The 288,358-nt window shown below is 41.2% G+C and overlaps 3 protein-coding genes and 1 long non-coding RNA gene across 28 annotated transcripts; 3 read left to right on the forward strand and 1 right to left on the reverse strand.

Moving 5' to 3' along the window:
- Positions 1-14,136: 14,136 nt before the first annotated feature.
- Positions 14,137-91,992, forward strand: VWA3B (von Willebrand factor A domain containing 3B). Of its 11 annotated transcripts, XM_054221127.1 has the most exons (30): positions 14,300-14,890; positions 14,973-15,052; positions 16,172-16,330; positions 17,972-18,190; positions 20,061-20,155; positions 22,550-22,800; positions 24,853-25,012; positions 28,973-29,142; positions 30,940-31,064; positions 37,647-37,763; positions 42,386-42,582; positions 43,174-43,328; positions 45,167-45,305; positions 46,724-46,855; positions 49,929-50,027; positions 52,634-52,816; positions 54,287-54,414; positions 55,919-56,097; positions 56,724-56,861; positions 57,998-58,037; positions 58,158-58,314; positions 62,548-62,666; positions 65,417-65,467; positions 67,546-67,765; positions 74,832-74,952; positions 75,771-75,895; positions 76,993-77,130; positions 77,735-77,832; positions 81,568-81,809; positions 87,097-91,992. In XM_054221127.1, the coding sequence occupies exons 3-30, from the start codon at positions 16,291-16,293 to the stop codon at positions 87,333-87,335; spliced, it is 4,077 nt and encodes a 1,358-aa protein (XP_054077102.1). In that variant the 5' UTR covers positions 14,300-14,890; positions 14,973-15,052; positions 16,172-16,290; the 3' UTR covers positions 87,336-91,992. The 11 variants fall into 11 exon arrangements, 10 of the variants coding, with proteins under 10 accessions (XP_054077094.1, XP_054077102.1, XP_054077119.1 ...); XM_054221119.1 differs by adding an exon at positions 14,137-14,199 and having other exon boundaries at positions 14,826-16,330; XR_008469349.1 differs by adding an exon at positions 85,813-85,961 and having other exon boundaries at positions 14,300-16,330; positions 87,097-87,231.
- Positions 91,993-114,993: 23,001 nt separating this feature from the next.
- CNGA3 (cyclic nucleotide gated channel subunit alpha 3) lies at positions 114,994-150,731 on the forward strand. Its single transcript, XM_054188195.1, has 9 exons — positions 114,994-115,100; positions 123,639-123,770; positions 131,473-131,589; positions 134,367-134,546; positions 136,217-136,270; positions 140,677-140,832; positions 143,682-143,789; positions 144,706-144,812; positions 148,308-150,731. The coding sequence occupies exons 2-9, from the start codon at positions 123,670-123,672 to the stop codon at positions 149,711-149,713; spliced, it is 2,229 nt and encodes a 742-aa protein (XP_054044170.1). The 5' UTR covers positions 114,994-115,100; positions 123,639-123,669; the 3' UTR covers positions 149,714-150,731.
- A 9,382-nt stretch (positions 150,732-160,113) lies between these two features.
- On the reverse strand, positions 160,114-217,629 carry UBE3A (ubiquitin protein ligase E3A). 5 transcript variants are annotated; one of them, XM_054188193.1, is made up of 15 exons: positions 217,265-217,629; positions 213,247-213,336; positions 208,843-208,910; positions 201,379-201,525; positions 200,648-200,766; positions 197,182-197,226; positions 186,309-186,619; positions 180,647-181,902; positions 172,887-173,031; positions 168,978-169,183; positions 166,663-166,827; positions 166,122-166,277; positions 165,954-166,027; positions 164,900-165,043; positions 160,114-164,664 (listed from the first exon to the last, which is right to left on the reverse strand). In XM_054188193.1, exons 5-15 carry the CDS (start codon positions 200,665-200,667, stop codon positions 164,544-164,546), a joined length of 2,643 nt encoding a protein of 880 aa, XP_054044168.1. In that variant the 5' UTR covers positions 200,668-200,766; positions 201,379-201,525; positions 208,843-208,910; positions 213,247-213,336; positions 217,265-217,629; the 3' UTR covers positions 160,114-164,543. The 5 variants fall into 5 exon arrangements, with proteins under 5 accessions (XP_054044168.1, XP_054044169.1, XP_054044165.1 ...); XM_054188194.1 differs by lacking the exons at positions 201,379-201,525; positions 213,247-213,336 and adding an exon at positions 200,162-200,227; XM_054188190.1 differs by lacking the exon at positions 213,247-213,336.
- Positions 217,630-217,700: 71 nt separating this feature from the next.
- Positions 217,701-241,082, forward strand: LOC128904197 (uncharacterized). 11 transcript variants are annotated; one of them, XR_008464433.1, is made up of 7 exons: positions 217,701-217,912; positions 218,826-219,163; positions 223,624-223,761; positions 225,834-225,870; positions 226,063-226,542; positions 233,478-233,637; positions 237,819-241,082. It is a non-coding gene; the product is annotated as an uncharacterized LOC128904197 (long non-coding RNA). The 11 variants fall into 11 exon arrangements; XR_008464438.1 differs by lacking the exon at positions 218,826-219,163 and adding an exon at positions 222,111-222,163 and having other exon boundaries at positions 223,628-223,761; XR_008464432.1 differs by lacking the exon at positions 217,701-217,912 and having other exon boundaries at positions 218,375-219,163; positions 226,063-226,351; positions 226,491-226,542.
- Positions 241,083-288,358: the final 47,276 nt, after the last annotated feature.

Consider the following 288,358-nt stretch of genomic DNA (forward strand, 5'->3'; position numbering starts at 1 on the left):
TCCACGTGGGGCTACACGAGTCATTTGACTTTGGGCAGAAGGAGATAACACCTACCGCCCCATGCTGCCGTGAGATTAGCTCCATGTTTGTAAAGCACTGTGGCAAGATTAGGAGCGAAGTGTTATTTAGGACTCCTACACTCCTGCCTCCGACACCGCCTCAACACCCAGGGCTTCGGCAGGCAGCGGAGGCAGAGGGATGTGAGCAGCTGCCGCCGAAGCTGCTTTCCCACCTGTATTAATGTGCGAAGCCACCTTTGCGAGGCTGTGCTGTCCTTTAATCACAGCTTAATTCACTCTGCCTGTCGTTTTTAATATGTGGCTGTATATATTTTGTTGTCTTCGATTGGCTCTGCGGATATATTGAGCGGGACTATCTTTTGAGCAGCAGCGTAGATCAGTGGGAATAAGAAAAATGCATTAAAAGTAGAAGAGCAGGATTGTTTTGCGCTTAGTGTCATTTCTCACCCATTGTACTTGCCTGCCTCTGCTTCTTTGGGAAATGGGAAGCGTCCTTCCTCTCTTTTTCTAAGCATCTATGCATTTTCCTGCGCTTGTGGGAAAGTCAGCGGGGCAATGACCTAATTCGATGCAAATGAAAGGGATTTCCTAGCAAAGGATGGTAATTTGTGCAGTGCTGCAGGTATGTTAAAGCGCTGAATGGTAACCTGGGAGTACTGAGAGGGGAAGACCTCTGCCGTAACAGAGCTATAATCACCTTGCACTTTCACTAATTGCCAAGAGCCCGAGCTCTTAAATGCCGTGTTATTTTTTTATATGCAGTCTATTAAAATGCTACATCTTGGCCATTTTCTCCAGCTGTTTCTCACCTGCTCTCAGTAGTGAGTCTCCGAAATGAACGCAGTTCCTACAGCCCTCCATTTGTGAAACTGATGGTGGTAGAGGACAAACTCTCTGTAAGGAGAGTTCATAACGTGTAATGAAATGGGCTGTGGACCCAGCTTCCCCTCTCAAAATTAAACCAGGAATCATCTTCCAAACACAATGCCTTACATCGAAGCAGACTCTGACATATTTTCCTGTTATTCTGTGTCATGGGGATGCTGGCAGTCACTCCCGTTTAAATTTTCACAAGTTTTTCATCAGACTGATCAACTAGGAAGGTTTACAGGAAGAGATAATATGCGTCGTGTTTGCAATAGTTTGGTTCTTCATTCTCAGATGCTAACCTCTTCTAAAGCTTTCTTTTATCACTTCTATGGGTCTCGTAGATTGAGCGTGCATCATTAAAAACAAAAAAAAATCAAAAAGGGACAGCAGCAAAGAGCACACAAGTGAATTTTAGCTAGCATAAAAATATAGTAACATCTTAATAATAATATCTGGGAAGTTCCTCAGGTATTTGCTAAACGAACCTATTACTGCACTGCAAGTTTTGCCCGAGAAGTGTTTTTATGGGGGCTTAGTTATCAGTATTAATTCCCAGAGCCGTGCATTTTTACGTTAGTTTTACTGAGTATATGGAGATGAGAGAGAGCGATAACATAAGAAAACCATTAACACCAATGGAAAAGGAAATAATAAAAAAAAGAGGCATGTTTTTTTCACATTTCTATAAAAATATAACAAAAGACAACATGCAGGTCTATACCATTGCAATTAATAACCATTTAATTATAAATGCATAATTCAATGAATAATTTTCAAAAAGGCTGCCACAGAGGTGCCAATAAATAAATAAGAATATTCTACAGTTCCTCAGACTAGCATATTCCCTTTTACTGTGCTTTGCAAATACTCACTGGAGAGTAAATCCGACATCAGCCTGAGATGAATGGAAGTGTGTTTCATTCTGCGTTAGTGAGAGGGACAGAGAAATACAGAGGGGTTGGGTGATCTGCATAGAAATGTCCTGATGCTCATTCCTTCCCTTCCTATGCGATGTCAACAGCAATGAGCTGAAAAGTAATGTCTGAATTGCACCTGCACGTACGTCACATGTTTGTCTGTGCACTGCTTTTTTTTTCTGAACGTTAGCACCAGCCAAGCCATACACCAGGCCATGCATATAACGTTATTTTTATATATGCAGAAGTATGAAGTAATAGCCTGCTTTTCTATTATATTTTAAACTACAGCATGTTTATATATTTACCAAGCATATCTGCGAGAAAGGAAAACACGCAATGAAAAAGATAACAATTACTCAAATTTTATTTGAGTAATCAAATCTACATTACAATCAAAATTAAATCACATCAAAATTATTTAAAGGCTCTATACATGTATGTCTGTCACAACAAAGAACACTTTCTTCTTACAGGGCAAAATAATCTTTAGCTTCAGGAAAAGTAAAGCAGGTGTTCAAATAGAAGAATAGCTGCTGAGCTTTATTTTGCATGTTTTCAAAAAACTGAAAGCTGTTTCTCTCGGGGAGGAAAGAGCTTATGACTGAGTTAATCTTCAACCAGAAAAATAACACACTCTTTCAGTAAAAGTTTGGATCATTTTTGCATACCTATAATGAATGCTTGCACTTAGAAGACGACCCCCAAAAAGGTAAATTACGAAAAGTGAAAGGCTCAATGTTCATCTTTTATTACCAGCTAAATTACAAAGTTGATTGTTTATCAGTCATATATATCGAAAAGTTAAACATTTACACTTCTGTAGCATAGACAAGGCACCGGGGTTTGACTCTAAAAGTAACAGGGTGTGAAAAATATAGTGGAGAAAGTCCGAGTTCCTTTTGGAGACAGAGAAATCCTTATCGGCGCTCCAGGTTGTATTTTCAGGCTGAATTTCATGTATGGCATTACAGTGACTTCTCCTTCCTCTCACAGACCTCTTTAAGAAAAGTCCATCTCTATTTGGAAAGTTTTTACATATGTGCTGAAGGGATTCATGTACACACTTAATGAAGCATTTGCTGAGGACCTTTTTTTGTTATTACAAGAATATTTTGCTGAATAACAAGCAAAAACAAGGAGGAAAAAATGAAGCGTGCCCTTCCCTGAATATGAATAGTGAAGTACTTGAAGATGCTAATAAGCTGTGCTGAATTCTGCATTTTTCTGTCTGTCAAAACCATTAGCTCTCCTCTGCCAGCTGCCTCAACCTCTTCCTTTCCCCAAAAATTCCAATGATATAGTTGTGTATTCCAAGTACGAATTTCTTCAGAGTGATGGAAATCACAGGACAAGGTAATGCAAAGCAAGTGCAATATCAAAGTAACCATAAGAGAAGGCTCTGTGGGAGCAGTGCAAAATAATTCCATTTTATTTGCCACACGTGCAGATCCATCAAAGTATGTGGGCTGCAGAGGGGGCGAAACATGCTTCTGTCTTGCTCTGGAGACTCATGGGCTGTTCTCATTCAGTCCATCAGTCATGATCCCTCAGTTCAACCCGTTTAAGCAAGGCTAAAGACTGGGTCATCCTGGCTCCTGGTTTACAGGATGATGATAATATCTTGCCAGATACTTTTTGGCAAGATTCTGGTGCTGCTTGTTTATACCTTCTGTCCAAAAGTGGAACGGGGGCTGTTCTGTTTCTTCGAGCCTGCTCTGGGAAGACCTGAAAGGGGAAGGCCGATGGAGTATCGGGGAAGACTCTTTGCCACAAAGCTGAAAGAGGGAAAGAGCTTTCTGTAGCAGCTCGCTCAAAGAGCTCCTTGTTTGCTGATGGAGGCAACAGCATTTTCTGTGTTTGCCATTGTCACATGATGACAATATCAGAAACTCAAAGCTACTCAAAAGTTGTTGTGTACCTGTCACCGTGTGCTTGTTTAAATACTTGTAAAAGTAAATGATTTAGCAAAAAGAATATGAACTGTAAGTGCCAACACCCTTTCCCTAGTTGGCTACACCTTAAACTGCTTTTGGTGCTCGTTTTTATGGCTAAACTCAGAAAGTTCTTTGGGGTTGAGACCCTTTATTTTGCTGGCACAGACCACAAACTGTGGACACAGTGTTTAATCACAGCTTTATAAAAATATTCATTGCAAGACCACTGCAAGACAGACAATTTAACTGCATCTGAAGCCAATGTAGGTAGCTGCAGGAAAGGGATTCTGATGTGATTACTGTTTGCACATGTCCTGGGCATACTGGGGATTACCTGATAGCACAGGTTTTCTTGCTGAAGTGCATCTTCGGTACAGGATTCAGAGCTTTTAGGTGCAAGATGGTGGAAGGGCTTGTTACAGTATTTCCTTAAGCACAGCAGAATAAAAGGCAAAATATACTAGCTCTGCGTAGAAAAAACAAACATCTTGGGCTTCAGCAGTCTTTCAGACAAACTCTCTTCTTCTCCTTATTTCTCTCCTGAATAGTGCTTTGCATAGTATTTGAGGAAGGATGAAGAAGGGCAATGATAAATTGATTATAAACTTCTATGAATTAAGAAACAGGACGTAAAGTTACTAATTTTATGCATGAGTAACAGCTGAATCACAACTGAGACTCGAATTGGCAGGCTCTGCGAATCTCTATTCCAAGTGAAATTCCAAAATAAAAAGTCATTCCAAAACAAAAAAATAAACTTCGAGATTTCCCATGGAAGGAGATTTTCAGATTTTTGTCCAGGACAGCATTCTGAATGACATATTTGTTTGTCCTTTACAAATTCTTTCGTGAGGTCTTCGAACAGCCAATAGCTCTGACTCTTGACCATGCTGTGACGTAGGAAACTCAAGAGCGAGGAAACCAAAAAAGCCTGATTTCCTCAGATTTTTGGACTGCTGAGAAGCCCAGCTCTTGGAAGTCCTGGAAGAATCTTCATGTGAGCATCTGTTTTGGAACCTGGAGCTGGGTTATTGTGTGATAATTCATACGTTGACATAGACTAATCACGAGGGCTCTGTCATTTAAACACTCCAATTACCTTTTTCTGCAATAGCTTCTGCTCTTCTCCACATCCCACAATGCATTCCAGGGCTACTATGTTAATTGGAAGTATATTCCTGTGCGTGAAGTGGACTTTAATTAGCACCTAAGGGGCACATTCTGGTGTCCTGACTCATGTGGTGTGGAGGCGTTCCTCAGAGTCGCTCCATCGCACGCTGTGGGACTGCTCATGAAGAAAGGTGCTTCCTGGCCCAGACGAGGGCTGGGAAACTCTGAGCCACCCAGATGGGACAAGAGACTCCACTGACTGTCCAGCATGCAATCCTGTGCCTGGGGCCCTATAAAACAATAGTTACATTAACGTGTCCAATTATTTTGCTTGGATAATGAGCAACATGAGTGGCTCCAGATTTTAAGTCTGTGAGCAATGTAGCAACACTGTAAAAATTGGGATTGCAGGCAGTCTTGTAATAAATTAATAACTTTGACTATTACGTGAGTCATTCGTAAAATGGACCCTGAGTTATGAAGACACACACCAACTGTAGGGGGTATTATGGAAAATTAAAATTAATGTGACATAATACTACTTCAATTACAATAAAAGTACTGCCGCTGGAAGTGATGGGAAAAGTGGGAGGGGCATAACTCTGCTGATTAGCATAATTACATCCATGCATCTGGTTTCCAAAAGCAGGGTGCGAATTGGTTTCTGCTTGGTATCAGCACCTCCTGCCAGCTGTGCAACAGCCCGGCTCCTGCTCTGCAAGGACGAAGCTGTCAGCCGGGGTGGAAGGAAACGAAAGGCACTGATTAAAACAAAAAGCGTAGTTGGCAGGTTCCACCATCAGTACATAATAAATCTCTTTTTTTTTTTTTTTGCCTTAATGCTATAAATCACCTTTCAAAGCCCTTACAAAATGCACTTCCCTGATGATATAAAACATCCCCTCCAGCATCATTTGTCTGGCTCTTTCCTCATTCTAAACCCATGTGCACTCAAAATCCTCACCTGGAGGACTGTGGGTGCAGATGTCACTAAACACAGCTTCTTTGGTGGTTACTACAGAATGATGTGTGTCACTGTCATTTTCACGGACATCATATGACAATCCCAGTGGGAGGAACCGGGGCCAAGTTATAAATCACCTGGGCAGTGTCCCAACTGCACTATCTCTAAGAGGCATGTCCTGCCTATAGTGACAACTTGGGATTAAAATGTCAGCAAGTACTTCATGAAAGTTCTTATCTATGAATTATTTCATAACTCCGTAGAGTATTTATGAAAATATGCTGTAAAGAGTTATTCAGACTTGACAACTATTATCTTAATTGTGCTTGGACTGGAAAAATAATTACAATGCACTGAGGTTACCGATTTCTTCTGAATGAGTTTCAGTGGTAGTAAAATATCTTAAGTAAGAGAGATGAAGTTATTTAAACACAAAGTCATGCCTAAAAATATTCTAATAACGTGTCCATCACAAATGTAAAATGGAAATATAGGAAAAATAAAAGGTGAAAAACATGTCTTAATTGCTTAACACATTTAATTTCCTGTATTTTCCTGTTGTGCAGGATTTTATCAACACCAAATCTATTTTATATTGTTAAAGGACAGTAAAATGTTTTAAAAACATAGCATTAATAGGTTTAAAGTCTCCTGTAGAACCTGACCTAACTCATATAATGTGAAAAGACCGCATATCTGCCAAAGAAGAGAAAGCCAATCCTTAAATATTTTTTTACATTTTGCAAATGATACACTAGATATTTTTTCTATATGAAATAACTGTCCAGTGTACATCCTGCTAGGTAAAGAATTGTCATCTATGGTATATCTCTTTTGGCCAAATAACCCTTAGCATGAATGAGTGTAGAGTAATTAATTTATTGTTCAAAACACAGGTTTTGGTATAAACACGGTGCCTGGGTATTAATGTTGCTTTCGGGATCGATATTTATCATCTCTCAGAGATTGTTGTTGGAGTGATGCTGCATTTACAAATGGAAACAAAAAATTTTTCCCCCTTTTAGCTGCCAGCTTTGCAATCTTAGCTTAAGATTTAGGAGTCAGCTTTGAGACTTGTCCTTTTGGCACATATGACCCCCAGCAGCTCGGGTTTGTCAGAACTGCAAGGCCCTCACCCATGATCACAGAATGATAGAATGGTTCAGGTTGGAAAGGACCTTAAAGATCATGCAGTTCCAACCCCAGTGATGTATGTCCCGTCTCTCCTGCTGCCTCACAGATGTTGGTTGGTGCAGACGGAAATGGTGGGAGCATGGCAAACAGCAAGCCACAGACCACTGCATCTGAAAACATGCTCCTCTCTCACTGAGGCATATGAAGGTGCGTCTGTCTCGGCCGCTAGCACAGGTCTGAACCCGGGGGCAGGACCACACCTGCCCATCATTCACATCATTTCTGAAGCTGGAGAGAACGCCAGCGTTTCCTACTTGGCAGAGATGCAAGCTGGCATGCTCAGTCTGGGGCAGCCAGAGCATGCGTGGGTGTGGGGAGATGGCTACCCGTCTCTCTCCATTGGCTCGTCAAGGAGGGCAGGTGACTAGCTCTGATTAATCACCTGTTTCATAGATGACATGAGAGATCTCATAGTCACGTGAGGCAAATCCCTTTCTGTGGGCCTAAGTGGCCAGCAGCAAGCCACCTGCAATTCTCATCTCCAGTTATTCCTTTTAATAACGCCACGATACTATACTTTACATGAAAGAAAGTAATACTATTTAGCTTAAATAATTTTTCAAGCTGATGCACTGCCTGTTGCTGTGTGTTTACTGGTTGAAGAGCAGATGAGTCCAGATCAACTTTACCCAAAATGGAAAAAGCTGCTTTCACAGTTGCCCACAGGAAAAATACCCAACCTGGCCTCTACTGGAGTACCTTACTGATGCAGGCTTTTCATTTGTACATTAAAGTGTTGAATTTATTGTTACTTAATACTATATACCTTGCAGAACGGTAGTGGGATATTTCGGGGCAGCTCCCATTCCTCTGGATTCCCCTCCTCTGTCTCCTGCTGCGCTTCCTTTCATCTGTAGCTGCCTCCGGCTCACCCTCACACCGCCCCCACCTGCAGCAGCCATCGCTTCGGGGACTTGGACTTATTTTCCTCAGTTGGTGCCTCTCTTACCCCACCCTTGTATTTTTGGCAGTAATACAATAATATTACAATATCTCTTGTCTAGGCTTGATTAGAAATCTTAACATACCCCCTTTGATTTGCTGTTGCAGTAAAGTTCCTCTGTTATCTGCTATAAAAGATGGGTCACTTAAAAAAATATGTTTTCAACAATGAGCGATCTTTTTTTCTGGCATACCAACATTCCCTGGTCTCATAGGCTTAGTCACTGTAAAAAGGACTTCTAGGGAATGCATATTTCTCTATAGAAGGCAGACAATGTGATAGAAATATATGTAACACCCTGGCAAGCACTTAGGAAAATAAAATGCAAAACCAGAATTCCTTGTGCATGCATTTGAGTATGAATGGCAGGATCATGGCACAGCTAGATTTCTGTGGATGCAGTGTGGATCTACGTATTTATTAAAAAAAAAAAAAAAAAGCCTGACTTTCGTAAAGGCTGTTTTCATTATAAATAAATGTCCTTTGAGTTGGATTCAGCATCTAGATACTATCGAAAAATTGCCTCCAGCCTGGCTGAAATCTCAGGGACTCCGATGTAGCTTGATGACTTTGCCATACATGACCTCTCTCTACCCTTTCACACCAGACACTGCCAGAAAGATTTCGGTGTTTTTGATGACACTCACTTCATTTGCACAATTGTCATTTATTAGTGCGCAACACTGAATCTTTTGGTTTCCACAAACCATTGCATGACTTACCCCTGTTGCTCCCTAGTGCTTATGATAAGCCAAACCTTCCCTTACTGAAGGAAACAGATCATTCTCCATCACGCTTTTAAACATATCTGCAGAATTTTTGTTAGATTTTTGAACCCTTCTGGCACCCAAACAACCCAAGCATCTTCTGTCAGTACGAGTGTATGAGCTGTGCCTCAAATGGCTCTCCAAATTCAGTGTTTCTATGCTGGTGTAAACGAGTGTTTGAACACAAAGGAAATTTTAATAAATGTCTTACTTGCTCATATTCCAACTCCTCCACTGAAAATTTCCCCTCCAATGCAAATTAATCTATGGATTCATTCCTTCTCTCACTCCTACTCTCTCTCCATTTACTCTTCTATATTCTCTTTTGTTTATATCTTGCACTTGTCATTTTTGCATGTCTGCTCCCAAGAATAGATGACTGGGCAGGACTTTCTTGGTCACTTTGATCCTTTGTATATCCACCTCTATCTTAAAAGCAGTTATGTCCCACCAATACTCCAGCTTTAAGTCTGTTCTAGGTCCTCGCTATTCTCACATTTAAGAACTTTGTTGTGTTTTCTAAGCTAGAATTATTAACAGCTAGCTTAGTCTCTTTCATTTGCCTGTTGTACTATCATTGGGAAAAAACACCACCCTTACTTTCTCACTTTTGCTCTATATGCTTCCCAGCCTCTACCTGTTCTGGCTTTCCTCATTTCTCGCTAAACTATTTCTAGACTACCAGTGCCTATGATGTTCAAAGCACTTTCCAGATCTTCCAGGGTGGATATGCCATGTCCTGGGGATTCACAGCCCAAAGGATAATAGCGGGCAGACGTTTGTGGAAGCAGGCAGGGACTTTCTGTTCAAAATCATCGTGGAACAGAAAGACAGAGATGGGAAAACGATGGAGACAGATACCATGGCAAATGTGAAGAGGCATTCTTTTCCAGTTCCTCATTGGAATTATAAACCAATTCCCCTTCTTTCCACTCCCCTTAAAAAGAACCACTCAGTTCAAGGACAAGGGTCTGGAGGCACAAGAGTCACTAAGGGTGACTCCAGAAAGGTGAAGTCCACTGACGATGGACTTGGAGAAGATCAAAGACTGTGAGCGCCTCTCCTTTCTTTGCTGAGGAGAACAGGAAGCACTTACATGTAGCTTATGCCTCATACTCCTCCTTTCAGTATAGTCTCTCCAGTACGGGCACAGTGCCTGCTAGCATGCTTTTGTGCTTGTGCAAGCAGGCTACCTGGAAAGAAATCCATGGGATATCGGTAAGGCAATATCACCCCAGGGCAGTGAGGAATCAGCAGCATTTGTATCTTTCATCCTCCATTCCAGAAGACACAAACACTGTGTGGGTAACCAGGGAGCGGAAAGGCTCAATGTGCTGTGCCTATCTTAAACACAAATGTCATGGAGCTCTGCTATCTTATTTTATTATTTATTTATTTTTAATTTTAAATTCTGGTTGATCTGTTATGCGCTGTCCCAAGTAGCATTGCTTCTTCAGTGACAAGCTCGGCTCCATTAGCACCTGGTCGTGCTACACGCAGTAACTGGGTGACAGAAATTTGCAGGGACAGAAAAGTTTCTGTTTACTCCAGTCAGTTTGGAAACACTTCTAGTTAAGTACAGAGCTAAAGAAAAGTAAAAAGAAGAGGAAAAAAAAGAAAAAACACAGAATGGTACGTGCATCGTCAGCAACCATCCTTCTTGCAAGACTGCACATGGCAGATTCGAGAAGCAGCAGAGCATGACTACGTAGAGAAGAGATGCACAACTTGAAAAACACGGGTGGGCTGTTGAAAACGACCAGTTGCTGGCTTCTGTTGGAAACGTGACTCTCTTTTCTTAAGGCCTGAAATGAGATTTTTAAACACGGGTGCTAGACATACACAGAAGATGCCCAGTTTTTTATTAGTACTCTATGGCTAACAGTTTAGTCCTAAAGCTATTACAGTTTGGTTAGACCTATGTGAAGTGGCATCAGCCTCCCACTCCCATGCCTTCCTCCTCCGGTCCAGTGCTCCTACAGCACAGGACTCACAGTTCATCCAGCATATCCAATTTGTTATGCAGATTGTGGGGCAAGGGGTAAAAAGCCCCTACACACATCATTTCCACCATGCCAGTCCATCCCTTCCCGTTTTTTCTATTATGCGTACCAACGTCTTTAATGCAGATCTCACTTACACACCTTGAATTCTAACTTCTCCCTGCCCTCGCACATCGGTCACATACCCCCTTGCCCCCCTCCTCTCCCTAGCTTTTCCCCCTAAATTTTTAGTTTATCCCCATTTGCCCTTTCCCACGCCTCCCTTCATCCTCCACCCTCCCACTACACAGTGCCTATTTTTTAATTTCATGCCACCTCCCTAGAATGTCGTCATCCAAAAGTGTGATTACTTCTTTCTACGTTCACACTAGATAGACGAGGCTGTCCATGGGCTATAAGTCAGTCACAGGCTGTAGGCTGCACAGTTCTGACATGCAGAACTTAAGGAATACCTTAACAAGCTGAAGGAACAACTTAAGGAATATACACAAACTTAAAATACTTGTCTGTAGTAAGTGTACAAGGTACAGTGCAATGCCATACAGGTGCAATTGAGCCTGCCCTAAATCAAGCTCTTCTGCCCAATGCTGTGTCCTGCTTCATTTGCTTGCCTTCTAGGTAGGAACCGGTGAAATCCCCCACTCGTGTCGTTATACCACCACTGACACCAGGGGCAGCTCTTCTACGGCTAGCTCATTTACCTCTGACTTTTGCAGATATACTACGAAGAATTTCTTTTTAGGAGGCTCTCGAAGGGTGAGAACAACGTACACATGAAAGGAGTATTTAAAATATTTCACTCCTTTGGCTTTCTTTTTATGCTTTTTTATGTTGTGCCTGTGCTGATGAACTGTTTTTTAGGTGTATGCATTTTTTTTTTTTAGACAATCAGTGTAAATAATGTGTCTAGTAAGGACAGCATTAACTCAGCTTCAATCCAACTTGCTTTTGTTTTCTTCCTTACCCCTTGCCACTGATTCCTGTCTCTCTTTGAGAGGGAGTCAACAGGAAGCATGACACCACAAGGCAGGATGTATGACAGCATTAAACTTCCTGGAGAAGCTCCATTCTTTGTACTATCATAGCCATAAGCATCAGTGCAATAAGTATCCTTACTTACTGATCATAAGTACCACTAGCGGAGGCTGTCTCTCTCGTAATATAACAGCAATTAGATTAGATGCACCATGTACAATGCTTTGTATGGATAAAGAACTTTTGCAAATTTATGTTAAATGTGGTTTTAATTAAAAAAAAAGACGTTATGCTAAAGAGTTGTGGTTTGTTTTTTTTTTTAAATGGAAGACAGAAAAAGAGTGGATTATCTTTTTATTTTGGTTGAAAAAGAATTGTCACAAAAAACAAGCCAACGGTTTCATGTTTGAAGCACCAATACAGAGGGAATGCTTACAATGCTGATTTTTAGCCATAAGAAAAAGTGATCAAATATTTTTATCGATAGGTGAAATATTCTAGAGTCAGGGCAAAGTCATGCTTGCTAATGCAGTCTCAGGCTCATGTTATAATACATTCTCTAATGAATGACATAATAATGTGCTTTCCACCCATCAATATCACTTCGTCATTCAGCCTAAAGGTCAGATGACAGAATGGCTCAAGATTTATTTTTATCATCCCTGTACAAGGAGTGAATTCCCACTTCCCAGTTAGTTGGAACCCCGCCTCATTTATTATTCAGCCTTGCCTCATTCAGCAGGCAGCAGCTGGAGAATATATTCCTCTTTTTCCCTACGAGTTGCAGGGCAGGCCATGGCCAAGGCAGGGCTTCTACGTGAACAAGGAACAATGTTTATTTGATGCGCAGAGAGCATTTTATTGTCCTAAGAACTTTACCTTAGAGACCACAGCCAGTTGATCACGAAGCTTGTGGGAGCTAGAAGTGCGTTGCATTTGCCAGCCTTTGCCCCTGGGCTTGTCGAGAGGTTGTACAAGTGCCTCAATTCAAAGCATTGTAAGGAATGTTTTGTTGCAACACCTTTTGTTCAGCGTAGCCAAGCCTAGAGTGAACGTTTCTGGCAGACTCTTTGCATAGAAAGTTACAGCACATATAATCTTTTTTTTTTTTAAACTCGTAATTACTACATTTACAGCCATGTAGGCATGAGGATAGATGGGCTTGTTCTGTATAGTGCAGGAAAAGCTACCTGAGTAAGGCATTTTAGATGTTTAATAAAAAACTTCCACTGCTGGAAGCAGCAAAACAAATCAGGAGATCGACTATATTGATTTTGGGGCATCTAGTTACGAATCCATGGCACTCGCACTTTCAAGAGAAATTTTAAAAGACCCCCTCCCTCCCCTCAAATATGGGTCCCTAAAGAAGCTTGTGCTATGGCAGTCGCAGTGTCTGAAAGGATCCAGAGAACACTCAGTACCTACTGTTTTTAATGATATAATGGTAAACTGTTTAATGCCTGAGAAATAAATGCCTTTTCTACACCTCAGGGGAACAGTTGTGCAATCCAGAATGACTTGCCATGCCTAGACTAGTCTTTAAACCCTTGGTTCCAACTGTATGAGAAGCTGGAGCTCCAGAAAGCCACATTCCCATCCCAACCGCAAGCCTTATAAGGAACTTTTCTTTCCTATCTCTGTTTACCAAGCCATCTCGCAGAGCTGAAGCCAATGCTTTGGCGTGCCGCAGGACGGCCTCCTCTGTGCCTGGAGCGTGTATTTCCATCTGAACATCAATACGAACATCAATGACCGATCAATTGATCCTATAAAGCAACCGATCTTTTATTACTTTGTGATTGCGTAGTAAAGCAAAGCAAAACAGAGAAAGTGCAGAGCTCAGCGCTATTTGTTTCTTGGCTGGAAACTATGCTCATATTTACAAATCCTGTATATACAGACCTGGGTTTCTGGCTATTTGACATCAATGGGAGCTTTATGATGCACATCTTTTTGTGTATTTTACTACACCAGAATAATTTTTAGTTAGGCTTCTCCAGCAGCGTGGCAATTCCCCGGCAGTGTGTATCGCTCCTCTGACTTAAACAAAGGACACGCGGCTGCTCTTAGTGTAAATACTGTCAGTGGCTTCGTCTAAATTAAGAATTAACAAGACCAGAAGACTCGGATCCGCTCTATATAGATTTCTGCGACTCTCCCAAGTTGGCCGGCGTCTTTTTGGCTCCGAAAGAAAGGAATGGGCGCCGTCGTTGCCGCGTCTGTCGGCGATGAATTGATTCCCCGCATATTTCCCGCCCCCCGGGGGCAGCGCTCCCGCCTCCAGCCCTCGCCCGTCCCCGCGTCCTCGTGGTTTGCCGCCCCCGGGCCGCTCTGTCCTCTCGTTTTTCCTCCTCCTCCACCACTTTTTGGGTCCGGCGGGGGTTAGCGGGGGGGAAGAAGGGGGAGTGAGGCCGTGCCGTAGCAACCGGGCGGTCTCCAGGTCAACAGCGCGACGCGGTGCTGGGGGCGGGCGGCGGCGGCGGGGCGGCCGGAGGCAGGTGAGGGCGGGCGGGGGCTGCCCTGTCCCGGCGCCGGCCGGCAGGCTCGGGGCGGGGGGCGATGCGTGTGTGACACGGACCCTTAGTCCTTCACCTCAGGGGACCTCGGGTTTCCCCTTCCCAGCCCGTTTCCATGCAGGACATGTGGGTGTCGTCAGGCACTGGCTGCGAGGGCGTAGCGTGGCTACCGCTTGCCAACGCCCGGCGAGCCACATGGCCGCGCCTCACCTTGGCTGGCCCCGGTGGCAGGTCAGGCCTTGCTCCGCGCTCCCCCTCTTCCTCACCATCCCCCTGTGGTTTTTGCCAATGTCACCCTGTGCCCTGTCCCGGCAGCAGGCAGCTGCCCACCTCTGGCCGCGTGCACGGTTCACCTGGGGTTTGGGGTTTCGGGTGGCATGGGGTGGCTTCCCAGGCTGTAACGCACGTGGGTTTCCCGAGGTGTTCCCGTGTGTCAGGACAGGCCGGTTGTACAGCCTTGGCGAACACTGTTAAAAATCTGTTAAAAATTCAAAGCACACGTGGGGGGTGAAGGTTTTAGCAGACTGTTTGCACTGGACAGAGTGGAAGGGTAGAGGTGCCCAGATGAACTCCCGTTCACGTTTCTAAAATAACCTTTTTTGATCCAGACTTTGGGCTGATGGTTATCCAGGCTGTCACCATTTTTGACTTGCTTGCCTTTCCAAGACTTGAGGTAAACTCGCTGTTTCCATAGGAATTCGCTTCTTTTCCTCTCAAAGGCTCCTTTTCACGTGGCACCAGCATTTCACATCCAGGTGCTGCTGAAGTTGCTGGGGGTGGTGCCAGAGGCAAACCCAAGGGAAAACCCATCACCACACTCCTGGGCCTCTGGAAGGTGAGATCTCACCCGGGATTCATTCTCTGATGCAGACTGCTGCCTGAAATGTGCCTCAGCTCTGGCACTAGTTCTGTAGCCTGAGAGAAGTGGCACGTGAGTCTGGTGGCTCACTATGGGCACTATCTGCCCTGGCTCCCCTGTGGCAAGGGCTCCTTTTGACTGCACTGGTGCCAAGTCCAGGCGAGTCAGGGCTTGTGCTGCTGGGGGGCATCTTCTGCACAATGCCTGGGGTGTTAGGATGCAAAGCAGAGTCCTGCTTTTTTTTTAAAGTCCTCCCTGCTTTTCACACATGGTCTTTCTGCACGAGCAGGACAGAGACTGGAATGGTTTACATGTTTCCATATAAGTATTTAAAACCATGTAAGAGGAATAAATGGCATGTTTGGTTCTGCAATGAAGAAAGAGGGAGGAGGCTAAGTCTTTGGGTTATTATTTTATCCCATTTTTGATTTTCCCATAGGAAAACCTGCTTGATGACAATAGCTAGCAGCTGGCCTGCTAGTGATTCATAAATATCCCTCATTCATTCATCTTATTTATTAAAAGAAGGACCAAGTAAGCAGAAAAACACCGTGTCTCAAAGTGATACACTCAGCCTGTATATGCTACCTTGCTTCGCCTGGCGTTTTGTTTTCTATTCATATGTTGTCTTATTCACAGTTCGGCCTTATACCACATACACGTACCTGTATACATGCATAATTCTATTTCTTTGTGAATCATCTTGTAGTCCTATAGGCAAAGTTATGAATCTCTTCACAAAACTGCATCGCAGATACTCACAGGTTTAGTCATAAATTGGATTATAGCAAAGGTAAGGTATAATGCAAAGCAATAATAGAATATAATACAACTGGTGGACAGCAGGCCAAAACACCACACTCATTTTTCTAGCATATCTGTATGGAAACTTCCACATTGGCTCTTTTTTTATGATAATTTAGAGGGAAAGCACATTTCCAGTTTCCCTCTTTTCCATTTCTGAGTATAGGGCTTCCTGTCAAATCTGACTTCAGCCTTTCTTGACATGGGGAACAGCTACCGTTTTTCATTTATAATATTGTTTTTCTTGAGGAAAATTTTGATCTTAACCTTCTGCTCTTTATTGTTGCCTAGGCCTGTGCAGCTGATCTCCAGTTCATACTGACATCTGCATATTTAAATTTTTTTAAAACGTAATAATTGCTCAGCTTTTTAGGAAGATATCGAAGAGGAGCTGTCAATTGAGATCTATCATGACTGGCAATCTATCTAAGAGGCTTGCCTGGAGTGACTGTGAGTATTTCAGGACTATTTTTGCATAGGTTCCATGTTTTCCTGGAAAACTTCCAGTTTCCTTTGCAGCATTGTGGTGTGCAGGCTGCTAGCGGTGTTACAAGCCATTCTGAAGCTGTGCCCCTCTCACCCGCGCTGCGTATGGGGTGCTGTGCTGGCCTTCCTGCGTTTTCAGAGGAGGAAACTGGGAATGACTGTGCAAGTGACTATAGTCACAGAGCCTGACTATACACAAAGCTCGCACAGCTGCAAGCCTTCACCTGTCTCTCTCTCTCTCTCTCTCGTTCACATCTGTCACTGCTGCTTCTGTATGGAGTGGAGGAGGAGGAGGGCTGGTAAAACGCCAACCTCTACAGGCATGCCAGCCCAGCGCCCGGCTTGTAGGACTGATGAGTGTAAAAGAGCTGGTGCCAGTCTGCACCATATAGAAGGCTATGCTCACCAAGACGTGATTTCTGAAGATACAGACTCATTTCCTCTATGTATTATTAACTGAGGAACAGTCTATCTAATGAACCTTTATAACCAGTCAGTTGTTGTAACATTTGATCTTAGCAGACAGTTCTGATCGTGTTTCATACTAGACTGAATGTTATTATTTAGTCATTAAAGACAGAAGTACCCTTTTTCGTATTTCGGACTAGTTTGATCCATGTGGTACGTTTACAGCCATGTTACAGTTTATGGGCAATGAGAGACTGGGATACTCCAGATAACATTGATGCTGGGGAAAATGGACAGAAATATCAAAAGTCCACAGAAAATAAACTTAGATACAGCAAGGATATTTAATCAACCAGAGCCAGCTTAGCTCATGCAGAGTATTTTAGGAATAAACAGGAAATACTGAAGTCCTCCTAGAACCTCTGCGCTGACGAACAGAGGCATTACTGTTGTCATTGCTTCCATTTCTGCCTCAACCAGTCTAGGCTCTGGGCTGTTTCTGTGGCCAGTTTCAAGTGGAGCTAGCCCAGACAGCTATACATCAGTGCTGAGACGTGTTCGTTGTTCTGTAGAACTTAAAATGAAACTGGGTCTTCATGTCCATGATTTCCTGTGCATGCACATGATCCATCACAGCCTGGAGCAGATACTGCCAGAACCATCATTTATACTTGGGGTAAACGATTTCAGGAGAGGGAGTTTCACCAGCCTTGCAATGAAGTCAGGATCTGCTGCTGACGCTGCTATTGCTTATGGAAGGAGTTCGACATATAATGGTTCAGAAATCCTTGTTTATTGCATAATGCTCCTAATGTGTAGTGGTGATCGTCTGGCAATCTTTGAATGCCTGTTATGAGTTCCAATTCCCAAGATTTAGGAGAGTTGTCTTAGAAGCTGGAAGAATTGCCATTCAGCAAGCTCGACTTAGCTTTCAGGGCTATGATTTCAGCATACAAGAGACATTTTCTTTAATAAATCGAAGGTAAATGTATATGGATGAATAAAAAGACATAACAGCAAGTAGATGTGTAGGACAGAAAAGCTTTCCAGATTAAGAACGTTGTTCAGTATAAGATAAGAAAACAAGAGGTGAGCTGTATGTGTACAGAGTATGATGGAATACGGATAAAGAAAGGAGACAACTCAAGTGAATCGTTTGATTAAGCATAGCCTTTCTCTCATTTGTCTTTACAACAGATTGCTTTGATTCAAAGCACAGACTAGATCCTGAAGATTCCCATGAGGCACAGAAGAAGAAACCAAAAGAGAAGGAAAGGAGACTGGCAGTCAGTCAGTGGGACAAGGATGTACAACCCCTCGTTTCATCTTCTAAATGGCTTCAGCTTCATGGGCTCAAAAGAAACAAATTGTCCCTATCCCAGATTTTGTCACAGATTGGATTCCAGCACAGGAAAGGTATATGACAAATCAATAATAGAACAATAACCCCCCCTCCCCCAGCTTTGAATAGTCTGTAGGGTCATGCTCATTTTGCACCCCTGTGTACACAGAGGAGATTTTCATGTCTCTAATCTTCTGATAATGGCAGAAAGGGAAGCTGTATCCATAGTTGCTGACATTGCCAGTTCAGAGAACTGAGGAACTCCATCTCCTTTTGATCTGACAAGGGCTCAGGATCTGAGAAGGGCTTTCCTTACTCAACTGTACTGTTGCTTTACCCTAGGCTCCAGTTCAAATCCTCTCAAATTTAGCTATAGCTGGGAAACAACTTGTGCTGCTGAGGCTGTTAGTCTTTTTCCTGCAAATAACACACCGTAAGATCTCTGTCCATTTTTAGATGGCAAATATCATGTATGCCATGCCATAATCTGTGATCTACTCGTTGATCATCAGGGCTAGACAACCTGCTTGGGAATGGTATATTATTTCCAGGGATCCAGCTCTAAGGAAGCAGTTAAATTTGATTAGAATTCAGGCTGCTTTTTGTGCAAAGTCAGACTATAGAAAAATGTTCTTTTGCAGCTATCTGACAGCTGGAGGGAAAGAGTTTGCTAATAATTATTAATCACTGCCATAATAGTGCTTTGCAGAGCATGGTAAGATAGTCTTTTCTTTGAAGAGCTTGCTGAAGAGCCTGAGAAGTAGGAATTGTAATGTATTGCAATTGTTCTAGGTTGCATAATTTAAGATTTTGGCTGGCTTGTGTCCATAGGTCATTCAAAGATCAACAGTGCAGATCCTGAAATCCTGTATGCTGTAGATGAAGAAGCTGTTAAGCAGGGTTAATGTTGCCACAGCGTAATTTTAGGAGCAGTATGTACTAGCTTAGCAGGGCAGCATGCTGTACAGAATAGCTGCTTTGTGACGTTAAATATTCCCACCCCTAATGTTTTCCTATCAGTGGAGATCCTGTAGAAGATTTCTAGCTACTGAAAGAGCAGTGCAACCTTTTCCTTAGTTGCACCCACTTCTGCACCCATTTAGTTGTGTAAGAGAACAGCATTATCTGTACCAGATTTTGTATTTTGTTTGACAGACAAATATTTGCAAGTCCTGTCGTGAGGTAAATGGATAATACAGAAGTTTAATTGCCTAAACCTTTCCTTTAATAAAAGTCCCATGTAGGTTTTTGGCCTAGAAGTAATTAAATGTGGGGTTTTTCCCCCACTTCTGACTAAACTGGCAGCGACCAGCAAGAGCAGGGCTGCTCCAGGGAGGGAAAATGAGCTGGGAGCCAAAGGGGACCGCAGCCCAGGCAGTGCCTTCACCGACCAGGACGCAGTCCTGCAGCATCCAAGCACCACAGGCAGCGCAGCGTGCCGCTAACAGTGTCCACAGACAGTCCCAGACAAGGTGAGGCGATGAACCATGTCTAGGGTCCAGCCAGGAGCCGCGGGAGATGGAGCCAGAGACAAGACTGGAGACGTGGCCACAACATAGGTCTAAGAGCCACATCTAGGAAACTGGACTGGAGACAGGGCTATAATATAGGGCTGAGAGGTCTATCCAGGAGAGAGGTTCACTAGCAGAACTTGAGATGGGTACACCTACAACACAGCTAAAGCAAAGGCTGGGTGCCCAGGTCTAACCACCCTCGGGGTGGAAACCCCAGGTGAGGCTGATCAGACCTCAGTCAAGGCTTGTTGGTGCCCTCAGGGCCCCAACATAAACATGGCCAGAAAAAGATGTAGAACAAAAACATAATTAGAATTTCTTAATGTCAGGAGTTCAATACAGATGCACATATGGATGTTATGCACATCAACCTGAAAAATATCTGAATCCTTATGACGAGCAACTTGATCTTTTGTAACCTTTACTGTAGATTATGTGACCACTTTGGGGAAACTTGTGGCTTCTCGGTATGCAGATGGTCTGTTTCCTCAATACAAGAGAGCACAAGATGGCAGCGTGTATAATGTAAGTATGACTGACTTGTGGTAACTTCCCTGGGCACTTAGAATTTATTATCACTGTAGCAGAATGATGTGACTAAAACGTCTCCCGATGGCATGAAATACTTGCGTTCTTTGTGCGAGAACTTTATCTCTTGATCTTTTCGTTTTCTGTTTTGACAAACTGTTAGTAACAACAGTCAGCAGTAGAGAAGCTAGATATCTTTTCCTTTTTTTTCCTTGCAAAGTCTTACGCTCCTGCCTTGGTGCAGCATTGCAGTAAATCTTTCCAGACAAGACCGTAGTTTCTAAGCAACGTTTACCCTGCCTTGAAAGAGGGAACACTTAAAAAGAAGATGCTCAGCTGAGTTAAAAAAAATAAAATCGTAGTCAATAAAACAAACGGGGATGCTGAAATAAGAAGACATAATGCGCTGTCATTGCCAATGCAAAGCGCTGCTTTTCTTAGTGCCAGCGGGTCACACAAAAGGCTCAGCCTACTCTACAGAGACAGCTAGCTGGATCTCTGCCCAGGCTCATGTTCTAAGGAATGTCTTAGCAACAGCTGCTGGCGGCCCCATTGTTAGGAGGATGGATTCTGATTGAAAAGATACGCATGTGAGCGAGGAGGGGAGAGAGTTAATTCATAAAGGATTTTACAAAAGCAAATGGGCTGTCATTTTTTCTGATAACCAGAGTCACTTCTGAGGCACGTGGCTTAAAAATGGGAAAGGAACAATTTCAGGGGGCCTTTTCCCCTCATTTTTTCCCCCCATTAATTCCATATGAAATATCTGCATAATATCTTTTAATCTTAGGACATGTTGGGAGCAGTAGGAAACACATTTCTGGTAGCATTAAGGTAGCAATGGCACTATTCAAGATCTGGTAAGATCTTTTTTAGGATATAGTGTACAATACTATGTACAGTTACCACAGGCTGAGATGAAGCCATTGAAACCAAAACAGGTACTGGGAAGAGCTACTAGGATGAACTTCAATGGAGTGCTGATCTTATAAGAGGGCTTGGGTGATGTTGATGTATGTAAGTAAGATTGAAGAAGGCTGACAAAGGGTAGCATTATTGCTCTTGAATGCCTACAGAAAGGCAAATTACAGGGATAGGGAAAACCTAAAGTTTTTTACGCTAAAAGGCATGCTAGTCTAAGAATAAGTGGGTATGGACTGCCATGAATAAATTTAGGCTGGACAGTCAAAAGTTTTTGAGCCCTCAGAGAAATGGGAGTCTGGGCTGGGCAACTAAAAGTGAAGGCGTGGTGCAAGAAAATGGCTCTATTTTAAGATGGAGTTTGGTCAGTGTAGTGTAATAAGCTTCTTTGTAGGAGTCTGGCTGTCATAGGAGGAAACTGGATTTTCTAAGTGCTCCTTCGAAGGCCTACATTCTTTTGGCAGACAGCCTGAGACTGTATCTGGGAGGCACATTACAGGGCCCTAGCTGACATTAAAGAACAGAGAAAAATACGAATGAGACGAATAAGTGTGCAGACTGACACATAAAATATTTTCTCCCTGACAAATATTCTTTTTTAAAAACATTTGTATTTCCAAGGTTTTGTACTTAGTCCTGAAAAGGTAGTTGGAAGTAGAAGGCAGCCAGTAAATGAGCTTACATGAGTCAGAGATACTGGGGCAATGTCTTTACTGCAACCTGTAGTGAATTTTTAAACCCACAAATCATTTTGCATGGTGAACATATATACATATATTCATAGGGAGGGTCGGCCGTTTTTAATTTTAATACTGAATCTAGGTTTTTCTTATTTGACTGATACAGTATGGGACATTTTAGTTGTTGATTGCAGCTGCCTAAACTAAATCTGCCTAAGCACCTACCCACAAATAGTTAAGCTGCAATGCTGGGCATTGTTAGTGAAATAATAGTACAAACAGGAAACATTTTACATTTTCCTTTCAAATGCTAAAGACAAGTTGGAGATTGAAGTGCCCCAGAACCAAAACGTATGCTGCCTTGTATCATTGAACAAAATTTTAAGGGCCAGTCAAAATTCTAGTCTAAGAAGGGACAAAGTTTCTGTGTCCTTGTTTGTTCACCCATCTGCTCTCCAGCCCTTTCTACTTCTTAGTCTGTGTTCAGCTCATTCTAATTGCTCCAGTCTTGAGACAGACAAGTCAGCCCACTGGCACTGTCCCATGCTTGTATAAAAAGATTATGAAAAGCAATTAGGGCAAAATGTGGTGTCTTTTCTACTATCGCTTAGATGCGTTTGTCAAGTATTTGCTCTTGAAATAGTGAAGAAAAATGGGTTGTTTTCACTGCTACCTTGGCTGGCATATCTGGCACTTGCAAACCAGCTATTGCAGCTGTGCTGAGCTTGGGGCTGCATTTGTGTTATTTGTTTTGATGTTCAATTTCTTTCTCTCCCTTATTTACATAAAGCTGACAGCCAAAAAAGAACTGATTCTTCATTTTGTGGATTGTCTAATGGGAGCTATTGAGCTATATAAGCAGCGAATGGAATGGTTAACCAGTGAGAGCCGGCAGATATTTGGAGTGATTCAAGAACAGTGCATTGTCATTGTTTTGGATTTTGGCGCTGTGGCTCCAACTGAATTTGATCTATGTCGGGATGCACTTTCTATGGTACTTGTGGAACAGGTGACCCAAATTGCCAAATTCAACCTCATTCGGTAAGCAACAAGAATCATGGAATTGTAGAATTATAGAAGGGTTTGAGTTGGAAGAGACCTTTAAAAGTCATCTAGTCCAACTCCCCTGCAATGAACAGGGACAACTTCAATTAGATTAGGTTGCTCAGAGCCACGTCCAGCCTGACTTTGAATGTTTCCAGGGATGGGGCTACAAGCCCTACTAAAAAGTCTGTCTCCATCTTTCTTATAAGCCCCCTTTAAGTATTGAAGGGCTGCAATAAGGTCTCCCCAGAGCCTTCTCTGCTCCAGGCTAAACAAAGAAGTCCACGTCTGCCTGTTGCTGGAGAATAAAAAGGAGTCTCATATCATATAGACATGTGTTTGGATAATATGCTTTCAGTAGTGGAAAATGTCATGATTCATGTCATGGTAATATCTACAGATTTTCCACCAAGTTTCACCCATAGTCATTGCGAGCTTGCTACTTCCATTTAACAGAAGACCATTGTTCCCTGAAGAACAGGTAAAGACTAACAGAACCCAAATACGGATACATTCCTCCTACAAATGTAGCACAGAAAAACAGAAAGATAAGGGGGACTTTGCAGTAGCAGTAATGCTCTTCAGGCATCTAAGTATTGTGGAGTGAAACAGTGAGGTCCCATCTGACTGCCTAGGCATTCTTGTCTCTTTAGGCATTACAGTGTCTGCCTTACAGCTAAATGTACACTCCCCCAAGTGCCATAGGCACGGGCACAGTCATTCGTATTTCTATAGATTTCCATGGTCACACAAATCAGTGGCAGAGCCAGGAAACAATACTAGATTTCCATAACAAAAGACAAGTGCTTGTTCCCTAACATGAGTAAATGATTTTGTGTTTAGTTACAAACAGAAGAACAGAAGCAGCTATTCAAATTTATCTGTCTCTGCACAAATTATCATATATGCATAAAAGTTTTAACATATAAGCGTGGTCTTGGATAGATGAGTAGAATTTAGTGACTATGAAAAAAAGGATGCAGAAATTAGAGGTCATATAATTTTAAAATTGGTTCCACAATGATAACTTGCATCTACGCTGTGATTCTTAAAGTTGTTTTACCCAAGCTTCGTCCTACCGATTTGATTCTGGTGCCCTGTCTTATTCTCTAGCTTGTGATACAACTGAGATTTCAAAAGCAGAAGATAACTTCCATAGCTTTTGAGAAACACATAAAACATTTCCTTTAAAAATGATCTGCAAAGCCAAATCAAAGTTGAGACACAATAATTGTGTTCATCAATTTGTTTGTTTGTGCAGGAGGGAGATAAAGGACAATATAGCATACAAATTATTAGAATCATAGAATCATAGGGTTGGAAGGGACCTCTGGAGATCATCTAGTCCAACCCCCCTGCCAGAATCTTGGAAAACATACTTGTCTCCTAGATTTGCAGGAAAATCTTCAAAATAGTGCTTGAAGGAATGTCACAGATGACTGAACCAGTTATTCTTTTTTATTTGCTTTCTGTCTTCTTTATGTACAAGTATGCACAGGCACACATGCTCATATACTTTGTACTTCTGTATTGCCATTAAGATGAAGGCCTTTGGTCAATTAAAATATCAAAAAGCTTAGCATCATAAATTTATTCTGATGGGTAGGTAAAGATCAGCCCTACTATAAAAAAGGTGTGTCAGTTAAAATGGTCTGACGCAAAGGTCATGCAAAAAGTTATGGAAAGAGAGCCGTGGAAGCCAGATTTTTTTTCATATACATATTTAAAACTTGATTGTGTTTTTATATTAATTAGAGACATGAATTAGGAACTGTTTTTGAAGTACTTTAGCTCTCTTGACCCTACTTTGGAAACAGTTGTCTCAAAAAAAATTCTTATTAAAATTACAGTATTTTTCTGAGGGTTTTATTTTCCTAATGGTTTTATTTTTCCTCTACTTCTTTTATTGCAACTCGAGATTTAGTATCTGTGGCTTATTGTAATTATTACTTAAGAATATAAACAATAGTAACAATAGCAGAGCTCCACTCTTTTACTCTGCCAGGATTATTCTCACTACTTCTGATTTATAGTTAATGTCATTTTCAGGGCTGCTCAGGATCTTATGAAGTGGCAACAGAAATCTGCTCCTGTGTCTGAGCATACTGTAGAGTCTGCTCTTACGTGGCTCTGGAAGCTGGACCATATGACAGCTGCCAGCCATACCAGCTCTGCTGAAGCCCTGCTGGAAGCCATGAGTGATGAGGCGGTAAGCTCATACATCTTTTCAGAAGCCTCAAGTAAATCCAGGAATATTCAGTGCCAGACTGGCTACTGTGATTTGCCCTGATGAATACTGCAAAGATAAATATTAATGACAGCATTTGGAAAGTTTTTTTTCCCCAAGCATAGCTGCATACTATGTTTACTGATGGCCTGCTTATGTAAATGTACGGCATTTTGAATGCATAAACTTGTTTATTTTCTTTTTTAGAGTACACAGAATAAATTACATAGTCAGTCATTAAGGGAAAGAGGAAACATCTTCCCTTCCACTTTCTTTGCCATATATGTTTTTCAGGGCTTCCAGTTTATGAGAAAACTGGTAGTATCAACATTATTGAAGACAGGGAAACTATTTTTATTTTATTATGTATCCAAAGTGCTCATGAAAAATTATATTTAAAATCCAAAATAGTAAGTACAAATATTTATTGAAGCATTAACTCATGATAGGAATACGCAAATCCTTTTTCATCAGCCAGGTTATGGCTAGAGTATTTTCCAGGACAAAAAGACAAAGCATGCACTGGTCTTGCTGCAATTAAATTCTGTTTGGTTCTAAAACTACCATATTACTTTATTTATTATAGCAGACTCACAAGACATAAAACATGTATGCCATCATTTCAGCTAGTCACTTAAAACTTGTGTTGTTAAAGAGACATTTTATGAAATCTGCTTACAATATACATTGTTTCTGTTCCCTAGCACCCAAATTTAATGGAAAACTGGGCCTACTGTGTGTGGACTAGCATAATTGGTTTTCACTGCCATTAAGGTCCATCCCTGTGCACTGTTACAATACTAACTCCTTTGTAAGTCTCTGAGACATTGTTTGAAGGAGAAGGTAAATTTGGCTTGACTTTCCTTCTGGTTCCCTGTGCTGGTGGATTCTCATCCATATGAACCTTGATGTTTGGAAACTGATATTAAAAAGGAACTGGGTGAGGAACAAATTGTGCAACAGTGAGATTTTTTATGACTGCCTTTATAAATGCCTCCTTCATAATTTTTATTAACATTTTCAATTTGCAGTATATTACTGATTTCCTGGTGGCAAACAAAAAAGATCGTATTTAGATTTCAGTATTGTCTGGATTAAAAAAAAAGGCTTGTTGGGCCTGGTGGGTCTGTGTATGAATAAAGAGAAATTAAAATCCATCCAACAGGGAGACATCTATAATTTTTTTCTGCGCATTGGTGAGCTAATGGGTAATCTGGGGAGTTAGTTGTGGCAGTGTTCAACATAAAACAAACTTCAATTACTCCTAAATACAGTCTAGTTAAAGGTGTCCCTGCCCGTTGCAAGGGAGGTTGGACTAGATGACCTTTCAAGGTCCCTTCCAACCCAAACTGTTCTATGATTCTATGATTCATTGTCATTCATAACTGACAGTTCACTTGAGTGCAAGCTTCGCTGTACTGCAAGCTGGGGGAGACCCCATTCAGTCCTAAGCAAAAGCTGCATAGTCACTGAACAGTCATAAACGACTCATTCCTCAGAACTGCCTTCATCAACAGAAGTTGCTCCAAATCAATAGCTCTTTTTTCTCTAGACTTGGGTCTTCCTGTCATTCCTTTAGCTGAGCTTTTCTTCCCATGTGTGGTGGCTCCCTAAATTTCCTTTCCTCACGACCTGTCAGTCCCAAGCTCAAGTTGTCTCTTCTGTAAGGTTGCAATCCTTTGAGTTCTACCTGCCACAAATGCATCCTGAGCGTTTAACTTGCGGTTCTGTACAGGTGCCACTCTGCAAGGTGTGGGTCACCCATCCAGAACACACCTCCCCACCAACGTAAAGACTATGAGGAACTGTTCATGTTGTTCTCCTTCCGTTCTTGTATGAAGTTTGTCTGCTTGTTCAGATGGCTGCATAAATTTAAGTTTTCAAAATATGAAGGACTAAATGGAAAGGTTTTAACCTTTCCCCACTAATCTGTAAGGAACATTTCCTTTGTGGCTTGATATTGCTGGGTTTGTAGTTAAGTACAGTGAATTGTCTGTGGGTAGCAATTTTGTTTATTTTCTCGTGAGGAGTTGATTCTGCATCAGCTACGTCCAAGAAATGTCAGCATTTTAAAAGTTGCAGAGGCAGGCAGTAAATCCTTTGGAGGAAGTGTGAAAATTGATATCCTTATTGGATATCAAGTTTATGAATTATTGGCAGCCTTAGGAGGGAGGGGGAGAAGCTGTGAGTCTGAAGGAACACAGGGAAAAGTGGTTGTGCAATATGCACACATTCCCCCAGTTCAGGAGCCTCTTCAGCAAAAGGAATAGGAACAATTTATTATCAAATGACTGGGTCTCAACTGGGCGAGCTGTGTGCATGCTCAGGTAGCTTTTTAGCTGGATGAAAGAGAGAGGGAACCTTGTAAAACTGAACCAAAGCGCAGATAGATGCAAGAGTTATGTTTCTGTGCACCTTTTTCTAACGCTAATAAGTATTTTGTTAATCTTACACTTTAATGGAACACATTCATTTTTCTCTTTAACCTTAGTATTTGTCTAGAACTAACAGTGGTGCCAGGATACCTGGCTGACCACAGCCCTGCTTGCTCTCAAGCAAGTGTGGTCTGTAACTATGGGCCTCGCCTCCCACATACCATGTCTTGACCCCTCTACAAGATCCAAGGGAAGCCTGAGGTGGCTAGGTGCTCCTTCGTTAATTTGCCTGGTCTAGCCTGAGAATGAGTTGCTGCTTGGGAGAGATGTCTTCCAGTGCTGAGGATTGGCCCAAGTATTTGTGGCAAAAGGTAGAGGAGGGAGACAGCTTGAAATCCAGAAGTCCGTGTCAGTTTGTATCAACATGCTTATGATGTGGGACAGTACAGAGATCCTACAGCCTGGAAGCTTCGAGTACAAACTGGACAAAAGATGTTCATCTTCTGGTTTCAGCTCAGGGAGCTGAAATATAAATCAATATCAACAGCAGTTAGTGGAAATGCATGAACACACAGGTGATACTGAATTTGCTTTACTACTGCATGAAATGACGTGGGTGCAGAAACATTTCCTCAGTGCCATCTCCGACTCAAATAGTTGTCTTCTTTCTTGTGGTGCATGTCCCAGGATTCCTAGTCATACTTCAGCGTAGTTTTTCAGTTAAAAACTATTTATCAGATATTTATCAGTTGGTGTGTACCATACCACAGGCCTGATGAGATAGCTGTTCATGAGATATCTGTTAGATATGAGATATGAGATAGCTGTTGTTACATTTGTTTTTAATGATGGCAAAAAATTCAAGAATCATACTTACTATAAGGATTGTTAGTATGGATAAGCACAGGTAACATCAAATCCCTCATAATGTAATACTCAAGCAATAACTAAAGGACATTTCTTCAGCTTCTCTCTCTTCTTGCAATAACATTTTCAGAATATGAGTGTGTGTGGTCATAATAAACCTGCCAAGCTCACTCTGCCTTGGGAAGTATGAAAATGCAAATTATCTGTAAATACCATCAGTAGCATTCAAAGAACGATACATCTTTCTTACCCTCAAAATACATACAGCCAGTAAAAGTATATCTGATATATAAGTTCCTACTGATTTTCAGCCCTGGCAAGGTACCAACATAGCATCTCTCTCCATAAAAGTGGAATGTGGCACAGAGCCTTGTCCTAACTAATAATACAGTTGTCCTTCCTTACACCTCTCTTTGGTTTCAGTTAATTTCTGTGGAAAGGGGCTTGCGTTGGGCAGAATCAGACCCACAGGCTGTGAGCCAGGTTTTCTTCTCACTTCAGAAAATTTTGTGTGGACTTCATTTGAATTACTAGCGTAAATGAGGGGGAGAACCAAAGATCTGAAAATCTTACAGCCCAAATAATGGGTTCTACCAAATTTTCCTACCAGTACTCAGCTTAGGACAGTGCTTGAATAAGTACCAGGCATCTATGTAAAACAATGTCCTCTAATTACCATTTTTTTTCTATTTAATGACAGGTCGAAGCCATTTATTACTTTGTTGTGGGTGATGTTCCAGTGGACACAAAGCAGCTACTCCTTGAGAAGGTTTCTCACGGCCCCTGTCCAGTCAACACTGTATCTTTCAATGCCAGGGAAGATGAAACTATTATTTTTCTGAAAGAGTTGAGTTGCTTGGCCTCTGGCAGGTATGACAAAGAAGCAGCACAGCAATGATTTGAGTACTTGTAAAGTGCTTTGCTGCTAGGAATGGTATCTGAAGATATCTGAATGTAACCCCTGTTTTACTCATGAGGAAAATGAGACAAAGCAGTTCAGTAAGCGATCTGGGGAAACTGGGGAGATAGTCTGAGAGATATGACTAAAATGCAGGACCTACTCAAACAGAGTCACAGGGTGACAACATAAAACTGAAGCAAGTTTTCATTGTATTGCTTTGTACTCTGGTAATATCCACAGGCACCAGCAAAGGATCTAGAGTTTTGTTGGATCAAGTGCCATACAGACATGTACTGAAAAGGTAATGCCTGTCCTAAATGGGAAGTTCCTGGAACAACAGAAAAATGATGTGTTATCCATTAGGCTTGGTTGTGTGGAAATGCAGTTCTGTATCATGCTCTCTAGCATCTATTTGATATGATTGGTGGAAACTGATATATTCCACATGGCTTGTTGGCTACTTAATTCTGGGAATCAGCCACGTAGTGAGAATCAGACTCCAGTAGAATGGGATAATAAAACTAATCTTGATTCTGATATCAAAATAAGGAAAACAAATGAATAAACGCAAAGCCCCACAATATCATACTCATGCTGAACAACAGGAGGGCAGTAGGAGTCCGTAGGTGTTTGTCTGCTTAACAGAAGTCACTGTACAGCTACAGAGCTGTGAAATGGCAGCTAGCTCTTTCTGTTTCACTGTTGTTTGTGCAAGAGTGGGAAGACCTCCAACAGTAGAAATCTCCAAATGACAGTAAAGCAATTGGTAAGATGGCAGCTGCTTAGCTCTTTTATAGCCATCTGTGTTTAGAAGTAGCTTTTAAGAGGTGGAGTGTCTGCCAAAAAGCAAGACTGTGGGAAAGTGTTATATTTGCTCTGGTCTGATGTGTGTCTGAAATGATTGTGGTCATTCAGAACCGTGGTACCTCCATGGTACCAGATACATTGCCGGTCACCATTGTTCATTTTCTTTTGGCAGTTTTTACCTCTTTTATAAAAGGAAAGTGAATGTTTCTTGTATGGTAGAGAAAGAGGCAAGAAGAGTTGTGTCAGGCAGCTGAGATGAATCACTTTGTTTGGTATGAGTCCCACTATCTTCTTTTTGCATAAGTTTAGCTTTGGTGCAGAGACTTATTGGACCAATTAATATCTTGCTGGTGGGTATTTGCCCAATAGCTGTCTCTAAGTTTAAGTCAGCTTTCCCATAGGAACGGCCAAGTTCATGGGCTTTTCATGGCTTGAGACTGTTTCTAGTGTAGTTCTGTTTTAGAAATGCATCTTTTTCCTGCTCTGAGAGCTTCTCTGTTTTGACAATGAGGGTAAATGAAGTCTGCTTGACTTCCTGCTTTGTATGTCAATAATGAAATAAATGTTTCTGTTAGGCTTTCAACTGGGAGGCTAATCTGATAAAAAGGTGTTACTGTCATCTCAGACATCTTAAATGACATGCTTGCTCAGCATGTTAAAAGCATTAATTAAAAATAGATTTCCAGGAGAATGAAAAGGAAGGTGCCTCAGAGTAAATGATACCAAAATGAAAGGATGTTCTTCGTGAAAGGACTTCAGAATGTACATAAATGTATATATGAGGTTTGATAATATTCGTAGTGGTGTTGTAGTTGAAGGTTTGGATATATTGGATAGATAAGCAAATAATTCTGAAGTTGTACACCACTATGATCTTGCATATGTGACTTACATTTTGTTAAAATTAGGAAAGTATTTATGTAGTTTACATACTGGTGAAAACTCATTTTGTATTACAGATTCCATGCTTTTGCTGAGAAGAATGACTATAGAGATGCTACTGGACCTGCACTAAAATGTGAAGAGGATGGAAAAGGTGTAATTGCCCTGAATTCCAGAAAAGTGAAAGGGCGAATGCCACTAGGTAGACAATATAAAAACCAAGATGATACTGATTTTATCAGTGAGGTTTCAGAATAGAAATATAATATTTGATTTTACACTTGCTAAGTGTAAAATTAAAAGAAACCTTCTGTAGGCATGGGTGGGGTGAGAATAGGACTGGTCAAATGGAAATTCTGTGGGTGGGAAGAGGGAAAGGAAAAGAGAGAAGTGAAGAGAATAAGGATGTGCATGTGAGAATGAAAAAGAAGTGAAAAAAGGGAGAAGAACATTTATTTAGAGAGTTGAAGAATAGTACTGTTGTGTTTATGCCAGTGGCCTTGTGGAAATGTAAAGAGAGATGGCAGAAAGGAAGAGGAATAGCATGGAAGACCATTTGATACAACACCCACATCAGTACAGGCCATACATAACATAAGGGGATTAAATCCGCACAAGGTTGACTTGCTTCTCTCAAGATCTGAATTTGTCATAGACGGGCAACGACCAGAGTAAAATAACCATAGAGAAGAAGGTGCAAATGTGTGTGTGTGTGTGTGTGAAATTGATGAAAAAAACCTCATGATGAAACAAATAACAGAAAGAAACAGTTTTACTGGGGGGTGGAGATGGGCAGAAACCCCTCAGTGTGTTTCTTATTAGTCACAGTGCTACTTCCTCTGGGATAAGTCAGCCTTACTGTTCACTGGGACTGGACTGGGGTTTCAGCCAGGTTGGGAGGCGACCAGCTTGTGGTGTGAAGTGAGACTGTGTATGTCAAGTCTGGTATCTTTATTAGCAGGACATTAAATTAAAAAATGGTTTCTTTTAAATATCAGGAGGCTTAAGGCCTCTTTATGCTAATGGCCCGCATCCCCATTATGCTGGGGAGCATTAGTGTTGCCCCAAAGGTAGAACAGTGTTATCTGCTTCTTACTGCTAGGGATTGTACGGCATAAGGTGGATTTAGTGACTCGCTGAAGGTCGTTTGTCAGTCTTGGACTAACTGGCCCATATTTCCTGGGTTGTAGTTCCTTGTGTACTAGCCTATCCTTCACTAGGACTACGATTGTAACAGTACGAGAGAACCATACTGGGCAGACAGAATTAAGAGAGGGAGGTATCACCTGTTTTTTTACTTCGTGAAGGGACATTCAAACCTAACCCACTCAGGGTTTTGAAACCAACAGCAGAGAATGCTTCAGAACCCTGTCTCTCATTTCATACTAATTCAGAGCAGTATAATGATTGCCTTCGGTCTACTATGAGTGCTTCCTTGCTGAACCCCATTTGGGGGTGTGCATGGGGGGAGCTGGCTTCCTTTTCCCCCAGGCAGCCAGCCTGTGTCAATAGATGGGCCTAGAGCTCCTGTATGACTGAAATTACTTCCTCACCACTGTTTCTAAAGCTGAAAGCTGAATAGCTTTAATCGCTCAAAAGGGCAGTAATCTCCTTGAAGTGCATTGTCTGTTGTGTCTTATTGCTATTATGGAGTAGGATTTACACATTAAAAAGGAACACAATTAGCTTTCTGCATTTACAGGGTATTATAAGCCCAGTCGTGACATCACTGGCAGCCAATCAGAGCATTTCAGTGTATGCAGAATCTAAAGTCCTTTCAGAAAAGAAAACACATTGGAGACGTTATTCTGGTCTGTGTCTGATGTCTCTTGTTTCAGAGACTCCTTCAAGGGTGTAGAAGGCAATAATAATAAAAGTGTCGATTACTCAGTAATGGGCTCCGAAACTGGTGCTTGGATGTGTGGCATAAACTATACAAGGAAATAAACAGAGAATGAACCAGAGAATCTTCGAAACGTGGTGTTTCTTGTAAATAAGGGGAGGCACAGGAATATTTTGATTATGTTTCTTTTTGCACCACAAACGCAACAGCTGGAAACTGAAACTCATAATTATGCTTTACGGACTGGAAAAGCCATTTTAAGGACATCTGATAGTTTTCTGGGTATCCACTGAATAACAGCTTTTTGCAACTACAGAGTATCTTCATGTTCACTCCTTTTCATCTGCTTAACCAAAACAAGTCGGAAGTGAACTATTTAAAACTTTAGATAAGAGCTCTATTCTCCCCTGTTTTGCATCTTGAGCAGTCATTTAGAAAGCAAGCGTGAGAAACTGCCAAATTTGAATTTTTTTTTACACTCATTTTGAGTGGGTACTTGAGATCAAAACAGGTGTAAGCCAGTAAAGAATTAAGGTCCTTATGATGGCAGACTCAGATTTTCTTAAGGCTTTTACATAAAGCCTAATTTCACCAATGTGGTGATATCTCCTCGTCCAGCACTGATTTTCCTGTTATTGCTTGTGCCTACATTCTTCATATAGCTTCTTCATCTGCAAAAAGCTGCAGAATTAAGCAATCCTGTTATGTAGTTAAAAATATACGTGGAAGGGAGGTGAAATTTAAGTTGGAACTTGAAGACATAGAGGGCAAGAGATGGGTGAAAGCTGTGGAGAAGAAGGTTCTTGAGAAAAAGGGGCACGGTTGTGTCATCTGCCTGGAGTGACAGGGAGATAAGTGATAAACAGGGCTTGAAAAGCAATGGTGTTTTCAACTAGATCCTGAAATGAATAGTAGGTCCTCGTTGGCTGAAACAGAAACAACTGTAAATCTCTGCACAGTGTTTTTCTGTGTGGTGGAATAGGCGAAACGGTATGTGTAAAGAAAATGCAAATGGACTGAAATCAGGATTTGACTGATTTGACAAATCCAAAGAGGAATGTGTCTGACCTCCTGTGAACAGTGTAAGGCTGTATTCTTAGGTGTACTTGATTTCCCACATTTACCTATGATCATAGGGAAAATTTCAGGTTGCTGTATGTAAAATGGGAAGCATATGAGCGCCAGCCTCCTCTATGCCATTGAAGTCAACGAACTCTGCACTGCTTATGTACACAGACATGGGAGAGACAGAACCCTCCCTTCTGAAAGCCAGGATAATGATTTAAGAGTAGCTACTTTGCCTACAAGCTGTAGGAAAGATCATTGCCTCAACTTTTTCCTTGTATGTGCTTTGCCTAGTCTTAGCAGCCTAACCTTGGCCTGGCAAATCTCTTTGCTAACGTGTAGAGAGTGATGCAGATAGCTGCTCTGCAATACCACATGGGATACAAAGTTCATTTGCTTTGTCCATTTGCCCAGTGGGAAAGGGGCAGGATTGGGCTACGGTGAGTTTCAGTGCTTTTCAGATAAATCTGCGTACTCCCCTCCTGTGCTCCTTTGTACCTCCATTCAACCCCCTCTAAGTGGGGATTTTAAAAATCAATGCTTGAGGGAATATTACTATGTTCTGCTGCCACATAGAGGCTGAGGAAGGGACCAGCAGTGAAAAAATGAAATTGCCCATTTTGCCTTACAGGCAAATGAAGTTTAAAAATAGATCTTATTCCATTATATTTGGATTTGCTTGCTTCCACGGTCTAATTCAGATAATCAGAGAAGTACGAAATGCTTCTGTTTACGATGAGTTGCTTTTGCATTGGTATTTGCTTGATGTTTCAAAGATATTGTAGATTTTGCTGGCTTTTTTTTTTTTTTTTTGGATGGGCTTTTTTTTCTCAGCAGGTTTTGTATCTTCAGTGTGAAATCAAATGGGTTACAGTGACTTGTCTAACTGGATGAGTTTGCCTGCTGGGAGGTAGGTGTGGAAAAGCTGCTTCTTTTAAGATTGCCTGACAGTGTTAAATAACTGGGAAATGGAAATGAGGGTGGTTATGAGTTTCCGTGTGCGTGTGCAAGTGTGTTTGTGTTTTTCGCTTAGACCTACCATCTTGCTTCTCCATTTGCCAGTGTCAGCAAAATGCTTCTGCCCCTCGCCGCAGGCTCTCCCCGCACCCTTCCCCGTCTTCTTCCTCTTTTCCAGGGCCTCCCTCCTTCAGAGCAGAAACGCCATTTAACCCAGGGGAGGGCACCTCTGAAACGTTACCCAGCGCGAGGTGCTCCGCTGGGTCGCGATGGCTATGGGGAGAGCTGAAACAGAAGCCGGGGGCCAGGCAGCAGGGCGTTAAGGCCGGTTCCCTCGTGCGTGTCTGGTGGCCGCCCTCTTGCCGTTGCCGTGTGGCCGTTTTTGAATCGGAGGGTCCCCAGGGTTTCAGCCCTGGTGTCCGTTAAACTGCCAGCCAGGGCAGCTGGGGGGACGGGGAGGGCCCTGTGCCTCTGGGGATAAAGCGATTTTTTTTAATTTTTTTTTTTATTTTTTTTAAAGACGAGGTCTTTTCCTGGGAAGAACCAGTGGGCCTGGAACGGTTGGGGCTTGCACCCCCCGGGGGGTGGTGGGGGTGGTTTTCAGATGCTTTTCAGTTGGTGCCCCTCCCCGCCCCCCCCAAAATGTCACAGCTGAGGTGTGAGAGCGGGGAATTTAAACCAAACAGAGGTTTGTGCTTTCTTGGTCATTTTTCTTTGATGCGCTTTGAGGGCCGGGCTGGAGGTTGAGAACCAGACCTGGAAGATACTATATGTTGTATGTGTATGTATATTTTGCATTTGGGGGCTCAGTTTTGAAAGGCACAGCTTTTCCTTCCCACTCCTCCTTAGCTGGAGAGTAAAAGAGGCCAAGGTGGAGGTGGAGGTGAGCCTCCAGTGTAGAGAGAGAAAGTTGCTTCAGTCATAACTGCTTGCAACCTGCTCTCCAGGCTGAACCCAGGAAAAACTGCTGCCAGATAAAATGTTTTCTAAGCAACTTGATTGACCTTCACAATGTGCAGTTGTTGATGCCTGCATTTGCCCTGTATAATAAGTGTCATCAAACATATTAGCTTTGAAAGTGCATGTAGTTTCACTTTGCTGTGCTGCAGCATAAATAAGGAAAATAAACCTTCTTGTGTAATACCAGTTCAATACATATATCTTACTGGGGACAGTAACAATAATCCTGTACATTTGATGAGTCTATAGCATCGGTTTAAGGGGAAATGAAGCAAAAAAATGATATCATCAGTATTGTTTTACAGGTAGTTGAAATATGTATACTTCTTTCAATGTTTTCAAACATAACATTAAAAACGTTCATAAAATTAAATTTGGATCCTGGTATTTGATAGTTTATGGAGGATATCCAGATTTAGTTGGAGACAGCTCCACTGGAATTGCATTCTCAACAGTGTTAAACCTAGAAATATGTGCGCGTGTGGTGGGAATGGATGTATTTTGTGGTTTTAGCTGTGTCAACAGGTGTGTATATATATTCGATGGCTGACTACTCATCAGAAAATCTCTAGCTCCCTACTTGTCGGAATTTGGCAAATGCTCAGATTTTGCATGTTTTGCATTTCTGGGGAGGGATTGTTTATAAAAGAAAAGCTGACTTCTTTCTGAAGTATTTGAACAGAATACTTTTCCTTAAGCTTAAAAGCTAATGATAACAAACAGGTTTCTTCTTCCTTTTGTGTTTTATACTGTGGAATGATCTGCTTTACTAAAGCTTTTTGTGATTTAGGAAATGCTGATCTTTGTCCTAATGGCTGAAACAGATGTTTTTGAAATACAGGAAGGTCCCAGGAGATGGCAGTGTACAACAACACATTTCAAAATATTTCTTGGAAACTAAAAGCATTTCACAATTAAAATTGAGTTGTTATTTTGTAAAATGTTCATATTATTATTTCAGGGAAGTTTATCAAAGAACAAAATGATCAGGTAGGTTTGTTTACTGATAGCCTACTTTAGTAGACAAGTTTGCATGTCTTATCATTTGTACAGTGAACCACCACTGTATATTAACCGAACCACTAGATGACAAGATACAGTTTGCCTTGTTCAGCATCTTTATGTGCAATTCAGTAATAGATTGTAATCTGCAGTAGGTTGTAATACGCATTTAGTTAGGATAGCTCACAATTCAGTTTCTTTTATATTTTTGCTGTAACACTACACACGGTTTCTCTGTATTGTCCTATATTGCAATTTAAACTCTGTGAATAACCTAATTTAACACATTTTTTAGTAATGGTCATATTGCTTAGGTATACACGGTGCCTCAATTTTAATAATTTTACTCTACTAAATAGAGTAAACTTCAGGTTTCAATTTTTCCAATTTTTTGAGAATATAGCCTGAGAGTAAAAAATTTTATTTTTTTTAGCATTCATTTATGACTGTTGAGAACTGTTAGCATGAAAATAAACTTAGCAAAATTTCATCACATACTTTTCAGGAAAAGAAGGTTTTATTTTAAATAAAGGTATTTATGTACTGTAAGGGTATTCAAAGAGTTGAAAATATCTTCTCTTTAAAGTTTCAAAGTTGGATCTAATATTTGGAGACAGCTTTTGCAATGAAGTCCAGGGGACAACATGTGGATTTCTTTGTGGAGTTTCCTTATTATTATCTGAGAGTGTTATAAAGGATTTTCTTCCATTGTGGGAACAATTTGTGGCCAATTCTGGAGGTTACTTCTACCAGGCTAAGCACCTCTCATATCTATCAGCTTTGAGATCTTTTTTGAAGTCTATCAAAGAATAGCACTTGTCACTGCAAAGGGACCTCAAGAAAACACGGTTATATGGCAACATCTGGATGAACCCAATGACTTTGTGGTAATTGAGGAGTTATAAAAAGCAGAAATTGTCTCAAAATGTCAAGTTCTTTTTATGATTTCTTTTGCAGTAGCTGGAGTCCGTGAGGATGTCTTTTTGATCTGGAAGGAGTTGGAGGAAGCCAGGAGTACAGTGAAACAAGTTCAGAAAATTTTATCAGAATCTGACCAGCCTGCTTCTCAAGATGGTATAATTTATGTTTCTTTCAAGAGAGTTACCATTATATTAATGTTCAATATTTTATTTGTGAACAGTTTTGATTACATGTCAATTTGGGGATGATTTTCTCAGAAATGTGTATATACAGGTAGCAACTGTACTTGGCATCAAAATGTAGGGTTGCTTAAAACTTTTCATTATAAATCTCTGTTTACTGCTGCTTAAACTTGCTGAATTTTAACAGCTCATGCTGAAACACACCATTTTTAGTTCACCAGTGACTGGGTTTAGAAATTAGCTAGATTTCAAGATATTGAAATAGATTTGTTGTGGTCTCTCCCTCTCTGCCTGGGCCAGTAAATTTTTAATTTTATTCTACACAGTGCTGGGGAAGTACCTCATCTCTCTCCCATCATGGTCGTCTTAGGATAGCCTCCAACCTGGTATCTAGTTCATTCCCCTAAAAGGGAAGAAGTGTGGGTTTGAATTCTCTTAGTCAAAGGTAAAGGACTGAAACTGATTTTGGATGAGTGCTCTGACAACTCTTGTGTTAAGAAATATGGAGGAACACCCATACTTGTTCATTAAACTGACAGTTCCCACCATTACGTTTGGCCTAGAACATGATCCATTTGTTGTTCTGTGCATATCGATTGGATTGAGCCCTATTTGAGACAGAAGCATAGCTGGTTTCTGAATCTCTGGAAGGTTTTGACAGGGGATGGTGAGAAACTACTCAGCCCTGCGAAGATGGAGGTTCTCTGGGCATGTTCTGGTGCAAAATGATCCCACTGACAAGACCTAAATACTGAAAATTTAGGAATCTGAAGAGTCTAGGCAGCTTCAGTGTTGGACTGCAACTGCGGGGGTGAATTTTCAGGATCATAGCTATGATTGCCAGTGCCTCCATTCCGCAATAGTGCTGGTTTTAAAATACTTACATGGATTCTGGTGGTATTTTTTGCATAAGTTGATACAAGATTCAGGTTGAGTTAGCACAACCAGTCATCAGTGATTTTGTGTAGTTCCAGTATTGTTTTTGCAGTGCAATTGCTTTCGCTTTGGCTAGATGGAGGCTGGGGCCAGACACCCTTTTCTGGATCACCTGCTGCAGAATGCTTTGTACAGTCAGTTGGCCAGTCACTTGAACTCTCAGTGGCGTGTTGAGATGTGTGACTAGGGTGGTGATGGTGAAGATTTGAAGCTGCCTGCACTGGGGTTGCACATCTGTCAATAACGTAACTCTGCGGGATTTAGGCTTGAGTTTTTTTCTTCTGTGAAGGCATAATACAGTTCTTTATACTGGTAATCACAGAATCATAAAATCATAGAATCTTCATGGTTGGAAAGGACCTTTGAGATCATCGAGTCCAACCATACACACACACACACAAAAACCCAAAAAACCAAAACCAACAACCTACAATCTCTGCCCTTCAGAGCATGCCCTGAAGTGCCAAATCTAGACATTTCTTAAATACCTCTAGGGACGGTGACTCAACCACCTCCCTGGGCAGGCTGTTCCAGTGCCTGACCACTCTTTCCGTAAAGTAATTCTTCCTAATATCTAATCTAAACCTCCCCTGCCGCAACTTCAGACCATTTCCTCTGGTCCTGTCATTATTCACCTGGGAGAAGAGGCCAACACCCACCTCTCTCCAACCTCCTTTCAGGTAGTTGTAGGGGGCAATGAGGTCCTCATGAGGCTAAACATGCCCAGCTCCCTCAGCCTCTCCTCATATGACCTGGTCTCCAGACCCCTCACCAGCCTGGTAGCTCTCCTCTGGACACGCTCCAGCACTTCAATGTCCCTCTTGTACAGAGGGGCCCAGAACTGAACACAGTACTCGAGGTGAAGCCTCACCAGTGCCGAGTACAGAGGCACCATCACTTCCCTACTCCTGCTGGCCACGCTATTCCCGATACAGGCCAGGATGCTGTTGGCCTTCTTGGCCACCTGGGCACACTGCTGGCTCGTGTTAAGCTGGCTCCACCAGCACCCCCAGGTCCTTTTCTGCTGGGCAGCTTTCCAGCCACTCTTCCCCAAGCCTGTAGCGTTGCTTGGGGTTGTTGTGACCGAAATGCAGGACCCGGCACTTGGCCTTATTAAACCTCATACCGTTGGCCTTGGCCCATCGATCCAGCCTGTCCAGGTCCCTCTGTAGAGCCTTCCTACCCTCAAGCAGATCAACACTCCCACCTAGTTTGGTGTCATCTGCAAACTTACTGAGGGTGCACTCAATCCCCTCATCCAGATCATTGATAAAGATATTAAACAAAACTGGCCCCAAAACTGAGCCCTGAGGGACACCACTGGTGACCGGCCGCCAAGAGGATTTCACCCCATTAATCACAACTCTCTGGGCACGGCCATCCAGCCAGTTTTTAACCCAGCAAAGAGTACACTTGTCTATGCCATGATTCGCCAGCTTCTCCAGGAGAATGCTGTGGGGGACGGTGTCAAAGGCCTTACCAAAGTCCAGATAGACAACGTCCACAGCCTTCCCCACATCCAGAAGGTGGGTCACATGGTCATAGAAAGAGATCAGGTTGGTTAAGCAGGACCTCCTTTTCCTAAACCCATGCTGGTTGGCCCTGATCCCTTGGCTGCCCTTCACTTGCCGTGAGAGCTCACTCAAGATGATCCTCTCCATGATCTTTCCTGGTACCGAGGTCAGGCTGACAGGCCTGTAGTTTCCCGGATCCTCCTTCCGACCCTTCTTGTAGATGTGCATCACATTAGCCACCCTCCAGTCATCTGGTACATCCCCTGTTGACCAGGATTGTTGATAAATGATGGAGAGAGGCTTGGTGAGCTCTCCCGCCAGCTCCCTGAGTACTCTTGGGTTAATCCAATCTGGCCCCATAGACTTACGTGTGTCTGGGTGCTGAAGCAGATCATTGACTACTTCCTCCTGGATTATGGGTGCGTTGTTCTGCTCTCCATCCTTATCTTCTAGCCCAGGAGGCTGAACACTCTGGGGATAAATAGCATCTTCTGAACTAGCAGGACTTCCCATATGAGGTTAAACAGCTATACCATAATCCATATGAACAAAAAGACCACAGCAAAGCTGCAACAGCACCCTAATTTCAGTGTTTATTTATGTTTTCCTGACTATGCAGCTTTAGTGTTCTTTTAGTGTTTGCCTTTGTACATAATCACTTCCTAAATAAATTAAAAGAAATTAAATTAGTGTGATTTATTTTTTCAGTTCTTCAGCATTATTTGACTGTTGCCCGTTAATCCAAATAACTGCAGTTTTTCTTTTTGCCTGCATTTCTTCGTCGTTTTGCCTTCCTGATCTGTTTAAAATGCTCTGCTGCAAAATGTAGTTCTGAAGATTGCAATGTTCTGCAGGAGAAGAAACAGAAAAAGAGACAATTTTTCTGCTTACTCTCCAGATAACGCACTAGTTACCTGAACTGAGACATGACTTTTTACATAAAGCATGTGGAAGAAAGAAAACAACACTTTTCTTTTTAAAATTGTGTGAGTGCATTTGTGACGCTTGCCATACTGGCTGTTCTAAGGACCACGAGCAATCAGAAAGCAAATGTTTCCACATGAACAGGCTCTGACCCTGCACCTAACCTGATGCTGGCTGATCTCTGTGTGTGTTAAGGCAGTAGATGTCTCCATAGGTTTGTTTGCAGGCTCAGGATCTCAGTACTGTTGTCACTGTATCTGGCTCTAAACAGAGTAGACATTCATACCACCTACGTCCACCAAAATTAAAGTGTGACAAAATAAATTCACCTTGCTATGAGAACCAGTGCTGGGTCATTTGGTTTAGGCATGGTTTATTGAATTAGTGATGAGTGAATGTAGAGCCCTGTATTCTATTACTGGTACCCAGAGATGTGCAGTGCCCAACCTTAAAAGGGTCCTTCAAAAATTTCTAAGACAATATGACATAAAACGGTAAACAGGAGAACAGTCATACCAGATCAGACAAAAAAAATAAAATACCCTTTTTCTTACAGTATCAATTAAAAATGCTAAAAGAAGGGTGTAGAACTAGAGAAAATGTTAAGATGGTAAACAAGTGATTTGTGGCTTGGGATACGTGGTATAATATTCAGCCTATAAAAAGGCAATATTGCAGAGAAACACAGTAAAATCTTTTCCAAAGACATTGTGGTTTGCCTTTGAATGGCCTTCTCTGAAAAAGACCAATGGCAATGTTAACCAATGTTCTCCTTTTTTCAATTTTTTCAATTATATCTTTTTCAATTATATCTTCCATTGTTTCATTTTCTCAAATGATTCTCCTTGAGTTAGACATCTTATATAGGAATTTTTTCTGGCATTTTGTGATTCAACCAGTGTGAAGGTTAAGTCAACCATATTCCTTTTATACGTTGATCCTGTAGCTATTTATCTTCTTCCCTCCTTGACTTCTGATGGGTTTGTTCCAGTTAAAAAGGACTTTCTTGTGAAGAATTGTCTGATAAGAAAAAAATACACAACCAAAGTAGAAAATATTAAAAAACAGCCAGAAATATCTGCTCTCTCCAATGTTCTTGGTGCACGCAGAACAAATTTGAAAATTTTAACTCCAGTATCATAGCCTATTTTTGAAAGTAGCTTATCCAAAATAAACTGTGTTATACAGGAGATTTTGTTTGTTTTATTTTATTTTTTAGCAACCAAAACTGATCATCCGTTACAAAAGCACACATCTGACAAATATTTGAGTTCTGAGAAGTGGTTACAGAAGTATGGCTTGAAAGCTCAGAAGCTCACACTGTACGATGCACTTGCTGATTGTACTTTTCGCCATGCAGATGGGATTGTTGACATAAAAACTAAACCAGAGGATGAATCTTCACAAACTGATGCTGTGAGTATTGTTGATTTTCCTTCATGTCCTGTGAGTTGTTTGGTTTTTTTTTTAAAGTTTGAAAACTTGACAGATAGATAGATGAATTTATGATAAAGTGTATGGTCCATTTTTTGTAGGTTTTGTTCAAATCAGCTTAAGATTGTTTCAAAGAACTATTTGAAAATGACTGTTTTAAGGAGTCCTTCCTGGTCCACATATAATCTGCAAGGAAGAATCTGGACTCGCTTAAGCAATACCTTGTATTTTTATGGGGTAGGGCAAAGATTGCTTGTCATCTTTATTTTTCTTTAGAAAAAGTGTTGGTCTCAGCTGCTCTGGTGTTTGCAGGTCCTTAAATTTGGATTCATTTGTCTTCTATTTATTTTTCTCAAGCTCTAACATTACACTGTTTGGTAAGCTTTTGGTTTTGCTAGCTACAAGAATAAAACCAGTTTCTATTGACTATTGCTAGGAGCACCTTATCCCATGTCTATTTCTGCACATGTTCATATGCAACAAGCATGTACCTTTGAAGTTTGTTTGCCAAATATTAAAGGCACTGCAAAATAATGTGTTTTGGAACATGAAACATGTTTTTCTTGCCTGTAGGAGACAAAGAGGAAGGTAATTCATGCAAAATACTGTGACAAGTTTGTACATACCTTGTGGAAAGATGGATCTGTAGTTCACGTGTATGTTAGTACAGAAAAATATAAGCAGTATGAAGAGAAAATGAGGGCGGCTCTCAGACAAGTGGAAGGAAGGTTAGTGTTCTGTCACGCAAAATCAGTTTGTATTATTTTACATTGGTGTTGAAATGTTTGACGTTTACTGTCATAATAAGCTCAAGTGGTTGGTAAACTGCCAGTAGCAGTACTAAGCCAGAAATCCATTTTAGATCAGAATCTTGTGTGTAGGATTTCTTAGTAGTCACATAAGAAAACCGATGAACAGGTTTGTGTTTTGTTATCCTTCTGGAACATAAACATGAAAGTCAGCCTGCACATTATTGAAATACTACTGAAAGTGCCAAAAAGCATCAGGACATAAGGTAGCAGATAACTTCTAGAATCATCAATAAAACTTTAGTAAACATTCATCCTGGGATGTACCTAGGATCTCTTGTGATACCTCTAATACCAAGTAGCACAGCTTGGGTTGTGCCTGTACTGATACTGGTTATCTGCCCTTTTTGCAATTTTATGGTGAAGACGAGTTTGAATAGTCTAGATCACCGTCAGGGCATGGGCTATTAAGTAATGCATATGATCAGAAGTTCAGTGCTCAAGCTAGCTCTGTAGTTTACTTTTCTGCAGCTGTATAGATACACTCTTAGCTTTTGTAGGACATCTACAGTAAGAAGGCAATCTGAGAGTCTGATTGATCTGTCCTAAAGATGCCCTAAAGTAATTTGGCTTTCATGTCTACATTAGGAGAAGAAGGAAACTTTCAAAATGGATATTGTAGAACCGAGAGAAAAAATAAATGTTGCCCTCTGTTTTGTATATTAGGACAATGAGATGTCTCACTGAAAAAAGCAGGATTTGAACTTTCATTTTATTGTTACTTCTCTACCAAAAGAATAACAGCCTGAATACATTTAGCAAGGTCAAGCAGAATTTTGCTACTCCTTTTAATTTATCTTCATCCTGCTGTATTTAGGATAACATTAACATACTGTGAAAGGAAAATTTCAGGTAAAGTGTTTTGATGAGTTTCTATTTTTGAAATCTGAGCCAAGATGATGGGTTTGCTGTTTTGAATAGTTCATCTCACTGTTAAAAAGTCTTGGTAGACCTCATCAAACACTTCGGGGTATAACTAATGGAAAAATAGCAAATGTAATAGTAACCTTTAAATTTCCATTGTATCATTTTTTTAAACCTCCGTGGAGATGAGTAATATTTTTCCCAGGGCCATTATATTCCGTCTGTTAAATGTCTCTGTTTCACAGCAGGCAAGTAGTTTATGACTCTCAAGGGAAATCAGATTTGGACCTGCTGCAGCCATTACTGAGGAAATGTTCTTGTACGCAGCAGTATGTATGCGTGTATCTAACTGGCAGGCGTGCTTAAATCCTGTTTAAAATGTAAAACTAAGTCTGTATATAAGGTTCAAGGTCAGCAAAGCAACGAAGCATCTGTGTTATATTAAGACTCTTCAAAGTGCTCAAGTTCCTTGCAGAATAGGTTCTCAAGTGGTTCCCTGAAAAGGGAAGCATATTAGCATATGCTTAAATGATTTCCTGAGTTCAAGCTGGAGAACAGTTACAGGGGCAACAGTTATAGTTACTTCCTTGTGGTTTTCCCAGCTCAAACTACCTAATAATTGACTTTATAAAGGTGCTGTATTGCTTTGTCTGTTTTGTCTGTCTCCAGCTTCCTACTGAAATTAGAAAATAAATATGTCTTGTGTTATGTAGTCACAGAGGATTGGTTCATTGAGGCCAATATATCGCTTCTGACAGTGAGTGGTAACAGGTGCTTAGGGAAAGAGAATAAGAGGTACAGCAGTGATGAAAAGATCCTTCTTGTTAGATTTTGATACGCAAAGCTCCAAAGATCTTACAGACCAGTTTTTAATATTTTTTTTCCTCCCCCAGGATTAAGTGGCTTCAACAGGGAAGCAGAGGGCTCTTTGGGAATGTGTTTGAAGATGATGTCTATATTCTTATTGATACCTCCCAGTCTATGAAGGATAAGCTACCACGGGTGAAAGAGAAAATATTTCAGCTCATACAGGTGTGATAAAGTGATGATTCTGACAACTGACAAGCATTTTAGACTAGGCTGATCTTTTCTGGGTGGTTATTACTCTAGGTTCTGTTTTGTGTTTGATTTTGTTTTGTGGGTTTTTTTTAAATTATTTTAAAAAACCAGAAGCATTATAAAAATATTTTGATTTTCCTTGGTGTGCTCATTTTTCAGTTAAAAATTTATATTGTTTCCTCATTTGAATAAATATTTGAAAAAAAAAGAGGAAAATGTTAAAAATTAAAAAAGCTTTAGTAGTTCTTCTTTCCCTCAAGTCATCTCCCTCCTAAAAAAAATTGAAAGAAAAAACCAAAAAAACCCCTATGCAATAAAACACATTTTCATTTTTATTTTTAGGCAGCGTCATCCAGTTCCACTGGCATGTTGTGATTTGTAATGTGTGTTCTAGATTCACTTTCATGCTTTTACAATAGAGAGTCTAGAACGTTTTGAACTTGCTTGCATCTTACAGTAACTCAGAACTTTGCAAAGGGACTTGCAAAGTGCAGAAGTACCTCAAAAGCAGTGAGTACTGGGAGACACATCTAATACAGGATTTATCTTACCTAGTTTTAGAAATCTACAATGATGTCACCTGAGCTTACATTAGTATTTGAGAGAAGCAGGCACTGTTAAAGCATGATTAATCTTAACTTTTTTAGACCTGAGAGGAGTAACTGACAGAAATTCGATTAGTCTGGCATTGATAGCAATCATTATTAGGGCTAGAAAATGTAAAACTGTAACAGAGGTTTTTGAGCTAAGTGCACAAGTGATAGGACATAGTATCATGTGGTCCTCTAGGCAGATCAGCACTAGAAAATTATTAGATACCGTGCCAGAAGGTTTCACGGGCAGCTACACAGAAATGGTGATGAAAGGGAGGCAAAGATTCCAGGCTCTGAAATTTTGTACTAGCTTGCACAAATCTCTCCCTCCTTACAACTTCTGTCCAAAAGCAACTTCAGCAGATTCTTAGCTTAATTCTCTCTAGCTGTCCTAGTTCCCCTTGCCAGTGCTCTACATTGATTCTTGTTCTCCTCCTCTAAATGATGTCTTTCTTTGATTCTGATTTCAATTTCCTTTGGTCAGCAATCATAATCTCTTCCTTATACCACTATTCATACCAAGTTTCATCTCTCTCTTTCTTGCCCTCCTAGATATTTGACATATGAGTAAATGAGGACTTACATCAGGAAGTTCAAGTAATCTTAATAATTTTAAGCAATAATTCGCTCTCTCTCCATATGTCTCTTTGTGTACCATAACTGAATGTTATTGTAATTTATTGTAACCATATAATCAGCTCTGTATAATAATTAAAACAACTCCTACCAGTCAGTATTTCAGGATACAAGTATTCTTTCTGTTAACACTGAGTAAAATTCAGATGCTGTCTCTTGCAGGAACAATTGAGATGCAAAAAGAGATTTAACTTTGTGAAATTTAGTGCTCAAGCAGTGGCATGGCAAGAGAAACTTGCTGAAGTTAATGAGGAAAATTTGCAAGATGCTTGGCTTTGGATAAAAGGGCTTGAGGTAACATGGGAACTAATTATCATAAAGCATGTTTGTACAAAGTTATATTTGTGTCTTCTCTTTCTGTATGGCTGGGGTATTTTTGGATTGACTAAGTATTTGACTTGAGTAAGCTGAAAATATAGATGATGTATAGACTTTAGTAGATCTGAGTAAAACGTATTATCTTTGTCAGGTATAATAATCCTTTAACAGTGGACCTGTTTATAAGATCATGTTAATTAAACTTGCAGCCTGCTATGTTTAGTAGCCACAATGCAAGCTTTGGCTAATTTGATTTCTCTAGGCACCATGACAGTGCTCAGACCCTGTGTCTAAATTTGCCACTCTTGGTGCAGGGATGCTGCATGGATGAGGGCTGTCGCTGGCAGGCTTACAGCTCAGGGATGGTACAGAAAACTGGTGCCAGCGAACTGGAGGAGCATTTCTAGTCCCTTTTGGTGCCTAGATAGACAGCTGACTGTAGCCTTCATAGGAACACGAGAGCAACCATACTTCGACCAAATGCCTGCCTGTCTACTCAATATTCTTTCTCTGACAGTGGCCAAAATCTGAGGATTTTTCCCTGAAACAGTACAAATGCTTGTAGTTAGCCACAGTCAGCCACCAGACTATAGCTGTCGGCAGTTTTAGGACCAGTTAATGTGTCAAATGTGGACAGCAATGTTATGAGCACAGGACTAAAAATCAGTTGTACAACAGTACCGATATATCCCATGTCAAGTTTTCTAACACAAAAACCATGTTTATAAAATAAAAGTCCTCAGCATTATGACAGCTTTTCCTCAAACTTTATCATTAAATTCTTGGGGAGGAGGGAATAGCGGAAGCTACATAATACCTCTGAGACTACAAAGCAAGATAAATAACTTGGTATTCTCAGAAAGTACTACCAGACAAACACACGGAGAAAAGAAAGTATTAGTGTGGCCTCACTGAGTAGTTGGTGAATACTTATAACTGAGGTTAGTAAACTTAGTTTTACTGCCTTTCTTGAGACTTGAAAAGTTGGCAGTGTTTAAGCCATATACATGGTACAGCATCGTGCAAGTTCAATAATACTTTGAACTACTATACTTTGATACCATCTTGCACCATTTGGGAATGGCCTTTTTCATCATTATTCATGAAGTTGTGAATTGTTGATTATAAATTTCCTTCTAAGTTCAGATCTAGACATCTGAAATGGTACAGAAAACAGTCTACTTTTTTTGGGGATGACATCTGCTGCTGACCTTTTAGTCTGTTTAAAGCAGTGCAGGCATAAGTCTGAGATCAGAAAGCTGGCTTTAGAGTGAAGCTGAAATGAACAGAAGATTGCTCTGGAATATTAATCAGAGTAGATCCTTTGATCTTATTTTATACACATTGGTCCCGGGATGTTGAATAAGGAAGCTGAGCTATAAACAGCAACTAACTGTTCCTTAAAAATCCTTTAGAGGTGCTAAACTTTAAAACTTTGGGGGTGATTATGCCATGTAGTTGAAGCATGTCAACTTTGTTTAAACACTGATAAAAACAGTAACAGTAGCAACTGAGAAATTTAAAATTAACAGCTGTTATTGTAAGGTACATAGTTATTTCACTCACATCATCAGCATCCACAGTATTTTCCCGTGATATAGTGGAAGAAGTTGTTTTGTTTCAAATCAGATCACACCCACGTACCATTATTGAAAAGAGCCAGGATGGCAAATTTACACATAATAATGAGTGATGTGTGCCTAAAACTTTATAATGCTTACTAAAACATTAGTAACATTAGCTATATTTAACACAAAGAAAATGGCTCAGGCTAGTTATTTCTTATGAGTGAGTACTGATAAGGATTGTTTGTGGATTAGAAGATAGGACTATAAAGTATCTGAACTATCTTGTTGTCTGGCCCATGTAGTCTTACGTAGACATACAGAGTCACTCTCAGAGTGTATCTCCTATTCCATTTCACCTGATTTACTTACTCTGCCCTTTCTAATAGAACTGTTTGCTGGAGGGATGGACTGGAGGAAGTTTTAACACAATTATTTGGACTGAAGAAATAATGCTATCTTTTAACATATTTTTGCATGTATGGGTCAATGTTAGTGATTTACATTTAGCTTCTGTAATGCATTATATATGTGGATCCTGAGTCTCTTCTCACTTACACCACTGCAGTCCTCACAGCCCTCCAAACTGGTACTAAAAAACACTCATACCATTTCAGGGATTTTGCTTTGGCCCCATTGAAAGGCTAAGACTAAGACTTCATGAAACACTTTTCCATACTGATATAACCTTACATTTTCCTTAAATTTGGAAGGCCTTGTACACTGAATTTTTGAAAGGTGGAAGTCTGAAGATGTAAACTGTAATTTTTAGGTTCCCATAAGCTGTGAAATGCATTTCAGTGAGTCTGGAGTTGCATTTAGTCTAAAAAGAAAAAACACAGATCACGATCACTAAGTTTGTGAATGACACAGGAAAAGTGCTAGTATTACTCAAATATGAATATTTAAGGGGCACAGTATTGCTTTATTGCATATGTTTTGCTGTTATAGCTAACTTCTGTGCCTAAAAATACATGATGTTTACATTGATGTGCTGAGGGGGTAGATGGGAGATAGTCTGGAAAAAATACTGTTCAGAAAACCAGGAAGTCCTTTACCTATTTTTGAGAAATAAACCCATACAACTCTTTTGAATATGTACTTCAAGGGAGTGTGATGAGTTGGCTGTCAGGAGCAGCATTGGGAAAATATAATCAAATATAACTTTTATTTCACATCTTGCTATCTGTTTATAGTCTTTTAGTGATTGCTTTTGCTTCTACAGCTTCTATTTCTGTTGCCTGTATTTTGCTTCTGCATGTTTCCATAAGTACTGAATACCAATTTTGTACCAATTTATGTTACTTTGACATTTGATTTGATTTTTCTAGCTATTTGACATAAATATTTTCACCATATTATTACTCATTTCGGTTCTGTAATATCCCTTGAATCAGTACACTGTCATATGAATTTAAGAATAGAGGCAAAGAACTGTTAGTATTTATAGCAGTGTATTTGTTTTTTTCTTTTTGGTTTCTTAGGCTGGAAGTTCCACAAATACACTCAAAGCTCTCCAGGTTGCTTTTGCCGATACTGACACTCAGGCTATCTATCTCTTGACTGATGGGAGACCTGACCAGGTATTTCTGAAATGAGAAAACAGAAAATGCAGTAATGTGGTGCTACAGTGATGGTGTCAGAAGGCTGAAGTATGAGATTAATATCATACCTGCAGAGCTGAGTCTCTTGGACATTGTCATAATCTTGAAAAATTGTATGTGAAAAATGTGCTGTTTGTGAATGGGTTTTGATTAGAACTCTCTGCCCATAGTCTAGTCTTTGGTGCGTGATAACTCATGACATTTCCCATGAGTTACTTTAAGGATCTGGTAACTGATTAAACATTAAACTGTATGTTAGTATCAAGGTTAGGATTTGTGTTAAATAAAGTATCTCCCTGATTTAGTACAAATATCTCATGAATTAAAAATCAGGAAATAATGATGGTCCCATAGAATCATAGAATTGTTAGGGTTGGAAGGGACCTTAAAGATCATCTAGTTCCAACCCCGCTGCCAGGGGCAGGGACACCTCCCACTAGATCAGGCTGCTCAGAGCCCCATCCAGCCTGGCCTTAAAATCTTCCAGGGATGGGGCTTCTACCACCTCTCTGGGCAACCTGTTCCAGTGTCTCACCACCCTCATGGTGAAGAACTTCTTCCTAACGTCCAGTCTGAATCAACCCATCTCTAGTTTTAATCCATTCCCTCTAGTCCTACCACTACCTGACATGCTAAAACGTCCCTCACCAGCTTTCTCGTAGGCCCCCTTAAGATACTGGTAGGCCACTATAAGGTCTCCTCGGAGCCTTCTTTTCTCCAGGCTGAATGTCCCATGATATGGTTGGATTTAAATATTAAAACCCTGCAATCCTGTGTGATGGCTTGAAAACCTAAAAAGAAAATGTTTGATAGCAAAATAAAAAAAACACCCAAGTTTGTGTTCAACGTTTTTCCACGAAGAACATGTCAAATTTTTAGGTAGGTACCTTCTTACATTCTGTTGCAGAACTTACAAAAAGGCTATGTCATGTCTGAGGAGTAAGGGCCTAATTATTAATTTAAACCATTTTCCTAGAAAGATGTTACCATTAATATTGTTCCATTAGGTCTCTGTATGATACCAAATCCCATTTTCATCCTACTGAGTCAAATTTGATCTCATGTAGGTGCAATTCTGGAGTAGCAGTGATCTGGAGTTGCTTTAAGTCTAGCTTTAAATGGATAATAAAATCAAATGGGTTGTTACCGTGACTTTTTAAAATGATACTCTTTCATGTTGTATTGGGTTATATAACACCAACTAAAAACTGGGAAAAAACCCACTTGTTGATCAGATATAATGATGCAAATTAGGTGGAACTGAGCTTATAAACTGTAATGCGCAGCGAAAACTAGCTGGTATGCTAAGAATACTGTATTTGCTATTGAAAATTTAGCTTGGTTGTAATGGCAGATATGCAGCAAAACTCTGACTTAGGTAAATAGCTGGGCTGAAGGGCACATAAAATTAATTACTGAAGCCTATACAATAAATCTAGGATTCAGGAAGTATAAACTTTCAGAAAGAATTTATTTAAATCTTGATAAAGAAGAAAAATGATAAAGGCTCACTTTTCTTTTTGTTCTATTTTTCTTGATAAAAGTAAAGTGGCCCATTGGGAAGGGTGTATTTATATGCTTCAAAGACATTTGAATATCAAAATGTAAACGTGAATTAAATCAGCAGATGAGAAACTTCGACTTAGATCTTTTAATGTTTTTAGTTTCAGTTTTAATCTTTGATATTTTCTAAAGGTAAGTTGATTGTTATTGACTGTCACTCATTAAAACTCAATTTACAACAGATCAGAATCTTTCATTGTTTCACACTTACTTTTGCTAGCTAGCAGTGTGTATTCATATTTTGTTAAAGAATAATTTGGCTAAAGATACATTTATATTTCTTTTTTCCTAATTAATAATGGCTGTTATGAAATATGTTATACTTTTTAGACAAAAAAGAGGAAATGACCAAGATTGCTTTTAACTATAAAGTGCAACAAACAAATATATTGCAAATATCAGCAGAAAGCTAAATTTATTAACATTTATGTCAGTATTCTGAACAACCAAAGTGTTATCAGAAGTTAGAGAATTTCTTTCTACCAGATCCTTCAAAATTTTTAGACATGGCAGATCTTTTACTTCCTTGCCTAATTTTTATTTATTTATTGGAGGAAGAACACTAGCTTTCCTATTTTCTCAGCCTCTGTTTTGTTTTCTGGTATTGAATCAACTTATCATTGAACTAATTTAGCTTAATAAAAATAGCAACAGTTATATACATCCAAAAATATTCAGTTATATACATCCAGTGATACTAAACACCAATGTAGTAGTTCGGTTTCCTATACTTAGTAATTTCCTTTAAGACTTCAGAAACAGAGTACTGCTTATATTATAATTTAAACTTTATTTGTTAGAGTATCCTGTGCCTTAATGCATTATCATTGTTTCAAATTCAATTTTAATTAGCTCATTTTATATAATTATGAAATAGCAATCCATATAAAATGTATGCTTTTTACGAATCTATGTCTGTCTCTAAGCAACAGTATGACTGATTAGATTCTTACAAATTCTTCATATTTTGATAAATACATTTCTAGATGTCACATGTTTAATATACATTTTTCAATTTTCAGCCCCCCCAAATAATTCTGGTTCAAGTCCAGCTTCATCGTAAAATTCCCATCCATACAGTATCCTTCAACTGTGATGATATAGAAGCTAATAAATTTTTATACAAACTATCTACTGAAACTGGGGGACGGTTTCATTATTACAACATTTATTTGACTGATCCTGATGCTGCAGAGTTTATTGTTGTGAGTATTTTAAAATAAATGTGTTTATTTCTTCATGCTATTGAAGGAACCACAGGACTTGCATTATTGTGATTTCATTATTACAATAGATTATTAAAAAAAAAGATTGTTAATCCTAGTCAGATTTGAAGTCACGTGAAAGCAATAAGTGTGCCATTTTTTGCTTATGGAATTTTATTAGACAACAACAACAAAATGCCCAAATATCATGCAACATACATTCGTACTGCTACTGTTGCAAAAAATGACCAGCCCAAAAAACATATAGATCAAATTCAGCTCTGGAAGAAATGTATGTGATCTTTTTGTCTTAGAAATAACTTACTGTTTAAAATGAAACCATGGTTTGTATTCTGTTAATAAATGAGGGAATGAAGAGCTGAATTTGAATAATGATGAATGCATGATTCTATGAATTTTGCTGGAAGTTTGCTCTACAATAGCCACTGGGGAGAGATCTATAATGCATAAAATGACTCGAATAGCAGTGAAGTGTGACTAAGCAGCTCAATCTAACAATCCCCAATAGGAAATTTCTGAATAGACTATCAGAAATGCCCATTTAAAGCATATTCTTGCTTTTAATTAAAGTTAAAACTCAGTTAATTAGTTCCACAAATTTTAGAAATGGTGGTAGTGGAACAATGAGAAGAACCAGGAACTTCCTGTAGTAGGAAATTTAGAACTTTGCAGATACTGATCAGAAGGAATATGTGAAAATACTAAAGCTCTTGAAAGATATCAGAGAATGTGCTGGGCAATTTCGATGATTCTGCAGATGTGGACTGTGTGACACTGCATACGTTGGAAAGATGAGGGACAGAGCCTGTGTTGTCCATCTCCAGACTTTGGGCCCTGTGGGAGTTGTAAAGGGATCATCATTGGAATTTCCTTCCTGTTTCCTCCTGTAGTCCAAATCCTTCCCAGTCAGTTCCAATGTTTATTTGAAGAGTATGGCTTTTACTTCCCATTTTTCATGGACACTATGTGATACAGCTGTGATCTGTAGAATGACAAGGCAACAGTTGTAATGTACATATCTTGTATTGTATTGTATTTGTTTACTTACTTATTTGCTCACTTGCTTGGAATGAGGGGAGCTACTGACCTCATTATTGTTATTCAGAAACATGGCTGTTCATATCTCAAGGGGTAACCGGCTTGTTAGGGAATGATTGTCCTTTTCCTAAAATGGAAGAAAAATTTGAAAGGCTGTATTGCCAAGCACATTTTAATCTTGTTTTCTATAAGCTTGTTCATACGTACGGAAAGTGAACAAATCAAACTGTGATGTAGGAAACAGAGATACTACCTGAAAAGATATACAAAATTATGCACCTGTCCTAACCTAGTCATTATTCTGAATTATTATCAGAGCTTGCATAGTTTCAGTTCAGAAATTAAACATGTTTAGGAGTAATTGTAATAAAGGAGTAGGAGTAATAAAACATTTGATTTTCATTTTGTTAGAGCGAGGACATACATCTTTTGAAAAGAGAGATTGAACAAGGAGAAAGAGACCTAGAGACAGTGAAGACCTTTCATGCCGAATGTCTGATGATGGATTGTTATAAAGGAGAAAATGATCCAAAGAATAAGTATGTCCTCATACTGCTATTATGCTAATTATAGATAGGAGCTATTTGTTACATTGCTCCTTTTTCATTGTCTTGCATTTTAACCTCTGACATTCTCCTCTTTTAAAAAGAAAGGTTGTTAGTTTTGTGGAGCTTTTTTAAATAGTTACAGTAATGGAAAAGAAAAATCTGGAAAAACATACCAATACTGTGATGCCTGAAACAAAATTATCTCAAATATCTCAATAGTCTCAAATTATTAGAAATAAAGCAAAGAGGTGAAAATATTTTTCTGTCTCCAGCACATGGTAAAGTTGCTCACTCTGATGCCGAGAAGTCACAAAAAATTATTGTCTTATTGGTAGAGCTAGCTTAGTACTTCATGACTAAATTGCTATTCGTTTGGATAGGCTGATTGAACATAAATTACATACAAATGTATTTGTTTAAAAGATGGTAAACGCCATAACAGAAATTCAGCTGACTCCTTTTCACGTTTTTGATCTTACAATGTGTGTTTGTATGTTCATATCATATTTATCCTTGCTTTTTATCAAACGATAAGTAATTTCATCATTAAAAAGAGTTTCATGTTCAGCATCAGTTGAAAAACATGCTGAAAATCTCACAGTGCCAAGAATGACCATTCAAAAATAGGTCCTTCCACAGCATACTGGAGGCAGACTCCTGAGCCACTGTGGAAAAGTTTTCTGCGAGTCTGAATATACTGAGTTTCTGTTCGGGGAACAAACAGAAACAAACAATAGCTTCAAACATGAAGTTACTTGCAATCTGTACAGGAGCACAGCCTTAATAAAAAAATAGCCTGTCCGGTACCTTATTTATCTGTGCAGTAATAGTACCAAAGCAAAAAACTACATTTAAATAAAAATCAGATTTTTAAGACAGAAATCTACTAAAAACAGTAAGTTAAAATAAAGGTATTAAAAATAAAGTAAAATAAAGTAAAATAAATTAAAAGTGGAGAATGCTGTGGAATGATGTCATATGTATGGAAGGGCAGGCAGGATGTCCAGTATAAAAATGTATGTGAGTATTTATTTCAGAATTTGCACATTTTATCTTTTATTAATGCTGGGACATAGGTATATATACGTGTGTGTGTGTGTATATATATATGTGCATATATGTATGTATGTGTGTGTTAGTTATTTTCATTGCTGATGGTAGGTTTACTCTTTCCCCCAGGATTCAAAGTGGCCATTACAGAACATTCTAACCTTATTAAAATATATGAGGGTGTTGCCTTAAAAGTAAAGAAAGTCTTTTAAATAGACTAAGAAACAACTTTTAAATAGTTTAAAAAATAAGAATATTTTAACCTCCTTTGAACTCCCCTTTGAAATGCAGACTAGGATAATAGAGAAGATATTTTTCCACTGTTGAAAGCATTTGAAATGAATATTTGAATTACCAAAAGACTTCAGTTTAGTGGTTTTTGTTAAGCCAGTGATATATGTTTGAAGTAATTTCTTGCTTGTTTCTTCTTTTTGTCATTTACAAGCAGTAATCACAAGCAGAAGCATACTGTGTCTTCTGAAACCGAAGACGTCGAAGAGCTGAGTACTCCTCTTAACAGTAGGCCATGCTGTGCTTCAGAAGAGCTAGCGCTGACACCACATCAGCAAACCTGGCAAACCACTGCTGACAGTCTAGCCCAAAGAAAGAAAGCATTATGTGCAGGTAAGACTAAAATGAACCGCAGTTGTTAGCAGATTTTATCCACTAACTTGAAAAGATTTTTTTAAAAATAGCAGGAAGCGTCCCTCATTGCAGGAACAAATGAAGCCTTTGATGATTTAAATAATCATCTTTATGAAATTCTAACTAACTTCTCTTCATTTTTTCTTTTCAGACATCTTACTCATTTGACTCGATCAGACAAATGAAAAATTAAACATTTTGACAGAATGTTTTGAAAGCTCTGTAAAGAGTTTTTTAACAGTAGATATTAAACCCTTGTCACTTTTTATTCTAAGTACATCATTGTCAAGAATGAAGTGCTGATCTATGCTTCACAAGTTCCAGCATTACTTACACTAATATTTCTCCTTACTACACTATGTTTCTTTTTGAAGTATCCTTTCTATGCAGTCTAAAACCAAATTTACCTGGCTGATGTAAAAGAAGTCTTCATCCTTGGGAAAGTACAAAGTACAAATCAGTGCTGAAGTAATTTAGTATTTGAGATTTTGTGTAGGCAGTCCCGTAAAAATTGGGACTAGGTATTAAAGAGGAACTCAAAAATCCCAGGCATGTATTTGAGCAATAAGTTAGCTCTTACTTTCTTTCCCTTTCAACGCTTACAGAGCAAACAAAGACAAGTCTGCTGCGAATCCTGAGCCACAGTGTGAAATCTAGGGAAGAAAGCCCAGAGGAAGGAATATCTCCTGAAAAGAAGAGTTTTTCTGTCAAAAAGAGTGTGAAATGTACAACCGTTTTCAAAGGCAAGTGGACAGAACAGGAAGCTCTGGGTGGGGCAGATGATAACATTTCTCCTGCTGCATTTGTAACTAATGGCACCTCATTTGAGGCAAAACCATGCAGACCTGCAGTACAAAGGACTGGGACACAGCAGAGGTGCAGAGAGCTGGACACGCAGGAGGGTATTGTAACAGGGTCCTTACAGCTGCGGACAGAGTCCTGCCAGTGCCCAGAGTATTCCGTTTACAACAGTTTAGTTATGTCCACAGTATGCAGCTGAGTTACAACCATACCTTAGACTGCTGAAAGGGTATCACAGTTGCTTCATATCAACAGAAGAAATGGATCTTGAGAATCTTGTTATACAGTAATAGATGGTTGTAGTGATACAGTAATTTGTAGTTATGTTCAATGTTGAGGTTAAAGCTGGGAGTGTTGCTTCTAATTCTGTAATGGGAGGTTGCACTTTATTGATATGCTTAGACTTGCAAAAAACATGCTCTCTGGGACAGACACATATAGAGACAAAAGTGTTTCCTTGTATACACAGGGGGCTTGTATACACATACAGATGGTTTTCATTTCTCTCAGTAATTCATGCAACTGTTAACTTTATGGTGGGTCCTCTAAGTTGTTCTAAAACTCATCTATGGTACTTAAAGATATATGACATCTTTATATTTCAGCGTCTTATTTTTAGTTCTTTATAGGCCTTTTATAAAAATTTTCATAGCGGTATACGTTAAATTAGCCACTCCTGGCGATCTCATTAGTGATAGTACTTGGTATCACATCTTGAATTTGGGAATAAACTCGTTAATCTTTCTTTTTGGGTTATAAGAAATAAATACATACAAAATTCATTTTTTTAAAAAAACAATAAATTATTCTCCACCTATTTTATACATTTTGTCATTGATTAATTAGGGCTCATGAGGCATATAGTAACATTGTTACTATTGATCAAGCACCAAGAAATGCAGGAAACATAATTCTCGTTGATTAATTTAGCAACTGAAATAGACATTATTTTGTAGTCTTTGTGACACTGCTAGAAGGCTCAAATGAAAAACTGATGCTATTGTATGTCAGCTTATCTATGTATACTTTTGTGTGCACAAAACCTGTGAGGTAATGAAATGCAAATGTTTTATCTTAGATCTGAAATTGCAGAAAGCTGTGAAAAGGACATCTAAAAGGTATGTGTGTGCATATATCGATATGTCACAAAAATTATAGTTTGTATTTTTCTTCAGTAATTTCAGACTTCTCAAATGTATTTCTACCTTGTGCTACATCTTACAGTCTCTTTTTTCTAGTCCTCTAGATATCTCTTCGGCTCTTTGGTTAAAGACTCATGGCTTGGTTGCTAGGCGACTCACCATCATGGATGCCTTAGCTCCTACAGCTGTCCCTCGTGGTACCAAATACATCCCAGTTCTGGACAAACACGTAGTTTCTAAAGTATTTGATGAGGTAAAACTCTTACACTGTTTCAGATCAAACATAAAACTTGGTACTGTTTTCAAAAGGGTTTTTTTATTCATTTCTATAAATGTCATAGTTGCATTCTGAAGTGTTCATTGTAGATGGTTGATGTGCACTAAATGTATAATGCATATCTGAATGTTCATTCATGCATCAGTAAGAAGATAACACTGATAGTTAATAGTATTTCTTGCAGACTTTACCCATAAGTTTTAGGGCTATATATTTTTCTTTCACAGTTACCAGCTGATGGCAGTGTGCAGCCATCAGGTGTTCAGCAATTTCATGAGCATCACAGCCTCTACTGATATGTATTAATTCGCTGGAGTATGTATTTTAGGTCCATAAAGTCATTTGGAAAACTGTGGAGGTGCACAGTTTGTGGATTTGTGCATTCTCAAGGTTGACATGTGTCCACTAAGACCTTTTGAAAAGTATTGGAATTCAGCAATTAGAATTTAATTGTAACAGGTGTAGACAATTGTGAGATTCTGGAGGTGAAAAATGCATGATGACTTGTGTATCATGAAGCTCTAGCTGCCATTCCATTTAAAGGAAGTCCATTTTGTGGCAATTTGCTCTATTTCTTCTTGTATGATGCATCCTGTGAAAGTCTTATGAATGTGCTGCAGCTAATTTTAACTAATACTCAAAGTAAAAGCTAAACAGCATCTATTTAAATAATAAGGGGTAAGCAAGGGGTTTGGAATAGAATGTGATATACAGTGAAGTGAAATATTTATTAAAAATGTACACATTTGTACATTTTAAAGTTTTCATGTTCGTTTTTTAAATTTAGGAATGGGAATTTTTGCTATAGCATGCAGATTGTGGAAGCAAAACCAGATCTTCTGGTTTAGTAAAAGCAAGTCAAACCCAAGACCTTTAAGGATTTTTTTGGAAGCGTGATATTTTTTGTATGCTATAAAAAGATGGCTTTTTGTATCAAAAGCATTAAATATTGTGTATTTTTAACATTTCTGATGTAAAGTAGCCATTTTTCAAAAGATATATTCAATGATTACTAAACTGTACAAACCAATCTGCTCAAAATGAAATATCAAACCAAAGACATTGTGACTTTCCCGTAACTCGTATGACTGCTTTCTGAAGTCACTTCTTTTCCCATCTTCTTCTGAATACACTTACTAAGTAGAGCTCTTTCTGCCATGTTTCTAAATGAAGACTCCTTCAAATCCTTTCAATACAATCCTGAGCTGCATTTGAACTGCTATTTGCAAAAACAGTAGTCTGTAAAACATAATGGTCTTCGAAAATAGTTGAAGCTATGATTCAGCAAGTGATACAGGTCATTTTTAATGGTAGTTAATGGAAGGTTACGGTAGTCCATTTCAGGGCTGAACTAAGTTCAGTGTTCTTAGAATGAATTTAGAGTTGTACAGAATTCAAACAGTGATGCACGGACTTTCTTTAGATTCAGGGATATAAACACAAAATAATACACCATTTTTACCACTTTTTTTTGTACCTGCTAATCCCGATTTGTTGCATAGAGATACTCAGTTTCTCAGGCAGCGCAGATTTATTGTTCTATGAGTAGAGGCATGGATTTTTGTGGATCTGAAGCAGGGAAAGGAAAAAGAAGGTTGGGGGTTGCAGACGTGGTAGAACCAGTAGAATTTGTGAGCTATGGAACCCATTCTCCCTCAAGCCCCATACCAGCATATCAAGGAAAAGCAGAAAATAGGTTCTTGGACTAGACACAGAGCTTGAATAGGAGACATTAACAAATTGATTAAGAATCTTGATTATTGCAATACTTCAGAAGACTTCATTGAACGTACAGACATTTTTGCATTCTTCCTTCTGAGATAATAGTTTTCGTACTGTGGAATGCAGAAAGCCTTGTTTGCTTCTCTGGGGATAGTATAATTTTTATTTTCGGTCCTTGCTAGCAGTGATGATGGAGTAACTATGAGAAGTTTTCTCACCTTGGGGTTGCAGCAAGCAAAAGGTTTCCATGACAACTGTTCATTAACAAGAGCCTGACCTGTTATTTTCAGTTCTATGTGACCTGTCAGTTTCACCTGAGTTATTTCAAAGCGGTTAATTCATTAAACTACCCATCAGATTCCTTTCCAGAAAAAAATAATAAGTGGTTTGGGGTCTTGTCTAAATTATGTGGTGGTAGCTCTGGAGCAAACCTTCCCATAGAACCATCTGAGTATCTGTTGCAGATTGTGTCATCTTAAGTACAGCTTTGCAAGTCATGGAGTTTGGACTCAAAGCTTTGCTCAGAAGACTGAAGTTCAGATTCAGACAACCAAAACATCTTGTTTGGTCTAAAATAAGAAAGGTTTTTCTAGGGTTATTAATGCTTTGGTTTTGTCTTCAAAAATTTGAAATTTTGGTTTTGAGTTAAAAGCCTTTTTGAAACAAGTGAATTCTTTTGATATGAAAGTTTAAGTATTTGATTTAGAAAAATGACAAAACATTTTGGCACTAAAAAAGCTTTCCTGTGATTTCTTTCAGCTGCATCTGTCAAATTTCACTTGACTTTGTGAGCAGTTTTCATTGCACTCAAGTATGCATAATATTTCAATTTTTCTATTTGCTAAGAACACATTCTATTCTGGTTTTATTCTCCAGTACTGTAATAATGTATTTATGTTTGTCTGCTCCTCATATTCTATTCAAAGTGTTTTATAAACTGTATTAAATATTAATTTTGCATATGATGCAGTTTGTACTCTGGGAATTTGTAGGGGAATGTAGGAGAGGGCTTCTATGAAGCCCTGCTGAACTTTTATAAACTTGGTTTGAGTAACATAGCAGACAACAACCATAGCAGTATGGAACTGGAAGACAGGTACTCTCAGTTCCTTGCCTTTCAGCTTTCAAACTCTACCTGGAAATGACAGGTAGCCACATTTCATGGCTCACAGTTCTGGGCAGAGATTTACCTCATCTGTCTCTGGCAAGATACTTCACTGACATGTTGACATTAACTTTAGCTTCTAAGTGATCTTGACATTAATTTAATATGAGAAACTTTGATTTGGTCTGGCACTGATGTGACACAGATTCATTGACCAGAGATAAGATGTCCTCAGAAAGAAAGGAGACTATAAAGTCACACCACTGCTCTGGAAAAAATGGTCATACAGCAGTAATTTGGAATCCAGCTAGCCTGTGATGATTCAAACAGAAATAAAACATCACTGAAAAATGTTCTCAATTAAAGAAGTCTTTTTAATGTTTTATTTTCTGATTGCTTGCTTTATTTATCCACCAAGGGTTTTAGTTTTATTTAAATTGAACCTAATCCATCTTTTTGTCGTCTGTATCCTGATGTCAGAGAGGCACTTAGAGAAGCGTCCCACTCAACCATATGAACTGAAGACAGTTTTGGGGAGAGTAAAATTGGATTTTTTTCTGTTTATAATCATCATCAGGACATTGATATATAAAATAGCTTTACTTATATGAACTGCTGAGTAATTTAAGAGGCTGAATGATGGTGGGACTTTGGACTGAGAGATGGGAAGGAATCTTTCTTCCTCTCTGACATCTTTTTCTACCCTTTTCTCTGCCTTTAGAAGATCTACTTGTAAGTGTATGACTTCTATTTTATAATGAAGTTGACTTATGTAGATGCTGTATTGTGAGATTTGAAAGGTGTTGAAGTTCCTAATTCTGACCAACCAGGTCAGGTACCGAAGTGTTATTGTGGTTAATTAAGACCAGTTTCAGTGAGCAATATCCACCTTGTTCACTCTTTAGTGATCAGTGTGATGGTGAAAAATGTCTCTTTCCACCTTTAGTACTCTAATTCTTTAGAAAATATTGTCCTCCAGAATAAGAGTATTAAATACACTTAAATAAGTAACTATCACACCTGTATGTTAGAATTAGATGCTAATAAGTATAGGAGAATGTTGTTTTAAAGCAATACAGTCTGGAATATGGTCATGATCTAGATGTGCTTGTCTCCCTTCTGACCTACCCTCCCATTATTAGAGTAACTTTTTTGACAGTACTGCATAGCTTCTGTGTCATTTCAGAAGATTTTATTAACAGACTGGAAACTATGTCTTAATTCTGACTTTTCTTTGGGGTGCTCAGATCTTTCTTTCTGCAGCCTTTCAGTGTTCCTTCTGTCCCTTCTGATTCTTGGACAGGGACTCATGGGCATTCAGTTATTCTGGTGGAGAAAAAGTTGTAGGATAAATGAAATATTTGTCTTTTATTGTATAATAGATGTTACCGTTGGCCCACATTAGCAATGACAAGAAGCGGATCACACTAATTAATCCTCAGGCAGTGAATCTTGATGCCTATAAAGAGAAGCTGGAACAAGCAATTAAATCCTATGAAAGGCAAGTCATGTTTGAAGTCTAATTTCAGATTTTTTCTTATGTAGTGGGTATGTGCTTACACATGATTTGCTCAATACTAGTAATTCTGCACATTGACACACTTTAATCCACCATCAACCTTTAGGACAAATGTTGATTTTCTTCAAAAAAGCATGCAGAATGAAAAAAACAGATGGTAGGCAAGGAGATAATAAATAATATGTTGCTCATATTATGTTTGTTCAACGACCAAAAAAAAATATTTTTTTAATTAAACCTGGGGAGGAATCCCCCCTAAACATACAGTAGTAGCCAGACTTCTAACTTACAATTAAGCTCCTGAATCCATAGACTGACATTTAAACTAGTGGCCAGCTTTTCACTGCCAGCTATGTAGCACCTAACTTTGGATTCAAGACTGTAACTGAGGCACCTATAAGATACTGACAATTTTAATTTTTTTTTGGAGAAAGATATGCATTGTTGCTATTAATTAAACGTTGGTAAAAGCACATCAGAAGTAAACAGGACAAGGACATTATATCTCTAAGCCATTTCTTTCCTTGATCTGATTTTGTGCTTTTTTTTTAAAGTAATGCAATTATTTGACTACTAATGTCACTCAGTAACCTTATGAGAGCTTTGACTACAATTGTTTTAATAAATGAGATATCTTTTCAGGCTGTATTCTAATAACAGTTACAGATGTAATTATTTCATGTGATCAGAAAACTCTTGATTATAAGTATTTAGTCTTTGTTTTTTGATGAATTCCACTGAGGGCCTTTAAGGTTTTTTTTTTTCCCTCTGCAGCTTTGTGATCATACCAGTTCTTTGTAAAGCATGTAATAGCTCTCTTTTTTATGCCCAATCTTTTTTATTCCCCATCTTTTGTGGTAAAAATTAAGAATTATGGGTTGCTATGTCTAATATTAATGGAATTCAATTAAGAAAAATCTATTGGGTTTGTGTCCTCTGTCACTGAGACAATATTGTTATTATTAGGCTGATGAAGAACTCATAGAAAGCTGGATTTGTTACTCATTTTCATAGAAGGTTCAAGTGGTATATTTTTTACGGTGACTTCTGAGACAGCATTGAAGTTTTTCATTGCTGTGCCATACCATTGAATATTTTACATTTATTGACTTCAATTTTGAGGGAAAGAAAAGCGTTTTCTGCTTAAACTCTGATGATCTTCTACTGACAGCGTTTGCACAGTCTCCCTAAAACTTTGATGGTTGGGAGTATGGTTAACTTATGTTTACCCATAGAGGTCAATGAATCAGTGTATTTCCAATAACAGGATTGAGTTCCCGAATTTTGTGAAAAAGATGTATAGAAGAGAGATCAGACTGAAAATCCTTATCATTGACAATGTGAAAAAGATTTCTCGTTGCTTTTCTTTTACATGTGAAACAGCAACCTGGTCAAATTTTTTGCTGTAAATGCCACAGTACTTTTCCAGTAATTGAATTTGCAAAGGCTGGAGTTCAGCTTTGTGAATGGTGATTGGTCACAAATTTATTCTGACATCTATAGATGAGGCAATACCTCAGGCCTTGCAGGTTTCAAGAACAGAAGCGAACATGACAATATCTTCCCCAAATGTAGATTGACCTTTGCATCAGATTAAGAAGGTAAAAAGTGGCAAGGGCAGAAATTTTGTGTTCTGACAAAGAGAATATCCAGTATTGAAGGAGAAAAACTCTGGAAGCCTCAAAATGTGTATGATCTTGTATAGCCAGAGGCTTTTACAAATGAATTAGTTACGAGCGTGCACATTTAGAAGTATGAAATAGGCAGTGGAGCATGCTGAGACTGCAGATTGTGAAAGAAGTAAGTAATTTACATTCTAAAAATGCTGGGGTTTGGTTTCTAGTAAATAAAATGAATCAACAAGAAATTCATATTCGAAGTCTGGTGTTAATGAGCTTTTTTGTGCATGCACCAGTAAATCTGGCATTCAGCGAATCTGAATTTTTCCTAACAATTAATTTGTTCTAGTATTTCCAAAGGAAGTTTGAAATTTTTTCTATAATTACAGCAATTAGGATCATCAGTAGAGGTTTATTTCTATAGCATGAAATGAAGTAATTGAGTGAAGGCTTAATTGTTTGAGATGTTAATAAATAGAAAAAAACCTGTAAGCTAGATGATCTAGTAAGAGTTTATAATTTATGTCTAAAAAGCAAAAGCAGAAAGTTTACTGGTGCTTTTAAAAGATCTTAGAACTTCATTGCTTTGGGATAATCACTTCTGTTTTCCTGTCGGTAGTTTTTCTTCATAGCCAGAGTTAAATGAAGTAGAAACATGAATAGCACAATGGAGGAGATACCTTAGGAGAAAAAAATTAAAAATTAGCATTGCTCTCCATGTGTCTTCAGGCTACAGTTTTCTGAAACTGTTTAATTGGAAGAACTTTGAGCTTAACTGGCATTTAATCGGTTTTGTTATTTGATTTAGCTTGCTGGTGCTGAAGAGAACCATCCATAGAAAATCTTGTCAGGAAACAGCAGTGATTGCCATTAATCCTTCTATGACCCTGGAATAGTCATGTTGCTACTTGATGGAAGATGCTGTTTTCCCATCTTCCCTTGCAGTTGATAATTTCATAGCTGAATGATAAGGGTACCATTTGATGATTCAGTGCTCTTGGAATACACATCAGTGCAGATATCTTAAGAAACTTTGTTTATTTGCTAGTTTTGAGATGATCAGATGCACAAGAAACTGCATTCCCTCAAAAACTGCTTTGCTTTCTTTAATAGGCGCCTAAACCTAGTAATTTGGAGAGCACTATCTCAGGAGGAAAGAGACAAGTAAGCTATCACCTTTTAGTTTTCTAATTTACCTCTGAAAGGCTGGTCATAAATATTTTATATGTTTTTTATCACAATTTCTGTAACCAACTGGTTTTATTTTCAAACATTTCATAACTATACCTTACTTTCAAAAATGTATATGTGATATGGAGTAATATTAGATCCTGGACCTCCTTCTTGCAGTGCTCATTATTTTTAACGGAAGGGACCTGCCTTCCATTTGAATGGTGCTGGTCTATTCTTAATCAGTGTCAAGTGGCGGGGCCTTGGGAGGGCAGCATGTCATTGTCATTGTCATCAAGGTAAATCTTCTCTCATCTGGTAAAGAGCATTCAGTGTCTGGTTTGTCAATGTATAATAAGCACCTTTATAGCATGTGCTGGAACTGTATGTCACACTGGAAGTTTGTGCTACTTTAACTAGCCTGTTTCTGTGTTTATTTAGAAATTCATTTAGAAAACTAGCAACTGTATAAACAGGCCTGACATCAGTGAAGTTAGCATCTGTTTACTTCAGAGAATAAAGTGAAGATCAATTAATGAAAACTGAATTGGCAGGAAGTATTCTGGGCAGAAAAATGGGAATTAAAAGTAGAACGCTTTTAAGAAGGCTTAAGCTAATAAGCAAAAAATACACAGTTCTATCACCAATAAGGAGAACTAAAACCCCATTCTGGTGCAGAGAGGAAATGAAGGCTGTTAAAGAAAAGAACAGCATATAATTGAAAAAAGGAAATAGATGTCTGTTGACAGACAATGAATTACAGAGTATAGAAAGTTGACAAGGTAGTATCCAAAATATTGTATTGTTGGTAATGTATGGCCAATTATGTATATAAGGAAAAAAAAAAGTCCTAACAATTGTACAGTCTGTTGCTAGAGGGGCATATTAAAATTGCTAACATTGGTGCATAGAAATTGAAATATTTGATCTGTTTCTTTTCTAAATTTACAATTTGAATAATCATGATTGTGTTTTACAAAAGAATGACGACATGCTTTCAAAATCATTAGTAATCTGAAGGGAGAGGGTAATGAGGTCTACTAGCTTGGTCACAGGAGTCCTGAAAGAATTGGTTGAGGAGCTCTCTGGTTCACTAGTGTGAAATTAAAAGGCTATCTCAGATACTAGGGAAATTCTAGTGTTCAATTGAGAGATCCAACTCAGAAGATAAGTTAACTTCTATACCAGTCAGTGTAATGTCAATACGAAGCAGTTCCTAGAGGAGAAGAGAGGTGAGCAGTGACAAAGAATATGGCAACATGATAGGCATCACCATGGTTGTATGTCTTAGCAAGACAGACACTTAAGTACTCTCTCCAGGTCTAGGTTTCACACTTTTCTAATGCTGGCAAAACTGTAGAGAAGAGCCAGAGGAATGATTTGAATACTAAAAAGAAATATGTTACTTCCAGTTGGAGATTTAAAGAATTCAGATTTGTGGGGTTTTAGTTTGGTTTTATTAACAAGATGACCGTATCTGATTCACCTTTCTGTGTATAGGTACCTTCAGTGTGTAGGTTCAAAATGGCTCTTTAGTCCAGTGGACATTGACATAACCTGAACCATGGATGGAAGCAAACTCATGATCATTCAGTGAAAATTGAGCAGTGCAGGAATGACAGAAGAATAAGCAGCAGAAGACTGTCGCTTTTTTTATGTGATCAGTCAAGACTGATGTGGCAAATCAGGACTTAACAGCCATCTAGATGCTTGCCACTTCACCCTAGCTGCTGTTCCAGAAGGGCCAGGGATTTCCATAATTTCCCAGTCATATCTGCAAGTTCTTTATTGATGCCTCACATATTCTAGGACACATAAAATGGCACCAGACATCTATGCTCAGCCACTTGAATTGCTCTGTAGATGTCTTTCTGTGAGATATGGTTAAGCCAGATGTAACTAAACACAGTGCTAGCTGGACGAAACACAAGGACTTGTGGTATACGGAAGATAGATTGGGTGAATCTGATGTTTTATTCTGCCTTTAAGCTTTGTGATTCTATTTGTAAAGTACTGCCAATATTAAAATTCTTCCTACTTGTGATTACAAATTTTTTTTTTTTTTTTGTAAGATTTAAAGAGTGTGGCCCAGTCCAATATATGCAACATAAAGAAGCTTTGCTGGAGGCTTTAGAGAATTTGGGATGGCCAATTTCCTATGAAGATGTAATGTTGTTAGAAGATGAGATACTGGCAGCATTAACATATATACAACAAGCCTCTGATCTTCAGGAAGCTGTCAAAAAGGAAAGTGAGAAAAGCTCAGAATCACACATAAGGAAAAACAAAAAGGTAATAGATATTGCAGATATTCCTCTTCAGTATGTTCTTCTGGAATAATATTGTTCTGTGGTAATAGCTGTTAAATTAAGTGTTTAGCATGATATTGTTATACAAATGGATAGAGGAAAGAAAGCAGTTAAATAGAGAACAAGCTTTCAATGACTTTTTGGAAGCACCGCAGAAGTTCTGGAGTTCTGGAGTTGAGAGCCACAGAAGTTCTGGAGCTGAGAGCCACAGAACTCGAACCTCTTAGAAACAAGTATGAGCAAGGTATCTTTACCTCCTCTGCAATGACAGCAGAAATATATATGAAAGAAGAGAAAGAAGAGATATATGAAAGGCAATTATGGCATAAGATTTGTGGTTGGGTTAATATATCCGATGGACAGGACTAAAAGATCTTGTAATGTTGGAGTAATTCACTGTAATCTTCTGTGGGATCTTTCTTCTAAGAGAAAAGATGAAGAGAAGGGGTGGGATTCAGCTTTGTGTTCCTTCACTGAAATTTAGCTGTCTGTAAAAGGCAGGCATACATGAACCTGTGGCTAATCTCACAGTGTTGTGAACACAGCCCTAGTTGACAGTCAGTGGCATCTGGAAAGCTGTTTAGCTCATCCTAAAGTGTACACCTAGTTACTATTGGTGAGCGGGAGTACTCCATTCCAGTAATACATTAGCAGAAAGTAGTGTAGCTACTGTGAAACTGTGATTGAAGTTTGGGATTTTTGATTGAGAGAGGTGTATATATATATGTATTTATATGTATCCTCGAGATGAACCTCTTATTTTTCCTGGAATGCTATTAGAGATTTAATGAAATGCCTATGGAAATACATGAGGCAAGAAGTATAAAAATAAGGCTAGTATATTATTTTAGGCTGCCTATTGGAAGAGAGAATATACTTTTTCATTTTAGCTTTTTCTGTGATGATATATATGTTCGGAAAACATATCTTAGGTTACAATTTTGTATTCTCCTATTATTATTTTCACACGTTCAGAACATTCTTGAAATTTAATTGATTCTACCTTAATGATTTTATCTTCAAGTTATGAATATGAATGCTCAGAGAAATGAAGAACAGACTTTTAAGTTTTAAAAAGCAATTTAACCTTCCAAAATTAAAAGATTTCTGTACACACTGTTGATGCTTTAAAATTCACAGTACTTTCCTCTAAAAAAACCAAACCATTTCTCTTATTTGGTTTCAAGTTTTTTCATCTAATAGATTAATCAAACAGTGCTTCACTGGGAGTGCTGCTGCCTCTGCAGAACTGCTGTCTAGGTGCAGTTGTACTACGATATTATTAAAATATACTCTGTAGGAAATTAATAAGAAAGAAAATCTTAGAGCTCTCAGACTCCTATGTTCTAATAGAGGTTAATTAAAAACAAATAGGGAATTCATCATAAAGCTCATATACTAATACATTCCTTGTCTTTTTCATTGTTTTATATCACTGAGTGAAACAACTCTTGGCCTAGTTGCAGTGAATGCTGAGGAAAGTCCTATGCTTTGTAGCATGTAGGAAACATAATAAAACGATCATAGTAGTTCTTTTTTTGCCCTGACGTATACATATATAAATATGTATATATACATCAGTTTGGAGGAGTAAGCTAAGTGAAACTCAAATGAGCAGAGTACAAACCTACTCTGTGAGTTCTCAGGAATGAATGTGAATGTGCATTTGCAATTTACAATTGTAAATTATGCCCAATATCCATATACTCTATCTATCAGGTCATGCCTAGAAATATGCCACTATTCTTTAAAAAGGCAATCTTCTGTTTTATTTGACATTCTTTGACTGAGATATACCTCTCTCTTCATCAAGCTCAACAATACTTTTCATGATGAGCTATAGCATTTTACATACTATGACAGAAGTTATAAAAAGATATTTGTATTAAATTGAATAGAATATATTAGGATAACATAGGCCATGTATGAAAATAAATTCTTTTGGGCAGGATCACATTCAGTTTTTTATCATCTTGGAGAATTTGCTCCACTAAGAATGTACATTTGAAAACATTTTAATATCTCCAAAACCAGATGATTTTCATTCATTTTACATTTGTCTGAAAATACTACATTGCTCATACAGCTATTTTGATTACTGATTTACCTCTGCCATATAATGTCCCAATACAAGAGCAGCAGAAACATGTTCATGTTTCATTTGTTGACTGTGATTTTACTGTTGCCTTGAAACCACCAGTGTGTGCTCTCAGTCATGATGTGATTAACATTGTGCAATCACTTATCCTGAGTCAGCCTGCTTTAGGAGCCTAATCAGAGCACCATCTTCAGTAATTGCTAATCTGCAACTGAAAGGCTTTAAGAGTGAGAGGCAGAAATGCAGATGTAATTAGAATTCTGGTTGTGTGGTGGAAAAAAACAGAAAAAAAAACCTAAGAAGCCTTTTAAAAATGCTGTCGGAGATTTTCCCAACCGTGATTTCTGTTTACAAAATGGGTATAAAAAAATAAACTGCCAGCTGAAATACATTACAGCAAGGAAATAGCTGGTATGGCATTGAATGAAAATTGTCATTGTGAGATGTTAGAAAAATCACAATTATCCTGGAGGTCTACTCAACAAAGCAGACTGTTGAATTGCCGGCTAGTTTCTTTACTAAATTCAAAATAAAAGCCCTTAGTTTTTAGCTTTTAAGGGCTCCTCATTACCTTCACAACTTCTTAAAAGAATTAGTAATCCTTTTTGGATGTCCTTGCTAGGGGAGCTTTCTGCTTAAGCCTACAACTGAATTAATGATCCGGTTATCCTCCCTCTGTGCTCTGACCTTCTCTGGGAGTTGTGTTGAGGCTGCTATGTTTGCACTTACCTGTGAAAGGAAGGGTATTCCAGTGCCTCATTGGAGGAGGATGAAGTAGGTAGACATCCATCTTCACAGGGCACTGAGATGACTGAAGACCCTAGTGATTCAAAAGAAGTAAATGCTTTGGGAAATGAGTGAACACATTTAGTTATTATCAGGCAAAATATAAAACACTGAACATTGATGATTACCTAATTGGAGAGCTAATTGTAGACTGTATTTTACTTCGTTTACTCAGTTCCTTTTGCTGTACAGATTAAAGCACGGGTTGACAAAAATCTTCCTCTTCAGGCTGGGACTCACCTTTCATCTAGAGATATTAAAAATAATTTACTTTTTATTTTACTCTTTTTTTCCCACAGTAAGTAACTACTTTGACTTAAAATATTGTATCTGTTTTCTATTTTAAACTTGTCAGACATAATAGTCAACCATCATTTCGTATGGTTTTTTTGCACTGAATTATAAAGCTGTTTACAACATGATGCCACTTAGTAAAAGGACTTTTTCAGGGTCCCCTACCAACTTCTCGTTAGATCACCTCGGGTCTACTGGGGTCATGGTGTTACTATTCTGTAAGCATGATAGCTTCTAGGACAGTTTGGTGCATTCCATTAATGGCCGTAACATTTTAATGTAAAGACTTTCCCTAAATGTCACAATCTGGCCTTGGAGAATGATGAAGAACATTTCCTCTCATACTAAATATGTCTGTTTCTGCATATGAATGGATTTCAGATTCTGCAGAGAGATAAAGCCACGTTCATTGCTAAGGATCCATTAAGAATAAGGAACTCTCATTAAGAATATATTTTTAAAAGTACTGTGTTTCCCTCGGGATGAGCTTGAATATGCAAGTCTTATGCTTGTTTGTGACCCTGTTGAATGGTCACCATGTGATGACAATAACTTAAAATGACTAATAAGCATAATGTGTTTTGCAAAGCATGTTTATTTGGTTGTAAAGGGACCTCTAGTGGCTCGTTGAATCTGTTCTTTCTGAAAAATGTATTTCATATACAATTGATTGAATTATTCCTAATGAAATATTTATAGCTGAGACTTGATTCTTTACAAGAATGGAAATTCTGGATCTCCCCTGGCAATTTCCTCTATTTCCTGCTGTCCTAATTCTTACACTCCTCATTCTTCCTCACTGTTTAAGGATCACTAATCACTCTCTGTTGATAACTTTTTTGCATTCATATGTTTCCTAAACAACTTGGCATCCTCTGTCTTTGTTCTCGTGTCTCTTTAGGGAGAGAAGGCAACGCAAGCATCCCAAACAGCACAACAACAAAAAAGTTACAACTACCTAGAAATGTTTGGTCAAATTTTCCATTGTCATCAGTGAAGTAACCTGTTGGACAAACAGTGTCTAGCTACAAAAAGTTAGGCTCTTTCATAAAAGTAGACTGTGGTCTAGACAGAAGGAGCTTGTTGACACTGACAGCCTGGAAAAAGCAGTGGTTGCTTGGCTCTAGAGGCGTCAGGATTGTGAAAAGCCAAAGTCAGAGCCAAGATACATGGAGATTTGTGGATAGTCTTCCAATCTATTCTCACTCACAGTAGGAAAGTGCAAAACCTAATCTCTTTGAAAGCGAATTTTAAAATGCATCAGGTATTGGCAGGCAGAAGCAGCGTCTCCTTCACCTCATGTGGTTTAATGCATTGGCTTCAACAGAAGCAGAGCTAAACAGGGTGAAAATCCCCGAGAGTCAGACGGGGCTGTTTTGTAATAGAAATAGTGGAGAACGATATCCCAGAAATGGACGCTCTAACAGTGTCTGCGTCAATCGCGCTGAACACCTAAAGGCTGTGTGAGAGGAAGGAGAGATGGATTTGAATTTAGGCAGTATTTTTGAGCCCTGTGAATTCTGCAGGGCTCGGCATCCTCGTTGTGGATGCCTGCACAGTCTTTAGTATTTGGATTAATGCAGAGTGCTGGAAGTTGCCCAAGTTATTAGTCAAGCATTACAAATTAGTTGATAATAAATATTCAACAGCAGCTGGCCCTTTGGAGCCTGAGGAATTAAATAAATGGTTTACTCAAATACCTTTTTGTGTCTGTGGAGCTGTAAGTCTTTGCACTCAAATCAGCCTTTGTTGAGTTGTACTTCAAGCAGTCAGTTAAGCGTTATGAAGAGCCTCTGGTTTGGACTGAGCTGGAAAAACAGAACTGTTGATATAATTTATATTCTATAGGGGTAAAGAATAAACTAGAAAACCCTCACATATCTCCCATTTAAAATATCTCTTTCCTTTTTTATGTGTGTGTTTTGCTTATTTTTAGGACGTTTTTTTTTTAGGGTTGTCGTGATTTTTGTGTGGGAGATTGGAAAAAAGAGTTTGTGATAGTTATAGTGAAACAGAATAAACAATTTAGTCAAAGTTACTCCCATCTTTTCCATCATTACTGACTGTTAGTCAATATCAAATACATCAAATACAGTATCAAATGCATCAAATACATGTTTTCAGGAAGAAAAATGTCATCAGACAAGGAAGCGAGTCATACACACCCTAGCAAGCAGGGGTTTTTAGAAGTCTGTGAGTTATGGTTGTTTTTCAGAACAGTGTGTAGATCTGTGGAAAAGTTTGAGATTTCAAGCTGTGTGTGCTTATGATTCAAAGGAACTGTATGAGAGATGGATGCTTGCAAATTGTTTACACGGTAGGCTAATAAATATATGTGTTAAAAATTAATGGGGAAAATGATTAATTTAACTTTGCACTTGTTTATAATTTATATTTAGAAACATTATTATGAGCAGTATGGAGAAAATGTAGACTTTTTCAAGAATTAATTTATTGTTTTAGTAAATATAAATTATAGTGTTGTTCTCGAGGATGATTAAAATGTACTTATAAAAGTACTGGGATTATGGACTTTTCAATATTAGAAAGAAAATGTTTTTACAACATCAGTGTTCTTAGTTTTCTCAGGAAAGCAAAATATAAAGTATTCTTTCACATTTTTACATACACACATTAATACTCTGATCCTCTCAAAACTTCTTCTAAGAGAGATGCCCTGAATGGGAAGAAATTCTTTCTTGTAAAAAAAAAAGGGGGGGGGAAATTCAGGAACACGATTTACATTAAAGGCAAATAACACTGAGACTCCATAAAATGTTACTGTGAGATATGAAAGGCTTTAAGATAAAAGAATATGGTGAATCTAAAATCAAGTACACAGAAGCTCAGAAAGCCCGACAGTATATTTTTACATAGAGCTACTTGTGATTTGTCAGTCTTTGACTATTTTTCACATACTGTGTTTCCCACAGCCCCCTGCCTCAGTTGTTGTGTGAGATCCATCATGCTTTTTGCATTCTTCATTCAATTACTACTAATTGCAGTCACTGGCTTCAAGGAGCAGTTGAGTTGGTCCACATATAGCCAGCCCCATTGGTATTTCAATTCCCACCATCTGGTGCATGGTCCCTCAGACTTATTTATGAGCAATTCATCAGTAAGCTCCGGTGTTATGTGTGGCTGTGGTATGTTAAAAGAGCTGTAGTCTGGGCAGTTGCACCCCAAAGAGGAGAATTAGGGTTTGAAGAACCCAAACTAGCAGGGCAGAATGATGGACAGTGGCGGTTCTGGAAAATGTGGTTTAATATTTTGCTGTTTCAAAACTGCGGACAATTTTAATTTTTAATTTATAAATAAACAGTTTTTCTAGACACTTCAAGATTTTTTTAAAAAAAATTTTGGTTCTGTATTTGATTTTTTTAAATCAGTTATTCCATAACGTAAGGTGCTTTTAATGAAAATAAGATTATTGTGAAGACCCACCTATCTGTACAAAATGGACATTTATAGCATCTTCGCTTATTCTGCAAAATCAGTTGATTTTTCCTTACCTCATCCTTGAATATGAATTTTACACCTTTGTAAAATGTTTTTTAGGAAAATGGCAGCCAGAGACATAATTCGTCAAGGTAAATTTCTGCCTGGACACTTGAAAGTATAGGTATTGTTATGACCATGTAAAACAGGATTTTACAGTGAAAACTCTTAGATTATCTTATCCATGAGTACTTCTTGTAACATAGCTTCCTCTGTTTATAACTATTCTGAATGTTTAAAATAATTACAGTTTACTGTGAATTATCAGCAGAGGTCATAATATTACATTGCCTGATTTTTAATTCATTCTAAAGGATAGATTGAGAGTGACTGGCTTAGTTGTTGTGGAAAAAATAATTGTATCAAATTACAGAGACCTGAAGAAGAAACTGTGAAGTCAAAGTCTAAAAAAACACAAAAAGGCCAAGTATTTGTGACTCACAAGAGCCAAAAGGTGATTGCAAGATCAGATGTCACGGGATTTTATTATCCAGGTATATATCTTTGTCCACATTCTGAATATTTTTTACAGTTTCTTAATGCTGATAAAACATTAGTTTTGGTCATAATTAGCTACTTCTGACTTAATCAGATTTAATATTACATGTGCATATTAATGAAAAATTAATATAAATCTTTTGTGTGCACATATAAACATTTATAAAAAGATATACATTTTGTTAAGTGAGAAAGCAATGATAAATTTATATAAGAAGAGTACAGAAGGAAATCCTTTTAAGTAACTGAGTATCTGAGAGTATCAACCTATCCCTCTTTGATGTCTCCCTCGAATGTTTCTGTCGAGCGTTTGGCAAAAGCCAAGCTTTTGCGTGTGTTCAAAGAATTCACTAAATGCTTCTGCCTTTTTGTTGAGTTTTGAGACAGAATGATTAGTAGGTTACATTGTGTTCTATTGATTCATAAAAAAAAAAAAGGTGTTTGCGTGTGTATTTTTGTGTTATTTCTACTTTTTTGGTTTTTTATTAAATTACATATTCTTAACCGTGGTAATAGTTTCATTATGTCAACAATCATCCACCTGATCAGCTTACAGATTTCAGACTTAAGCGTGAAAATGATTCTTCATTTTGTTTTTATGGCATTATTAAGAATGGTTACTAAGACTGTATTTTTTTAGGTACAAATTTCTCTGTTGCCCAAGCACAGCTTGCCCTAGCTAAATGAAAATGAAGAATGTATATCAGAGACACATTTTACCTCAATGATGTGTGACAGCCTATAGGATTTAAAAAAAAAATCCACAAGAGGTAAAAGAAAAATCATTTGAGTATTTTATTGTGTTGTTTTTTAGGAACGGTGATAAAAAATATCAGTTCTACCTGTGTACTTGTTGACTTCAGCAATGGGGAGAACTGGATTGTACCTGTGACGTTCGCTATACCTGTGGGAGGTGCTATGCCATGCCCATATCTGCAGGTGAAAAATTGTATTTTTTTATGACAGCAAATATTCATTTTAAATTTTGTTAAGTTGGTCACATGTGGAATAAGAATAGATTTTTAAAATCTTTTAAATACATCCATTTATTTTAAAGAAAAGGTTTTAGTGATAGTAATATCATACTATTTCCAACATGTTATTTTTCATTTGTTTGTAGCTTTGTTTTCATTGTAATCCTCTTCCTTTGTTTATTAGAAGTCTATATAAAACATGAGTATTTGGCTACCTATAGAAGTAAGGTGTGCTATTTCCCAGCAAAACAATTGTTTCCTAGCACATAGATTACAAATCAAGGAGAGCCTTTTATACACAATGTGATGTATAGCAGGTTATAACCATTTGTTTTTCATAGCATATTATAAATCCAGCAGATAACCTTATACTAAGGCAAATAACAGTAATAAAAAAAATTAATTCTTATTCCATTTCTGCTTTTATTTAAAATTTATCAGCTATCTGTAATCACAGTTGTTTTTTCAGACAATTCTTATTTTACACAGTGATGATAGATACAGAAAGGGTAAAGAATGGATACAGCTGTTTTGAATACAAAAAGCATTTTTATAACTGATTTGTTACCCTTAAAACTAGAGGCATGCCTTTTTTTCCATTTGAAATGAAGGCAAATCCGGATCAGGTAGTTCCTGATATTCTGTAAGGGAAGCATCCAATTCTAGAGAAGACCTGCAGAATTTGATAGAAAATTGTGACTTCTGTGTCAATTTTTAAAATGACTTTGTGTAAGTCAGTTACATACGGAATTCTTTAAAATTCCCGAGGTTGGTTAAAAAACTTACTAAAAACATATAAATTTGCGCAATGTCCAAAGGAATGAAGAGTTTTAATAGCTTCCTCATTCAGTTCAACTTGCTAGTTGAGCCAGAATTCAGTGGAAATTGTGAGTTATTGGTACATGCAAGGACCAAGTTCTTTTCTTTTAAAGAACCATATTCAAGCATGGGAACATGTTAGAATGATGATTCATGTAAAAATATCTTAATATTTACCTTTTGTGTCTTGTAAAACTTACAAGTTGCACAGTTCTTGCAAACTGATGCTTTTCTGGTATGCAGGTTGGAGACTATGTGTTTGCCAGAACTGGGACACAGACAGGAAATGAATATTATGCGCCTGCCATTGTCATAGCAACGCCAAAGAGGGTGGAAATGGGTGATAAACTCTACACAGTTCTGATGTTCAACAACAGGAAAGTAAGTAAAGCTAGAAGATGATACCAATTTGGCAATGGTATGACCATTGTTCTGTTTCTGATGAAGCAGATATAATTTTCCAGGCTAATAGGCTCCCTGTCCCAGCCCCTGTCTCCAGCTAACCAAAGTAAATCAGATTTCAGGGCTCAATGAAGAGCTCATGTAATAGACATGAACCAAGAAATTCTGTGGGATAATTTCTTCTTAAATCACACACTGTTCTTTCCTCTGTAATCCATTTGGTGGCTTTCACAATCATAGAATCTTCATGGTTGGAAAGGACCTTTGAGATCATCAAGTCCAACCATACCAGATCCATGCTGCTTAAAATGAGAAACGTTGGGGGTTTTATCGCAGTCAATATAGTCTTCATTTCATTTCATTTCATTGTGTTTGTTTGTTGGTTTGTATGCCATTATGATAATTTTATTGCATTTTTCATAGCGCATATTAAGAAAATGTACTTTGTACTTGAAACTTTTATCATTGATATTTAGAGGTAGATTACAGTTACATTAAAACAGTTGACTTTTTATACATATGTATCTTCATTGTTTCTGAGATTTAGATTTAAATTAGATGGATGTTGATTTTGTTATTGCAGGAACAATGTGTAAGAAGTGGGCTTATTAAAATCAGCCAAATAAAGTATGCCTTTTCCTGTCGGTACATAAAAATGGTGCAGATGGTGGATCATATGACGTGAGTATGCTTGAACCTAAAAATATAAACGTTATTTTATGTGAATCCTAAATGCTGCAGTACGCTGTCAGATTTTGATGTGTAGTACTCTATTTGTTGTGAACTGACTTGCTCTACACATGCAACCAAGGGATTTGAGCCACAAGCATGTCAATCAGAAGAGCATTAATGGTCTGTCCTACCATTTTATTATCTGTCAATTTATTGCCCTGTTTTCATTTTGGAAAAATGCAACACTGATTCAAGCCCTGTTTGCCACGCATTTTCTAGTAGTGATTCCAGCACAGTTTGAAACTTGCTCTTCTGCCAGTTTGCAGCCACAGCACATAAACAAATGGATACCCCCACTTAACTGAGCAGAATTCCAAGTCTGGAAATACATCAATGCCTTTTTCCAGGCCAGATCACCTACATGATGATAGCCTCTTTTCACCGAAAAGTAAACCTGAAGACCATGGTTTCCTACTTAATGCACACAACCACTTGAAAAGAGGCAGGTATATAATTGAGCTGAGTTCCAGCAAAAATCAGTGGAAATGGAAGTCTTTCCTTTCCACCGAGTTGAATTATATTCTAAATGAAGTACCTTATTAAGAAAAGATGGGACTAAACGCATAAGCAATAAGAGTGGCTTCTATTCTACATGCTTTGTTTAATGACTGGGTATTTTAATATCAAATTTAATATTCATTCTCCAAACAGACTTTATTGGCAAGCTGACTTGCCATTGTTATGTAAAATGATGAGAAAATTGAGTTATTCACTAGCAAACAGAAGAATTCTTTGGAAAACTGATTAAAATGAATGCACTAAATTTTTGCAAATGAAAAATAAATGTACTCATTAGATCTAAATTTTAGATGAAGTGATATCAAATTTGGCAGAGCCCTGGATGAAACTGCATATTCAAGTCATATTAATTGTGAATTTCTATATAGTGTTTCCAGCTAGTAAACACAGATTTGGTTGTAAATGCACTGGCCAGGTTGTATAGCAGATGATTTAATTAAATTAATGAAATCTAAATAAAATATTCCAAAGAATATTGCTGCCACAGCACAAAATAATGGAATCTTAGTTAAGGCATTCATTTTATCCCCTTTAAACCAAACTAAAACAATTTCAAACGTGGCCCGGAATAGAGCATAAATTTTGCAAGCATAATGATTTGAGACCAATGTCTTACACTTCTTTTAAGGTCTGAAGTTTTCACTGCATCGTTTCTGTTTTTTCTTGTAGCAGTTGTAGATTTTTAGAAACAAACCACCATATTTGAAATGACTATATTTTTACTGCAAAATGTCTCTATTTTTGAAATAGCACTATTCAGAGTGCTCTAAAATTACCCTCATTAAAGGAACATGAGAAGTGCCTCCAAACAATGGTATTTCAAATGCTGTTACTTACATCTGATTGCTAGTGTTTTAAAGACACCAAGGCCCAGATACACAAAGGGACATCGTGGGACTCAGAGCAGTAACATCTGAGCATTTGGCAGCTCTGAGAGTGGAATTTAGGTTCTTTGGCTCCATGGATGTATATTGAATGCTGAGATTTATAGCACAGAGTGCAGTGAAATGTGTAAAGGCTAATAAGAAACGACAGAGAGAGCTGAGCATCTAAAACTGAGACTCTCTTAACTTAGATACCCACTTACAGCCCCGAACTACACAGATTTGAGCCTTTGGGATTCCCAGGGTCCTCTGTTGGCATTGGATAAATTACATAAATAGCAATTTTTAGCATACAGGCAACATAGACCTAATCCCCAGGTACCCAGATGAAGTGCATTGGTGTACCAATAAAAACCTCAGTGGTCACTACTGATCCGTACTATTCCACAATTCTGCTGCCAGAATCACAGCACCTTTTTTTCACAGTCACAACTTTGTAATCTACTGCAATATATTTTTCTTAATCTTTATACACATTACGTATAGTATCTGGTTCTGCTGAGTTTTTTCTTTTCCAAGAATTAACAATAGAAGCCTGGTACTACAGAGAGCTTTTCTACTTAAGAGTCTTTTAAATTTCCTACTTCTTGGATCTATAACTCTCTGCAGTAAATGGCTTTGTAAGATTTGAGTAGACAGTCCCTTACAATACACTTAGTAAATCAGAATGTTCGTCTTTTGCTTGTAATGTTTACAGCGAGGTTTTGAATTCTCTGTAAAGCCACATACTTGTAAAGTGAAATCTCATTCCTTTCTTGCTGCTTAACATGTCACTTTAGTATCGCATAAACATACATAATGTCCTGTTCTGGGCATTGACTACGTTAACTCAGTGGCTGCATCATAGAAAGCTGGCACTGGCCACAGTTTTACTTTTTGTTTGTTTCTTTGTGTAACCACTATGCCGTGTTGAATGATTGTTTTACCTTTGTGAGGAGATGTACATTCAAAGCCATCAAACAACTGTGTTTCATTAGTGACGTGTTAATCGGTTATGAATATTAGCAATGCGATGGCAGTGCTCGAGCCCAGATTGAGTTGGAGTTTCCAGTAGAGCTCCTACCTTCCAGGGGAAATGGAAGTATATTCTAAAATAGATACCTACCTTCCATGTCATACTTAGAGGGGAACAGTGCAGCACATTGCTCATGGGTGCACACAGATCTAATGAGAACATGCTGACATTGTTGATAGAAACAAAATAGAAGCATGATTTAATCAGAAAGGAAACAAAAAGTTTGAATGCAATACAATATTAGCACACAAAGATTGTATCTTTTTGAGTTTCTAAGTCCTATAGAAATAAGGGACTAAAAAAATAAAAGGGATAGCCCAGGGTCCCTTGACAGGGAGTCCGCAGTGCGCACAGATGTTGTGTTACAATACCTTGGCTAAATCTTCAGCTCTGGCTTCTTTGGGATTGTCTTTTGATGTTTATGTGGTATGTACTAGGAGTCCTGCTTAATCCACTAATCTTTAGAGATACTGTATAGCTTTCATCATTTTAATAACAGATGCTAACATCTGTTTGGGGTGTTTTCCTACCATCACAGTGGAAAGAAAGAATTATGTCAGAACAATCAGTCTGCAAATGTAACTAACAAATTCCATATCCAAAGTAAAACACTACCTGCTCTGGGTCCACACCATAAAAAGCAATTATTGCTCAAATCCTTTTGGAGTCATAAGAGCTAGACAGAACTAGGGGCCAGAGCCGAAAAGGTACTCAGGAGCCTTTCTCTTGTTTGGTGTCAGTAAAGCTGTGTGCCTAAATATTTGTTTCAATTTTAGTTACCAAAGCACTTCTGATAATTTGGGGTTTAATGCAGTGAAAGGAGACATCTGTAACTGTGTTTAGCTTCATAACTGTTCTGCATATTTTAGAAATCTTAAGAGTGGGCTGGGGACGGACTGTCTATGAAGGATACCAAGGGTATGAGTTCTTGCTGAATCATATTAGAATTGAGATTAACAGGAATACTATCAGAATTTTTTACAGAGGAAACATTGTATGCAATAGGCTAGCAAGAAATACAGTATCTACAGAAATAAGAGAGCAAAACTATGCATGCTGTGTTTTAGGCTATTCTTTACTTATTTTATAAATAAAAGGGAAACTGAATTGTAAGACATTTATAGCCCTGTCAAATGGTCAAGAGTGTGCTAAGTCTTTCTCTTGTTAGTACTGTGAGATGTGGGAAAAGGTGAGATCTATGTCATGTAAAAAAGGATTTAAAATGTGCGCTTTTAGCTTAGTGAATTTCCTTCTCTGATTTTCTAGCCCGGACAGAGAGACCACAGAGCCCTATCCTCACTCATCTGTGGAAGATGAAGAAAGAGAAGAAGCAAAGAAAACTATTGTGAAAGAAGACAGGGGAAAAAAGAAAAAGAGGAGGAGAGCAGAAGACAAAAGACATCCCAGGGAGAAGATGTTGGACTCTGATGATGTTTTGTTTGTCTCCAGAAGGGAAGTAAAACAGAGAGAAAGAAATTCACTGCCCAGCAATGAAGAAGAATTTGAAGGTAAAGAAGTAGCTCTGGAAAATCATAAATATTAGGCACTAAACAGATCTGACGGTCCTTTAGTTTATCCCCACACAAGGAAGCAGGGTTCTGCATGATCTTTTCTGGGTGCTTTCCCATGTCCTTTGTGATGGGGTTCTTTCACCTCCTTTGGAAACCATTCTTCACGCTGATCATTCTCAGCATGTGTTTCCACAGTAAGGGGAAGAACTGAATAAAGCATGCTCCAGCATATGCTGTCTTAATTTGCCTGACATTTGTAGTAGCAATAAAGATGTGGTAACACCAACCTTAGCACCTGCTAGTAAGCAGAGTATATATTCCAGTCCCCCTACTGTTTGTCACTTGTTAGATTAAAGGTATGTCTATATTGCAGGCATTAAATTATTGCATATAGACCTCAATGCTTCAGAGGTTGAAGTGCTTTTAGGGTCTGAGCTAGCTCATTTAAAGCTGACATCAGTATCTATACTCCCTGTCACTCTGCAGTAGATACCTGGGCTAGTGTAGGTATGCCATTACATGCCATATTCAGCTCTTAATTTTAAAGATCCTACTGTCAGTGGAAAGATAACAGGATTTTTATCCATACCTATTAGTTGTACCTCCTTGTACTATTTTAAGTATGTTCTCAACATCGGCATTAATTATTTACTTCCAGAAGTAGTGGATTATAGATTCACTCAATCATCATGTTGTCAATCAACTTGATTTGACTCCTCTAAACTTTCCTTCTGTGTTCTCACTCATCTGTTAAAGATTGTCTGCAAATTCCATTAAGATTGCTTATAATGGGTATTATGGTGCCACTGCGTTTTAGGAGTGGCTGGGTCAGAATTATATGAGAACAGAGGTGCTGGGCTTGTCCTGTAGCTGTATGAGAGACCATGGTTTCCATAGGTGGAGCTACTTCACTGGAAATGCTCAGTTATCACAGACTCCTCCCTCTTGGACATCTTGAGATGCAGATGCTGAGTAAATGTGAAATACTGCTATTGTGACCAGCAAGTCCTGTTACTGATTCCATGAAGGTTGAAGGAAATATTAAATGAGAGCAGTGGCTATCTAGCACTTGAATCCTGCCTAGCTTTACCAAGTAATCTCAAGAGTACTCTGTCAAGATTCTAACAAGACTTCAAGGTGGTATGCAGGTCAAACATACTAAAGAGGGTACACTGTCCTCTTCTGATGACACCATTGACGTTGGACGTGGCTTTTTTTAGCTTAAATGTATTTTTATTTACATATCCTTCTGTGTTTTATCAGAAAGGGGAAAGTCAGAGAGCTGATGAAGATATTAAATAAGACTGTATGGTCATTCTCACAGAGTTTCATCAGATAACTCTTTATCCAATCTCTGTACATGACTGTGTATTTATCCTCTTTGGGTGTAGACATTTGTCCCATTTTCAAACTACGCTAACGATTTCATAGCATTTTGCGTATATAATTTTGTAAATTATATCAAATGTGTTACTCGATCCCTGACATACACATCTATTTTAATGATGTTAATACTGGATATAATTTTAAGGAGTGAAGAGAATAAAGAAGACGAATTTGCCTGGCATTGTTTTTTCCTTCTGCCCAAGGTTCAGGTCTAGTATGGACTATTAGCTTACAGTTACCGCCTGGCAGTCCAATATGTGCTGAGGACCAGGTTTGTGAGATTCACCTATACAGATTAACACTTACCCTCAGAAGTGGTCATATTTAATTATATCGATATAAGTAAGTGTTGAGTAACATGGGTGAGGTGTTGGAAAGCTGTACTGAGCTAATGAATTGTTCGGTTAGTCTCTGTGAACCAGATACTAAAAATCTTAGGTATCTAGCAATGCACTTTCCCTTCAAGGAATTTTCATAATGCTCAAAGAAGGCGGGATGTTCAAGTCAGGAGCAACAGTACTTATGAGCTGAAACACCCTATTTTCATCTTCAGGCACCTATATGACCCTGAAATTTCAATTGTTGCCCTTCATATGCTAGACACACAAATGTTCATCAGAGTGATCCCTTACTTGATTTTCCTAGTAGTTGTTTTCAATACTTCTTGAGGATTTACAACAAAGGCCGATGTTTTTAAAATAGAGTCAGCATCTCAAAGAAATGTTTTGAATACCTGTAAATACCATTAATGCCTAAAGCTAATAACTTTGGTAGCTAAATACCTTTCACAGTAACTAGGTTATACTTATTTTTTCAAGATTTCTAAAAGCAGCTTGTTAAACTGGGAACTGATTTATCTGAAAGTTGCATAATCTTCTCACATATTCTTTTCCTTGTAGTATCTAATTTCTGAATAATCTGGATATCTTCTAACTTTCAAAAAAGATCAATAGTCCTGATCTATTTGCCTGAAGTAAAGGCTTTTTCTTCATGTTTATACACAATAGTTTTATGTGAATGTTAGTATATGTGTAATGTGTTAAAAGCATTCAATGCCATCAGCAGTTCCCACATTTCCTTTCCAAAGGTTTGTCTTGTCACCTCTTATGAACTCTCCAGATAATTATATATTTTTTTAATAATCTGATTGGCTGTGTTTTGTAACTACTCCATGTGTTAATCAGCACTTCTTCCTACAGTTCTGCTGACTTCATCTGTACAGTCATCTGTTATATGAGGAAGTCAGTCCTCCTGAACTTGAATGAGCATTGCCCAATATAGGGATGGATTTTTGTGCTCCCCAAGATAATGTGGATTCAGTTACATGGATGACGAAGTCATGTATTTTTGTGAGGCCTTATACTTCCACAGAGCTGTGGGTCCTATATGAAATAATGGAGCTTTTTGGAACGTTTGTGGTTTGGTTTCTGCTCAGCTAAAATATTGCTGATTGTTAGGAGGAATCAAGAACCCATTCCTGTTGTTCCCACTCAGGGAAACAACGTTAACAGAAGTGAATAAAGATTACGTAATTGTATTAGCTATTTAGTGTGTATTAGCTTCATTATGTTTTGATGTGTAATTTTGTCTTATTTATTCCAGAACTATTATATTTAACACGTTAGTATCTTAAAGTGTATGCTTGCTGCTCTTATTGTGTTCATTAGCTCTGTGTGTTTATAAGAGAGTGAATGAAGTCCTGGCAAATTTCCATTGACTATTAGTGGGCTAATGAGTCTTTGTCTAGGTAACTTGAAGAATACTATTTCATTGAACAAGATCATAAATACTTAACTCCATCATTGGTTATTGCAATAATTGTTTTTATAGATACTTTAAAAACCATGTATTTGTTTCTATAGAAAGATTCTTCTCCTTGTCTCTGTAGTCTTCTCTCTGTTCTGTAATACCTAAAATCAATGTTCATTTCACATGATTTCCCTGCTGATTTTCCAAAATAGTGATCTAGTGAAAAACTAAATCAGAAAAAAATTCAGAGTGAAGTACAGGTATGATACACGTTGACAGATTGCATTGCCTGATGCATTAGCAAATCACAGCTGACAGAGCCCAAGTCTCCTTTTTAATTTTTAATGAGATGTGACTTGAAGCAATTACACTGATAATTACTGTAACTGCCAATGGGACGTAGGTGGGAGACCTTGAAAATGATCATTTTCTATCCTTTTCTGTGGAAAATCTAGTTCCTCTGAATTGGGTTCAAGAGTGTAACAGCTGTGGCACCTGGCAGTCTAGTGGTTTGGCTGGATTTCCCACAGTAGGATTTCACATTTTTAGCACCCACTTGTTTTCCAATCTCATTTTCCAGTTAGTTCATTCAGCGTTTGGAGAAGGCTATCACAATAAAGCAGTGTTCCCATCTGTTGGTCATGGCTTGTTTAATAAGCAGTTGATGTCAATTCAGCTATGCTTGCATCTGTTACTTACTGCAGCTGTGTGCTGTTAAGGGCTCCCCAACAGCCTCCAGATTTAGCTGTTGTTTTTCTGTTGATAGCATGTTACAACTTGGCCTAAACAACTCTGTATTCTGTCAGGGTTTCCACTTGCTGAAAGAGGAAAGTGTGTTAAACTTTCCATCTCTTTCCCCATAAAGAATGAAACATGGAGATGTGCAAGGGAAGAAAGTGCAGTTCCATTGGTGAAGAAGGCGTATGCTGGGGTATCTGAGGGTGGAGAGGAAAGGCAATTCTGTCCAGATTCTGGAAGCAAGACCGGAATGGTTTCTTTCAACATCTTGTGAAGGTACACAGAGGGCACGTGCACTGGATAAAGAAAATAAACAGTTTGTGAATTGTGCGTGATTGGGAACATTCATTTAACAGTGCATTTTTCATTTTATTCAAGGTAGCAGTGACCACAATCCCTTTCAATATTTCAGTCCAGCAATGTTTTCGTACTGCAGACAGATAGTGTCAGCTTATAGGATACAGTCAAGAAATTTCCTGACCCCTCACACAGGTGAACTCCAGATTCCTGTCTCTTAGGTTGCCCAAGAAGAATCATAATGTTCCTTTTGTGCATCTAAGTGCTGATGTTGTGCATGTGTGAGACAAATTTCAGAGGCACGCTTTTGATTTGTAAACCCTCAGCTTCAGGATTTTCAGTGGTAGCTATGGATGATTGGCATCCCTAAAACTAATCATACTCAAATCTTGTACTGTCTATGTACGCAATCTGTGCTGTTGCTTCCCCATCCTGATATCATATCTTTATTCTTCAGATGCCTCCCACAGTTTTGTTTTCTACTACACAACTGTTTCTTATACGATCATTTAAAACCCCCAAATCGCCCCTAAAGAAATATATGAAGCAAAATAGAGTAAACGATTTTGTTTACTTTGTTTCATCCTATTTTATTCTCTTCCATTTTTTCCATCAGCTTCTGGTCTTTTGACATGCATTCATTATGATTGTCATCGTCTTGTGCCAGAAGGGTGCCTAGTGGTGTCATTTGATATGATTGTAAAAAGTGACTTTTCATTGACACGGTATTGTTAATAGCAAACCGGAGAAGATAAGCATGGCTGTACTGGGTCATGCAAAGGTCCATGTGGCCTGGATCCTGTCCCCAGCAATGTCCAGAAGATTATTCCTGAGGAAGGGTAAGAACAAAGGTTGGCATGTAAATAACAACAGCTACAAGCTTAGAAAACCGTAGTACTTAAAAAGCAGACTGGTTTGAACTTGTGAGGATGAAAGCAAAAACGAAAGCAGTGAAAAGCCTCTTTACACGACTATTGCTCTGTGACCATGGCCATGGAATCATTTGTTCCATGATAAATCTCAGGGGGTGTGTTGGGGAGGTGTTGAACTGTTACATCCAAGCTCATGGTGGGTCAGTTTTTTCTCTCACTGAAGAGTATCTCTTCTCTCCTAGCATCTTCGTTCTCCATTTCATCAATCTGCTGTTCATCAAGGCGTCAAACTCTGCAGTCGCTGAGCGCTTCAACTCCCAGCTTACCAGAGCATCCCTGTTGCTTGCACAGTCTAGCTGTAGGAAAGTCTCCAGAGCCTGGTAAAAGCAACATCACCAGAATTATTAGAGTCAACATGGAACAGCAGGGATTGGCAAGACAGCCTCAGCAGCACGGCGCAGAGCAAAGGAAGCCACGTTAAGGGTGCATGATGAAGGAGTTAGTGAGGACTGGATGAGGCTGCAGATAGGAAATATTTTTAGCACCTGTAATTCAAATTTTATTCCTTGAATCAAAAATAAACTGACTAGTTAATGCTAAATTAGTTATGATTTCTCAGACTTTCTTTGGAGGTATGAAAGAGAAACAGTGTCAGAGGTTCAGTTGTGCTGCTGAAAAGTATCAATATTAGAAGAGAGAATGGAAAATTGTATTTGTTTGAGTATCCTTTGTTTGCAGTAGACCTATTTGATTTATTAACTGTGGGTCTTCCTTACAAAATGCCTTTTCCCAAAACTCCTTTTTCACAGACTCCATCTGTAAGGCATCTGGGAAGACCTGCTGCAGGGAGCCTACCCAGTTTTCCACTGGTGCTGACTTTTATACGTATCCGTCCTAAGCTTTTCCACTGATGGGGACTGTCCCATGGGAACACAGATGAGGTGCTTTGCCCTTGAAGACTAACTTCTTGGTAACACAGGGTTAGACCACGGGCTGAATTCTTCTCTGTGACATTTGATATGAAGCCAGTGCTACTCTGACGGCGGAGGAGTTGCTTCAGTGTTATGGCATTATAAATGAAAACAGGAATTACATCTAGACACATTTAGGAGCATCTCTACTCTTAGCTCCCAAATAATGGATAGGTGACTGAACCCAGTAAAAAAAAAAAAAAATATCCAAATAAAGATTCACATCTAATAAATGTGATATTCACTGTCCAAGACATGACATGTGAAATGACACACAGTGGGGAGGATGTAGCGTGTTTAGCACTGAATATCCTCACCTCAACCAAAGTATGACTTGTGGATGTAGTGACACAATTGTATGGTTGTCTAGGGCTTTCTCTGAAGAAGGTGAAGACTGATCCTGAATATTTTTGTCATATCAACGTGAACGGACATTAAAGATTCTTGCAAGCTTGACTGTTGATACCTGTGCAATTTCCAGGCAGAGGTATGTATTCATCTTTACATTTGAAGTAAAATGGAGTTGAAAAGATACGCTTAACCAAATAGAAACAGAAGGTGGCCAATTAATGTATACACATGTATGTATTGTAACCTAGTGGTACATTTATATTCAGTAAATTCCAGCTTTTATGGTAGCCAATTTAATCACAGACCTTTTTTGTGTTTCAGATAAATGACACATTTATAACTGGGTCTGACTGCTAGGATATTCTTCTGCATTGATGTAGCAGTAATATCTCAGCCTTTTTTTTTTTTCCTTTATTACCTCCTCCACACTTTGATTCTTCTCTTTTTAGATGTTCTTTTTCAGATGAAGACTATTCTTAGATTAATATTGTATTATTGTTACGTTCCACATATCTTTCTGAATGAATTAGCAAATATTAAAGATTGCTGCATGATTAAACAAAGAGTCATAGAGACAATTTCACCTTACAAGACGGTGTCTGGCCATCCCGGCTCCTCTGGATGCCTAGAGCGGAACATCGTTACTGCAGATTTCAAATGGCGGTGAGAGGGCTGCTGTGCTGCCTGTACCCAGGGGCTCTAGGGGCCTGATATGATGAGCCAAGGACATCTCTGCAACTGCGCATAGGTGTCTGCATGTTGTAAGGGAGGCTTTTGCATAGATACGGGGGGAAATAATTTCCATCTGTGGCAAAACGAGTGGGACAGAAATACAGAAGACATTTCCTCTGCTCAAGAAAGGTTATTCTAAGTTGGGGTTGTCTGGAGCCCAGGCGTTGAACCACACAGCTTCTCTCATGGTCTTTCTATGTGTTTGTGTCCATTTGGAATAATAGTGAGGAACTGTCTTCTTTGAGTTGAGGGATCTCTATTTCATGCAGCACACTTCTTCCGAGCTCTGAATATTTCATTTAGCACAACGTAACCATGGTAGCATGGCGAGAACCTTGACTTTTTGGCCCTGACATCTAAAAGAAATGGAGCAATGAATAGAAGATGTCCCAAATGCCATGAAATGCTCAGCTACCACTGAAGGTCTTTCTGTGTTGCAAGTATCTTGCCCTTGTGAGGTAGATTCGCAGTACAATGAAGTGGGTGAAAAATTCTGTTTTGATTTTATAGACGCAGGAAAGTCGCGTTTAGTTTATGGCAAAGCTGGCAGGGTCTCCCTTGAGGCCAGGGTGGACACAACACCTGGAGCTGCCTGTGGTGCTTATTACCAAATCTCCAGGAGCCACTCAGAGGAGGAGAAGGTTATTTTAATTATTTTCAGATGAACAGGTGTCCCCCTAGGACAACTAGAAGTGTGACAGTTAATACCCTGCTTCTCTTGGTCTCAGTCTACTGGCTGTGTTTCTATATAAAAGCACACTGAAAATCTCAAGCCCTGCTCTGTCTGTGCTTCACATTTTTAACAGCCATGAATTTGAAATGAGAATAGGCTGATGCCATCATTTAGGAGGGAGTATGAAAAAATAATAATTGTATTTCGATTGTCAATGGAGGCAAACACAGTCTTTGAGGATATATTTTAGACATCTCTTCTTGGGCGCTTCCTTTAGGCATATTACAAGTGCCCGCTCTAGGCAGCTAGCTCAGGTGTACACTTGGCCAGGAAAATCCCATCCACTGTCTGTACAGATATGTATTTCCCAGGAGAACACTGAGCTATCAGTTTTGGGAAAATGTTGAGGTTTTTGATATTTTTTTTTTCTGTCTCAGTGTGGAGCAAAAAAAGGCATACAGATACTTTTATTTAGTAAAGGAGAATTATGGAGTTTGTGTAGCCAGAATGACCTTGCAGCCAGATACTTCAGTGGGATGTGAGAGAGACTGTTGAAATTTCTGCCTTGCCTGATTCAGGGAAGACTCAAACCTGGGAAAAACTGTAATTCTGAAATGGTCTATACCGGAAGTTTCAGTTTGGATAGTTCGTGTTGCCTTCTGTTCTGCAGCTCAGACTCCTTACTTCATGATGTTAAGGAGTTTTCTCTTGGAGAATGGTGCTGGCACACACAAGGACTCCCTGGTTACAGGCAGTCACTGCTATGGGGAATCATTTGGTCTACCCGGACGAAAAATTGGAAGTGATATCATTATACTACAGCACCCATGAAATTTTAGGCCAGAATAGACGTGAAGAAATATTTCTACTGTGGATATGAACACTTTGGTTTTCTGGTGGAAACGGCACTACCAATGAACAGAAGAGCCCTATAAATTTTGGTAGAAAAGATATCTCAGCCAAAAGTTTGTTGAAAGGAAAATCTACTTTTCCCTCAAGTACGTCTTTCAATCACATGGACTTTGGAATCTACCAGCTCACATTTTAAGCAGAAGAAGATACCTCTAAATCAGACTGATTCAGCATTGACATGACCATCTCACCTATGTGTCTTGTGATTACTGTATTTGAGGCTGAGCATGTGCAATTACAATGACGTGAAGAAAAATTTTGCAAATACATATTGTTCAAGTATGTGCAGAGGGACTGTATGGCACCCCCCAGTGAGGAAGACTGGTATTCCCTTGAAAAAATGGCTGAAGTTACCTTAGTATTCCACTGGGCACAATAAAAAATTGTGAGAAATACAAACAGGAATGTTAACCAACCGCAGGATCAAAACTGGCAGCACAGGTAGTCTGAATGGGAAATTCCTCTTCTGCGTAAAAGGTGATTATCAATCACTGTTGGTCCTTTAGACAAGCTGTGTTTAAAGATTGACGTATTACAGAGACATGGATGGTGATGAATGAGTTCCCTTTTCACTTGTTATTAAGGATCCATTTCACTGTTCCTTTCTGGGTGTGCAGTCTGACCTCAGGAAGCACCTGTGATGGGATAACATTTATTAATTTTCCCTACTGTGGCCCACAAAACTTTGTTTTCTGCCTGAGTTTGGTTAAACGTTTTGTTGCATTGCTTTATGTTAAGCCTGGGAATTGTCAGGATGAATTTATTCTTTTCGTTTGAACGTTCCTGTTGGTCCGTTTGTACAACACGAGCTCCGATCCGACTTCCACACCATGCTGCAGATGTCCAGGAGGTTATATTTTCATATGCTTGCTTCTTTCCACTGATCTGCTTTCAAGAGGCAACTATTGTTGTGGTGGTCTGTCAACAAGATGAATTTTCCAATTAGATTGGCCAGATGGCTGAGCTGACCAGGACAGCCTAATTTCAGGCTCTGTCAATAGACCATAACCAGATGACTGAAAATCCAGCTTGCTGGTTCCTTGCGCTGCCTCATACAAAGTTGGCAGTGGTGGGCTTTGGGGCTGGCCACGGCTATGCTCAGACTTCTTCTTTGTGATTCTTTCCCAACTACTGAGATGGTACTCGCCCTATTCACTTCCCCCCACATTTCTATTTCTTTTTGATAAAGAAAGACAGCCTACAAAATAAAAAAAAAAAAACAACACAAAGAAAAAAGTTATGTTCATGCCCACCTGTATTTGTCATCCTGGATCAAACTCTGGATCCCAGGGGTTGGGACTCGGCCCCTGGCATTCAGTATTACATGCGTTCATTGATGCTGCACAAGAAGGTAAAGAAGATGCTTTATATCAGACTGCTCAGTTGAGCAAAAGAAAGGTGTAGGAAGAGAACACCTGCCAATTTGCTGCCATATTGGTACTGCGACCATGTAACTCCTGAAGTCCACAGGAAGTAAGAATAAAAGGCGAAATGAATGTAAAGGCTTTTATGAGACCAACTGGAGGAAGTGGAAAAGCTTTTGAGATTGAATTCCTTTAGAAAGTCATCGGTTACCTCCTACTCAGTTGTGGAACCATGAAATTGGGTCAACGTCCTATCTTCCATGTAAAAGGGCAGCTTCATGGAAAAAAGTTTGTGTAGGAAACTTTAAGTCAATCTGCACAGGTATGCAAAGGACCTTTTCCTCCATGGCTATTTCCTTACAGTTGGATCTGATGATCTTAAAGGTCTTTTCCAACCTAAATGGTTCATTGATTCTATGATTCCTTTCTTGCCTAGTGAGAACACTGCTAGCTTGACTGCTGCATAAATACAACTGAGCTCCAAAGGGCTCAGTCCTTTGATAAACAACACCGTGAGAGATCACGTAGCTGCTCTTAACCACACACTCACACTGCTCCAAGTGCATCTGGGGCCACCTGTAACCACCTACTGTTGATAAACAGAGGTATTAGCATCAAACCTGAGGTCTTGCCCACAGCTGTGAGATGCTTCTCCTGGGAGGAGAGGGTGGTTGGCAGAAAAGGGTGCAGGCTTATGCTGGCTACTCTTCAGAACCGAGCAGTTAGCAATGCCGGTCCTCCCCACGCTGGGCCTGGAGCCAGGTCAACAGCACTAAGTGAGTGCCATCCCTAACCAAGTCACGAGATGAGGTTTGCTGAGGAAGCCTTGCTGCTTCTGGAGAGACACACCTCAAACCTGTTTAATAGTACTCAGGTTCCAATTTAATAGAAAACATGCTGAAGGGCAAAACTGTGTGAAGGTTGATTTCAGCACATTTTAAGCTCCGTCTTCTAATTACAGGGTTGAAAGAAAAAGTTAGAAGCAAACAAATACAAACGCATCTGTGGCCTAAACTGCACACCAGCTCTTTTTTGCCCAGTTCTTCTTCCACGCCAACCAGCTCTTAAGGTTAGGTCCTCAGCACTGACAGTTGAAAGTTCCCTTCCACTGAAAGTTGCCCCATGTCCTGGTCCTCAGCAGGTTTAGAAGAGGTAATGCCATCTTCAGTGGCATTCCCTGCTCCAGACAGTTTCCTCCACAGGTAACTCAGAGCTGAATACTACGGCATCTGTACAGCTGCCTCTCTGCCCTGCTGTTCTCCACACGATCTTTTGTGATCTGAGGCTTTTGTGGACGGGATGTAAGGAAATTCAGGACACAGGCTGCGACATGTACTCGCAGCTACCTGCATGCACTGGGTCTTGAGCCCAGTTTTGTGAGTGTAAGCTGACTTTCCTCTGTGTCAGACAGTGATGCGGAGGCTGGAGATCCCTGCACACCTCATCTTTTTTTTTTATGTTGCATGTCTCCAGCAGAGAGGAAAGAAGGCCAAAGTGGAATGGAGGTTCAGGACAGGAGATGCCATAGTTTTCAGGGAAGCTGCTGAGGCGGGAATATTTCAGAACTTTTCCTCAGACTGCTCAAGTATTATTCCTCTGGAAACAGCCTTTCATCTGGGGAGAAATGGTTACTGACCGGTATACAAGGTTTTCCAGGCAGCCGTTGTATGGGTCACCAAAAGAAGAAATATGGTGATGTGTTACAGGGCCTCATTTGCCAAGGTGGTCTTTTTTTTTATTCCTAGAGCTTGTCTTTTGCCTCATTGACACATTTATTCCCCAGCATCTGGGTGGTTCTTCTGTGACATTGCGTTGGGACTGTTGTCCTCAGCTTCAGTAGTTTAAAAAAATAATTACTGTCATTGAATTTCACAGGAATAGTTAAAGTAGATTTAGATGGAAGGCTTTTGATTTTAGGACTGTGGCTAATTCCAACACCTTTGTTTCCCTGAGGTCAGCTGTGAGTTTCAGGATCAGCCAGGCTCTAAAACTTAAGGCTGACCTGAGCAGTCTGGCAGATCTTCCCTGGTTTTGCTGTAAAGACACAGACCAGACTTACTCAAACCTGCACCAAGCTTTGTTCCCAGGGGGTCACAAGCTCCAGCCAATCTCTCCCCAGTCCTGGCATGTATTTTGAGTTCACAGCACGGCGCATCTGACTTCACATATAGGTTACAATTTTTTTGCCTCTCCCCTTTATCTTTTGTAATGTTTCCAGGGAGATTTTTTCTGCAAACAGCTTTGTCAGTGCCCTAAGTCACCCAGGAGCCACATGAAGGCGGCTATTGCAGCACTGAGCCTGCATTGATCATCCCTGGCGATAAGCAGCCTGCGGTAGTTTAGGACCCACCCTGCGCTCCGAGAGCTGCACCGCTGCTCGCAGGCTCAGAGTTAAAGCAGAGCTTGGTTGCTTGCACTCGAAAACAAAATCTGGGTCAGCAGTAAGCAATAAATACTTGTGGATGCTGACTTTTCAAGCTCAGCGGTCTCCTCAGATTAAATCACTGATATTACATCCTCCTTGGATTGTGCTGTTTGCATCTACTTGAAGCCGCAGCTGGTGCAATACATGGTGTAACAGTGCCACTGCCCTGCCTGCGCTCCAGGCATGGAGCTATTGCAGGGTCAAGCTCGGCAGTATGGGACCCATCAGTCTGCGGGGCATTAGTCTCCCTGTTCGCTGAGATGAAGTGGGACTGTGCTTGCTAGGAACATGTCTGGAGCAAGTCCAGAGAAGGGCAACGAAGCTGGTGAGGGGTCTGGAGCACAAGTCTCATGAGGAGCGGCTGAGGGAGCTGGGGTTGTTCAGCCTGGAGAAAAGGAGGCTGAGGGGAGACCTTATCGCTCGCTGCAACTACCTGAAAGGAGGCTGTAGCCAGGTGGGGGTCGGTCTCTTCTCCCAAGTAACAGGCGATAGGACAAGAGGAAACGGCCTCAAGTTACACCAGGGGAGGTTTAGACTGGGTAGTAGGAAAAATTTCTTCACCAAAAGGGTTATCAAACATTGGAACAGTCTGTCCAGGGAGGCAGCCAGGATTCAACCAGGAGGTTGAATCACCATTCCTGGAAGTATTTAAAAGACGGGTAGATGTGGTGCTTAGGGACATGGTTTGGTGGTGGTTTTGGCAGTGTTAGGTTGATGATTGGACTCAAAGATCTTAAAGGTCCCTCCCAACCTAGATGATTCCATGACTCTGTGAGGGGGGATTTCTGATGGGGGTTAGTCTCCTTACATACCAGCAATTCACAGAATTACCATTTCCCCATGCTCTTTCTGAGACAACGTACTGTGAATCTACTCACTTTTCATGGCTAAAATGGAAAAAACAAACCTTTTACCGAGAAATGTGTGTGGGGACTGAATTCAGGCAATGCGGTGAATACAGATGGGGAATATAGCTGAAAATGTTTTGTCTTCTTTCTACTATTCTTCACATTTTTCATCTTCTCTGCCTGTCTGCAGAGCCTGGCTTTGTTCTGAAAGTCTTTTCACACATACTGCATTCATTTACCACCCACAGATGCTGCCTGTTTATTCTTTCCTGTTGTTTTCATTGATCTAACATGAAAGTCACCTTGAACTGAAAGAGCTTTGCCCTTGCTAGGCATGCAAAGTATTAAAAAATAGAAATATGCAAACAAACATACAAAATACAGGGGCTAGGCAAGCTTTTGTAGGGATTGCTGTTGTAGGAGGTCGTGGATACTGAATCTGAGTTATCCATAAAAAGGCAAGATGCCGTTGGATTGAATAGATAAGTCATAGGATGGTTGCAGACTAGATACCAAGGCAGGGTGTGTTACAGCTTTCAGTATTTGTTTTGGTATCCATTTTTTTTCCTGAGCAGAAGCATATTTGGGTACTTCCAGGCCAGTTTTTCATTCACATCAAGATGGGTGGCATGGGGTCAGTATGTAACTTGCCTGGGGATATATTATAAGAGGTTTATCAGCAGAGAAAAAAAATCTTTCCCAAGTTCCTGCCCAGGTTTGCCATCAACCCCACTTTTACGCAGCTGCTTTACAGCACAAAGGAAACCCAGCCCTATCCTTGCCAAGCAAGAGGCAGCACTTCAACTTAACAGCTTGGTACCGAGTGCTTAAATATTTTTTGGCACGTGAATTTAAAAATATGTTTTCAGACAATTACACTGTGAGGATGCCTGCAGTGCTGGCAGCTGAGTGTTGGTCTGTTTGTTCTCTTAATTAAATATATGGCTAAATGCATTTAGCCACGTTAGCGTTGGCTGGGACAAGTGGTGCTGTGCTTGCTAGTCCCATGCAGCTCTGCCAGCCCTCGTGGTCAAAGAGCAGCTCTACATTGCCGCTCTATGCTCTCATCCCGAGCACAAAAGCTACACATAGACTTCCTTCATGTCTTCCTTGACAAAATTAATTTTCTTTGCCACTTCTCTCTCCTTTTTGTACCATAGATCTTCTGCTTCATTCTGGCTATAAGAGCAGCAGGAGATTACATATTTTACCGCCACAGAGAAATGGGTTTCACTCAAGAGAAAAGCTTAAGAGGATGTGCTTCCTAAATGGCACAAAAGAGCAAAGCCCCATCATTTTCCATAGTTGGTGGTCATTTTGGGCATCCTTCCTCCCATAAATGTACGACACTTTGTGCAGGGTGGAATCCGGTCCGCCGAGAGGAACTTTCATAGTGACAAGCTAGGAATTTGTGGTCCATTTTTCTCCCTTTTCCTACCTACCCTGTATTGCTTAGAAAGAGATCAGTGCATTCAAATAATGGTCTACCCAGTTTTAACCACAACCTGCACCATCTGGCTGCAAAAATCTTGAAGTCCAGAGCGAGTCAGAGCATGCCAAAGCACGGAACACAATATTCCTCACCTCCCGCCATTGACTGTGTCTCCCACTGAAACTTTTCTTCCTGTATGTATGTGAACTTGTGTGTATGTGGTTTGCATGTGCTTTGGCAAACGCTCTTTAACTTCAAAGAAGTCAGGGAGAAGCTGAGAGCTCAAGTCCACTCCTTCCCAGAAACTGGCAAAGACAAATGTGAGAATTTTTATGTAGTAACTCAAGTGGTAATCAAAAATTAAGTTTTCTTTTATTGTACATTATATCTACATGCACTTCTATTGCTGGTTTCCTTTTTTTTCTTGAATTAGATTACGAATACTTCTGGAAGGGCTTGGGTCTTCTTATAAGCTATATAATATTGAGCCCAATGGCACTGCAGTCTTGGTCTTTCCAGTAATGGCCCTAGATAACTTTAAGGGGTTAGAAACCAATATACATGACTTCGATTAATTCCCACAATATTCAGCTGGTACTTATCACTATATCATGCTTTAAAAATGTGTCTCATTGTGACCTACATGTTTTTTTGTGAACAAAAACATACAAAAGAAAGTTAGGCAATTCAGTGGTAAGACCCGTGCTTATTATGGGTAAGACCCATGAGAATTTTCATCTGAGAGTTGAAATCTAAATGCAAACACTTGGTGAGGAGTACGTGTGTGTCCAGGATACCGATTTAGTATCTAGCTGAGCTGAAGGAAAATCCAGTGATTCAGGATGTAGATGTGATGCTCATGAATACTGTAGCCATAAATATGCTTCCTGAGGAAGTCTAAATAAAGGAACTTTAAAAATCTTTCTGGTTTGTTTTTATTTTTTTTTTCTCTTCAGACACACAGAATTGAAATGAATAGCATGAAGTCCTGTTGCCTAGACACATCTGTCCAGTGCTTTTTGAGATACTTAAGGGTCTCCATGACATCTGGTTCAGGCTGACATAAGACTTACAGAAGACTCATTTGGTCTGGCTGCTAGATGCTGGGTGAGATAATCCACAGCACCTAAAGTATCACTGAGCCCTGTCAGTGAAGTCATTCCCTCTGGTCAATACTCCAGGAGAGGCTTAGGTTTGTCTCTTTATATCCATTACCATTTATATCTGCTTGATTATGTCAAGAGTGGAAGAAATACTGTTGTCCTTAGAAAGCTTTAGAAAACAAAGGCGTACCTACTGATACCAAGGCATGCCACGAAAAATGTCACTAAAAAAACTTTTTCTGAGCTGCTGCTTGGAAAGCCATCAAAAGAACATTTATCCATTCTGCAAGTTACATTGAAAAATCATTCAAGCCTAAAACATAGTCATAAATGACAAGAAAACATTAACATAACTACCATCCTGAAACATGCTGATGGCAAAGCCAGGTCTTTTAGCTGGACAATACAGAGAAAGGCATCCTGGATGAGGAAATAGCACCTTTTTTAATCTGTTGCAACCTACGGGTGGGTTCAGCTGTGCATGGGTTTTCAGGCCGTCTCAATGCCGTTCTCCCTTGCTGGCCTGCTTTTGTACCGGACACATTTGCTCTTTGTGTTTGTTCAAACAGTACTTGACTAGCAGAAGAAAGAAGCCCCCATCGCTCTTTTCCCCTGTTAGCATGGCAAAGCAGATGAGAAAGGCAGCTCCTCTCTCTCTTCTATTGGAGCACTGGGGCTCTTGGCTTGGAGCTCAGCTCTACCAGGGGCCAAACGCTCCTGTGAGGTGGCTCAGAGGCTGTGCAAATGCATGCCCTGGGCTGCATCGAGGTGCCTACACAGACAGGCACTGGTGGAGGCATTAAAAATTCCTTATTTCTTACTGATTTAAGCAGCTGCTGCTCCTGAAAACCCCAAAACATGTATAAGTAACCCTAAAAATCCGGCCCAGGGCTCCTTCCAAGGGTATGTGAGTGGAGGATGCTGATGCCGTGTGCGGAATGCCCGGCACCCAGCAGGATCCAGCTCAAGCTCCAGTCAGTCCCCCTGGGCAAAGCCCTTCCTGGCGGCGAGGCCACAAGGTTGGCGCCGGCTGCCCAAGCCCAGCTGCAGCCTGAGCTTGTCCTGCTGAATCATTATCATGCAAGGGGACAAAACCAGATTGGCTGTACTCTCTTTGTGCACAAAGAATTTGTAGAGTAAGGTTTGAGGTGGGAAGAGGGCTTTGTTTGCAATTCTTTTATTTCTCTAATTTGGTCTTGAAGAAGACGACGGACAGGTTCCTTAGCGCCATTTACACTGAGCCGCAGCTGGGCTTCCCAGCACCTGATTTTTTTTTGGTTGTGAAGTGAATTGTAGCAAACAGGACATATTCCATACAGTGAACTCAAGTTTTCCTTTAAGCTAACACCCTCTACTGTTCACTCCTGTATATTATGCATAAACAAAATGTAGCCACAATTGAAGTGACTACTGACTTCTGTCTGGTACAGCGATTTCTACAGTACTGTCCTAATTTTATGTTTTTATTCTTTGAAACCAGCATAGCAGTGATTTAGTCACCTGACCTGCCTTGTATGTCTTTCAGAAAAACATAACATACAGCAATGTCACTTTTCAATAGTTTTGACGTAGTATACAACTTTGCAACTTATTTTTTAAAATATCTGTGATTCCTGCAGTGCCAACAATGGCCCCATCACACTTTGATGCTGCTAAATGTCGGGGCCTTAGTTTAGCAACCGAAAGTTTTTGGAGTTGATTTTCCTAATTTTTATGCTATATTTTTATTCGATGTAGTTGTGAAAGCTGAATGGAGTTTCGTTGTGAATGGTGATTGCTCATACTTCAGAAGTTCTGATTTTGGAGAAGACACTCCTTTCCCACATTTAAAGAATCCATGTGAAAGAGTTATCAGACTCTGAATTATCATGTAAAACAGACACCTGGGCTTGCCTACCTCAGAATTACAGGCACGAGCTGTTCACCAGCTGTTTATGCCATAGTGTAGTCAGACTGATCAGCCCATGCCCTGCTTAACCAACCTGATCTCTTTCTATGACCATGTGACCCGCCTTCTGGATGCAGGGAACGCTGTGGACGTTGTCTATCTGGACTTTGGTAAGGCCTTTGACATCGTCCCCCACAGCATTCTCCTGGAGAAGCTGACGAATCATGGCATAGACAAGTGTACTCTTCGCTGGGTTAAAAACTGGCTGGATGGCCGTGCCCAGAGAGTTGTGATTAATGGGGTGAAATCCTCTTGGCGGCCGGTCACCAGTGGTGTCCCTCAGGGCTCAGTTTCGGGGCCGGTTTTGTTTAATATCTTTATCAATGATCTGGATGAGGGGATTGAGTGCACCCTCAGTAAGTTTGCAGATGACACCAAGCTAGGTGGGAGTGTTGATCTGCTTGAGGGTGGGAAGGTTCTACAGAGGGACCTGGACAGGCTGGATCGATGGGCCAAGGCCAACGGTATGAGGTTTAATAAGGCCAAGTGCCGGGTCCTGCATTTCGGTCACAACAACCCCAAGCAACGCTACAGGCTTGGGGAAGAGTGGCTGGAAAGCTGCCCAGCAGAAAAGGACCTGGGGGTGCTGGTGGAGCCAGCTTAACATGAGCCAGCAGTGTGCCCAAGTGGCCAAGAAGGCCAACAGCATCCTGGCTTGTATCAGGAATAGCGTGGCCAGCAGGAGTAGGGAAGTGATGGTGCCTCTGTACTCAGCACTGGTGAGGCTTCACCTCGAGTACTGTGTTCAGTTCTGGGCCCCTCTGTACGAGAGGGACATTGAAGTGCTGGAGCATGTCCAGAGGAGAGCTACCAGGCTGGTGAGGGGTCTGGAGACCAGGTCATGTGAGGAGAGGCTGAGGGAGCTGGGCACGTTTAGCTTGGAGAAGACGAGGCTGAGGGGAGACCTCATTGCCCTCTACAACTACCTGAAAGGAGGTTGGAGAGAGGTGGGTGTTGGCCTCTTCTCCCAGGTGAATAATGACAGGACCAGAGGAAATGGTCTGAAGTTGCGGCAGGGGAGGTTTAGATTAGATATTAGGAAGAATTACTTTACGGAAAGAGTGGTCAGGCACTGGAACAGCCTGCCCAGGGAGGTGGTTGAGTCACCATCCCTAGAGCTGTTTAAGAAACATCTAAATTTGGCACTTCAGGGCATGCTCTGAAGGGCAGAGATTGTAGGTTGTTTGTTTGTGGTGGGTTTTTTTGGGGTTTTTTTTGTGTGTGTGTGTGTATGGTTGGACTCGATGATCTCAAAGGTCCTTTCCAACCATGAAGATTCTATGATTCTATGCTTTAAGTCAAGGCAAATGAAATATCCCTAGAATTAAGTATTATTTGTCACTGGAAGAAGGGTGCTAAAACTGAAAAGACTTTTAGTTTTCTGTCTTTGAAAGACAGCTACATGGCAATGGAAGAGGCAGGAGAAGCTGCTGAGCTCTCCTCCGCAGTCTCTCAGTAGCTCTCAGTAGCACAACACAACTGCTTGAAGCTCAGTTTCAGTCTCCTCATTTCTGCATGAGAATATCTAGCACATTGTGCCTTCTAGGAATCCCCATCTCCATTAGCAAGAACGGGGTTTAAGGATAACCTAAATTTAGGAATATTATTTTCTAGGGGCGTGAAATTTGTCCTTCAGTGCTATTCTCCATATGTAAGGCAATGAATGGGGAGCTAACCTTTAGGAATATAATCTGCCAAAACATTCCTTTCCCTCTCACCATTACCAGCATCAAATCAGCCAGTATTTGTTGTTCTGTTCGTAGGCAAGTGCAAGCACAGTTCATTCTTATCAGCTACACAGGATTTTAGTGGGATTAATCTCATGAGTTCTTCTGTTTTACTGCCAGCCTCTGAAGCTATTTCCAAAAACTCTGGGTCTGCCTCTAGACCTCAGTTTTGCTGACCACCCAGAGTTTTCCCTGAGTTTCCTCTGTGCTGAAAAAAGAGGCAACATCCTGGGAAATCCCTTACTCCTGGTGGCAGCTGTGCTGCCATTTCTCATTTGACTTTTCAAGAGGCTTCAGAAGATTAATAGCAATCTCTTCACTAGCTGCTAATCCGGAGCGCTGTATTACAGTGCCTTGCTGTCCCTCTGAATATGACATTAAGTAGACAATAAACAGAATAGTGTTCAGAGGTGCTACAGTGATGTTAGGCAAGATATATTAAGCCCCGCTGAAATAGCTGTAACACCCCCAAGGCAATTCCATACAGGCCAAGAGGCAGAGGGTGATGCATAGCCCTCCTCATTCCTTATGCATGGGCAGCATCAACTTTCAAACCTCTATTTTTCTGATAGTTACTGCTAGGGAGGCTCTTTTGGCATTATATAGGATTTTTAAGTATGTTTATTAGTTTGATGAAGTAAAACTCCTGTTGGTACGGAACTAAGACAAGCTGGCCCAAGACTACAATGATTGCATTGTCTTGAAGAATACATACATCCTGATAAGCTATGATAGGCCATGCCAGCCCATGATAAGTTATCATGCCTTAACCTTGTGTGTGTGTGTGTGTGTGTGTGTGTGTGTAAGTTAAAAGGAGTTAGGGCATAGGTATCCCAGCACTCACACTACAAAAGAAGATATCTCCTCCAAAGAGAGACAGAAGAGCCGTTTAACAAGAAGCCGGCTCTCCCACCAAGAGAGCAGGAAGAGACAGTAACCTGATCAGTTCAGGTACCTCGGCGAGGGATGACATTAGTCGCTGCCCTGAGCTCTCAGACAGCTTGTTTGCTTATGCAAAGCTTGCATAAAGTACGTTCTCATTGGCAAAGATTTCTGGTATCTTTGCCTTTGCTGTCTGTGGTCATCTTGATATCATAATACAGTTCTCACCTGCTCCAACCAGTGATATTTGCTCTTTAAAAGCATTTCTTCCTTTATTCAGCATTTCAGCTTTGCCACATCTAATTTGTGTGAGCTGGGGTTGGCTGTATCTGCCAATACTGTAGTCCGACTACTGCAGGCCTGGCTGTGGGTTGCCTATATGGAACCATGTCGGACTGCTGCCGCCCTGCTTTACTCTCTGGTCCGTGGGAAGTCATATAAAGACATTTAACAGCGTCAGATAAATTAAAATGAACTGAAATGTTGAACCTTCTGTGACATTTTTTTAAATGGCTATTATTAACATCGGTATTAGTGAGGCATACTTTATATAGTAAATGTATACAGTATATGGAAATAAATGGTGTTGGCTAAAATAACTCCAAAGCAAAATAAAGAGACTAGGATTTTTTCCTCTCCTCTTTGCTCAGTGGTTGAGGTAGGTCACTGCTTTCTGACAGAAGGCATCAGACTGCTCAAAGTGCTGTTGAATTGAGGGTCAGCACAGGGACACTTGGAGCTGTTAGCCCCTGGTGGCTTTCCCCTACGCTTTCTTTAGATCTTTAGTTTTAGTTCCAAGTTTACAACTTGGCACAGTGCTTACAGAAAGCAGTTAGAGACCTATCACTCATCACTCATCTGGTGTATCTCAGGACACAGTCCATCTCGGAGTCTGAGCAGACTGTTGTTAGATCCAAGTAAAGAGATTTATGAGTTTGTGAAAGAGACATCTTTAATCTGCGATGACCGACATTTGGCTGCAGACTGTCAACCAGGTTTCCTCAGAGTCATCAGTGAGGCCTAGCAATAACAGCAATTGCCTTCATAAAGCACGATGAGAAAAGCTTTTAAGCCCTACTTTATATTTCACGTAAGTGTCTCTCTTTCCTTGAGCTTGCTGCTAATGGACCACCATTATGTGACTGAAAATGCCAATTTGTTCTGTTTGGAGGAGTTGGGCTGTATCCCTATCAGCGCCTCGGGCCTGACTAGCATTTTGTTGAAATTCCCCTAGAGAGAGCAGGATAGTTTTATTTTCAGTAAGAGATAGGATTGTCCTGAGAAGCAACATAAAAAATAAGTGTCCTTATGCGTACTTATTATCCCAAGCTGGTCACCTGGGAAACATTAACAAGGCTGTGTCTGCAACCATGTCTGTTTGAACAGAGCAGCCTGAAAATCCACCGAAAAATCTCCCTGTGCATCTGCAGTGCTTCCGCACAGGATCGCCGAGCCTGTGTCTTCAGGCAGTCTGACTCACACAAGATGGTCAGTGAGTTCCCAGGTAGGCTTGCAGTCAGCAGGAACTTCCACACCTCTCTTCAGCCGCTGGCTGCATCCCTGCTGATGGGTGCCCGTGTCCTCCCCATCCCTTGGGGCTCCCTTCTGACACAGAACCGGGCACGGGCAGGTACTTGCTTTTCTGTGAAACCCTCTGTAAACAGGCTGTGTCGCATAAATGATACAGCCGCGTGCTTGCTCGGGTGGCAGGCAGGAAGATTCCTTATCTATCCATGCATTGGGTCTACTCTTATGCAAATGCCTCTGTTTGCCGAACACCAAACAGTATTAAAGGCTTTACTGTTAGTTCTTTGGAAATTTTAGCCCGTAATGGCTTGTATTGTGATTTTGCTTGTAAAAATGACTGGCTTCAGGCAGATGCTAAGGCTTTTATTTATATTTCCAGGATCCAATCCTATTACACCAGAATGTGAGAGATGCTTTCCATTGATTTCAGTGGGACACAGTACCTGCTGCTGTGTATTCGACATATATTTTTATGCAAACCAAGGAAAAGCTCATTCACTTTGGGGAAAAAAGAATTGTACGCAGTTCTATCCTTCCCTCTTACTGTACGTTCCCGCCCCGTAGTGCAGAATAAGGTAAATTAAACAGTGTTTACTCACTTATAATTAGGACAACACAGAGAATACAAGAGTGGGGTATGCGCGCCCTTTTGCTTTTATTTATTGGGACATCTCTTGCTCTAGCAGGGGTGGTTTCTGAAAACAGCTTGGCCGTGTTCAGTTTCCTACAGTAGTCAGTTCCTCGCAGGATTAGGCTGTTTCAGAACTATGGAGATACCTGTGATGGGGATTTCACATGCACCATTTGAACATTTCTATTTCTTGTTTCTGTTTTTTTCTGTCTTTTGAATCCTTTTGTTTTGCATTTGCACATGTGAACTGCACGGTTTTGTTCAACTGAGCTCCCACTCTATAGCTCGGCTCCAAATCATAACTCAAGCTCTTTAAATGCGAGCGGCTTTTTAAGGCAGATCTAATCAGTGTTTCTCATGGGAGCGAAACAAAATGAGCTTCCCTCAGGTTTGCAATTCAGTCCAATTATTTCACAGATCTTTGTTCATTTCATTCCTCTGAAGTGGAACAATCAGAAGAAATGGGTCAGAACTACTGCAAACGGGAAATGATGATTTCTCAACTTGAAGAAATAGAGAATTTGAAAAGCATGTATTTATTTATTTATTTGCTTAAAAAGCCATATTCTCCTGTCATGCATCCTGGAGGTGCTTTATTGCAGAGCACAGCAGCCTTGAGAGAACTACCAGAATCATGTCAATGCCCCTTGTGGCAGAACCACGTAGCCAAAGCCTCAGATACTGTAAATAAGCTCAGCTCTGTTGATTGCCCTGGAGTTACACCAGTGTAGAGCAGCTGAGAACTGGAAGTTCACTGGAGTAAAAGGAAGCGGTGTCACTTCTTGGATAATATCATTACCTATGTGATTACATATTAATCACCTAACAGACTCAGAAGGAGTCTTCTAGTGGTGCCACTAAACACTTAACTTCTTTTCGGCAACGAAAGGTGATTATGTACCAGAACTTCTACTTTGGCTATTGCCTGTCTTCCCCACAGGGCCTGACTCTCTCCGTGTTTTGGTTGTTCATTACAAAACACGTGGTTTGTGAGGTGTACCGCCCCCGCTGAATGAACAACCGGGGTTTATGCTCAAATGCCAGGAACTGGCCTCAAGGTACGGAAGGACAGCGCTGACATAACGTCTGCTTCCAGCTCAGGGCCTTGTTCAGCTCAGTGAAACCTGTGAAACTGAGCTCTGCATCAATGTTCTGAGCCCAAGCCAGCAGAGAGAAGGGGGGGGTTTACAGAACTAATTTCGCGAGACTCAGCTGGCTTCGTCCTCTTCTCAGACGTACTTTTTGCCTCACAGATTAGGCATTCTTCAAAAAGCTGTCCTGCTGCTGGATGCAGGAGGACACTGCAGTGTGTGTTCCAGCATGTGACGAGTTGTGACAGACTGAGAGAGTTAGGGTTGTTCAGCCTGGAGAAGAGAAGGCTCCGAGAAGACCTTATAGCTGCCTTATAGCAGCTTTCCAGTACCTAAAGGGGGCCTACAGGAGAGGTGGGGAGGGACTCTTTATCAGTGAGTGGAGCAATAGGACAAGGGGTAACATTTTTTAACTGAAAGAGGGGAGATTTAGATTGGATATTAGGAAGAAATTCTTTACTGTGAGGGTGGTAAGACACTGGAACAGGTTGCCCAGAGAAGCTGTGGCTGCCCCATCCCTGGAAGTGTTCAAGGCCAGGCTGGATGGGGCTTTGAGCAGCCTGGTCTAGTGGGAGGTGTCCCTGCCCATGGCAGGCGGTTGGAACTAGATGATTTTTAAGGTCCCTTCCAACCCAAACCATTCCATGATTCCATGATTTCAGTCTATCATGGGCTCAGGATTTCATTTCATGATGGACTAAGAAAAGGCTCTGAAAACTCCTGTTGCAGTTAACTCCTGTTTCTCTGGTGTATTTGGGAGATGTTACTGCTGCATCATCTGTCTTTTTTTTCTTTATTTCTCAGAGACTACTGATGATTAACCTGAAAACTCACAAGCCAGCTTGTCCTGGAGCTAAAGGGAGCTTCAACTTGACAGACTAACTCTGGAGAAATGGAAAGCAGCAGGAGAAAGATATCTGTGCGAAATTTTTTCTTTCTCAGATGATTGTCAAAGTACATGTTATAAAAAAAGTGCAATTTATGGACTCAATGACTGTGATTTTTTCCCAGTTTTGTTTCTTTCTTTCCATTTTAAAGAAAATACCTCAAAATTATGTATAATTTTTGTGGTCATTTAGCCATGGTGTTATTGGCTAAATGGTATTTCTCTAACTCACAGGCATCTAATGAATACAATAAAAAGGACCTTTTTAAAGACCACAGGATGGTATGAGAGCCAGTTTCATCATATGTAAGTAAAGGCAAATAACAAGACAGGCAGTGTCACAAAACACTGAAAAAGGGGAAGGCTGTCTCCCCGTTTTCTCTCATGAAAATAGTCTAAGAAAGACATGCATTAAAACTAACTTACTGAAGACAAAGATTTCCTAAAATGTATTGTTTTAAAAAAAAAATAAATCGATAGAAAATATTTTGAGACATATCGCCTCAGTTTACCAGCCATTTTCTAGCAGCTGTAGGTTTTTTAAAGCACAGATATTCACTCTGAATTGGTGTTGGAGAGATTGTATTTTGTGTGTTATGCTCTGAAGGAAGAAAGGGATACTGCAAAACTGGAATGGGAAAGCTCTTAGAAGCAAGTCTTTTCAGGGGAAGCCAAAAGAATGTGGACTCTTCATCGTATCCCTTGGGTTGGTGCAGAATGTTCCTGCAACACCTGCTTTGCCGATTGGCAAGAAGATAAAATGTTTCATCTTGGCAAGGTCTTTTCACCAGAGGTTCCTAGCGAGGAAAGGCCCTGTCTTCAGGACACATGGACTGATATTGTAGTTATTTGTAGAAGTATATATGGAAAATTCAGAGGAAAATTTTCTCAGTTCTTCAACTCAACAGAGAACTGATCTGAAAAGCAGATGGAATAAGAATGAATTAAAACATTATTGGACTGCACTGATACTCAGGGACTTGAGCTGCTTGCCACTCCTGGGGGGGCCACTGCTAGCCCCATGCCCCTCATGTCTCTGATGGATGAGACTGAGAATTCCTTTCTTGGAAGTGCTTGGTTTTGAAGTGGACTGCTGGGAAACCCTGCATGCAACAGAAAGCTCTGATGCCAGCCAGGTTTAGTAGGGAGCAGGTGACTGATACTACCTTCCTGGTGACAGTTGGATGCCTGATCCTGTCTTCTTCTCGATCTACTATACCTGTGTTCAGTCATTCGTGGATCCTTTTGGAAGTTAATCTTATTACTGATGATATGCATGAATGCACGTGAACTATTTTTCTTCATTTTGCCAACCTGGCTGTTGAACTCTCAGATATACTGTGTTTTATTTTTCTCTTATGCAGCAAGTTCATTTCTTCATCTCCTTTTTAAACAGCAATATGAGTGCTCAAATTTTCCTGCCTCTTATCTCTTCTACTACCAGATCTGCTACTATTGAACTGAACTTCTACACTTCAATTATAGACATAGAAGAGAATTTATTTTCCATCCTGTATACTCACTACACCAGTGCAAGCTGGTGGAGTGATGCTTTACAACTTTGTTGCCTAATCTGATTCTGTTAACTTCTTTTTCTGCCCAGCAAAATTTATAAAGTCAATCTTATTGAAATTTAATCCCTGCCTCAAATTGGCTGGAACAGTACAAATTCCAAGTCAGAAAGTATCAAGGAGCTTTTCTGCTGGTCCTGTGTGGTCTAGGGATGCAGAGGGCAGGCAACACATATGAGATTGCAGAAGAAGTGTGGCTGAAGGCAATAACTCTGAGCGGAGCACAGAGACTTAGGAAATGTTGATGACAGGGCAAAGAAAGGAAGGAGGGACAACTTAGCAGAGTGGTAGAAATGAGTTGCCTTTATGAATCATAGAATCATAGCATGTGTTGGGTTGGAAGGGACCTTTAAAGCTCATCTAGTCAAACCACCCTGCAGTAAGCAGGGACATCCTCAACTAGATCAGGTTGCTTAGAGCCTCATCAAGCCTGGCATTGAATGTCTCCAGGGATGGGGCCTCCACCACCTCTCTGGGCAACCCGTTCCAGTGTCTCACCACCCTCATTGTAAAGAACTTCTTCCTAATGTCTAATCTAAACCTACCCTGCTCTAGTTTAAAACCATTGCCCCTCATCCTATCACTACATGCCCTTGCAAACAGCCCCTCCCCAGCTTTCTTATAGGCCACCTTCAGGTACTAGAAGGCCGCTATGAGGTCTCCCTGGAGCCTTCTCCACACTGAACAACCCCAACTCTCTCAGCCTGTCCTCATAGCATAGGTCCTCCAGCCCTCTCATCATCTTCGTGGCCCTCCTCTGGACTTGCTCCAACAGGTCCATGTCCCTCTTGTCCTGAAGGAAGATCCTTCGTAACTGATGTCTCCCATGGGTACTTAAGGGTTAGAGGGTCAGAGCTACAGAGGTATTTGATTTCCACGGGAGCTCAATGCCCACGTATCTGATTGTGTAGACAGACCTGAATGATTTGCTACAGGTTACAAGAATTTTCTCACAGAGGAAGAAACTAAAGCCATTTCTCTAGGGAGCAAAATGTGCACCTAACCATGGGGCTATGTAGTTGCCTATGCTCAGTAGCTGAAGCATTATTCCTAACAGCTAATAGACATTACTAGAGCTATTCTGGTAATATTTCTAAGGTGGCAAATAATTCTCACTTGAAAAACAGTAACTGAGGTGCAGAAAGATTTGTGAAAAAGCAGAGAGCCAGAATTCAGATCTTTGGTGGTCCAACTGGTGCCTTACTCAAAAGCCTCTTCTTCTTCCAAGGCATCTAGGAAGCAAATCCTGAGTGGCAGCAGGCACCAGCAGCAGAGGCCTAGTTTTTAATAAAACAAATTTCTAGATAGAAAGGCACCATTTAAGTATTACTTAAATATTAGTACTTTCCTGGTTTCAAAATAAACTAGGAAAGTCTTAAAGTGGGTATTGGCAACTATGTTATAATTTTATTAAAGTGAAGATAAAAATAAATATATAGTGAAGTCAGACTAAAAATCTAGAAAATAGAATTCTTGGCACAATAATGAAACAAGAAAACATGAAAGAGAGAAGTAGATGGGCACCGCTGAACAGGGTCTTGAGGGTAAGTATGAGAAGTTCATGACACGAAAGATGAAAGAAAACAAGAGGAAGAATTTGGAGAGTGGACTGACAGCTGAGGAATTTCACTTTTCTTGATTTTTTCCCTCTCTTTTCTATTTTGAGGTGCTGGAACTCCAGATTTTCCTTTTCTTATTAATTATCATTTCCAGCTGCAAACTATCACTGATGCTTTGCTTAATTGCAGACAGAGTGGAACAAAATGGATATTTAATTTGCATATAAAACTACAGGATTTTGTCGAGATTAGACATAGTAATTCATGGTTGTGTTTTCAAGAGGTGTCTGTCAGAGACCAATAATTTTAGAAGACTGAGTTAAATAATCAGTAGTGCCCTGTTGAACATAACTATTTGGAGGGATGATGTCTTGCAGCTGTCAGCGTGCTGAACCTACTTGTTGATGGCTCTCAGAGGACTGGTTTAATGATTGTACAAATACAGCACAAGCTAAACTTGAAAAGATAATGCATGGAAATTAGGAAAATGTTGGAAAGAAGGAATATTTGTTCTCTGAATAAGCATGTTTTCACTTATATCTAACAATTCAGAAAATGGAAAAGTGGAAAGGTATTTCTTTTTTCCTGTCATCTTCACTACCTAGGCAACTGGCCAAACTAGTAGGTTGAAACCTGCTAGTAAATAGGTTTGAATAAGAACATGATTAACACATAGGAATAAATATGAGAACTGGAAAATGTTGCCAAATTTAACTACAGGACTCGGGATGGTTTTCTGCCTCTTAATGCCTACTACTTTGACAACGACTGATGACAGTAAACAGCCATTAAACCTTTTTGTCAGTTTGCTGTGTGTACTTCACGCTATTAGCCGTGTATGGTTAGAACTTTAGTGGTTTCATATCAACACTTCTCTTTGTTTTGTCTGGGTAGCTCTACATTTTAAATGTGTTTGTTCAATCTCTTTGGGGGATTATTTAGCAGAATTAAATCTGTGAGCTTTGCAACTAGTTACATTTCATTTAGGATATAATTTAAAATATAATTACTAGCCACATCACTGAGGCTGCCTTTGAAGAGGTATGGTCCCGATACCAATGTCTGGAACAGTCACCGATATTTAGAAAAGCATTAAATTTAGCAAACCAGATTTTCCTTTGGGTAAACTTATGCCAACTAAAAGCCTGTACCAGCATTTTTAGTGAATTAGCTGAACATTGTGGTGCTTAGGAGCTGTACAAAGCCCTCACCAGCACCTGTGCCTCAGAAGCAAATGGTGCTCAAGGACCAGAAGGGGCAGTCGGTTCAGCAGCTCCCTACCCTACACTGATGACACCACACCAGAGCGTTGAGCACGCTGGAGACATTTTGGTCCCCTCTCACCTGGTGTATGTCCCCAGCACACACTGTGTACATATGGTGGAAAAGGGCTCTCTTGGTTGACTTGACACGTAATGGGGGCATGTATAATGAGCCATCATAAACTTGCAGCAAGTTTAAACCTTCTGCTACCCTTTTTGGGTGGGTTTCAATGCCTGAATGATTGGGAGCTTAATCAAGTCTCTCTCTTCTGTGATTATAATAAATAGGAATAGTTGACATGGAATTTGTGACTGGAGGACCTCCAGCTTTTTTTTTTGCAACGAGGAACACGCAGCTGGAAGCAGGAGCTGGCTCAGCACAGCTACCTTCTAAGGGGCGGCAAGGGGGTGGTGGTGATGGGGAACCAGTGGTTGTGATCTGGTACCAGTAACAGCTCTGTTGTTCCAGGTGATGCCCTGTTTGAAGGGAGAAATGTGCAGCGTCTCTCAGTGAACGCAGCTTCTTGAAGAGGACAAGAGGGCTTCACACAAATTTGAAGAGTGGGTACTGTTTTCCCTGGTACTACTACAAATTCTATTTTTCCAGATTTTTTTAAAAAAGTATTTGCTATGCAAAAGCTTTTAGTGCGGAAAGGGCTGTTTTAATGTAACAGGAAAGCTGAGAATGAGGTGGCACGCTTAATGGAGAACACTTAATATTGCTTATGGTTTTGTATATATTTTAACAGCCTACATAAAATAAATAATACTGGGCTTTAATTAGGGCTTCTACCCCTCTACAGTACTGTAAGCCTAGGTTTAGCATTTCTACAGAGAATGATGACTCCAGGAAGATCCTAGGAAATAGAAAGGAAAACAATCAGCGCAGGCTGTATATTTATACTCTGAAAAATCAACGACCTTTTCTAACATTTATATAATTCAGCTTCACCTAAAAATTGAGACATAATTATGTATTCTTTTAAAAAGTTGTTATATTGTTGATGCATTTTTTCTTTGAATAGAAAATAGCATTTTTAGGCAAACATGCATGTTATGGTAAATGCTTAGATAAATTCAGTTAACTTTTTTTTTCCTTTATGAAACATTTTTTCTCCCAGAGAGTTAATTCTATGATATAAAAGATTTGTAGATACTTAGCTTTTATTAGAGAGGTAAACTGAGGTATTGTGAAGATGCACTATAACTTTAATTTCTCTAAATTTTCTAACACCAATACCACTGAATACCATGACAGACTTTGGAAAGTGATGCATTCTAGATGTGGACACTCATTTTTGTGGATTCAGCCTGGTTCCCTTATTGTCCAGATCGGGGACCTTTTGGTCCTTTTGGCTTTCTCCTTAATTCCCTTCCCAGGCTTCCCTGACGTAACAACCAGAACATGGGGGCAAGGTGTACAACTAGACCTTGTTACAGCAGGAAGCCAGGACCTGCAAAGGGCGTGTATCTACGTGTAGCACCTGAAAAGTGAAATGAGATCTTGAGACTTTTGAGGGACAACAGCAACCTGGCACTTGGTGCACAGCCTGGTCAGCTAGCTCCCGTACCAGCACTTCCAGGACACTGCCCAGAGTTCTCTAGGGGAGCAAAATAGCTGGATGGGAGGAGAAAAAGCATGCTCTTCAAACATTTTCTGCCTTCCCAGGCTTTCCTGTTTTGATCCTCCAAAAAGCTGTTACTTGGAAGACTGATGTGATCACTGCGTGAGACCTTGAGTTTCTGATGGGGTTTTAAGAGTTTTAGACATGGCCTTTTCCTGTCATTAGTGCTTGTTGTGTGATGTGGTTCATCTTTCTTATGTAAAATAATTCTTAGACATGGGAGAGCAGTGAATAACTCTGCCTTTCCATAAACCCAAGCACTTAAATGCATTTCTAGTGTTATTTTGTGTTCAATCTAGCTGAATTGATGCTGTGCAGCAACGTGCAGTGGCCTCTCAGTTACGAATGATATGGCTTCTGACTCTTTTTCCAGCTGAAAAATCACTTGATGGAGCTTTCATACGTGGTCTTTGTTTCCAGCTTTTCTGGACCTTGCAAAAAGCAGAATCAGAATCGAACAGGTAAAGTTCAAGGGGGTGTGATAGCCTTCAGGGAGTTTCAGAAGGCCAAGGTGAGGGAAGCAGGCTGCCTGGTGCAGGCTCAGCGTCAGTGTGAAGGTGAGCTCCCACCAGGAGGTCAAGGAGAGAGGGCCAAATCATAGAATGAATCATAGAATGGTTCAGGTTGGAAGGGACCTTAAAGATCATCTAGTTCCAACCCCCTGCCATGGGCAGGGACACCTCCCACTAGACCAGGCTGCTCAAAGCCCCATCCAGCCTGGCCTTGAACACTTCCAGGGATGGGGCAGCCACAGCTTCTCTGGGCAACCTGTTCCAGTGTCTCACCACCCTCACAGTAAAGAATTTCTTCCTAATATCTAATCTAAATCTACCCTCTTTCAGTTTAAAACTATTACCCTTTGTCCTATCACTACACTCCCTGATAAATAGTCCCTCTCCACCTTTTCTGTAGGCCCCCTTTAGGCCGCTATAAGGTCTCCCTGGAGCCTTCTCTTCTCCAGGCCGAACAAACTCAACTCTCTCAGCCTGTCCTCATAGGAGAGGTGCTCCAGCCCCCTGGTCATCTTCATGGCCCTCCTCTGAACCCACTCCAACAGGTCAATGTTCTCCTTGTGTTGAGAACTCCAGAGCTGGACGCAGTACTCCAGGTGGGGTCTCACCAGAGCAGAGTGGAGGGGCAGAATCACCTCCCTCGACCTGCTGGCCACATTTCTTTTGATGCAGCCCATGTGTGCCAGGATGTGGTTGGCTTTCTGGGCTGCAAGTGCATTTTGTTGGGTCATGCTGAGCTTCTCATCCACCAGCACCCCCAAGTCCTTCTCCTCAGGGCTGCTCTCCATCCGTTCTCTGCCCACCCTGTATTTGTGCTTGGGATTGCCGCGACCCACACACAGAACCTTGCACTTGGCCTGGCTGAACTTGAGAGGTTTTCCACCTCTACAGCCTGCCCAGGTCCCTCTGGATGGCATCCCTTCCCTTCAGCGTGTCAACCACTCCACACAGCTTGGCGTCGTCGGCAATCTTGCTGAGGGTGCACTCAATCCCACTGTAGAGAAGAAGAAACCTATTCATCGGTGCACCGAGGAGAAACCCCTCCTCATCAAGAAGGCGTCGGTCCCACCAGTTCTGTGACCGGCTGTGGGGCACCGTCTCCTCGCCGACGTGCCGGGACGGCGGGGCAGAGACACGGCGCCTCCCAGGGAAACCCGCTCCCTGACGGCTGCCGGGAAGGGGGGACACGTCCCCCCACCGCCTTCCTGACGAAGCCCCGCTCCCCGCCCGCCCGAGCCCGCTCCCGCCGCCCTCAAGGGATGGCCCCGGTGCGGGGGGAAGCTGCGGCGGGCAGCATCATCGGCAGGGCAGCCCATGAAGGCGGGGAGCCTCCATCGAAGGCGCAGGGGGAGGCGTGTGGGAGGGCGCGGAGGTAGGGGAGGGCGGCGGGGATCCGTCTTCCTCTGGCGGCCCGGCCCCTCTGGGGACGCGGCGGAGCCTCCCCGTGCGGGGCGGCGGCCGGGACATCCGCGGAGGCACCGGCGGCAGCGGTGAAGCGCGGCCGGGAGCGGGATGGCGCCGGCGACGGAACCCCGTCTGGCCGGGAGGCAGGGAGGCTGAGGCGGGCTGCGCGGCGGCCCCCACCCCGCAACCCCCCTTCTCCCGGCCGGGAGGGTATGAGCGCCCGCCCGGGCGCAGCTCCGCCCCGCCGGTAGCCGGTGCCCCGGGGCCGAGGACAGCCGCCTGGCAGGGCCGCGTCGCTTTTCGTGCCGGGGGACGGGGCAGGGGACGGCGTCGCCGCCCGGGGCTGCGGGTCCGCGGTCCCGTCCCGTCCCGGCGGTGGGTTCCTAACTTTCCTCGGCGTGGCAAGAAACGTGCCCGGGGCGCCGCCGAGCTGCTTTGACGTCTTGATCCTCTCCGAGAACTTAACAGGATCGCAAAGCCCTGGGAGCGGCTTTTCCCGGCCAGCCGGGTTTAGGCGTGCGGGATTCGGCTGTAATCCGCCCGTGCGGAGGGGAGCGGAGCGGAGCGGAGCGAAGTGGAAGGGCGGCCGCGGCGGGCCCTGCCCCGCCGCCCCCGCCGGGCCGGGCTGGGCCGGGCCGCCCCGCCTGGGAGAGGGCTACCACTGCGGGGGTCCGGACCGACACGGGCTTGGGGAAGGGCAGCGCTGGCTTAAGGATAACGGCCCCGAAGTGCCTGCATTCAGGCAGGCAGACACAGACTGTCAGACAGAGAGTTTCTGAATTGGGAAACAGCGGGGGAAAGCGTGGACAGGTGAGTCTGGAAGAGGAGGCAGAAAGCCTCTCCGTCTCTGTTGTGCTTGGGAGAGTGGGATCATGTCGTGCACCTGACTGCAGTTTTAAGCCTTAACTCAAAAGCTTGAAGCAGAAATGTAACTTACAACCTATTTTTTTTAAAGAAAAATACTAATTTGATTAATTGACACAAAAACCGTGTATCTACAATTAAATAGGATTCAGGACAGAAATATGTACAGAAGCTGGGCCGGAGGCAATTAATTACCTGTTGACTCCTGTTGATTGAGGCTTCGCTTGGCCAGTTTGGTCCATGTGTCTCTAACTTCTCTGCTGTCCAGTGCCTGCGGTACGAGCATGATGTTATCAGACCGTTAAAGAAAATGCTAGCAAATACTACAAGCACAGTGAAAGAAAATCACTTTCCTGGGATCCCTAGTGCTCCCACTAAATTGTCCTTGTTTTTAGCAATATGACATCTTTTGCAAAACTCATGTAGTGTAAACCAGGCCATAGTGTGCCTAAAAATGTGCAAGACACAATAATGACTATAATTAACGTCTTTCTCTAATGCATGGTCCACTCGCTTGGTAAGAGGAAAAAGCCAAAAGAGGACAAGGAAAAATGATATGAACGTTACTTTAAATGTCTGAAGAAATGATATTAAATGTAAATGTTGGTACAGTTTTTACTGTATTTTATTTTCCAGATTCAGAGTTGTTACTTTCAAAGCAAGTAGTAGGAGGATTGTTGTATTAAAATCTCTAATTTTCATTGTTACAACTGAGTAAATTATGATTTCAGATGCTACAGCTTGTGAAATAGCGTAACTTTGTCTTCAGTGGGCACAGTTGTTTTTTTTCCCTGTAATATTTTTTCTGTTGTTTTCTTTGAGTATGCATGCTAAACCACCACCTGATTAGAAAAATACACGGTGCAGATGATAATGGGACTGTCAGGATGTCTAATCAGCAAGGGTAATCATGATAAACAAGCAGTGAACGACTTGAGGGAAGAGCACATCAGCTTGAAAAATTATACGCCATCCTTCCATGTCAGCATCTCTCAGCCCAGCCTTCTGTGTACCTCTGCGCATCCCAGCCTTTGTCATCCAGTTTGCACCCAAGGCTCTGCCATTTCGGTTCAGCACGTTATCCTGCAGCCTTCTCCAGTGTTGCCATCTCTTTTCATTAGTGTCTCTTAAATCCTCTTCTGTCGACTGCCTTGTTACTGCATGTGAAGCGTGACACAAATTACCTCTCATGTCTTCCTTCCCTAGCCAAATGGGATGGCTGCGATAGTTCACATAAAGTGGGCAGGGGATAATTTGAGCGGGTAACATTTGCACGTATGCACGTGCACGCATGCAAACATATATATATTTTATAGATACTCATTCAGAAATGTAAATCTGCTGTGTTTTAGCTGTCTACATGCCCTTGTTATGTTCACTTTTAAGAGTTAACTTGGCAAATGAATGCACTGACAGAGATGTTGGCAAAACTGGTAGACAGTGGTTACAGCAGCCTTGCACAGAGTTTATTTTCTATATAGAAACATGGACACCTGCGTCGAGTTAACCCCTACTAGCAACAGAAACCACACGGTGTGACTTGTCCAGTCAACTGTGATTTGTAATTTACTGTGTTTTAATTTACAATGTTATGTTCAGTATACACAGCTAGTTTCTCCTGAGCCATTTCCAGTCTAAAAAATAATTAATAGAAAATTGTCTGCAAAAATATTTAGTAGATCTTAGAAAACTGAACTGCATTAACTACAATTCATAGATATAGAAGGGAAACTCAGCCCAAATAATTCAGTTTATTTAAGAGATTATTTTGTTACTACAAGGTGGCAGGGACTCAGCCATCAAATGGAATAAGGATAATCATATGCATTTCATTCTAAAACTATAAATTATACATACATGAATATGCAGTGTTGTTTGTAGTATATGTACATCCTGGAGTACCTGTGAGAGGTAGTGTATTTGTCTGACAGTTCTTTAGTACTGAGGTTACTAGGCTATGCGTATAAATTATGTGCATTTTCAGGAGATGTCAGTGTCCACAGACTATGGAAAATGCAGTATGATGTAGCAGGTAGTAATAAAATTTGAAAAGTGTACTTTTAAAAGAGGTCATAGGATTTAAGAACTGTTGATTTAAACTGTTACAATGAGAGTAAGGTGCTCATTATTTTTTCAATCCCTTGGGCTTGATCCAGTAGCCTTTAAACAGAGCTGATTTCTGTGAGAGTGTGCCAGAGTTAAATCTGCAGGTTAATTTACAGACCTACAAGTCACTGAAGAAAATAGTTGCAGCTTGTCTTCAAACCACTTAGTTGCTTAGAGGTCCAGTGACCAGTCTTTAAAGTCTGTATGTTGCCTGTACTGGTTGGTACATTGGAACTGCAGACTGTCACACATAACATACACAACATACATAACGTGCAGCTGAACTACAACTATTACGAAGTGATATAACAAGGATCATGTAGGTGGAGGTCAAATCCTGAAATAAATCCCAAAGACTTACCAGGGTTGAACCTGAGAGGCTGATGTGAGGATTTGGAACGTGTCTTAACTAAAATGATGTAAGTGATCCTATGCAGCTTATCACTGCTTCCATAGCAATAAATAAAATGTTTTTTGAAAGCCTCAAGAACAACAATATATTACCAACTACACAAATACATAAGATCCATTATAAAATCATATGTAAGATTACCTTTTACTTTGTGACAGTGATAGATACTTCACCTTGAAAAGCCGTTTTTTTTAAATTCTGCCATATTTTCTGTCTTTAGTCCTTTAAATAAATAAGCTTTAAGAATATTAAGTGGTGGTATAAACAGCTTGATCTGCCATCATTACTTGATAAACAGCTACATTTGCTTCATATCAGAAGTATTAACATTTGCTTGGTTAACAATTTTGAATTAAGTTGGGGTGAGTTAACATATTCTGTTCAAAAGGGGAACTGCTAGAGTAGCCCAAATGTGAATCATAGAATCATTTAGGTTGGAAAAGACCCTTGGGATCATCGAGTCCAACCATCAACCCCACTCTACAAAGTTCTCCCCTACACCATATCCCTTAACACCACATCTAAACGAGTCTTAAACACATCGAGGGATGGTGACTGCACCACCTCCCTGGGCAGCCTATTCCAGTGTCTGACCACTCTTTCTGTGAAGAATTTTTTCCTAATGTCCAGCCTAAACCTACCCTGTTGCAGCTTGAAGCCATTCCATCTTGTTCTATCGCTAATTACCTGTGAGAAGAGACCAGCACCAACCTCTCTACAATGGCCTTTCAAGTAGTTGTAGAGAGCGATGAGGTCTCCCCTCAGCCTCCTTTTCCTCAAACTAAACGGTCCCAGCTCCTTCAGTCGCTCCTCATAAGATTTATTCTCCAGGCCCTTCACCAGCTTCGTTGCCCTCCTCTGCACTCGCTCCAGCACCTCGATATCTCTCTCATATTGGGGTGCCCAGAACTGGACACAATACTCAAGGTGTGGCCTCACCAGTGCTGAGTACAGGGGGACAATCACCTCCCTCCTTCTGCTGGTCACACTATTTCTAATACAGGCCAGGATGGCATTGGCTTTCTTGGCCACCTGGGCACACTGCTGGCTCATGTTCAGCTGCTTGTCAATTAGAACCCCCAGGTCCTTTTCCACCAGGCAGCTCTCCAGCCACACTGCCCCAAGCCTGTAGTGATGCATGGGGTTGTTGTGGCCCAAGGGGGGAGTGATAGTGTTGCCCAAGGGGGGAGTGATGGTGGTGAATTGGCCGCCACCTCTTTTTGGCCTGGAGTTAGATGCACAGTTATTTTCAGTCTTCCATTTTAGCTTCAGTCATTTCACATCGGCTAGGAGATGTAGCTTCCTTCTCAACACCTTATTCCTGGGTACCTGATTTTCTGCATGCCTTCTGTAGGAAATCTGCTGGATGGTAGAGCTCTTAAAATTTAGATACTGCAGCCTTCATACCTCTAGTTCTAAGTCCTTAATGTTATAGTTATCAAGAGACAAGTAGAACCTGATTTTCAGAATTAGGAAATGCTTATGTGAATCTGAAGTTTTCATATGTTACTTGAACTCATATTTGTTGTCAGACAACTGGCTGTCTTGCTAAAACAGGTCTTTTATACCAGACAGTGCATATAAAATAATTTGACACAAAACATCGGTTTCTGTTGAATCCAAAAGGAAGAGGACAAAAGAATACATGAACTGTTTACATTTGGAGTAGGGAGAGCTATCACTAATGTATAATTTGTTACATTTTTAGTAGGATAATACGTCTTTCTCATTTAGCTCTAGTTTCAGTCCCAATGATTTATGCACTGAAAAGCAATATTCTTGAGTATGGAATTATTATTAATCTCTTTCAGGCTAGCAAAGAAAGAAATACTAAGAGAGAAAGCACGTTAAAATTCTGCTTCAGTCATTGGTAAAGATGTCAATCTTGCAAAAGCTAGGATTGTTTCAGATTAAGTTTTGTTTTGCTGACTGATACTACTGGAACATTCTTCAACCTGAGGCGGTTTTTGTTTTCCATAGTTTTACTGGGTGTGCTTAAAGATAAGTCACCGAGATCTGGAAAATTAAAAAACACAAGGATACTTTAAGGATCCATTTCTCCAATTTGGTTGCCTGAAACTGGGTAACTAGATTCATGCTCAGAGGACTGCTGTCTGTCTGTCTGTCTGTCTCTCTCGTTAAATTACTTGTGAGCTAACTAACTGTTCTAAGTGCCTAACATGGACTTATCAGACTTGTCAGCCTTTGGGCAATCAAGTTCTACCTTCAGTGTAATTACTAGCTTTAAATATTCAGAGCAGAGAGTGTAATTCAAAAACAACAGGGATTTTCTAAAAGGCAGATACCTACTTGAGTTGGGTGTGGGTGCCCAGGCGCTGGCAGGGGGCTGCAGGGGCCAGGGGCTGGACACAGCTGGTTCCAGCTGTCTCCAATGGGCCCATCACAGGCATGGCTGAGACCCTCAGCTGAGACGGTGGCACCTTGGGGAAAACATATTTAAGAAAGGGTAAAACATCACACAGGCAGTGTGCGGCGAGGAGTGTGGGGGAAAAAAAAGTCTGAGAAACAGCTCTGCAGACACCAAGCTCAGAGAATAAGGAGGGGAGGTGTTGTTCCAGGTGCAGGAGCAGAGGTTCCCCTACAGCCCATGGAGAAGACCATGCCAGAGCAGATAGCCACTGTGGAGGACCCCACAGTGGAGCAAGTAGATCATGGAATCATAGAATAGTTTGGGTTGGAAGGGACTTTTAAAAGTCATCTAGTTCAACGCCTCCTGCAATGAGAAGGGACATCTTCAACTAGATCAGGTTGCTCAGAGCCCCGTCCAACCTGGGTTTCCAGGCTGGGGGCTGTTTCCAGGGATGGGGCATCTACCACCTCTCTAGGCAACCTGTTCCAGTGTTTCACCACCCTCATTGTAAACATTTTCTTCCCTCTCTCTAGTTTAAATCTTCCCTCTTTTAGTTTAAAGCCATTATGCCCTGTCCTATCACAACAGGCCCTGCTATAAAGTTTGTTCCCATCTTTCTTATAAGCCCCCTTTAAGTACTGAAAGGCCGCAATAAGGTCTCCCTGGAGCCTTTTTTTCTCCAGGCTGAACAACCCCAACTCTCTCAGCCTGTCCTCATAGGAAGGGTGCTCCAGCCCTCTCATCATCTTCGTGGCCCTCCTCTGGACTTGCTCCAGCAGGTAGGAAGGAAACTGCAGTTTCTTGAAGGAAACTGCAGCCAGTGGAGACAAGCCCATGCAGAAACTGGTTCTTCTGACAGGAACTGTGGCCCATGGAGGACCCACACTGGAGCAGGTTTATCCTGAAGGACTGCAGCCTGGGCAGTGGACCCACACTGGAGCAGTTCGTGAAGGACTGCAACCTGTGGGAAGGACCTATGCTGGACTAGGGGAATGGTGTGAGGAGGAAAGAGCGGCAGAGAGGAACCATTATGGACTGACTGCAAACCCCCATTCCCCACCCCCTGTGCTGCTGGGCTGGGTGGAAGAGGTGGAAGTCGAATTTTGGGGAAAAAAAAGAGGGGGGGAGGTTTTTTTGTCTTTGTTTCTCACCATTCAACTCTATTTTAATTGGCAACAAATTAAATTAACTTTCCACAATTTGAGTCTGTTTTGCCTGGGATGATAATTGGTAAGTGATCTTCCTGTCCTTATCTCGACCCATGAGCTTTCTCATTTTACTTTCTCCCACTGGACTGCTGAGGAGGAGGAGTGCGTGAGCGGCTGGGTGGGCGTCTGGCAGCCAGCCAAGGCCAACCCACCACTCTACTGTAACAACTGTGTTTTTAAATACAAAGCTGAGCTGTATCAGTTCTTAAAACTGTCTTGTAAGCACCAGCTTTTAGTGGCAGTTTTAGGACTCTGGACACCAGCTGTCTCTCTGCAGCCCTGCAAAAAGTGTTTGAGGAGCCTTACGCCTTTGCTGCGTTTTCCTGCAGGCTGACTCTTTGTAGTTCCATGCTTGCTGTAAGCTGCTCCCTAGTCAGGCACTTGCCAGGTTTTGGATCCAGTTTTGAAATGCTGATCTCCTCCCTAGACCGTTAAACACATTTATCATTAAGAACCTTGGAGGCCTAGAAGGAATAAATATTTCTCCTTTATCAGATAGCCAATAATTTGTCAGAATTTTATGTGCTTCAGGCAAGGCCAAACCGTGTTGCTTCAGATCTCACCACCTGTGTTGTACCCAAATTACTGCATTACTTATTTCTACCAGTCCTGTCTTCTGTCTCTCTCTACCACAGCTGGGCATGCGTGGCACAATTTAATAATGAACCTTCAGCCACTCTCCCTACCTCCTTCCAAAAATGTATTAATGCATTTTATTGCTTAATAGTAGAGTTGTATTTCTGTGAAATTTTTTGCTCCTCCTTTCCTCCAGTCTAGTGCAGAATAAAGATTCAGACCACACTGCATATTGAATTTGGATTTTAAAGATGAAATCATTTTAAGGGCTCTGAAATCAGCTCCAATTGTACCTACATATTTTTATTTTACAGCTTCTTATTCATTGCCTTTCTAGGGTAAGCGAGCCCTGTTTTTCTTTCTCTCCTTTTCCTATGTCCTTGATCATTCTTGCCATGCTTTTATTCTGCAGTATCTTTCTGTTTAAGAGAAGGGCTAATAGTGTTCCAGAGAAGTCTGCGCTGTTGTTTCATGGACCAGTTTTAATGTTCTTTGTGTCATTACACTTTCCATGTGTACATACATTCACCTTGTTTGTTAGCTATTGTGTCAGCAAGCTTGCCCTGCACTGACCAGGGCATTTCACTGAGCTGTACATACATAGTGTTCAGGTTCCCTGTCTGAGAGCATATGCTTAATTTAGAAGCATATAATGTAGTAGTTTACATGCTTTTCACCTGTATTTATTGATTTACATTTGCCTACATTGCACGTCACTTGCCATCAAATTCAGAAATTGATCTAGTTGATGTGGGTCACGCTGAAGTTCCTCGCACCTCTCTTGTTTCTCTTGTTTCTCTTGCCCACAGTGCTTCTTGCCATCCTGAGATCTTCTTGTCTTGCTACTCCTTTTTGTCAGCATCATTAATGAGAGGTTTTCCTATGGAACCCTGAGGAATATGGTTCTTAACCTTTTGTAGTGGTGAAGGCGACCATTTAATCCTGTTCTTGATTTATGTCTTCTAAGCAGCTAGTTTTTCATCCAAAATAGTGTTTGGTTTTGTATCCTAGGACTTGTTTTGTTTCTTTATTGGTCTTGAATCTTAAAACCTGTTCTGCAGGTGATAGATGTGATATGAATTTGGTAAGTCATTGAAGGCCAAACCTGGAAAGGAATTTAGGTCAATTTCCTAAGTCTTGTAGGAGCTGGGATGTTAAATATCTTAACAGAACCTGTCTTGAAGCAGTGTAATAAAAATGACATATGGAAATAAATGGAAAAAGAACCCTAGTATGTGTTTGGTGCAGAGTTTAGATAATATAGAATTAATGAATGGCATTAAGTTGAGGGAAACATTTCATTAATTACCTGCTTGGTTAATATGCATTTTCAGAATAAAAACCTTAATCAGAAAATAGATAAAATTAGCACAAGGGGATCAACTTAAAGAGGAATGGGTTGTCCTAGCACATGTATTACCTAGCTTTTATTAGTTGGCTTTCTCACTGTAACCTTCTTTTAATGAGATTTTAAATGCAATTTCACTATGGATAATAGCTATGACAGTGTAGGCATTCAGAAAGCCCAGAGACTAAAAAGAATATAGTGTCACGTAACCATTTCCTTTAGTCGTGATGAATTTTCTTTGTTACACTTTTACTAGTCCTTTTTTCTGTCTAGTGCAAATAAATCAAAAAGCAGGTATCATTTGTGTGTGTAAATATCACTGGCTATTCTTCAAATGGTTGAATTTGCTTTTTGCTGTTAACCATTGTTTTAATAAATCACTGTTTTTATATACTGAGCATATTTCTTTTGCAGCTTTCACAAAATGTTTTTGGTTGTTGTTTTTTTTCCCCTACTGTTTCAGCTGTCATTTAGATGTTGATATGTAAAGCAAAATGGCAAAAATCAACACCCAGCACTCCTACCCTGGTATGCAGAGACTGTCTGTCAGAACTACTGATGAAGATATTGAAAGGATTGAAAATGGCTGTATCAGGTAATGTTTTCCTTTCGTCACAGTCAAGAGGACAGATTGCTGCATAATTTGTGGCACTCCTCTAGCTCTGTATTATGGGAGTGTTATGTCATGATATTGTTGACCCAGTGCTCTTCACTGACGTAATGAACCAGAATCTGTATTACCTCAGAAATAAACCCCATTTTCACATCAATGGGAATTACACCAACTCGTTAAAGAGAAACCTTTTTCTTATGTCACCACACAGATAGCAGGATCTGTGCTTCCCACAGAGTCTGTGGGATTTGGAGGAAAAGGGATCCTCCAAGTCCCATGCACTGAAAAGCCTCAGGAAGTTTTTTTCTGAAAGTAGCCTCTGCAAATTGCCTAGTTCCTGTGGGGAGACCTTATAGCAGCCTTCCAGTACCTAAAGGGGGCTTACAGGAAAGATGGGGAGGGACTCTTGATCAGGGAGTGTAATGATAGGACGAGGGGTAACAGTTTCAAACCGAAAGAGGGGAGATTTAGATTAGATATTAGGAAGAAATTCTTTCCTGTGAGGGTGGTGAGGCACTGGAACAGGTTGCCCAGAGAAGCTGTGGACGCCCCATCCCTGGAAGTGTTCAAGGCCAGGCTGGATGGGGCTTTGAGCAGCCTGGTCTAGTGGGAGGTGTCCCTGCCCATGGCAGGGGGGTGGAACTGGATGATCTTTAAGCACCCTTCCAACCCAAACCATTCTGTGGTTCTATGATAGAGAACACCTGTAGTGTATAAAGTATTTTGACATTTTTGTACAGGCTTTTCAGAGCCTCTCACTCATTCACCTTTCTCTGTTTTGATAGTTTCAAGGTGTTTGTTTAAAATGTGCACTTATATTTTGCACAGTACCAGTCATTTGTCTAATCTGGGCAAACCCTGCTGGGTCTGCAGGAAAGCATCTGATGATCCACAGCACTTGTGCTGGAAAAACTGTTCTTTTAACTTGTTACGGTCAACCACCTCCACTATGTGGACCCTGACAGACTGTCTCTTCCTGTTCAAATGTGTACCCAGACTAGAGGACTTAAAATCCTGCTGGACTGATAGGACTGCCTGCATTATAAGAATTTTGGATTGCACGCCCCTAGCATCTAGTATGGATGTGATCCCTGTCCTGTTTGAATTGGTCCTTGTTTTTTTCCTTTCTGATTTGCTTACATCGTACTTTCTGCCATGTAGGTGTACCTACACCAGTGAAGACAGAGCTTCTTTTATTCTGCACAGTATGGCTTGCTTGACTTATTTCTACTACCCCATGGTCTCCTTAGGGAGATTGGCAAGAGCTGTGTACCCCTGTCTCCATTTACGGTTACATCTCGGAAACAGAGAAAACACAGATCAAAATGAGCCTCTTCCTTTCCTTTTTTAATGTCCTTTTTGTAGAGGGTATCAGTGATTGGCAGCTCACAGAATGGAATTACTGGCAGGGATGTGAGAGTGTGGTTATAAAGGTTTAAATGTAGAATTAAATCCCTGCAGTCATCTGCAGTTTCAGAGGCAATGACTTGCTTATGACAGATAGAGGGACTGAAATATGAATTGCACTTTATCATGATGACGATGATGATGTTCTTGAAGAGCCATTTATTTAAAAGAAAGTTTGCTGTTATCAGCATTAATTGCAGGAGTCCATGGATGAGTAAAAAGATACAATCTCACTCTGTAAGAGATCTCATATTTAAGGTTTTTGGATAGCTGAAGTGATTGCTAGTAAGTATATAGCTTTGTAATACCACTCAAAGAATTCTGATACACTTTTTTTTAATTCAGATTTGTTTAAGAATATGTCTTTACCAAAAGACAGATCCCAACCAAAATTTTAGCCATTCTTTGTCTCATAGCAAAATATACAACTATAGACATTGAAAAAAACCCAGGTTTTCTAGAGTAGCATAATTTCTCCTTTGCCTTTGCCTTCCATCAATTCCTGTTGGCTATAGTTCAACAAAGCAATTAAACACATTTCTTAGTTCTCATTAAAGTCAGTGGGTGTTAAATTTATGCTTAATGAGAAGGATGTGCATAAGTGCTTTTGTGCTGTGGAATGAAGTATTGTCAAGGAAAAGCGTTCACTGAAACAGGTAACAGAAAGCTGCTGATGGTCTTTGAACTGTCATTCTCAATTGTGCTGGAGTAGGTGATTCACGTGCCCATATTCTTCCAGTGCAGTGTGTTATAAAGCTGGTCATTTTTTAGAAACAAAAATTAACAAAACAAAAAAACCCCAAATGAGCCTTCATTTTGAAAATCCAGCCTCTGTATAGGAAGAGCTCAAATAGGACAGGCAGCACATTAGCTTATAGACACAGCTTGGCTATCTAAAAGTTGGAAGTATGATTCATCTGTGCCTTGTAGACATCTGGATTTCAGTGTCTTTATGTGAATAGGTGTCTTAAGTTCCTGCTGTCATCAGCGGAGATGCAGTCAGTACTAACGGTGGAGCCTAGGGAACTCTTCAGATGAAGCTGAATAGCTCTTCAGACTCGTTTGGCTGTGTTGATTATGAGAGGTATTTAGCTGCCTAAAATAGGCATCTAAAGCTCTTTGAGATACCATAGAGTATCTGAAGCATTTAGCTTGAGCGAGTGGATAAGAGGTGAGACCTGTGTGCTCTGGAGAGGTCGGATAAAGTATTTTGAGGTATTTTAAACGGTACTAGACTCCTATATTGAGGCAACTGAATCGAGCCCTAAGATGGCAATTAACTATATTGGGAACTTAGATACTCAGCTTATATTAGAAACCCTAATTTAGGTCACTGCCATCTGGAGCCAAATCCCGCCCTTGAAGTTTGGCTCAGTTGTTACTCAAAAGGGCTTCAGCAATTCCTCTTGAACTGATCGGAACTTCAAAACAATTACTACTAAATGAAAATTCTGTATTATTTCCTTGCATTTTAGGTGAAAATGGTCTTCTAGGGTTTGCTTGAAGATCTTTGTGCAAATTTAGAGCCAAATTAAGTCAAGGTAAGGGACAGGTACAGAGCAGCTGGTGATGTAAATATCCTTCCCAGAGCTTACTCCGCTAGATACCTCAAAAGCATGGGAATAAATTGGCCTTTAGAGAGCTGAAGAGGCATGGAGTAGAAACCCCCATGCCCATGAGTTTTCTCTAAGATATAGTGACATTCCTACCCTTGTGGAAATAAAATATTTTTCAGCATAACCCGAGAAGGCACAATCATCTGCCGCTCTTTCTGCTTTGTAACCTGCTCTCTCCTTCTTGGCGCACTGCTTGTTCTCTTCTCAGGTTGATTTCAGACCGTGTAACGCCCTTGGATAGTAATGGCAGTGGTTACTGTTTTGCTGCAGATACCAAACGAGTTTATGGAGTCCAGATGGGAATGAGTCTGTCTTTGTAAAAATAAAGTAAAAACTCTGCCTCATGCATTGAAGGTGTTACACCAAAAGCCCCATCTGTAACTGTCCCTCTGCATCGATATAAAGCCAGCTGACAAAGAAGGCCTCTTGTATTATCTGAACGGGGTTGAGGAAAGTCGGGAATGAGTATATGAGTTTTATAATAGGGAGTTATAATAGTGGAAGGAAGAACTCATTTTAGATTTACTTTTTGCTTTGCATTTGTGTGAATTAAAATATGTTTGTGATTGCTGTGTAGTATCGGACAGGTGCTTTCATAAGAGTTGCCTGGCGGAGTCCTTTGTGTGTTGTTTTCTGATCCCGTTGCAGGTATACATAAGCTGTATTTGTAAAGGTGAAATGCAAGCACTTCAATACTGTTTCCACAAAATGATTTTGATTTTCCTGAGTTGTCTACACATGTTATGTCTATAACTTTTTTGTAAGGTAAACGTGAATTTATGTACAAATCATTATATTTAGTTAAAACATAAACCTAGCTGTAGAAATTCTTGATGCACATATAGAGTAATCAGAAAATTGTCTTTTAAAAACAGTCAAGCAATTGAAATAAAAATACAGACTTCAGAATTTCACTGGTTGAGTCCATAATCCACCCAATTTGATTCCAGCAGTTGAATCTGAGAGTTTTGCCTCTTTTTTTCCTACAGAATATAAATGTTACAGTGAGTATGTCTGATCACTTATTGGTAAGAATCTGACCAGAGAGCAATTTACATAATTTGAAATTTTTAATTTGTGTTGTGGGACTCCGGATCAGATGAGAAGATGTTCGGATCAGGTCACGCGGAGCATGCCATTTTCTTTCATGTAGACGAAAACATTTCTTCAACATACTTCTGTCTCTGGATACCAAAAGCCATACCCTGGATTGAAAACATTGGGTTTTAGAGGGTGCCATTACATGCTCAGTAGCTACTGCTAGCAAGAGGGCAGACAGTTGGTAAAACTCTCAGTGTTACGGATGCACAGAATACGATGAGACTGTGTAGGGACAGCGGAGCACAGCTTTCCACACTGCTGAGGAGTATGGAGGTGATGATGATGTGTATGGAGCACTTAACAGATGATGTACTTAGCAAGTATGAGTCCGTGCTGGTAAGTGGAGCTAGCAGGACATTGCTTTTTGGTACCTGATCAAGCTTGTTTAGAGCTCACTCAGCTCTCTCAGCACTATTCTGCGTTGCCTTCCTAGGCATTTACTCAAAACAAAGTTGAGCTTTTCATTCTTAGCCTTTTATTTATTGTCAGCAGATGCCCAAGCACAGCTATGTCAGTAATAAAGGAGGCTGGGACTAAAAAAAAGTTTACAAAAAAGAAATAAGAAGATTAGTTATCAGTCCATTTTGGATAGCAATTTTAACTCCTGCGTGGCCCTTCTTCTCACTGATAAACCAGCACAGTTATATCCAACTAGAACATCACATGGTGTTCCTTGTATTTCAGTATGCTTATAGAGGCTAATAAAATGGAAATAGTTCTCCCTCTGAGACTGCAGAAAAAGTCTGACTGGCCTGCTTTCCTGGGCCTTTTCCTGCTACCCCTGTGTAGGGTTTTCTTAAACTGACAAAGAAGGCACTCTGACAATCCTTTTTCTTTTTTAAATTCTATTTGGAAGGACACGTAAAGTATTTCAATCCATGTTTACTTTGTTTTCTGTATTATTATTATTATTATTCATTACTTCATTTTTTGACCCTTATATTTAGTTACCTATATTTAGAGCAAATAGAACAACTTAATGTACAGTCATTAAAAGCATTTGTGTTACTGCAATTTAGTGAGATATTCCTCATTATCCGAGTCATTGATTGAACACAAACTTCTAATCCATCCAGATATGAAACTAAAGATACTGGTTTAAGCCTCCATGCAAGGCTATCTATTTCTGCAAAATACAATTTTTTTTCACATCTGAATTGTTACACTTAAAATTATTTTCTAAGAATGCCCACCGTCTTCTTTTAAAAATGTGTTTTCAGGACTTAAAAATAGTAATAATTGGTAAGTAAGAACAGAAGTGGCAATATTAGAATTTATTGCTGTGTAAGATCACACAAAATGTATATTTTTCTGTGAAAAGGAATAAAAGGACATAAAAACAGCCATAGCAGCACAGTCTAAAAGACTGACTAGTCCAGTATCTTTTCTCCAGCAGGACTGTAGGCAGATGGTCCAGGAAAAAGAAAAAAAAAGCAGGCAAATTGCAGCATACTTTCCTCTAATAGTCTCCCAAGTGTCCACCTCAGGAGGCTTCTTGGGCCGAATGCAGGCTCTGTGTATCTGGTAATCCATAATGGAATTCTGTTCCAAGAGTTTGTTCATTCTTCCCTAGAAGCCATGTTGATTTTGGCATCCACAATATTCTCAGCATCCACAATATTCTCAGCACCCACAACATAAACTAGGTTATAAAAGTTTTTCAATAACTGAGCAGTGTCTGTTGGTGTCTTCTTATCAGAAGAGAAGAAGAAAACAGTGAACAAGTTAAGAATTCTGGGCCTGTCAGGCCCTATCTTTTTAGCATGGTTCTTTGTGTAGGAATAATAAAGTTTTTAATTCTCTGTTTGTCAGTTTCTCAGCTGTGAGTACACACAAAATGGAGCTGCTAATTATCCTTTTATGGGCATTCAAAATGCCATTGTTAGTTCATATGAAGATATTGCAAGTATCATTATAGCCAGTGTTTTCCTGGCAATCCAGATTAACAGACTCATGTGAGAGTTCTTGTTCGCATGACGAAGGGGGAAAAAAGTGGTCCTTAATGGATGTGACAAAGTCTTGTGAAAGTTAATGCTAAAGAATGAAAAAACATAGAGAAAACCTTAGTACTCTTATAAAAAAACCCAGAGTGAGCCCTGGTAAAGTCCAGGTTCTAGTGAAGCCAATTTCAAAACTCCATTACCGAAAGTTGAGGCTAAAATGTCATGTTTTTCTCAAATACTAATTATTTCAGTGCTAATAAGTAGTCTTACAATGACGGGAACTCGTGGGAGTTGGCAGACACTGCAGGTAGCTCGACGTTATAGTCACTGTCTGCAGTTGTGTGCTACTGGGCTGCTGTAGGGTCTTCCATGTGTGGCGACAGCCTGAGGTGCCTGGTCTCTGAGATGTGATAGCCTGTTTTGCTACGCAATAGGTGACGTTTCAGTGACGAAGCAGGCAGCATTAGGCCTGCAGTTGTGCAGCTGGCGGCAAGAGGCTGCTGAGGCCAGCAGTGGTGCTGCTCGGGGCTAACTACTGTAAAATCACTGTTTTTCCCTTTCAGTCCCAGCAGGAGTGAAAGCAAAAAGTGATGCGTATTAGCTTTGAGTCACAAATAGGAACGGCACTGGTAGAAATTCCACACTGTTAAACCCAAACAATGTCTAGGAGAACAATGCTCCTAGAGTGAGGCCTGGTGAGGCCACACCTCGAGTACTGTGGGGCCCCTCACCACAAAATAGACATTGAGGTGCTGGAGTGGGTCGAGAGAAGGGCAATGAAGCTGGTGAGGGGTCTGGAGCACAAGTCTCATGAGGAGCGGCTGAGGGAGCTGGGGTTGTTCAGCCTGGAGAAAAGGAGGCTGAGGGGAGACCTTATCGCTCTCTGCAACTACCTGAAAGGAGGCTGTAGCCAGGTGGGGGTCGGTCTCTTCTCCCAAGTAACAGGCGATAGGACAAGAGGAAACAGCCCCAAGTTGCACCAGGGGAGGTTTAGACTGGGTAGTAGGAAAAATTTTTACACTGAAAGGGTTGTTAAGCATTGGAACAGGCTGCTCCTGGAAGTGGTTGAGGCACCATCCCTGGAGGTATTTAAAAGACTGGCAGACATAGAGCTTAGAGATACGGTTTAGTGATGGTTTTTGTCAGAGTTAGGTTGATGGTTGGACCAGATGATCTGAAAGATCCCTTCCAACCTAGGCGATTCTATGATTCTGTAATTCTAACACTGAAAAAAGCAGTAGGCAGCCACTTTAAAGTCCCCTGGGGATGAACTCCATGTTGAAGGAAAGCTACCGAGGCCTTACAGGAGGTGTTAGAGTGGAAAATATGCTTCCCGTAATTGTGTATTTGCACACCAGAGTAGTCCTGACCAGCGAGGAATAAACTTCTGAGCTTGCTGGAACAGATGGCAGAGCCTCCACTGACTTCATTTCGTGTTGGATGGCTCCAGAAAAGAAAGGAATGTAGGCTTAGCTCTATGTTTATCAAACGTATGTCATATTACTAGGAAGAGGACAATTTGCTGCATTGTTTCCTGATGTAGTGGTGGAAAGAATCAGATGGGGGGAAGTCTGCTGGAGGCTGCATGGAATTCTTAAAAAAACCCTTGTTTTGCAGAACCCATTCACTGTGTGAGGATGCGTCTTCAGAACTGCAGAGAGTCATTTCTGTGGAGGGAAGACACCTATCTGAATCCCAGACGAGCTCCTTCACGGGCAGGGGAGCAATGGCAAGGTAATGTGCTAACTAATACCATTTCCAGTGTTAAGTTTAGCTTGTTGAAAGAGACTGATCACAATTTGGAGGCAAAATAAAAAGAACCATCACTTTCCAAAGAAAATGGATGGAGTCCATCTGAAGAAAGTCTATGAAAAGTAACAGAAGCAGCTTTTGATGTTGATTCTGAACTCATCGCTTACTCATTGCTAATAAAAACCTTAGAATCCTAGAGATGCTGAATGACCTCACATAAATTAGTCAGAATACAAAAAAGTAAATTTTTTTCCCATTATCTGATCTGAAAACATATTGAATGCTGAGGAAATGCATGAAGTTAAGACAGACTGTAAAGTAAATGATCAAGTGTTTGGTTCTGGCTGATAGCTGATGCAATGTTTGCTTCCTATCAAATAAGACATAATGATTTCCCTTGCTGGTAGATTGCTCTGGCAAGTGAGGAGACAGAGGCTCTCGTGTCAGGAGTTTCTCTCAGTTTTTAGAATTCAGTTATGTTTATAATGGATTAGGAACCTTAGTCAGCAAAATTGAAGTCAACCGTTTGCTTAAGTCATTTACTTTACTGGGACTTAAACGTAAATGTAAAGTGGAGCTTCAAAAATTTGTTGTGTCTGCTTTAAATATTTCAGGCTGAGGCTGCATAGCTCTGTCTTCAGATACCATTGTTACACACAGTACCGATCATAGTCAGTTTAAGCATAGTGAATTTCAAAGAGCAAAGAAAAAAATTATTTTAAACTAGAGTAATTGAAAGAGTGTTGTTTACACTTCAGCTTTTTGGTTGGTGGAGAATAAACTTGCATTTCCCTGTTTGGTTGTCAGATAGTGACACCACTGCGTGTAGATGACAAAGCCTGCAAGAAGTTGGTTTTAGGTGGAAAACTTTTATACGTGTGTGTTTTATGTAAAAATAAAGTACATGAATATATAAACCCATATTGAGAACTTCCTTTTTAATCTTTGTTTATAGTGTTCTTTACCCTTTTTAAGAATAGTTTGAATTACATGTGTGTAGTTACAGTTACTTATGATCTGAGTATACAAGGAAGCCAGTTGTGAAAACACGAATGCTTAGCAATTTAAATATTATGGTAACATAACTTGCCTCTTGAATGCAAATTCTCAAGGACCTAAGACAACAGCATTTGATGGACTTCACTGAGTATCTTACTTCAAGATGTAAAGGACAAAAGAGTGAAAATAATATAGCATGGCAGAAATCAGAAAATTCTATTTCTTTGTTCAAATAGAGAGGCTCTCAATCTTACTTGGTAAAATCTGTTTGCTCCTTAACTAACGGGTCTCATCAAAATGCTTTATTTTCTAACATAAGTAAGAACATCCATATTAGTAGTTTTCCATACCACTCCTTACACGAAAGCTTGAGTTCTGCTCTGGCAAAGAGAAAAATTCTGTAGCTTAATTTTATGCAGTGTTTTCTGAATAGAGTGAGGAATCTATTAAATATTTTCAGACTTTATGTGGAGCTTTTATTTTCTTTTGTGTTCCTGGTACGTTTTAAATTCTCTTAATTGTTGTCAATTGTACGTGATTTATATGATGCTCTCTTGGTGTAGCGTTAAAGAACTAGAAATATCTTTTTTCTAATTTCTGATATGTGATATTATTCCTGCCTTTTTTGTCCTTTTTATTTCAGGGTAAGAGAACCTAGGCAAGATCTATGAGGAATTGTAGTTAGGCCCTTGAGAATGTAATTAAGAGGCAGATGTACTTTACCATAAGATTTAAATTGTTCGTATCAACCTCTTTGTGGATTCTGAGCATATGTAATGCTAGCCGATGCAGAGAGAACATAAAGAGCTTTCCTTGAGTAGCCCAAGGTCTCTGTAAGAAGTTAAGCATTGTTCAGGATTATGCTGTTTTCGAGGCCAATTATGGGAAACCTGAATTAACACCACTTTTGTCCAAACTGGACTGCTGATAGGAAATAGTACAATATATTGTGTGGGTAATAAAAAATTTTGTAGATTTCAGTCTCCATTATTTTCAATTTTTCAGAAAAATGTTTCCCTTTGAACTTTGACAGAAAACATTGTAAGGATTCGTAATATGAATTAGTGGGTAGAGAAAATGACACATAGTGATACAGTGATAAATTAATTACGTTGTCATGACTTTTTGCTTATCTCATTTCAGTGCTCTGCTAGAAATTTAGGATGAGGAAATAGCGCTTCCTATGCAGTAGGCAGGTTTATATGTGACAGGGAATTACTATGCCTACAGACAGACCCCTTAAAATCATGGGGAAAGTGGCTGAATTTTTATCATTCCTTATTTCAAAGTCCATCCTCCTTCACCGACTGTTCAGCTTTTGTTTCTAATGTGTGTACCAGCCTGGATGCACATGGAAGTGTGTGAGCATGTGATCCTGTGAGTGTTTTGTATCTCCTAATTCTGTCAGTGCATGGATTCCCCCATTATCACATAACATCAGAAGTTTGTCAGAAGTCAACTGCCCCACCCCAACCACTTGGTTTGCCCCTACTTGTCAAGAATATTCTTCTGTTCCTCCTGTGGTGCTGATACAGTGGATTAGGAACTGATGTGTGAGATGCTTCCCTGACGCACTGCAAAATGTGATGTATGAAACTGTGGGAGGTGACTGGGTTCACACAGTTAATCCATCAAGTTTAATGTTGTGGCAGGTGGAGAAGTGGAGAAAAAATCCTCCTGGGCTACTCTTTGTGGGGATGATTTAAACCATCTGATGTTCTTTTCTGGTTCAGTCGATGTTGTGTGTCTGTTCCATGCAGGCTGTCACGATTTGTCGTATCTGTGAGGTCATGGGCCACAAGACATTTGCGCCATGAAGACCAAAGACCTGATTCTTTCCTAGAACGTATCCGAGGGCCAGAGCTCATAGAAGTGTCCACTAGGCAAAGTAACATCCGCTCCTTTCTAGGTGTCCGTGAGCGGCCTGGGGGAGTAAACAGGTAAGAAGATGTGTTTATAATTTAAACGAAGACGACTGAGGTTATGGCATTTTCTTGGTGATTAGGCTGTAAGTTTTATTTTAAGAAGTGGGTAAGGAGCTTAGCATGGGAGATGAACAGAGTATCTAATGCTGCCTAGAAATCTTCACATAACTGAAGTATTACGGCTTTCAGCAGATTTTCTCTTTCCCCCTCAAACATGCTGTGGCAAACATGTTGAAGTAAAGCATTTTGATTGTGCTGCTTCAGGCAGAAGTGTTTCTCAGAACTGGAATTTTATCATATGCTACCTGTGCAACGTGATGTTGCTAAACTCTTCTCTACTGAGGGTGAATGCAATTTCTATTTTGGTAATCTAGGATAACGCTAGTTGTGGCTTTTCAGGACAGTAATGTTATGCACATTATCTGCGAGTGTTAGGAAACTCCAAACAAGCAGTTGTGCAAAGTGTGTCATTGCTTTTTTATACCTACTCAGGAGTTCAGCTGCTAACATTACAGAAGGCTTCTGATGCCTGGTGAATGAGAAAATCTTTTGGCTGCTGACTTAACTTACTAGCACATACTCAGTCTTTGTATGGAAGGCAGGTTCAGTCTTATCTTAAATTTTTTCCAATAAAACAACAGAGGCTTGCAAAAGAAACCTTTATGTGTTTACAGTCTTTTGACTTGATGAGTTATTATTACTTTATAAATACATGGTACAGTGTTTTAAGTCTTTTGACTTGATGAATTATTATTACTTTATAAATACATGGTACAGTGTTTTAAATTTCACTCCAGCTAAAAGAGGAAAATGAAGTCCCAAGACAAAAGTTTACTTTCTGTTTGGCATTAGGCTTTGAAGCATAGACTCCCATGGTTAAAGATTGGTAGGTAAACAAGTAATAAGTTGATTTGTTTCAAAATCTCAACTAATGGTACAGATTGAAGCAAGAAGCTTTTAAGGGCTGAGCATTATACAGGTTACCTTGGTTTGTTGTGGTCCAGCACAGCCTCACTATCTAGCCTTATTATCTTCACTTGATCTACTCCTTAGAAATTCAGCTCAAAAGCACATTTTGTTGAATTAGACAGACTGTTGTCTGATTTCTCAGACGTCTGGATCAGTAGCAACTGCAGATTCGAAGTAATTAGAGAGGACAACATTGATCCTGGGCCAACAAACCTCTATATAAGGCTATTAGAAGAAGTGAATTTGGGAGCATCCATCCTTGCCTTTGCAGTTTTACACTGTTGCAACTCCCAGTTCTTCTACTGTGAAGGCTTAATTCTGCAGCAATGGTAGGTATGCTTGTTACTTATCCACAAGCCTTGACACTGCATCTGTGGAGAAGACTTGAAAGGATTGAAGAAAGCTTAAAATAGTAACCAAATTATTACCGGGCTAAAAATAGTGAGATGCATGTTGCCATGCACTAATATGCCCGAGAACAAGCTTCAGACATCAGATGTGGTCACAAATGTGTATGCCAAGCACATGGGAAAAAGAAACTAGTGCCTTGAAAGAGTTATGCAATGAGGCTTATCACTGCAGTCAAAGCTGACCTTCTTAATCTTATCAGAGCATATGTGAGAAGGTAGTAAGTCAGTCCGTCATGTCGGTAAACACGTGTATGAAATACCAACAGTCTTTAAACTCTTTAATGTGTTTTATTTAACTTGCTGCAGTCACTGGCCCTTGGCCAGGTTTAACGTCAACTATAGCAACAACACCAACGAAGAGTAAGTACTGATAACTTCCAAACACCTTTCTACTAGTAGCTCCTTCTCTTTTTCCCTTTCCAGCCTAGTGACATTTGTAGTGTAAACTCCTTATCTCTTCCTAAGCCTTTCCTAAGAATATAGTTTAATTATAAAGAAAGATCTTGTTGTCTTAGTATGAAAAGCATCCTTCGTGCTCCCTATGGACTTCTTTTTGTGCCTTACCTCTCAAGGAGTGAATTTGATTAAGCATTTAGTCCCTGCCTCCTCTAGTTCAGCTGGCTGATTTTACTGCATTGACGATTTATTAATTCTTCAGTTTTTAAATGAGAGTCACATATTAATTTTTTAATAGTGATTTTCCTCTTTTAACATACTAGTCCCTTTTTGCAAATCAAGTGCCCCAAAAATTTCAGGTTGTCAAATGAGAAGTGCCACGGCTCAGGGTACCAAGAAAACACTCGTGCACAGTCTAAATGAAAACTAACCATCCTTTAAAAATGTGTGTTTCGGTTCAGAAGATATTGTTGATGTAGCTGTAGAGAGAGTGACAGGCAACGTAGTGAGGCTTGCATTGCAACAGAAGCTCTGACAGAAGCTGTCCTTTGAAGTCTGTTTTATATATTTGACAAGATATTTCACAGTGTTACACCAAAGAGAAATCTCTTGAAAAGGTGAAGAGCTCCTGTAATTTAAAATCACCCAACACCAGTGTTTGTTGCATGTCTTAGACCACAGCTATCTGAGGACATGTCTGCTCTGTAGTATCCAGCTGCAGATCTGTTCTCACGCATGATGATAGTTAATTTTTTTCATTGCTTTCCAGATGAAAACAAAAATTAAAAATAATCAGGACAGTTTCTGATTATTTCAGAAATACTTTCAGGAAACTCTCTTTTTTCCCCCTCCAAATAGCTCTATCACGGGCTAGCTCAAACTGTACATTTTAAATGATGCTGCAAAACCTTTGTGCACATACCTGGACAAGAGGTCTTCCTGCTCCTAAAGCAACTTTTTGGTTTGGTTTGCATAACTTCTATTAAAAAGGAAAATCAGTGTGCAGTCAACAGTGACAGAAATGTGCAGAATTTTATTTAGACTGGATGCTAAAAGCCTGGAGCCTAGCCTGCTAGTCAGGGCCCAAAGGACCGATTAGGATGGAAATACTGCTTTCTTACTCTCTTTCTGACAATGACTCATGTACCTCGGGCAAAACTTTTATCCTTCCAATGTTTCATTATTTTTAAGTGAAGACAACACCTGTCTGCCTGCCTGCCTGACAGCCTGAAACACACTTGATTCGCAAAGTACTTGGCAGATGAGGAATGCAAATATTTGACTCATTCAAAGAGTACGACAGTGTTTTTATAGGGGCTGATGAAGACATGTTTTCTAAGTCTCTTCAGACTTAGAGCATGCTCCTTTGAATGTGCTGGAAACACAAAATGGATGCCACTGTTTTGCTGTCAAAGAGGACAGGCACAAACAACTGTTTATTAGTTACTGGATTCCAGTTTACTCAGTAGCGCTGAGAAGCTTTGGGGTTTTCATTATGTTAAAGACCTAAGAGTGCCTGTCCTTGGGGAGCTGTAGGTGATGCTTTCAAGTCTTTGATTACGGCCAGCCTTTTCTGCTGAGTGACTTCCACTGTCAGACTACAAGTAGGTGGGAGTATGAGAAGTTGGGAGTTACCACAATAGAGAGGTGAACAGAGACCACAGAAATAGAAGAATCTCACTTATGAAAGATACCTGTAGTTGACAGATGAGTTTGTAGGAGATGTCAGGCCAGAGAAAAAGAAGTTTTGGCATTAGATGTTGTGTGAAAGGATGGGTTTTCTTCTCTTTTTTAAAACAAAACATAGGACGAAGTTGGAATTGTCAAATGTTCCCTCCGAAGTTCACCACCACTGAGACTTTTTGATTGATTCTCTATCTCAACCTACTTTTCTGTGCATAACAGCATCCACAAATGTACAGTGGCCCTACCCTTTGAGAATTATGTTTACTCACAATTCTTCCTTTCTGGTAAGAAAGCCAGACATCTGAGGTATTGAAGAGCTATGTTAATGTTAACAACAGCAACTGTGAATTGGCCTTTAGATCGGTCACCATGCATAGAAATGTGCAGTGAAATCCTGACATGTTTTTTAAATATGAAGGAGTTTTCAGGGCAGATTTGAAAGAGAAGCCATAAAAGCCCAGGGAGGTCAGTGGCAGAGGAATAAATACTTGAGCGGCAGTTCCCACTGCTGTGTAGAAATCAGACTTGGGAAATGAAAAACTTTCTTTGAGTTTAGATGCATGTATAAATAGAAAATCAGTCAACCCAAAGGTTCTTTTCTTCTCCAGTTATGCTCCCTTGCAGTGTATAATTTTAAAGGTTTCGGTGTTGTTGGTCAGCTTGGTAGATATTGGTTGGCCAGCTTGGTAGGGCATGGAGGGGTGTAAGATCTCAGCATTTTTTAGCAAACAAGTCTGGGCTTTTGCAAATTACACTCTGGTGCTGCATCACTATGGAACTATCTAAGGGAAAGAATTGGAACAGGTGCTCATTGCTGATAAGTGAAAACTCCCACTACCTTAAAATTGGTGACTGTTGTCTTCGCCCTTGGAGTGCTTCTTTCTCTCTGTAACACATTTATAGACAGGACTGCCATTCACAGCGTAGACTTTTTCTGATCTGAGTAATACGAGCAAGTATACATGAAAAGCACAAGTGAGCTTGTGCTTACTAAACTTTTTATCTGTTTGTTCAAATTCTGTAAGCAGCACTTTTTCAACGGTTATTACATATTCTGTCTCTGCTGTGTGATGTTTCTGTCGTTGAACTAATTTGTCCTTTCTTGACACCAGTGCAAGAGAAGAATCAGACCCAGTCTTGGCAGTTCAGAGGAGAGCACATAGCTCCCATGGGAGTAGGAGTCCATGGCCTTCATCCAAACCAGACCTTATGTGTGGAGAGTTATGTTTATATATGCGTTATCCACATACAGGGTAGCGTCAGGAACAGTTAGGCTTTTCTGTCTAACCAGTGGGGACACTTTCTGCTCCAAGGAATAAAGAAATTTCAAATACAAAAGAGGGAGATCTCAGATGATGCATTTTCTGCTTGTACAAATGTGTGCTGTTCTTCAGCTTACATGATTTTTGACCAATGCACATAGCAAATTTAGCTCTAAGATTAAGTATTGACAGAATCTTAGGAAAGATGTTAACTTTCTGCATTTTGGAAGACGATGCATAAGTCAACATAGCTCAAGACTCTTCTGTTTAGACAAACCTAAGAATGGGGGGAGTCAGATTCATCTTTATGTCTGGCATATCGCATTCTAGTGAGCTAAAGGCTGAACATACTTGAACTGTGTGAAAATCCATATCAGGAATTAAATCTTGCAGCTTGAGTCTGTACTGCATACTATGGAATGGTAGGATATAATTATGTTAAATAGTCTGTATTTTGCTTTATTGCATGAAAAGCAATTAACAAACATGGGGATAATCATGATTCCATTAAGTCTAGGCAGAATTCCCATTGATTTTAGCAAGGATGGAACGTCATGCTTAATGCTTAGCCTTTGAATGCTGTGGCAATTGAATACAGGCAGAGCAACGTGGGCATGGTTCCTCTGACCAAACACCTGCATCTGAACTAGGCAACACCATCCTTCCTTTACAGTTGATGGAAAGAAAAAAATGCTTTTAGGGCACAAGTCGTCTTGTAGATGTGGACTATGGACTTGATATGGACTATCTTGTAGATACAGTAGGTCTCTACTGTAGAGATCTAAAATAGGTTGGCTTAATCATGTTGACTAAAGCATTTATAAAATGACTACTCTGTGGTTAAATGAGACACACCTCTTTTCTCTACATTTGCTGCTTTTGTTCAGACATTGACTGGGATCCTTCTCCAAGGCAATTGTTGAAGCCAGAGGTAATTAATTAATTATAGCTATGTTGGTTTTAAAGAACCATGAGAATAAATTCAGCCTCATTTCATTTAATTACTGCTAAAGCTTCAGACAGTCAGTGTGAGGTTTTGGATGTGCAAAGAATGTTGACAGTTTGTTAAGCCGTTTCAAGTTCTATTATCATTTGAAAGATTTTGTTTTAAATGCCTGAGTTCTAAAGAATGAAACAAACCGGAAGCATTCGACTAAAATCAGCCCGGTACACTGATGTCTGAAAAGGTCAAGAAAGTATGAGTGACTAATGCACAGAATCAGCCAGCTGGTTACCTGATGTGATAGTGTGGTGGCATCAGTTTGAGAGGCCTCAGCCTGTAAACCATTTTTACCAGTTGGATCCCTGTCCTGCTCTGCCTAGGAGTCTAGTCTAGTTTCCTGTACCTCAACATCCACCCTCTCTCTCCCTTAACTGCTAGAATATTGGTAATATTGCTAAGCCTTACATTATGTTGTACAGCAAAAAGGAAGAAAAGAAAGAGGTTAAAGAGGAGAAAAAAGAGGAAAAGAAGGAGGAAAAGAAGGAGGAAAAGAAAGAGGAAAAGAAAGAGGAAAAGAAAGAGGAAAAGAAAGATGACAAAAAAGATGACAAAAAAGATGATAAAAAAAAAGAAGAGTAAGTATAAAGAACGAATGTGTGCTTGTAACACACCTCCTACACTACAAAGCATGGTGTGGCATTTCATCGTACCACTTCCACGACAATTACTGTTCTGTAGGCTGCAGAATGTTAGCTTGTCAAATCTTTAATATGTTTTTCCATTTCAAAATGTGCAACTGCTCAACAAACTTGTTGCATCTTTAAGACCTGTGTTAAGACCTGTGTTTACACCTGTCACAAACAGCTTCCCAGGTCAGTAAAAGGGAATTCAGCTAGCTCTGGTCACTTTGATTTGCTGTTGAAGATCACTTTTTTACTATGAGGGCATTTTAGGATTGCAGCCTGCTTTGCAGATCCGCAGGGGCTTTTCATTATTCCAGAATGTCCATAAAAATTCAGAGCAGATGAATGAAAAGTCTGGTTTGGACAAAGAACAAAAATCTTACATGTAGAAAATCAGACATTTACTGATAAGTTTAACTTACACACTGACTAGCATATTTAATTACTTAATATGGTTAAGTTCATTACTAGTGATCAATAAAGTTTCCTTCTGCTGATTAGGAGATGCTGTATTTCTGCAACAAAATGGGATTATTTGAATGCTTTTGACAGCAATGCATCCTACTCTTGTTTTGTTCCCCCAAAGCTGACCGAAACATAGTACAATTTAGTATTACCAGTCATTGATTGAGAGCAGCCCTGAGGAGAAGGACTTGGGGGTGCTGGTGGATGAGAAGCTCAATGTGAGCTGGCAATGTGCACTTGCAGCCCAGAAGGTCAGCTGTACCCTGGGCTGCATCAAAAGAAGCGTGGCCAGCAGGTCAAGGGAGGCTGATTCTGCCCCTCCACTCTGCTCTGGTGAGACCCCACCTGGAGTACTGCGTCCAGCTCTGGAGTTCTCAGCACGAGAAGGACATGGAGCTGTTGGAGTGGGTTCAGAGGAGGGCTGTGAAGATGATCAGAGGTCTGGAGCACCTCTCCTATGAGGACAGGCTGAGAGAGTTGGGGTTGTTCGGCCTGGAGAAGAGAAGGCTCCGAGGAGACCTTATAGCGGCCTTCCAGTACCTGAAGGGGGCCTTACAAGAAAGCTGTGGAGGGGCTGTTTGCAAGGGCATGTAGTGATAGGAAGACAGGTAATGGCTTCAAACTGGAAGATGGTAGATTTAGTTTAGATATCAGGAAGAAATTTTTCACTATGAGTGTGGTGAGACACTGGAACAGGTTGCCCAGGGAAGTTGTGGCTGCCCCATCCCTGGAAGTGTTCAAGGCCAGGCTGGATGGGGCTTTGAGCAGCCTGGTCTAGTGAGAGGTGTCCCTGCCATGGCAGGGGGGTTGGAACTAGATGATCTTTAAGGTCCCTTCCAACTCTTAAGCATTCTATGATTAAAAATAACAATGATAGCAGATAAAAGGAGAATGCATTTGAGTGGACTTCACAGTTCAGGAATATGTTAATATACTGTAATTTATATGTAATATACTGTAAGTTTATATGTATGTATATGGTGGCATGTGCTATGTAGGCATGGGCACATGTAGTTAAGAATCTCTTCCAAACAGAATCTGCTTGATCTCAAGGTCTTGACTTTCTTATTCAGAGCTTTGTTTGATTAGAAAGCCTTTGTTCTTAGGATTCTCTTTCAGCTTCAATTACTATGTAGAGAGAACCTGAGCTTTGCAGTAGCCTAAAGCGTTTTAAAAGATTTCAGCAAAGAAAATAAATGTTTTAATGTTTAGAAGGTAGTGTACTCTGTCATATGAAGACCATATTTCATGGTCACCAGTTTTGAGATGGTGACCAATTTTTTAGAAGAAATGGCTCAAAACCTGTTGTGAAGATGGCAAGGGAAATACTTTTTAGATTAAAGCTGTTTCCTTTACTAACCACTATCAACTGGACATTCATCTGACAGCAGGGATAATGCCAGAAATACACTCAAATATGAAATAAATTATCACTACATTTTAATATATTTACATTCTTGGAGATGGGGAGAAGTCACACAAATACGTGTCCAAGCATTGCCCGCTCACATATTCCCCACACTATTATACAGTTCACGCTATCACCTGTTACTGTTGGAATAACTTCTGCAGTGTGGCCCTCACAATCCATGAGTACGTATTTCCTCTGATTACATACACTGTGCCTAATTGCTACCTGTTCCTTATCAGCCATTTCTTGTGCTGGGGAAAGGGCACTTCTGAGCATGCTCTGTGTGTGCCATTAGCCATGCTATTCTTTAAATCTTTAAATTCCAGGCCTGTACACTTCGTTTAGCATCTCATTGTTGAGGCCTAGGGAGCCAGGACTGTAAATGTGTGAAATTTGGTTTTACATAATAATACATGTTTTAGTTCTAGTCATACACTAGATGTTTGTATGCACACAGTCTTACTTGTGTAAACAGGTATTTGATTACGTATGTGTTTTACTTGTTTAAATGTGTGCTCCTACAGTCATTTCCACAATAGGATTTGCCAAAACCATCAAAATTAATCTGCAAAGGAAGGCTCTTTCTCTAGCAATGGACCGTAGCCTTCTAGCTGGAATAAGAAACATTTAATGTTTTACTGTTTTTAAATGGGCATTATATGCAGAAAGGGTGTGTGTGGTTTTCAGCCTGGGCAATGTGAATGTATCTGGTTTTCTTTCCACTCCTACTTTTTCCAAAGTTGGGTCAAGCAAATAAATGGAGCGTGTCAGATGGTATGAAGCTAATATTTGGTATTTCATCTGGAGCTGCTTGCATGGAAACTTTCTCTTAGGCAGCTGTGAGATGAGCAGCCTCCAGAAGAGGGAGATCCAGTGGGTCACTTCATTACATTTCCAGTGTAAATATGCACATTCTACTTTCCAGGAAGAAAAAAGAGATCTTTGTGATAGATCCTTCAAGCAATACTTACTACAACTGGCTGACCATAATTGCAGCACCCGTGTTCTATAACTGGTGTATGATAGTGTGCAGGTATGAATTTAAGTTCATAATAACTTTAGGTTTCAAATTTAATGTCTTTATTATGTTTCCTACGTAAATCATCCTTGTATATCCCTGCAGTATTTTTTGAGTGGCTTACCTAGACGATTTACAGTTCATATACCCTTAGGGTTATATGCTGTACGTACCACTGGGAACAGATGGCCAATGTTTCTTTTTATCTTTTTTGTCTTAAATATAGTTTGTTGTGACTTGCAACGAGCGTCCCCCTGAGCTCTGGCTGTGGCTTTTGTGTGCCACCTACTGGCGAGCTGCAGAGATGTGCCTTGGGCACTGCAGGCTCAGTAAACCACTGCTGGAGAGAGGTCTTCCTATCACCCAGTAGAGAGCAGAAGGGAGAGGTGTGGGCAGTCTTGGGTCATCTTAAAATAATATCATGCATCTATAGATGCTTCAACGGCAGGAGGATTTTACTCGAGTATCTATTTTCCCTTGTAAAATGTGGAAATCGGTTTTAGTCAAAGTAATGGAGGGCTGTGGAAATGGTTCACCGTGTCAGGCTCGGTCAGATGGCAGGGAGAGATGAGGATGGCTTGCCACTCAGAAACAAATCTTGTATTTGGGAATTATCTTAATAGAGATGTGTATCCCATTAAATTTGAGGCATGTTTAATTGTAGGGATATGTGTATTCCTCCATAAGTACACTTGTGTGGCATATATGTGTTTGAGTTTTGCTCCTGGCCTAAACACCCTTGAATTCTGAGAGATCCTAGTGTCTGTTTAGCCATAGCTCTAGCGTGCAGATGTCTAGGCATGGAGATAGGCTGCCCTTAATTTTTCAGTGCCAGTAATGTGCACTAACATGCTGCTAGGACTCACAAATACTCTGCTTATGCAGTTGGTGTAAATTTTTTTCTTTTTTTTTTGTACCTTTGTATCTTTAGAGCCTGCTTTGATGAGCTACAAGTTGAGCATATCAAATTATGGCTGTTCTTGGATTATGGCTCTGATATCATCTATATTCTTGACATGTTTGTCAGATTCAGGACAGGTGAGTTTTACGGTGTTTTCAGATACAGCATGAATGTAAAGGCTGGAAATAGAAATTCCCCTGTGGGGTCTGACCGGTGTAGTGTCCTGACTTCATCAGAGCCCAACAGTGGAGGCTTTGGGAAGATGAAGTGTCTGATCACCTTGGATTGTTTTAAGGCTGGACATCCTAACACCTGCACTTCCTTTGTTTCTGAATTTAATTCTATCAGTACTTAGTAGGCATGTCGAACGCTGACTGAATAGTCACTGTAACAGACTGTGTGGGGAAGGGAGAATAAGGCACTTTGCATGTCATGATCACTCTGTGCATGATATGTTCCTTGTGTTCATTAGAGTGGGCAAGAAACCAACTGCACCCCACAAGTGCTGCTTTCTTAGCCAAGTTGTGCAGCATCCTCCTCAGAAGTGATTACTGAGTTGGTCGGGTGCAAGATCTGGCACCCATCTCAGTGTCCAGTCTGAGATGCCCTCCGCCTGGAATGGGCACTGCTGCCCCTGTGCCACCAGCTGTGTGTCCTGCAGTCTCTGGGAGGTCCTGGTGGGTCTCACACTGCCTGGTGGTGGCATAGGGTTAACCCAGGAGGGTGGTGGTGTGGCATTAACCCAGGCACCTCTGCTTAGGTCCTGCCTTCCTGAGGGAAGTGTGAACCTAAAGGATGTGTGAGGACCATGCCAGGTCATGTGTGAAGTGGTTCTCTTCAGCGTCTGTCCCTGTTTCTGTAGTCCAGACAGGCTGAGAAGATTTCATATTTGAATGTTCCCAGCTGATACAGATTCTAGCCTTAAAGGGATATCTGTTTAAAACTAAACAAGGTCATAACATAAGCCTAAGCAATGACATACAGTGATCCATACCATTAAATTGCTACAATTCGTCCTTGATGTACTTTGGTGTGTGCACTCTGGTCTGTGCCAGCTGGCACTCTCTCAGGCAGCATCTGGGCACAGCTGGAAGGACAGCAGAGGTTGGGTGGTGTTCATGGTGTCATTTTTGGAGGGATATGGGAGAACTTACATGTGAATAGAAGCTGTCATGGTAGCTGGTCTCAGGGCCAGAAAACGTTTCCTGGCTTGTTGTATTTACTTGTATGGACCCAGGCCCAAAATGTCCCTTGAAAGGGTCCAAAACCACACTGATCATTATAAAAATGAGCATTCTTTTAAATCTTTGATTTTTACCTTTTCTGGGTTTTTTTTTTGTTTGTTTGTTTGTTTTTGTTTTTTTTCTTTAAATCATGCTGACAGTTTGACATTAGTTACGGCTTGTGACAAGTTGTAAACATAATTACAAGACAGAGGCTAAAAATGCTGTCACATTGGGAAGCACACAATTCCTGGCAAGCCAAATTCTTAAACTTAGCAAGTACCTTGTTTAACAGGAAAGTCCATTCCAGATAGCAGCCTAAATCACAAGACTGGTGTATTTGGGGTGGGGCAGGAGGGAGCTTCTTTGTGTAGTTAAAATGTCAACTGTGCCAACTACATTTCTCTTCTGCAATTACAGCTGCTGTTGTAATGCGAAGGAACCAAGCAGAAATTGGGCATGTCCAGGGAATGCAAGTTATAAAATTTCCATGGGCTGTCCTGCTAGTGATTGTACAGCTGTTAAAGCGTGGTTAGAAGGTCGGCTTTGCAGGCCTGGATTGGAACTGCAGAATTGCCGCAGAGATCTCCTGAACGCTTCAGTGCAGGTGTCAGCTGCAGTTTCATACACTCAGATAAGGATGTCACTTCCTTTAGGTGCTGAAATCTTTGTCAACTCTCTTAACAACCCCTCCTGGCTCTGCCTGTCCCTGATGCCTTTTCCTGTAAGTCTTCGAGGTCCATCTGCCCTGGGGACAGAGGTCCTGGAAGCCTTTGGGGAAGAGCGTGACTCCCTGCTGTCTAAGGGCAGAGACTGGCTTTGAACTGGGATCTAGGTAGCCCCACAGCTACAATGATCCACATCAGCTTCTCCATGGGGCATTCCTGTCTAGCTGCAGGGCCAGTTTCACTGTATTTCACCTATTTGGCGACTGTGCGCTGTGAAGGAGAAAAGATTGCTGTCTCTCAGCAGCTGGTTGTGTTTAGCATACCCTGCGTTGTGATGCTTTCAAAAGGTTTTACTGTAGGACTTCAGTTCTGTGAGGGGACAAAAAAAAACTGAGGAGTTTTTACCTCCCTTCAGGAGGAAGGTGTTTTCAAAGTTATTTTTAATAAATGTGAGTCGGAAATTCATCGGCCTGTCCAACTTTTCTGTTTGGTTGCATAACTCTGTTAATAAGGGCGTATTTGACCAGCTTTTTCAACAGTTTTCTGGGAGGTTACACATTCATAGCACAGGAGCTGCTTCCATTTGTAGTCACCATCAGTTTGCAGATCCCCGAAGACAGATACACACGAGGCAACTGTACGGACAGGCACACGTTCCAGAAATGCAGCTGTGCTGTGTAGGGCACAAAGAAATGCAGCTTGGTCTTCCTCAGGAGATGCTTCCCTGAGAAAGCTGCTCCTTGTAGATTGCTAAGGGATTAGCAAAATGTGCTCATCCCTGAGGCACAGGTAATGTTTGGCTTTTCTCTCAGTGGACTTTTCCTCCTGACTGGGCCTAGTGGGCAGGCAGTTGGACGTCTCCACTTGAAATTGCAGCAAGGATTTTGCAGTGCAAAGGCTGTTCCCTGCAGAACACTTTCAATGCCTTCAGAGCTTTCAGAGGTACAAACCAGCACCGCAGCTGTACTGCTCAGCCTGCCTTTCTATGAGAGCTCTTACACAGATGCAGTTTACTTTGAGGTCTCTTACCGCAGTTTACGTCTTATCATATTTTTTTGAAATCTAATACTTTCCAAAGTATTTTGAATGAAGAAATACTAATGTACAAAATTCTGCTTAGTAGCTCTGTCACTAGAAACACAAAAAAATGGCAAACCATTTTCCCCAAATGAAAAGGAAAATCCTGTTAGCTTTAGCATTGGACACAAGAGGAAAAGCATGGCTCGGGAGGGGGTGGAAACTGGATTTCTTTTTCTCAAGGGTATCTATATTGTTAAGAAGAAGTTTCCAACAATCCATTATACCTACTTATTCTTGATATTTATTTAAAAATATTTCACTCCAATTTTATACACAATTGCTTAACATTTGCTTAATGTTTGTTATGACTCATGCCAATGATTCATGAAAAATGAGACATTTGAATCTCCCCTTTCTTTTTGCAAAGATATCTAAAAGAAAAAGATACAGCTGTCTCAGAATAGAGTGGAAAACTGCAGGGAGCACTGTGGTAATAATAGAGTCATTGCTCTTTGTCATTATATATCAGCTTTGAAACCTAATTGAAATATTTAAATTTGCAATTAAATATTTTTCATTAAATGAACCCCTAGTGTATCAATGTCTGTATGCATAATAGTACAAATGTTAATGTTGTCAGGTATCTGAAATGTGAGTCACTCAGTACTGTTGATGGTATTTTTATTCTGACAAGTAAAATATGTATTTTTATTCTTTGAAGGCTTCCTTGAACAAGGCTTGCTAGTTCATGATGAAAAGAAATTACGAGATCATTATACCAAAACTATGCAGTTCAGACTGGATGTGCTGTCTCTTCTGCCAACAGACCTGGCATATTTCAAGCTTGGTTTAAACTACCCTGAGCTGCGATTTAACCGCTTGCTGAGGATTGCTCGGCTGTTTGAGTTTTTTGACCGTACTGAAACCAGGACAAATTATCCAAACATGTTTCGTATTGGAAATCTTGTCTTATACATTCTTATCATCATCCACTGGAATGCGTGTATATACTTTGCGATTTCGAAGGTCATCGGATTTGGAACCGATTCTTGGGTCTACCCCAACGTGTCCATTCCAGAATATGGGCGCCTGTCTAGAAAGTACATTTACAGTCTGTACTGGTCAACGCTCACGCTGACAACCATTGGAGAAACACCTCCTCCGGTGAAAGATGAAGAGTATCTCTTTGTGGTCATTGACTTTCTGGTGGGTGTGCTAATCTTCGCTACCATTGTCGGTAACGTGGGCTCCATGATTTCCAACATGAATGCCTCCAGGGCAGAGTTCCAGGCCAAAGTGGATTCCATTAAACAGTACATGCATTTCCGAAAAGTGACTAAGGATTTGGAAGCCAGGGTTATTAAGTGGTTTGATTACCTCTGGACCAACAAGAAAACGGTGGACGAGAAGGAAGTTCTCAAAAATCTGCCTGACAAGTTGAAGGCTGAAATTGCCATCAATGTCCATTTGGACACACTGAAGAAAGTGCGTATATTCCAGGATTGTGAGGCTGGACTTCTCATTGAGCTGGTGCTGAAACTGAAACCGACGGTCTTCAGTCCTGGGGACTACATTTGCAAAAAGGGAGACATTGGGAGAGAAATGTACATTATTAAAGAGGGAAAACTGGCTGTGGTGGCGGATGATGGCATAACCCAATTTGTAGTCCTAAGCGATGGCAGCTACTTTGGTGAAATCAGCATCCTAAACATCAAAGGTAGCAAATCTGGCAACAGGAGGACAGCCAACATAAGGAGTATTGGTTATTCTGATCTGTTCTGCTTGTCTAAAGATGACTTAATGGAAGCCCTCACAGAATATCCAGAAGCCAAAAAAGCTCTGGAAGAGAAAGGGCGACAAATTCTGATGAAAGACAATTTAATAGATGAGGAAGCAGCAAAAGCAGGAGCTGACCCAAAAGACTTGGAAGAAAAAGTAGAAAGACTTGAAACAGCTCTGGATACTCTGCAGACTAGGTTTGCAAGGCTCTTGGCAGAATACACCTCCTCTCAACAAAAGGTGAAGCAGAGACTTGCCAAAGTAGAAACCCGAGTGAAAAAATATGGTAGTGGCACCTTATCAATTGCAGAAGCAGATGCTGAAAAACCTGAGGAGGAGAAAAAGTAGTAATGGAGTATTTACGTTTCCTTATTTATTGGAGAAGGTTGAAGCCTGTGAAAGCCATAAATATATGTAAATATGTGTGTGCATACATAGACATGATTATTTTTATATGAACTCAAGAGAATGGTTTTTAGCATTTTTAACTGAAGCAGTATTTTCTTGTAAATAGAATATTGTCACCTTCTTCTTAGGGGGGGATTTGGTCTGGCATTTGGGTACTTTTTTGTACTGGGAGTGGATTTCTTACAAGTCATGCTCAGGACGTCTGTTGTGTATGGTACGTATAGGTCTTGACACGTTGTCTGTTCCCATGCGTGTTGCGTTCAGAAGGCATTGTACCTAAAGTACAAGAGATTGGGGTTTTTTTAAGGGCTTAAAAAAATAGTGATAGGATACATGCTTTATGTCGCTACCTTAGTAGCTGAGTAAGTGCATGGAGGCACATCTGGGCTTCTCAAAATCTTTGTTCTTTCACAGCAAAGCATCTGCGCAAAAAGTTGGGCTACCACTAAGCAGCAGCACATACCTTACCTCTGCGGTGTGTCCCCGCACGTGTATGAAGTAGCCGTGCATCCAGATGCTTTAGTCTGATGCTTTCTAATGAGCTGGGCTCTGCACAAAGGACCGTGCTGACAGAGTAGCAGTGCTCATTCACCTCCTTTCTTGCGTGGTCTGCAACAGCCTTTGCTGCTCTGCCGCTGCTTCGCTTGGGGAGAGAATGGGAGATCCTCCTTTTTTTTTTTCTTTTTGTATTCCCTCTCAGCAAGTGGGCAGTCCTCGAGGGAGGCTGCCAAGAAACTGCACGAGCTGCAGGCAGAGACAGCCTGTTCCTCCCAGCTTTGCCCCCCAGCAGGGTCTCTGCAAAGCAGGGAGAACAAGCCGTGTGTTGCAGTCTTTTCTGCTACTAGGCCTGTGTTTTCTTCCTCTTTATTTCATTTGCTGATGCCTGCTCCGCCTCCTTACGCTATTTAGTGCCAGCTTTTCTCTGAAGTAGTCGTCTCAGTGCCATGTTTCCATTAGTTAGGGAGAACGAAGGCCGCATTTGCTCTGGTTCTGCTGGTAGGAGCCTCATTGTGCTGGTTGCTTTTCTCCTCGCTGCAGAGTAGTTGTCTCTGCCAATGGTCTGGCCCTGAGGTGAATGCACAGGTCAGGTCCACTCAGCCTGCCGTCATATTCAGGGCAAAACGGTACTGAGGAGGTTTCTTGCTCTGTCACATTGCAACCTCAGGATTTGCCTCTTGCACAGCCCTCTTAGCCTTCTCCACACCAGTGCTTCCAGTTTCTTTCCAGGCTTCTCTCCCTCCCACCGAGCGGATTTCGCTAATATTCTCCCACTGGGAAGATACTAGTTTTCATTCTTTTGCTGTACAGTATTTTTCTGCCATGTAGCTTTCCCTGCATTACTTTCATCCTCCAGCACCCCACTGACTTCAAAAGAGCATGGAGTAGCAGAGGCTGTGCAGCATCTACGGCATGGGGGCTGGATCCTCCAGCGGCACTAGATATTACCACGGGCAGTGCTCTGCCTTTTAGGTGTCCTCAGCCCTGACTTAGGAGCCCTAACAGCATGTGGGCACGGGTGACCTGTTGGAAAATTGGTGAGGAACCCGATGACAAGAGGGTGGTTTAACCAGATGGTAGTGAAATGAAAAGAGGAGGTTGCTTTGCTAAACTGAGTACAACCACTCAGGGTAAGCACTCGTCTCTGGGCAAGCAGATGTCCCCCTCCTATGGACACTTTTGAGCCTGGTGAGAGAGACAAATCTGTCAGCGACTAAGGAACGGGGCTTTGCCAGCAACACTGGCAAAGGGACCACCAGGTAGTAGATGTCCACACATGGTCCATGTCTAAACTCGTGTTATCATCAGCCTAGAAGCCAACTAGGCTTAGATATCTACTGTAGGCTGGGCTTAACCTTTATTATCAAGATTTCCACTGAGTATAACGAGGGCTTTGGCAAGTAGCTGAGACTGTATGCAGCCAGCAGAGTTTGGGAGCTTTGGTTCTTCAGATGAATCTCGTCCTTGTTTTCTCCAAGGGCTTGAGGCAAATGGGGGAGGTAAGAGAGGCTGCTTTTGGCAGGGTGGAGTGCCTAGTGCCCTCAATCCCGCACTGAGGAAGGCAGCAGGGTGGAGGTGGAGCTGGGTGCTGGCTAGTCGCAGTGTTCCACAGATGGTCTCAGGCTGCTGAACTTGCAGCTCTCACCTTGTAGCAGCGGCAGGTACCGCACTGGCCTGTGGCTGATGTTCAGTGGTGTGGTATTCAAACACCTTATGTGGTAGGGGTTTCGTACTTATTGTCATGTTCTACATCAGTCATCATTCTCTGTAAATATCTAACTGTCTACCCAACATACTACAGCTGTTCCAGCCTACTAAGTATATACAAATAGAACTGTTCAAAGTATTATTTGTACAAATATATACCTGTTAAAAAAAACAACCCACAAACAAGAATGCTTCTTTACCTGATGGATCAGACCAGCTTAAGCTAGCAGTTAAATACACGTTTGCCCTTCCTTTTTCCATGCCTCTTGGTCTGGTTTTCACATGCCAGAAAAAGAGCTATTTTGATGCCATTGGCTTCAGTGACTTTGAAATACGTAGCTTTTGGCATGATGAAATCACATCCTTTGCTGTCTTTCATCTCTGTAAGATGTTTTTCCCCTTTCTTTAATGTGACTACAGCATGTACATTAAAATATTTTGAGTAACGTTCAAGTAACTCTGTGTTTTCTCTTATCCGTGTCCCCTGGATTTTAGCATTTCATGACAAAACTTTCACAATGCCATTATTACACGGCCCAGAAAATCATTAGCTGGAACAGAGATCCGAAGCGACAGAATACCAAGCGGGAATGGCGGTGTTCTCCCCTCACCGCAGGGGAGTTGGCACGTGGCTTTGGTCCCATGCCCGATTTTGGCACTGTTGCTGTGTTTGCAGATACCACACAGGCACAAGAGCCCGGCCACCACCTGGCTTTCCCAGGGGTGCCAGGCTCCTCCTGCTGCTGCCACCCCTCTCCAGTCCTCCCCTTCCCCAGCTCCATGCAGGGTGGCACTGTGGGGACGAGGCCTTCTCCAGCAGAAATGAAAGTGTTTCCTTTTTCTGGGCTCACCAGTTAAAGAAGGACAGGGAACTACTCAAATGAGTCCAGCAGAGGGCTACGAAGATGAACAAGGGACCGGAGCACCTCATGAGGAAAGGCTGAGGCCTGGGTCTGTTTAGCCTGGAGGAGAGAAGACCGAGAGGGGAGCTCATCAATGCTTATCAATATCTAAAGGGCGGGTGTCAAGAGGATGCGGCCAGACTCTTCTCAGTGGTGCCCAGCAACAGGACAAGGGGCAACGGACACAAGCTGGAACACAGGAAATGCGACCTCAACATGAGGAGGAACTTTACTATGAGCATGCCAGAGCACTGGAACAGGCTGCCCAGAGAGGTGGTGGAGTCTCCTTCTCTGGGGGATATTCCTGCCTGGATGTGTTCCTGTCCAGCCTGCTCTAGGTAAACCTGCTTTGACCAGGGGTTGGACTAGATGATCTCCAAAGGTTCCTTCCAACCCCTACCATGCTGTGTTTCTGCTACTTGTGCACATGCACTTCACCTACCAAAAATCTCCCCCAGGCAGTACCCGGCATGGCTTGTGCTGGTCCTTCAACCCCACCACAAGAGAAAGCAGGGAAGGGGACAGCTTCTGTGGAGCATTTGAAAGCACACCTTGAACCTGCAAACGCTGTTTAACAGCCACGGCGCTCAGTTCACACAGATACAGGAGCCAACAGACATGGAAGCGGGCAGCCGTGGGGTGGTACCGATGCTCCAAGCTGCCTGTGCTGAGCGAGACACCAGATGGACAAAGCCCGAGGTTGTTTGAAATCTGCCGCAGGTGCAAAAGGAGGGCAAAGCTGGTGGAGCAGCACCACCATGCTCCAGGTGCTGCCCGGTGTGAGCTTTTCCAGGGAAAGGGCCTTGAGTCACGGGCCCTGCTCCCTAACAGCAAATGATTCAAGTCCTGCTGGTCCCCAAAGTCCTCTCCATGGCAGCACCCCACCCTTTCCCCTCATCCATTACTAGCATTTTTTACTTAAAAAGGGTTTTAACAGTAGAAAGCTCTGCTCTAGAAAATTCAGCCAACTGAACTGGACAACAGACAGGGTGGTGACAACAAAACAGCTCGCGTGTGTGTGTACAAACCCCCTCACATACAGCTGAGGGTTGGGGTGAGCCCCACTGCGCAGCTCTTTCTGCAGAAACAGCCTGGGGCAGGAACAACCCTGCATTGAATTGTTTTTTCTTAGGCATCTGCTCTACAGTTTTATTCCTGCCAAATATTTATTAACCTACAAGCAGAGATGGTTCTGCTTTACATTAAGAAATGAACTGTTCATTTTCCTTTCCCCCCCAAAAGCGTTAGTGCTTTCTCGGAGCTGGTCTATACACTGCTGATGTGGAAGACACGGTTGTTTCTGTAGCGCTACTGATGGCGAGGACTTCGCAGGCCAAAGCTAGTCCAGGTTGTCCAAGGAGATAACGCAGTCAGGCCGACTAAAGGAGAGCTGCTCTTCATCCAGAAGATTTGTGAGATGACAACATTTGTACTTGGCTTCAAAGTCCCCCGGCTCTTCTATTAATGTTTCCATCCTGGAACAGACAGAAAGAAAGAATCAAACCCTTGTTTACATAATTTAGCATTCATAAAAACCCTCTGTATATCCCTGAGAGCAAAATGAATTATGCACTAAATGGATCTGGCAACTGTACAGGCAGCTAAAACACAAGATTTCAGCTGTGGCAGCTTTCCTGAGGGAAGCCATCAATCCGGGAATGCCCCTCTCTCCCCAGCCCAGAGATGGAGGATGCTGCTGCCTGGGGAGTCCTTACCGGGAGGATGGGGAAGCCCCTGCTCCCTTCCACTCTGCCTTAGATGGAAGGGGAGGTAAAGACATGCAAACTCTGGGTCTAAAAATGGTCGGGCCTTTTGTTTCTGAAATGCAGATTTTGCAACCCTTTCCAGCTGACAAATCAATGGCCGGGGCTTGTCGCTGCCAACTACCCTCACAGCTTCGCTGTGGAAAATAAAATTCTGCTGGTTTGTGTGTGCAGTCCTCCCTTCTCTGCGCCATAAAAGCAGAGTGAGGAGGGAAGACTCACATTATTTAAGCAAAATCAGTTTTTGCAACCTCAAGAGCAGGGCAGCAGGTGTCCCTCAGCTTCAAGGATGAAAAAAATTAGCATTACTCCAGAAGCAGCAGCAGTTCTCATGAACAGATATTCTTCATCAGCTCTACCTTTTCTGCTTGGCTTCTGCAGGGAGAGCGCAGGTTGCCGTGCCAATGGCTACAGCTCCCGTGCCAAAGGCTGTCCTCCCAAGAGGGCGAGGAGGACACCGTCCAGCTCTGAGAGAGGCCTGTCTGATTTGTATAGGTAAACTGGGGGGAGGTTACTAAAATCAGAAGTGCAGAAGCGTGAAAGGAATTTACTAATGGTTGCTATTCCGTTTTTCTTTCCTTAACGTTTGTTGTGGCTGGCATCAACCTTTCTGTAACAGAGCAACTGATGAACAATAACATGGAAAATCAAGAAAGCACAACTGTATTCCAGACTGATGAGCAGCTTGAGGAATAGCTATTATTTTCTCATCTTTTTGTCTGTTTTAACATGTCATTTCACAGAATCACAGCATGGTAGGGGTTGGAAGGGACCTCTGGAGATCATCTAGTCCAACCCCCCTGCCAGAGCAGGGTCACCTACAGCAGGTTGCACAGGAACGCGTCCAGGTGGGTTTTGAATGTCTCCAGAGACGGAGACTCCACCACCTCTCTGGGCAGCCTCTTCCAGTGCTCTGCCACCCTCGAAGTTCCTCCTCATGTTTAGGTGGAACTTCCTATGCTCAAGTTTGTGGCTGTTGCCTCTTCTCCTGTCACGGGGCACCACTGAAAAGAGCCTGGCCCCATCCTCCTGACACCCACCCTTTGAGTATTTATAAGTGTTGATAAGGTCCCCCCTCAGTTGTCTTTTTTTCCAGACTGAAGAGACCCAAATCCCTCAGCCTTTCTTCATAAGAGAGGTGTTCCAGTCCCCTCATCATCTTGGTAGCCCTTTGCTGCACTGTCTCCAGCAGTTCCCCATCCTTCTTGAACAGAGGAGCCCAGAACTGGACACAGTACTCCAGATGTGGCTTTCTTTACTTTCCTGACAAGAATAAAAAGAAACTAACAAAAGAAACCAATAAAACCATTCTGGTTTTATTGCCAACAGTTTTTCCCCCCCCATGGCCCTGGCAGGGGAGCCACCCCACAGCAGCCACTACACCTGAGCAGCCCCTCCAGGGGGGCAGCACAGCAAGAGCCCAGGGGCACTACCTGCCTTTCCAGAGATGGAGGAAGAGAAGCACGAAAGGATTATTTTTATTTTTTTGGCACAGTTTGCCTCCAGGGCTGATGAATCAAACTGACCACGCTGCAAAGATCTACTCTTTTTAGGAGAACCGATTGCCAGTTCCCCACTGAAGTACGAATATTTGACTTGGAGAACGGTGCAGATAACTCATCCAACAAGCTTCAGTGGGATTCCCACTATTTTCAAATTACTTGCAAATTTATGCTGTTTAAAGCACGTCCTCGGGGCTGCTTGTTCATGGGTACTTGTCCAATGCGTGGCACAAGGAAGCCTCTCTTACAGTAGCGACTTTGGGCACTCCATGGTGAAGGAAATGATCCAGAGGTGGGTTTTTTTAATGGAGTCTGACTACTGGAAACTCAATGCCTCATCTCCTTGCAATAACACAGCTGCCTCCGACTACACTTGCAGGAAGGTTAGGAAAAAAAAAGCTTATGTCTAGCAACAAAAAGCTGCAGAGCTTTTCTAGGGAAGCGCCTCGTGCCTTTCCAAACACGTTGGTTGCCACCACAGCTCATTTGTCCTGTGAGCCACGACCAGGCTTCTCCGTGCGTGGTTCAGAGCAGAGCACTGACAGTGCGGGCGAGGCTCCCGGCCAGCGGGCAGATTTGGCAGAGGAGCTGCCCCAAACAAAACACTTTCAGTTCGGGGTGTCAAGGCCGACTGCTTTGAAAAGGTTCCTCCTGCCATACCCGAACTGCACCAGCCGCAGGCGCTGGCAGCCGAAGGAGGATGAGGGCGATGAGGAAGGAGAGGAGCAAGGGAAAAGTGATGCAGCACCTCAGGGCAGGTGGTGGCAGTTCAAAACTGCAGCCGAGAGCAATAGGGACAGACCTGTCCCGAGCCAGGGAGAAGCACCAGGCGGCTCAGGTTCCTGCCGCCAGGGAAGAGAGGCTGCTACAGAAGAGACAGAGCGACCTGGAGCCCCGGGGAAAGCGAGCTGGGAAGCCCCTTTCTATTGACCAGGCAGTTTTCTACCACTGATTTACACTTAAACTTTGGTGGCCAGAAGGGGCCCACGCCAGACCCATGGGCAACAGGGACATCGCCGGTGCCGAGGGCGGGAGAAGCGTTGTGCAGCACAGCAGAGCTACCTACTCCATACAGGTGTCAGTCCTACAAGGCTTCACTCTCACTTGTGTAGGGGAGGAAAAAAAAATTGCAGTTAACTCAGGTGATGAGACCAACTGATGCTGCCATCAGCCACTGGGAGACTCCAGAGGCTGCAACCAGCCTTGGGGTGGGAGATTCCCAGAGGAAAGGTGAAAAACAGCAGGATATGGCTGCTGGAGGCTCCCATCTTGCAGATGCTGGGAAGAAACTGCCGAAACAGCCCATTTTTACCACCCACAGCCCAGCAGCAGCGAGGCTCAGAGGCAGCAGGCAGGCTAGAGTTGCTTCTGCACCTCCAGCTTCCCCCATTGCAACCCCTGGTCTTCAGCGGGACATGGCAGCCAAGAGTGCTGGCTTCAGGCCACCTGCCGTCCCTCCGGGAGAAGCCAAGAGTACAAAAGAGAGAGAAAGGGCTCAAACCATCCTCTGAAGGCGGCAACAGCAGCAGTGGGTGGTCCCAGAAACAGAGTCCTGAACCCAGGAAACCTTTCCTAGGGCTGAGACACCACGAAAGAGCCTCTTCTCCAAAAGCGAAGCCATCAAAGAAACTGGCAGAGATGACAACGTCAAACTGCTTATCCCAAAAAGCTGCAGGTCTGGAGCAGGATTGCCTCTGGAAGGCCTGAGGTCTGCTGTCTGGAACAACTCCTGGCACAGGAGTGACGCTCTCACCGGGGCTGGCTGCTGGCCATTACAGCTGGGGCAGGAAGTGGAGCCTGACAAAGGCAGAGCCCAAAGGCTGCAGCCGGACAGGAACTTTGTTAGAGATACCCACTTGGGAATTTTAGTTTGGGAATATGAGACCCTCCCCGGAGAGATTCAAGGTGGAAAGAAACCTGGCCCAAGAACAATCCTTATCAGACACTCACAAAGAAGTCTGTGTTGTGTTTTGAAAAGAAAGTAAGTGCTGGTGAGGCCAAAGTGTCACCTGCTTTATTTTAGGTGACGTGCTACAAAGTTCATAGGATTCTTCGTGTGCAGATAGCAATTAAAAAAAGTTAATAAAATGCATCATTGTACATAGCACAAAGGAGATTATTCTTTTGAAAACATGCTTTCATCTAGGAAACGTTCCAGTGCTGAGTTTCCCATTTTTTATTAAAACCAATTATATTGGGAAATACTAAAATGATTAATTCTATCATATTAGCTCACCTGTTCTCTATCCCTTGCTGCTCCCATATCGAGTGCTTGCAATGGGAAATAACTAAACCAAACGTAGCAGCACGAAACTTACAGCAGCTCGAAACTTAGAACAAAAACATTCAACTAGTTGCCATTGTATACAGTTACCTGTGAGCATCTTTACTTACGCTGCTGCACTACACAGATCTGGAAGCAAAAAGACGCCGTGGGAAGCTAGATGTAAGGGATTTTTCTCTGTGTGGGTGAACCCACTGGCACAGCAGAAACGTACAGCAGAGCTTTCGGCGACAGTAAGAAGAAAAGCTTCCCGTCAGCTTTGCACATGACAAGAGTTCTGCCACAGATCTTCAAGCTGCTGCAGTTTTTATCCTCGCTTGACATTGCTCAGTGCTGGTTGCCAACCAAGCCGGTACGAGCAGCAGCACCATTCCAGCGACCACCGGCTGACTTCCACAGTCAGCTCTGGCTTCATTTTTAAGTCTCAAAACTATGTGCAAAGCCCCCCCGGAAGATAATGCAGCAGTTCCTAACGCTATGTTATTATCCTAAAATAGAATAACAGTTCCCACCCGCAACTTGTGTGTCTGATGTCCTTGTCTCTTAGAAGTTTCCCCTCATAGAAATCCTGAAGCAGAATTCACGTCGAGTAACAGACATCCATAAACCCACGTGTACTAGGTAGACTTCAGTTATTTATCAGGACCACTCTCTGGATGTATCCTACAAACGCTGCAGAAGAGAACAAGACCACGCTTGTGTATCGCAAAGCGGCACATCTGCAATTAAAACCACCTTCCCACCAGCCCTCGTCTCCCCAAGAGCCTTTCAGTTAAAACAATAAAATCAAACCAGGCCTCTGCTTCATTCATCCTCCCTAGTCTCTCGCTCTATCAAAATCCATTTTGCAACTGCTTCTCTTCCCACCTAGTTACTTTTTTCTTCCAACCCATCTCCTCCTCTCCCATCTCACCCTTTCACTCGCTCCCCCACCAACCAACAGCTGGAGGGACTTCTCCAGCCAAGCCCAGCTCCCGCCCAGGGCCCATCCCATAAACCAGCCATTGCAAGTAGGACCAATGTCTCAGAGAAATGGGAATTTGCATCCAAGTGAAAGAAATACTACGTTTTTCTAAGGAGAGAGGAAAAAAAAGTGAAAAAAGAAAAAGAGGATGGATTATTGCTTTGAAAGATCACAAGCCTTTTCTCCTTGCAGCCTCATGCCTGTTGGTTGGAAATTCCCTCCTTCTGTTCCAAGGAGAACGCGGGATCCCAAACCAACACCTACCATACCCCACTTTCTGTTCTTTGGAAAGGAAAGCTCGCAGGAGGCACAATCCATGGACACATCAAGGAGAAAGCTGCTTTTTCTGCTCCCCATGCATTCTATCACAGCAGCTTTCAACAGGCTGGGCAGCCCCTGGTCCGCCTGGTCTGCAGTTGCAGTGAACTGCAGTTGCGCCGCTTCAGGCTTGGCCATGATGCCACTTACCAGAAACTCAATTGAAGACACACTGGAGACTTCTGGGACACCATGAAGAAGGAGATTCCCACATTCAGTGGCAAGGCGGTACATCAGGATGCCGCACCAGTGGCAGGAAAGCCCTCTGAGCGCCGGTCAGCCCCTCGCTTGGTGGTTTAATTACAGCAAAGCTATGAAGACAGAAACAGCTGTGCAGCATACAGCTCAGTGCTAGCAAATAACATTTAAAATTAATGCTTAGAGAAATCCAGCACCAAGACATCCTTTTCAATTTTGTTAATGAAAAAATAATAAAAAAATCAACTGCAGAAGACATCTTTAGATGGAGCACTGGAGAAAAATACATGCCATTATTTCATGGGTTTTTCAAATGAATTCATCTGCATAAGAAGTGACCCATATAAAGGCAAATACCAGTATCAACTCTATTTCCAAAGCAGTGTCTCTTCTATGATACCATATAAAACTGAAATCCTTAATAAAATTCATTTCAAGTCCCTGATGGTCTCACGGATTTGGTGACAACTTCAATCACTTCAATAATTCTGAAACTTTTAAGGAAAGTTGTGCACAAGTACAAACAGGAACTGTAGGTAACTTATGACAAACCCTGAGGTTCTGAGACTAGCCATAATAAACTAAACTCTTGTCAGGAAAGGCTCGATTTTGCATAGCTAAAGTTGGAAGATGTTCCTGCTCGGCCTCAAGTTTTGCCAGGGGAGGTTTAGACTGGGTAGTAGGAAAAATTTTTACACTGAAAGGGTTGTTAAGCATTGGAACAGGCTGCCCAGGGCAGTGGTTGAGGCACCATCCCTGGAGGTATTTAAAAGATGGGTGGACATAGTGCTTAGAGATATGGTTTAGTGATGGTTCTTGTCAGACTTAGGTTGATGGCTGGACTAGATGATCTGAAATGTCCCTTCCAACCTAGGCAACTCTATGATTCTACGATAATAAGGCACAGCTCAACTATTCAGCCTGACTGAAGTATCTTCATTCTGAAACTTCTTGAGACAATCAGGAAATTTTTAATCCCCTGGTGAGCTTAAAAATTTACTTGGAGGTACTAGGCAATAACAATGCTAGGGAAGCACCTTAAAGCAGATGCTGTGGGGGCTGTCCTCCTCCTGAGCATCAGCAGCGTGGAAACCTGCGCCCCACTCCACAGAGCAGAAACCTGGGCAAGCGTCCGGGTGGCCCACACTGCAGGCTGTCTGGAGGCTCAGCCCAGCAGGTACATCACACCCGTGTGGTAGGCCATGTGGTATGAAGCTCCTGCTTCAACAGTGAAGACCGCTGTTGGATGTCTCATGGCACAGGTTGACTACTGTAACACAGAGCTGCTTGGAGGCCCAGGCTCATTGCCAGCCCATTCCTGCATCAGCTTTCCTCAAAGCACAGGGCCGGAGAGGGTCTCCTTGGCTGCCCACAGTCCTGTCTCAGGCTACTGCCTGCTGAATGGAAGAAACCCAGTTAGAAGTTTACAAAACACTATTCCTTAGTTAGATGAACTCTTCTCACTCCTGATGGCTGTTCCTGAAGTCTTTTTATCAACAAGAGCCTTCATCTTTGAAAAGGTGATGCTCTGTTCTTGCACTCACCTGCCAACGTACCTTTAGAGCTAAACAAAACTATTCCTTCACTCCTAATAAAATCTGAAAAAATACCATATTTTTTCAGTACTTAAGATGATTCTTTCAGGGCATCTGGCATTACCGTCATTTGAGGCTCATGATACTAAAAAATACAGCTAAAAGTCTGACGTCCCCTTTGCACTGAGGTTGGAAGCATTTTGGCAGTCTATTAGGGTGCAGAAGGAAATGCTCAAAGAGGCATTTGTCACTTGTCAAATGAGACAGTGCTGAGATGCGCAAAATACTTGCTTGTTAACATATTAAGGACACCCTGAGGAGAGAGCACCAGCATCCTGGCATCAGACTGCTACCTTGGAAGAGGAGTTTTCTGGCTCGCTTGAGAGGTATTTCAGTGACCCATAAGTACACCTAAGTTTTTGAGGTAAGTTTCATGGACCTAAAATTTGCTAAATGCTATGAAAATGTGAGGGTGAAAGACATTCTGTGTGTACCTGGAGCCCAGAAAAAACAACCCAAACAAACAAAACTTAAACAGCATTTTTCTCCACTTTGACAAACCTTTCAAGCAACAGAAGACTGACTGGAACTTCTGCAGGGCAGGAGGGCAGCTTGCAGCTACAAGACCTCAAGATTTATTTATTTTAAGCCTTATCAACTGCTGCTGCTGGACAATTAGCACATTTATAACACCACAAATGAGATAAGGTTTCAATACAGTGGCATTTTGAGGGAGGCGGTATATACTTAAATGGGAAATCTGTCAAATATAAAGTACTTGTATCTTACCTGAGAATGATTCCTTGAAAAATCACTTATGCTTTTAAAGGCCAATACAATTATGTATTATTTTAATCTTAATGCTAAAGGAAGACAGAAAAAGCATATTTACAATGTCAACAATTCAGTCAGAGAACTTTGTATTGCTATCCGATGACGCTGTCTGCCCAGCTTTTGGACCTGTATAAAAAACCAGCATGAATTTCATACACTTGTCAGCTGGGTATAACCACCATCCATAGCTACATCAAAATAAAACAAGGTACAGGGCGATAGCTTAACAGCATTAGACTATTGATGTAGTACATACCACACAGCAGTATCATGATGTGGTTCATACTTGTAACAAAACACCTCAAGGTTCTCGGCAAACCTTGATCTCACCACTTACAGTCAAAGACGCCCCAAACCTGAAGGAAATTGGCAAGAACTGTTGTTAACCGCCCTACTGAGAGGCAGGGTATCTATCTTGTTTTTTCCTCTTCAAGGACAGGCAACGAGGTGGACATTCAAAAAGGCATACCCTAAGTGCCACCTCGAGATCCAAGACCAGGGGCCAGCCAGCGCCTCTCCCTCCCCAGCAAGTTCCAGTCCCCAAGTCCAGACCATCAGCTTGGATTTGAGAGGGGAAGACAGCTGGATCCCGCATCACTAGAGCTCACTTCTGGTGAGTTTTACATACCTGTAACCCTCAAATTGTGCTGTACTACAACGTTTTCTAATTAAATGATTTAATATCCAATTTGTCAAAGTAAGGAAGTCACTTGTTTTCTTTTTCACTGAACCGTGGTGAAAAAAAGGTCACCGTTTTATTCAGCATCATAGTTACATAACAGTTGTCTGTTTCTATTACTAGAAAGAATTTATTAAAATAGTCCTGAAAGACATCTTTTCTTTCTCCAATGATTTCAAAACTATCCCTTTTAATGCCAATTCCACACAGTCACGGGTTTGATCGGTAGTAGTCAGTTATAGCAGTTGTCAAGGCACAAGCTCAGCTCTGCACATCCGCTGCAGCTCGTATTATAAAAGAGATATGCCGGCTATGTCTTCTCTTAAAAACGCATGATCCCTTTATCAGAATATTGCAACAGGAGAAATTAAGATTAAACACAGACTACGAAAGGTAAAGGATTTATTTCTGATATGGTTTGTAGAGTTAAATTAAAAACCTACTGAATACTTTATGTAGCAGATGAACATAACCTTAGTACTTGCTTTCTAACAGTTTATTTAATGGTTGGAAGTGTACAACATGAAGTAGGCCTTACGTTTAATATTGTTCAATTTTGCTTATTGTTAGATGAGATTAAAATACAGTAGCCATCCCTTTAGATTATGTTGCAACACTGATCATGTGCCTTGATAAGTAGGAACAACGATTCATTAAATAAATGGTGATGACATAACACGTAGGGAAGACTTTGGATTGTCTATTTAAAATGTCAACATAATAGGCAGTTAAGAATAAAACTTCATTTTAAGTGCACTTCCACATGCTTTGTTTATAATATAGCAAAAACTTCCTATCTTTTTTCCAAACACTTCACTCCCTACTCTAAAGCTGTTCAGTTGAAAATGCACTTTCCCCAGTAAACTTCTTTTTTAAAAAAGTAACTAAAATTTCTACCCTTTCATATGCTAAGAAATGTTTCCTAATTAAAAACACAGTTTATTACAAGACATGTGAAGACAACATATAGTGAAATGAATTTTAATTGTTGTGCTGTGACTAAAGTAAAGTTCTCAAGGCTGCAATTTAACATTCCAAGTTCTCCCTTCCATCTTTATTGATTCTTAAGATTTTGCACAGAAACTCTTTGGGGGCTAGAACAGCAGTAATTGCATCACACTGTTTTCCAAGACTTCAAGTTTCAAAAGCAAACTCTTCAAAAAGTACAGTTCTTGATTTGATTAGATACAGGGACAAAAATATAGCACATACTTGAAGGTTACATGGTCTACAAATGATGGCAATATTTTCCTTGGGAGAGTACAGTTTGTTTTCTTGTAAATACTCAAAAAGGCTCAACTTCAAGCAGTAATAAACACAAGCAAAAGTGATTTAACCCTTAAAATAAATATTCAGGAAAACCTCTCTGTACATACAAGTGAAAGAATATGTAACACTTTCACGCTAAAAGAAAAAATAAAGATTTTGTTCATATAAGCAGCTGAAATCTGCTGTTCCAGCCCAATGTCCCCAGTAAAGAAGGGAGGCACAAAACACAGGTGACTACTGTAGCTCACTATCTTATGGCCTTTTTGGACAGGGACATCATCACCATCATTTTTTTTTAATCCCTTTTGTTATATTTATTACAGCATGCCAAATCCTTTGGCATATGTGATGGCCTTCAATAATCTTTCTTTAAGCTTTTCTTTGCTTGAATACTCCGGAAGCAAAAGTACATTAAAGCATGTGTGAGATGTAGGTAACCTGTGGGGAGAACAAAAAAGATGAATTCAGGTTTGGGAACATGCAAACTGCATGCAAAGAAATACAATGCTATTTCACAAATCCAAGGGAATGAATTTAAAGAGAAAATTTAAAGAGAATCTACTTCGCTTAATGATTCAACTTTCAGATTTAACTAAGCTAATAAATTAGAAGCACAGAAGTTGCTTCCATTTATAAACAAAGAAGCATAATGTAGATTTTTTTTTTTTTTTACCTCTCTGTATCTGGGCCATTTTTGGCTATGATCATCTTTAATTTTCCAAGACCTCCCACAGGGGCTCTGTCTGTGCCTGTTGTAAACTGTAAGAATAGTCTTTTCTGTTCATCTGTAAATGAATGGACTATTTCCCAGAATTCCCTATCAAGGAAGAAATCAAAAAGTAAGTAAAATGAAAACTTTCTTTGGTATAAACAAGACTTTCAAAAGCAATCAAACTTTGAAGGCTTAGTAATTCTAATCAACCTTAACATCAGTTTACAAGTTGCATTCATAAACCAAAACTAACAGTAACGTATTTACCAATGGATGAAATTCAGAAGTAGAAATCAGAAGTATGACCAAAACACTGCAGTTTAACTGTTTTTAAATGTTAATTTGGCTGGTGAGTGATCTGCAAATATTCCTCCTTTATTTTATTATTCCTATTTCCTGAGGAATTATACTGGTTCCACTACACTGTCCATTTCTACCACCTTCTTAAACACCACAAGAAAGAAACGCAGCTGCTGTCAAAGGTTTTCTACCCTAGCAGGAACTAGTTAAGTAGTTGGCAAAGTCAAGACCACCAAAGGTGCACACTTCTCTGACTCTCGTCTTCAGAGGTCTCTAATCAAAGGGGACAAGAGGGTAAAAACATTTTTCCCCTCTTAAAAACACTGAATTTACTTAATTTCTAGTTAGAGAAGAAAATTCTGCACATGCGACCTTTTCACACAATTCTGTGTTTTATTTTTTAAACAACAACAGAGCAGTGGTAATTTACTGAAACAGCCCTGTTTATGCTGGGAATTATTTATCTATATGATATGAGAGAGGCAAAAACCCAGGGAAAAATCCCTCTTAAGCTTTACCAAAGTTCACTGGAAGCTAAAGACAATGCTTATACTATCTGCTCTTTCCTGATGACAGTACTTGAGAAAAGTGAAATTATACGTAAGACACTTGCATCTCCAGTACTACAAAAATACTACATCTTACAACATTGAATTCATTATGAAGAAACAGGCATGTGAAGTGCTTTTAATTTTTTGGAAATGAGAAAAATTACCTAATAATAAGAGAGTCTCTCGTATAGCCACCATCATATTCTGTAGTTTCTTCTAGTGCTTGAAAATCTAAATTCTGTAAGAAGATGACATTTTTAACAATGACCACTAATTACATACTTAGGATCAAAAGAGCTCCACTTTTTCTGGTGTAAATTCAGGATTCTTACCCTACTTCCACAAATAAGTAATTCAATTTCCTCTGGTCTAAATAAATATTTCAAAGGAGATTCATTGGTCACCATGTGGAATCCTCTCCGAAAGGCCTTGAACTGCTTTTCTACTGATTTATTGAGTATATAGTCAGCATACAGATTGACAAATTCCTGTAAGGAAACAATCCCAAAAAAACCCTTAGTACTTCCACACATGCCACTTGAAGTATCTCCCAAAGATATAAGACCCCAAAATACATCTAATTCTATAATTCTACATAGATTATCTGGGCTCAGTTTCTACTCAGCAATAATAAAGAGCAAGTCTCAAACATTTCTCCAACAGGTCAAACACGACATCCAGAAGCAGTGTACGCGTGTATCAATGCTTTCTTTAAAAGAGAAGCCTTTTCTGCTTACCACTACATTGCTATGGCAATTTCAAAAGGCTTTTAAACTTAAATATAAGTGAGACCAAACCTTTATAGTGTCCTACATAATTCTGCACGGAATATCTGAAAATTACAGATTACGTTAAAAGAAATCATGAGCGTACCTTTCTATTTTCATTCGTAATAGGAATTTTATCACCGTTTTCCTTTAAATCATGCATCATTGGATTGCCAAAGAGATCCGTATGAGATATTTGAAACGTTATCATCATATCATCTTCCACACTTCCTTCATACTCTAGTAAGTCTCTCAAACTCTGGTAAAGAACCTAACAGAATAAGAAATATGTGTGTGTCATAAATAAGTTTCACAGATTTCACCGAGTAACACCAGAAGACATGAAATCATCTGCCTCAAAAAGGGTTGTTACATTCTATGACACAAGTCACCTAAGATCTCCCCTGACAGTCCAAATAAAGGTATATTAAGATCAGTGTTTGTAAAAACAACCAATAGCAGATATTAAGGAAAGACAAAAAAGAAACACGGCAATAAGTGATAACTCCCTTAGAAGAGTCTACCAGTACCCAGGAATCTTCCTAAATGACACGGTCTGACCTGTAGCTTAAGAGCCACTGATTACCTCCTTCCTCTTTTAACTCTTTTGAAACTGTATTTGCTTTTGGCATCCAGAACATGTTACACTAGTAAGATGAACACATAGGTGTTAAAAAAAAATAAATCAAAGAAAATGCTGTATTTTATAATCAGATAAAATTAAGGCAGCACGCTTTTATCTCCTAAATCTTGATTTAAAATCTGAACAAACTGGGAAGTAATCTTGAAACAACACAGATGGGGCAGTCATTAAAGTAAGAAAATGCACAAAAAAAATAATAATCACAAGTTAGGTTAGAATTTGCCAAGTGAAACCTGCAATTATCTGTAAATTTGCTCTATTCAAAGGAGCAACCAGCCTTCCTCCCTGCCATGCCTTAAGAAAAGCCCAAGATTCTCTGGGAAACCAAACGCTATATGGAAAAGGAACAATTCTTTGGCTGAGACAGAGGTGTAGGACTCAAAAATTCAAAGTGAAGGTAAAAGCAACAACGTATTTTTATAGTGAAGTAATAAAGTTACCCTCAATGTTTTAATTACTGAAAGTTTACATGTAAACCTCATCCTATCATCACCTGTATCCTTTTGATTCTTCCACAGCACCTTTAAAAAAATATCTTGCATTGGAAATTACTGGACTTCGAACTGTTGGTGGTGAGGGCTAGTGAACACCTTGTCCTCCATGCCCTACGGCATTAGCAATGGAAGGCTCGACTACTCCAAGCTTCATTTTTGGTTTCAGAAGCTCTGAAGTAAGTGTTTAAGTCATATTAGAATATAAAGAGTTTAAAAGGGATTATTTTAAAGTAAGTCAGTGTAGGTTTCAGAGGAGAAACGTAAGAGTAGGGGAGAAAAATTAGAAACTGCTCTGACTGCCTTGTTCCAGAAAAATAAATGCACTTTTTCTGTCATAAAAAGCTTTGTGTAATAAAAGTTACAGGAAACTGAAAGCATTGTGTATTTCTCAACACCATTTTACAGACAAACTGGTCAAAGTTGGCATGCTGTTACACACAGCCACCCAAAGCAGACTGGATAACCTATTTTTTGATTACACATGCCTCATTTTCCAATTAAACAAAAAAAAAAAAAGGCAAGTTTTTTTTTTTTTTAAACACTATCGTTTTACTCATAGTTTTTGATTAGCTGAAGATTCTGCGTAACTGCTTGTGAAAAGGGAAACGTGCTACCATTTGAAATGAAATGAAGCATACTAATAACTCACACCAGCTAGCATGAGGAAAAGCTACCGGTGATCTTTGATTGAAGATGGAGCAGGGCCAAGACACCCTGCATGCATCCTTCTATGCTCTAGCTACTCAAGCATTTGTGTATGGGAGAAGGGGCTGGGGAGGGGTGGGGGAAGATGGACACTGACCACTGCTCCCAGACTGTAGGGATATTCATGAACTGCCTTATCTGTCTTTTGGTTTAGAGAAAAACCAATACAAGGACCACACTTTTCCATGTCTACTGTTACTGTCACATTTTTTGTAAAAATCAACTTCTACAAACAGATATAAACAGCCTAATTTTAGAAGTCGCTTTGGGAAGATAATAACAGTTTATGCTTAATAGTGCTTAGTGATATTAAGCAATTTAGGCAGTATGTAAAAAAACAGAACAAAGCTTTATAAATACCCAGCCCTATTTGTTGACTTGACAATTCTGCCTCCTCCAAACCAGATGTAGTAACAGGTTTTCTTGCTTATGAATTTATTTTAACAAATACAGACTCTTCACACAAGTCACTGTTGTTTCACTTCCGCTTCTGACAGTGATCTTGTGTTTAATTTAAATGTAGATTAAGGTATTGCATGGAAAATGCATTAATAAACTCAAAGAACATAATGAACTTACAGGATGAGAGTCTGCCAGATCACGGAAAGTTCCTTTTTTGCCCATTAGCTTCCTGTAGACAACCATGGGAAAATGTACATCCAGTATACAGTTATTGTAAATAGCCAGACCCAGTACTATGCCAATCAGTGTAAACTGACCCTCAGTTTCAAAAGAGGACGGATTAAACCAAAACAGTTTTGTAGATTCATCATATGTGAACATCCCTGTAAAAAAAATGATGTTGAACAATTATGGTTACATTTCAATAAAAATTACAAGTAAAACACACCATTATAAACCCATTTGCATTAGAATGCCTCTAAAACATGTTTAGCTTAACGTACATTGAATTTAACAGCAAAAAGAGAAGCTACTTACCTTAGAGTAACTGGAGCAGCTCAAAATATTGTTACTCACGTTACCACTAAAAGCATGCAGGAGACTTGCGATATGACGTCCTGCAATGCCCACTGAAGCTGTACATACACAACCTTTCATGCCCCTTCCATTACTGAGGAAGCAGCAGCACATTGTCAACACAGATGGTAACTTTGATAAACACAACAGTGCAAGAAAAGAACACAAACCAAAAACCAGGTGGACGAAATAATCCTGAAGAACTCCAATTAAAGTGATAGCCTTTCTTCAAAGTTACATCAGATGCAGCCCTATTTCTGAACTGGAAGCTACAATGACGGAGCAGGGATTAACCATCATGTATAAACTTAAGAGTTAGATACCTAACATATTTTTTTCTGTTCGTTTAAAGGTACTTGACAAGGTCCGCTGTTGCTGCAGCTACCACGTACATCCTAACTTGAGCGGAAAATGTAACACGGGACTGTTGTTTCACAGAAGGAGTTGCAATTTTAACAGCTCTTCACTGTTGAAAGGGGGAGGTTTTGCTTTGTTCTCCTACTCCTTCATCTCATTCAGCTCACTATTTCAAGTGACCAATTTCCTGCCAAGTTCAAAGGCTGAGTACCTTCACAGAAAGCTTCAAAAAACAGCTGAACTGGCACATGCCAGGAGCTGGAGGGAGCGCGTAGGACTGTACAGACAAGAGAAGGGCAGAGAGCCCCTTACCTGTAGCAAGGCACTAGATTAGCTCTTGTTCGTGAAACCGGAGTTTGTGTACAGGCTATAAACTATTTATATGAGTCCCCACAGTAAAACCCATTGCTCACCTGACTAGATACCAAAGCAAGATAAGTGCAAAACCCAAACACATAAGGGGAGAGAAAGAGAGAGAGAGAGAGTCAGTCCACCCTGGACAAATATAGTCCCAGTGACCTGTTGCTTGCACGGTTAAGTATCACAATTTCCAGGCAGAACCTAAGTGAAAGTGCCCAAGCTCCTTCCTCCTAACACACCAGAAGTTAGATGCACGTGGTCAAGAACACGAATTACATTTGCCACAAGGATTTACCTGTCAACTCTTAAGAGAAATGCTTATTTGCAGCCTACGGAGATGTACAACTTGATTACAGCGCCACACAAACAGACCCACAAAATTACTCCCAACACTGAAAATAGGATGCCACCTTCAGCCAAGAGATAAAGCCTGAATTCTCACTCAATGTAAGGAAATGAACGGCAAACTCATTCAGAGACACTGGCTATTCCCCAGAATTGAAGATTATTTATCTTAGTAAGGTACTAGGACAGGGGCAGCTATTAGGGGAGAACACAAATAACAGATGACACATCAGGTAAGCCAACTGGAAATCAGAAATGGATGAGCAACACATATAGAAGCATATATAGAAGAAACATTAAATAGAAGCCTGCATTCCATTTTCTGAATTGACTGAAGTAACTTCTGGATTACTGGCACAGTAAAACCAATGACTTGTACTTTCTGGAAGGTGACAGAAGGGTTAAAATAGTCAAAACAAACAACTCCAGCAAATGTTAGTAATGAAGGACTAACACTTTACCTAGATCCATATCTGGAAACACCTTAATGTGAAACACAGTATTTTATTCACTGACCAAAGTTTATTCACTGACCTATAGTACATTAAAATCATAATAAAACACTAAAAGAAACTGGAAGCTGCAATAAGGGAAAAACGATTGTATAGTGTTGCTAGGAATATTATATGAAATTATTCCTTCTTCTCTTTTACCATGGTGACTGTTGGTCATAAATCTAATAGTTTGAGTTATTGCCTCTTTTGAGTAAAACTTTAAGGTAGTTTAATATGAAAATACTTGAAATGTAATGGCAAAGAAACTATTACAGCAGTAAACATCACTCCACACATACCTATCAGAGGACAAACATTTTAAATTCCATTTAAGGGATTTCCTTAACGTTCTCTGGTAAAGGAAGTGTTTGCAAATCAACAAAGTCACACTTGGTATATATGGTGTGTGAACTGTTATACTGCAGCGCATATAAATAGATGCAAAAGAAAAGACAACTGTGAATGAAAGCTACATATTCTGCCAAAATCCAATAAATGCCCCTTTTTTCCCCCACAAACTTGATATGAATATAAGAAGTGTACATACTTTTTTGTATTTTTGAATACAGAAGTAAAATTTAAAATATGCACATCTAATCTATTACCCATCTTTACACGCAGGAAGTGTATATACACAGGCTGGATTTTAGCTGAATCAGACTTCAATTACTAAATAGGAGTATTTCAATGTAGACACCCCACACAACTTCTGTTTAAATAAACTCAGGTTAAGAATGTATTTTGCATTGGAAATACAACTTTGTCCAAGTCCTAAGACTTCATTATTTTGCCATACTCTAATTTATTCCAAGTAACTTTGCTAATTCAGATTCCAAATCCCTGCAAGTTCATAGCAGTTTTCAGAGTGAGTAAGACTTGCCTATGGATCTGTATCACTTGTTACAAGAACTGGCTTGTGTATGGTGAAGGGCAACTGACAAGGTTCAGATTCTGTTGCAGAATTTGAAGACTTCCTCTTTAACCCGTTCAAAATGAATTCCTTTGTTCCTTCAACAATTTTCTAAGCTACAAACCCAAGAACAGCAGCTTCCTTTTTTAAAAAGGTTCTATGAACCCAAATTAACTAATGGCCATAAGCTGTTGAGCTTCTTTAATGGAAGCCATTACAGGAACTACAATGTGACATCATATTTCACGAATTATGAAATTAGTACAGGAACCTTGTAGGTCTCAGTTCTATTCTAACACAAAGTATCTGTAACATTTTAAAACATTTTAACCTTTTCAGAGCCGTAGATGAGCTGCATATTAAAAGCAGCAGGTCCTTGAACGCGTAAAGATGGAAGTATGTAAGACTGGTGCAGGGAGCAAGGGAAAAAACCACTAAGATGTAAATGTGACTGTTAAAACACAAATATAAAACTTTGTCTCTGTGATGTATCAAATTACTCCTGGTTCTTAACTAACTACAATCAACTTTGACACTACTCCCACACTTTGGATCTATATCCCTTTTAGATGAAATCATTAGATGAACTGAGACTATCGTGGTTTTTTAAGCTGGAGGAAGGGGAGGAAATAACTCAAAAACTCACCATAGTCCTACTCTGGTTTTATTGCAGAAGCTTTTCCTCTTTGGTGTGATTACTAATTCTAGAAGCTAATCACAAAGCAAAGCGAGGAGAAAGGCAAGAGAACAAAGGAACCCTGCAAAGAAACCCTATGCTACTGATTTATATCTAAACAAGCAATGATAGCTTTCACTAACTATACACAAATAGGAGGATGACTGATAACATAGTGAGCCTCAATGGATCAAATACTCTCATGATCACCAAGAAACCTGGACAGCTTCAGAGAGAAGCAGCAGCAGATGTAGAAAGGCACTGCATCAACACAGAACAGCCCAGGTTGGAAGGGACCTTGAAAGATTGTCTGGTCCAGCCTTTCATGGGAAAAATATGATAAATTAGTAAATTATTAGAATACATACCAATATCTGGATTGAAGATTTCTTCCACAACCAGTTGAAAAAATTCTTTGGAAACACCTCCTTCATCTACCCCTTGCTCTCCTTCAAATTCAACATACAATTGCTTCTTCAAGTCTGCAGGATTTTCCATGGCAATCATCTCTAGCTATTGAGTGAACAGATAGAAGTATTTCATTAGTAAATCTGTTAAGCAGAAGAGTCAGTTGAGTATCAAATAATGAAATCAAAACTACCCTCCAAACCTTCGAAGAAAGCAAGTAACAGTAAAATATCAGAAACTAACAGTAATGCTAAATCAGTCTAAGCACGTATTAGAAGTTGGGGATTAACACAGCAAGAAACTTACCACAGATCTGATCTTTTAGCCAATTAAGTCTGTTAGCTTTCTCCATTTCTATTCTTTGAAGCACTTATTTAAAATAAGTTAGTGTTGTGTTGCACAAAATTCACAGAGAACAGTATGAAAACAAGATGTATTACTGAGATAATTACATTCATCTGACAACGAAAAGAGACTGCAATCTGATCTACATGTTTGACAACGAACGGTTTTGTGAAGGGATTACACAGATATGTTTTCAGAACCTTCATGTGATAATTTGCAGTGGAAGACAGAAGACAAGATTTTGACTAGCAGCTGCATCTCACAAACAAAGAGTTGGAGGAAAAAAACACCCCAGAAATAAAAAGACACTAATATTACAATCAAATCGATCCCCTTCCTGACCCTATCGAAGAAGTCTCAGAAATCTCTTGCTCTATTACTTCAGTGCCTTTAAACAGATCTACCGCATTGCTTCCAAGAAAGTGAACATTCAGTTAAGGTCAAATAGAAGGTCTGATATTTCATAGGAAAGGGTTTCATGTCTATACAAGAGGCCATTACAGATCTTTCACTTTCTTCCAACACAAATGTATCATTTCAATAAATTAAAAGTTATGCAAGAATATTTTGTAGCTGATAATAAATACGTTGCTTAAAAGCGTAAGCATATTGGTTAAACCTGTGCAGCATGATTACATTAAACATACCTATGTGCCAAAGAAAACTCAACAGCAGTAAAGTGAGGCACAGATGGATCTGTACATTCCTCTACAAAGACCATATTATTGGTGAGATTTGCCTCTAACCCAGGCTAGCGCAAACTGTACTTACCAGCAGGTGTCCTTAATGTGCCAAACCATTTCTTTGTATTTCACTACCCTACCTTATCCAAACACACATGCCAACACATCCTTTACATCCCAGAATTTTACTGCAGAAGCATAAAGGAAAACAGGAATAGAACGGAAAGGATAAAGGCAGCAATAATGACACCATCAACTCATAAAATGACACCACCAGCGACATACATTTTCTCCTGGTAACTGCCAAGTCAGCCAGCCACGTTGGAAATGGCACAGCAGGGGCAGATGGGTGACAGAGCTAAGGAGGTTAGCATAACACATTTGAAGACTTTGAAGCTCCTTATGCAAAAGGAGCATGTGGAGAAAGAATTGCACTAACTGGTATTGAAAACTAGTATCAGGAAGAGAGAGAGTTTAACTCCGTAGCATAAAAAGCTCAGTTTATTAAAAAAAAAAAAGGTGGTAAACCATGAAGACCTCAATAACAAGAGCAAGTCAGATTAGCTGATACAGATATATATTAAATTACGAGATTATCTGGAAAACTTAGTTATGTACTAAAGCGTTCGGTATTCTACTGCCTATCATTTGCAATGAACTATTTTTGCTGATAAGGAGACCAAATAACACTTGATCTTTGAAATTCACTGTATTTTATCAACAATACTTCTGCAGCAAAAACATGCTGTAGTTCCCTCCATTGTTATTCTCATCATGTTTCCCATAACAGTGTAGTTTTGCATCTTGCCTTTCATGTAAATCTTAAAATTATGCATCTTACAGATGTGTAAAAAAATTTTGTTCCTGAATAGGAGGACAATGGAGCTTAAGCCATGTTCCAGATATAGCTGAGACTTTTTAAAAACAGAGAAGTAGCATTTTTAAGCCCGTAACTACAGTTATACATTCGAGAAATTCTCCTATTTGAACCCCTTCCACTTACAACTGGCACTAATAATGCTTTGGTTATTTTCTCCCCAGTCATGACTTTGTACTATTTACCACCAGCAATTTACTATTTTCCAAGTTTTACGTATTTTGATGAATTCTGAGAAAGCAAGTAATGCCTCTGCATTTCTTTTGTGACAGCAATCCTTTGTCGTAGTGTAAATGCTTATGTTATAGAAATAAACTTAAGCTATGGAGAGTGCTCATATTTATATATAATAAAACAATTAAAAAAGCCACTATTTCAAAATTATTTTTGTACTGAGAACTACACCACAATGAGTGACATAAAAGAAAAGCATTATTAAAAAAAGAGGAAACAAAACACTTTTAGCTGAGCAACACCAGCTGAGCAGATTGTAACGCTGTGCTGATTTCTGTGAGGGAGTCAGATAGAGGATTACCAAGAAGCCAGTATTTTGAGTCAAAGCCTAACGTTCCTTGAAGTAGATTCTATCTATAACCAGGACAATGTTGCTAAGCTGCTCAACTGAAGGTTGCGGATTTAGCTGCTCCTTTGAACATTTGTGTCTCTAAACACTGATGCTTCACAAGAAAACTGGAATTCAGTGGAAAACGCAGCAGTAGCTACGATAGTGGAGCGGCACTGAATTTTAGCAGAACTGCAGCAGTGTTTCTATAGCAAGGAAGTATGAACTTCAGTTTAAAGCTGTTTGGTTTTGTTTTTTTTTTTTTTTTTTTTAAATAATCAGAGCTGTCTCACGTCAACAGAGATGCTGCTGGATAGACCAGCGTTATGTGTGAATTCCCCAAAATTTTAAAAGCTAATATGGTCTCTGTCACGATGGTTTGACTGGCCAAGCAGATGAAGTCATTGTTCCATTTTCCAGGGACTTTCCAGAAAGCACGTATGTAGCATCTCTGAAGAAGCAGCACCAAAAATTGAGTATCTATGAATTGGAAAGCTGAAAGCTGAGATGGCATTATAAAGAATATCTGTATTTTGTTGGCTGAAACGTGATATTGTGCCACAGCATAAGAGACTGTATGATTTACTTTGCTTACAGAACAACATCGCTCTTTCCTGAAAGAAAGGATTCTTCCATTGAATGAGAGAAATACGACAACATTTAAAAACAGCAGAGTTTGTTCACCTTCTTAAAATTGATAGCAACTGATCTAATTTCTATTCAGTTAAAACCGATCAAAAAGACCCCTCAAGTTCTACCAATAGAACAAAAGTTCTCTTTAAGGCAGTGGCAGGAATACTTTTCGTGCTATAAGGCAAAACTGACAAAAGCACAACTAATACAAGTTTGAAAGTACTGGTGACACAGCATGACATAGTCGGTCACTACATTTTCTGCAAAACAGCATGTGAAGTAATACTTAAAGTGACTAAGACGCATCCTCTCAAGCTGTACTTTATGGTTCATGCATACACCACCAGTCAGACATATTCTGCATGCAAACAAGGCACACTAGCGCCAGGATTTTTCAACTCAACACACAAACATTGAACCTCAAAGCTCCTGAAGTATTTTGTTGCTAATGTAGTATGAGAGAATCTGCCTACTGGCTTCAGTTGTCACATAAAAGTTTTAGCTCAAAGTATTTTAGCAGAGCCTGGCAGCCACCTACATTCAATGTGAAATTTGTCAAAGTGAGTTTCTAATCTGTGAGCAAGTATCAGCCAGACTCGACTCTGCTGAAGCAGTCCACCACATTTTCATTTGTCAAACTCACGTGTCGTAACCCACACCCTTTAAATTACTGCTACCTGAGAATAAATCCACATACAATCTGGGGAGCAGGGGAGGAGAGTAAACTCAGATGAAGGGGATGAAAGAAATAGCTGTTGGGGGATGAAAAGGCAGAAGAGGTAATTTAAGGATAAACTTCCTTTCATTACTACCACATATCCGTGCAACATGACTCAGCAGGAGTCCAGCTAACCTCTTAAAAGAAATCTGTTAAACACAAAAAAGCATGTTAACTGTTTTCAAAAACTGTAAACTGAGCTACCAACTCCCAAATGTAAGGGCTCCTTAATAAAAGTGGGGATTAGCACCTTACCATTTCCAACACCCCACTCCCTCCGTGACTTTTCAGACTAAGATACATACAAATAAGTATATAATACAAAGAAAGCATGTTTCATAAGTCCATTTCAATAAAAAAAATGAAAAATAAGTTTCTGATGCAAGTTTCATACATGCAAAGAAATCGAACAATGACTCTGTAAATAAATTTTTTGCTTAGAAGTACTTGCTCCAAAATGAACTATGATTCTCTTAACAAGCAATTTTAAACAAGCTATTGGTTCAAAGGTATTTAAAAGGTACTGCTTCAAATTCTCGATAAAATAAAAAAATCCTATAGTAGTAATAATAATAATAATAAAAAAAATCACTTACCAGTGCTCATATTTGTTTTAATAAAGTCCAAAAAGGGAGAAGATGCACATACTGAATTCTAAAAGTTTAAATATTAAGTATTGGTAAGAGAAAAACAGCTTGGTGGTAGCTTAATTAGCTCGACTAATTAGCAAAGAAAGACCCATGCTTAGTCCACTTGCATGAAGAAATTATGAAAGCTGACCGATATACTTGATTGTAGTATCCAGCATGAATGAAGAGAATATGAATAAAACGATCTCAACCTCATTTTAATCACTATTTCTGAAAATGCTTTTATCATGAAATTATCACAGTTATATATAATCAAAATTCTGCAGTGGTTGTTCTGTAGAGACACAGGTCTAGTGACATGAGTATGTAATTACTTACAATTCAAACAAGTCTATACGTTTTCAAACCCCAGAAGTGAAAAACGCAATGCAAAAGTATCAGTAATCATAATTACTTAGTTGTAATTTAAGTGTGTTTGGAAACATTTTGTCACTGAACACATCTAAGAATTATGCTTCTACTACTGAAGACTATTATCTCGGCAAGATCTTTCTGACAATTTTCAGGTGAGACACTTCCAAAGTTCAATACTGCACCCAAAACTACAACCGTCTCTGATGACAACTCATACAACATAGCTTTCACTTAGGCTTGATGCTGTCCGTGTTGCTACAGAAGCACATGGTGCCCGTCTTTGACCTGCAGTTCCAACTCTCACTTCAATCAGAGACAGAGCAAGTCACTTCAAGCATTAGGACTTCCTGAGGTTTGTGTGTGGGTCACATCAAAATGCCTGTGATGCCCATAACCTTTTGATGGATCTTTCTTTCACGAAGAGCTACAAGTTCTGGGCAACAACATCCATAATTTTAAGGTACATTGTGTGGAAAAAAAATATGTCCTTTTGCTTATGTTAAGCCTGCTTCCTGATAACATGACTGGATGCTACCAGCTGAGAAAAACAGTATTTCCCATTCAGGTTCTCCATGCCATCTTTTATGTCTCCTCTATTGTAACTTTTAACATTAAGAGGACTTTACAGCCTCTCTGAAGAGAATCTGAACTCTCCAGATGTATTTATTGTATCCTTTTTGATATTAAAGTGAGAAGAAACAAATCAAAAAGAGAGGCATAGGCATACCATAGTAAACAGAGACATTGCATTGTTTCATTTGCTGCTTTCTTAACTCCTAACATTTCCTCAGGAATATTTAAAATCTCTTCCTTGAGCACTCATACTTCATATTATCAATTAAATCACATCAACAGTTAAAAGGTGACCTCTGTAGACACTACTTATATTTATCAACACAATTTTCTCTAAGTCTACACCATTTCACAACAGCTACCTTGTTGTACCTGTTTGAAGTGGCACATACAGCTCCCATTCCCCTGCTAGGATGGCAAGCCTTCATTCATCTCCATTTTACTGAATATAATCTGTTTTCCGCTTTTGAGAAATGCCTGGGCCCCACTTGGTCTCGTTGACTAATGCTACAGTTCAGCTCAGACTACTTGATTTAGAATAATTGTATCTTTTTCCTTTATTTTCTGTCCCAGAATAAACAGTTTAAAATTCTTACTCTCCTTGGAGCTTTGACAGAGTCGGATCACCATAATTTAGCATGTTCTGACAGCTTAAATTAACAGCCATAAGAGGATCCATGGCAACTGCCCAGGCACGTACTTGTAGACTGCTAGGTGGTGCAAGGGCTGCTGCAAGTGCATCACAATTTAAATTAGTATGTTTGAGCTTTATCTGATTTAGATTACCTAGATTTCCAGCAGAGCAAGAGTGTGCAGAGTGATGACTGCTGTGGCCCCGTTGCGATACAGCAGCTGCACCTACTTGATGTCGCCTATGAGCTTTCTAAGCAACATTAAACCTTTTTTTTTTTTTTTTAATCCTCAAGGATTTCGACTTCCTTCCACAACAAGAAATACGTAGAAGAATGCCTTTTCTCATATTTGCAGATTTTCCTTCCCCTCATCAGCATGAGGGGAAAGGTCTGCTGGTCCTCTTCTGGAACTGATGTTAAAACAAACATCTTCCCAAAACTAGCTCTTATCCTCTTTCAGCCCATCTTCTCCTAAAGAGACAGTACTATCCCTCCCCTTTTTTCAATATTTATGTATCCCAAAGCTGAACAGAATCAAGGAAATAAACTCTATTACATCAGTGTGACAAAACATAACTGGATACAGCCATAAGTCTGATAGGTAGTAAAATTACATAGGGAATTCTTAAATTAGAAAACTGGTAGACAACAGGATTTAATCTTAGAACAGTATATTCCTCATTTGCCTAACAAAATTGGGTTTACAGACAGAAGTAATTTCTGCATTGCAATTTTGTTTGTCCTATTGGTACTGGAGACAAAGGTTTTGCCTGCTAAGTCATTATATCAGCAATTCCCATGAAGCAGCTAACCCATCTGGAAACTCAGAGGTACTTTCCCCAGAGTCTCCACAAATACCCGTCTGGCTGTAAAGCCATAGTTAAATTTAAAATTTTGCAAGCCTTGCTGTGTTTTAATAACAGAACACAGAAAAACGAGCTTCTGAAAAATAACAGCTTTAGGGAAAAAATAAAGGAAGAGTCCTAAAATTAAAGGACATATCTATGAAAAAACTTTACTGTGAAATATTCTTTATAGTTTGTACCTTGTATAATTCCCATCTTCCAAAAGTGTGTGAACAAATGGCTTTAAGTTTTACTGTAAGAAGCCAACATATTCAGAAACAGGCTGCTCTCACTGTTCTCAGGTCTTACTTCTCCTTTCTCAGCCATGTAAGTATTTACACCAAATTGCAACAACGCTTAGAGAAGCGGGAAGTTCTACTTATCATGCAGTCACTCCACACACTTTGTATGCAGAAGTTCAGAAGTCCACAAGAAAAGTGGACAAAATAAAAGCTTTAATTCTAACTTCCATCTGAAAACGCCTACTATCAGAAGATGATCCAAGACAGTCCAGGGGACAAAGTACAGAAACAGAAGTTGGTCACTCTCACCTTTAAGAGCTATAACAGTGCAGAATCTGCTAATGGGGAATAAGAACTATTTGACACTTTAAAACAGCTAAGTCTGCAACTGTTATGAGTAGAAGTGATTCTGTGGAACATACAAATCTTCAGCAGCTAGCTCAGAATTCAAAATTAATACAGTAAGGCTATTTGAGTTTCTTCTAGAAGAACTCTAGTACATGAAACACTGCACTCGCACGCAGTCCTTTTCAGTTAGTCAAAGCCCACCAGGTTTGCACTAGTCAGAACCAACAAACCTAAGTTCCATGTTGCTGCATGACTTACCCGGACGAGCGCATCATCTATGATGTGATCACGTCGCACTTTAAGTCGCAAATAGGGGTTGAGCTGCTGTCCTTGAACTAAGCTGTAGAGTACAGTTATGCGTCTTTCACTGTACATCCGGATTCTATTGTCATAATACAATCCCAGGTTCTTGGTAACAGCATTCAATATGAAGGGACAGGTCATAAAAGAGAATTTATTTTCTGTTTCTACTTTGAAGAAAGTGTAGTCTTTGTCCATTTCTAGAACATCATTCAGTGGTTCATTAATAAATTCTTCAAAAGGGATAAGTGGTTTTCTGCAATCTATAGTTTTAACACCAAGTTCAGTTTCCAGTGGGTCCACTCGAGGACCCTTTTTATTTCTTCTTTCCTCACCCAACAGCTCTTGAAGAGTTAGTTCACTTGATTCTGGGATGGGTTCTTCGTCTTCTTCTTCGTTATGATCTGTATCCACATCCCCTCCTACTACATTTGCATAGTAAACCATTTTCAAGCACTTTGAAGCAGCAACAACAGCATCATCATCATTCACTAGGTTACGACTATTGAACTCATTGCTTATGACTTTGTAAGTAATAAGCTGCTGAAATGTTTCCATCATTCTCCGAATTTGGTCTGCTCTATACTTAGACCACAATCTGACCAGTTTTGCTTGAGCTGCAAGGGGCAGTTTGCTCATTGCTTTGCAAAACAACGGTAGAGCCATTTCCAGATACTCTGGGCTATGAAGATTGCCATTCTCCATAACGATAATAAACAAATTCAGATAGTTAGGATCCCGAGAGTACACATTATGATAAGTCAAGTCACATTCCACATTAGGTGACAAGTACACAAGTGCATTTAAAAAGGCAGTTTCTATTTTTTCATTAGAAAGTAATCTATCATAGACCCGTCTGACTGCTTCAATATCTACAGACACTTCATCTGGGCCTAGTTTTTGGAGGTTATTATCTCCCTGTGGGTTATCACCTATTCTGGATGACGAAGACGATGATGCGCCTGAATCTTCTTCCATAGCAGCAGCCGAACAGGCAGCTTTTTCCTTCTCATCTTCATCTTTATCTTCATCCTTTCCTTGAAGAGACTTGAGCTCCTCCTTGGTGTGCTGCTTGGCTTTTCGGAAACTCTGCACCAATGCTTCAGCACTAGAAAATACTCTCCCAATCACCCGGATTAAAGGGGAATAATCCTCTTTCTCTCGACATAATTCAAGAATTTCATATATCTTGTCTTCTGTTAGAAAAGTCACATCTATAAAAAGATAAAATATTAATTTTATTAAGATAAAAACTAAAAAGATAAAATATTTTTATATTTTTCTACTCAAGAAATCTGTATATTATCACATCATTAACACTTTGGAAGAAACAGTCAGTGCTGGATAAATTCAAGACGGATACTTTATAATTTCATTAACATGATAAATCATGACTTCATTCACTATGATTTTGTAAAACATTTTATTCATGGATGTTGATCACTGAACACGCTCAATGGCAAAACGGTTTTGCAGCCAATTAACTACATTGGGTAGTGCTTAACAGTATTGCATCATCTAAACAAGAGCAACTAAATCAATCAGTATGATGTTTAAACTTTAAATAACTTCACTAATCAGACTGTCTGATAATAAGGTCTTCTGGTAAATCTGCACAGTTAATGCACAAGTCAAACTCCAGACAAACTCCACTTTTTTCAAACATAGCACATACTTATGGACTTCACACACTTTTTCCCCCTTAAAACAGATCTCAAAGAAAAGATTCAATGATTTTTTTTGTTGTATATTAACTGGAATATAAAATTTCTTATTTCTGCTTAATGTTTTCTGCAACTGTTTTTATATTAAACTGATGCCTGAAAATCATCTGAAAAAAAACACAATACAGGCTCAGAAATTTATGCTGCCTTCTAAATTACACACCCAGGTGGGCATGTGGGTTTGTACATTAAGGACATTAGGCCTCACGGAGATAAACAACTTCAGTATACTCATCAACTTGCTATTCCGAGGAACAAGCTGGTTAAAAAACATCATTTGTATGGGTTCCAAGTACCTGTCAATTCCCCCTCCCCTCCAAACCCCTGAAATGAAACACGTAATTTTGTGGTTGTCCTGGTTTCAACTAGGATAGAGTTACTTTTCTTACTAGTAGCTGCTGTGTTTGGGATGTAGTATAAGAATAATGTTGATAACACTTATTGTTTTAGTTCTTGCTAAGTAATGCTTATCTTAAGTCAAGGACTTTTTCAGCATCCCATAGAAGCTGAGAGAGACAGGACAAGCTGGCCAAAGGAATATTCATAACATATTTGTCATGCTCAGTATATAAATGGGGTTGGCCAGGGGGCAGGAATCAGTGATCCAGCAATGGGCTGGGCATTGGTCAGCAGGTGGTGAGCAACCTGCATTGTGCATCACCTGTTTTGTATATTCTTTTATCATGATTATTGTTATTATTTTCTCTTCCTTCACAGTCCTATTAAGCTGTTTTTATCTCAACCCATGGATTTGACTTTTTTTTCCCCTGATTCTCTCCCCCATCCCACTGAAGGGAGGGGGGAAGTGAGCAAACGGCTGTGTGATGTTTCACTGCCTGCTGGGTTAAACCACAACAGTGGTCCATTTGTTACTTAAAATCTTCCTTTCTCATTAGAAAAGAGAAGGAGAAAACATTATTTATATCTTTATATGCTACTTCTCGAACAGAACCCACAGTGCTTTCACATCAGGTGATGATTTGGAGTAGGATTACCACATGACCAGACCCTGAAAAGATGTTCTAGTTTAAGCAGATTCTTCTAAAGTGACACATAATTTAGAAATAAAACTGAATGTGTTTAATAGCATCTCTAGAGATCTAAAAAACACACGACACTGTATTCACCAACCGTGCTAGAACAACTACCTCTGCAAAAAGTGTATCATTTTAATAAATACAGTTACATGTTAACGTATTTTGAAATGTGATTGCTTACACTAACATTCATTCCAAGTAGTCATTAAATTAAAAATACAAACTAAATAATGCAAAGACAGACAACCTATTGATTTTTGCAGAGCCCCAGGCCATTCTTAGAGCACCTACAACACAGGAAATATTAAGCTTGTGTCATGCTACTGAGATTGACTTTCACAATCTAAAGATAGCGAAAAAGCTTCAAAACTAAAATCTGTCCTGTTAAGAAAACCAACATCATTGAAAATATTTCGAAAGGATTCAAGCTTAGTGCAACATGTCCTAATTTCATCTGCTGCAGTGCACGGTCAAGAAATAAACTTGCCTGAAAGAAATTTAACTGCTGATACAGATGCTGTTCCATGCCATAGCTCCTCAAGTTCACTGATGCTGGATAACAGAGGTTATTCATAGCATACAAGTTATCAGCAAAAGCTGACAATTTAACAATACAACACATTTCAATTTCCATACTTACAATAGGAATTCCCCAGTCATTCTTTTAAAGTTTTAAGTATTTAAGGAACTAACCATGTGCTATTTCTAGTTAAAATATTTAGTATTAGCATTAGCAGATTCCTAACAGTTTTAAGTCATATCCTGTGACCATCCTCTACTGAGCTGCCATAAGGTTCTGCCCCATTTTTACATTACAGCAGCGAGAAAAGCTGCAGAAAAACAAACCTAAGTGAAGCTTTCATCTAAGTCAAGTCAATTTTAGCTGACTTGTGTCTGAATATGTGAGCTTTTACATGCCTTGTCCTCTCGGCCTTTCAATTGCAACTAAGTGACCCAGCCAAGTAAATGATCTCCTCGCAGACCTTGTTCTCAGTAATGCTCCATGACAAATCTGTACATGAAGTAAAGCTTTAGCAGCGATCCTTGACTACGAAAAAGACTGTATGTAATCCATATATTGCCAACAACACACACCCTAATGAGAAAAGTTATTAATTATCTTTTCATTATCTCTTACGGAAGCTTTGTTATGACTCTGTGCTCACTGCCTGTCCACTGACCTTCTCTGTTCCCAATTTAACATTTTGGTGATCAGAGTTGAAAATAGTTTCCCAGGTAATTACAACACTGATTTTGAAATGGCTCTCTCTCTATATAACTACATTTGTAAGCTATGCTTGTTATATATTTGCAATTTCTCTATTTCCTTCCTCTTTTTGGACTGCCATCTAAGATATCACTGAGATGCTGACAACGGCCTCCAGATACATTTTTCCCCCCAAAGGTAAATAGTCTTAGGGTACAGCACTACAGAAAAGAAATTTAAGTAGTTCTTTCTGAAGGGCATTTCTTTCAACTTATTTAGAATTTACAATCCTATGTCAAGCATAAAAGCAAGATGCACATCCTTTTCCTTGGCTTTCTTAACTGCAGTCTTCCCAGTAACTGTTGCTGCAGATCGATCTAAAAATTTCAGAGTGCTAGTCTCCTTCGACATCGTCCATTTCCAAAGGTAACTAAGAGTCTCAGATGAGCTTTAAGAATGCATTCACGCTCTCTGTCCATCCAACTACAAGACAGGTCAATACTTGTGATGCTGCAACAGATGAAGTCTGAGTCATAGCTTTAGAGAACAGACTGTCTCTGGAGATAGGTTGAGGAGACTCTTAGATATCTCTCTTGGGGAGAGGGAAGAAAATCCTGTACATGCACACGTTCATTAAAAATACACAAAACTAAGAGACAAATCACAAAACAGACTTAATGTGCCTCTTGTCCATTTAACACTACACTGGCTCCCCTTTCCCCTCCCTACCGTTTGTTTACTCTGATCATAAATAATTTGGGGACAGATTTATCCTTGCACCAGATAAAGAACAAACTGATTCAGATATCGACTGGAGCATCTTAGGTCACTTATAACACAGTGCTATGTTTTATTGCTGATTCTGTAGGCCTTTTTAATTCTCTGCTGTAAACAGTTTCACCTTCTTCAGCTAAAATGAGTGAACCTGAGCTTCTGTGTTTATACTACATACTGCAACGATACTTAAAAAAGGTCTGCTCAAAGGGTTAATGGCTTTAATTTCATTTAGCTTGCGATTTCTGTTCGCGGCACAGGCTTTGATGACAAAGTTATTCTTGTACTACGTATTTACTATTCTAGTGAGTTTGAAAAGCTAAACAGAAGTCAGAAAAGTCATACAGAAAAGTATTTCATTTTCGTACACTGACGTAGAAATCACTTTGCTTAAACTTTTTCTAGCTTGGTAGATCTATTGCCTATCATCCACTGTATCATTTTTTGTTCCTCTGTTAAGTTTCTTAACACAGAAACTGGAATTAGTTAAAGTATAACTTCTATAACTCATTAACTACAGAAGAGTTATGAAACAGTGAAACTAACACAGTCATACAACAGCACTTAAAAAAACCCTCCAATATTTGCAAAACCAGTAATCTCAGAAAGCAACAAATGCACACGGATTTTAACGGAGATGTGGTAAAGATCCACTGGATTAAAAAAATCCAATGATTTGGAATCGTCGTTCAGCATTAATCCAGCCATTTTTCAGAATCCATAGTAACATATTTGATTTCCCAGTATTGTATTTTACTTAAGAAGTCAGCAGAACACTACCACAGTCAGCAGAATACCACCACAGTGAATTCTGTAGGCTTATACTTATGCATATTAAACGTGTTCTATTTTAGGAAAATTCTAAAATAAAATCTTACCTTTAAAATCATCTCTTGGGCCTTGCATTTCCTTCTTGTTCATTTTTCTGTCAGTGCAGGAATTGTTATGGGCACCTTTGGAATTGTTTTCTAGGTAAGCTGAGCTCGTTCCTTTCTTGGAGGGATGAGGATCACAGAGTTTTGCATTAATCTTATAAAGCTCGAGGGCCTTAATGGCTGCTGCATTGTTATCCATACGGAGAAAAGTTGGACAGGAAGCACAAAATTCATTCGTGCAGGCTTCATTTCCACAGCCCTCAGTTAACTGGTGGTAGTAGCGCTCTATTAGATGCTTTGCAGCTGCTCGCTTCCTGTAGCAAACATTCAAACAGTAAGTACATGGATTAGTAGAGCTTTCACATACAAAGCTCATTCAAAAGCATCAGCAAGGCAGAGATTAGTCAGGCACTGAAACACAAGATTTCTGTATCAGAGAGGACACATCAGGAGATTTTTCAAATGCAGGATTCTCATCTTGACAAATATAGTTAACACACCATTTAATTTGTGGGTCCTATGTAAGTGAGAGATATATCCTGTTTACGCAGTTTTCAGCTTTACACTCTAGGGTTACAGTGGACACAATCTTGTTCAGTTATGAACAATCTCAATTGTCACTGAAAAAAAGAGAGCAATTCAGATGCAAAGCAAGGCTGCAAGTGAAACAGAACTGGATCTCATACAGGTGATCGAGTCTAATGTACAGTACTGAGGTATGGTTGCCACTGACAGAGGGAAAAGGCATGAAATACAAACGATCCAAGCATCTATTTAATAATACTATCAAGACTACAGCAATAGGATATAAATGCTTTAAAAAGATAAACCATTTTTTAAACAAGATTCCAGATGACTAAATTATCTGATATTTAGTCTATTTAAATCTATAGGAAAAACATCCCTTGCTTAATTAAACTGATGACAAAACCATGATTAAAAAGATGAGCTCAGGGCTGAGCATATCTCTCCTCAGCTTAATAAGGTATATGGTTCTCTAAAAAAAGTATTTGCCAAATCCTCCCCTTTCTCCTGCAATTATACATGGCAAGTATGTATTTTGAAGAATTACAACTGTATTGCTATGTAAGTCAATATGTTCAGCACTATATATATACACACAGAAGAAAATTTAACTGGCAAATTAATAAGGTCACAGACTTTTACAGAAACATGCAAATGATAAAGAAATCGCCAGAAATCTGCAGGTAACTGGGACAGAAGCAGCTGCATGCAGCACCAAGAGCACCATATTTCACCACGTTTTGGAAGGAAATCCCCAAACCTGCACTTTGTTTAAGAAAACAAGCTATTAATGAAAAATATGAAACATTTCAAACATTATGATTAGGTGTAACATGCAGGCTTTTTACCTAACTTTAGTGATACAGTACTAGAAAGATTAGAACATGGGAAGCAAGTTTTTCATCAGAAATTGTGATATTTACCTAAAGTTGCCTTTTCAGATGTTGATACACACACAGATTCTGCATACAACAATTATTTGAGAATTGAAGTGCTAGACCCACTGGTACTACTCAGCACTTGCTGCACCTAGCTTTTAATACTGGTTGGTTAAGTACCAGAGTTTCAATGCAGCTGCTTCAGAAGGGAAAATACCCTCAAGTTCTGGAAGTAACTATTGAAGTGTATATTATTCAGCAATAACACCTTTGCTCCTTCCCTTTTGCTCTTCAAGATCTCACGATCCTAGAGAACACCACATTTCTGACAAAGAAAACCGTTACCTCAATGTCTAGCTGACCTTCCAAATGTCTTAGTGGGTTCCAAGACAAAAAATAAAATAAAAAAAAAAATTGGAGAGAAAGGTTTCCTCGGCACCTCAAGATAGATGTGGAAGACCATTTAAAAAAAACCCCAAAACAAACAAACAGCCCCAGCAATATAATCAAAACCGCTACTGCATAAACAGGGAATAGCTGTATTCTGATCCAAGCAGAGAGTTCTAGTTTCTCCAATTTTTATATGTGGACTTAGGAAAACCTGTCTCTCCCCATGTACGTATAAAAATATAAGGTTTTTTTGATCTTATCTTTCAATATAGAGGCTTTAAAAAACCAACAGTTTTTAAATACAGTTTAGACCACTACATAATTTCAGACTTCTGTTTCTGAATGCCAAGATTTCATGCTTTTATTATTCTTGACTTCCAGTCATTCCAGACCTTCAGATTTAGATTGTGAAATATTGTCATCTGCAACCAGATAAGTATATCACATGAAGGCCTTTCTTTGTTAATACTGAATTTTTACACCTGAGCTACGGCCACCTGTCTCACCAACACACTCCTTATTTACTCCTCTTGCAGTCTCTCCTACGCATTATGTTGATGCCTTCATGAAAGCTCTGTCCAACTCAAGTTGAAGCTTCCTGTTCCTTTAATTATATCTGCCCTCTCTCACTGACCACGTTTTCCACAGTGCATACAAAGAGGTGGTTATTTCATATACACATTGTCATTTCAACTTCATCCTTCCTCGTTGCATTCTCCTTCCATCTTATTTCTCCATTGCAGTCTACATGTAGATGACAATTTTTTTTGCTGTAATTTTGGTGGTTTCTGACCTATGTGATACACCTATGGTTATATATGGATATATTAGGGTTGTATGGATTATTTCTCACAGCTGTTTTAAGTGTGTATCTATTAGGGGTCCATGTGTTTATTTACCTAAAGCAGCTGGAGCTGTTACTCAGATTAAGTATATTGTGAAAAGCTGACCAATTCCCTAAAAAGAGGGAACTTAGTTTTCAAACTGGAGAAATTGTTAGTCTTAAAGAGGAACGCACACCTTTCTAGCTTAGGTAACATCTACTTTGATTAAAGTTATTTCAACATATAAACACCATATATTAATAACATGTTTTATCATATTAAACACTCAACTTTAATCAGGTCATACCTGAGACACCAGGAGACAAAGCTCAGCTTAGACTTGTCTCTAACAGTTAACTTCCAAGGGACTCCAGTTGTTGCTTCCAATTTTTAGCTAGCAATTACTTCTCAAACTGTGTCATGCCTACAATAATGCTCTTTGTACAAACATTTTCATTTTGACTCATGGCTGCAGACTCACTGACTCAAGTTCTGGGAAATTCTATTAGAGACAGAAGGTCTGACAATACAATATACAACAATACAATACAATGTACAAGAATACAACAGTACTAGAATTCCCCCCCCACCTCTCCCTAACAGCTATTCTGCAGACTTCTGACATGGCCTCAGATAACTTACTGAAGTAAGTAAAAAAAAAAAAAACCTGGAGACTTAAAGTGAGGATACAGACTTAAGAAAGTAGAAGAGAATTTACCGAGCCTTCCCCAAGAGCTACCCTTACTGAGGTCCATACATGAAAGCACTTACAGAGAATGCAGGTCCAAGTAAGCCAATGTGTGATTTTGCACAACAGTAAAATATTCCATACCACATTCCCATTGGGGTACTTGAGGGATTATTGTCACTGTCTAGTGCCAACAGCCCACGTTTCTGTGTTATTCAGAAAAAAAAAAAAGTAGCATACCTTCTCCGTTCCCCAGAGCTGAAAACTTGATCCCTTTGTACATTCCTCAGCTCATTTAGTATGTAGAAAACTAAAACTGGTTCTTCAAGCGAGGTAACACAACCCCCCCCTCTCTATTCTTAGCTCAGGCTACACAGTGAAGACCTGCAGCTCCTTTCCAGTTCCTACACAGGGATCTAGTAAAGATTAACTGGTCCCTTATAAACTCAATGATTAGTTTACAGTACATCAGCACGCAGACACCTAGTGCAGCTAAGGCTGCAGTGACTGACTTGCATGTGTGTTTGCAAAGAGTCACGTTGTTGTTGCACGTCCGGGCAGGAAACTGCACTGGTGTGGCTGCAGTTGTAAACCTTTCACAGGCATATCCTTAAGCCTTAAGGGCAACTTCCCACACAGGGGGCCTTGTATAACCTCCTCAAGCAAGACGCACTGCTTCAGTGAGGGGGAGAGGCACCTAAAATAGGCATCATCTTCCTTCCCCAAAGGGCAATAATTTCACAAGCATATTTTTTTCTGTTTAAAAAAAATAAAATATTTGTATTCACTGACTTACTTTTGTTGTACTTAAAGAAAAAAGAGCGCCTTTTTACTTTTTAATTGTTCTTTAACTAATAAAAAGCCAGATAATAAGTACTTTGTGTTTTTAAGTGAAATGCTGCCCAAACTGTGGAGTATCACTAGAAACGTACACCACTGAGCCTCTAGATACTTAGGCAATGGTGCATTGAGCTGCGTTTTGGGTTGTAAAGTAAATTTTTAATGTCTAAATCACATACAAAACAAGGGACTGAATGCACTGGTTCAAAAGTTCCTATGTAACAGCATCTAATTTACATTTCCCAAATATCTTAAACTAAATACAGAGAAATGCTACATAAAGGAAACTTTTGCGATAGAGAGAATCAGATGTTTAAACATTTAAGGAATTTTAGAAAAATCTGAAGCATATAATTCTTCAGAGCAAGGAATTTTCATCCAAGTTTCAAAACTTGCCTGAAGTTATAAATATCTGCATAAATGCATCATTTTTGCTTTAAGTTTACCTAAATTTTAGAAATATGTATGAAGGTTTCATACTTGTCTGGAAACATCAGTATGAAATGACATACTTCTGAATGGTTTCTGCTTGGGACACAACATCTTTTATATTATTTCTACACAGAAGTCTCACATTGCTCCAAGAGGGCCAATTTTAATAACTGGAAATTTACAATGGCCTGTTTTAACAAAACTATTTAGGATTCAGAAGTGCCAGAATGTTCATAAGCTGTTTTCTTTCTCAACACAAACACACCAACAAAAGTATTATTAAAAGTATTAAACTGGAGGAAAATTTGTGTTTGTCTTTTGGATAGGAAAAAAACATGGAGCAGATTTTTTTAGTACTAATAGCAAAACAACTTTCAGTATATGCCTTAACAGACAGGAGCATAGAGACTTATACACCTGCAACAATTACACCGCTGTGGAAACAAGACGACCACCAGATCAAAAACTGTTTAAAAATAAAGTGTGAGTTATGGATGGTCATCTTCGTGAAGTTAAACATTGCTTTCTGAGAGTTTTGGTTTCAAACCTTGCATGCTGGTTTCCTGCTACTGTTTAGTTAAGAGCAAGACCAACAGTGCTAGAGAAGACCAGATTCCAGTGAAAGCACTGCCCGCACAGATCCTTTTGAAGTGGCCTGCACGCTGCCAAATGCTCCACCCAGAGCTGGAGCCGAGTCCCCCGTTCTAGCAGTGTTGTAACACCTTTAGCCTGCCTTGGCCACTGTCATCCCAGTGAACGTATGTCTGCAAATGTGCATGGAATCTGCATTTTCCGACCTCATTCTTTCCAGTGTGGTGGCCCCCAATATCTGGGGTGCAGACTGTGAACTCCCTTGGACTATACTGGCTTCACCCAAGGGACCTCCCCTCCCCACCACGTATTCTAGATCCACTGTGCCTTTGGGAACATCACGTGCTGACAAAGTCAGGCATGGCACTTCCTCAGGAAGGGTGAACCTGAGAACAGAAGAGTTGTCCTGGACTTAATGGAGCAATGCAGAAAGCTAGAGAGAGAGGATCAAGAACATAGTCAGCACACATCTTTTCATCTTGTCTCACAGACAAATTACCTTGCCACAGTCCTATTAGAAAAGCACCCTTCATTACTGCCCTTTCCCCTCTAAGTTATCAGCTCCAGGACTCTATAGAGATAACGTCATCCCACAGACCAACTGTTTTCATACCCCGGTTCCTATCTGTCCTTCTTAAGGCGGCATGCAGTGCCCTGTCACCTATGCGATTCCTCCAACATTCAATTACCCAAAAAAATTGAGAGATGAATAATGCATCAATTATACCCTGGCTTTTCAACCCAAGCAATTTCAGGAAAAATTCCTAATTCCAAGATGCCCTCCCAACATTACAGGCCTCAAGCCATTAAATAACTGATTATCGGGAGACAATTATTAGGCAATTATTGTAAGCAATCAACATATGTAAAAATGGTAATGACTGCAGGCAAACTTGACTGCGTTTTAAATACTATGCTCATGGTTACAGCATCAGTGCCTTTTGAAAAGGCAGGGAGAAAAAAAAAAAAGCCCATAAGTGCATTTAACTACAGAAAGAAAAAGTAACTTGAATTACTGCTGGAATAAACATATCATGAAGCTTAAGACTGACTAAAAACTTACAAGATCTTACTTTCTTTGAACAAATGTGTTATTCTTAAAATTTTAAAGAAAAAAGTACACTATTGTTATCAGTTGTTAAACTTCCAAAGAATAATTGCATCTAACCACACAAAGCATTTCAACAGTTCTCCAAATTTTGTTTTAAATTATCAAGTAATGAGTCATAAATTCTAAATCTCTGTACTAGCTATGAGGCCAGAAGAGGACCAATTTTGTCTTTATTGGAAAGAAATTAAATGACAGTAACTTCACATACTTGCAGGAATCCTTCAGTCTGTCTTTTATATTCATGCCAAAACAAATAATGAATATTTTATAAAATATTAAGCAAAATACATATTCTTGAGTACCTTCCATGTTCTTTTCCCTTGGTTAAAGAAGCCCTGGCACTCAAGCAAACACAATTAAAATTCATGTTGTTCACTACTGAACTTGCTTACATTTGTCAAATATGAAATTTATACACTATACTCTAATCAGCAGCCCAACCAAAGAAAGGAGATTAACACTGCAGTGAGATATCAAAAGATATGGACAGTAACTTGGAGACACTGATTCCAATGGTCTACTTCTGGACCACTGGAGCATTTCAGTAGAAAGCATGACAGAAGAGAGAAACTATTTCAGACAAAAATACCGATATGAGAAGAGGACTGAACACTGCAATGCGTAAGACTGACCTACAGCCAGAAGAGACCTAAATGCTGATCAACCTTGTACTCTTCCTTGTATAACTTGAAGAAAAGAGGCGAAGTACAGGAAAGGGACAACCACACAACTCTGTTTTCAAGTTATTAAAAACTCCAGAACACTTTAAAGTTAGGTTTCCATGGTAGCATTCTTTTACTATGCCTTCATTCTGCACGACACTGTCCTAGAAGGATGACCATGATCACGCAGAAACTAAAGGCAAATAACATGGATGATGGATCATAAGACTTAAACACCTGAGTTTCCAGTTTAAGAACAGTCTAGCATATGTGGATTAGACAGATCCAGAGAGAAATATCTCTTTAAGCTTTCTTTTTGTTTATTTTTAACCGGTAAATTTACAGCATCCTCCAAGCTCCATGGGAACCAAGGTCTATAATACATTTGCTTCAGTTATATTTTCTAGTGCAAAATCTAGAATTCCTTTTATTTCAGATCATTATAGAATCAGTCAACTTATCTCGTCTTTGCTCTTGGAAGCAAAGGTAAAACAGACACTTACAAGTAGTTGCTAAATTTAAGAAAGTAGTAATTCTTGAGTACAGTCAATACAGTCTTATTAACTGATGAAGTTTCCTCAAGGGAATCACTGCTTGGCTAAATGATGCATTGCAAGAGGCTCCAAGAAGAAATTTTTTAATTCATCCTAGACAGCTCACAGTATAAAATAGTGCAAGGCTGCAGGCATACATAAAGATACTTCTTACATCTTTTCCTTCCAAGAATGGCAATAAAACAAGCAGCAAATGCTACAAAAATTCCTACATGTGGCAAGATTTGATACAGAGGCCACAATCAGCATGTCCCATGGTTACTGAGTTTCCAGTTTAAGAACAGCCTAATATATGTGGATCAGACAGATCTAGAGAGAAATCTCTCTTTAGGATTTCTTTTTGTTTATTTTTAATCGGTGTTTTCAGCTATGAGGAAAGTAATTTAAAGAATTCTGTATGTCTAGAAAGCACTAGGATGGCATCAGAAAGTATGTACCACAAAATCCTAATACTTACATAGTTACTGTATATATTTGCCACAGTTACTGTATATATTTGCAAGGGCTGTAGTTTATTTTTCTGGCATGTTCTGAGACTGCTGCAGAATTTTTATTTTGCCATTCTTTTCAACAAACCAGCTATCAAATCTACCCCAATGTGAGATGACTATATATCAACTATAACTGTAACAACACTTTAAACAGGGGGGTGCTAAATGACTTTAAAAAGAGAAAGAGAAGCTTTGAAATTGCAAAACATCCCATCCTAAAAAGAGAAAGGAGAAATGAATGCACAAAAAGACATCATATCAAAATACCCAAACTTTTGCCTTGATATGTGACAACATATAATACACAGAGTGAAAATACATGAACTGAAAAGATACTATAAGAATACAATTACTGTTAATATAAGCAAAAATTATGTAACAATGAAAAAGAGATTTTAAGAAAGTTATACTAATTGAAGCTGAAAATTAATGCGGACCTGTGACAGGAGCAGACAGGAGAAGATGTTGACCTTAAAAATTCAAAGACTTGAACGAATGCTAAGGAAAAGACTCCTAACTCTGACCTAGCACCAAGATGTTCATCACGCATAGAGACAGAATCTGAAAAGCCTGGGATAAACAAGACTTAACCGTGGAAGAATTTGCTGCCTAAGAGTCTGAAAGAGTCAGTAGATTTTTTTTTTTTTACTTATTTATTTTAATTCACATGTGAAACATATGTGACTATGCTCTTGGTATAAAGCTTTGCAATGCAAAACACAGTAACAAATAAAGCAATTATATCAGCCAGAGCAAAACTAACTTAACCATTCATTGTACAAGTAATGAAACACTTGCATAATTCCCCGCATTTACTGATGAATTATAGGCATCTAAATAACATAGTAACTATTTTAGCTACACAGAAGGCATGCCAGTCACACTGTATTACCCAGCCTGCCATTCCACCTTATGGGGCAAGAGCAACTATGCAGCAGGATTGCAGAAATTCTCTGCAACAGGTAATATAAACATCACATTGTGATAGTTTTAAAAAATTTAGTTTTGCGAGTATACCATGCATTAATACTGTATAACTACTGCTCAAATATGTGAATCCCTACAACTTGACTGGTTTACAACTATTTTAGACAGATACCCGAAATTTACACGGTCAAGGCAACTCTGGCTGCACGAAAAGAAAATAAAATAAGAAATACAGCTTTCACATAGGAAAACTTGCTACTGTAGATTACCTTTTCAGGTTCAGTTTTAAGGAGGGTAAGACACATAAAAAATTTGCCAAACCGCTAGAAGGAAAAATAGTTGTACTGTCTTTTCCTTCTGATTTATCATAGGTCCTTATAGAGTCTTTGTTTTACACCAGTCAAGATCCTTGTTTCTGACACATCTTTCCTTACAACGTGTAAAAAGCTGACAATATCCTGAGTGGACTACAGCCAGTCTACAGCCTGATTTCCCCCGTTTGGCTAGGCCAGGGAAGCAAGAGAATACAACTCAACTTGCTGCAGGAACAATAAAACACAACGCAGCAGGGTTGCTACTGGAGCAGGAGAAGAGACCATGGCAGGCTTTTTGCGCTGCAACCTCTGTCTCTAATGCACATCCACGTAGCAACAGCCAGTCCCCTCTCAGGTCTGGATCCCTGCAATCCATACTCCTAAGGCGGCAGCTAGACCGCAGTTCTGTAACAGGTGGCATGAGAGGGAAAAGCAAATTCATCGTCCCAGGAGAAATGTTCCTCCTACTGCAAGAAAAGACTTCACCGCATCAAATTGCTAAAAACACATGAGAAAAGCATTCCTTGTTTGCTTCTCATCACTTTTAAGGTTAGATACGCAGTCCAACGTGGAGGGGCTCACCTCAGCTTTGCTCCTCCCCAAGTTGGGTAACTACAGCAGAGTCGTCCTAGAGCAATTCACACCATGTCCCTAGCCTGCAAAACATCCTGAAACTGGCATTCAGCCCACAGTGCATAAAATGCTAGACCACTTGGGGGAAGGGTGTGGAGCAGACAGCTTAAAGTCAGAGAAGTCTGTGGCAGAAGAGAAACGAACCCAGGTCTTTCGAAGCCTTGGACAGTACCCTAACCACTGGGCTACGCTCCCTCTATTATTTTGGAACTTGTGCTGTAAGCCAGAAAAGCAGAGTTTGTGGTTTCCCTATTTGAGTTCTATGACAGGACAGTTTGAATAGCTAGAAAAGAACCTTTGTTTGCTAACTAACAGAACAATAAAGTCTCAAAAAGCTATTCTTTTTTTAAAATGGTCCTCTCATTCCTGCAACCCTTTTGAATTTGAAATTTAAATTAACATTTCAGCCTATCATAATCTTGCTTCTAGGCTATTGAAGACAGACCAAAACAAGGTTCAGAACTGTGAGCAAGGTACTACGTGAATACTGTTTAGTGAAAGAACGACAGTTTTCTGCTTCTAGAACTAACTAGCATATAAATTTGCCAAATTAAGTCAGAATTGGTTTTTTTCTTTGTAGTTCAGCAATCCATCTGCCACAACATATTAGAGGTATTGTGCCTTAGTACTGAAGTGTCTTCAAACCCATGCAAGATGTTAGTGAATAGCAGGTAGAAATTACACCCGTACTGTCAAGTCTGAATATAGGCCTGAAGATTTCTGACACTGTATTATGCTACCATCTACTGGTTTACATTAAATTAAACCTCTGAACTTTACCTTCAACCCATTCACCCTCAAAAAAAAAAAAAAAAGAAAAAAGAATCATCACAGTTTCTACAGAGGCTTAAAATTATTTTTCCGTAGCAAAATACTAACTTGAAATTTTCTAAGGTGATTCTGCAGTTCTACTCAGCTTTTGTCTTCTTTATTAAGGCAGGCGCAAGAGTAACTGTTACATGTGTTCAGAACATTTTTAAACAAGATACACCAAACTCATCCACTCATTTACTTACATTCGGCTAGTTTCAATGTTTTCAGAGTGAGGTTCTCCTGGTGATCTGCAAATACAGATACGAAACCTTAAGCATTGTTTGTTATTTTAAATCATTACAATATGAAAAGTTAGGAAAGATGGAAAGTGATGATAATGTATTATTGACACTAAAAGCATTAACTTTTATGCACTTGCACATTGAAATTTGTTTGACCAAACTCTAAAAGACAGTTTATAACATAAAATCTAACAATACAATTAAGCCAGACTTCTCTAAGGAGGACAGCACTGTTTCCCTACAGCTTACGCAACAGCAGCCATTAGCGGAGAGTTCTGCTGGCAGCACTTCCGTATTCAGGTTGCCTAGTGCACCAGTTCTGGGCTAATTCTTCATAACCACTTCAGTAACCAAAATGTATACTTAAAGTTTATCAGGGATCAACTGTTACAAACAGATTCTCTGCACACTTGGACTCTAAGCAGTAGCTCAAAAGCAGGTCTCAGCAGCATGTCAAAACAAAATTCACATCTCTCGCTACTTGAATTTATGGACATAATCTCACAGAGCATAAGCGTTAAAGGCAGCTTTCTGTTTCTTCCTTGTAGCCACCAGGTCAGCCAGTAACATTCAGAATTAGGTGTTATTGCCTGGCTTTTTTTAATACACAAGCAGCACCTGTGTTCAGCATGCCAACCCCCTTGACTTAATTTACAGAGTAATTTAAGGGGTATAGTAAGCTAAATTACAGCTGTTTAGCTCCTCCTTATTCCCATCTTCTTCCTTACGCCAGCATTGATTCAAGTGCCTTTTTTTTTTTTTTTTGAAACATTATTTTTCTCCCTCCCTTCTGGACTTCCCCCTGCCCAGTGACTTTGTAGCCAGATGAGCCAGGAGACTAGGCGCTACAAATGCAGCAGTTTTGACTTCAATCACCTTAAGCTGCCTTGAAATGATATCCTGAAGAACCTTATCCAACCTTCACTCGGGTATAGATTTTGGTACAGCTGACCAGAACTGCCACACTGGATATACTGCATAAGGAGTGGAAATAGAGCACAGCCATTACAGTAAAACTCTGTAGCTTACATGAACAAATACGTCTTTCATGACAGAGCTTTCTCAAAACAGAAGTGAGCTAAAATCTGCAAAGAGAACTCACTTTGTAGGTTTCCACAGAGTTTGCTAGGGGACTTCAGCTAGCACAGCTGAGCAGGCTTTGCCATAGCTTTACTGGGAAAAATCTTTCTTTACAGGAATAGAATTTCTAATTTTTTCTATTTATTATATGACTATCTATACTATTCTAAATACTATTGAAGTCTCCACCTGTAGCCTGTAACATGTCCTTTCTTCCTATGTTTCATTGTACTACCTTCCTGGATGGTCCCTCCTATTAAAACCTGGACTATTCTCCAAATTCCCTATTAAAATCTTAGTTCCTCTACTGACATACCAGATTTTAGCAACTTTCTGGATTTTACCAAACTGTAGTATATTAACAGATCCAGTGCCTAGAAAGCATTTCTGGCGGATAACTTAAAATTCCTAGGCTAGCTGGATACTACGCAGCAACAGATGATGCAGAACACAGGAAGTTATTTGTTTATATTCCACTAAGTTATGAAATTCAACTGACACTATGACAGAATTCTGCGCTTACTATCCAACCAACTTAATGCTTAAAATGCAAATAACCTCTAACTGGAAGATAGCAAAACCTGCCAAAATTTGGTCTCTATTTATTCCCTCACTCATTAAAGTTCATGACTGATGAGATAGTTGCTGTCAAAAATAACGCTCAACAGCAAAACAAGTAAAAAATTAATTTCCCTTCAACTCCCCTGACCAAAATAAGTCACTAAATACTTAGCAGAGATAAAAGAACCTCAATTATTTTTTTCCTGGTTATTCACCTAAGCATGCAAGTGCTAGAAGCCATACAACCTGAGAAGCAGTGGAAAAGAGAGTATTTATATTCATACTGGCTAGCTCCTCTATTCACACCCAGGACTTCAGAAACTGATAGCGAAGAGCTTGGAAGTTTGAGGCGGTTGCTATCTTTGTTTTAGTCACAGAAAGTACAACATAATGAGGCTTTGGGTAAGAGTACTGCTTTAAGTCTCTATGCAAATGCAAGTTAAATAGCGGTGTTAAAAAAACCCACCACGAGTATTAATCACTTTGAGCCTTTAAGATACATATCAGTATGAAAAGTTACAGAAAAAGTGCAGACTGGGACCTAAACTTAGCGTGTAAAAAAGGCAGCCCAGTGATTTGTACTCCAAACATGTAAACATAGCTATCAGTATAGCCAAAATCTTTTCCTGTCCTTATCATTTGTATGAGTTTTATCTGGGCTTTGAACAGACAGTGCAGTTCAGTACATGCTATTTCACAAAAATGTTTCTTCTATAAGACAAACAATGTAAGAGAAGACACACTTTCAGGAAAGCTCAGAAAAAAATGAAACCTGAGTCAAAAAAGGTTTGGTCCTCTAAAGTAAGTGGTTCTACAGAAAACAGGGACGAAATTCCTTCAGCTTACTGTTTTCTATAACATGAGCAGACCTACCACAACTATGATTTGCAGAACCTATTGATGTACTTATTAACCAGATTTTAAGAGGTTTCAAATGACAATATGAGTACCAAATAAAAAGAACTTTCAGTACTCATTAAAACAAGTGGAAGATCAATCCAATTATACGAATTGTAGTTGTTTGTTGAGAAGCTATTTATTCTGCAATACCCAATTGTTTACAAACAAGATACCTTGTTATTCCTCTGAGCAGGCAACAGTACTGAAATACAACTATATAGCATGGCAAGACATCCCTTCATCATGCTTAAAATCTGAAACAAGAGTTCTGTTCAGAGAAAATCTCAGAGCAAATGCTCTTACAAATTTCAGCTTTGAATTAGATCGTAGATACTGATCACAAGACACCAACTAATCTGAATACTGCAGTATGAGCTAGCAAATTCAAATGATGGCTCACTTCCAATAACACAGGGAACAACTTCTCCATTCTGCAAGCCACTCCTTTTACCTCCACTGTACCTCCCTAGGAGAGAAAAGTAGAGGTATGCAAGCCTAGAAATTTTAACATCAAACCTCCTCGACAGATACATTAAAAAAATTGAACAAATTGCTTAAATAAGTATGCTAAACAATTTATACAGAATTTTAGTATGACAGTAAAGCACACGAGAGACTTTTAAGTGACAGTATTGCTCTTAAGAGGCATACCACGGAACACCACGGTCCTCGTATTTTAAAAACGAGGCAGGGACAAGGTAAGTTGCTTTGAAATCACTCTAAGCAAAAGGATAAGTCAACTTTGCAAGCTGACTTATCTTAAACAAACAATATACCTTAATACTATTTATAAAACTACCTGCAAGCCATACAAATGAAATACTTTTAAAATAAACATTATACTAAAAGTGATCCTGAGAAACAACACTACATGCTTTATGCTTACCTTTTACAAGCTGTGGCCATTCGGTGACATCAGGGTGATCACAATTTTGAGTCACTGATAAAAAACGAGTTGTCACACCAATCCTGTATCACGCTGGGCTAAGCATAAGCTTAACAACTCTAAATAAGTAAAAATAATTTAGTTAAAAGTCCTTAAAAATTATTTTCAGCCAGTCCGCTAAATAAAACCCATAAAACAGAAGAAAAATATTGATGCTAAATATTGTTTTATCTGCGAGATTAAGACCTACAGCACAAAAATTAGTTCATTTTTGAATGCATTCTAAGGCTTCTGGAGTAATTCACTACAGTACACTCAACTGGTAAACTTGAAAATTCATCAACTTCTTTTCCGCCTCTCTAAAAAAAACAAAACCCATCTCTTGGACCAGGGGAAAGCAACCGACATCAAGACAATGAGCATTCAAAGATTTGGAACCATGTGCGTAAATACGAACTGGAATTTCTAACTACAATAAAATTATGTTAGTTGTTTCCCTGCTACAACTCAATTAATACTGACATTCTAATGAGGCTCCATGTTTTCAGGGGAGCAACATGTAGCTTGCGCTTTGCTGTGTGTGCCTCTTCCTAAAATGAAGCAAGCTAAAGGTATGTAAAAGTTTCAGAGAAGCAACCTTTGCTATCTGTGGCCCATCTTTTAGGTTCTTTGTTCCATTCACACCGCATGTAGTCTCTCCTCTCCCTTAAATTTTCAAAAGTGTATTTTACCTGTCAATTGTTTCCCGTGATCTGGCTCCACTGGTATAAATTGAAGGGTTGGTCCTTTACTTTGTCACGCAGGTGGCAGCCAATGATCACTCAGCAATACTCGTGCCCAGAGCGCCCTGGGACCACCCCAGCTGATTACTTCCATGGCTGAAAAGGAACCAGTTAGTCTCTTACCTACTGCTATTATCTACTCTAAACTAAAGTTAACTGATAATATATTTCCAAACATAACCCTCAACACTCAATTCACCCCATTCTCTCTCCCACCCAAGCTCCTAGGTGCACTGCACAAAGACTGTAAGGAAAAAAGGCCTCAGATGGAGAGTCAGATCACAAACAGCATTATTCACTTTTTGTTAATATAAAGTCTTGATTACAGTGTTATTACTGTATTTAGTAAATAAAAAGTTGACTTACTTTCTCTAAACAACCAGTAGCTACAAAGACACGGACCCCTGTACAGTATCGGAGAAGTTTACTCCTGTGGTTCTAGCCCAGATGAAACCCCACATTGGTAGGTTGCCATGCAGCAGAAGCCTCACACAGAAGCAAGGTGCACAACGGGTACCGAGCTATTTAGGGCACACCTGCAGTCACAAAGATCTGGTGCAAATACTAACAGAGCACATCCAACAGCTTCAAATGGTTCAGTAAAGAAAGCTTTTGTGCTTCAGTCCAACCTATTAGAAGAGTCTTTCAGTAAGGTCTTAGGTTTGAGGGGCAATCAAGCATTCTCAATGCTAACTTCTATCTGTTGACTTGTCAGAGATATGGAATCACTGATCAGTAAGCAAGGCCAGTGATTTTCTAAAGTTTGTCAGAAACGCTGCTCACTTTTGCCATTCTACTACAATTTGACACTCTGCAATGGAACAAAATTTGTATTAGTTTCGGGATGATGCTTATTAAGTTTTATTGGGTACATTCCTTGAAGTAGGAAAAGTGCCATTTAATTATTTTAACATCAGTAATATTTGACTCTTCTCGTCTAAATGCAAGTGCATTTAACATAAGTAAAAAAGAAGCAGGCTACCCTCTGAAACAAAACAGAGGTTCTCTGGTACCTATCTGTTAGGGGAGTAAATTGTCAAAGTTTAACTGAGTCAATGCCAGGAACACAGTACAATGAATGAAAGTCAGTTGGAAAGGTTCCTCATCTGTCAACATTAAATGACAAACAAGGTAAAGATTTTCAAAATAATGTTTGCTGACCATCGGCTGTACAGAAAAGCAAACAGCAAAACCCAAGATGCTGATGCAAAACTAAGAAGCCTTAAAGACACTGCTTATGGCATTGTCATTGTTTAAGACCTGACAATGTCTACTTTCAGGCAAGCATTAGCTTTAAAGAAACAGATGCCTATTCTAAGGCAATGCTTTCTCCTCAAGTTAAATCTAAATTCTTGCTGCTTTCTGAACTGATGTGAAATGGCTCTGTAAAAATGCATTTAGAAATTAAAGCCTCCTCTAGCTCTTTGTCCAAGTAACTTTTAGTATGCTGGTCAAAGAGGACAGTGGTGTAATCTCTAATGCCTCGTTGGTTGGGAAACCCACATTCTGTCTGACTGATGGAAGTACCAGCTCACATTCTGGAGCGCACTGAATCAATCACTCCCTACCTAGCCTTGTGCCCTGTATCACCCAGACCATCTGCAAGAGCTAATTACGGCAGCCTTCCATTCAAATGGAAGCATGTTTGAACAACAGGCTGACAGCAACCTTAGTAAAACAGGGTTTTCCTGAGGCTGTTTCATATAGGAGAAGTCATGAACATGACGGTCAACAGTGAAGGAACACATGAAGTGTCGGTGCTGGATTCAAAAAAAATCAGATCTTGGACTGTTAAAGAATATGCATTGAGGTGGCAGCTCCACAATCACGGCCAAGACAAGTTTGTGCCCAGGCCTGACACAGATACAACTCTGTTAGTCAGGTTTACTATGCCGCCTAACATAGTATCTACAGCAGCTTCGTGAAGAGAGGCAGTATCTGAACTGGCACGAATCTCACCGAGCTGAAGTTAACTCATCTAAGTATTGTAGTGAAATTTGTATCTATAAATTGAATTTATTGTGGATCAGAGCTTTGAATGAGGTAGTTGCAGCATTTCTGATCTGTTACAAGACACATTAAAACTGGATTTACTGTACTGGGGTCTAAAAATCTCATGCTACTTTTCAACAATCCAGATACAAGAAATAATTTTCCCTTTTATCTCCTTCTCATCCTATCTTCCCCACCTATCCTTTCTGCCACTCCTGTGGGACAGAATATGATTAGCAAGGATTCCCTAGCACAGATGAAAGAATTCACTTTTTCTAAAACTTCACTCATTCATGCATCAGCAGAGTACTGTCTGCTGGCAAAGAGTCCAGCATGTTGAAACATGGGGTGGGTGGTGAAGGAGACTGCCATCAAAGATCCCTTATTCTGAATCTAGTTTGAACAAAGGACATCTTGACTGCTGGATCCAAACAAGGCAGAAAAAAAAATAATGGTAAGAGAGTCAAAGGACACTACTTGATCTGGAAAGGGAAACCACACTGATGAACAGACTAATGTGTTAGAAAAGGGGATTATGAAAAATAGGAAACTGACCTAAACCAGATGCTTTTCTGTCACAGGAATTCCTTTACAAAATATCTTGGCATGTAACTTACTTTCTAGAAGGCAGGACCCTACAACAGCAGCCCCAGAACAAATATTTATTCTTAGAACAGAGTTACTCAAACAGATTTCTGGGGTCTTCACTGTCATGATTAGCACGGCTTACAGTTTAGGCTTTCACGGACACACAGAGAAGCTGAAGGCATCAAACGCAGTTTGTGCCTGTGAAATATGTCCAAGAAACCCAAGATGGCTGCTACAGGCTCTTTGGGACTGGGCAGGCTCCAGTACAGCCACATCTACATCTGCCTAGTGACTATTTACAAGAGGTAGATTCAACCAGGACTGCAGCAACCCCTGTTATAATTAGCAAGACAATACACAAGACCCATGGCTTTAAACCATATATCTGAAGAACCCTGTATGGCATGGGGTAGCACTCATCAAGAGGGAGTGGGATAAATAATGTTTATGCAGTAATTTGAGACTACACACATTTCTCCAAGGTGACAAAAGAGCAGATTTTCTGAAAAGGATGTTCCTATCATCTGAATTTGAGACTACACACATTTCTCCAAGGTGACAAAAGAGCAGATTTTCTGAAAAGGATGTTCCTATCATCTGAAAAAGAGGAAATAAAACAGTGAAGGAACAAGAAGCCAGAAACCAATTTCAGATGCATAAAAAGGGGCTAAAACCCAACTTTGTTGCATATCCTGATGAGATCTTCTTTGTGCATTTCATTTAATCTTGAAAGTCTGGAATCACAAAAATGAGCCAATAAGAGGCCCCCAGTTCCAAAACACAGAACCTAAAGACATACCATGGAGAATTTAACTATCTATTTGTCAGCAATCAAAAACAAAGCCAAAAAACTTACAGATACAAATCATTTAATTGCAACTTGTCACTTACATGGATTTTGTACACCTATTACTTTCCCTATATTCTATGATGTACAGGTGTTCAGTTTCTGTGACAGCACAGCCACCTGGCACACAGTATTTGAGGTCTAGGAAGATCCTTGACTGAAGGAACGCTTTTCTTATTTAATCTATGACGACTTATTGACCTTACTGAATGACGGGTGCCCTGGCAGATGGCATTTTTAAGAATTTATGTTTCCTTTACAAAAGAATTTAAGTTTCCACCCAAGCAATCTTTGATCCAATTTTTTCTTTAAGATTCTTTTTGACAGATGATCTAATGAAAAAGGGGGTGTGATTCACCTGTACAAAAGTAGTACCATGACCCTCCTCACCTTTCAGTGCTGGAACTGGAGCTTCTTAATTAAAAATAACCATCTCAAGATACAACTAAAGACAGCTTTTGCATCTTTGCTGAAGAATCCCTCTGAACTTCCCAAGAATGAACGCTTTTCTCAAATTTGATATATTTTCAAAATAACTTTGAGTACCATGATGAAACAGACAGTCATCATCTATACAGTAAAGGGTGCCCTCAGAACTACCCTAGCTAGCTTACTACTTGAAGAAAAGGAACTGCCAACTAATAAGAACACTGGCCTTTTATAACTTGAGATTGATTCATCAAATGACTTGGAGGGAACTGTAGAATATGCTCCAAATCCTTAAATTCAATCTTATCTGTCACTTGCAGAAAAAAAATGCAATATGCATGCTTGAGACTTTCAATTGCTTTTGTTGCCTGCATGTGGCGTCCAACACAGAAAACATCAAAAGACATAAGATTCCAGAAGTTTTCTTCACGCAACTAATAGCACATCAAATTACCAATGACCCTAAAGTAAAATAAACCAGCCACTACTCAAACCTCATTACATAAATCCTAATGAAGCTGCAAAAAAACCCCCAGACAACAGTAATAAGGCATCTATATGATTTTTTTTTTCCACTGCCTGGTAAACCAAACCATTCAACTAATAACAACAAATGCAAAATCACATAGATCAAAGACCAAAAGAATTGGATTCTATCCTGTAAAATGCCAACCTAAAGCGATTAAGGCACTCACAACTGATAAGCAAACACACACTTACTCCCAGTATTACAGCTAGAATGACAGATATTACTCATGAAGGGCTACTGGAAAGGTGTTCATCTGCACAAAATACTTCTGAGATGTTCAAAACTTGAGCCCAGTTCTCCAATTACTCAATATTCTTCAAAAGTATTCCAGAAGTAGCAGAAAAGAGACATAAAGACAACATGAGGAAAGGAGAAAGTGCCTTGCTATTAGATAGTGGGAAAAGTTCAAAGTTAATCAAGCTAATCAATATGGATACTAGAAGAAATGAAGTCCTCTCATAGCCCAAAAAGAATACATTAAAAAGGACCTCCAATTAAAAGCAAGCATATAAGCCCCCCCCAAGACTACAAACTGAAGACTGACAAATTCAAATTACAGTAGGAACACAAGCATGCAGGATAGCTAAGACAATTAACACTTGAACAAATTATTTGGGGTGGGGATCTGAATTTGCTAATACCTTCAAATTAAAGCTGGTGCCATTCTGGAATTTACACTTCAGTAAAAACACAACTTACTGAGTTTAATAAAGGTAGAATTTCGTGCATCTCAATATACAGAGATCAACTATAGATTTATATAAAAGTTTCATCCTATAATATCTGTATACTTGCTCTGCCTTGATGTCAATGTCACAAATCACATAGTAACAGAAAAAGGTCTAGTGTTTGCTCCGATTCCCTCCTCCGACCCCAAAACTAAAGGCCTGTGTGTTATTCTCATTTTCTACAAATGCCCCCACAACTCTGGACACTGTATTTTCCCTTCAACACTTGTTTTGGGTTTGAGAGCATAGATGTACTTAATTCACCTCTGTAAGAGGGAAACACCTGAAATTATCCTTAGCTTCTGCATTTTTCACTTAGACCACAGCTGATATTTATTCCACTACATACATTCCTTATTTTTTTGCAGCAGAACCATGCGTTTCTAATCTCAGTTATGCCTGCTACTTCAGGCTCCCTCCAAAATGATATACAGATATGAATGGAAAGCCCCACCTACATCAGGAGATGAAATCCAATCATCTATTTAAATTTCTTTTAGTAGCTCTCCTTTTACTGGTTAGGTATCACATTAAATTATACAGGTAAACAGGTAAGTTTTACAGCCTCACTTCAGCTTTAATATTTAAACTTTCATTCCATCTGTCCTTTTGCTTATGCTGTTATTTTACTTTCTTTTGCCACGCATCTTCCACACAGCCTTACATGTAAAGTACCTTTCTGTTCACCAAGTTCTCCAGTGTCACCAGCATGTTTGTTTATACATAGTTCATATTAAGACCAAGCAATCATGCAATTCCATAGCATAATATTCAGTTTTTCTGATGTTACATTAGTATCCATTACTCAAGTTGTGGGGGATTAGAGGGGAATTCTTGTTCATCAATTTATGAAGCGCAAACCATTACAAAGACTCTATGCATACATACGGTGGCAAGCAGTTAAACATTCAGAGAAAAAGCAGCCAGCAGAAATAATGGCAATAAAGAAGTAACAGCTTCAGTTTGAAGAAGAGCCATCATACACAAAACTGGTACTGAAACTAGAGAGCAAGAAGCAGGTGGGTGGTCCCAGTGGTGCTGTGGGTGCAAAAATGAATATACACTACCTGCCAGATGCCTGCTAGAGTAAAGGACCAATCTATATAATTCTCTCAGGAACATCTGGATTGTGATAATGTTACATTATGGCTTTTTAAGAGATTTACGGTTTTTAATTAGCACACATTATATTTACAGTTTCAGCTTAGAATCCATCATTTTAGCTCGTCTGTAGCTTCCTACAAAATAGAACTTAAAAAACAAAAAAACCCCACCCAACAACTCTTCTGCGAGGTTGAGATTTCAAAACTTTATGTATGTTCTTATGTTAAGTATCTTCAAAAGAAAAAAATCTAGACATAAAGACACAGGGTATAAAACTTGTATCAACAGTTACTGAGTTCTTCCCCACATTTTAAGCGGTTAAAGAAAGTACACACATAGCTTAGAAGTATACAATTGTATAAATGCATTAACAGACCTATTTAATATGGTAGAAAAATTAACTTAAGCAAAAATTGGTTTTCTGAATACAGCAATGCAAAAAGTTTGAAAAATCCCCTATGTACCAAGTTGCAGAACTACAGACCTTAAGAGATACTACAAAGTGGTGCGGTTATTCCGTACTACCAGGTATGTCCGCTGGACTACACCAGAATAAAGTTAGAAAATGGCAATTAAAATAACTACAAGCTAAGGTTCCAACCTTGCTGTACTGCATGTATTTTTAAGCTGGCTGGACATTTAAGAGCCTAGACAAAAACACATACCATGTGCCATGGGCTCATGTTAACACTGCTACTGAAAGTCACATTTCTGTATTTCCTAACATTCGAATTTGCAAGTTTGACTTATAGTGATGTCTGCTTAACTTTTCTAGTAGTTCTGAACTTACTTTGCAAGTCATACTTAAAAAGCTGTATAAGCCTTGGTATAAATACGCTCAGCAGCAAGAAAAAAAAACTTTGAGAAACAGCACTGATTCTTATCCAGTCTATGGATAAATATATGGATGGTAGCAGTGTGATGCTGAGCTTGTAAAACAAATTAAAAGGGTATTCAATGTTGTATCGTCAGTATTTATTTTCCACAAGAAAAACCAAGTAACTCAGTTTTCTAGAGAACTATGCCTAAGTAACAGACACTGCAGTAAAAAAAAAAAAAAAATAGGAAAAAAGAATGTGTGTGTTTCTTCCTGAATTTATTTTCAACTTTTTTTTTTTAAATCAGGGAACAAAAGTATAAATATTTGTTATTATGATTATTAGCATATACACAATTAAGTGAAAACATAAACATACCATATCTTTCCAGAGATGCAGAAACTTGTTCTTTCAAATTCTAAAGTGGGCTTCTACAGTTCTTGTACCTATAATGCAAAACATTACATTTCAGTTTTTGCACTATGCTCCATACCAATCTGAAACTCAATGCAACTTCAAAGCAATACATTCAAGAATGGCCATTCACAAGTTTACAACTGAAGGAAACATATACTTTGAATTATAGAATAGAATCATAGAATATGTCAAATTGGAAGGATCATGAAGTCTAACTCCCCCCTCCTCAAAGGAGTACCTAAAACTAAATCGTATGACTTCCGAAACTAAATCATACTTCTCATAAAAACCAAAACAGAAAATACTTAGTATGTTAGGGAACCTACAAAAGTAGAAAGTCCATACACACAACGTTCCCTATTCTTTGCTCTATAGTGATGCAATTGAGTTTTACAATTCCATTCATCCAGTTAATTACAAATATCCATTTCCTTCTTCTGGAAGATTCTGACAAGATTTTTCTCCTCCACACCCCGCCCCCCCCCCCCCCCCCCAAAAAAAAATAATTTAAAAAATTGGTACTTGTAATAAAAAAATAAAAAAAACGCCAAACCACAAACACCAAGTCACAGATAGAACCCCATCTCGTCCTGGCTGCTGGAGTTTGATAAGCTTTTCTATAAATGGTTCATTTTCAGGGAAGCCATAATTAAACAAGGGACACATGACTAAAACATACTCCAAACATTTTCAACAAACACCTAAAAGCACAACCAATGTAGTTAGGTATATAACTAAAGAAATCTAGTAATTACTTTCCAAAAAGTTACTCACTTGGCACAGAGTATCACATTTTCAGTACTGTGAAGATTTAATACTTAGTTTCTTGGTTCTAAAACTCTACGAACAACAAACAAATCCAATGCAGCTGATTTAGGCTGATCTCCAATATAGATCATAGTTTCCACCAAGGAAACCCTGATCTGATTACCTTAAGAGTACATTCAGGTTTGTCTTAAAAGATGTCAAACCATAGAGAACCTGTCCCCATTCTTTATCAGATACGTGAAATGGGGTGATCCTGGACTGACAAAGTCATGCCAGTAAAGCTCTACAGCACTAACAGTTTGTGTACAATTCTTTGTATTTAAAGAAAAAAAAAAGTTAAATAGGGCATCCTACCTGTTTCATGAAACAAGACTGCTATTTCAACACACAATTACGATAATTATGTGGATTTATGTACAATTAGGATTAATGAGTTAATGTTATGCAACTGTGTCAATAAAACTTTACCACCATTCAGAAGAAAAAAAAAGAATAATTGTATCTGAACAATATAAGACAGTAAGTGATGATCTTCCTGTTTGGAGGTGGCGCTTCTGCTCCGTACCAATAGCAGAAATCCAGAATATCTCTCTTATATTCTATTAGAGAATAATTCTTCATTCACCGTGATGCCATTAGGCAAACTCAGTTAAAAGTATTCTGACAAATCTGACCAATATTTTCACACCTTGTATCACAGGGCTTCCAGCTTAACTGCCAATGTATGTATTTGTTCATCTAAACACAGTGCAGCGTCACCTATATAAAATTCACTCACTCTCCTCTAAGGTACAAAAGAGCCAACAGAGTATGAGCAGAGTACGAAGTACAGCATGAAAAAGTATCAAACATATATCTATCAGGGATCTTATGATTATTGCCCATCAAAAAGAAAAAAGAAAACAAAGGTTCCAAATACAACTGAAGCTATGTAGTTTAAGACAGTACAATTTACAGAAGAAATAAGACCACAGTGGAGGAGATGGGGACAGGGGATTTGCTTAGTAACATGTCACTAGCAGCAGAAGAGCAAGTAATTCCAATAGCACAAAACCGAAGCTCCTGGACTTCTAGTTCTTCCATCTCCCCCCATCAGCTACCAAGGCAGAGTAGGAGTTCAGCAGTCTAGTAAAAGAAAAAATTGCTCAAAGGCTACATGGATGACAACAAAATGAAATATGGAATCTGTAATGCTTGTCTAAAAGGAATGAAAATAATTCCATGAAGTCAGATGTGCTTCAACATCCACCTTTAGTATACTTATTAATTAGCATTAAGCCACATCTGCCTAAAAAAATGCGAGTGACAAACGTGACTAAAAGCATTGCTAACACTATTGCTTCCACTCAACATAAAGAAATCTTGATCTGTCACATGACCAGAACCAAAAGAGCTGCTTTTTTACAACTGCCATACATTTTCAATACGAAAAACAGACTTCAAGGCACACTGAATGATATTAACGAAGATGGTAAGATACTGAATTAATTAAACTGTAGTGTATGGAATCACAAAATATTTAAGAAATTAATTATAAATTATGAAAAATAGTTTGCAACTCTCATGTCTGGCCTGACGAAAGACATTGTGAAGTCACCTCTATCAGGTGCTTAAATGACGTTTTCCACTTTTTTTGGGGCAATAACTATCACGAGACAGAAGCAGAATAAAAAATTCTGTCAGTGCTACCCTAATGAAAATGGTAGGTGTTTTACCTAGTATTATAGATTATCTCACACAATTTCAAATATGTAAGTTCAAATAAAAATAGTTTTCTTCCACGACTGACATCCTTAATATAACATTAATCAAAAAAACCCCAAGTATTCACAAACATCCTTCTTTCAATGAGACATCCAGGTCATAAGAACCATGCAAACAGAGTATTTATCACCACCTTAAAACTTAAAGAGCTCAACCTTTGCAACCAAGAAATACCAGTACTTCACAAAAGTGACATGCTCTCTTAAGAGCTCCTGTGTTCTTGAACTCTCATGAGACTTGCAGGTTGTGTGGACTATAAGTATGTATTCCTCTGGTGCACAATAGGCGAGTTTTGCTACAACAGCTGAAATATATCTAAGTGCTGCTACTGCAGCCAGTTGTACGCTAGTATACCTTGGACTTTCTAAAAATAAAATAGGGTGTATATACACATATTAAACCACAATATTAATTACTAAGACTTTGGACATGAGATGTCACTATGAAATAAAAAATAACCATTATCTGAATAAGGCTATAGAAATAAGAAAGATGAAAACATTGCATTGGAAATAGAAATTCTGAAGAAGTGATAGACCTCTTCAGCATTACCTAGCTTTGTAGAAGTTTTTGATACCTTTTAAGAAAACCAAAAATACCATACTGTAAAATGAAAATATTTTAAATGTTAAAGGAGTCAGCTGAAACACATGACTAACCACAATGCCAAAGAAAAACTTGATTACAACTACTGTAGCATTTCCTGAAGTATTTTGACCTGCAGCCCATTTTAGAAGTTCAGCTCCTTTAAGAGCAACTTCACCACCCTCTAACATCCCAAGCCTGCTGAACTGCAGCTGCTCCAACCTGGGTCCCACAGAGCATACCAGAGCAGGAGTACACAAGTAGTGCCAGAGCCTGGCTGCCTGGACAAGTCTGGCATCTCTCAGCACCACACAAGCTTGGCAACACATTACAGATAGCTCTTGTGCCTCCCCTGCACACAGCTCCCAAAGGCAAGGGAAAAGGGATGTTTATTTGTCATTCTAACCTCCTCATTTCACCAATTCCTTTGGTGTAACCATTATCAAGGAAGTATCAACAAGTCCAAAAAGGGGTTCATCAAAGTAAGGAAGAGTGTGGTCTCCTCTATGAAGCAGAGACGAAGAACTAGCTTCACCCCTAGAACTCTAGCTTGGTCAAGACAGCAGAAGTCCTGACACAGTCCTCACAGAACACTAGAATGAAAAGTAAACGATGCGGACTAATTGTTAACAGAAAATTATGCAACAACCACCAAACCCAAATGCAGGTTCTGTAATTTTCTGCTTGTGATCCCACTGGTTGATGCAAAGCCCACCAAGGCCAAATTTCCATCGGGTTTCAAACTGGGATACTGTACCTTTACAGTTTTTGAGACACTTAAATTTTGAGTTATTTAGTTACTTAGGCCACCGCTTTGAAATTATGGCATAGAAGGATTAAACATGAAAAAAAGCAGCACTCTCCATATCAAGCAGAGAACTGGTACATTAGTTTAAGTTTGTGCCAAAACATTGCTGCCATAATTCAACTCTGGTACAGTCCCACTGTTGACACACTACACAAGACAAGCACGATTCTCAAAGGTAAAGTGTGTGAATATAGAGCATGTTTTTGAAGCTACGTGGACGGATGCAAACAGTAACACTTTTTGATGAAAAGCCTTGAACAGCTACATACTGTGAATATCCTATTCAAGGCTTTTACCAAAAAAAAAAAAACAAAACAAAACAAGCCAAAAAAAGGAGTCCAAACGTCTGCTTCACTAGCTAGAAGTTTCTCTTAAAACACATATACCTCTGCTCTATGGAAATGCAAGTTGCTTCAGAAGAAGCAGGTGAGCCCTCTTACCTAAGACAGTGAAGCGAGTGTCCAGAGGGAAGCCACCCATTTAGTTCCACTCAGCGGAACAACTGCAGCTTCTCCTAATTCTTCACCACCCTGTAAAACATGGGCAAAGAACCATGCAGTATGGTAACGGGAAGAGTATCGGTAAAGACTGACTTCCGCCCCCTTCCTCCATTCAGCAGTTTGCATAATACAGGGAAGCAGGCTCAACCTATTAAAAGTAAGAAGTAGTTAATGCTTCCTTTAAGAGATTCATTCGTAAGAGTATTTGTGAGACAGAACACTACAGTAATATTTAATTTATAATGTAATTTTGCAACCAGTAGGTTATTTTGTCGTCAAAAAGTTCTGTCACTCCTAGCCACAAGAAGGTGGAACTATTCAAAAATAGCAATTTAAACTGCTACTTGTTCATGTGTTACATTGCTAAGCATGAATCCTGGATCTCAATGTTATTTATCTTTTTTTATATTTCTCATATGAGGTTATTTTCCTGAAGAAATGTCTCACCAACTGGTATAGCTACTGAAGTGTTTCTTCATTACAAAGTATTACCTTTACACTGTATTTGCTGATTTTCTGCTAACGAACCAGATACATTACACACATTACTATTCATATGAATTAGCTTTTTTCCAAACTTTCATTCATGGACAATACAGCCTTACGAGGCTGTCAGGCACTGCCTGTAAATACAGGAAATCAACGCAATAAATGTTAAGGTCAAAGCATTTAAGGTGACTAAAGTAACTTCAAGCATGCAATTTGCTCATTGCTGTTGTCTCTGGGAACCAACTAGTTAGCAAAGCTTACAGCACTCTCCTGGGGAGGAGAGGGGACATTATTTTTTAAAAAAGTAAATCTCATGTTCTAAATTATTTGTTACAGACCCCTCTTCTTCCACGTCCAAATCAGAATTTGATCAATGACAGAAAATCTTTCAACACTGCTTCTCTATAAAACTCATAACTACCTTAAATATGCTGGATACTTCAGAAAAAGTGTAAAACATACCTCCTTTGTTTAAAAATCAGTATCAATTCATTAACTAAAGTAAAGCAAAGACCTGGCTTACAGTATCAGAAATTAAGATTGACACTGGAAATGAGATACATGCCTACATACTTTAGGAATTCTCTCCTCTTGTCCCTTAATTGTATATTCTATTTTTAAGAATTAGTGGCTTTTACCTTCAGGTATATGAATAACTGGTGTGGGGAGGAAGAAAGATATTTCCTGCGTTTTTTTTTTAAAAAAAAAAAAAAAAAAAAGATGAATTCTCTATGGGCATTCACTAAGTAAACTGAAACCAAAAGTTGCAGAGGCAAAAAAAAAAAAAAAATCTTTCCTATGGGAAAAACTAAGATGATGCGTATTTACAAAAATGTAAACACTAAATTTGTTCCGTGATAAGCGGCATATCATGTACTATACTAATTATTGTTTATACAAAACTTTATATGCTTAAACATGTTCACAATTAAACATACTTATGACTATTAAAACTTGACTTAAAGATATTTTCCCCTTTAGTTATGGATTTGGTCAAGTGGAACCTGTGAATTCATGGAGAACTAGTGAAGAACACATCAACAAAGAACACCTTCATAATGAAATACACATGATTTTCCACTGGGGTACATGTCATATTTCCAAAGCGGCTTTTCTCCTACAAAAAGTGAAGTTAAATGAAAAGAAAGATAATCTGTTTATTTTCTCAAGTCCACGAGAACACGAACAAACTCAAGGTGCTCTAACAAAGACTAACAAGCTGAGAACATCACTAGATGTATTTAAAAAATACACAGTTTTAAAGTCCATTCAGAAAAGAATCAACTTTTGCATATGGCTTTAAGCAGCAGCAGTAATTAAAAAAAAGACTAAAAGTTTTGTTTGCTATTTAAAATAGGATAAAACCCACACAATGCTAGAGTTTTGAAGAGGACTGGACTAAAAGATCTAGGCTCTGAAAAAGTTAAACATCTCTGCTTTTTCAAGCCTCCCTTCCTTCAAACAATTTTTTTTTTTTTTTTTTTTTTTTTTTTTTTTTTTTTTTTACACAGTCACACAATCATAACCCTAAAACCCCGCAAAGAAATCAAACCATTTATTTTGCCATCTAACTTGGTGCTTTTATTTCTAAGTTCTTGGGAGATACTCAGGATACTCCAGTGAGGCAAAATAGCAAACAACTCTGGTAAATGGAAAAAGAACTTGTTAATCCCAGTATGAAAGATGCCACATTAAATAGCAAGCATTTAGAGTGGAGTGGAAGGTATTCATAAAAGAGAGATGAAATATCTGTAATATTGGATGGAAATAATTTCAATTAAAGGTATTTTTCACCCCTATAAACCTAAGTAGTGGTCTAGCTCTTCTTCCAAGGTTGTCTGTATTGAATTGACAGAACATTACTGTTACAAAGACTAGTCATAAGCACTGCAAACTGTATCCGTTTTAAAAGACAAATGTATGTGAGGAAAACTATGAAATACCCACAGCAATCTGGTAATGCACATATTTTCAATTCAACACACTCACTGAACACTGAGTTTCACAGTATTTTCAAATTTTAAAAAAAGTACCTTTAACTGTTTACAAAATAAAAGGGCACAAAGCATTTAGTGCCATCACACAAACCAATCAGCTTGTTAAAACTGTAAAGCCCATTTTCCAGCAGTTTGCATTCTTATCAAGAGGTATCTCTCACCATCTCCGTTATTCTCCCACCCAGTCATAGATGTCTAACAATGGAGTTAAACTTACTTCTCCCTTAGCACGGAATCTCTCTCTAACTGGATGCTATTTGCATGAATTAGGAACTTAATCTTATCTTTTAGACCTCTCCCTTTCAAATCAGTCAAAAAAAAAATAAAACTGACAATACAAACACATAGGTTTTACTTCCTTAGGAAATCAAAGCTAAAATCAGGTGCAATTTCACACTGAGCAACTTTTCAGTAGACATGCAAGAGACACAGTAAAACTAATCTGACAAGTTGATTCTCACAGAGCCTCAGGTTTGCACAGCCTCCTACCGAGGTAGGGAAGTTTCCGTACAGACACAGAAGGACCAACTCTGAAGTGATGCGCAAGACAGTCTTTGTCTCAGAATTAGAACATCAGTTACACAGAAAGAAAAATAAACACGTATTTCCATTAACCAGACAAAAAAAGCATAACTACAAGCCCATAGATTACAGGTTCTTGCCACTTAAAGGAGAGTTGTGGAACATGTTTTGTTTCCTAAGCACTAGTAACTTCTGAATGACCATGTCATGTCATCTTAGGCATCCAGTTTACAAATTGACTGTGAACCATAAGAACCCATAGTGTTCCTTTGAAAGAAATACTGGGGGTACACTGAAAAACTGAAACCCAGCAAGTCCTGTAGTCAGGAGTGACAGATGACACTGACAGGCAGGGCAGCCTGTTCACAGGTGAGCAGATCCAACTCTCCGGACTGGACAGAAGGTAACAGGAGCCAGCGAACATGCCTAATTCGTTAAGCAGGCCTTGCACACTAGTTATGCCCCCTCGCAGTACTTCACGTACTCCCACCTCCCCGACTGCCACAGCCGGCCATACCGCAGGCACCCAGGCGCTCCCTGCCACCAGCAGCAGCCCCGGGCAGAGCGCACCGCCGCTGCGCCGAGCCCAGCCGGCAAACTGAGGCGGGGGCAGCCTGGGTTCACCCAAGGTCGCCCAGTAAGCCCGGTCTCCCCGGGGGGGCGGGCTGAAGCCCGGAGCCGCCCGGCCTTCCCGCTTCTGGGGAGGGACGGGGCGGCCCCGCACCCATGTGCCCGACGGCGAGGGAGGCAGACGACCACCGAGGCCACGCACCCCGGCTGCCGGCGCCTCCCGCCCGCCTTTCCCACCCCAGGCCAGGGATCTGCCGGGCGACGGGAAGCGGGCAAGGGCCGCCTCCCGGCCCCCTCCCCTTGAGGGCCGGCGTCAGGCGGGCGCCATCCCCCCCCTCCCGGCTCTCCCCCGGGCCGGGCGCTGCGCAGCGCCTACCGACCTGGGCGCCGCGGCCTGCTGCTCCCGGTCACTCCCGCCGCCGCCGCCTGGGCTCATGCGGGGGCCGCGCCGCGCTCGGGGCCGGGCCGCAGGCGAGGATGAGGAGGCGCCGCTGCTGCTGCCGGTGGAGCCGCCGGGGCGGAGAGAGACAGGGCCGCGGCCTGGCGGGGCGGGGAAGGGAGAGGCGAGCGGCCTTGGCGAGGCCGGCGGGGCGGGAGGGCGGGCCGGGCCCGCGGGTGGCGCCTCCTCTCGCCGAACTGGTTCGCTCTCAGCCCGAGCCCCACGCCACCATCTTGGGAGCAACGCGGATATCGGCGCGGCGCAGGCTCGGAGGACTGGCGGCGGGCGGGGGTGGGCAGGAAGGAGGACCCACTGTGTCCCGGCGTGCAACGCGGGCGGGAAGGGAGGGGGGGGGTGCGTCGGGAGGTGGGCGGGCGGATGAGGCGGCAGCGCCGCGCTACCCACCGCGCGAAACCATAGAGTTCCCGGGGCCGATTCCTTCCTGCCTCTTTCACCCGCGGCGCCCGGCGGAAGGGCGGAGAGGCGGCGCCTACGTGCCCGCAGGCGTGAGGCGGGCGCCGCCATCTTGGAAGAGGGCAGCGGGGCCGAGGGGAGCTCCCTTCCCTATGGCGCGGCGCTCCGCCGGGAGGTGACGCGGCGGGGGCGGGGGGGCTGGGGGGCGGAGCTCCGAGTCGCGCGTGCGCGGGGTGAGGGGGGGGGGATAGGGGGAGGTGAGCCCCCCGGGCGGGGTCGGCGGGAGCGGGTAGGGGTGTGTATGCACACGCGTACGGGCACATGTGTGTGCGTGTGTGTAGGGGGGCACAGACACGTGAACACGTGTATGGAGACGTACGCGAGGCGCGTACGTGTATTTAAACGTAAATATTTTTTTTTTTGGGGGGGGGGGGGAAGGGGAGTTTTGAGGGAGTTTTGAGGGAGTTTTAAAAACAGCAGTAAAATTTGCGTGGCGGCGTCAGAAGCAGGCGGACCAAATAATTTCCGAATTGGGCAACGCGAGGGAAAAATCGACTTTCTGGGATGTTGGCTCGTTTTAGGTATTAAAAATGTGGAGCTGCGACCATGGGGGGGGGGGGGGGGGAGAGGACTAAGTAGAGAAAAAAGGAAAGCAGATCTGAGTCTTTTTTACATTATCCCAAACCACAACATCCCTCAACAGAGGGAATTAAATAGAGGTGATTCTACCCTGGCAGAGAGTATATATATTTTTTTTTTAAAGTATAATCGAGAAGCATGAGTTCTTAAATGTTAGGATAAGCTGTTAAAACCATAAACGTAAATCCTCAAAAGCGTGATACTGAAGCCAAGTATTTGTTCCGGGCCAGGAAATGAGTGTTTTAAGATCTTTTTAAGAAGAGATGGATACGTTACAGCTTTTAGCACAATTTTGGAAGACCTACAGGGTAATAATGGCTGGTGAGACCAGTGGGCTCAAACCACATCGTCATAAATCAGCGCGGAGAGGCCGGGGACTCATGAGGAACATGGTGGGCAGGTGTGTCGTGGAAATATTAAGGCTAAACAAAGGGCTCTCCTGACTGCAGTGTGGTCTGAGAGCTGGGTGCGTGGTGGCGCTCAGATGGACATCGCTCTTCATCTAAAAATAGTCGCCGAAGGGAACACTGACATCTGCGCCTGGAGGCTCCCTCCCATGCAGCAGCGAAACCCGCCAGCTCGGATGTATTAAAATTTCGGACCCAGGACAAGGTTTATTGTGCCATGAGCTTTCCTGTCACTTCAGAAGTAATGAGAAAACTGGGTCTGGAAGATGCACCCTCTCGCTGCTTTTCCCTTGCTCTCTTGCAGAGCCTGCGTGTCCAGTCCCTATTCCTGCTTGACTATAAGGATGCTATGGGGAAGCATGTCACAGGCTGAAGTCCAAGTAAGCAATGTCTTCTGCTCTTCCCCTGCCTACAGAGCCAGGCTTCTCATCACAGAGTTGCTCAGGCTGGTCAGGCGTGTTTGGTTTTGATAAATCCATGCTGGCTGTTCCCAGTCACCTTCCTGCTCTGAGTCTGGCAAAAACCTCACAGAGTTTTAGGTGAAGCTGGTAGGCCATAAGTTGCTCAGATCCTCCTTGCCTCCAGCCCCTGGAGACCTCCCACGAATACCACAGTCATTCAGAGATGACAGAAGGTGGCCTCACAATGACATTGGCCAGCTTTCAGTCTGCTTAGTTGCTTCCCATCTGATCCCATGAGCTTACATATGTCCAGTTTCTCGAAATAGTCCCAAACTTCATCCTCTTCTGTGAGCAGCACCTTTCTCCCCCAAGCTTTGCTGCTACCCATAGGGATCTGGGAGCACCAAGAGCCCACCTGTCCAGTAGCGACAGCACTGGCATAGTCTTTTCTGTGTCCTGTGCCACTAGGTGCTCTGCACCATTAAGCAGCAACGCCACAGTTTCCTTAGTCCTTTTGCTGCTGATGTACCTACAGATGGCTCTTACTGTCTTTCACATCCCTGACCAGTTTCAACTCTGGCCTAGCTTTAGCCGTCACAATTTTATCCTTGCATGCTTAGATGATGTTTCTAAAGCCCTTTCTGGAAGATATCCCACTTCATCCTTGCATGGAAGCTGTCTCCATACCTTTTATCAGGACGTTTGGTCATCTTGCATCCTTATAGCAGGAAGGACCAGCACTGCTCAAACTATCCAAGATAGGGACACCGTGGATTTATACGGTGACGGTCTTTACCCCTTTTTCTTTCCAAATAGTAGCTGACACTTGGTTTGGAGTTGGGTTTTTTGATCCTTGCAGAGCATCAAGTGCATTTTTGTCTATGGAACTATTGATTGCAATCCTATGATCTTGTCCCTGGTTATTACTGGGCAGCTCGTGGCCCATCACTGCTCTGAGGTAATCATAGAATCATAGAATTGTCTAGGTTGGAAGGGACCTTTAAGATCATCAAGTCCAACCATTAACCTAACGCCGCCAAAACCATTGGTAAACCATGTCCCTAAGCACCACGTCTACCCATCTTGTAGATACCTCCAGGGATGATGATATTGCTTAGACATGTCAAGGGTTTTCCTCTGAAGAAACCGATGCAATTGTGAGGAAGAGGCAGATGACAGCAGACGGAGGAAATGTGCAGGATGGATCCAGCTGGTGTGGATGCTGGGGTTTGTGTGTTGCACTGGCTGGATGCAGAGGTACGGGAAGGAGACTTCTCGGAGTAGGACACAGGTATGAGAAGATCTAGCCTTCCTTCTGCTTTGAGGAGGTGTGAGACAAATCACATTGGCTATGGATGTGCGAAGAATGGTATGTTAAGGAATATACCCAGGACAAATCGCTCTATAGCAGTGTTGCACGGGTGACCAAGCTGCCTGATGGATTTCACTTTGATTCTGCTGGGGATAAATTGCTATTTTGGGGGGAAGTATTACATCACACTTAATTTTTATATCATGTGCTTGCAACTTTTTACTCTGAAGTAGCTCTACTAGCAGTAGATTAACTGTGGCCATCGGTGTGCCCAAGTTATTTCTGCTACAAAGGGGATAATTGTACGTTCCTGCCTCGTTTATGTATGTTACATATTCTGAAGTGCTCGGATATTAGGCTACAGAAATGCTTTTGCTGCCTTGAGTGCTTTCAGCTACTTTACATTGGCACAGCCAGCTGCTGGAAGGCAACTGGATCTGCCCAGCTGGGCAGACTCTGAATTTGGAGAAATCGGATTGCAATTCCCAGTGGAAAAGCCGCCGCTCCCTCCCTGCTTCCTCGCTAATCCCTGCGGCAGCTCGAGGGCCTGGGTGTGGACTGCAGCTGAGGAGAACAAGTGGTGGCACTGTGTTTCGCAGCGATCCCCTCCACAGGGCAGGCTCCAGTGAGATGCTTCACTTGCGTGACTGAAGGAATGCTCGGTGGAAAAGTAAAAGTCAACAATTCTAGCTAATAACTTGGTCGCTAAGTAGAAGCCCTGCAGAAAATCTAATCTTAGCGCCTGAACATTTGGAAACAAGTGTCTTTTTTTAACTGCTGAAAGGGGATGAATACAACTGGCCTCATACACAAGTTGTGTGGAACGGGCAGCGGTTTCCAGCAGGAGGAAAAGGACATTAAAAATAGAATCCCCAGCCTCATTCACCCTTTACTTGTGACGCTGGACAAATGCCAGCATGAGCCAAGACTGCTGCGTATTAATTTCAGTAGATGTTGATGTCTCACTTCAGAGCTTTGTAGAAAATAGTTTCCTCTGGAGATGTCTTTGTAAACACACACACAACATTGCCTGTTCTCATTTCATGTGAAAACCCCAGTACAAATGACCTGATAGTACCTTTTTTTTTGCTGTTGATTTCAAATAATTATGTGAGTGAAAATTAGGTTGTGAAGCTCTGTAAGTGTAACCCCTTAGATGATAGGCATCTTTTTGTGAGCAATCTACCTTAGTTAATCCTCTTTAGACAGAGGGAGTACACTGAAGTGTTAGGAGCCTTTGGGCGCCAAGCCAAATGCTACAGCTTGCTGATAGCTCAAGCTTTTGTGCCTCCCTTTGCAGATAAAAAAGATAAAGAAGGGGAAAAGATCATCAGCAATATAATGAAATACTGAAGTTGTGAGTTAGAGCTTAATCTGGGCAACAGGGAGATAAAAAATCCCTGTAGTGGCTGGGTGGTGATGATAGACTGTGGTGGTCTGTCCTCTCTTCTGTTCCTCTCTTTTTCCCTGGCAGAAATTTGGCGGCGAGGATGACACTCTTGACTCAGATCTCGTTGTTTTCAATGCAGACATCAGGGACTTGAGCTCGTAAGGCTGTCCGTAGGGGACTGCAAGTCAGTTGGCTTAATACAGTGTAATCCTTATTTTAAGCAGGCAGTGAATCCAAGACTGTGTGGTGGAGGCTGCGTGGCCAGGAAAGCAGGCAAGTGAGGTGCTTTGAGCTCAAGCCCTGGATGTAGGAGAAGGCAGGTCACAACTGAAGTGGGTGTTGTTTCTAACCTTTTCTCCTCTGAGTCCTGTCATGATGGCGAGGAGTTAAATTAAAGTGGTTAGTTATGTGCCCCCAAAACCTTAAAACCTGTCCAGCCCCTTCTTCCAGCCCACTCTGCCCTTTGCCACTTATGGTAAATGTGACCTTCCTTGTACTAAGAGCTGTGGTAAAACTCTTAGTGGGGTCGGACACGAGTGAAGCAAGTGGAAATAGGGAAACAGGCACTTTGCTTTTCAAAGGCCTCTGGGGATGGCCCAGATATGATTCCCCCTACCTCCCATATGTTTTTATACCTCCCGTATGTTTGTGTGGTTTTTTTCCCAGTGTTGATTTTTAATGTCTGAAACCAGTCTTAGCTTTGATGTGTAGCAATAGCAAGGAGCATACTTAAACTCTACCAAACTCTACCAAATTACTGCTCTTTTTATTCCCAAGATAGAAACATTAGTTTGAAAATTACAGAAGCTAAATGCAAGCAATATTCAGAAAAGTTTGTTTCATTCCTTGACTAAACTTGATATCCACTTTTGTCTGGTATGCCTCCAGTTAACTTAAATTCCCACTGGAGAACGAAAAGGTGATGAGTGATCAGTGAACATACTATTGAGAGGGGTTTTCAATATTTCATTCTGGGACCTGAACTACTTACGTATAGTTCTTCATTTTAACCTGAAGGATTGAACTTTTCCGTGGTCATTTCTGAAGGGCCGTGCATGCTTCTGAGTCCTGAGAAGCATACTTGTTCTCCCCTTTCCCCACACGAACAGGCGAACCGGTCTCTTGGTTAAGGTGTGATGTGGAGGTTCATGTTACCTTGGAGCAGTTTCCACTTCTGTCTCAAAGACTAATCTTGATCGAGTGAGGGTGTTTCGGTTCCTCCCTGCGAGCTGACGGAGATTTCCCACTGCATTTTGCTGAAATAAGCTTGTCGTGAGAGAGTCTTTTTTTCCCTGAATGCTTTGCCCGGCACAGTGGCCTCTGGAAAGAAATAGGGTGAAAGGAGAAGCAGCTTGTGCGCACCCCTCCGTCTCCAACTCTAGTGTACCACCTTTCTGCCAGCCTTGCACTTACCTCCTCCAGTCTTCTCGAAGGAGCAGAATATAGACATTTCTGTTCTTCCTCATGGGATGAGGGGTGTGCGCTTCGCTGCAGGTCTCCACGGTATTTCCTTTGGTCATCTCTGCAAATGAGCTGGAAATGCTCTTTTTTTTTTTTTTTTTTTTTTTTTTTTTTGACCATTCTACATTCTTTCTGGTTCTGTGCCGTGAGGATGCCAGCACTGCAGAGATTTTCAACCGGTTTTTTTTCTGCCTTTTTTCTCTCTGCTGCGCTGTATCGCGCACTTTTTTACATTCACAGCTTGGCCCTGGTGCCTGACGTGGTGTCTGGTTTCAGGAAGAAGTTGAGACCAGTAGATGTGAAAGATGCTTGGGAGCAGTGCTTTTCTTTACTCGAAGATTTCATGGGGACATCTTAGTATGTTCTGCAGCACGCAGCGCAGCTGAAACCGCCTTGCTTCACATCGCTATGCAGGTTTGGGTTAACTGTTGTTTCGGTTGTAAAAGAGAAGCCTGACTGACAGCTGTTTTTCTGACCACATGCCTACATTATTTTTCCAAGATATATATAGCAGTCTGACTTGCTGAGCAGAGCAAAATGACTTTGTGCAATTAATGTGACATGCTTAATAATGCTTGGAAGGGTGCAGGCATCTGCAGTTATCAACCTGACATGGCTAAAAAAAAATATCTGACAAGCAATCCCAGCGCAAACACAGCATATGTTTTTATAAAACAAGGGACCGCACAATGCCCAATTGGTAATATTGCTTTTGAGATGAGACACACTATTTTTCCAAGAGAAACTTGTTTCATGCCAGAAACTGACTTTACCCTTGGGTTATACTACAGGGTGACAAATTCAATGTACTTTTTTTTTTTTTTTCCTTTGGCATTGTAATGTCATAATTACTTTCCTATTTAAACAGCTCGTTCCTTGAATACAAAGTATGGTTTGGTTATTAGCACTGCAGCGGCACCTTGGTGAAATCAGGTCCAACCAGCTATCCATATTTTTTCCAGTTGATAAATGATTTTTAAAAGGTCATCATGACATAATTGAAAAGTTGAAGTCTCAAGTAATTAGCATACAATATGCAGCTTTCCACACCCAGTATTTTTATACAGCTGCATTAGTAATACTGTTGTCTGGGGAGGTTTTAATTTGAAAAAGAGGGCACTCCCGAGGGGTGTCTGCTTGAAGATGAAACCTTATTTAGCTTGAGAAGGAAAAGCATTAGCCACAGCTCCAACCTCTCTTGTCCCAGGTGCTAGAAGATGTTAGAAGAGAAGTCCGGTTCCCCTCCTTTCCTCAGCAGCAATACTTATTTTACTGTAGCTCTTCCTGCCACAGAGACAGCTATACCAGGTTCGACCTCCTGGAGCTAGTGGGACCCTGGGACCTGTTCTTACCCAAAAGGTAGAATATACAAGTCACAACATTTTTTTATCAGTATATAAACACCAGATGCTTGGCTGGCTGCCCCTTGCAGGAAAACGCAGAAGTAAGAGGGCACGGGGGATGAGAAGGAGAGTTTAAGCTGCCTCACAATGTCTTGTCCCAGTGAATTGCCTGGTTTTAGTATTAGGTGGACATTTAATTCCTGTGTTTTGGGTCTTGCTCCCCGCCTTACTTCCAAGGAGCGTCAGAGAAGGGGGCAGAAGGACAAGGACGTGGAAGGCATTGACCATTAAGGAGCATAGTTGGGGAGAAGGGGATGAAAATGTTAATTTATTACCAAAGTGGGAATGAATTGTGTTTGAACCCAGAGGTTAAAATTGCTATAACTTGTTTGTCTCCTGAGACAACCACTATCCCCAGTGCTAAGCTCGCCCCGGAAGCGTAGGATTGAGAGATGCCATACAGATACCTGCTGAAAGATGTATTTTTATGCTTGGTGTCCTGCTGGAGCATGTTGCAGGCTGCATCTGACCCGTGTGCCTGCATTGCCTTTCTATGGAAACTACTATATAATCTCCGTCTCAGCCCCATGTGACATTGGCATGTGGCCAGGTCACACCTCTTGACCCCAGAGCTGAAATACACTCTGGACTGGTAATACCCGTGTAACAGAACGGGTCATCCAAGCCATTATGTACCCAGCAAATGCATTCAGTAAGTGTTTTGTCTGGAAAAGCATTCAACATCTATCCCATACATGTCAATCCACCACTGCCCAAGCACAGATCTATGGTAAGGGATCTTCTTTGCATTCGTGATTTTGCTTTCACAGTTTTGCTTTCTTAATTTTACATTCTGGAATATTAGAAAATAATATTTTCTGTCTGTCATGCCGAAGAAATACAGGTATTTTCACTGAGAAAGTGAAATCCTACGTGACAGAGGAAAACCCAGTTGAAATACGTGGGAGTTTTGCCTGAATAAGTAGTGAAAGGTTTGGCCCCTAGGGTGGAAATAGACCTTGGAGTTTTACCAAGATGCTTCAGAGCTCCTTGTTCCCATTGCTTTTCTCTTTCAAATGTGATGACTGGAGCTATCTAGATGCAGAACTTATTTGAACTAAAAATAAGTATCTTTTAAAACAGGATCTTCATTCTCTGGTCTCTCAGAAAGTCTGCTCAGGTATGAAACAGTTTATTGCTTTTGGTGCTGATTTTCTAGGCTGGTGTTTAATCTGTGGGAAATGTGAAATGCTGATTGTACTTTACTTATATGGAAAAGGCCCAGCTTGTGAGCAAATTATTGTGTTGCTAAAGATTGGACAAGCTCCTTTGAACTATTTTCTTTACTAACCTACAGTGACCTTTATTGCAGGCACTTAAAAATGAAAACCAGCGACTTCACAGTGTTTAGAGACATTGAAGAAGAAATATAGTGCTCTTCGTGCACATGAGAATCAGATTCAAACAGATACAATAAACGTTAATTGTGACTTCTTGTCAGGTTTTCCTTTGTAAGCCTACAAGTTCCCTGACAGCCTTGCAATTACAGAACGAAATATTAAAAAAAAAAAATCACAGGGTAGATGTGATTCTGTGCCCAGGGATTATTCTGTAACCTTGAAAGGTTGAACTGACACCGCTTCTGTGAAAGGAAGCAGTGGGTGAGCGCCTATATGCTTTTTCACAAGTGACATCTGATTTAAGAAGTACCTTACCTGGTATCCTCACTGTTCTAAAGAGGATATTGAAAATTAATGCCATTGCACGCTTCTAAATTGATCAAAATTGATGTCATTACAGGCATAAAGGCATTGTAAAGCTGGATGAGCACTCACAAGGCGTAACTTCAAGGGTAAGACCCCTATATGGTGTAGATTCTGTAGCAGTGGATATCATGGCGTAGTCTGCTGGTTTTTGGTTTCTTTTTCTTTCTGTATGAGCAAAACTGGATTCTTGTCAGTTATTTAGGACTTCTTATCTGTAATGACCATAAAGGAGGTAAAAACGTACAGTAAATTTTAAGTTGGTGTGCTATTGGAGCTGAAGTCATAATAATTGCATCTTTGAGACTCGATCACCAGTGCAAACTTCCATGTTGGAATGGTAATTTTTCCTTCAGGGAACAAATTACCCTCTTCAGCTTCGAGTGAACAGCTGGAAATTGCTGAAGGATCTGTCCTTCAGAATGAGGGGAAATGCGGTAAATTGCATTGTGTAGCATGGGGGTTTATCTTTCATTAAAGTATCCGTGTTGATGTTTCTAAGACTGGCATGTTACATTCCAGAAGGAACATCCTTCCGTTTTCATCTTATAATTTTGGTTGATTCCATGCTTACAGACACCATTATGCTCTCCACTGTTCAATTAAAACAGATGAGCTCCTAAATGTAGCAAGGCACCCCCTCTACTTTTTTTTTGATTATCCATAAGAACACTCCTACTGAACCTGGAAGCAAGATTTGCTCAAGAAAATCTTTGCCCTGAGAGTGAATATTGTGGTTTGATTTCTCTGCCAAGACTCCAGGCTTCTCAAAAGCTTAGTTATAAGCATGTAGGATCCTCAGTGAAGATTTATATAGTATATTAAGTGCTTGTCATCGTTTATGAACTGGAATTAGAGTTGTAGAGTGATTTCTAATGCTATAATGCTCGTAATACTAGAATTAGTACTTTCATACAGTGTGTCATAAGTCTGTCATATGCTTAATTACTAATTAAGACATAATTAGATGAAACACTGGTTATCACGCCTAAATCTTCTCTACCCGCCCCCCCTCCGAATAAAGTAATGCCAAATCCGTAAAATCATGAACTGAAAATAGTTGAAAATAATATCAAAATTAGCGTCAAAACACTCATGACTAGATATGAGCTCTGAAGTTTAATACCAAGTGAAGTTCTGATCGTCAGTCTTACTGTGGCAATATGCAAATATTTGGGTAAGGAATACACAAGGAACAACAGCTCTATACTTCATGTTGAACTTTCCTTAGAAAAGAAAACACTTCTCATGCGGTCCCATCACAGACACAGAGGGCATGCAACCTTTATCTTCCTTCCACAGACACATGTTTATAGTGAGGGAGAACTGGAGAGGCCACCTCACAGAGTGACACCCATTGGTGACTCCTTTGTGCTCATCTTTCAGTTTCCACTCTCTTAAATTAAAAAAAACAAACAACCAAACACAAACAACTTATCACAAGAGAAGCCCATTTTCCACGCTGTTTAAGCCACAGACTATAGGGAAGTCATGTGAATGATGGAATATTTGAACTGCAAAGTCTTTTACGTTACATTTACATTAAACAACATCCTAGGGCAAGCCTTCTCTGACCTACTCGAGCAGATAATTCTCTTGTGTACGGAGATCATGATTTGTTTCATTTTTAAGTGTCTGTTGCTAGCAGTGGTTGGGCCAGAAAGTTTTTTGGTTTTCTTAGCTTCTTTGTTTGTATTTATCTCTGTGTGTGTGTGTGTGCGCGCGCGCACATGCATGTTGATGCATGAAAAGACGAGGGAAACGTATGATAAAGGCTAGCATTTGAAAAGATTGTTTTGGAGTATTGAAACCTACTTGTATTGAGGTATCATATACTTATGACAAAGGCAATTTTTATTATCCTGATAAGCAATTAATAGGAAAACAACAGTGGCTTATTTTTAATTGGATGTTGCATGGTTTGAATGACTCCACATATTGTTAACATAAAATGGGTATAAATGGAATAAATTACTAATTGTTTATATAGAGGCATTGCAAATCTAAATGAGCATTCATAAGGAATGACCTTAACTGATAAGATCCTTATATGATGTAGGTTCTACATCAGCAGTTATCACTCTGTAGTCTGCTGTTTTACCATTTCTTTTTTTTTTTTTAACCATATGAGGAAGAATTGATGTTTGAAAAGATGTGTGATATTGTTAGCTTTGTGTCTGTGAAAATGTTTTTAGTCAAGGCAGCATAGATAAAAGGGCTGCAGGGAAAGCATCAGGGAGGGATGTCTTTGCTCCACGGGTGCTGGCAGAAGCTGATTACTGAGACAGAGTTGCTCCCTGGAAGTTTGTGCCAGGTTCTGGTAGCTGGAAAGAGTGATGATTACTTTAGAGTTGTCTGTGAAAAACTAAATTTTTATCTGTAGATAAAGCAATTATAAAGATACCATATGCACTGCTATCACAATACTGATGTCTTACCCCCTTGGGAAACTAATGTGAGAGGCTTTGGACAGCCCCTCTTTGTTGACAAGGAAGGTCATATGAGGCAGGTTTTGCAGGTTCAGACCATTGTACCGTTCTTTGCAAGAAGAGGGATTGTAATGTGGGGAAACCTTGCTATAGACCCAAATTCTCTTTCAGCTGTCTCGTGATTTGAGTTTTGAAACCTGATTTTTCATATATGAATTCATGAATACAATTAAAAAGATCTTGTGTCTTTAGTAGAGTTTCTTATGATGGTCTTCTACTATTGTATTTTCTCCCTACTCAATGGAAGACATCTCTGGTGTCCATCTCAGCTGGAATTTCAGGTTCCACCTATATTGTAGGAATATGGTTAAAATAAATATGCCAATTAATTTAATTACTTTGTTCTTTTATTTGATGCATCTATATACGACCTCCAGATACACTTAACACAGAGACAAACTGAGCAGCGAAGTTAACTAGCGTGACAAGTAAGCAAGTACGAACTAAAGGACTAAAAGCTCTCTGGTTTTCTCAGTAACACGCTGGAAATGGTCTGGTTAAACAACTAATTATCCTCAAAGCATCCTCTGAAGTTGATTAAACTTGGTCTTTGCTGGGGAAAGGGACTTTGAACATTATGTCCTCTGAGACATGAGGCATCTGTCTGGGCAACCATGAGGATGCCTCTGAGCTGTGGTGCCTGTACCCTGACAGCACATTAGAGAGACAACTGGCATGCATCACTCCTCCCCCCCACTGCCTACCCTGGTTTTTACTGGAAGAAAACCTGTAAGAAACTCAAGGAAGAATCATGGTGGCCTCCATCAGTCCCCTCATGTGGACATTGAGGGACTGAGACTTTGGGACACACGGCAAAAGGCATTGCATTTGCCCCATAGTTCGTGTGTAGCATCAGAGTTCTCTGACTGATGAATTGCGTGGCTGAAAACGTGGAGAGGTGTTTTTTCAGAGGCCTAGAGTCATAAGCAACTTGACAAATCAAAGCAAGGTACTAGATTTGGACTGGAGAACTGTGGGGTGAGACCTAGTGACCAAAGATGAGGAAAGACTGAGGCACTTAATGCCTTCTTTGCCTCAGTCTTTAATAGTAAGACCAGTTGTTCTCTGGGATGATCAACAGGGATGGGGAACAGAATGAAGCCCCCATCATCCGAGAGGAAATAGTTAGTGAACGACTACACCACTTAGGCGCACACAAGTCTGTGGGGAGACTGGTGGAAGTGCTCACCAAGCACTTATCAGGAGTCCTAGCTAACTGGGAAGGTCCCAGTTGACTGGAGGCTAGCAAATGTGACACCATCCACAAGAAGGACCAGAAGGAGGATCTGGGGAATTACAGGCCTGTCAGTCTGACTTGGTTCTGGGGAAGGCTATGGAGCAGATCATCTCGAGTGCCGTTGCACGGCATGTACAGGACAACCAGGGGCCTAGTCAGCACTGATTTATGAAAGGCAGGTCCTGCTTGACAAACCTGATTTCCTTCTATGACAAGGTGACCCACTTAGTGGATGAGGGAAAAGCTGAGCATGTTGTCTACCTAAACTTTAGTAAAGTCTTTGACACCATTTCCCACAGCATTCTCCTGGAGAAACTGGTGGCTCATGGCTTGGGTGGGTGTATGCTTCGCTGGATAAAAAACTGGCTGGGTAGCCGGGCCCAAAGAGTTGGGGTGAATGGAGTTAAATCCAGTTGGCAGCCAGTCACAAGTGGTGTTCCCCAGGGCTCAGTACTGGGGCCAGTTCTGTTTAATATTTTTATCAATGATCTGAAGCATGGGATCGAGTGCACTCTCAGTAAGTTTGCAGACAACACCAAGTTGGGTGGGAGTGTTGATCTGCTTGAGGGTAGGAAGGCTCTACAGAGGGACCTGGACAGGCTGGATCGATGGGCCAAGGCCAGTGGTATGAGGTTCAACAAGGCCAAGTGCCGCGTCCTGCACTTGGGTCACAACAACCCCAGCAGGGTTATAGGCTTGGGGAAGAGTGGCTGGAGAGCTGCCTGACAGAAAAGGGCCTGGGGGGTATTGGTTGACAGCTGGCTGAATATGAGCCAGCAGTGTGCCCAGGTGGCCAAGAAGGCCAACAGCATCCTGGCCTGTATCAGAAATAGTGTGGCCAGCAGGACAAGGGAAGTGGTCATCCCCCTGTACTTGGCGCTGGTGAGGCTGCACCTCAAATACTGTGTTCAGTTCTGAGCCCCTCACTACAAGAAAGACATTGAGGTGCGGGACTGTGTCCAGAGAAGGGCAGCAAAGCTGGTGAGGGATCTGGAGAGCAAGTCTTATGAGGAGCAGCTGAGGGAACTGTGGTTGTTTAGCCTGGAGAAAAGGAGGCTGAGGGGAGACCTTATCACTCTCTACAACTACCTGAAAGGAGGCTGTAGCCAGGTGGGGGTTGGTCTCTTCTCCCAAGTAATAGGCGATAGGACAAGAGGAAATGGCCTCAAGTTGCGCCAGGGAGGTTTAGGATGGATATTAGGAAGAATTTCTTGACTGAAAGGGTTGTCAAGCATTGGAACAGGCTGCCCAGGGAAATTGTTGAGGCACCACATTTGGAGGTATTTAAAAGATGTGTAGATGTAGTGCTGAAGGACATGGTTTAGTGGTAACTTGACAGTGCTAGATTAACGGTTGGATTTGATAATCTGAAAGTCTCTTCCAACCAAAACGGTTTTATGAGTCTATGATTCTAACAACTTGGAAGCCAGTGCAGTTTATGCAACATGGGAGTAGTGTGGCCTCAGGGAACAAACCTGGATATGCAGCTACACCTTCCACCCCCTTTTATTTCTCAGCTGCCTGAGATCCGTCTTAAGCACAGAGTAACAGCACTTGGGGAACTGTAGCAAAGTCCACGCATCCAAGAAAGGCTTCTAACTCCTTAGCTGACTGGACGGGCAGGAACAGCCCTGGCTACTGCTGCTAGCGGTCACATTCTGAAACAATGTGGGATTAAAGCAGGAGATTTTATACTTGGTGGTCAAATTCTTGAGGGAATGTAAAATGGCCCCCTCATGTCTTCTGCACTGGGGAGCAGATGAGTCATCCTCGCTGCAGAGAGTTACGCACCGAGCAGGGATGGGATTTTTCAGTGCATTCAGCACCGACCTAATAACTTTCTTATTGGTGTCAAGCAGAATAGAAGAGGGACAGAGCTAACCATTTATTGCAGCTGTTTAAGTAAATGGTGCAAGCAACACCTCCTATGTGAAACTTGCAGGAAGGCTGAGGGCATCGGGGTGGATGTCTGAGCCGTTGGGGGGGCGTCACAGAGAAGGAGTTTCCGTTTCAGCTCTTCTGGCTTTTGTTCTCAAAGATTTAAAACAGGTTTTGCCTGGATAACTCAAGTGGCTTTTCCCAACTCCGTCATTTAAGTCTATGGTGCCCAAATTGAATTGCCTTTAACATTAGTCTTTAAATCTTTTAATGTAGTGATTAAACATGACAGGGATTAAGTCCCCGTCCAATAGCAGCTCACCTGGATGCATTGTTGGTTAGATGCAAAGCACAAAGCCAAATGCTCTTAAGCGCCCAAGCATACTGCTCTTTCAAAATGTAGCAAGCTCCGTCACGTCTTGTGATTAGGAAGCATTTCTTTTTTATTGAAGACAGAGTGGAACGAAAAGCTGAAAAAAAGAAAGACTTCCAGAGCAAAAAACCCATAGATTGTGGACATAGGTTAGAACAGAAATTAAAGGATTTTATCCTAACTATTTGTACATATGTATATGGTATGATTTAAATATATTTATGAGGTACCTAGTCCAATGGAAAAAGAACTCAAAAATTCATAATATTCTCAGGTATCCAGGTGAGAGACTAAGTTACACATACAAGGCAAATCAAATAGAGTTTGACACAAAACCTATTAACTAATAAAAACATTCCTCTGGTTGCCGAGTTGCCTAAAAATCTCCTAGGGAATGTCAGAAAGAAGGTGCCTGTGTGAGCCATGGAGCCTTTAATTATATCAGCACACAACATATTTGTTCTTGCGGGATTTTTGCCTCAGTATGTTTTTTCCCTCCTCATCATTTTATGTGGATCTTAAGGTTAACGTACAGTTCATGCATGATTTAAACCCTGTTCTGGAGGCAATGTCCTTTGTTTCCTCATTGGCCTTTTCCTGTGATGATAATCACTATAGCATCTGAGTGCTTCACAGGGCTTTATTTTCGTAACACCTTGAAGAGATGAATGGGTAGCATTACTGTGCTTTACAGATTAACAATAGAAAGTTTGAGGTAAAAAATGAAGTGAGTTTATTCATTTATTGAGGAAAATGTAATTTCAAGAAATTTAAATTGTCTATTTGTGGGTTTTGCTTTTACCTGGAAACCCCTCTGGGTAGTATGATTGTGTCACTCTGCAAGTGTGATGCTTTTGTTTTTTCCTCCAGAAAAATAAAATGAAAATATTTCTCTTCCACGTGCTTGAATTTAAGAGGAACACATTTGGGTTTTTTGCGTTTGCTCTAAATATTTCATTTGAAATCTGTTCTCTTGAAAAGAAGTAAACTTGGTCAGCAGAGCAGTGTCCTTGGCGAGTTGTCTCCTAATGCGTGTTTTCTGTACAGGGGTTACATTATGGTACATGCCACGGCAAATGGAATCAAGATTGGGAGCCTGGGTTTCTAAAAAGCAAAGAAAACACATGGATTCATCATGTTTTTGATACCTGCAGACATACCAACAGCCAGGACAAAAATGCAAGTTTCCCTGCAGAACTGGTGCCAGGTACACAATGAAGAAGGTGGCAGAGAGCAGCTGCCAGCTGCCCTCTGTGGGGTGGCTGAGGCTTTTGGGAGAGCTGGGATGCTTTGTCAGAAACTTTTATAGGCATTTCTGGACAGAAAAGAAACAAAAAAGGAGAGTCTCAATGCCTCTCAGCTCCCAAACATAGAAGCTTTTACTTTAATCTTTCTACGTTGTCTTTGCATGCTGCTTTGCACCTCTCACTCTCTCCTGGTGCCCCGTACTTGCCTTTCTCTGCATTCCTGGTTCTCCCCAGATTCCTGTGCTTCTTGTACCATGTTTTATTTATAGAGTGCTCTTCCTGCTGCCTTGCTCAGCGCCCCTCCCTGCTTTGCTCTTTCATGCTCTCACTACTCAGCCAGTTCCAGTTTTCCCTTTTTGCTCCCCCTGCATGTTGTTTTCCTCATGGTCTTGCCAGCCTCCAAACCTCTGTGTTCCCCATTTTGCCCTCCTGGTCTTCCTTGCCTTTTCCCTTTCCAGCTGCTGGTCCTCATCCGCTCCCTGCCTCCCCCAAACCCTGCAGACTATGCTGATCCCCATCCATTCCACATCCAAATCAGGTGTCTTCTTACACGGTGCTTGGATGGTGTGTTGCTCTTCAATTTCGGCTGATGCTCAGTCTGAAGCATCCCAGAGCTGTAGAAGTGCCGGTTGGGACAAAAGGGAGCACATCTGGCATGTGATGGTCACTTTGAGAAGACCTTTCTGAGGCTAGAGGGGCTGTGGACATTGGGTAGGGCTGCTCAAGGGTGAGCAAGACGTGTAAAATGGGATCCTTTGGCAGGCCTGGGGAGGATGCGGAAGGCAGAGGGATAGCGGGGAGGGAGCATGGGTGGCAGGCAGGGGACCGAGGTGAGAGACCACCCCGTTCTTCCAAGGTGGCCCTTTAGGCACCCCCCTTATTGCCAGCTCCTTTACAGGGTTTGCTTTTCCCATCCCCGCCAAGAGAGCAAGAGTTAATGCGGAGGGTGGCAGCTGGACGTGGCCAAAGCCCTTGGCATGCCTGCGTGACCCGGCCACCGGCACCTGCCTCCTTCACTCTCCCCAACCCGGTGCCTGCTGCACAGGGGGCTCTGCCTCCTGTCTCAGGTAGAAAGGTGGCGTGAGGAGGGTGCCACTTCAACCCTGCTCTCTTTTTTTTGGTGCACGGTGGTGTGATTCAGCTGGGATTTTGTGGGGAGGAGGAAAGGATGCTTTGGTCTTTCACAAAATCCCTTTGCATGAGCTGCCCCAGGAGGGAAGCTGCCCTCTGACAGGAGGTGATTTGAAGCCATGTGTGCAAGCAGGAGTGGTCAGAGCAGTCTTCCAGCTTAGCTGCTGCCTAACCCTAATTTTGAGGTTGAGGAGGGCTGAAGAAACAGGGAACTGGTGCATAAACTGAGGACAAAGCACACTGAAACCGAAAAGGCTGCGCCATGACGAGGAAAGAAACCATCTACACAGCAAAGAAACTATAGTCTGTACTTACTGCTGGGCTTATCTGCACCTTATTTCTGAAAGCTGTTCATCTGTATGGGTAGTACAGCTGAGTTAAGTTTGAAGAAACAAAGACTTTGCCCAAAGGTATTCTCCATCCCAGCAAATGAACTGAAAATATAAAACATATGGGGCAATCTGATTTTTAACAATGGTTAAAAAAAAAAAAAGAAAAAGCTTTTACTGTGTATTTTAAAGTTTCAAGGACAGCAGAAATCACTGGTGTGATTTAGCTGCATCCAGAGAGCGATGCAATCCATATCAGTAGGGATCTGCTTAACACATCTGGGCAGGGTTCCTGCTGGTGGTGACTGCTGGACCTCTTTGCAGTATAATAGACAGTACGTGGGTGTTTTGGGGCCTCCACTCTGGATTCCTCTCTTTGAGCCTGTAATTTCTTTTTCCCTTGTTTGCTGATAGTCACCAGCTGGGTCCTGGCTTGTGGGGCTGGGCTGTCCCACCAGATGGGCATGCACATTTGAGACCGTAGTGCCTCGGACCCTCAGAAAGCACAAGTAGAAATGGTGGAGGCCTTTCTGATAGCTTCAGCTGGTGTATTTTGCTATTATTTTATGTATTTTGGTCTGAGAGCCTCCCAAAAGAGGATTTAAGTCCCCTCACGCTCAGTTTCCCAGGCAAAATAATTATGAGCATTGGAAATAGAAGTGCCTGTGTCATACCCTCCACGGAGAGAAGCAGGAGGTGAAGACAGCAGGCGCCTTGAACACTGCCACAATGATGGTCATTGCGGTAAGCAAAGGTCCCAGGAAGCCTATAAGCTTATAAAAACCCCCTTTCAGCTAAAATAAATCACTGCAGCTTCCCTCTCACAGCTGACCAGAGATTTACTCAGTTTACACTCAGTTTAGGATCCTCCCAAAGCGCTTACAGCCTCTTCTGAACTCCTCCGCACGAATAATCCTCAACTCCTGCTAAGTGTCCGTACAGTCGAAAAAATAGTGTGTATCTTTGTGCTTTCAAATACCACAGTTGCTGGGGGGGGAATCCCTGCTGTTTCCCCCCTCAGCTTTCTCTTTGCTGCTCTCCCCCTCGCTGGCCAGGATTAGGCTTGACTGCTGCCGACTTTGCTGTCTCACTCCCTGCATTGGGGTGCCAAGCGTTACACACTGACGCAGCAGCTTTTCCCCCCTTCCCTCCATCTGCCCCGGCTGACGCCGTTCCCTCAAAGCTCCGGGGCTGCAGTTTCTGCCCGGTGCAGGAAGGTGATGAGGCTTTGAACTTTTGCTGGGGGCTGGCTTGTTGTGGTGGGTCCGAAGAGCGCAGCGAGGTGCAAGGAGCCGGCGAGGGGCCAAGGGGACAGCTGAAAGCTCCAGAGAGAAGGATGCCAGGCGCACTTTGTTTCCCTTCCAGTTTTGAGCCGGCTGTATGTCCTTCCAGGTCTGTCCCTGTGGCTGGGCTGGCTGCAGTCACGCTGGGAAGCTCGAGCCTTTCTCTTTATTTTTATCTATTTTAAATTTTTTTTTTTTAACCATTTCAAACAGTTTTGTAGGAACAGAGCCATAAGATTTTCTTTAATCTTTAAAGGGTGCGGGCTTTCTTTTTCAGAGCTGAATTATTTGTTGTCAAAATATGTGCATAACCTTGAGATCCCAAAAGCCTGTTTCAGGATCTGTGAACAGGCTGCACATGATTCTCTTACAAACTATCACTTTAAAGCACTTCTCTTTCTTCCTCTGGTTCTTCATCTGCCTTACCGAGACTGAGGGGTGAACCAATTGGGCGTTTACTAATATTCTGCCTTGGTAAAACAACACAAAACCACCCACCTTTTTTTTTTTTTTTTTTTTTTTTTTTGAGGTGGAAGGAAATCATTATGAAAATATGTCAGGATGTATATCCATGGGTGCATGTGTGCAGACGTACTAGTTTTGATTCAGAAGTGGAAGTGATGGCAGCTAACATTGACAAAATGCAAGCCCATTTCTGACTTCTGTCAGGCTTTTTCATGAGCCTAAAGCACTGTCACAGGACTCTATAGGTTGTTGATTTTAAAAAATGCAATGAAATTATGTTCCCATTGAAATTGCTATGAATTTTAATGGATATGAGCTATTAATACAGTGAATAAAAATTAAAAGACCTGGCTTTTTGCTTGCCTATTTGAAATATGGTGTTTTATTATTATTGTTGTCATTCTTGCTGCCAGTCTGAGGTGCTGACGCTAAATTTCAGTATTTTTGAAGACTCTCCTGGAAAAACCAAAAGAATCCTGCAGACTACTCACATTGCACTTTAATTGGTACATTATAATTTTCCCTCTTCTTATTTTCCTTCCGTTTTTTAAAAGTACTTTTTAGTTTCTCCAAATCCCTTCATAAATTTACATTCTGGCTTAGCTGGTCAATTTTTCTATTTCAGAAAAATCAAGTCAAGTTGGCTTGGCAAAGCAAATTAATTTCCTTCAAATGCGATGGGTTTCGCTGAAGTCTTAGTTCCCGAGTTCCACAGTCCTCTAACTGCGGAGCTGCATTTATTTAGTCAGATGCAAAGCTGTCCAGCTGGAGGAGTTGTTACTTGTAAAGGCAAGTGTTGGAAAAAAGTGTCGTCCCCTCCCTGTGCTACCTGTATATCCAAGGCCAACTCCAAGTTTTTGGGTGGGGTGCCTGCGGGGCAAGGCTAAGGATGAGCAGTCATGGAAAGGATCTTACCTCTGCCTTTTCTTTCAGGGTGCACACACGTGCTCACACTCTGCCACAGTCGCTTTGGTCTTCCCTGGATTAAGTTTTTAACTCAAGCTGCCCTTCTCAGCTGAACTTCAAAAAACCCAGGAGAGCACATCATCTGGTTATGGGGAGCAGGGATGCAGAACCAACTGATATGAGAGCATCTGTGTAATTCCAGCTGATGCCGTTGCGGAGGCTGAAGATATCAGACTCGTTTCTTTTTTTTTTTTGTTTTAAATTTACACTGTATCCCACTGGCATCAGCAGAGAAGCTTGAGCTGGAGATGATCACATAGACAAGCTTGTCCTTTTTGTTCCATTGACTTTCTTCTTCATCTTTTCAAGAAGTTTTACATGCTCCAAGCTGCTTAAAGACTTTTGACTTTACAGGTTTTTTTCACTGAAATCCTTGTACCTATTTCTGATCGGATTGAAGAGTCTTATGCAGACACAGAACTGGATTGTGAAAGGTCTGTGAATAAGTATTTCAGCTGGTTAATATTCCCTGTTCTGGACAGCAAAATATCTCTGTATGTTTGTAAATGCCAACCATTCTAAGCTCTGGTTCAACGTTTAAATTGCCTGTTGCAAAACCTCATCAACTTTCTCATAATTATTTGTGTACTGGAGCAGCCTCTCTATACAAAAAACCAAAAGTCAAAGAGCAGATCAGGTTGAAGGTGTTCTCAGCCATATTTGTTTCTGTCAGTATGCGTTGAGGGACCGGAGAGAGGTGTGTGAAACTCTTCCCTGTTTGTCTGCCCGGCTCTCCCCTTTGGCTGTGCTCAGAGGATGAACTTTTATGCAGAAATGGGAAAAATCTCAGAGAGAGTGCATGGCTCTCAAAACAGTAGCTTGCCCTTTATAGAAGAACTCGTAGTGGGTAATGATTTACCCATCTTTAAGGGAAAGAAAAATTGGTTGACAATGAATGTTTTTATATGCAATGGAATTTCAAGTTACTAAGCAAAAGGAAACACACATAATGTATAGATAGAGGCATAAAGTGAATCTTTTCACCTAGGCTTTTGGAAAATGCTACCCAAGAAAAAATCAGTTGCATAAAAACCTGTGTCACGCTTAATTCTGTGAACAGAGTGACTGCGTAATTAACCACACTAGCTGGGGATGAGGACACATTAGAAGATCAGGTGAGAGAAGCAGAGTTAAAATAGCACAAAAGTAAGAACCGTGGGGCAGAAGCAATGCTGTGAGGGGAAAAATGACTGGCTAGAAACTTCCATCCCTACACGCACAAGAATATCTGTTATATTTTAAATTCAAGTCATAGCAGACTTCAGAATGTATGCTACTTTGGAAGAGAGAGAACGTCTCTAAAAACATGCTGAAACAAGGAACGAGGTGGAGCATTTCTGAAATACTGAAAGCCTATGTATGTTCTATACCATCTCTTTTCGGCCACAAACCTTTATTCCTAGTTTAGGCATTTGGCCATCCTCGAGTCCCTCAGTAGGCAGTGGGATTCCTGCTTGGCATCTCCAAAAGTGGTAAAGCATCCCTGCTTGTTCATGCAATCCCTGAGAGCAACAATGGGCCTTACTGAAAGTTTTAACTCAGAGTACGCTGAAAGAAGTGGGATATGGCGCATATGCCAAAACGGATCCTGTTTTTCTATTCCATGCCTTCAAAGAAAGCCCCCAAAGATTCAGATTTAGCCAAGCCGCTAAGAAAAAAATGAAATGAATGTATCTGTTCTTACAGTGTGTTTCAATGACAGCAACAACACAGGAAAACTGTCAATAAAAGCAATAAATTGAGTGAGTATGAGTTACCATGTGTCATCGTACAGGGGTGAAAGTGAGACCAGGTAGGGAAATGCAGGGTATCTTTGTTCCTGTCTAGGAGCAGAGACACCATCTCCACTTACACTCAAGCAACTGCCATCTCCTGCCACCCTCGCTGCTTCCTGGGTTACTCACAGCTCTTCTGCTTTGCACAGGCAGTGAAATTTTCCCTCAACGGCTGGTGTCAGTTTAATAATCTTTCCTGAAAAGCACTCTGCTTGGAACTTCTCTCTGTTTTCCCCTGCTAATTTCCAAGTGGGAGCATCACTGCCTGAAAGTTTGGCTGCTTAGGAACTGGGCCGAACTGTGGGGCTGGTTTTAATTTTTGCGCTCTTGCAAACTCAGTCTCTTTTTGTCTCCCCGTGGCCACATTTAGCTTCTCCCAGCTTTTTCCCATTCGCTGATGCGGTAGACCGGGACCTGCTACTCCATAACCAGCCACTCCTGCATCTGCTCCCGCATCCTCTCTGGGACAGTGGGAAGTGCCAGGTCCAGAGGTGAAAGGTCTGAGAAACGCTGGAGCAAGGCAGTTAAAAAGAATGTCCTCTGAGGGGAAAAAGTTTGGTCTCGCCCACCCTCAAAGACTGCTTTATGTCCTGCAGCCTACACTGGAAGATAAGCTCCATTAAAATCAAATCACAACTTTATTTTTAGCACTTAACGCATTCTCTTTTTTCCCATGCACCTTTCCATTCCCTTTTAATTCGTGAAACTCCTGGCCTCGGTTGCCTCCGGTGGCAAGAAAGTGCACCAGGCAGTCGTATGCTGTGAGAAAGGGTTGCTTTTCACCCTTTGCCTTTTATTTTCAGCAGATGCCCTCCTGCTTGTGTATGATGGGAAATGATGAACAGGACTCACTTTCTTTGGTGCCATTCATTATTTTGAACACCTTTATCTTTTCCCTTCTCTGAAGTGAGCAGGTTTTATTTTACTATTCATCTAGAAGCTTTTCATGCCTCTAATTATTTTCATTGTCATTTCTGAACTCATTTCATTTCTGCTTTGTCCTTCTCAAGGTGTCCGGAGCCGATCACAATGCGCTAACTTGGGGTAATAAAAAGTATTTTCAGTATTGCTTCTGTGTTCCATTGTTTTTCCTTCCTAACTATTCCTTTTTTTTATCACTGTGAGACATCTCCAACAATATGCCTACAGTGACACCTGAGTGTTTTTCTGATTCTTGACAGTTAAGTTTAGAAGCCAGAAGATGTAGTTCGTATTCTTCCTCTCAGAAGGCACCATCTTCTGTTTGAAAATGCTGCATTCATCTGTGATGGCATCTTGCTTTGCTGGTATCTCATCCGAACTCCTCTCCTGGTTTACTTAAAAGTTTTTTGCCTTCCACGATTTTCACTCTCCTGTTTCTTTATTCATTTTCAAATTTTCTCAGCAAAAAATCTTTTGTCACTTGACTGCCCAAGACTGTTTTATATCCGCATTTTATTCCTCTCCATTCCCAGAGCCTGAGTTTATCTGTACTTCTTACAAGATAACTTGAGTTATCTTGTACTTTTTAATATTGTCCATTTTTAAAATACTTTAAATACAGGTCATATCAAGGAATTACCATGATTTACTAGTAAGTCTCAAAATCTTTGGCTTGACTAGTCTGTACTTAGAGCAAAACCACTTCATCAACTAGGATAAATCACTAAGGTTCACTCGGAAGCGCAGACGTTGATCAGCTCATCAGTCATACAGGCTGCAGAAGGCCACAGTGCAGCAAATAATCATAATTGATTGATAATTTCAGGGCTTTTCTTTCTCATTAGAGATACTGACCTACAAACAAGGATAATGGTGTAGCTGTGTATTTCACGATTGTATCAGCCACCACAGGGGCAAATTGGCTGATCAGAAAAGAACATTCCAACCTTTTTTTTTATTAATAAAAATGCTTATCCAGGAATTGCTTAAGCAATTCTCATGACTGAAAAATAGTAACAGGTTAAAAAATGTAATTATATATTTTTAAAACATTTGAAAAAAAACCCAGCTGCTTCTCTCTGAATTGCCGGTTTCTGACTTGGGGACTCTGTTTCCAGGGCAACAGTCGATAACATAACAAACACCGAAGGAAGTACACGAGAGAATTCCGTCTTCTGTTTTAGGTGAGAGTTGTGTCCCTCCGTTATCGCTAAGGAAATGAGGCGTATTTTGCACTGAGAAGTATTTATCACGCGTCTCTGCATGAAGAGCCGGTGCAGTATGTTCGTTACCGGGTGTTTGCCAAGAGATGGAGCTGCCGAGTCAGACACCCACCAAGCCTGACCCCCGTAAACCGGGAGCGACACAATAAAACCCTTGGCAGCAAAAGCCTGTAGCCTCTCGTACTGATGCCCGCTGCTCTTCCCCCAGTGACGATGGGCTTGCGCTGGGCACTTAGCCAGCTCTGTCCAATCTATTCCAATTTATTTCATTAAGCCATGGTTCAGAAAAGTCAAGAAACAAGCTATATTAATCTTGGTGGATCCTGGCCTCTGCTCAGATAATGTTATAGAAAATGCTCAGCAGTCCCACAGTTGAGCAGTAACAGGATGAAAACAGCTGCCCTCTTGGACTTGCCTTAAAATGCCCCTTCCCTACATACACCCCTGTAAAAATGCCGCTTGCGCTGCACGGCTCTTGTTCAGCAGGTAATTCTCAGGGGCTCCCTTCACAGCTTAGGCATTGCCCCAAACCTTGTCTCAGTTTCTGGGCACCTACAGTGTAAGACAGAAGACAGCAAAGATATCAAACTGTTGGAGACCTGAGTTTGTCAATCTGTCAAGTGTCCTGCCCCTATGGACTTGGAAGCCGCAAACCTGTGTTAGTGCAAGGCGAAGACAAGTGTTTTTGGAGCAGACTTTGGATTCAACTCTGGGTTAATGCAGTGATCCAGCATCTCTGAGACAGCTGCCATCCAAACCATGCTCCCATCCTTTCCATCCCAGCACCCCGGTGGATGGAATAGGTCCAGGTTTGTCAGTACCTGCCCATAACATTACGTCCTGGGATTGCCTGGAGCTACTTTGGGATTAGGTACAAGCACAGGGAGCCTGCTGAGCTAATCAGGCTCCCACTCCTATCCAAGCCCTGGGGGATTCTCAGAACAGACGTTCCTGCAAACAAAGTCACTCCAGCCTCTGGGTCTTCCTACAACACGTCTGTCACATCAGTTCTCATGTGAAAAGAGAACCGGGAAAGGGCAGGAACAGACTTACCAAGTACCCTCTTGCACCCATGAGCAGTTGGGGCATTTCTCTGTTTTAAGATCTCTGTTCTGCTTCATTGGCTTCATTGAAAATCCTCGTGCTTACTGAATTTTTGGTGAGAACCAACGCGGGATCATGGGATAAATTGTCCCTCAGTCGCAGTCCCAGGTGAGGGAGGAAGGGAGAGATGGAGATGAGTGAAGGGAGATGAGTCTGCCTCTGCCTTTGGCTTGCAGTATGAACGGTGAGCCTGTGCAAACCACTTTTGAACCTTCATTCCAATAAAGATTTTATTCTGTGTGTTAATTGGTGTGTCAATAAGAGAGAGACTCAAAACTAAATATGTTAGAGGAAAGGACACTTGTCTATTTGCTGAACAGGATTGAAAAAAGTCCTTTCTCCACCCTGTTTTTTCATGGGAAAAGGCTAACCTGGGTTATATATACATAACTCCAGCAGAAATATCTTGGCTGGGAATACTGATCAGAGTGAGGGGTTCAAATACTGTTGGGGGTAAGGATCAGGCAGTGTGTGTCTAGTTGGTATTTCCTTTTGGGTGTCAGAGGCAACTCTTTGCTTGCTAATTTCTGAAATTGCTGTTCTTCTTCCCTAACTTTGGGCTATGATTGGCACCAGATGACAGATGATATCCTGAAAATTTAGCAGGGCAACCCCAAGTTCTCTTTGGAGTTTTAGACTACACAAAGCTTGGTGAAATACTTTTTTATCCGACTTCCCAGTGAAAAGCCTGTTTGTCAATCAGTCTGTCGCTTGGTGGTTGGGTAGGGAAGGACATCCAAAAATAGTACTGGAGAGAAATGGACTATTATCCATGCTTGTAGGTGGCAGGTGGCTGGTCAAACTCCATGTGCCCTTTGCCCGTGTGTAGATTCAAAGCAACATAACACACATTGTCCCTTGCCATGGTGTCAAAAGAAAGAAGAATTGAAGTTTAAGAGAAAAATAAATATCTGTCTGCTGAAAACTCAACTTGAGATAATAATTTATTGAAACACCTGTGGGTTTTTTTAGTGAGGTAAATAAGTTATCATTTTTAAAACCAAAATAACCCCCTTAGACTTAAGTTTTTCTGATGTATGGACATATAGGTCCATGTGCTTCACTGGAGCAGTGACTTCCAGTTTTCATAGCCATGTCCCTGAGCCCAGCAAGTCACTGTGGAACCTTCACTGGGCTTCTAGCTTGGGCACTGGGCTACGGTTCAGGTGTGATAAGCTCATTCCTCACCTCTGAAGCCCACATCACAGTTTAGAAACTGTAGCTCTAGGTAAGTCCTGGCAACTCACTGAACCTGAGTGTCTCAGCCTCCCTGTTTTGGTAAATGGAAACATCAGTAATGGATAAACATAATATGTTTTGTCAGAGCTTAAAGATGATCTGCTTCATACAGGTAAGTGATGCTTTCTTACTGTCCCTGGTTTAGACATGTGTTTACTGGCAGAGGAGTGGGTAAGTGACTCAACGTGGAGCTCACCAAATTTGACAGAAAGCTCTTAAAGACTTCACTTAGCATTGGAGAGATGCCAGTATATTTATGCACATATGTCAACTGATGAAAAAAGAGCTTCTTTGGCATTTTTGCTCTGTGAAAGACCTGGGGAAATTTGTTCCTATTGCCTGCGCATATTTATCTGAATTTTCAGGGAGTAGTTCTGTGCACTGGAGAGCAGACAAACCACATACACATGAGCTGAGCTATATTTTAATTAAGCAATTGAGAGTAATATTTTTGCACTGCACAGGTAGTTCATATTCTAAATGATGTAATTAGGTGTGCATACTTTGTTTGTTAAAGATAAAGTGGCTCTATTAAAGTGCTATAATGAAATAACCACCTTTTGTTGGGGCAGCTCTATTTTCTACGTTGTAAAACAGCTTTCCCACAGTACAAAACTTGTCCCAGCACACAGTTGCCCCCTGAGGCCATGTTAGAAATTGCAAATACCCTGCTCCACCTTAAGCAGGAGCTGCGTGGGTCTGGAGGTCAAAACATGCCGACTTTCAACAGAAGAGGTAGGCTTTGGTGGTTACTTATGGAGCTAATTCTTGAGACCAGGCAAAACCTTTAATCACTATTTAAATCTCACTCTCTAGCCAAAGTGCTACGTTAAGCTGATATTAAATACCTAAAGAGTGTATCAGGTCAAGCAGACATCTCATGGACATTCCAGTTTTGCTCCTCTGGTAAGCCATGAGGTAATATGACTCAGACTTCAGGAATTTTAAAAGTCATGGGATGCTGGGAGTATTTGAGTCCCTGCTCCTTCTTGTGCTTACCTGTTTGTGGAACAATGGTTCAGTGTCGGTTATAATAGGATTATAATGGGATGAGTACACACCACAATATTTCAAAAATAGTTTCTCTGTGTATTGTTGACTGATGTCATACATAAGATTGAAGAGTGAGAGAAGACAAATTAGCACATTTGGGCTTTTGAGATAGAAGTATTAATGGAGGACCCTAGAGTGACTGGACAACGGATGGCAATGGCCCATGTGCTGGCCAGGCATTTTCCAGTGAAGCATGTTTCTGACTAAAAATGGTTCTTTGAACCCAGAGTATTTCATGGACACATCTCAGGGTTGATTATCATTCAGCATCAACAGGCAGGGGTCTCCCAGCCATGGCAAGTCTTGGAGGCAGGCCCCCTGCGAGACAATCTGGCTGTGGCTAAGTGGAAAAAAACCCAAATAATATTAGCTGGTTTGACATCCACTCAGTACTGATGAGTAGAGGTGAAATGACTGATCTTAATAGAATATTTTTTATATTCTGGAAGGATGCAACAGCTGTTGGTGTCCCAGTTTATGACAACTTTCCCATGGAGGAAGTATATGGGAAATACCTGAACATCCGGGGTTGATAGTAGTAGGGCAGATGGACTAAGATCACTCCTACCTTCTGAATGTCAGATTATTTGTTTTAAAAGCTATTCTGTTTTTCTTTAAGAACACTTCCTTACTTCCTTTTTGTTCCAGGTACATGATTACAGCTGGGATTGTAGTCTACATTGCAAAAAAATCAGTTATCACTGGCTTATATCTAAGACATCAGAAAATTATGCTAACTGAGTAAAAAAAAGACTAAGACCTGAGTAGACATGGAGACCTAATTCCTGCTTTGGCTTTTCGGAGATTCCTTCAGAACAACATGAATAACATTTTCTTGGGTAATACGTGTAACAGCAGTTTGCCCTTTTGAGTGGCTTGGGATGAACGTAACAGCTCTTGGAAAATTTGGGTTCAGCTCTGTTATTCCCACGTGTTATTCCACATGAGCAGCTTGAAAGACCCACAGGGATCGCCGTTGCTCTCACACCTTTTTCTTTGATGTTCAGCTGCTGTTTTCTTCAACATCACTGCTGTTAGGTTTAAGACTTATCATAGTATATGGGCTCGAGTTCAGGGGTCTGTTCGTTCACCAGTGTGGGGTGGGTTGGGGGACACATGTCCCACTGTTGTGAATGCCAGGTACTGGAAAAGAGACATAAAGCCCTAAAGCTTCTGAAGCTGTCATTTGTGGTACTTTTCACAAGGAGCACATTCACTTGGAAAAATAATAAAAAAAAAAAAAAGCTGATGCCTTTCTTCTGTGCTCATGGCTCAAGCTGTTCCCTCCGAGCCTCCTGCACTGTGTTGATATGGCAACAGGCTGCCAGATTTTACATCACGAGCAGCGCCGCAGCACTTTGTTCTAGCGATTTATGCTTGTTGATTCAAGATATCTGTAGAACTTTCTTCACTGCTTCCCTTACCTCTCTGGACCTTCAAGGTCAATCTGTTTTTCTTCCTACAAAGCCGTCAGGTAATTTCCTTTCCTGTTGCATTCCTTTCTGGATCATTCCCTTCAGTGCAACATACACCACTACGGAGAGGTATAGACAATGCCTGGCTAGTTTATTTTAGCCATGCCAAGTGCCTGCAATTCCTGGACCATTAAGCTGTTGGAAAGCCTAGCTCCAGTGGAGATCTGCCTGGTTTCCCACCAGCTCACAAGCTCAGGCTTCTGGTCAGTGGCCCTGAGGCAGCCCTGCCTTTCTGATATCTGGTGAGTTTTATACTCCTATAACATGAGACAAAGGGTTCAAGGCTCCCTGGCACAGACTGCGCAAGGGGCACTGCAGGAGGTGCCTGTTAGCTGGGCATCTGAGCTGCTACGTCCATGCTCGTAAGGGTTGGGGCAGAGGTTTGAGCACTGTCCTGTGGTTTCCCACACTGCTCGGCTGGGTTAGCCCAGTTACTGGCATGGTTTTGGCCAGTACTGACTACCAGCTGCAGACACTGGGCACCGTAAGGGGAGCGGCATATGCCAAGGACACTTCCTGCCAGGCAGCCCGGATACGGCCACCCTGGTTTTGGGAGGAGAGGGGTTTGCCACAGAGGGGAGGGCTGGGCTCTGCCATTTGGCCTCAGTGTCAGAGCACAGCCCCCGGCCTGTCCTATTTTACTAGTGCAGATAAACTAGTAGGTGACCACCAAGTGATGGAGGGCAGGCTGTCCCCATGGCAGACCAGGCTGTGCAAAGCAGTCCTGTTCAGATGGCTCGGGACTGGTGGCCTCTAGGGCAGGCTGGAGGCAGCCCCATGGCACAGCAGGGCAACATGTGCTGCCCTCTGGCTCTGTGACTGTTGTTGTTGTTGCTGCTCTTACTGTTATTGCTCTTGTGATGATGATGATGATGATGATGTATGACTTTTGAGCTTCCAACCTCCAAAACAGCCCAAAGGCTCTGCTCTAACCTCCTGCAGCAATGGTTTAATGGCAGGAAATTGAGGATGCAAACTTCATGCCCAGGGCTGTGGCATCAAAGCCTGTGAGAGCGCATGAAGGTCAAGAACAGGCTGGGGTCACGCTGGAGGGTGGCAGTGGGTGGACAGATGCAAAGCTGGTGCGATCATTTCCAAACTGCCCGGCTCCTGGAGCCTGCTGTCACCTGAAGCCGGCAGCAAACAAACATTTACCCAGTGTGGAAGATCAGTCCAGGGCTGAACTGGAGAACTGAGTTATTTGAGAACAGAGGTACCCTCAGGTTTTAATCTAGCAGCCATGAAGGACCAGCCCTGCAGCTTCTTATGCTGTCAGGGCCTTCAGGGCTGCTGCTCAGGGATGCAGCACAGTGCTGTCTGTCCCCAGAATTTCTCCCAGCTGTGATGGAGACTCCTTGAAGACTAACAGCCACCCTAGCCTGCCATTCAGTGGCTCCTCGGGAGTCACAGGGCGATGAATATCAGTAAACAGGGCAAGCAGCAAGCAGGTACTTCTCCGTTTCCTTCCCGAGACTGATGGGCGCTGTGTATCTGAGTATTGTCTCTTCTTGTGGGATGTCCAAAATGGCATAGCTGCACCCCAGCAGCATTTGTGAGAGCTCACAGTGGGTCCCTCCTGCTTGGATGCAGCCATGTTATCATTCCAACTAGCTCAAGTCAGTGTGCAAGAAGTATGTGAAAATTCCCTTTTCCTAAAAGAATATAAAGGTTTTCATATAATTTGACAATTTCAAGAAATTAGTTCTTTTACTTTAAGGGATGAGGAAACAAAGTTTGGGAATATAACAATGAAACCAAATGGTTCAATGAAACCAAAGCTTCAGGGATACATTTTCTCAGGATGACTAGTTTTACAGTCCTGGTGGAATTTCTCCTTTTAATTAAAACCAAGTAATTTTCAGAACACGTTACATGCATCTTGAATAAGAACTATTCTAGGAGCTTGCAAAACTAAATCTGAAATAGTTATCCTTAAGCTTAACTAAATGATCCACTACTACAGGAAGTCAAGAGAGGGGGCAGACCTTTCCACTAACACCTTTTTGAGTCTTAAGTGCAATATCCTTGTTCATCTTCTTTTAATTAACGGCAAAGACAGTTCTTGTGTTGTACACGCCAGCTCTTACCAGTTGGTGCCATGCTGAATGATTAGGTCTTAACGTGGAGAAAGGAATTCAGGCCTAAAAGGGCTGCTCTTCTTCCTGATATGTTGCTGTCACTCTGATACTATTATAATACAGAATAACAAAGCCTGAGTAGAACAGTTCCTATTTCCTTGCCGTTGTGATCCCCTATATATTCTCTGTTCTATACCTGTGCTAACACATCATCTTAGCATGGAAGGAGCTAGCAATTTGTATGTTTATTAGTCACGCTCCTCAGCCTCATAGTTTTATCAGAGCTAAAACCATGAACTATTTCATGGTCAGCCTCATTCCCACATTTGAAGAACTGGAGCTTATGGGAGCGTGACTCCAGAACAAATTATAAATGATAACATTGCTGAATTTCCTAGTACTATTTGTTTCTTTGGTGATACGCTTTTTCTTCAGGGTTGTCTGAGTAAGGATAAAATCCTATTTTTAAAAGCATATTGAACGCGTTAGCTAAGAAGTTTTAGTATTTTGACCAGGCACGGATAGCTGAACCTTGTGTCATTAGTTGCTTGACATGGAGCCTGGTGTTAAAAATAAATCTTCAAGGAAAGACCAAGCTCTAAGTATTGAAATGCCAATATACTTTTAAAAGATCTTAAAAGGGATTTTTAGATTTTTAAAGAGACAATTATCTTCTTTTGTGATTCATGAAAGTAATATTTCTTAAAAGACACAGTAAAACCATCCATCTAGTCATTAAAAGAGATATACTAGTTGCACTAGTTGCAAAACTGATAACAAGTCATGGAGCTTGCAGTGAGTTATATATCCAAATAGGAATAAACTTATCAATCTAATTCCTGTTACTGGACTCCAGGGTGAAAAAGGGAAAGAGAGGTGACAAATTTTGGTTATGTACTACTCAAAGTTGAGCTTTATTCCTATCACAGAAGGTAAGATCTATAGGAATCTCTTTGCAGTCTTGGATCAATAGATGATGTTACACAAGTGTGCCATCTTACGCTCACTTTGAACTTCATGGTATTTCCTGGAGGAAAACTTACCCTGTTTTTTCCAAGTTGTTCCATTTTTAAGAGAATGTTTTATTCTCAATTTATTTTATGGCATTGCACTGAGCAAATATAATTCAATTCTCTCATTGTTTTGCCGATGAGAGATTGTTATTGAAATACAAACCATCTTTCTACTGTCAGTGAATGGTTAACAGTTTTAAAAAGCACTTATCTGGGAAATGGCTGTAGTTAAAGACACAGGAATTGCTTTACTTAAGATGAAGTAGTTGCCTCATCCACCACAAGCATGATATAATTAATAGACTGAATTTTTCATCTCTATCACATTGATAGTGAACTTGAAATGTAATCTGCCTGAATTTTGATATTTTTCTAATTCGTTGTAGAAGTGATTGCTCACTACTAATAAGAGGCAAGCTGATATCATGTATATTTCTAGTTATTATGAGTTTATATTTCATTACTTGAGTGTGAAAGCACTTGTAAAAGTTATTCTTGTTTTTTAAGTATATCTGCCAGTTGTTTCTCACTCCTGTCCCAACTGCATTAAGGATATGTATTAATCATACCTACGTATGATTCTGGAGATACCTCCAGAGTCAGAAAGCCAAGAGAACAACCAGGCATATCATATATGGCTGTGCTTGGACACCTGAGTGGGAGTGGAGGAAGAGAAAAGATATCAGCCCCATGTTGTTTCATTACGTAGAGATAGCCACAACTTACACTTACACATATGCTTTTGCCTTTAGCTTGGTAGTCTTTTTCCCTGTGCAGCTCCATGTCACTCTGTATCACATATTATGAAAGCTGTTGAAAAGCATATAGGCTGTTACAACAGGAATGTCTCCCCACCTAAGTACCATCTGCTCATGAGTGCTAGAAGTTGAATCCACCAGTCAAACTGCTTGGAGGCAGCAGAAACAAGGTACAGAAACTTAATCAAAGGGGACTGCTTGATGCTTCTGCTTCTTTCTGGTCTGTTGGTGAAATCATGCCATCCTCCTCAGAAGCCTGCCTACTCATCGTTGGTTTTTTTAAAAAAAAAAGTTTGGTCTTCTTAGAAGTTGCTAGAATCAAAGCAAATGCCTGAGTATCTGTAATTTCACTTTAAGAAAGCATCTACCCTGCCGGTTTACTGGGGAGAGTTTGAAAACATAAAGTGGGCGTTTGATAGTGGCAGCGAGATCAATGAGACTTTCCCATACCTGTGAAACGGAAAAAGAATGACCCTTAATGCGGTCTTTTCCCTTCCCTTCCCTTCCCTTCCCTTCCCTTCCCTTCCCTTCCCTTCCCTTCCCTTCCCTTCCCTTCCCTTCCCTTCCCTTCCCTTCCCTTCCCTTCCCTTCCCTTCCCTTCCCTTCCCTTCCCTTCCCTTCCCTTCCCTTCCCTTCCCTAGAAGGTTATCAGGTCTTAGATGCTGATACCAACACAGCCCCTTTAGCCTGCTGTTTCTTCTGCAATTAGGTGAAGCAAATGGAGAGCATTTGCTGCTCCTTTAGTTCGTCCTGTGCGCTTTGGCCCCATAGTTTAAGGAGGGGGAAAAAAGCAGCTTGGATGTCAACAACAGAAGAACTTCACTTTGAAGTGAACTTTCGCTTTGAAGAACAGAAGAAAGATGGCCCAACCAGGCCATTCCCTCATGAAAGGAGGCTGCAGAAGAGAGAAGAGGGAGAAAATACGCTTGTTAGTGCAAGAGCCAGGCTTGATTCCGTGCCTTGCCACTACCTCCCTCCTTTCCCTTTATCCAGTCCGCTCAGAGTGAGTTAACATGTCTAAGAGCAGTTGTTGCGGTGGGAGTAAGTCGCTGTAAGACTGCAGCTCATTATCTAACCTCTCCTCACGGGAAGGATGAAATCCCTGTCTTTCAGAAGGCCGCGGTGCTGAGTGTAGTATACCGAGAGGCAACGCTGAGGTGCTCGTAGCTGTGAAGATCACAGAAGCACCATGCCTGAGCTGCGTCTACGCTAGCTGGGCGTGCTGGGAAGCTTTGCTTTCGGTCCTTTCAAGGTTCCTTTTGCATTATTTATCATGGCGATCTGGGAGAATGCAACCCCTTGGGAGCAATGAAAGTGTCACGGGCAGGGCTCATGTCAAGCTACTATTAGGGACAATACTCAAGGGACAAGGTATTCTTAGTATGGTAAACTATGAATAAGGAGACTCAGTGTGAGTACAACCAGTGCTCATGAATTTAAAAAAAGCTTTGAGCTTTCACTTCAACCAGGCAGCTCCTGAGTGCTTATCAGCAGTAGAGTAGCTCTGAAATTTAGCCTGTTACAATCCCAGCATATATATACTTCTATTCCTCGTTTCTGGACTTCAAACATGTTGAAGCAGAATATGAAATAGAACGTGACCAAGCTGTATTGAAAGTTAGACGTAATTGTGAGTCTGCAGATAGCACAGCTGCCTCACGTAAATCCTAAGAGATCGCTCCTTTCACGACAGAGCCTGGAGAGGCTGGCCAGGGGTTTCTTTTCAGGAGCTGCTAATTCTGACAGAGGAGTGAAGGAACATTTAGTCCCTATTTCACACCATGTTTCAGAAGTGCAGCATTTTACCTTTCCACTTCACTTTCCTCATGATGTTGCTTTGGGTTTTCTTCTTGTCTGTGATCAGAGGAGGCTGTTGCTTGTTTCTGTTTCTCTCTGGTCCTTTGGTGAAGTTACTCCTGCTCTAAGAGGGAGCAAAGCCTGCTGTTTCTTACTCTCTGGTCATCAGCTTACAGTTCTTAGTTTTTATAAAGCTGCTAGAATCAAAGGAAACACCAGAATATCTCTTGTTTCAGTGTAAGAGAGAGAGTCCACCTTGCTTAGCTGGTGGTAAAAGCTTGAAAACACGAAGAAGGTATATATGGCAATGGTACAAAGGGCAGAAAAACTCCCCAGGCTTGTTTTTGAACCTCATTTTTTTGGTACCAACTTCAAGATTTTGGCTGCTTGGCAGTAGCACTATCGCCAGTATGCTGAATTTGAATGCACACCCAAACACATGCATCCACACACGGTTCTTTGGGGCTCAGTTACTCAGCCTCCTTCTTGGTGCAGGGCTGTTTAGCAACCGTTTTCCTTGCTTTAAACTGCAGGTTTTGCCTCACATACGCATGGTGATTGCTTTGCAGTGAGAGAAGTTAGTCCCGCCTGTGCAGAACTGTTTATTTACAGGTGCTTTCTTAACTGCTTTGTTCAGTTGTCTTTTCCTTGTGAGTCCCCATCAGATTTCCCCCTCTATCAGTGCACGAGTGGAGAAGGGCTTCCTGACACCCCCTGTGGCAGCTCCAGCTCTGTGGTCTAAAATAAGCAAGGCTGTGGCTCTGGCTGTCCCAGCTTTCCCTCTCGGTGCTGAGAGCTGGGTGTTTACTCTTCTGTGTAAACTGGTGATTCATATGAATGTGCTCAGCTATGTGGGAAGAGCCACAGAGGAGTAATATGAAAATGAAGGTTTTTTTCCCAAAGAATCTTTTGCAAGGTTTTACTTTGATTTCTTTAGAAATCTTTGGTTCCCTTCTCCAGATCACAAACAGAAAGCCAGATGGATTTACTTTTTTTTTTTTCCCTAGCTAAAAATTATAGTTTCACGTGTAACTGCAGGTGAAAAGCCCCCTGCCAAGTTAAGAAAATAAAAAAAAAGCTTTTAGACCAGCCCCTATTTCAGTATTTCTTTCCTTCACAGGCTCTCTCTTCCCCAGTGCCTCCAACATCTTCCTTTGCCCTCCATCTCTCTGCCTCACCCAAGGTCCCTCACTTGCTTCCCATCTGCTTCTTCCCAGCTTTGAACATTTCACCCCACCTTGCACTGTTTGCCTCATTGCAGATCTTTCTCAGTAGCTTCACTGAAGATGTTTCTCAGCTTTCTTGAGTCATCTCCGGGTCATTCTTTAGCTTGGGTTTTGATAAACAGAGCAAGAACGTAGGTTGTCTTATGTGATCGTATCTTCAAGTCACAAGGCTTGGCTGCAGTGGGCAGGGTCATTCAGAGTTACCTTCCCCAGAAAACTCTTATTTAAAGTTAATCTTTTGTGTGTATCCTCCACAAGACCAGACCGTCATGAACAACACCCTATGCGACGAACCCAGCCGGCATGGGAAGGATGTGGATGGCAGCACGGGGACAGAGCATCATCCTGGATACTTTACCTATATACACATCTGGGCAAAGCTGGGAAAGGCCGTATTGCTTCGGGGCCAGCAGCAGCACGCTGCCTGAGTCCTCCAATGGGGAGCCCATGGGGGATGACCCTGTGCTTTCTCCTCAGTGTCGGGGAGCATCTGCCACTCGCTTCAACCCCCGGGGGCCAGGGGATGCCATCCATCTTTGGCCGGGGGTGCCAAGCACCAGCGTGCTCAGGCGTGTGGGAGGGAGCCGCAGGGTGGCAATCACCCGCGTGGCACACGCACACGATCTGCCATCGCTTCCTCTTCTGCTACCGCGATTTATGGCCTGGGGAACAGCTCCAGCTTCACGCCCTGAGTTTTGTAAGGCATTATTTGTTTTTGCAGAGGGAAGTATATAAATTACTTGCTGAGTTATGCACTTGGTAAGGCCTTCTCTTCTCTTTGAACAGTGTATTTATTTTGGACTGTGTTTCCTTGGGCAGCAGGCACACGCAGGAGAGGGAAAGAAATATGATTCCTGGAAATATTTTAATGGGGTGACGTTAGCAGGGCACTCAAGGAGGTGAGACTGAGGTGTGAGTGCTCCGGATTGGAAATCCCTGCTGGGGTTGTGATAGGGGGGAGCTGAGCCTTGGTGTGGGAGGACAGGGAGTGTGGGAACCTCTGGAGAGAGAGGGCTGGACGATGGGAGCTCTGTGGTGGGAGCAAGACAGCTTGAGCTGAGGGCAAATTCAGGCTTAGCTGCTGGGACCACGTGTGTTCCTGCAGCGGAGCAAGTTCATGTGCACTGTATTTTGAGTTCTCAGTACAAGACAGACATCAACCTGTTGGAGTGGGTCCAGAGGAGGGCCATGAAGATGATCTGAGGGCTGGAGCACCTCTCCTATGAGGACAGGCTGAGAGAGTTGGGGTTGTTCAGCCTGGAGAAGAGAAGGCTCCAGGGAGACCTTATAGCATCTTTCCAGTATCTGAAGGGTGCCTACAAGAAAGCCAGAGAAGGACCTTTTACAAGGGCATGTAGTGGTAGGACGAGGGGTAATGGCTTCAAACTGGAAGAGGGTAGATTTAGTTTAGATATCAGGAAGAAATTTTTTACTATGAGGGTGGTGAGACACTGGAACAGGTTGCCCAGGGAAGTTGTGGATGCCCCATCCCTGGAAGTGTTCAAGGTCAGGCTGGATGGGGCTTTGAGCAGCCTGGTCTAGTGGGAGGTGTCCCTGCCCATGGCAGGGGGGTTGGAACTAGATGATCATTAAGGTCCCTTCCAACCTGAACCATTCTATGGTTCTATGAGATTCCTCTTCCTCCAACTGACGGTGAGTGCTTCTTGCACCACCATATTTCTATGCCAGAAGGAGCAGACCAGTTTGGGAACAGCCCAGTTTGGTGAGCAGCCCAGTTTCCCTGCAACAGGATGTGCTTAGGCTCAAACCATAAGCCATTGTCTTTTTTTAAAGTTACATAATGATCAGCGTGAGCTGGTACTTTTAAATTACAATAGCTCTTGTGTTATCAGTAACACAGGAAAATGGGGTCAGAAAAGTTAAATGATACATACAAGGTATATCTCTGGTGCCTAGTGCTGGGCTCGCACCCACCAGCCTCTCTGCTTGGGAACTTCAGAAATAAAAGGGGAAAAGTGGAGACAGAGCCCTTGCGAATTCACCTAACCACTGGAGTAACAGTCAGAGGGATGCTGACCATAATGAAGGTCCTATATGGTGCCTGCATTCTGCATTTATGCATTTTAACTTTGTGATAATATTTTGGAGAGGTGTATGACTAATGCCTCAAAGCAGCCAAGAAAGTGCACAGCTTGCCACATTGCAGGCCCAGTGCTTTGCTCAAAGTAGCAGATTTTATTTTTCCTAACATAAAGCTCTTTTTTTGCAAGGAGGAGAATTTTAAAGTGAGTGTAATATCATGGTATTTATATGGGACATCAGACATGTGCTGCACTCCGTCTGAAGAGCCACCCCAGTGCCTGGAGTAACGCAGCCCTCGCCATCGGTTACTGACGGCAATTCTGCCGGGGCATTTCACTTTCAAATAAACCCCATTGGAAATATAATATAATAAAAGGGGAGGCAGTGGGGAAAACAGAGGAGTGCTGGCTGGGAGAGAGATGAAGGACTGAAATGCTCAGGGAGAGACATGGATAGAAGCTCAGATCGCTCAGCCACTGTGTGCCACCGTCCCCAGCCCCGCACACACATGCAACCTTTAGCACTTGAAAAAAAGCAATAAAAATAATAAACACCCCCCCCCGAGACACAAACCTCACGAATTTTATCAATTGCTCATTGATACAGTCAGACAGGTAATTATTGTATAGGCTTAATTGTGCCTATCCGGAATGAATGGCGTGCAGCTCACGAGCCCTGTGGGTGGTGGAAGAGCCCTGTCTGCCCCCCTGGCAGAGGAGAGGAGGGAGGGAGGGATGCAGGAATGCAGGAGATTCAGGGATGCAGGAGTGCTGGGCCCAGTCCTCCTCCCAGGGATCTTCCCAGCAGATGTCACTGTTCACCCATCAAATAAAACCACTCCCAGGCAGTAGTAAAGGGCCCTTGGAAAAAGCCACCGCAGGCTATTACTTAAAAATGAAATACGCCGCCTCAGAAGAACGCTTCCACTTGGAAGTAAGAGTGAGAGCGGTTTATTTTTATAAAGGTGGCAGGGGACGGAGGGTTGCTGTAAACCTGCAGGAATGCGTTACTGCGAGGGCTGTGCCTGCAGCAGCCCCCCGGCCCCGCTCTGCCTTAGCTGCCATGCAGCTTTAGGGTGGGCAACGGGGGTGAACGGGCACCTCCGAGGGTGGAGGAGGCAAGCTTTAGCTGGGCTCACTAATGTTCCTGCACTGCAGGGTTTAGTAGGATTTAATCATGAGTAATAATTTAGTGGTTTAATCATGACATAATTTTGTGGGATTAAATCATGACTAGCCCTGCCCACGTTTTATTTATTCAATATATAGGTCTTTATGATGTTATATAGATACAAAATTCATATTAAATATCGTAGGAGCTGTACATTTTTTCCCTCAGTACATAAATTAGCCATGAACAATTTGAAACTAGGCAATTTCTAGTGGAAGCAAGTTACATCCTTATTCTCTTTTTGAGATTTTTCAGAGGTACTCTTCTGCCTGGAGAAAGGCTATAGGAGGGCTTTGTTTTCCATGCGGTATGACAGAGCTGTGCCTGGCACGCAACCGAAGTATCACTGCAGAGATATGCAGATACTACGATAAAGAAGCTCAGACACCAGAGTGACAGGAGAGCAGAAATGCTGCACTGCACACAGAAGGCGATGGGTAGCCGGGGATCTTGCTGGCCTAATGATGGGGATGTAAACGGGATAATTGTGTTCAATGTGGGACATCAGAAATGTCCACAACTGTATAGTTGCAAATTTCATTCTCGGTGATTTTGCATTTTAAAACAGGCGAGAAAGTGTACATGAAGAGAAGTAATCGTCTTACTGCTGGGATACCAGTGACACTGGTAGGGGCACTCAGCGCAGAGTGGGAAGGGACAAAGCTGTGCGCTACCCTGCTTATCTCAGCCCCTCCGGCCTGCAGAGCACTCCTGACATTACAAAATGCCCTGAAGAAGGGCTTCTCTACCTGAAAACCGGTTCATTTTTTTTCCATTCCAAAATCCTGGCTTTTCCTGCCAGACTAACCTCCCTTCTCTGCTCACCCCACTGACACACTCGTGCTTTCGTAACAACAGCAGGCTCCAGTCGAGAAGAAGTTTAGGCTGCTTCCCCTGTTGTCCCCTGCTGTCCTATGGGAAATCTGCTGCTGAATCCCCCCTCTTGATCCGATTGAATTTTCAGACTGAATTATTCATAGGCATTTAGCCTTGTGCCAGCATTGTCTTTTGGGGTAAGAAGCTCCTCTGCCCTCCGGCAGGCGTTTCTAGGAAAGCAATCACATCTCTCTCTGCCTCTCCTCCGCAGGGTAAACAACCCGGGCTCTCTGGGTCTCCGCTTGTTGGGCTGGTTCCCCATCGCTGGCCCTCCTGGCAGCCCTGCATGGGATCTGGGCTTTTCATCTTCCTCCTTGTGAAGGGGGGTGAGCAGAAGCGGGGTGCTGTGCTGGGTGAGGCTCACCTGTACATCAGTTTTACCAGGAATTTTTTCATTCCTCTAAGGAGCTCATGATGGGAAAGTTTGAGCTGTCGCTGATGTCCGAAAGCTAGTGTCTGCATTCAGACTGAAAGCCATTGCTAAGATACTCCCCGAGATTGCCCCAAACCAGATTTCCTTGAGGAACCTCACCCGTGATTTCCTCTTAGCCCGAGAACTCTCCTTATGGAGCCACTTCAGTCTCCACTCCAAATTGTGCTTCATCTACTTGGCATGTCCTAACACTGAACTTTATTTCCGACATTACGAAACAGCAATGAAGGTGGCTCTGTATGGAAGATGAGATGTACAAAACATACCATGGGTGGGCCGAACCCATTGCTATTTTTTCAGTTATTCATGAAGCCTCAATATAAAAACAGTTGATTTAAGCAAAAGAGTCATTGGGTACCCAAACCCTGCAGAGCCTGTGTTCACCCGTGGGGCTGGGTTCCTGCCATGGGCTCTGGCCTTCCCCCTCTGACTCATACGGTGTTTCCATTAACTTTGGTGGAAGCGGGAAGGGTTTGTTACAGAAAATATTCGAGGCAGACCATTTTGGGGCCAGGGAGGAGATGCCCAAGAGATGCTGCCAAAGGGGAAGGAGCCAAAGCGGGGTGGGAGGCTGGGGCTGGGTCCCTGCGAAGTGGTGGCAGGATGAGCAGGGCGATGCTCCAGGTGGGCTCGGGGTCCAGGGTCACTCTCCACCCGCACGTGCCTCTCTGGATAATGGGACCACCACGACCACCAGCCGTGCGTGGGAACGAAGAGCCCAAGTCAGGGTACGCGTCAGCAGCCCGGGTGAGGCACTTCAAAAGTCTTCTTCTCGGAAAGTGGCTGGAAATTTTCCTAAGGCTCTGGAGTGATAAGGCACTCCCTCATCGCCTGACTTTTTCCCTGCCTGACATCAGATTGCCACACTTGCCGGCTCTCAGCTCAGCCAAGAGCCATTATAAATTCCCCCTCATCAAATGCAAACTGCTTGTCTGGCAGAGTTAGAGAAGACATATTCTGTTCCTTGGGTTTCCCTGTGACTAAAATGCGCCGCAGCAAATAGATCAGCCCCTGGAGAGCACCTTGTTTGGGAGAGGAATTTATCAGTGTCCGGGGTGTAAATTAGACACGGTGCAGACCTGGAGTAAGAGGAGGGGGGAAGGTCAACATCTGCACATCACGCTGGTGCAGTGTCTCCTTCTCTGGCACTGCCAGGAAGAGTTTGTCTCCCCAGAGAGTCTGGGCAGTGATTTGCTATTGGGTGCTGCGGACCCAGCATCACCCAAAAAGAGTGTCGCAAACATGAGTTATTAGCAATGTCATCAAATTGGGCCTAAATAGCATCAGACTAAGGGCATAGTATGGGCTTCAGCTACAAAGTTGAGCAATTTGTGGTTAGATGAGTACATGTGGACAGCCGGTTGTGAACCAGGTGTCCAAGCCCTCTTCTGTTCAGTGGAGTTCAAGGGCTTCATTCAGGATCCTCACTACAGGTATCTGAGTTACCTTCACTGGCAGAGGTGGTATGGGACCAGTGGGAGATCTGTGTTCTTCTGGAGCTGCAGCAGAAGACATCTCAAGTGTCCCTGGCTGGCTATGGCATTAACCCTACCCTAACTCACATTTAGGCACCTGAATGAAGGAATTTCACCTCCAATGTAATCCTCATGGCTTTCCCTCAAAATGACCCAAGGGAAAGGTTTTGGGACTAGGAAATGGGTGTAAAAAAAAAAAAAAGTATCTAAGCTGTTACTGATGGAAAGCTTGTGCTTTGCTAAATTATACCGATTCATGAAAAATGCCACCTCCTCACAGCAAAATGCATATTTTTGTTGTCAAAAGGCAGGTTGTACCACACAACTAGGCTGCAAGGACTTCTTCACGTGGAGCGCTGGGTCGTCTCGTGGGATGGATCGTCTTAGCTGGCTGCTCACACCATAGCAGAAGCAGAAACAAGAGGCTCCTGAATCAGCGCTGTCGTGAAACACAGCAACACTCCCAGCCAAACTTTCAGAGAAAATCTCATGTTTTGTCTGTAAGTTGGACATTTCCATGGAAATGCCCATAAAACCTTTTCATTTCAGGCATGCTGGCAACAGGTGGGGGAAGCCTAACCCGAAGGGGAAGAAAGATCCTGGGACAAGAATTAGCAGGGCTCATTCATAGGGCTTTAAACTAGGTTTGAAGGGGGATGGGGATGGGGATGAAACCAGGATTACAAAAGTGGTGCCTGGGAGCATCATACCAGTGCTTCTGAGCAAAAGTGTTAGCAAGGTCTTGCAATCTGTCTCAGTGATGATGGGGGATGGTGATTTGTGTGGTAGGAAAGACATGACGCGTAGTGATAATTTGGGAACTACAGAAGTGTCCGAGCATGATCAGGTGCAAATTAGGGCTTGTCCCCCCAAGGAAGTAGCAGAACAGTTAGCCCAGCTGAAGTGCATCTACACTAATGCACGCAGCATGGGGAATAAACAGGAGGAGCTGGAGGCCATTGTTCAGCAAGGAAACTATGATATAGTTGCCATCACAGAAACGTGGTGGGAAGACATACAGAAGTGGAGTGCGGTAATCGATGGCTACCAACTTTTCAGAAGGGATAGGCAAGGAAGGAGAGATGGTGGGGTGGCCCTCTATGTTAGGGGCAGTTTTGAATGTCTGGAACTTAACAGCGTGAATGACAGTGTTGAGTGTGTATGGATAAGAATTAAGGGGAAGGCCAACAAGTTAGACATCGTGATGGGAGTTTGTTATAGACCCCCTAATCAGGATGTAGAATCCGATGAAGTATTCTATAAGTGGCTGGCAGAGCTCTCACGATCATTTGCCCTTGTTCTTGTGGGGGACTTCAACTTCCCAGATGTCTGCTGGAAATATAACACAGCAGAGAGGGAACAGTCCCGGAGGTTCCTGGAGTGTGTGGAAGACAACTTCCTAATGCAGCTGGTGAAGGAACCAACTAGGGGAAGTGCCCTACTGGATCTACTGTTTGTTAACAGAGAAGGTCTTGTGGGGCATGTAAAGGTTGGAGGTCGTCTTGGGCACAGTGACCATGAAATGGTAGAATTTTCAATTCTTGGTGAAGCAAGGCGGGGAGCCAGCAGAACTGCCACCTTGGATTTCCGAAGGGCAGACTTTAGCCTGTTTAGGAGCATGGTCGAGAGTGTCCCTTGGGAGGCAGTTTTGAAGAGCAAAGGTGCCCAGGAAGGCTGGTCATACTTCAAGCAGGTGCTCTTAGAAGCACAGGAGAAGGCCATCCCCATGTCTCGAAAAACAAGCCGACAGGGAAGAAGGCCAGCCTGGCTAAATAGAGAGCTTTGGCTGGACCTCAGGAAAAAAAGGAAAGCCTACATTCTCTGGAAAAGGGGGTTGGCAACTTATGAGGATTATAAATATATAACAAAGCTATGCAGGGGGAAAATTAGAAGGGCCAAAGCTCAATCAGAACTCAGCTTGGCCACTGCAGTTAAAGACAATAAGAAGAGATTCTTTCAGTATATCAATAGAAAAAGGAAGACTAGGGAAAATGTAGGCCTGCTGATGAATGAGACGGGTGCCCTAGTGGTGGAAAACACAGAGAAGGCAGAGTTACTGAATGCCTTCTTTTCTTCGGTCTTCACTGCTAAAGCTGTCTCTCACGAATCCCATACCCTGGAGGCAAGGGGGAAGGTCTGGAGAGAGGAAGATTTTCCCTTAGTTGAGGAGGACCGGGTCAGAGGCCACTTGGCCAAGCTGGACATTCATAAGTCCATGGGCCCTGATGGGATGCACCTGCGAGCGCTGAGAGAGCTGGCAGACGTTATTGCTAGACCACTCTCCATCGTCTTTGAAAGGTCATGGGGAACAGGAGAGCTGCCTGAGGACTGGAGGAAGGCTGACATCACTCCAATCTTCAAAAAAGGCAAGAAGGAGGACCCAGGGAACTACAGACTGGTTAGTCTCACCTCTGTCCCTGGGAAGGTAATGGAGCAACTCATTCTGGATGTTATCTCCAAACACGTTGAGGAACAGGAAGTTGTTGGAAGTGGTCAACATGGATTTACCAAGGGTAAATCGTGCTTGACCAATCTGATAGCTTTCTATGATGTTACAACTGGTTGGCTGGATGAGGGGAGAGCCGTAGATGTCATCTACCTTGACTTTAGCAAGGCTTTTGACACTGTCTCCCATAACATTCTCATTAGGAAGCTGAGGAAGTATGGGCTAGATGAGGTGACAGCAAGGTGGATTGAGAGCTGTCTGTGTGACAGAACTCAGAGGGTTGTGACCAGTGGCACAGAGTCTAGTTGGAGGCCTGTAACCAGTGGTGTCCCCCAGGGGTCAATACTCAGTCCAGTTTTGTTCAGTATATTCATTAATGACCTGGATGATGGGACAGAGTGTATCCTCAGCAAGTTCACTGATGATATCAAACTGGGAGGGGTGGCTGACACTCCAGAGGGCCGTGCTGCCATCCAGCGTGACCTGGACAGGCTGGAGATTTGGGGAGAGAAGAACCTAATGAGGTTCAACAAAAGCAAGTGCAAGGTCCTGCACCTGGGGAGGAAGAATGCTAAGCACCAGTATAGGTTAGGGGTGGACCTGCTGGGAAGTAGTTCTGAGGAGAAGGACCTGGGGGTCCTGGTAGACAGTAAATTATCCATGAGCCAACAATGTGCCCTTGTTGCCAAAAAGGCCAATGGCATCCTGGGCTGCACAGGGAAGAGTGTGGCCAGTAGGTCGAAGGAGGTCATTCTCCCCCTCTACTCTGCACTGGTGAGGCCACAACTGGAGTACTGTGTCCAGTTTTGGGCTCCCCAGTTCAAGAGGGACAGGGAACTGCTGGAGCGAGTCCAGCAAAGGGCAACTAAGATGACTGAGGGACTGGAGCAATCTCCCTTATGAGGAAAGGCTGGGAGAGCTGGGACTCTTTAGCATGGAGAAGAGAAGGCTGAGGGGAGACCTTATTATGGCATACAAGTATCTAAAGGGTGGGTTGAAGGAGGGTGGTGCCAGACTCTTTTCAATGGTTCTCAGTGACAGGACGAGGGGCAATGGGCACAAGTTGGAACACAGGAAGTTCCGTTCAAACACACGGAAAAACTTCTTTATGGTGAGGGTGACAGAGCACTGGAACAGGCTGCCCAGGGAGGTTGTGGAGTCCCCTTCTCTGGAGATTTTCAAGACTCGCTTGGATGCAGTCCTGAGTGATGTGCTTTAGGCAGTCCTGCTTTAGCAGGGGAGTTGGACTAGATGATCTCTAGAGGTCCCTTCCAACTCTGAAGATTCTGTGATTGTGTGATTTCTTTACATTTTGATTGAGAAAAGAGTTTGTTTTCTGGCCAGCCTTAGAGAGAGCTATCATGGGAAAGGCAAGGGCTCCATCTCAGGGGTGTTCAGCAAAGGGCAGAAGGCAGGACCAATGGTGTGTTTCAGATGACAGCGGTCATCAACACCCCACCTGTTGTTACAGAGAGGCTTACAAACACTGGTTGGAGAGGGGAGCCCAGGGGCTGGCTTTGCAGGAGAGGCAAGACAGCATCTTCTAATAGGTGGCTCTACACAGAGCTGAAATGAACAAACCGGGGAGAAATGGCCTTTGAGAGGCTTGGAAAAGTAAATGGCAGGGTTCATGAAGCATAAATGGTTCTGAAGACTGAGAAAATCAAGGTAAAGCTACCAAATGAAACAAAAAAATAGCTGAACTCTTCCTGCCATTCCTCTGTGGGATCATTAATAGAATTCCTCTCCTTTTCTTTACCACCTGCCTTGATGAAATATCTACGAAGCGCAGCTGAGACTACTGCTGCCTCAGTCCAGTGGAAACTGCCCAGTGTGTTCAGAAGTTGCTAAGAAAAAATGGACATACAGGCAGACCGTCTGATTGCGTTAGGCTTATTTCCTTCAGCGCACAGGCTAATTGCAAACCTGCAACGTTCACATGAACAAACGGCCCCCACTGAGCCTTACCTTGGACTTGTGGATGCTAAGAAGTCAAACCAGGTCGTAGTCTCTCAAGTCAATACTGGTTTTAAAGTATTTTTTACAAAGGGTGTGGAGAGGCAGAGAAAGGTCATGCATTGTTCAGGGGCAGATTGAGGGGATTAATGTCCCTGGCTCTCCTGCTGTGACCACTGCGTCACGGTACAAGAAGTATTTTGGTCGTGTGATACTCAGTTTTGCAAGCATGTGAACCCGTAAGACCAAAAATAGTCAGAAATGGAAGCTTACCTAAAATACTTAAAAGAGCACAGTGTTGCTACTAAAGATTTGGTTTTTAAAATTTTCATAGTAGTGACACAAAAGTCTTGCCCAGCACTTAACACCTGCAGATAGTAACAGCTGCATAATCTCAGTAATTACGCAAACAACATTCTAATGAAGCAAACTCAATTTAACTTTCCCCTATCCTTTCCCCCAGCTAGAAACTCATTGCTAATAAAAAAGCCTATCTGTGTTTATTTTAAAAAGGAGAAATGCTGGCAAGACCATTTAAACCAAATGAAGGAAACAGAACTGAAGATACAGCTCCATTGACTTAAAGGCCTTATACCCTTCCTTGGTATTTAATATAAATGACTGTGCAGTAAAAATTTGGGCTAACTTACTAAAAATGTGGGATTTATTAGTTTTTTCCATCCAGGGGACTCCACGCTTGCAGTTCTTCACCACTCCACGTGAAGAATTTGATTTTGAACCACAAAAGCTGGTTTATTCAATGCATGGCAGTAGAAAAAGTGGGGATTTGACCCTTTCAAAACTGCAATAACATGGAATTTGCATGGCAAGGGCAAATTTTACTTTTCACTGTAGGCTCTGGAAAGTAATACATGTACCAGGGTACGCATATGTCTCAGATAAGAAGTTTCCTGGCAGAAAACCTAGGCTTAGTCTAATGCTTATGGGACCGTTGAACAAAAAGGCTAAGGTGTTCTAGGTAACTCTTCTTCCAGAAAACGCTTTCCGATGTTCCTGCTGGTGAGGAACATCTTCCTTAACAGAGGAAGTACCAGACCTGAGAACAAACTTGAAGATAGAAAAGCTTAATATTTAAAAATCATTTCTAAAGATCTTAAATAGCCCAAGTGGCAGAGGTGTTTATGAAATGAATTCTGTGGCATCGATACAATCCAGCAGAACTCAGTGAACTTTAAGAAGCTGGAAATTCAGTTGTGCATGGTCCAAACCAGAGAAAGCTGCCCCGCATCTCTTTAAAGAGTAAAAATGACTGTTTAGCCTGATAGGTTTTGACTGCACACTGACTGTAACCAGACCTGCCGTGGCCACATGTGTAGACTGAGTGATGGTAGGAGGACGTTGTCCTGTGTCCTCCTCTCCCAACAGTCCTGTGCCCTGGGAGGACCTGTGTCAGACAGGGGCTGCAGAGCAGTGTCACTCCAGCATTTAACGCCGATAATGGAAAAGAAATGGGGGTTCGAGATGGTCACTTTTGGGCCCCTTGACCTGGTGCTGTTAAATCCCAATTTGCAACACATGCAAAAACCACACTGCGCATTCTGAGGGTTATGCATGTGGAGTCAAATCTGCATTTTACTGGTAGGAGGGGAATTTCGAGATTAGGTAATTCTCACCCTGCACATCCAAAAATAATATGGGCACTACTCGCTGATAGTGGCAATTTGCAGCTTCTTATTGTTTCTGTTTACAGCTTGAGCGTGGCGCTTTCCAGCCAGCACGTCCTTGCCTGTGTTTTCATTTTCTTCCTGTTCCTTTGTTCACATAAGTGTAAGATTTCTCCTTTGCTTAAGGCAGACTCTAAGCTCTCTGAATGGGTCCGTCTGATCCCATCCCTCCCAACCGCTTTGTGCTTTGTCCTCCAGATTTCTTTACAATTGAGCAGAGTGGATGTTGACTCATGATGTGGGCCAGATTCTGTCATTTTTCTCAGTTGGAGGTGGTCATAATTCAAGTTTTGGTGACAGGGTGTTGCCTTAGAAATGCAGGGTCACAATATGGACTTCCAGTATTTGTTGTTTCCCATTTAGAGCTCTTACCAGTAAAAAAAAAAAGACCCACAGGTCCTTGTTGTCAAACACCCTCTAAATCTATGTGATGATATTTTCATTTACTTTTTATTTACTAGTTAAAAATGCCACCTTCTCTGATTTATGTCTTGCAGTGTTCACCAGCAGCCTTTAAATATATCATAGCAAAGATTTATCAACATTTTCAACAATTCCCTATTGGAAGCAAGGCTTTGTGTGAAAAATTAGGAATTACACCAATCTCTGTCACATCAGGCAATAGCCACTCACTAATAAATTTTGCACCCAGACATATTTACCGCTTCTTTAGTTTGTAAATGATTATCAGGCTTCTTAATGGGGCAGTGTTAATAATAATAAAAAAGAGAAAAATAGACATAAATAGCTTTCCAGAATATGACTAAATAGGACTAAATGCTTTGTTCCAGTATCTAGGACTTTGTCAGCTATTACCAGGCAGTGAATGAACATTTATTCAGCTTTGAGAGGGCCACCAAAGGTAAGTGATTAATAAGACTTTTAATGATTAGCTTCCAGTGTGCGAATGTCGTAGCAATGTAGCGTGCCCTCGGTGCAGTGCCCTCAATTTGAGCTGCTGCTTTTTCTCTGACCATCCACATGTAATTTCTTTGCTCGTTGCAGAGCCCGCTATTAGCCAAGTTCAAAGGGGAGTAGCTATAATTTAAGACTCTTATGCTTTCATTTGTTAGTCATCAAGATGAAATTAAGCACAAAAAACCCCTCAGTCACAGGACTGGCTCTGACCTGGCATGCCTTTAAACTAGGTGCCAGAGTGAGACAGACCCTGTGGGCGGTGCTGCTGCCCTGCTAGACCATCTCCATCATCGATGGAGAGCAATAGATAAACCCAAAAGGGAAATCCGCCAACGTAAGGTCTGAATGGCTTTCAGAAGTGCCTCTCTGGTGGCTACAGTGGGACCTGGGCATGCTGTTTTTCCAGCATGACTGTGCTAAGTGAGGTGAAAACATGCCTTTCTTGCCTTGGTTTTCAGGCCTGTTCCCTGTTCAGCCTTTTTGTCTCGTTATTGGTAATCCACCTGCCTTCAGCTCCACGTTGCTATTTAGAAAATAGTGCCAGTCTTTCCTAAGTTTATACTAAGACCAAAGTCCTCAGTGCTTACTATGTCTGAGAGGAGATTTTTTTCCCTCCCTTTCCAGGGAAAGGTGCTGTATTTTGTCCCATCTGCGGCTTCCCAGTGCAAAAACACATCTGAGCACGTAGAGCAGAGGTGGTGCTCCCAAGGTCCTGTCTGGCAAGCTGGATACAGCCAATGCACAGCTTCTGATCTCCTTTACAACTCATCCAGCTCTGCAGGTACTCATGCTTCCAGAGCAAATAAGGAATCAGTGACAGTCAGGGTTTAAGCCTTTCTGTATCATTTATCCAATTGGACATCCTTTCCAAAATGAAAGTCTCGTCAGCTCGTAATTGTTGTTGCACAAAGAAATGACAGGAAAATTATCCACCTATATTTTTGAGTGTACTATGTAAGGCAAGAAGACACATTATCCCACAAACTAATAAAAGATATTTTTCAACTCCCGTGTGTCCATGTCAGAAGATGCATAAATCTCAGCTATGGAGCTTGTTCTTTATTGCCTAAATTGCAAGTGAATTAATTGGTGCTGGAATAGTAGCCACCTATGAAGTTGGATTAGTTGTAGGAGTATGGTTGTCTGTAGTAGGTTTGTTTATAGAACAGGCAGTTGCTTCACCCCCCGCCCCTTTTCTTTTGTAAAATAACCAGTTAAATTCTTTCAACTCTTACTTACTGGGTCTGGCTGGGATGAAGTTAGCTTTCTTTGCACCAGCCTGTGTGGTACTGGGCTTTGCATTTGTGGCTAAACCAATACTGATAAGACACCAATGTTTTGGCTACTGCTAAGCAGTGACTGCACAGTGTCAAGGCTGTCTCTCCAACCCTGTCACCCAAAAAAAGGCCAGTAGGTTGTGAGTGGGCAAAAGGCTGGGAGAGACAGCTGACCAAATGGATATTCCGTATCATATGACATTGAACTCAGCAATAAAAGCTGAGGGAAAGGAGGAGACTGAGGAGACAGTGAAGTAGCGAATAAATTCATCTTTTTGTTTTGTTTCTGCACACAGCTTTTGCTTTTCTTATTAAACTGCCTTTATCTCAACCCGTGAGCTTTTCCATCTTATTTTCTCCCCCATGTCCTGCCGAGGAGGGAGAGTGAGGGAGCGGCTGGGTGGGCGTCTGGCGGCCAGCCAAGGTGAACCCACCACATCTTATCAGCACAGCATTTTGGTGACAACTTCAAAAGCTTCCAGCCTTTGTGTGACTTTCTGATTGGGTGCTCGAGATTTTAACCACTGTATTGCCAGTGATGAATTGAAAGGTTAAGTTTTACTGTAGACTATGCTGGGCGTCAGTAGGGGCCATGATGACAGTGAGAGGAGGGTGGGCCTAAAAAGGGATAGGGAAAAGAAAACAAAAACACAGGCAAATGCTGTTTGTGATTAAAAACAACAGGGAATCAATTCAGAATAACTTTTTCTCCTTTAAACGGATGTTAGTTACTCTGTGTCTCCATCTCTGCCAGACTCCCAGCTGAAGCTGCACAGCTTGAGGGCTGTTGGCTTGCCCAGCTGCCCGTGCCAGCATTTGGACAGCTGGTAGGAGCCATTGTGTCAGCACTATCCTTGACCAAAAATATATACTCCTTACACAGGAACCAGAAAGCAGAGGAGAGCAGAAATCCAGGAGAGTGCTGGGGGAACAGAACCTCGAGCTGGGGTTTTTAATGACACGATCTATGAAAAGCCTGAGAAACAAGATCATTAAACCTATTCTTGTAGGGATTTGCTGTTACATTTTTTCCCTTTCTTAGTTTTCACAGAACCTCAGTGACTCACCTGAAAATTTTCCTCCTCCAACAGCGCTTGTGTTTGACAGGAGGAAGCTGGTCTTTTCCATGTTCCTTTCCAGGAAAAGGCCAGAGGTAGCTGGAATTGAGTGGGTGAACCTGTGCCTGTCAGGTTTTCCTGTTGGGCATTTCAGATGTTAGGACAAGGAACACTCAGTAATGCTAAATATGCTAATTGGCACTATTCTTTTATGTTACTCGTACATACAGCAAGCCCTCCTTATTCATTGATCAGATGAATAAGGCTATTTAGGCATATAAAGATACAACCAGATGACTCTTGGGATTTAGCAAAATTCCTCTATGGGATGAGATCATAGGGGCCCTGCATCCAGACCACCGCTGCAAGGAGCTGCTCCTGCAGGAGGGTCTTGCTCCGGGGGAGTCAGAAGTGCCGGCAACCATCGCTGCTTGGCTAAAGAGCAGCTCCCGGGTGGGAGGTGAGGTTGTTCAGCACAGCAGGCAAAAGCCACATGTGCGAGCCCTTGGCTGAGCTGAGGGCAGTGCTGGCTGGTGGCTGTGCCCTCACAGCGTGGACCTGTGCTTCACTGTGGCCTGATTTGAGGGCCATAAGGTTGGGGGTCCTGCCTGCCACAAACACACGCCGTAAACCTAGTCTGGCTCCACAGCCTAGGGCAAGGGATTCAATGTAAGGCAAGGAACTTCTGCTCCCTTTATTGTAATGAATTTTATGCATTTTAAGCTTTTAAGCAATGAGTGTATAAAAAATACATATAGTTCTGGAGGAGAGATGTATCTATCTATTTATCTGTCTATCTATCTAGATAGATAGTTCTGGAGCAGGCTTATGACTTTTATATCCAACATAAGCATCTAGCTGCTAGGACACAAAGTCAAACCCTCTCCTGTCATCTCACTTCCTGATGAATCTTTGCTAGGCAACGCAGAGGGTGTGGAGAGGAGACCCTTCCTCAGCACCACTGCCCCAGGGGGGTGGAACCTTCCCAGGGGGATTAGAGGGTGAGATGTGGGCTGGTTTTCCAAAGGAGGGAAAAAAACCTCAAACCCCATCCCTTAGGGGACTACTGCTACAATAAATCAGCAGCATTTGTACTCCTTTTGAAGCTAAATTTTGCATTCACTCGGTTACTACAAAAGCTGCGTCAAGTGTAAAAACTGTGGACATAAAAAGAAGAAAGAAACTCAGAACAAATTCTCAGACTTAGGAAGTACAATTTTAATTTTAACAAAATTCAACCAGTGAGAAAAAGTCATATAAAAGTATAAAGCTACAGAAGTTATAGGTTTGATTATCTATTCTTACACTCCCACCTTCATTAAGCTGACCTCAGATGGTACATTCTAGCTGCTATCTCAGAAGTACTACCCTTGGGGGAGTATTTTTTTCTCCATAAAAGTACCAGTTTACAGTGGGTTTTATACTTTTCTTCCACCATTCTACTGACAGAAATTTGGGCTGTCAGCACTTTATCTTCTTTTGTGTGTTTTTCTTCCTCATTATATGCTGAATATCCACGTTTTTTAATTTCTCATAATTGTGTATAAATATATTGCCCTGGTAACTGTTCCAATACTTCAATGCTTCATTAATTTAACATACACAAGGTTCTGTGATTTCCAGGCTTTTAAAACTAGAAAAAAAAAAAGTCTGTGTTTTGTTCCTGGGCCTTATGAACCACATAGTCCTGTGAATTCTGCAGAAAACTTCCTATGTATCAGACGATACATGAAGTATCAGATAAGTAGAAGGTGTGATTTACAGTAGCTCAGTTACTCCCACAGTCATAGTGACATACTGTCAGACTTAGTGCTAAACCTGGCTTCTGCAACCTCTAAAGCCTAAATGCTCAGGTGCATATCTTGCTTGATTAAGCTGAGAAAAAAGATCTCCTATGTTGTCTGTAATTTCTCATTTCAACTGAAATTGTCATAATTTCCTTTGGAGTCTGCAGTTTTACCCATCATGGTATCTGATGAATCTGACTCTGCTAAACCGCAGAGGTTATAATCCTGCAAAACAGTGTGGCCTCAGCAAAAGCTCAGTAGTGAAGGCTGGGAGAACTAGATGTTTCAGAAACAAAATGGAATTTTACTGTGTATGCTAAAAATAATGTAAGTGCATTGCCTGGGACAAGGACTCCTGGATAAGCTGAAGCAGCAAAGCAGAAATCTTCATTTGGCGATCAAAGATGTGAAAGTGTTTGCGGGGAAAATTCTGGCAAGAGTAGTTGCTGGTTGTGATTTCTCTGGCCCCAGAGATCTCTGATGCTTTTCTGAAATTTTCTGAAATGTCATGGTCTTTCACTGAGCTTCCCATAGACAGACAATCCCAGGATGACCTTAAGCCTTCATCTGTAATTCCTCACCTTACGTGGACCTGCTCTCTGTTTCTCAGCATCCCCTTCTCATCACACTCTTCCATTTAGTCCTCTTGGATTTCCCCAGTTTTCAACTCAGAGACAAAGATGCTCAGAGGTCTGGAGCACCTCTGCTGTGAAGACAGGATGGGAGAGTTGGGGTTGTTCAGCCTGGAGAAGGGAAGGCTCTGGGGAGACCTTATAGCGGCCTGCCAGTACCTAAAGGGGGCCTACAGGAAAGATGGGGAGGGACTCTTCATCAGGGAGTGTAGCAATAGGACAAGGGGTAATGGTTTTAAACAGAAAGAGGGGAGATTTAGATTAGATATGAGGAAGAAATTCTTTCCTGTGAGGGTGGTGAGGCACTGGAACAGGTTGCCCAGAGAGGTTGTGGCTGCCCCATCCCTGGAAGTGTTCAAGGCCAGGCTGGATGGGGCTTTGAGTAACCTGGTCTAGTGGAAGGTTCCCTGCCCATGGTGGGGGGTTTGGAACTAGACGATCCTTCCAACTCTAAACATTCTGTGATTCTATGACCTCAGCATACTTTTGCTAGCAGGGCTAAGCCAACAAGTGTCAACCCAACTCAGTGCTGGTTCCCTCTGGCAGAGCAAATTCTGTTCACATTATATGCTATTTGGCCCTGGGTTTTCCTTGGGCCACATAGGGTACTCCTGTGGCTGTGCTTGTGTGGGTGCTTTCCTCCCACCCCACCATACAGTGTCTGGGGAAGCAGAGGCCACGCTGAAGCCCACCAGAGTGATGCTTTTAGAGCATGAAGTGGGTGCCTGTGTCGCAGGCTCTAGGGAATGACACAAGAGTTTGTGGGCAGCTGAACTAGTGCAAGAGGGCTGTGTGGGATGGAGAGAGCCAAACCTGGGTTTGCCTTGTCCTTTCTGTCTTTTTTTTTTCAGCATAATTTGAGGTGCACTATCCCTGTGAGATTACCATGGCTTTTTTTCAGGAGAAAATAATCGATTGGCTCCAAAGGAAACCCTGGGAGCAAAATATTTGTGCTTTTGGCGCCTTCTCTGATGCTGGTGAAATGAACTTACTCATAATGATTTGATAGGCTGATATTCACTGAGTTTCACGTAGCTGAAATGTCAGGAAACCGAATCTCTAACCCCAAATTACCAGAATAGAAACTGTAATCATTGTATGTGCATTATGGTGAGAGTTACCGTAACAGGTCAGACCCAGTGCCCTGTGTGTGCTCTTGCCAGTGGCCAGCAGCTGATACCAAGGGCAGATATAAAGAATATATGCGGTATTACCTGGCACGCTTTTCCATCTTCACTCTCTGTGGTTGAGGGATTTTCCTCAGTAAGTAGTTGCAGACAGACTATCATGCTCAATAGCTTTCGGTGGCGTTTCATGAACTGATCTAATCCCCTTTTGAAATGATTGCTATTTCTGCACTTCGCATTATCCTGTGTCACGGAGTTCAGCAATACAATTATGTGCTGGGTGAAAAAGTTCTTCCTATTCTTTGTTTTAAACCTTCTACCAGACCATGTCACTCTTCCCAGATAAATAGCAAGCAGGGAACAGGCTTCCCCTATTCGCTTTAAGGAATCAACAGCATGTTGATTGTGGAGCCCTGTGTTATATACCCCTCCAATCATACCATTTCCAAAGTGAACTCCTAGTCTGTTTAGTCATTTCCTCATATGGAAGTCATACCATCCTGCTGTCCCACCGGCGCTTCTTGCAATTGTGTTATATTCCTTTTGAGACGGCATGACCAGAGTGGTACTCAATATTCAATGAATATATGCTCTGGGGATTTATACAATGGCGTAATAGTATTTTCTGGGGTTTTTTTTTTTTTCGCTATTCTTTCGCAAGTAATTCCCCAAAGGCCTTTTTAACCACTGTTGAACACTGACTTACTTCCAGAGAAGTAACACATGGTTTCAAGATTTCTTTTCTGACTGATTATACCTTCTTTAGACTCTGTCAGATATAGTATAAGGTTATGTTTCTTTCCCCATGTGCACTACTTTGCAGTTGCTGACACTGAAATTTGTCTGCCATTATCTCCATGTTGTGTAATCCCTCTGCAGATCTGCACCATCAGCTTGACTTCAGCTTTTCCTCGCAGTGGGGTCTGGCTGCTCTGAATCACTCTGCACCCCCTGTGAACTTTGTTGCTTCAATTACCCCCCTTTCCCTTTACCAGGTCATACACAAATACGCTATTTAATACAGGACTCTCAAGTCCTCGCTGGATCTTGCTGGAAAATTCACTTCACTGTGAACTTGGACTGTATCTGTGTCCTTTGTGTTGTATCTTCCCAACAGTTACTAATTCAGAAGAGTGTATTCCCACATATATCCTGACAACTCAGATGCTTAACCGACTTTGGCGAGGAGCTTGTTCAAAGCCTTTTGAAAATCCAAACATGTACACCTCCAAGATACTGTCCCTTTGCTTGCATACTAATGTCTTATTTCTTTGGTTTGAACTGAATATTTCTTGTCTTATGCGAGCTCTAGAAGGATTCCTGTGTGCCTATGTAGGGTTGGAGGGCCATTACTCATGTATAAATGCCAGAGAAGATCATTGGCAAGGAGTAACTACAGCTATATGTCTATTTACTGAACAATAAATAAACTGAACAAGTTTAAGTTAACCCATATCAGTTGGCTTTGAATTTAGTTAATTACATCAATGCCGTTTATGTGGCAAAGGGAAGAGAGAGAGATTCCACTTCCCCTTCAATGTCTGATAAAGTGTGTTTTTATCAGAGAGGTAGCTTCTTGATGAAGAGAGGAAGGCAAAGGATATTTCCAAGCCCTCCTGTGTTGTATTCCCACTGAACAATTCACTTAGTGACACAGGCTGCAGCCGAAGAAGTGGTACCTGGACCTTGAACTCTCTATCTGTCAAAACAGAGAAATAAGCACCTCCAGCCCATGCCAAAGATGCCATTATGAGCAGACAGGACACAGTTCTTTCACTTAATAAAAGGGCAGAATGCAGGCTTCGGCAAACCTTGTAACAAAAGGGGATTATATAAATATTTCAATTTCTTCTTTGTCATGCACATTTTAGAGTCCATATTAAGGACTATATTTTCGTGTTTATGTGTCAGAATGGTGTTTGCTTTGGAAATACCTCTGTGCCACACCTTCAAATCTCAAATGTCCTTTGATCTGCCAAGAGCCAGACAGGAAGGCAATTGAAGATGACTGCTATTACAAAGACTCTCAACTGGTTCGTTGCTTCACTGTTTTTCCTGTTATGCAAAAAAAATCACTCACTGAGAAGTAAATTCTAGAATTTTATTTAAGGATGATATGCACAAATCTTAGGTGGATGTGTGTTGAAGTAAACCCTAAATCAAAGCGATTACTAGGATGCATATTCATCTGAAGCAGTAGAGTTTGCCCTTCTTTAAAAGCAGAAACCCTAACTTCATATGAAACATGGCCACTTAGGATAGGGCTGGTTTTGGATCATATCGCCACTTTTGTCTTTTATTGGTCACTTAACTGAACCGTTAGGTAGACAGAGCAGGGCAATCTTTAACCGTATGGCTGTTTTCTGTAGTCATATAGGGCAGGTGATAACCAGACCTGAAAAAAAGTCTGCGCCCAGTACAGCCAGCCTGAGCTCCAGGCTGCTCTCCCCATGAAAGCTGGGGGGTGGGCAAGGCGGAGGCACCTCCAGTGAGGAGGTGACGTTCCCTTGTTACTCTGTACCCCGTTTTCCATTGCAATAGTGGACGAGATGTTTTGGCTGTCAGTTTGCTTTCCTAGTGTCCCCCCCAAAGGCTCTGTTAACTGAGACTCTGTCTTAGGGAGCTGCAGATAATAACGCAACCATTACCAGTTGTGGTCTCTGAAGTAACATGTTTAAACTTACACAATACTCATATAATAAAACTAGTTATGAATATAGGAAGAAGACTGAACATTAATACTTACCATAATATCATGCATAAGATTTATCAATGTTTCCTCAGCACGTTGGAACGGACAAGCAGCCTGAAGCCAGGAACATGACATTTAGCTTTGGCTGTTGAAAAGTTTGTGGAACCGCCTATGTAGAAGAAAATGAAAGGAAAAAAGCGACTTTTTCATCTCTTTACTCCATATAGAGCACCAAGTGGTGTCTAATGCCCAGGCACAGGCAAGAAGGAGGGAGGTTTTGCAGGTGAGCAGCAAGCAAGCTTTGAACATCCCGGCTGGGGCTGGGGTGGAGGAATGGTCTGAGCACTCCCCTGTGCTCAGAAAGCAGGAAAAGATGCAAGAGGAGGCAGAAACAACCTCAGAAGAAAAAAGAGCTCGACTGTTTGGGAGATAATATTATTTAACCTAGAACAAAAAAAGGTAGATGCTAGCTGCTATGGAGGAGGATCTTTATTGTTAAATATACCCTTGTTAAGGCAATTTAGTTTGTCTTTTTATAGCATTGTTCCATGATTGCATATCAATGTTTTAAAGCAAACATTTTCTTCTTAAATCCTGACCTGCGTTAAACCTGATTTGGAGTGACTTGGCAGGCAGCGGGGCACTCCTCTGGAGGTCTGGCACAGGTAAACCCAGGGACTGGGAGCACCGGCTAAGTGTCCAGGTCTCTGTGGCATTGCTCCAAAGCAAGAGTTGCTCCCTACTGCCATTGGAGTAGAACGGCTCTGGGTTAAAAGTTGGAATCACGGTGGGCTGGAAAAGAAGAAATGTGTTTTACAAGGGAACATTAGGAAGTTCTTTGGTAAGGAGGAAAATGCTTTAGCCCTGAAGGTCTGCAGGGAGTTAGTAATATACCAGAAGACTCTCGGGGACTTCAAAAACTGTTTCGAGATCGTGATCTGGTCAAAAGCCCTTTGGAGGACTCTCTTTGCTGATTCCCCAGATATTTAGAAACAGAATCCCTTGTGCCAGACCTCTGAGTCTCAGGAATTAGAAAATGAAGCCTTCCATGTCTGTGGTAAACACATCAGAAATAATGTAAACTACCAGCAAAGCCGCTCCTTCTCTTCAGAATTTTAGAGATAGATGACATGGAGAAACTCGCCTTTTGTATTAGTTCATTATTATATGTATTTTGGGCCACAGGAATTGCCTGTGAGAAGTCATTAATTGCCAGTTGAGCCTTATAAATAGTAGTCTGGGACACATCCAGCTCACAGTGGAATTTTGAACTTATTTGCCAGCCGCAAAATGCACTCCTCCTGTTGATACAGCCAACCTCCACCTGTACTTGCTCCTATGGTTCTTACTGCTTTTCAAGTTTAAAGGTGATGTTTATCACCGGGATGTGTTTATGTTTGAAAGCATTTGAAGAGATTGGTTTCATGGAGATTAGCATTATTATTAGAATGGTGCTTATTTCACTAATCTCTATTATGCAACTGTTCGTTCTTGATTATTAATAATCATTTCCTTTGGATAGAAACACTTCCACAGCAACCAATTATAGTGCTTTGTGCAAACACAGGATTATGAATTCCAGTGGGGAATAAACAACAAGAGCAGTGGAATTTTAAAAACAAAGAGCTTGTTTTCATGCAAATGTCTCAGTGCTAAAAAAATGGGGAAAATTATATGCTGTAGAAGCAGAAGTTGCTTCCAATTAGAATGTTTTTCAACAATTTCCATAAAGTGCCTAAATTAGGAAGTCAGCACTTGCTGGAGCAGTACATCTCATCCGGTGTTCTCCCTCCAGCAGCAGCCAGAAACATGTAATCACAACTCCTACCCAGATCCAGTTTCCCTGAAAAGACTCATTGGATGTCCTGTCTGGTCCAGTCTGCCCAATTGGGCAGTACTCCGTCCATTTCCATGGAAAGAGTTTTTTATTGGGCAGGTATAGCTGAAAGAGGATGCCATGACTTTGCGATTTGTTTCCTGGCTCTAATGCTGCCTATCTTCAGCGGTGCAGCGGGATCAAATGGTTGGTCTGTTCTGCAAATACTTACGTATATGATTAAAGCTGTACACTTGACTAGTGTTTTTGTGTCTAACGATAAGCAGAGGACAAGGAATTTGCAGAACCTGGTACACGGCTGCTCTTTGCTCTACGAAGAGTGGTCTATCTTTGAGAGGAGAACTTTGCAATTTCTTTTAAACAGCTGATAAAACTTAGGCTTCAACTGGAATTCCACACGTCAAAGTCTTCAGATTAGAGCAAGACATACTTCAAAAATATTTTAAAACTGCTTATTTAATTTTTGTTTTATCACTCAAGAAATTTCCTCTGCCTTGCATTTATCATTTATAACTCCATTAGTGGGATTTTTCCCCGAACAGATATAGCCTTGTACCCCTCATCTACAATGATTGCTTCAAATAAAATTTACTTTCTTCCTGTGAAAACGATTCTAAGGGTAAATAACAATCTGCCAGTGTATGCTTTAAATAAGCTTTATTTTGTTGATGTCATATGTGATAATTTAGAAAAGACATTTTATTCCCTAAGAATCGGCTTGTGCTGTGAAGGACCTTGATCACCTGACAAAAGCAGACGTGAGGTTACCTCAGGGAAGCAAATAGAGACTATAACTGTCTCATGGGCCTGTTTGAAAGACACAGACAGCAAAATCAGAGACCCTCCATCCTCCAAAGGTCAGCTGTGCTCCTGACGTCTGGAGAGCGATCAGACGCTCCTCTCCTGAGATGAATTTCCCTCAATTTCAAAAAACAATTTAGGGTGGTGAGGCAAAGCGAGGATGGCGCAGCATATAGATGATTTCTTCTTTGGGCTGGATCTGTTCATTTCTTGTGTGTTCTAAAGCAAATTACTTAAAAATAAAAAGACCAAAACCCCAATTCTGGCAGGAGTTGTGTGTTATGGGCTGCAAGTCCAAGGTCCCTGGAGGGATAAGCCGTGAACCTCTCAGCCAGCCCCACGAGGGCTGTGTTGCAGGAAAAGGTGGCTGTGAGATGTGTCAGAAGCTGGCAAGGATGTGTCCGGGACCTGTACAGCGCTGCTGGAGAGCCAGCCCTTTGCTGGGGTACGGCACAGCTCTGCATCCCTGGATGAGCCCGGAGAGACGAGCCTGAAGCGGTGCCTGGGTGCTGCTGTGCCTCAAAGCTCAGACGCTCACCAAAAGCAGGGGCAGGAGCGTGCTCAGCCTGAGATTGTACCAGGGCTAGAGGCACCCTGAGATTTTAAGCACCGTGCTGTTGTGCAGTCGTGAACCGAGCAAAAATCTCACGGGTCCCATTTATCCCAAGTGTAACATGGCTGAGGTCAGTGTGCTTGACCTCTTGGTTTGATGCCCCACAAATAGCATTGTCACAGCTGTCTCTTAGCTGCCTGGATTCTATTAACCTTGTCAGTTTTGCTCAGCTAGCCAAAGAGATTCAAGGAGCTTAAAAAACAGAACAACCACTCTCACTATGAAATAACTGTGTCTTAACTCACTGGCCCCATCCCTCTGGGGGCAGACTTGGAGTTTCACAACCACCCCGTCTCATCAAGGGACTCTGGTAGCAATATGGGAAATAGAGGGGTGTTTCCCCCCAAAATCCTCCTAAAGGATTCCTTCACAATTGCTGCGTTTTATCCTGTTTGATAGGTTCTGATTTTCTCTGCTAGGATGGCTCTACCTTTCCCATGAGAGAGCACCTGATCCTGCTCTAGCTGAATTCAAGGGCATTTTTGGCACTCACCGCGATGGGAGCAGATGTGGACTCACAGAGAGTTTTGTTTGGGGACCTCGCAGTTCAGTGGGGCTTGCCTTGGGTGCCCTGGTGCTTTCATCTCTTCTAGAGCACAGTGTCAGTAAGGTCAACTCTTGTCGTTCTGGGACGTCAGGGGAGAAAACGCTGACTTAGGAGCAGGACTGGTCCCCAGGCACAGATGCTTTAGTGTGATTTGCAAGCCCAGCACACACCTGCAGGTTGTGCCTTAGCAGCAAGCAGACAGTGTGGCAGAGGTATAAAGCCAAGGTTATTTTTTTTCTTTCTTTTTTTTTTTCTCTTCTTCCTATGAGTCTTTTAAAACAGGCTACTGCTTTTAAGCAGGAATTAGTTTGGTTTCCTTCACTGCAAGGCATTGCACTGTGAATGTCCGTAGCTACTGAGCTGGCAAATGCTTTTTTCCACCTTTGCTTGCTGTTCTGCAGTGGCCCTTGCAGGCCTGTGTCAGGCTCTTCACGAAACTCTTTTTTACTTCTCCTCAGAGCAATTGCAGATTTTAGCTTTTGTCTCTTATTCACTCATTGGAAAAACCCTTGACTGCCCTAAAGCTCTGCCACCTCTTGCTATTTCTGGAAGTTTCTGGCAGCTTGGTTGTGGTGATGGCTTGAAGAGCGTGCTTGCAGGACTAAAAGCCACCACATTTTCCTCTTCACACAAGGCTTCTGTGGGAGTAGGGAAATATCTTATGTGCCAGGCATGAACCAGGCTCTTAGGAAACCCGTAACTGCAGAGGAAGAGGATTCTATGAGTACTCCTTGACCATCTCAGCTCCACCTAGAGAGTCTAGTGGATACTGTTGTCTAGTGATGAGTAAATTAGTCACTGTCAGCCATAATGACACTAAATCTGTGTCTTTACTTAAGGCTGTGGGGTGAGGGGATCTTTATTTAGTGGCTGTTTGTGTTGTTTTTCAACACATTTTTATTATAATAATTATGTTGCTCTGTGGGCAGTGATCATTTGAACTTGAAGTTTCACCAGCAGGAAAGAGATCACATACTGGAGCTGGTCAGGAAAGCTGAAACTACAAACAAAGAGCTTGATATTTTCCCACTGCTGTAGCCTTTTTTTTTTTTTCTGATTCTGCATTATTATTTAGTTCCTGCCCTTCCGACTCTCACCGGCGATAAACCTACTGACCTCATCAGCAGATGTATTTTTAGATGTATTGTTTCTAGCTAGAAGGTTGAATTGGAGAGGGCTGTTAGCACGTGTTACTTTGAATTTGTGCTTTTTATTATTCAGAATACAGTTAACTGCAGCCTTCAGTGCCTTTGAAGGGGGTGGCCTTGCTGCTCTTCTGTTGCTCTTTCATGGACTCCCTTGACAGATCAAAGTTATCTCTGTCAACGAAATAGTCTTGGGTTTGGCCACTTTTGATCTGTAGCATATTTAATATTGTTAATAACTGCTAAATAAACAAAATGTTTACCCTGGATTTGAATCCCTAAGAAACAGAAGGAAAGACTGCGTAACATGGAAACACACATTTATAATCAGTATTTATTATGCAGCATCACAGAACAATTCATCCTCAGAAGACACACTGACACTGCTCACCTGTCTCATGGTTTGCCTGCACACTTTCTTACTTGAGTGATAATGTTACGTTACAAAAAGTGCCTGGAAAGCTGTGACATCAGCTCATTCCTGGACCTCATTCTTCAAATCAGAATCAATTTTGAGATACGTATGTATAGAAATAAAAGGAGGGAAAAGTTAAGAAACTATTATAGAGAGCTTGTTTGTTTAATACTCTTCTGCAACACGGCGGGACGGACCGCTGATAGCTCTCCGTACACCATGCTCTCCTCTTCTCTGCTGGCATTGCTGACTGTAAAAGCGTGCCCTTAATTTCCCACACAAATGCCACCAGGTGGCTGTATCTGTCAGCTGTAGGTTCGGAGGTGTTTTGCGTGGAGGAGAGCTTTTGGCCGCCAAGGCTGCCACTTTGAAAGGAGTGATGTCTGCACGCCAGGCTCCCCTCCGGTAATGTAATTGTGGCTGCAAAGTTAGTGGGAACTGGGACTAATTTGTTTTAAACCACCAGGAACAGCAACAAGACAAAAATTGTGACAAAACCCAAAGAGAAGGGCACAAAAATCAGTACCCCTGATTTAGAAACTTAGGATTCGCTGGGATTCAGCCCTTCATTGTAATTAACCTTTCTCTGACCTCTGTCCCAGGGTTATTTACTTCTGGTATCTTGAACAGTAAAATAGAGCATTTGTGTGGAATAGGGGCCACTTCAAAATAATGAGGGACAGCCCTCAAATAATTAAACCGAACAACAAATTACAAAGTACACTGTCTGATGAATATGTGGACACATGTGGCCAAACACCTCCCCCTCTTCCCCTTCAGGGCACAGTCCTCCTGAGCTGGGGGACCCCGTCGTCGAGGTTTGAGGTGTGCAGTGTAATGAAAACACATGCGCCTTTGGGCTGTGCTGTCGGACACCCCTCTCCTCCAGCTTTCCCAACGTGTGCAAGGTTTAAAGACAAGGTGATGGAGCTTGTTTCAGTGGATGCGGAGCCACCTCCTGCTGGCCCCGAGCTCTGGGAGCATCCCAATCCTGTCCCTGCTGCAAAAAGCTGCTCCTGGGGCACAGCAGGTGGAAACTGGGTCTGTCTCAAACGGGGAGGATCACCTACACATCTGGCCCGAGTACCAGCCCCCAGCAGCCTTGAAAGGGAATAAGGAAGCTCCCTGGGCCGCCTCTGCTGCCTTTGCCATGTCAGAACTGCCCTGCACTCTGCCCAGGACACTCACGGGGCCACTGGGAAAAGCAGCATCATTTTCTGTGCAATTTCACTTCCTCCTCATCGCCCCTGTCTGCTGCAGAGAGAAATTCCCTCAGCTGCTATGTAGATGGTGTTATATATAGCCCAAAAGCTTATTGCCTGTACCTATATGGACACCTATTGTGTAGCAGAAATAAACAGCAGAAGATAATTAATCCTGGAGCCCCAGTTCCTTCACGAAAATTCAATAAAGTTTTCCTTGCTATGTTTTCAGGTAAGAGAAGAGAGGACAATCTTCATTACGACTGACAGTCCCCTTCCCTGGAGCAGAAGGGTTTTCTTTTACATCTAGCAGAAAAAATACAGTGTTTTGCACCTGCCCGATGCTGTTGCTATGGCAATTGAACTTCACACTTATATTGGAGACAGTGAAGCCCCCGGGAATATGTACAGAGCAAACACAGCAGCGAGGGGGCTCTGCTGGGGGCTGCTGGGTGGCTCGGGACTTCGTTTCACTGTTTCCCCATCTGAAAGATGGGTAATTTAACTTTTTAAACAATTTTGGAATCAACCTCAGTTGAGCAGATGATGCTGGTTGGGAATCTTCTTGCCAGCGGGTTGTGTTTGGGCTACTTGCCCATGCTTCTGGGTGCGTGGGTCTGGGGGAGCCTTTGGGCTACCCCCAGCCCAGGCTGCCCTGACACCTCGAGCCGCAGCAGGGCTGTCCCTGTTTGCAGCCTGTCCCCTCTCATGGCCAGAAGTGTGGGTCACGGTTTGGCAGCTGGAGGCCTTTTAAAGTGCTCACCCTTTCCCTCAATTCCTTCGGTGATTTTCCCAAGGTATACTTGTAGGTGGTCCAAATCCACCCCAAAGCGCCCAGGGGCCGTGCGACCGACAGTGCAGTAAGATGGAGGCAATCTACCCCCACTACCTCCCTTCCCAAATGTCCCAAGCAAATGCGCGTTTTGGCTGAGGACTTCCACGCCAGATTTAATTCCAGAATGACTTTTCATTGTTCAAACACAATTAACAAACTAGGGAGTGTGTGTGGTGTAATGAGCACCCCGAGCTCCTTCTTGGCTCAGCTGCTACTTTGTTATGAGAACCCCCCACACAAGGGTATGACAGATTGACCTTGATCAGTGATCAGTACCCCATCTCGCCAGGCATTGCATGCATCAAGAAGGAGAGACTTGCCCTGGAGAGAAATCCCTGTTTATCAGTGTATTTCTGCAAACAAGAGAAGGCTATGATGTGGTGAGAGAGGCAGCTAACAACTGCAGAGTGCTATGCACTCAATGGAAGAAAGGAATTTCAGTCGTATAAAGTATTATTCCTGTTAAAAGATAATTTTCTATGGAAAATAAACCTCCAAAGCTCAGAGAAATGTTATAGGTGAGACATTTCATTAGGAGAGGATGACTGGCTGAAATTAAATACTAATCAAGCAAGCTCTGAAGCAGCGTGCTGCAATCTTTAGCCTCTAGGACCTTGAAGAATTGGTTTTCTTACCATTTCTGCTTCAGGAAGTAAAAAATAGATGATGGAAAAAGTCCTCTGCTTTAAACGACCTACCCTAACTTGGCTAGCCTCTAATTACCTTGGGTGAGAGTCATCCTCATGTACCATTTAATGTCACATTACATCTCATTTAACATGTTCATGTCAGCTGCTTTTTCCAGGTTCCCTTTGTAGTTAGTGGAGAGACATAGTCATTCCTCTCATCTCAAGGCAGACATCTAACCTTGGTCTGATGAATCTGACCAGTGCCTGTTCCCCTCCCTGTTTCCCAGGTGGAGCTGGTGCCACGAGTGGGGATGGGGATTGTCTGAACCGGGCATTTCTAAGCTCAGATGTGACAGGTCGCACCCTTCATCCAGCTCAGCAGAGAAGCAGCGTGGCAGATAGACAGACAAGGCTGAAACCTGGCAGGAATTACCGTGTTTCCCTGAAGGGAGGTCGGGCTTGAATGCTTGTGCTAACATAGCATAAGATAAACAAAAACAATAAGTAGGATCAGAGGGTGCTGAGCTCTGACGACCTGAGCGACACAGGAGAAAATATTCCTTTGGTTCTTTTCCTGCCGTGTTGGTCCTGCCTAGTAACACAGTCCTCCCTTGCACACTCTTTCTGTGGGTCTCCACAAAAAAATTCTTCTAGTCTCTGATGGAGACTATCACAGAGCAAATAATAAACTTATCTGATTTTGTAGTTATAACGAAATGAATGCCTCAAATGCCAGGAAGAAGGTAACATGCATGATGGCAGAAGGAAGAGTCTTCCTGACTCCTGTTGTATTTCAATCAAGCAGGCCACACAGAAAATTTGCATTAGCTCCCATGATATGCCCCGGGAGCAGGGTTGAACCAGAGGTTAGTCTTAATAAAGGATTGGTCAATTGGTCAAAGGATTGGTCCTAAGGGACCTGGGTGGGACTGGCATTTGTGAACATTTGGTGCCCTGACATCAGTACACGCAGCAGGTGAGGACAGACAGGTGGACTCAGTCACCACTGCATATTGGAGGAGGCAGACAGGCCAGTGAGGTTTGTGCAAATGCACTGAGAGAGGGACATGGATTTTTAAAAAAACATTTAACCCCCCACCCTGTCCCTCCCTCCGAGGTAAGCATGGCTTACGCTTCACCTTCCATCCGTACACCGGTTTCCCTTCAAAATGAACATATTGTACTCTGCAGAGGCGGACAATTTGCTGAATTTCATTTCACTCCTTCAATCTGCTTAATGAATAACAATGAGTTTGAAGGGTTCACTGGATTCTAGCACTGAGCTGAAATTTGCATTAACAGGTTTTCAGACCTCACTTGATTTTGGTTCTGCCTGGATCGCCTGCCTCTTGCCTGTCCTTGCATGGCTAAATTCTGTGCTGCCAAACTAAACCAGCCCCTTCATTTTTCCCTAAAAGGCAGGAACAAATAGTCCAATAGGATATTCTTCGAAGAGATTTTTAACACCAAAAGTTACTGCACGGACAGATTTCACTCTTCTGGTAGTTAATATGACTCATTTTTGAATTGGATAATTGCTATATGGTGGTGAATTCATCACTTCAAAACAAAAAGAGATGTGGGTGTATTTATGTGTGTGTGCAGGGCATTAATGTGTACCAGTTATCAAAAAGGAGTGTATCTTCAGCCTACTACTGACTTTGACTCCTTTCCAAATTGAAGTGGAGACTCTCTGTTCTACAAATAGTTGAGGAAACACTTAAACCCCAGTCAAATGTTAGTAGTCTTTTGGAGCCTGTCCACCATTTGTCCTGGGCAGGTGAGTTCTGTTAGCACTGGCCAGGAAACGGTAAAGGTCCCTACAGAAAGGACGCAAATACACGTGGCTAGATGCATGACTAGAGTAAAGACGCGATATTTGCAATGGAAAAGCCCATGCTCTGGCAAGGCTAGTTGTGGTCATCCAGGCTGAATCTGCAGTGAAGACATATCATCAGGGTAAAGGTGGAAACAGATTCTAAAATAATCCTTCTGCCCTCATAAGCGATTCTTATGATTTCTGGTTATTCTGTCATTTAAATATGCTTAGATAATTTGATAAGTAAAAATACAAGTTTTTTTTAATTTATAGATTCTAGCAAATAGATGTTTAGAACTAAATTCTTGAGCAAGTTAGGACCAGGCTACTTCAGACCTTTCCAATGGCATGGACTGGCTACAAGACCACCTTAAACACTTGTAAGATGGAGACGGAAGGGAAGACTTCCATCCTAGGCATTTTCCATGGGGTGCAGGAAATGGCGATGTCTGAAGATTACAGGGATATTAGCCTGCCTTCACTGAAAACCCAAGCTTCTCCTAAGAGTTAATCTAAATCCTACAAATCACACACAAATGACTCCCGTTGAACCTGAGTCCTTCAGAGACAAAATCCAATTTCTTGAGTCTTTCTCATATCCCAGAGCGACCGTAGAATTGGAAATTTTCAAAACTAGTCTGGACAAGACCTTGAACAATGTTTTGAAGTTAACCTTGTTTGGAGCAGCAGTTTGGACTAGATGACCTCTAGAAGTCCCCTTCAAGCTAAATTTCCCAGTTAATCCATCTTTCTCTGCCGGGGATTCTCTGCAGACAGTTTCCGTCTTTCCTGAAGCACAGTGTACATACTCAGACATTGAACTACAGCTGGGCTTTGAACAAAAGTTATTTTGGATGTTTTATAATCCTGTTCATACATCTCAGTATTATCTTCATATAACAGTTTGGCCTCATAGTCAGCCTATGATGGATGCATCGCAACCCCTACATCCTTTCCTGTACAACTCCTACTGAATTTTCCTCCACCCAGTAGGTCTCTAGTTGATTATTTTTGTATACCTGAACTAACTTGCATTTATCTCACTGAGTTTTGTGCTATTTTTTCAGCCTACATCTCCTGTTTGTCGAGATAATTTTGAATTCTAACCCTGTCTTTTGATGTAGTTTCACATCAAAGTCCCCTCAAAGCTTGGTATTTACAGATTAAATAACCAGGAGGTTATTAAACACTTCCTGATCTCTCTCTCTGTTGCACCTACTTCTTACAAATAGGCCACATAGGAAACATGAAAGACCAAAGGAAGATTTTCTTTTGCTATTGGATACTACTTCTGAGCTACATTTTCACTGAGAAAAACAAAATTCTCGGTTATGGCCAATCCCCAAACAAAGGCAGTGTCATGCTCCAGATCATGAGGCGGTTGAAATCCTACCAGGGTGAAGGGTCATATCCTGAACCAAGCCAGCAAACACATTTGAGGCACACATTCCCCGGCTGAAGGGCATGGTGTGGAAGGAGCGGCGTGCCCGCCGGGGGATAAGCCTGGCACTTGCAGCACAGTGCTGAGAAGCATGCATTAACATCTTCTGTCGAGCTGCTGCCGCCTTCCTTCAGAGAGCCACGCTGCCTACCTGCTCATGCTGAAGGGCGTCTCGGCCATCTCTGTGTCTCAGGCCCATGGCTTATTGGCCTAATGTTTTTATTCCACCCGTGCAGAAGAGCATCTGCACAGCTGTTTCATATTAACCAATGTGTGGTTCATTCACAGTCATAGGAGCCGTCTGTGCTAAGCCCCATTCTGACTGCTCTTCTGATGCTTCTAAGAGTAGCCTTGATCTCCCTGTTTTTCATATATTATAGAGCCCTCAAGACTGTACAGCACATTTATTAAGTGAACAGAATTTGTTCTGCACTGATCGCACTCTCTGGGAATGTAGCTCTGGAGCTAAATGCTTTTGCCATGCACAGATGTCAAGCCCCATAAGGCTACCATGAGCCAGAAGTGCAAATGTCACCAGTCTGTTAAACTGGGGGTGGAGGGAAGTTTACATGATTATCTCCAGTTAGCTGGAAATGTGAGAAGTATTTCTTTATAAAGAACTTTCAGACTTTTTCTTTGTTGGCTCCAGCTTTTCCCATCTGAATGGCTGGGTATAATCATAGAACCCCAGAATACCAGGTTGGAAGGAACCTCAAGCATCATCTGGACCAACTTTTCTTGCAAAAACACAGTCTAGACAAGATGATCCAGCACCCTGTCCATCTGAGTCTTAAAATTGTCCAGTGTTGGGGAATCCACCACTTCCCTGGGGAGATTATTCCAATGGCTGATGTGTTCTCATTGTGAAAAATTTTCCTCTTGAAAAGAGGCACAAAGTCCTGAAAACAGATCTGTAACCTTAGCTTTGCAAGGACCCAAGGGCTGGACCACCTCTGCACAAAGCACTCCTTTGGAGAATACAAATAAATCTGCCATAAACTTGAATCGTGTCAGTGACTCTAGCCAGTTTTCTGTACACACGGTCAACTCCTCACCATGTGGGGTGATGGGTCAGGAACTAGCAGTTTACTTCCAGGATGATACTTCTGGCCCTGAGGTGATTCCCTCACTGCTGGTTGGGGGTTTCTGCACTAAACTCCAAGTTTCAAGAAACTTCTTTGTTGCAGTCCCACATAAGTTCGTGAAGTTATTTTTGTACAGGCGCAGTATAAAAAAGAATATATGTTGCTGGACATGGGATGGACTGTCAAGGAGAGCAGAATGGGTATTTCTGCCCCTTGATGTTACTGCTCTATAAGCCAGATAAGCTACCTGTGGAGAAAGGAAACCTATGTGGACAAAAAATATTTTGTAATTAAGCGATTAAATTAAATTGAAAATATTGCTTACAGTGCTTTGGTCCCAGTGGCAGGATGCCTATTCTCTTGCTATTTTCTCCTTCTTCCAGAACTGGACTGGAGGCTAAGGAGGCAGTTTCTCCCAACACACCCTATCTGCAGAGGTCTGAAAGGGCACCTCACATCAGAGGAGATCCTGGTGTAGGCTCAGAGCCAACTTTTCCTGTGGAGCAATGGACCTCCTGCTTTCCCTTGTGTCCTGTCTTCCCTCTGATCTTCTGCCAGGCTGTAGCTCTTCCAGCTACGGTCTTCCACTAAGCTCATTCCACTAAAGAATAACAGTCAGATCATTCCCGTTCTCTCAGACTCTGTTGTATTAGTAGCAATAGGCCGAATTTCAAATATCTGTGTAATAGAAAGACATATAACTCCTACTTCTGCATTAGCTCAGTTCACTGTAGAAATGCAGTTTGTGTATCCAAGTACAGACTTAGATGTTCAAATAGCAGACCCCACAAAGCCTTTATGTGGAAACTATGATGCATAAACCTACATGACTAATGTCAGGTGTATTTTTTACTCAGAAATCACATGTTTTCTCTCAGAGATAAGAGCTCTCTGAGTAACT

This window comes from Rissa tridactyla, chromosome 1 (assembly GCF_028500815.1).
Source record: "Rissa tridactyla isolate bRisTri1 chromosome 1, bRisTri1.patW.cur.20221130, whole genome shotgun sequence".
Taxonomy (NCBI): Eukaryota; Metazoa; Chordata; class Aves; order Charadriiformes; family Laridae; genus Rissa; species Rissa tridactyla.

Coding starts and splice junctions, on each gene's coding strand:
- CNGA3 (XM_054188195.1), top strand. CDS start 123,670: ATGGCAAAAATCAACACCCAGCACTCCTACCCTGGTATGCAGAGACTG. Junction 143,790..144,705: donor TGGTGTATGATAGTGTGCAG/GTATGAATTTAA, acceptor TTGTATCTTTAG/AGCCTGCTTTGATGAGCTAC. Junction 144,813..148,307: donor GTTTGTCAGATTCAGGACAG/GTGAGTTTTACG, acceptor TATTCTTTGAAG/GCTTCCTTGAACAAGGCTTG.
- UBE3A (XM_054188189.1), bottom strand. CDS start 200,667: ATGGCCACAGCTTGTAAAAG. Junction 197,227..200,647: donor ATGGCCACAGCTTGTAAAAG/GTAAGCATAAAG, acceptor CTGTATTTGCAG/ATCACCAGGAGAACCTCACT. Junction 165,044..165,953: donor AGAGACTCTCTTATTATTAG/GTAATTTTTCTC, acceptor CTTCCTTGATAG/GGAATTCTGGGAAATAGTCC.
- VWA3B (XM_054221119.1), top strand. CDS start 16,291: ATGACTGGCAATCTATCTAAGAGGCTTGCCTGGAGTGACT. Junction 52,817..54,286: donor ATGCTGCAGAGTTTATTGTT/GTGAGTATTTTA, acceptor TCATTTTGTTAG/AGCGAGGACATACATCTTTT. Junction 77,131..77,734: donor TGATGTTCAACAACAGGAAA/GTAAGTAAAGCT, acceptor TTGTTATTGCAG/GAACAATGTGTAAGAAGTGG.